At 41.6% G+C, this 288,358-nt stretch overlaps 3 protein-coding genes across 15 annotated transcripts; all 3 read right to left on the bottom strand.

Moving 5' to 3' along the window:
- Window positions 1-30,176: 30,176 nt before the first annotated feature.
- LOC132382361 (gonadotropin-releasing hormone II receptor-like) lies at window positions 30,177-42,281 on the bottom strand. The gene is made up of 5 exons (XM_059952481.1): window positions 42,196-42,281; window positions 42,004-42,100; window positions 41,131-41,834; window positions 34,643-34,847; window positions 30,177-31,383 (listed from the first exon to the last, which is right to left on the bottom strand). Exons 3-5 carry the CDS (start codon window positions 41,680-41,682, stop codon window positions 30,893-30,895), a joined length of 1,248 nt encoding a protein of 415 aa, XP_059808464.1. The 5' UTR covers window positions 41,683-41,834; window positions 42,004-42,100; window positions 42,196-42,281; the 3' UTR covers window positions 30,177-30,892.
- Window positions 42,282-79,547: 37,266 nt separating this feature from the next.
- Window positions 79,548-196,694, bottom strand: LOC132382572 (uncharacterized). Of its 13 annotated transcripts, none has more exons than XR_009508397.1 (8): window positions 196,552-196,694; window positions 158,271-158,337; window positions 157,193-157,239; window positions 151,132-151,809; window positions 93,629-95,703; window positions 93,184-93,262; window positions 86,527-86,810; window positions 79,548-85,884 (listed from the first exon to the last, which is right to left on the bottom strand). XR_009508397.1 is itself a non-coding variant. In XM_059952911.1 (5 exons), exons 1-5 carry the CDS (start codon window positions 196,660-196,662, stop codon window positions 85,828-85,830), a joined length of 705 nt encoding a protein of 234 aa, XP_059808894.1. In that variant the 5' UTR covers window positions 196,663-196,694; the 3' UTR covers window positions 79,548-85,827. The 13 variants fall into 13 exon arrangements, 1 of the variants encoding a protein (XP_059808894.1); XR_009508401.1 differs by having other exon boundaries at window positions 151,132-151,479; XR_009508398.1 differs by having other exon boundaries at window positions 196,588-196,694.
- A 20,533-nt stretch (window positions 196,695-217,227) lies between these two features.
- Window positions 217,228-225,767, bottom strand: LOC132382360 (mesoderm posterior protein 1-like). Its single transcript, XM_059952480.1, has 3 exons — window positions 225,706-225,767; window positions 217,606-218,868; window positions 217,228-217,501 (listed from the first exon to the last, which is right to left on the bottom strand). Exons 2-3 carry the CDS (start codon window positions 218,320-218,322, stop codon window positions 217,433-217,435), a joined length of 786 nt encoding a protein of 261 aa, XP_059808463.1. The 5' UTR covers window positions 218,323-218,868; window positions 225,706-225,767; the 3' UTR covers window positions 217,228-217,432.
- Between the last annotated feature and the right edge of the window lie 62,591 nt (window positions 225,768-288,358).

Genomic DNA, 288,358 nt, shown 5'->3' with positions numbered 1-288,358 from the left:
CAAACACATACTTGGTGCTGTTATAGGTAAGGTTCAGAGCTTTGACCACTTGGAAAAATCGTTGGAGGTTCGTGTCGTGATCCTGCCAGTCGTGACCACAGATGGTGATGTTATCCAGATATGGGAACATATGGATATGGTTATCCAGATAAGTGTTGGATAAGGGTAGGGGGTACACATCAAGCTACAGGAACCTGTTGATGGTCTGGCTATAGTCCACGACCATCCTATTTTTCTGCCCTGTCCAAACAACGACCACCTGGGCCCTCCAAGGACTTGTGCTTGGCTCAATGATCCCCTCCCTGAGCAGCCGCTGCACCTCTGACTGAATGAAGGCCCTGTCCCCCGCGCTGTACCTCCTGCTTTTAGTTGCCACAGGTTTACAGTCGGGGGTCAGGTTGGCGAACAGCGGTGGGGGAGCGATCTTGAGGGTGGAGAGGCTGCAAGTTGTGTCAGTAGCGCGGCTGTTGGCATGGTGTTGGGTGGGATGTGCGGGTCAGTGTATGTGTGTGGTCAGTAGCGGGGTATGTGACGAAGCCCCACAAAACTGAGGATTGGTGGGTGGGGCCCGTCATACTCCATTGCCACACTTTTCAGGTGGCTCTGGAAGTTCAGCCCCAATAGCACAGGGACACACAGTTAAGGCATGACCAGTAATACAAAGTCCCAATATTCTGAGCCCTGCACCACCAATGTCACTACACAACCCCCCCCGGATGTCTGTGGAATGCGATCCAGAAGCCATGGTGACCTTCTGGCTTACCAGCCGTGTCATGAGTCTGCAGCGTTGCACTGTGTCCAGATGAATAAAACTCTCAGTGCTGCCCATGTCAAACAGGCAGCTAGTCCTGTGCCCCTCCACCAGGATGTCCATTATTGACCTTGCAAGCTGGTGTGGAGCGCCTTGGTTGAGGGTTACGGAGGCCAGAGTTGAATCGCTGTCTTGGTGCCCAGTAAGCACCTGTGGGTCGGAGGCGGGGCGAGGTGGCGCTGACAAAGATGGCCGCCCCCATGCCTTGCATGAGGCGGGCAGGCAAGTTGGCGGCGACCCCCATGCCTTGCACGTGGCGCTGCTCGACCTTGCTCGTGGTTTAGACTTACAGGCCTTGGCGAAGTGGCCCTTCTTTCCGCAGCTGGAGCGGGTAGCTTCTCGGGCCGGGCAGTGTTTTCGGGGTGCTTTTCGAGTCTGCAGAAGTAACACTGCGTGGACTTGTGACTGGCAGGAGCTGTGGTCGATTGCGGGGAGTTCACAGACTAGCGAGTGGCAGCAGCTGTGGTCGATTCGCCAGCGGGTGGCAGAGACTGCAGCATCCATGGGACCGGCGGGAGATTGAATGGCTGGACAGCGTCAGCATTGTGCAGAGCAGCCTCTAGCGTGTTGGCCAGCTCGATCGCCGACTGTAAGGTAAGATCGGCGTTTTCCAGCAGCCACTGGCGCACGTACACTGACCTGATCCCCGTAACGAAGGCGTCTCGTACTAGCAGCTCCGCATGCTTTTCCACCGTCAGCCCCCTGCAGTCGCAGGCCTGCACTAGTGTCTGTAGGGCCCGGGCAAACCCAGCGCTCAACTCTCCGGCCCGCTGCTACCGTGTCGCTAAGTGATGTCTCGCGTAGACGGTGTTCACCGGCCGCAGGTACTGTCTTTTGAGGGCGTCCAGTGCCCCTTGGTAGGTCAGCAGGTCCCTGATTAGGAAGTATACCCACGGACTGACCCTGGAGAGGAGAACTCTGTGCATGATAGCAGGCTCAGTCACGCGAATCTCTTCCAGGTATGATTGGAAGCATACAAGCCAGAGTTCAAAGGCAATGAGTGCTTTGGAAGATTGAGGATCAATGTCCAATTTTTCTGGTCATAAAATGCTCTCCATTTTTTAAAATTGCAGATAATAAAATTGATGCACCATCAATAACTCTCAGAGACGGGAGGTAAATGATAGGCTTTATTAGCTGCAAGAGACCATGATTAGCAGCAAGGGACCACCACACAACATCCTGGAGACTAAGGGGGGAGCAGTGCCTCCAATCACCTTTATACAGGGGTCTGTGGGAGGAGCCACAGGAGCAGTCAGCAGAGGGGCGTGTCCAGACAGGTATATGTAGTTCACCACACTAAGAAAAACACTATTTCAAAAAGTTGGTATAAAATGATTCAGCTCTAAAAGCATAGACATGCTGCAGAAACTCCTACAGCGATGATCCAGATTTAAATAGAAACAGGTGTTCACTTCCTCATTTGGTAATTCTTGATGTGTTGAACCCAGTTAGTTAATATTCAGTAAACACCACATATCTTTGCATCAGTTTGAAGCCCACACGTATAAATATTCCTAACAAATACCAGCTGTGTGTTTTATGAACGGTTTTATAAATTCAGCAGAAAATTAGCATTTTTTTCTGTAGAGAGAAGAATTCTGTGAACCATACAACATCTTAAAACTTGACAACTGGGAAGGACAGAGATAAATCCATGAAAACAATGACACACATTAATTGCTATTAATAATAATCAAGATAAATTTATTATGAAATTACATATATGTTTACCATATACTACCTTGAAATTCATTCTCTTTCAGCCAAGAAAATGCAAGTTAGCCCACTGTAGAAGTATTGATTAGAGGCCAGAAGGTAGTTGGGCCAGGATGGGTATTTCAGGAGGCAGAGATAGAGTCCTTAGATATACAAGGGCTTCACATGAATGTAAGTTGAGGAGATGTTAAAGATACTGCGAGATCAGCATCATGATGGCACTGAGACTGCTGAAAGGAGCCAGTTAAGAATCACAGAAAGGGTGGCAGAGTATCGTAATGGTTAAGATAACACTATTACAGTGTCTTTGACCCGTGTTCTATTCCGCTGCTGTCTGTAAGGAGTTTGTACGTTGACCCTATGACCGCATAGGTTTCCTCTCTGTGCTCTGGCTTCCTCCCACATAATGTAAGGTCCTAGTAAGTTTTTAAACTGACCAGCAACCCACCTACTTGAACCTGGCCTAACCATGGAACAATATACAATTATCAATTAACCTACCAACCATTACATCTTCAGACTGTGGGTGTCATGGTTCCAGTTGGCTGTTCCCCTTTAATGCTTCTTCCTCCCTGATTATTCCCTAATTTCAGTCATTAGATCTCCATTGCAGCTAGTTTACTCAATTACAGTACACCTGGTTTTCATCAGAGACTGCAAAATAAATACAATGGCGTCATGATCACAGGTTGAAGTTTTTTGGTTTATTTCCATGTGATACTTTGTTTCTCAACTGCTTAGAACTGTTTGTCCTAAGTTCAGCTCCAGTTTCAAGATATTCCATGGGAACCCTGTCTCTGTGTCAGGACTCCATACCAGAGCTCTGTGTCAAGATTCCTCCGGTTTGCTATTCAACATTCACACCTGCGCCCACATCCCGAACTCAATCTCGGTGCCCGTGTCCTGCACTTGGGTTCAACTCAGTTGCTCCATGCAACAGAGGGAGGAAAATCATGCGGTCACGGGGAAGTACATACAAACTTCTTCCAGACAGGAATTGGTTTATTGGTCTCCTGGATATAGGCTCATTGGGCTGCATGAATATGGTATCATGCTGTATCTCTAAATAAGTAAACATATGCCACTAAAATTGGCCCATCATGTTTACACTTTCCAGTGAAGGAATTTAGTTTAATATTACCTTCTCAGCTCTTGGTTCTTATCCTTCACAGTTAGACTCCACAGTGGTTATCCAGCAACTTGCTAAATGTGAAGCAACACGCACAAAATGCAGGAGGAGCTCAGCAGGTCAGGTGGCATCTATAGAAATGAATAAACAGTCGATGTTTTAGGTCAAGAACCTTCTTCAGAACTGAAAAGGAAGGGGAAAAACACCAGGAGAAAAACCCCTTCCCATCCCCCACCTCCTTATTCTGGCATTTCCCCCATTCATTTTCAATCCTGAAGAAGGGTTTTGGTCTGAAACGTTGACTATTTATTAATTTCTGTAGATGCTGCCTGACCTGCTGATTTCCTCCCCCATTTTGTGTGTATTGCTCTGGATTTCCTGCATCTGCAAAGTCTCTCATATTTATTGTTAGATGTGAAGATTCTTCTGCCTCCACCAGTCTTTCAGTCAATTATTTCAAAAACCAACTACTCATTATGTAGGTTTTTTTTGACTCTCCTCTTATACTTCTAACAATTAAATTAATTGTGAAGGTTTCCTAACTTTCAGATTTGCATTTATCTTTCAACCTCATACTGGCAAATTGGCATTAACTTTCCATGCAGTTCCAGACTCAATCAGATGTAATGAAGCAAGGAGAAAGAAGGGATAATCAAGAGAAATTCAAACTACATTTATTGTCAAACTATGTATAAATTATACAACCTTGAGATTTGTCTGTTTTCAGCCAGCCACAAAGTAAGAAACCCAAAAAAACCCAATTAAAAGAAAAGGAAGGCCAACACCCAATACACTGAGAAAGAGAAAAAACCTACATAATCATGCAAGCAACAGCATCCTGAACCAAATTGAGTCCATAGACCCAAATCCTGGAGCAGTTGGAGAAGGCTCAAAGCCTCGATTTCAGTTCATCGTATTGTGGGGCAAATTGCCACGAAGCTCGCAGGCACAAAGCGCGTAGCATCCAGATCAGTCTCACAGCCTCAGTACCATGGAAGGAGGAGTGAGGATCATGGGAGAGTGATTGAAATTGGAGCAATCTCCCCTCCGGTCCCTTGCAGCACCATAAAAGGATGCTTCTGTTCCTGAACAGAACCCACAAGCAATGGACCAATAACCCAGGTTATAAGAGTTACAGTCCCACCATGGAGAAACAGCAAGTCTTGAGATCAAAGCTGACAGTCATAAACATCCCACCTGGGATAGTAATCTTCTTTCGAGGAAGTAAGCTCGCATTTTCACAAGGCTTGGTCTAAATCTGTTTCCAATATGTTTGAAGCTTAGCTGCCTCTGAACCAGCAACGCAAGCCACTCAGTTACATAAAACCACTGGTTAACACACTGACCCAGCACTGCCTCAAGTCAACCAGGGGAATAAATCTGATCACCTGGGAACCTCCACATCCCTTGAATAAAAACTCAGTTATTTTGGTCATTTCTTTTTATAGGATCTTGCTGTGCATCAATTGCCCTGGTTCTTCAAGGTTGAGCACTTCAATGATCTTGCAGGGACTGTTCACATTGCAAAACTGAATGGCATTCCAAACTTCCAGTCTGGCTGTGAAATTTCAGAGGCATTCTCTAAATGCATGCTCCTTCCTCAATCCTGAACCCAAACTGCATGTTTTTAGAACAAAAATTATATACCTGATGCCAATTATTAAAGAAAGGTGTAATCTTCCTTAAATCCTTATATGACTTGGATAATAACAAATCGCAAAATAAATGTTTTATATATTGTTCCTGATAAATTGTATTAATCTATGCACAATAATGCTTTGTGATGAGAATTAGCTTATATAATTTCAAAGATAGAAGAGAACTGGTGCTTTGAAGGTAATAAATTTATGACTGGTAGCTTCATAGAGTCAGAATCAGGTTCATTATCACCGGCATATGTCGTGAAGTTTATTAACTCAGTAGCAGCAGTTCAATGCAATGCATAATATAGAAGAAAAGGAAAAATAATTATAATAAATAAATAAATTATGTACGTTGAATAGATTTAAAAAATCATGAAAAAAATGTTTAAAAAGTGAGGTAGTGTGTATTTAGGAATTGGATTGCAGAAGGAAAGAAGTTGTTCCTGAATCACTGAGTGTGTGCCTTCAGGCTTCTGTATCTCCTACCTGATGGTAACAGTGGGAAAAGGGCGTGCTCTGGGTGCTGGAGGTCCTTAATAATGGATATTGCCTTTCTGAGACACCGCTCCCTGAAGATGTCCTGGGTACTTTGTAGAATGGTACACAAGATAGAGCCAACTGAATTTATAACCCTCTGCAGCTTCATTCAGTCCTGTGCAGTAGTCCCCCCTTACAGGACGGGGATGCAGCCTGACAGAATGCTCTCCGTGGTACATCTAGAAGTTTTTGAGTGTTTTTGTTGACATGTCAAATCTCCTAATGAAGTATAGATACTGTCTTGCCTTCTTTATAGCTGCATCGATATGTCATAGAGTACTGCAGCAAAGAAATAGGCTCTTGAGCTCATTCTGTGCATGCTGACCTGGTGCTCTGCCTCATGCAAATCTACCTGCACCTGGACCATAGCCCTCTATAATCACAGCCTGTATTTATCCAAACTTGTCTTAAATGTTACAATTGAAACTACACCTCCTTTTTAGACTTCTGTAAGTATCTTTTACCTAACCTAGGATTTTTATTCTGCCATATATATGAAGAAATTTTTGAATCAACATTATCAAAAAAGGATTTCAGAATAAAGATTGGTACCCCTTGAAATATATATAAAAATTTAAGTAAAATAATCATCTTAATAGCATTGATCCAACCTATCAGTGAGAGAGACAGTGGTGACCATTTAGTGAACAAATGTTTACTCTAATCCATTGAAGGTAAGAGATTAGCCTTAAATAAATCCTTATGGTTTTTTGTAATTTTAACCCCTAAGTATATTAATGATCAGTAACCAATCTAAATTAGAGGAATCTAAAAGGTAAGCTTCCATAAATTGGAACCTGCATATTTAGAGGAAACAGTTTGCTCTTATTAAAGTTCAGTTTGTAACCAGAAAAATTACTAAACTGAGCCAACAAGGATATAACTGCGGGAATGGATTTCTCAGGATTAGAAATATATAATAACCAGTCATCTGCATATAATGATGACTCTCTAACTCATATGTTTTGGTCATGTCCATCTTTGAAAAAATACTGGAAAGATATCTTCGATATTACTTCAACGGTATGGAGTATTGATTTACAACCTTACCCAATTACCGCAATTTTTGGTTTACCATTGAAAGAGCCAATTCATTTAACTCCTTCAGCTCGTTGGATGATTGCATTTCTTACATTAATGGCTAAAAGATCTATTTTGTTGAATTGGAAAGAGGTTAATCCCCCTACCACATTTCATTGGTTCTCTCAAACTATGTTATGTTTAAACTTGGAAAAAATTAGAAGTGTTATATATGTTCTATTAAATTTGGAAAGACTTGGAGGCCATTTATTCAATACTTTCATATGTTGTAATTTGACCTTTTTCCAAACCTATTTCTATCTTTTTCTTCTGATTTTATACATGTACAGAGGATCGGAGTTGATGACACATATGATTCTTTTTCTTTTTTTTTAGATATAAACACCCTATGTTACTTTTTCTTTTTCTTTTTTTTTGGTTAGTGGTTAGCTTTGGATAGATTAGTTTTTCGTTTGGGGTATATAATTTTTTTTCGGTTTTCTTTCATATTGTTATACTAATTTTTCTTATTTTGTATAGATTATGTTTGTATCATGTATGATTTTGGGAGACTTAATTCTCTTGTACCTTTCATTTATATATCCATGTATCTTAACTATTAACAATGTAATCCCAATAATTATGTATCAATATTTGTTATTTTTAATTGGTTGACACTAATAAAAAGATTTAAAAAGAAAAAGAAACTACACCTACTACTTCCACTAGCAACTCATTCCACAAGTGCAACACCCACCGAGCGAATAAGTTTCCCCTCAGATTCCTCTTACCAGGTTTAACAACTTCTTTCAAGATCCTCTGATTTATCCACTTATTTTCTCTGCAGGGGTTTTGCCCCATATTTCTCCATTTTCCCTTCACTGGTATCTGTCTTACTGGGGTCGAGCCAGCTTTCCCACAACTCACCAAAGTAGTGACTCCAGGTGGAAAGTGCTACTGGCTATTTGGCTGCAGGAAGCTGTCGTCTTTCTAAAAAACTGGTTACATATTGAACAGAAGTGAAATCTAAGTGACCGACCTCTTCCTTGGTAAACAGGGATCGATTACCCATCTTAACCATCACCTGGTTGATTATTATTTGACATATTGGACTGCACCTGAGAATCATTAGTGTGAAGCTGAGCTCAAAAGATTTAATTTAGGCAAATATGTTTTTATTTTCTTTGGAGACACTGCATGGTAAGAGGCCCGCTGCGTCCAGAGGAAACCCACATGGTCACAGGGAGAATGTACAAACTCCTTACAGACAACCATGGGAACTCAATGGAGATCATTGATGATACAACAGGATTATGCAAACGGCTACACTACTGTGCTGCATCAAGTTCCACAGGCTGAGCATAGTTTCATTTTAAAAGGGAATAATACAGTTGAAAAGCTTGAGATCTTTGAAGAAGTGTAGAGCTCCCCTGGTGGGAAATCCAGAATTGAAGAGCATAATATTAAATTTGGACCCAGATGCTGATATCAGAAAGCTTCTTTCACACAATATCCTCATCATTTTGGGCCGTGTCTCTCTCACGCCATAAGTAGTGAAAATCTGCACTTCTTTCTCTCTCTCCTGAAACTAAGCCTGGAAGGCATTTACAAATTTCAAGAACAAGAGAGATGGATCTTTAATTATTGAATTTCAAGAGTTACAAACTGATGGAGTTAAGATACAGATCAACCACGAGTTAATTGAATTCAGTCAGCACACTCCAATGTGGAACGTTACCAAGAGCTTCCCAACTTCTAAACACAAAGCATGCTGGACACATCCTCAAAGAACTCCAATAGATTCATCAAACATGATTCCCCTTTCACAAATCCATGTTCCACTTGTAAAGGGGATTTCTTCTTTTTCTTTGTTACTGTAGATGTTATCAAAATGGCTTCTTTGTTTTGTTAAAAGTAGGAATGCTTCTTTGTTGCGAGAGAGTGCTGGAAGCTTGTTTGGGTTAAAATTTACTGTTAACAAGAATTGTATTCCTTTGTAAATCAATTGGGATTAATGTTGTTCTTTCTTCTGAGTCTGTGAGCTATTGTTGGCGGGCTTTTGGGGAGACCGGCGCGAGGGGGTGAGAGAGAAAGGATGCGATGCTGTAAACTGGGTGAGGAATGGACCCCGAGGGGGGAGTCCGAGGTCAGGAGGTACCCCAAGGAGAGGAGACGAAGATAGATGTGTTTGGTAGACCACTTCGGATGGTCCTGAGCTGCGAGTCGAGGAGTTTGGAGGGGATCGAATGGTGGCCAGAAGACTTAAGTAATTGAGCTCCAATGATTGTGCACGAAGTGGTTTGGACTTTGATAAGTTTGGCGCCTTTTCTTTATTTTTTTTCTTCATATATACTGTATCGTTATTAATCACTTAGTTATAGTAACCTTTATAAATTGTACTCATTTAATCGCATATGGTGTACTGTCTGTTTTTGGGCAAGGCGGGGACATCACACAGCATCCACATCAGCTGATTACCCAGTTAGGCGGGGCCGAAGGCTGCTCCCCCTAGACGAGAACGAGCTGAGCGAGCCTGAGGCGACCCAGGGGGTTACACACTCTATCCAATTGTGGTATTGTATTACTTAATGAGCATGTCTTGTTATTACATACGAGAGCAGGATGAGCTCCCTTAACAACTATCGTTCAGTAGCACTCACATCTACAGTAATGAAGCGCTTTGAGAGGTTGGTTATTAGTAGAATTAACTCCTGTCTCAGGAAGAACCTGGACCCACTGCAATTTGCCTAACCCAAGGGTGTCAAACTCATTTTAGGTCACGGGCCGGATTGAGAAAAATGCGACTTCATGCGGGCTGGATCAGTTGTGCATGTGCGAATGCACGCGCACGTGCTCCCACAGCTTTCGTTGCCTTCATTTTTTCAACCTGCTCTCATGTGTCTCAGTCTGTGCTATATCTAAAATTGTTTCACTTTACGAATTTCGTTTTTTATGAAGCAGATTGCATAGCAAGCATTCTTTTTATGATTGGTATTAACTTACAGACGTAGATTACAAGAAAGTAGGCAACGAGAAAGAAACGATGCTATTTCGGCTAAGATTGTTTTGGGAGCCATACCTTTTCCATTAGTAAACCGTTTGAAATCAAGCATTAGCAAACACAAATGTAGACCTGCCCTAACCCCACAATACGTCTTCAGCAGATGCAATCTCATTGGCTCTTCACGTGGCCTTGGATCTCCTGGACGATACTAATACCTACATCAGGATGCTGTTTATTGACTACAGCTCAGCGTTTAACACCGTCATTCCTACAGCGTCTGATTGAAAAGCTCCAGAACCTGGGCTTCTGTACCTCACTCTGCAACTGGAGTTTTGACTTCCTAACAAGAATACCACAATCTGTGTGGTTCAGAAATAACTCCTACCTCACTAACAATCAACACTGTTGCTCCTCAGGGATGTATCCTTAGTCCACTGCTCTATTCTCATTACACCCATGACTGTGTGGCTAGGGACAGCTCAAATGCCATCTATAAATTTGCTGACGATACAACTATTGTGGCGGAATTTCAGGTGGTGCTGAAAGGGAGTACAGGAGCGAGGTTTATCAGCTAGTTGAGTGATATTGCAGTAACAACCTTGCACTCATTATCTGTAAGACCAAAAAACTGGATTGTGGACTTCAGAAAGGGTAAGATGAGGGAACACACACCAGTCCTCATAAGGGGATCAGAAGTGAAATGAGTGAGCAATTTTAAGTTGCTTGGTGTCAAAATCTCTGAGGATCTACCCTAAACTCAACATATCAATGCAGCTACAAAGACATGAGAGCAGCTATATTTTAATAGGAGTTTGAGGAGATTTTGTATGTCACCAAAGACTCTCACAAATTTCTACAGATGCAGCAGGGAGAGCATTCTAACTGGCTGCATCATCATCTGGTTTGGAGGATGGGGGCACTGCACAAGATCGAAGTAAGCTGCAGAGTTGTAAACTTAGCCAGCTCCATCATGGGCCTCCATAGTATCCAATACACCTTCGAGGAGCGATGTCTCAAAAAGGTGGCATCTATCGTTAAGGATCTCGATCCCCAAGTTTGTCTTGTTCTCATTGCTACTATCAGGAAGGAGGTACCAAAGCCTGAAGGCACACACTCAACAATTCAGGAACAGGTTCTTCCCCTCTGCCATCCAATTTCTGAATGAATGTTGAACCTATGAAGACCACTTTTTGATTTTTATTTTCGTACTACTTATTTAATTTAACTATTATATATACAAAGTCGTAAAATCACTTGTACTACAGTCACAAAGACAACAAATTTCATAACATGTGCCAATGATATTAAACCTGATCCTGATTCTAATTCCTGTATTTTCCCTCCTTTTAATGACAGGTTAACTGGTTATTTGTTCTTTTTTTACATTCGATATCTTTCAATATGAAGCAAACACAGAATCTATAGAAGCTGGAAAGAAAATAATCATGGTCATATTATTTCCATAATAACCTCTTTCAGAATACTGGGATGTTGTACATTATCCCCCCGGAATTTATCAATTGGCATGCTCTCTAATCCTTTTTAAATACTAATTTCTCTCAATTTCTCATAGCAGTTGTATCTTGGTTCTCCAAGATTTCATTGAGGATTTTGACACTTGCTTCTGTGAAAAAAAGAGTTGTAAAGCATTTGTTTAATTCCATGTGAGCATTTATAAATACTTTCCTTATTTTCTTGTAGGGACATTTGTCCTCACATGTCTTTTCCTTTTCACATACTCTTTTCAAAGCTCTTGCAGTCTTTCAGGATGGAGACAGAGGAGCAACATGGTAACATTGCAGTTAGTAACACTTTACAGAAGCAGCTGAAAGTTGTGTTGACAAGTTGTGGAGCTACTTCTAAGACTTTATATTATTTTTAACTTCTCCTGGAATTCACGACTCAGCTACTTTTGCTATTTTGCCTTAAGGTCCAATATTTCAGATTTCAGATTCATTTATTTATCATGTGTACATCAAAACATGCAGTGAACTGGACTGTTTGCATTGACAACCAACACAAAAAGGATGTACCGGGGGCAGCCCACAGGCGTTGCCATGCATCCTAGTGTCTACATGGTGTTACGAACCCCGTAACTGGGTGTCTTACCAGCAAAGATAGAAGTGTCCATTGGAGTCTGGTGATACTATTTTCAACAGTAATTATTAGTAAAAATACACAAAAATAATATCAATGCAAATATATAGATAATATATGTCATCAATACTGAACCTAAAAGTGCGGGTATAATAATAATCAATAAGAAATAAGCTCTATCGTTGTCTAGGGGATGTTTGTCAGATGGAAATATAAAGTTCAGTTCAGTTCATGCAGGCTGTGGTAGTTGTTGATCGCTGTGTTGCAATTGTTGGAGAGAGAGAGAGAGAGAACAGTAACAGCTATTATCTTGCCAACTTTCCTTTACGATTTTGATCCGTCGATGCGTTGTTGCTGTGGCCATTCACGTATGACCCCTCCGTCCTTTAGCTAGACTATTCGTCCATGGTGGACTCATCACCCAGGCAAGGGTGGACCCACACACAAACCCCCACCGGTCTCGTAGTGTCTCTCCTGGTGCGTCTGAGGGGTGTTCCCCAGACCTCACTTTTATCCCCACTCACGGGGTCTCAGGTATTAATCAGGTTGAGATGATGCAACCCATCAAACCAGCCTACTCTGGTTGCTCCCTGAGGGGTTTCAATGAATAGAACAGTACCAAGTACACAAACCTTCTCCAAAAGACAATAGCAGTAATCAATGGTTCCGTTCTCTTTTGTTAGCTGGAGACATTCCACCTTAGCTGTGCCTCTCTCTCATTAATTTGTATGAGCTGTTATCAATAACAACTGTCTTGGCAGCTTCCCTGTGTCTCTCTCATCTCCCTTTTTAACAGCATTGGAATAGTGGTGAGTTACGATTCTCTAAAAGGGGGGGCATTGCCGACTTTGTACCCTTCTGCCCATCAGAGTTGTTCATCATTTGTAACAATGGCATACCCACAATGTTCAGCAAAAAAAACAAGTAACAAGAACAACAACACAACAACAGCAATAATACAAAATGAAACAGGAAAACAAGCCCCCTTCCTCTTTCCCACCCATCTACTCACACACGTGGTCAGGCCTCGAGCTCCAGCACAGGTTCCAGCCTCGGGTCAACTTGTGGATTCACAGACTCTGTGGACACTTCGCCTCTGACTTCAGTCTTCAACCTCCAGGCTTTGATCTTCGGTTATCAACCCCAGGACTTGCTGATGACAGGACCCTGAAAACTCTAGGCCCATGTCCCATGGACTCTTCAAAATGGGGAATCACTGGCTCCCGAGCCTCCTGCCTGCCAACCTTGGTCATTGATGATAGGAATTGCTGGCCTTCATCCACAACACTTGCCAACCAATCATCTTTCCACGGTGATCACAGGCCTATGTTCTAAACTGAACTCCAGCCTGACCTCTGTTGCCCCCTCATGTCTGTCCCTAAACCTTAACCTGACCACTAATTCCCTACACTGACTCCAAAACCATCCCTACAAACGTTAGCTCCATCCTCAACATATGTCACAGCTCAGCATCATTTTAACTGGAAGATTATATACCCAAAAATATTATAGCGAAGTTGACCTCTCCTTCCAAACTTGCCATTCTATCACAACCAAAATGATGTAACTATGTTTCACTGAAGGGTAAAACCCAGCACTGAGGAAGGAGATGGCGGATTCCATTCATGATGACCGGTCTAAGTGAGAAATTAGAATGAAGTAGAAAGCCCTCGGGTTGGCAATCATATAACCATATAACCATATAACAATCACACCACAGAAACAGGCCATCTCGGCCCTCCTAGTCCGTGCCAAACTCTTAATCTCACCTAGTCCCACCTACCCGCACTCAGCCCATAACCCTCCACTCCTTTCCTGTCCATATACCTATCCAATTTTACCTTAAATGATACAACTGAACTGGCCTCTACTACTTCTACAGGAAGCTCATTCCACACAGCTATCACTCTCTGAGTAAAGAAATACCCCCTCATGTTTCCCTTAAACTTCTGCCCCCTATCTCTCAAATCATGTCCTCTCGTTTGAATCTCCCCTACTCTCAATGGAAACAGCCTATTCACGTCAACTCTATCAATCCCTCTCAAAATTTTAAATACCTCAATCAAATCCCCCCTCAAGCTTCTACACTCCAATGAATAGAGACCTAACTTGTTCAACCTTTCTCTGTAACTTAAGTGCTGAAACCCAGGTAACATCCTAGTAAATCGTCTCTGCACTCTCTCTAATTTGTTGATATCTTTCCTATAATTCGGTGACCAGAACTGCACACAATATTCTAAATTTGGCCTTACCAATGCCTTGTACAATTTTAACATTACATTCCAACTTCTGTACTCAATGCTGTGATTTATAAAGGCCAGCGTTCCAAAAGCCTTCTTCACCACCCTATCTACATGAGACTCCACCTTCAGGGAACTATGCACTGTTATTCCTAGATCTCTCTGTTCCTCTGCATTCCTCAATGCCCTACAATTTACCCTGTGTGTTCTATTTGGATTATCCCTGCCAAAATGTAGAACCTCACACTTCTCAGCATTAAATTCCATCTGCCAACATTCAGCCCATTCTTCTAACCGGCATAAATCTCCCTGCAAGCTTTGAAAACCCACCTCATCATCCACAACACCTCCTACCTTAGTATCATCGGCATACTTACTAATCCAGTTTACCACCCCATCTTCCAGATCATTTATGTATATTACAAACAACATTGGGCCCAAAACAGATCCCTGAGGCACCCCGCTAGTCACCGGCCTCCATCCCGATAAACAATTATCCACCACTACTCTCTGGCATCTCCCACCTAGCCACTGTTGAATCCATTTTATTACTCCAGCATTAATACCTAATGACTGAACCTTCTTAACTAACCTTCCATGTGGAACTTTGTCAAAGGCTTTGCTGAAGTCCATATAGACTACATCCGCTACCTTATCCTCGTCAACATTCCTTGTAATCATTATTGACTCTGCATTTACTGAGCACTTAAAACTCCTGCCATTTTAGAGAAACTTAAAAAGAATTTCACATATAACTGTTACTTCTATATCAACTCTTCAATTCCGACTGCTTTTAAAAGAAGCACTTTGTGTGCCAAAACCTCAAGGAAGCCTCGGGTCAGCTATCCTGCCCTTGCTCAGTGTCGATAATCCCTATGCAAAAGCCAACTGTGTGTCAGTTGATAGCCTTCCTATCCTGAACATGTGCCCAAACAAGAAGCTAATCCATGATTATAGACTGCTTTGGGATATATAGTGGTTGAAAAAAATCACATAAATTTAAATTTTTTAAAGGTAAAATGATGGTAAATTCAGGCATTATTGGCAGAGTGAAAGTTTCTGATGACAACCTTCCTTGTTTTCTATATTTATTAAGGATCTTCCATGCACCAAACTGTGAAATAACTTAATATTTTCTGAAATATGTCATACAGATAAAAGTTGGGTGATTGAAATTCAATTTTATTGCGTTTTTCAGATAGTACAGATAACCTTGCCTTTAAGTTAAGAATTCAAAATGACTTATCAAGGTTATCTGACGGGTGAATAGTTAAAATTACAATTAATGACTGAGCCTTAAGGGCCAGACAGACATCTGGATCGATTCGCACACTGCTGTGCCAGTTAGTCCACACAATGAGAAGCAAACAGGCTGGAAGGCTTCTGTGATAAACTTCAGTGTGGCCCCTGTGTGAAATCTTTACTTTTGCTCCAGATCCACTGATGTGCTGTAACATACAGCCAAATATCCTCCAGGTGATTGTTGTATAGCTCACACATGAAGACCAGTACCACCCATAGCTAATGAAGTGCCCACTGAGTGTATGCTTATGATCTTCTGATGCTGTAGCCCATCCACTTCGAGGTTCAATATGTCGAGTGGTCAGGGACGCCCCTCTGCTCACTGCTATTGTAACGCATGGTTATCTGAGTTACTGTCATCTTCCTGTCAGCTTGAACCAGTCTGGTCATTCTCTCCAGACCTCTCTCATGAACAATACATCTTCATCCACAGAACTGCCGCTCACTGGATGTGTTTGTTTGTTTTTGCTCCATTCGCTGTAAACTCTAGAGACTGTTGTGCATGAAAATCCCAGGAGATCAGCAGTTTCTGAGATACTCAAACCACCCCATCTGGCACCAACAATCACTCCACAGGATCACATCTCTTCCCCCATTCTGAGGTTTGGCCTGAACAGTGACTGAACCTCTTGAACATGTCTGCATGCTTTAATGCATTGAATTGCTGCCACATGATTGGCTAATCAGATAATTATATTAATGAGGAGATGTACTGGTGTACTTCATAAAGTGTATTTGCGACCTATGAACTTTATCCCACTAATGTCGAGATTTCAGAAGCAGAAGCTTGGGTACAAGAAAAATAAGCAGGGCACTCTATATAGCTCCCATAAACTGATTGGAAGTTATTCCTCTCTCCTTTCCTAGAGGCAGGTACGTTAGGGACATTAAAGAGACTCTTAGATAGACAAATGGATGAGCATAAAATGGAGGGTTATGTAGGAGGGAAGGGTCCACTATTCAGTATTTTATTAACAATTCAGTGCAGAGTAGGCCTTCCAGCCCTTCAATTCACACCCCAGCAACCCCCTGACAAACCTGATAAACCCTAACCAAATCATAAAGCAATTTACAATGTCCAGTTAATCACCTGATATGCCTTTGGATTGTGGGGGGTGGTGGGGAGGGAGGAGACCGGAGGACTTGCAGGAGTCTCATGCAATCCATGGAAAGGATGTACAGACTATCCTTACAGGCTCTGGCATTCAACTCCGGACTCCAGAAAGACCTAAGCTGCAAAAGTCGCGTTAATCACTATGCTACCATGGCAACCAATCTAACCAAGGGTTAGATTGATCTTAGAGTAGGTTAAAGGTTCAGCACAACGTCATGTGCCAACTGGCCTGTGCTCCGCTGTACCGTTCTATGTTCTATATGCTAAGGGTGTCTCAGTTCAGCAGTTCAGTTTTTGATTACACATATAGACCTCCAAGCTTATAAAGAAAGAGTTCTTACAAGCTGCAGTGCATTTAATATACCCAGAGCATCCTTAAGAGCTTTGTAGCCAGAGAATTATATGTCAAATGTTCTCACTGCTGTAATATAGGAAAAGTAACATCTTTTTTGTGCTTAGCAAATCCCCCATGAAATACAATGAAATAAAATCCTGGAAATCTTTAGTAATATTGAGTAAAAGGTTCAACATTAAAAGTTCAAAGTAAATTTATTAACAAAGTACGTACAGTATATATCACCATATACTACCTTGAGATTTATTTACTTGCAGGTGTTCACTGTAGAACCAATGAAAAGCTACACACAAGTAACGACTGACAACAACCGATGTGCAAAAGAAGGCAAACTGTGCAAAGACAGATTAATAGATAAAAACTACTGAGGAATGAGTTGCAGAATCGTTGAATGTGAGTCCATAGTTTGTGGGATCAATTCAGAACCGATGCGAGTGAAGTCATCCGTACTGGTTCAGGAATTTGACGTGGCAAACATTGGATAAAGGTTCTCTTTTGTCAGAATTTCTCATTGTTAATAAATGTACCAATGTTGTGTTCTTACATCTCCAAAAATAATTCAATCAATTTACTATTTAACAAAATAGCCATCTTCAAAAAGTCAGCTTCCAACTTTTTAATTTCCTCCATTCAAAGCACAGGATTTCCAATTCTCTGGAAAAGCTTGGTCCTCAGACAATATGAACCCTCTCTGTCCCTGCCTGTACTCCTGGAACCTAATCTCTATCTGAATTATTAAAGCAAGCGTCGTACTCTTAAGTGCAGTATTACTCAATTACTGGAATATTTTAACCATCATCATCAACTTTGATACTCAATGCTTTAAAATCCTCGGAGGAATATTGAAAATCTTGTCGACTGGTGCCACAGCAACAAACTCTTACCAATGTTCCCTTGAATTTGTAATGACCAGTATGTGCAAAAATGTTGTGCTGTGCAATTCTTTGCTCAGTGATAACAATATGGCACACTGAGTATTTTCTCCACTAAAAACAGTATTCTGTAAATAAGTCCGTTCTAAAATCTGCAGACATATCATCACAAACTCCACATTGTCAAAACCATCCACATCAGAAACACGAAAAGGAAATGTGATTCCATATGACTGTAAAATAAACTTAACATACCAATGAGGTAGAGGCTGACAACCTTTTGTGCGCTAGTAGCAAAAGATGCGTGCACGCACACATGCAGACACCAAACAGGAACCATTGTTTCTTTCTGAATACCAGGAAAACCACAGAGCTGATTATTGATTAGAAGAGAAGGAAGGATTAGAAAAGAAGAAAGAGAATGGTTGAAAAGAGATAAATATTTAATGTATATTCTGCTGGTGGCTGGTAAAAAGACTCTTACTAGGAAATGGTTATCACAGGAGAGCCCAACTTTAAATACGTGGATGGAAATTACAATGGACATTTACAAAATGGAGAAGATAACAGCATCTGTTAATCATAAGCGGGAACAATTTGATTCATACTGGGAAAAATGGTTTAACTACATAATACCTCATAGGCCTGATTTTATTCTCACAAATCAATGTATCTATTGTAAAAAAAATCATTTCCTGCTTGTACATAGTTCTTTCCTTTTGCTTGTTTTTTCTTTCCACTCTTTTCTATAAGTGTATACTTCGGATAAATACTTTGTGGAGATTTGTGATATATATGATTATATGATATATATGTGCAATGTCTGAAATACATCTTACGGAAATGTTTGTTTGATGATGAACTTCAATAAAAAAATAAATTACAAAAAAAAGAAGAGAAGGAAGCCTATGGCCAATGTACCGATCCTCATTAGAGGATCAGGGAGGAAAGGGTCAGTAACTTTAAGTTTCAGGGCTCTATCATGTCAGAGGATCTGTCCTGGCCCCTGCATCATAAGTGCCAACACAAAGAAGGCATGACTGTCTCTATTTCCTTAAAAGTTTGCATAGATTCAGCATGTCACTAGAAACTTTGACAAACTTTTATAAATGCACAATAGAGAGTGTCCTAACTGTTTGTATCATGGCCTGGTGTGGAAACACCATAGCTTCTGATCTAGCTTGTATAACTTCACTCACCACAACTTAGCAGAACACAACTTACAGCCTCGCTTTCAAAGACTTCTTGCAACTCATATTTCAATTTCAATTGTATTTCAATTTCAATTACGTTCAATTGTATTTCTTTATTTTCCTGTAAGTGCCTGAAAGAAAGTGAAACTCAAGCTAGTATATGTTAAAATATACATACTTAGATAATAAATTTGACTTTGGTTTTGACTTTGTCACAGAGATTGCAGGTGCTGGAATTGGGAGCACTCGAGGAACTCAACAAGTCAGACAAGATTTTGAAGCAAGACCCTTCAGCCGTGCAGATGAAGGGTTTAGATACGAAATGTGAGCAATCCATTTTTCTCCGTAGATTCTACATGACCTGCAGAGCTTTTCCAGGGTGTTGCAATATGGAACTAACATGTCACTGTTTTCTTTCCAGATGTGTTTTATAAACCTTATAAATGCAATATTTTGAGTCAACTGCTGTTGTGGCTTCATCTGATTTTCTGCTGAATTAAAACACTTTCGATCTCTTGTGGTGAATACAGGCATGATCTGTTGTTTATTTTTAAATTTTAATTAAACACATAATGATGCCGATGTAATTGCTATGCTGGGAAATCTGTCCCTTGTACTATCTTTGCCTGTCATACTTCCATGTGCTTGGCAGACCTTGCCATATCTTAAGTTGATATTAATAGAGAAAAGTGCTAGTTTAGGGTTACCAGAAGACAACCAACACTTGCATTTTTACTAAAATCGATTTCTAGTTGACTGCTTATTCCATTAGACCATAAGATATAGGAGCAGAAGTAGGCCATTCGCCCCTTCGAGTCTGCTCCGCCATTCAGTCATGGGCTGATCTAATTCTTCCAGCCATTTCACTCTCCTGCTATTGGAGTATAGAAGTTGTATTACTAGCTGTGTAACCAAAACTATGCAGTCAGTTTGCTATGCATGTATCCAAGATGAATTCTTAGGAATGTAGAAGACAATGGTGTGTTAATGTGAGGTAGCTAAGAGATGTAGTCAGCTTTGAAACTTGCTATTTGCTATGCATGTACCCAATTTAGCAGGAGAATGAAATATTAAGAATGTAGAAGACAATGTAGCTAAGAGATGTAGATTAGAACATGATTAAGTCAATGGGTAGAAACAATAGTGGCGGATGTACTTGTGATACGCAACTATAGACCAATTGCATATGCTAATGCAACTAAACCAGAAGATTGCTATAAAACATGCTATGTCCAAAGATCGGTGGGCAATCAGCAACTAGCTTAATGACCGTCTCAGCTTTGATTTGCAAATTAAGGTTTAACCCTTCTTGAAGAATCTTCTGCGTCTCCTGGTCATTTGTGAGGCACAAAAACCACGACAAAATTGGTGACCGCGGCAGGATCGGAAAGAGACCCGCGGACAGGAAATGGCAGATTGGGGACGCTTCCCAGTCCTCTAGGGTCCCCCACAAGGCTAACAGAATAAAGGGTGCACCCAAACAAAAGGTAAGCGCTTTTTGCGACAATTTGGACTAAGAATTCTGTTGGTTTTGGGGAGGTCTTGGAGTCCCAGAAGTGTGGAACCACTGCCAAAGGGTCTCTCCGGTCCAAAGAATCTGGCAGAATTGGGGGTTAACAGGAGGCTCAGGGGATTGATCAAGAACACTGCAGTGAGGGTAAGTACAAATAAGTTAATAAAAAGTTAAGTTAAGAATAAATTCCACGTGGTGTTGGTAAGTCCCTGTGGATACCGCTTCATATGAAATGAAGGTCTGAATGGGCAGGGAAAGAAAAATAGAGAAAATCCTTGTGGATACCGCCTTAAGAGATAAGGGTCTGAACAGATGAGGTGCAAAGAGAAAGTTCTGTGGGTACTGCTCTGAATAGAGGTCTGCACGGGCAGAACAGAATAGGAAACAAGGAAAGTCCAATATATAAAATAGAATAGAATTAGAGTAAATAATATTATCCAGTAAACGAACTGTGAATCTCTGAAATACCTTAAAAAGAGAGAATAACATGACAGGTAAAGGAATGGCAGTAGAGATTCTGAGCAAAAAATTCCCATTAATTAATAATGAGATCACAAAAACTTCAGAAAAATGGGAAAAAAGAACCAATAACCTGGTCACAAAGTGGCCAAGAGAAGGAACGTTTGATGTAAATTTGTGCGAAGAAATGGAGGGACTAATTAAAAATTACAAACCAAAAGATAAATCTAAGAGGGCAAAAAAGAGAATGAGAAATGGAAGTGCTAAAACTCTTCAGAACGGAGGGAGAAAGGCTGAGGAGGACAGGTAGAATATTGATTACAAAAGAGGAAGACACTAAGGTGCTGGAGAAACAGTCTGTTAGAGAGAGAGGAGGGTACGGTGAGAAGCTGGCTTCAGCTCCGTACCCGGATGTGAAAGAATAACCCCCTCCCTATAATGAGGAAGGAACCCCTAAGCAGTGCCCCCTGCTGACGGGGACAGTAAACATGCAGGGAGAAGTACAAGTTCGGGATAATGAGGAGGAAAAAAGACAATACGAGAAGGAGAAAGCGGCGATAGGGAAGGAGATACAGGCAGAAAGGATAAAGGTGGAACAGGTACAGAGAGAAATGAAAGAAGGGATTGAACGGATGAAATACTTGAGAGAGGAAAAGGAATATGACAAGTATCGGTTATACTATAGAAATAAACAGACTAGAAAAGAAGGTGACTCATTGGAGGAGCAAGAGTTAAGTGGAGAGAGAGAGGATGTGAGAATTTGTGGAGAAGAGGTAGGAGGCAGAAGCCCAGAAGAGCAGAAGGAGGCGGTAGGGGAGCGACTTGCAGAAGTAGAGAGAGAGCTAGATAAGTTACTGAGAGGGGATTGCCAGAAGAGATGCGAAAAATACTCCAGGGGCCAACCAAGTATTGAATCAAGACAGAAAGGAAGGACTCCACAAGGAGACTGAGGGAAGAAGAGAACCCCGGAGACATTTGTGTGGGAGGCAGTAAAGACATACCCTGAGACAGATGGGGAGTCAGGTGAGGAGGAGAGCCAGGGCAGGTGGGAAGAAGGAGGACGAATGTTGCCGTTGTTAGTAAAAGGATCAGGATAAGTGCAGTGTATCCCTTAGGGATCCCAGGACCTAGAAGAGCTGAAAAACACTCTGCCCAATCTACATGAAGGAGCAGGGAAATGGATTAGAGCCTTTGAAGAAGAAACGACGAGACGATTATTGGCTATGGGAGATTTGAAGGTACTGTTGATAAGGTTGATGGGAACCTCCAAATTTAACGAACTAATGGAAATGGCTGGCATAGTAAACTCGAACGACCCAAGAACTGATGGAGATGGGTTTGACAGAGTGAGGCAGAGGGTATGGCAGGCCCTCAGAAAGCTTTATCCACCCAAAGTGGACCCCAAAGCCTTAAAAGGGGATCCACTGGGAGACACTGAAAACCCAGCAGCCTACATAGAAAACCAGTTGAAAAGATGGAGACTGGAGACCGAGCAAGAGGTGGAGAATAGCTTATTTATCACCACACTGTTCCGACATAGCATTTTGGATGCAATGCCTCCACAAGTAAAATCCAAACTGGAGGAAGTGGTTGGGCTAACGTCAAAGACCCCACAGGAATTTAGAGACCACGTAGTCCATGCGGTTGAGAAATAACAGAGAGACAAACAAAGGTTGGCTGAGCAGCAGGAAGAGGTGCAAAGAAAGTTAATACAAATGCAGCTCGAAGAGCTCAATAAGAAGGAAAAAGAGAAAAACAAAAAGATGCTGCCAGCAACCACCGGTCCGAGTACAGCCATCGAACTGGACAAAGCACTGCTATATGGAGGAACCGATCATACTGTAAGACAAGGGCTGGAAAACCCGGTCTAAACATCTACCACTTATGCTCCTCCATCAACGCTGCCTGACTTGCTGAGACCTGCAAACTCCGGGTGACCTCCAGCATTTTGTGTGTGCTACATAGGGGTGATGGGTGAATGGAACTTGTGAAGTAAGACCTGGCAGCGGAATTGAAGTTCACCTCAGGTATGTAGAAATTACAGCAAGTGCCAACCAGGAGTGCTTGAAGCAGAAAATCTCCTATTAGGATCTTAATTTCAACTTTCAATGTATGACTCCTCAACCCATTTTAAGGTGAACTTTGGAAGAAGTGAGCCACCTTCTCAACCTCAGGCTATCTCCCTGAATGCTTCAGTTTATTTCATAACTGGAGACTCCATCATTGTAGCCTATGACAGAACATTGAATCGTTGACATAGGCATCCGTTAGTCTCGAGAGACCATGTATTTGCGCCTTGGAAAGTTTCCAGGGCGTAGCCCTGAGCAGGGTTGTATGGGAGACCAGCAGTTGCCCACGCTGCAAGCCTTCCCCTCTCCACACCACTGATGTTGTCCAAGGAAAGGGCAAGGGCCGATACAGCTTGGAACCAGTGTCGTCGCAGAGCAATGTGTGGTTAAGTGCCTTGCTCAAGGACACAACCATTGACAACAGCTTTGAGATTTCTGCATTAAGATGCACTTCTGCAGATAATTTAAAGTTGTTCTCAGTTTCCATGAACACTTCTAACTTCATAATTCTCATTAATACAACCTAACATACGGCTGCTCAGTATGTGTAAATATTGCCTTTGAGTTCTAATTTTGGCTGTGTGGCAAAATATCTTAAATATAAGAGTTACTGATAAACCTAATAGAAAGTTAGGAGGAATTCTTTGACTAAGAACATGAACATGTAGAATTAACTTTAATAGAGAACAGTTTTCGGCCAGAAAGAATGGAGGCAGACACTTTGTGAATCTGTCCTTGCAGCTGCTATTTTCTGAACTGTTTGATGAACTGATCCTTACTCTGCGATAATTTATCCAGAACAATGGAAACAAGCAGTTTCTGCAGACGGTCTGCTAAACCTGTGACTATTCTCAGATGAGAAGCTGCTTATTATGCAAAATGGAAGGTTTGCAGAAATAATCTGATTGCCTGGGCCCAGTGTCTGCATGACCTGATTTGATTGGGTTTGAACCAGTATGAGTTGAATAGAACAAAAGAAGTCATTGAAGGCATGATGTTGAAAGCAAAGGCCATAAACAATGTCCTGGGGTACATCAAGTGGGAATTTGACACAGCTCAGTCGGATGACCTCAAACCAAAGAAATTGAAATGTCAGGGATTATCCTGATAAGGGAAGGAATGAAAATGAAGGATCTTGGGAGCTCAGGTAGTGACAACTCTGGGGACTAACCATTGCAAATGTGGAGTACCCCACATCAGATGTGTTGAGATCACTGGTCAGCATAGATTCTTTTGCCTGGCTATTACCTCTTCTATCCTTTGACTGTTCCTGGTGGGTCAGGGAAACCTAGGAGGTGTGCACTAAGGGGTAATCCTTGTAACGAGTTGACAAACATAGTGTGGCTCATTTAAGAAACGTTAAGCATGAGCATGAAGCACTGATAATATAAATTTAAGAGAAGGCTTGCATGAGGTTGGGGAAGCAAGAACTGTAGTCAGCTAGTAAACAGCAAGTGGAATCTAAATTTTACCCTTTTCCAATCTAGATCAATAATTATATTTATTATTCAAAGGGGTCACAGTAGTGTCATAGTTAACATAACACTATTACAGTGTCAGTGATCCGAGTTAAATTCTGCAACTGTCTAAAATTTGTATGTTCTCCATGTGTTTGCATATGCTTCCAATGGATGGCCTGGTTTCCTCCTACATTCAAACAATGTATGGGTTAATGGATTAATTTATCACATGGGTGCAATTGGGAGGCTCATTGGACCACAAAGGCCTGTAACTGTATTGTATCTCTAAATAAATAAAAATAAAATTACACTTCAAAAGTTATTCATCTCTTGGCTTAGCATAGTTCAATCTGTGAGTTAAAACCACATGTGAATTCATGTAAGTGTATTTATTTACTGATGCAAAGAAGTAATTAATAAACCATCTCCGGTTGGATGAGGTAACTTTAAATAACACACAATGCAAGTAATATTTTATTCAATGAGAAATTTATTCATATATTGAGAAAGCAGTCACTACTCATTTACAGAGCCATGGTAAACCTAGCACAGTTGACAGCAGAAGACAGGATTCAAAGGCAAACTAAATTTCCACCAGTAAAAAATAGAATTTATATTAAATACATTCCATATTCTGATTGTAGACATCTGGGACTAGAAAGATTTTCCAAAGGGAAATGAATTTTCCACACCTGTCATACAGGGTGTGGATCAAAGCAGATAATTTTATGCATTTACAAATTTTTGGAAAACATTTATTATCTATATTGATATTACGTAAAGTGCTTTAAAAAGATGAAATGGCATGATGTGTATGAAATGAGCTGTGATATTTATGGACCAAGGGTTGCAAGGCTCAGATACTAGGTGGGCTGGCTGAATTTGAATCTTTCTGCTGTGCCAGTAAATCAGGCTAGTCACCTACTGGAAGATAGGATCAGCTTTCTGAAGCAGAGTATTGAGTTTCTGAATGCCTCCATACTCAGAGTTCAGGATTCAAGATTCAAGATTGTTTAATGTCAGTTCCAGTGCGCAAGTGTAACTCTACTATGGACGGTCTCAAGCCTGGCTGCAAAAGGAGGAGAGTTTTAGCATGGGGCTAGCAACCCCATCCCGTAAAAATCCAGAGCTACAGAAATGCCAGCAGAAGACCCCATCCTTCGTAGAGGAAGGATCTTTGAAGATGGGCTTCACCTGCAAACAACTTCAAAGACTGGTGAGCTGTTATTGACAGCCTATGCCCCAGTAGGGATGATGGGCTTAAGTAAGCAAGTCCAGTACACAAATATAAAGTAGAATAAAATAATTGTTCCTCATCACTCGTTTGTTGCCATTTTTGTTATTATTGGAGTTTCTTAGTTCTTATTTGTTCAGGGAGCAGATCGATTAAGTTTTAATCTAATTTCAATAATACATTGACAGATGGCTAAGGACAAGGTAAAATTAATTTCTTTTAATGTAAATGGGCTATTAAATCCAATCAAACGTAAGAGAATTTTATCCAAAATGAAAAAAGAACAAGCCCATGTAGTATATTTACAGGATACTCATTTAAGTGATAATGAGCATAAAAAACTAAAGAGAATGGGCTTCACTAATCTGTTTTTCTCCTCATATAAATCAGGACATAGGAGAGGAGTTGCTATTCTTATCTCAAGTAAGCTAAATTTTGAAAAAATATTCGAAATGGGAGATAAAGAAGACAGATATATTCTGGTAAGGGGGAATATAGACCAGCAATTCAGTTACTCTATTGAATATATACGCACTCCTGGGAAGTGATATTGGTTTCTTTCAGAATATTACTGATATTATGGTAACAGAAACAAAAGGTCTCCTGATATGTGGGGGAGAATTAAATTTACAATTACAACCAAACTTAGACTCTTCCAATAGAAAAACTTATGAAACAAAGTCTTTGCATAAGAAAGTTAATACACTTTTGAGGATGTTGGTTTAATTGATATATGGAAGGACCTTTTCCCTGACAGAAGGGATTACACTCATTATTCTGCTCCACATTCTGTATATACAAGAATAGACTATTTCATAACATTTAGAAAAGACAAAGACAAAATAAACACCTGTGGAATTGGGACAATAGATGTAAGTGACCATGCACATATATATTTATCTGTTGATTTTGACCTAAAACCAAAGAATACTATTTGGAAACTAAATTCAAGTCTACTCAATGATCCATACTTTAAGGAACAAATTAAAAAAGAAATTGGTCTTTACTTAGAATTTAATGATAATGGAGAGGTTCACCTCCCATTTTATGGGATACTCTGAATGCAGTCTTAAGAGGGAAAATTATAGTGATATCTTCATATAAGAAAAAGATAAGGAATAAAACATTAGATGAATTACAAAATAGACTGAAGGAACTAGAGAAAAAACACAAAATGAATTTGGCACAGGATACATTAGGGAAATTAAAAGAATTAAGAATGAAATAAATAATTTGGCTACGCAAGAAATCAGGAAAAACTTAATGTTTCTGAAACAGACAATATGAAAGTTGGTCGAAATCTGTGAAAATACTGGTGTGGAAACTGAAAAAGAAGATAGCAGAAAATACAGTTCATAGAATTAGGCACCCAATAATGAAAATGATAAAAAGTAAGCTAAGTGAAATTCAAGAAGCTTTTGAAGTGTTTTACAAAATGCTATATTCCAAAGTTCCAGGGGGAAGCATAACCCAAATTGACACCTTCTTGAATTCTTTAGAGTTACCCACTTTAAGCGAAGAACAAAATAGAAAGATGACTGCTGACATAACTGAAGTTGAATTCAAAGCTGCAATTAGTAGGCTTAAATTAAGCAAGTCACCAGGATCAGATGGGTATACGGCAGAGAAGTACAAAAAATTTAAAAATGAGTTAATTTCTGTTTTACTCCCCATACTGTACTGGGCTCTAAAAAAGGCATAAATGCCACCCAGTTGGAAGGAAGCAATAATCTCAGCTATACCGAAAGAATTCAAGGATAAAATGGAATGCGGGTCATTTAGACCAACATCCGTTCTTAATGTAGATTATAGGTTATTTACCTCCATCATGGCCAAACGATTAGAGGAGTTTCTACCTATACTGATACATAATGATCAGATAGGTTTTATATGACAACGCCAGACTCAAGACAATATACGAAGGACACTTCACATTATGGATCATATAAAAAAAATAAAATCGAAGCAATAGTGATAAGCGTAGATGCTGAAAAAGCATTTGATTCGGTTAATTGGAATTTTCTTTACAGAGTTTAACATAGATTTGGTTTTCAAGACACAATTATTAAAACTATACAGACACTATATAACATTCCTACCGCTAGGATTAAAATCAATGGATATTTATCAAATAGTCTTACCCTAGAAAGGGGCATGAGACAGGGTTGTGCATGGTCACCCCTACTCTTCGCGCTATATCTGGAACCATTAACTCAATACATCAGACAAAATGAAGATATCAGGGAAATTACTATTAAAGGGACAGAGCATAAATTGGCTTGTTATGCGGATGACATTTTGATCTATCTAGGGCAACCAACATACTCTTTACCTAATTTGATGCAATCCTTTGAACAATATGGTCAATTATCAGGATACAAGATCAACATAGATAAAACCCAATTACTTTCATATTACTATTGCCCACCAAGAGAAATTGAAAGTCGATATCCCTGGGCATGGCACACAGAGTCTTTCAAATATTTGGGCATCATTATGCCAAAAGGTTTGGCAAATTTATCAGAATGTAATTATCAGCCTTTATATAAAAATTTAAGGAAGATGTGGCAAGATGGAGCCTAATTCATTTTCTCAGTTTCAGTTTAAGGATTGAGTCTATTAAAATAAATATACTGCCCAGACTATTATATCTCTTTCAGACCCTACCAGTAGAGATTAATCAAAATCAATTCAATGAATGGAACAAGATGCTATCAAGGTATATTTGGCAGGGTAAAAGTCCTAGAATTCGTCTCAAAACTTTGCAATTAGCAAAGGAAAAGGGGGGGTGGGGCTTGCCTTCTCTTAGAGATTATTATTTTGCAGCACAGTTGAGAGCTGTGATATGTTGGTGCAACCCATCATATGACGCTCAATGGAAAAACATTGAGGAGCGGGTACTTCCATCCCCATACAAGCAATTTTGGCTGATAACAACCTGCAAAGGTACATAAATACTACTGATAACCCATGGGTGAAATTGACTCTTAAAATATGGAAAACCACTATAAAAGAGTATAATCTAGAGGGAGATATTGTAATTCTTAAATGGTGTGCATATGACTCTGATTTTACACCAAATAAATTGGATGCTAGATTTAAGGACTGGACAGCTAAAGGAATAACAGTTCTTTGCAACATAATGAAAGAAGGAACACTGTTCAGTTTTGAAATGCTTAAAGAGAAACACTTATTAGAAAAACAAGATTTTTATCGGTATTTACAGATGCGACAATATGTTAATAAGATGCTTAATAATGTAACCAAGGCAAATACATGCATGATAGAGCTCTTTAGAAAAGCATATAATTCAGATAATGGTAGTAGAATCATTTCAAGTGTGTATAAGGGGTTGACAAATCTTAAAACACATTCGACTTCATACATTAAAACAAAATGGGAGAAGGAAGGAGGGATAATTATATCTGAGGAAGAATGGTCAACAATATGGAGATATCAATGGAAGTGTACCAATTCACGGAAATGGAGGGAGTTTGGATGGAAAAACTTGATAAGATATTTTATTACACCCTCTCAGAAATCCCATTATGATAGTAACCTCCCTGTTTGCTGGAGAAATTGTGGAAAACAAAATGAAAATCATTATCATATTTTTTGGTACTGCCCTGTTATCAAAAACTATTGGAGGGGGATACACAATGCCCTACAAGTCATCTTTAAATGTGAAATACCCTTGGAGATTAAGACCATATATTTTGGATATATACCTCAAGAATGGTTGAAAAGAGATAAATATTTAATGAATATTCTGTTGGTGGCTGGTAAAAAGACTCTTACTAGGAAATGGTTATCACAGGAGAGTCCAACTTTAAATACATGGATGGAAATTACAATGGGCACTTACAAAATGGAGAAGATAACAGCATCTGTTAATCACAAGCCGGAACAATTTGATTCATACTAGGAAAAATGGTTTAACTTCATAATGCCTCATAGGCCTGATTTTATTCTCACAAATCAATGAACCTGTTGTAAAAAAAAGATCACTCCCTACTTGTACATAGTTCTTTCCTTTTGCTTGTTTTTTCTTTCCACACTTTTCTATAAGTGTATACCTCAGATAAATACTTTGTGGAGATTTGTGATATATATGATTATATGATGTATATGTACAATGTCTGAAATACATCTTATGGAAATGCTTGTTTGATGAACTTCAATAAAAAAAATTACAAAAAAAAATTGTTCCTCTAGATCCAATGCAGCACCGAAAAAAACACAATAATATGAAGAGTGCAATAATAAAAAACACCGAAATATAAATATATTAGATAGCTTATAGATTGACTGTATGTACATAAAGTGACACTATGTACAGCAGAGTCTGCACATAATGTACCTCTGACAGGAAATGACAAAGTGCAGGGTGTAGTGGGGTGTATTAGTGGGTGGAGGTGTTGATCAGCCTTACTGATTGGAGAAAGTAACTGCTTTTGAGTCTAGTGATCCTGGCGTAGCCTCCTACCTGATGTGATTTGGACAAACAGCCCATGAGCAGGGTGGGTTCGTGATACTTCCGGCTTTTTTCTGACACCTTTCTGTGTGTGTATACACACACGCTTAACAAAGGGGGACAGTGTTGGTGATAGGCTGGTGCTGGTGATGCATTGGGGAGATTTGACTAACCATTTTAAGATTGAAGTACTTGAAGATGATTCTGACAGTCCCAAGAACATTGCTTATAAACACCCCAATCCTGGTGTTTGAGCATTATTGGCATTACTTGTGATAGGAAGACACCTTTGGTTCATGTCCAATTTTTTTTTTGTTGTCTAAGAAACAACTTAATTTGATGGATGAGTATTGAAGGAGATGAACTTCCAGGAATATGGGGAGAAGGTCAGTGTACTAGGATGAACTAGATTGCTGTCAGATAGGGATTGTAAAAACTTAATGGACTGAATGGCACCCTGATAAAATTACTCCTTGACTCTGTACAGAATAAACTCACAAAAGCAAGGAATAGGAAAAATGGGGAAGAAAAGAAACTTCAACCACTGGACGAGCTGGTAAATTAAACCATGCACACACTGATTGAACTGTTACTTACAGCTGGACTGACCTGCTGTCTAGTTTGGTGATCTCACCAGTCTGGTGCCTTCACGGGTACCCTTCCTGTGCATCAAGGTAACCATTCTTGCAACAGCTGTCTTTGCTGTGAGGCTCAGTCTCTGTGATTGACCTTAGACCTTCTTGACCAGGTGCCGGCAACCTCTTGAGCCGAAAAGACGACCCAGAGCACCTGAATGAGCCTGTCCGTGTAGAATTGAGGTCTGAGTGGGAGGGCAATGTTGCTGCGTGGCAGCACCATTGTAGTCCTCTTCTGAAGTGGATGGTAAAAAGCCCGTAGGTGATGGGATCCAAGACTGTGTTGAAGAGACCAAAGATGAAGAGGATGTGACTCAATGCATGTGAGACCCTTCCTTCAGAAAGCATTTCTGGGGAGAACCAGTACCAGAGTCCCAGGAGGTAATAGGGTGTCCAGCAAACGATGAAGGAGGTTACAATAATGATGCTCATCTTCAAAGTTCTTAGGCGTGCCTTTGGTATATTGTTCTTTGACCGTCTTAAATGCACTTCCGTTGCAGATACTGGAAATGAAAAACAAAACAAACTAACATCTTCATCTCAAAAATATTACAGATTGAAATCAAAAACTTGCACCAAGAACTTTGTTCATTTTACTTTTTCTCCCTTCCTTTCAGGCATGTTGACTTAGAGCATAAGATATAGGATCAGAATTAGGCTATTCGGCCCATCGAGGCTGCTCCACTATTTCATCACAGCTGACCCATTTCCCTCTCAGGCCCAATCTCTTGCCTTTTCCCCATAACCATTCATGTCCTGAATGATCAAGAATCTATCAACCTCTGCCTTAAATATCCCTAATGATGTGGCCTTCACAGCTGCTTGTGGCAACGAATTCCACAGATTCACCATTTTCTGGCCGAAGAAATTCCTCCTCATCTAAATGGATGCCCCTCTATTCTGAGGCTGTGCCCCCTGGTCCTAGAGTGTCCAACCATAGGAAACATCCTCTCCACATCCACTCTATTGAGGCTTTTCAACATTTGATAGGATTCAATGAGATTTTCCCTCATTCTTCTGAGTTCCAGTCAGTGAAGGCACAGAGCCATCAAATGCTCCTCATATGATAAGCCTTTCAATCCCAGAATCATTTTCATGAACCTCTTTTGAACCCTCTCCAAGGCCAGCACATCCATTCTTAGATAAGGGACACTAAACTGCTCACAATGCTCCAAGTGGGGCCTCACCAGAGCTTTATAAAACCTCAAAATTACATCCTTGTTTTTATATTCTAATCCTCTCAAAATGAATGCTAACATTGCACTTGCCTTCCTCACCACCAACTCAATGTGCAAATTAACACTTAGGGAATCCTGCACAAGGATTCCCAAGTCCATTTACACCTTCGATTTTTGAATGTTCTCTCCATTTAGAAAATAAGCTATGCTTTTATTTATTCTACAAAAGTGCATGACCATACACTTCTTGACACTGTATTCCATCTGCCACTTCCTTGCTCATTCTCCTAGTCTATCTAAGTCCTTCTGCAATCTCCCTGCTTCCTTGAGCCTACCTGGCCCACCAGCTAGCTTCATACCATCTGCAAACCTGGCCACAAAGCCATCAATTCCGTAATCCAAATCATTGACATATAATGTAAGAAGAAGCAATCCCAACACCGACCCCTGAGGAACATCACTAGTCTCTGGCAGCCAACCAGAAAAGGTTTCCTTTATTCTCAGACTTTGCGTCCTGCCAATCAGATAATGCTCTATCCATGCCAGAATTGTTACTGTATTATCATGGGATGTTAACTTGTTAAGTGGTCTAATGTATGGTATCTTGTCAAAGGCCTTCTGGAAATCCAAGCACCCAACATCCACCAATGCTTCGTTGTCTATCCTGTTTATTATTTCTTCAAAGTATTCCAACAGATTTTTCAGGTAAGATTTTTCCATGAGGAAGTCATGCTGACTATGGCCTAGTCTATCATGTGCCTTCAAGTATCCTGAAATCACATCCTTAACAATCAACTCCAACATCATCCCATCACTGAGGTCAGACTAACTGGTCTATAACTTCCTTTCTTCTGCCTCCCTCCCTTCTTGAAGAGCGGAGTGACATTTTTAATTTTCCAGTCATCTGGAAGCATGCCAGAATCTAGAAAGATCATTACTAATGCCTCCACAATCATTCCAGACACCTCTTTCAGAGCCCTGGAGCGTAGTCCATCTGGTCCAGATGATTTATCTACTTTCAGAACTTCCAGTGCCCCAAGCACCCTCTTCCTGGTAATTGCAACTGCATTCCCTTCTGCTACCCCCCACCCCCGACACTCTTGAACTTCCGGCACACTGCTGGATACTTCCACATTGAAGACTGATGCAAAATACTTCTTCAATTCATCTAGCTCTCCAGCATTGTTTTCCACTGGTCTGATTTGATGAGGACACAGCAGCCGCTGAAATCTGAAACAACGTGTAAAATGCTGGAGGAACGTAGCAGGTCAGGCAGCATCTAAGGATGGAGATGGATAGTCAGCATTTCAGGTCAAGACACTTCACCTGAACCCAAACCCTAACTCGGATGTATGCTTTCTTTTTACGCGTTGGCTGTGTGCTGTGCTGATGAAGATTGTGGGCATACTATGTTGGTGGCTGGATGTGTGGTGACACTTGTGGGCTGCCTCCAGCACATCCTCAGACTGTGTTGGTTGTTAATGTAAATGACACACTTCACTGTATGTTTCGATACACATGTAACCACTAAGTCTAATCTTGAATCTTGAACTCAGTCCAGATGAAGGGTCCGAACTTGAAACGTCATTTGTCTCTATTTCCCTCCATAGGTGATGCCTGACCTATTGATTTCCTCCGGCACCTTGTTTATTGATGTAAAATTAATGGTAACTGTCCATGAAGTAAACACTCCTTATTTGTGCTTTTAGACAGTAAATATTAATCAGTCACTTGACTTACTAAAATTAATCCAAATTTGATCCTGTCCTGACCCGACGTCCACAAATAATGTTTCCCAATCAAGTAACTAGCTGCCAATTACTTTGATTTTTCTTTTCTTATTCCAGAGACATTGGCAATTATACTCACTTCATCCCCTGAAATGGACAAGCCACTGACTGAAACAAAAACCTCTCCGTCAGTTGGGTCGAAAATAACATCACAGTGCACCCCAGGGTATTTGAAAGTTCAATGTATAAGGAGAGGTAAACTATCAAGGCAGGACCCAAGACTGCGAATCTCTGCAAATCCGCTAGGGAAGACAATGCCCCACTGTTTGTGAATCCACAAGTCCTCTGGAGGCAAAAGATGGCTTTCCCTAATGTTGGAGGAATATGTGTGGGCATGGGTGGGTGGGATGTTTGGGAGAAACGGGGGTTGTCATGGTGCTGTTGTTTTGTAACTTGGTATGTTCTCCATTGTAGTGTCTCTGCTGTTCCCGCCATTTGTGGGCATGCTTCATTGGCGTCAGGACATGTGGTGACGCTTGTGGGCTGGCCCCCCAGTACATCCTTAATGTGCTGGTTGTTAGCACAAATGACACACTTCCATGTATGTATCAGAGTACATGTGATAAATAAAGCTGAACCTGGCTCAAACATAGAGCCGAGTGGGTTAATTAAGCTGAAAGGTGAGGATAAAATTGAAAAGTCTGGAAGGGAGATCTGAGTAAGTTAGGCATTTCTGCAGATTGGGAATTCTGAGAATAAGCCATTAAACAAAAGCTGTGAAATGCGTCTTCATCTAAATCCAGTGCCCATGCAAGGAAGAGGATGAAACTGGTGATAATGGGTGTGTAACTTACAGTTTTCCTTGGCCATCCTGTTTGATATCTCCATCAGAATCCGGGTGTAGCACAATATCATGATCATCAACGGCATGAGAAAGAGGAAAACAAAGGTAAACATGTTGTAGGAGGTTTCTTGCCAGTGATGCTTGAAACTCCCAACTGTGGTACACTGTGTGAAGTTCTGGGGTTCATTAATGGTTACAGTATGGAACAGGAGAATCTGCAAAAGAAATTATACATTCAGTATTCCGTAACAAGTTCATGTAGAGTACCTATATCTCTGTGCTGCTTTCTGCACTGCCTTGCTCGCGATGTTATTTGCATATTGGCGGCACAGCAGTGAAAACGGCATGCAGTTTCAAACTCCAGGGAGTGCGCATCCCGCTCAAACCACTCATGGCCCCAGAACTCATCTTGCACAGTGAGGAAAGCTCACCAATGCCTTTACTTTCTGAGGGGGGGGGGCGGTGAAGGGAGCTCGACTATGAAAACCTAAGCTCAGGCCCTTCTACAGATGCTCACTAGAGAGCAACCTAACATGCTTTTTACCTGCATGGTACTAACACTGCCCTGGGGCGGATAGGAAGGCTCTACGACAGGTAGGCAAAACTGCCCATTGGATCACCATTACCTGCCTAGGCACCATTAAGGACATATACACAGAAAGATGCCAGAAAAAGGCCAGCAACATGAAGGATCTCAGCCGCCCTCCACATGGACTCGTCATCCCGCTCCCAGCAAGGAGTCAACGTACCATCCATGCCAGGACCACCAGATTCCAAAACTTACTTTCCTCAGCAGTAAGGCCTCAACACCTCCCGCTCACCAACCCATCCCACCAAGCCCCCTACCGCCACTACTTTATCATTTCCTGTCAGAGTCACAACATTCAGTCAATCAATGTACAAAGTAAATAAGCTATCTTATGTGTTTATTGTGTTCTTTAAATTTATTCTTCATTTTATTGTGTTTATTTTGTGCTGCATTGGATCCAGATTAACAATTATTTTGTTCTTCTTTTCACTTGTGTACAGGAAATGACATTAAACAACCCTGAAATTTGAATCTTGAATATTGCTATGCATAGCATATCCTTTCTCAGGTAAAGGGCCAAAACTGCTCGGGAAACTCCAAGTGTGGTCTGACCAATGGCTTATAAGGACTCAGGATCATGTCCTTGCTTTTATATTCTGGTTCTCTTGAAATATATGCTAACATTACTTTTTCTCCTTCCTTACCACTGAATCACCCTGTAAGTTAACCCTTTATGGAATCCTGCACGAGTCCTCCCAAGTCCCTTTACACCTCTGATTACTGGGCTGAATGGTTTGATTCCGATCATATATCTTATGGTCTTATGAATAACCTCGTAAAATTATTACTAACACACTACTGAAAATGTCACCAAAACATATTTCTAGTACATAGAAACCTAATTAACCTCAACTAACAGCTGGTGAAATACTGTAAATTCTACTGCATCATCTGCAACAATATTATTTGATACCCATGAGAACTGCTGCAATATTTAAAGGTAATGCTCTTTAACACATGCATGTGATAAGAGCAAATTACATTTGTAAGCACCTTAAAATTCAGCTCACTGCTTCTTCTGGGATTTTTTTGTGTTGTGCGCATATTAGTTGCTGTGTTTTTCCACTTCATGACAGGGTCTAAACTCATTCAGCAGGATGCTGTGAAGTGGTCTTTACAATGGTGGGTTTGTTTACTCAGGATAACGAATGAGGTAATATGCAATAGTTATCTGGTTCTCCTTCAGTTCAATTCAAAGAGTAAATCATTTACGATTTTTGCAGAATTAAGGTGCAGTATAGTGGTCTGGATGGAAAGAAACATGTCAAGTGCAGATGGCAATTTGCAAGTCTTGCTATAATACTTGTGGTTCTGAAATATTACATGCCATCAAAAAAAACCCATTATTAGGTAAATACTCTGTAACTACCAGCAAATAAGCTTTCCCTTCCCAGTGCTGAAAAAGTCTTCAATTTTGTTTTCAACATGAGCTACTGACGTGCTGAGCAATTTTGTTCAGCTTCCATAGCATTGAAAGCAAAATCTGAATACCAGTTTTCAATGGACACAAATCTTCTATTGATTACGTTAACCTCTTTCACTGCTTAAATAAGGATCTCCAGGAACATGACCACTTACAACAATACACTCAGTGACAACTTTATGTGGTACCTCCTGTCCCTAATAAAGAGGTCACTGAGTGCATCACAAACATAAGAAAATCTGCAGATGCTGGAAATCTAGAGTGACACACACACACACAATGCTGGAGGAACTCAGCAGGCCAGGCAGCATCTATAAAAAAAGAGTAAACAGTCGACATTTTGGGCTGAGACTCTTCATTAGGACTGGTAAAAAAAATTGAGGGCCAGTCATGGTCTGCAGTAGCCCATCCATTTCAAGGTTTAATGTATCATGCATTCATAAATGCTGTCCTGCACACCCTGTTATAACATGTGGTTATTTGAGTTACTGTCGCCTTCCTATCAGTTTGAACCAGTCTGGCCATTCTTATAACCATATAACCATATAACAATTACAGCACGGAAACAGGTCATCTTAGCCCTTCTAGTCTGTGCTGTCCTATTCTCCATAGTCTCACCTAGTCCCACCGACCTGCACTCAGCCCATAACCCTCCATTCCTTTCCTGTCCATATACCTATCCAATTTTTCTTTAAAAGACAATACCGAACCTGCCTCTACCACTTCTACTGAAAGCTCATTCCACACAGCTACCACTCTCTCAGTAAAGAAGTTCCTCCTCATGTTCCCCCTAAACTCTTGCCCCTTAACTCTCAACTCATGTCCTCTTGTCCTCTTCTTCCCTGACCTCTCTCATTAATAAGGCATTTTCACCCACAGGACTGCCTCTCACTGAACGTTTATTGCTTTCCGCACCATTCTCTGTAAACCCTAGAGACTTGGGTGTGAAAATGCCTGGAGATGAGCAGTACCAATGACTCTTAAACCACCCTTAAACCATAGCAATTATTCCAGTCAAAATCACTTAGGTCACATTTCTTCCTCATCTCATTGTTTGGTCTGAACAACAACAGAACCTCTTGACCACATCTGCATGCCTTTTAAGCAATGAATTGCTGTCATGTGATACGCTAATTAGCTATTTCCATTAATAAACAGGTGTACAGGTGTGCCTAATATAGTCGCCACTGAAAATGTCACTCTCAACGAAAATAAGTATCTCCTTTACTTCATGAATCACTTTCACTGCTAAAAAAGGGTTGTCTAGGAACATGACCACTTATAATATTTCAGACAGCCAAGGTTGAGGTCACATTCTGTACCCATGTATACATTAGAAGACACTTGTCACCTGTCACATAGTCATTTACCTGAGCCTAGCCTTTTGGTTTTGCAGTCTGAATTCCCCCTTGAATTTTTCCTCGGTTATCAGTTTTATGTTAATTTATCGGGGAGAGAGAACTAAGTAAGGAGAAGAATGGAGAAATGATACCCTAGAACAGGGATTGTGTTTAAGGTACAGTTAAGACCGTAAGGCATAGGAGCAGAGTGACCATTTGGCCCATCGAGTCATTTTCATCATCCCATCATGGCTGATTTACTATCCCTCTCTACCCATTCTTCTGCCTTCTCCCTGGAATCTTTGACACTCTTACTAATCAAGAACCTATCAACCTCAGCTGCAGAGTTCCTCCAGCATTTTGTGTGTGTTACTCTGGATTTCCAGCATCTGCAGAACAGCTGATGTTTAAAATTCCTGGACCTGATCTCTCTCGACCACTTGTCCTTCCTAACTTGCTCTCTTTCAAAATTAAGTGTGAAAATCAGGGTGAATACCTAGCGTTTTGCCCAATGGCAAGGCACAAACACGGTTAAATGTCACAGGCTTAATCTATTTGTTGTACCATTTGTGTTACGATGTTCCCTGCGGTGAGTTTCACTCCTGATGCGTCTGAAGTGAATTCTGATCGCGGGAAGCCAAGCTGTTGACAGGAAATGCTTTTTGGTTTAGCTAGTTGCTAATGCAGTGAAACAGTGTTTTCAGAAACTTGTTAGTGCAGCAATTTCAACAAACTATCTTTAATGGTTCAAGATGATTTGCTTGGCCAAATTCTCCTGATAATCAACAGGAATGGACTGTAAGTTTGAACATGTAGCATAGAACATTACAGCACAGCCAAGACCTTTTCTGTTATCCTGACCTTTTAAGACCATAAGGCCATGGGACATATGAGCAGAATTTGTCCATTCAGCCCATCAAGTCTGCTCCGCCGTTGAATCATAGCTGACTTATTATCCCCCTCAACCCCATTTTCTGACTTCTCTCCATAGCCTTTGATACCCTTATTAGCCAAGAATTTATCAACCTCCACTTTAAATATACCCAATGACTTGGCCTCCACAGCCACCTGTGTCAATGAATTCCACAGGTTCATCAGCCTCTGGCTAAAGAAATTCGTCCTCATTTCTGTTCTAAAGGGGACTTCCTTGTATGCTGAGTTTTGTAACCTTCTGAAAGTTCAGTCCAACTCTTCCCTCCTACAGAGCCCTCCACCTTTCTTTCACAAATGTGCCTATCTAAGAGTCTCTTAAATGTCCCTAATGTACATATCTGCCTCCATCAACTCTCCCACAACAGCATTTTCCACACGTACAAACACGCTGGAGGAACTCAGGAGGTCGGGCAACGTCCATAGAAACGAGCAGTCAACGTTTCGGGCCAAGACCCTTCATCAGAACTGAAGAAGGAGGGGGCAGGGGCCCTATCAAGAAGGTGGGGGGAGGGTGGGAAGGAGAAGAAGCCAATCAGAGGAAAGATCAAGGGGTGGTAGAGGGGAAGCAGGGAGGGGATAGGCAGGAAAGGTGAAGAAGGAATGTAAGGGGAAAGCACTGTGGGTAGTAGAAGAAGACAGAATCACGGGAGGTGATAATCAGCTGGAAGAGGAGACAGAGTGAAGGTAGGATGGGGGAAGGGAGAGGGAGGGAATTACCGGAAGTTGGAGAATTCGATGTTCATGCCAAGGGGCTGGAGACTACCCAGACGGTAGATGAGGTGTTGCTCCTCCAGCCTGAGTTTGACCTCATCGTGGCAGTAGAGGAGGCCACGTATGGATATATCCGAATGGGAATGTGAAGCAGAGTTGAAGTGGGTGGCAACTGGGAGATCCTGTCTGTTGTGGCAGACAGAGCCACATTTTCCACACACCCACCACTCTATAAAAAATCATGTAGTATGTAGACTGTATTTTCACAGTGTCACCTCGTTGGTATGCATTTTCCTTGGATTGTTCACTTTTTCTAATTGTTTGTCTTTGGACTAGCTCTGGGTTTTTGCTTTGTTTTGCAGGTGTCTCATTTTGTATCATAGAAATTGTTAAACTCTCTTTGTATTTATGACTTCTATTCAACCTGGGATTACTTAATTAACACGGTCTGGTATTGTAGTTGTTCACTTTGGGAATTATCGCTTTGTCTGGACACTTGTTACCCCATAGCAATCACTTTCTGCTGCGAAAGCTGGTGGAGCATTGGAATCAAGTCCGTCCCCCCCCTCCCCCCCCCAGAGGTACTGGGCTGGGTGAAGAAAGATTTTGACGAGTAAAGAACTCGACGCTGGATAGCGTGGCTTGCAAAGTTCCTCACCGGCCAAGCAGAATTGCCACTACCGTATCAGTACTGTATTAGTTTTGTGTGGTTTTCTTTGTATTTTTATATTGCATACGCAACTGGTCGATACATAAGTGTGTGGATCAAAGATTAAATGGAGATTGTAATGGCAGGACCTGACTGTAAAGTCATTCATTTTGTTTTAAGACCCTCTTCTGGCACTTAAACAGATAAAGGAATTAAAACCCAAAAAAGTATTTGTTGTCCTGAGTGTATACTTTTCCCCAGGCTACAGCATTTACCTGATTGCTATGGAATTCCTCTGTGCTTCAGGATGTATTTTGGTGGGGTGGGGGGGGTGGTGGCATGCCAAACCCTCTTTGTTGGTCATTGTGGTTCCTTGTCAGGTGCAACTCTAACCGAGTTTGTCTTGTATCATTTAAGTTCATTAACATCCTGTGCAGTTTGCCTGAGTTCTCATTGGTGTTTTGTTTTCTAGTTAGTCTCTGTGATAAATCTTTAGTTTTGTTTAATTTGCTGAAGTCTCTGTGATTCCTGCACTTGAGTTTACTAGTGACCCTCATAATACCTCTGACATCCCCCCTATACTTTCCTCAAATCATTTTAAAATTATGCTCGCTTGTATTAGTCACCCTTGGAACAAGGCTCCGGTTGTCCACTCTACCTACACCTCTTATATACCTCTATCAATTTTCTGAAACAACACAATAGTTATATTATTTATCAATTAACCTTAAAACCATTTGGATATAGGTACTCATTTGGTACTCATATAGGTAACCATTTGGATATAGGACAAAACTTGGGCCAGAATTCACTTCCACAGGGATGAAGATCAAAAGCAGAACAGCTCTCTCACCTGGGGCGTGGCCAAGGTGCCACTTAGTAGCCAAGCCACAGTCAACATGACCTTATTCCTTTTCTTAGCCTCACTGATGCCCAGGGGGTTTAGAATGGCTGACTGGCGGTCGATGCTAATCACCACAGTGACAAACGCGCAGGAGTACATGGCCATCAGCTTGAGAAACATGAGCAGCTTGCAGGCGGCGTCTCCGCCCTGCCACTGCACGGTGATATTCCAGGCAGCGTCAACCGGCATCACGATAAATGTCACCAGGAGGTCCGCCACCACGAGGTTGACGATCAGAATTCTGACGTGGGATTTCCTCTTGCGGTTCCGACTGGTAACCCACAGCACGCCAAGGTTGCAGAAAGCAGAAATGGTGAAAATGAGGATGGTGATCCCCACTCTTACTTTAGCTGCGCTGGAGAAGACGGGAAGTTGAAAGTGAGGACCGATGCTTTTGTTACACCAGTGTCCCATGGCAGTAGCCATATCCGTACCATTATAGTCACAGAGAAGGGTCTGATAAAGGAAAGGACTGATGAAAGCATCGACACTAGCATTCATTATAGATACTGGGCTCTGAACAGTGCGGTGGATACCTGTTCGACGGGATCAAGTTCAAAGGCAATGCTCAGAGTGGCAGGATATCCTCTCGACCTTGAAGATGGCAGGGTGCATTATTCCATATGAAGGTTGAACCGAGATTGTATTCCAGCCTGCAAGTCAAACAAGACGCTTGTTACACACCGAGCAATGAAGGGGAGATAGGAGATTCTGCTTGTTCTGACACTGGGTGTCAACATTCCTACTCCATCTTGAATCAATAGTGCCAGCTGGGAAGGTTGGGAAGCTGGGAATATTGCCTCTAGATAAAAGTATCCTTACCTTTTGCAGTAAAAGCATGTGAGTGGGATTCCTACACAAATATTCAGTCCCTGGTATTTTTTTTTTGGTGACGTAACTCCTGAGCGGTGCCAATGCCCTGGAATCAGAACAATAGACTAATCCCTTAACCGGATTAAAACACAATAAGATTAAAATATACACCCTTCGAGGTTTCAGGATGACTCAACGTACTTGACAACCAGAAAAAATATGAAGTGCTGGAGGAATTCAACTTTTGAGACTGATGCAGGATCCAGAAACAACCACCTGTCTGTTTGCTTCCGTGGATGCTGCTCGGCCCGCTGAGTCAGCATTTTGCCTTTTTTTTGCTTCTGCAATCCCTTGAGTCTCCACAGGTGACAACCAGTTGAGGACTTCTGAAGTACAGTTACTAATATTGCAAAGAAGACAGCCAAACAATATGTGATGATAGGCCACAAAATCAATGCGTTAATCAAAAACTCAAATAATAACTTAATGTGACTGAATGGGGCACTATGGTAGAGCAGAAGTTCCTATTTACTAACTTACTGCCTGTTACAGTGCTGGTGTTTAGAGCGTCAATGAAGGCCCTCCATCTCTGTTTGTCCATAACATCCCACATCGATTATAGAAGAACTCTTCATTACTGTTTCCATAACTATTGTTTTTTACCGGGCAGGGTTTGTTAGCCATGAGCCAGAGGACCAGTGGACCACTCTTAGTCTGGCCTCTACCCTTTGACCAATTTGGCATGGGTGACCCTACCATGAGCCAAAACCCAAGGCCCTGACTCCAGCCAACATGGCTCTCTGTGTCATTGAGGTATGCATGCCTCCAAACCCTGTGACAAGGCTGTGGTCCTCTTGGAGGTGCGTAGCAGATAGCATGATGCTGCTACAGCTTGAAATGTCAAAGATCGGAGTTCAGTTCCGGAGTCCATTGTAGGATATTGTATATCCTCTCTGTGGAATGTGTATTTACTCTCCGGGTGCTCCAGTTTCCTCCCACAGTCCAAAGACATTAGGACTGCTAGTAGGTTAATTGGTACATTTGTACATTGTCCTGTGATTAGGTTAGGGGTTGCTGGCACTAAGGCTCGAAGGGCTGGAAAGACCTATTCAGCACTATCTCAAAATAAATCATCAGTCTAAACATTGGTAAGGAAACCAGAGAGAATTTTATGATTCCTTTGTTCTAAGTGTCATGTGATCTTTGTATAAAGAACACAAGGAGCCTTACACTTAATAACATAACCAATCTACTGAGAGTTCGAACACAATGAACCACAGCTATCTGAGGATAAGTGTCATATTAACACAGATAAAACGCTGGAGAAAACCAGCGGTTCAGGCAGCGTCAATGGAGAGGGAAAAATGCCGATGATTCAGACCAAAACTCTTTATCAGGACTGGAACTGAAGGGGGAAGAAGCCAGAATAAGAAGGTGGGGTCAGGGAAGGTGTGCAAGTTGACAGGTGAAAGGTGAAGTCAGGTGAGGAAGAAGGTGTGTGGGTAGGGGAGCTGGGATGAAGTGAGAAGCAGGGAGGTAAAAGGTAGAAAAGATAAAGGGCTGAAGAAGAAGGAATCTGAAAGGAGAAGAGAGTGGACCAGAAAAGGAAGAGGGCCACCACAGGGTGATGGACAGGTGAGGAGGAGAGAAGAGGTAAGATGGGAACCAGTATAAGGAATGGAAAAAGAGAGGTGGAGAAATTACTGAAATCTAGAGAAATCGATGGTCATGCTGTTAGGTTGGAGGCTGTACTTCTCTTCCCCCACCTTATTCTGGCTTCTGTCCCCTTCCTTTACAGTGCTGATGAAAGGTTTCAACCCAAATTATCAACTGTTTATTCCTTTCAATAGATGCTGCCTGGCCTGCTGAGTTCCTCTGACGTTGTGTGTGTGCGTTACTCTGGATTTCCAGCAATGGCAGAAACTCACATTATAACAGGGGTCAGCCCTGCCTTTCCTCTAAGATGCGTGGTGAGCAGCCGTACACTGACAGAAATGCTCCCGCGCACATAGCCTTTGGTGTCGCACAGCTGAAATTTTATTTTATATAATGTTAATATAATTCTGAAATTATGTTAATATGTTATGTTGGTAAGGATGTTATGCTTGGAAAGAATATTGGCGTGAAGGCAATTCATCAATGAGAAAGAAAGCATCTGTCTGAGCAATATTGCGTTGCACACAGAGAAGACCTGGGATAGGATGACGCATGAAAAAAGTATCAATTATGCAGGATTTGGAACCACTGCTGCAAATACTGTATACAATGTACAGCAGGTCATCGAGTATAAGAGGAAAGCTAGAAGAATTAGCTAACATCACAGACTGTGGTGTTACATCATTTAAACCACTAAAGGAAGTAAGATGGCAGTCAAGACATTTTGTCGTTACTGCTTTCATGAGGAATTATGAAGTTTTGATCCAGTATTGCAAAGAGCAATTTAGTGAATGTAACAGTCCAATCAGGAACCACAGCCTGAAGATTGTGATCGATCCACAATATCGAGTAGCACAACTTGCCCTTAGTGATGTTTCAGGAGATCTGGCATCTCCTTCGGAAAAGCTGTTTGGATACAATTGAAGCACTGCAGTATGCAAAATGAACAAGTTAGTCACAGTATCATAGTAAAATAGTTTATTGCAGTGACAAAGTGAAAGATCTGCTTGCATCTATAAATTCTGACATCGATGCTGTGCTTATTATTCCATTCATTCAATGTGTGTGTTATCACTTGGATTATAAATTTCCTGATGATGAGTTAAGAGAATGGCAAGCTGTTGACCAACATTCCTGGTACTTTTTTTACAGTTGCATTGCTCTGAACAGTAAATGTTTACATGGCCTGAAAGCTGCACTGCACTTTAAAAGTCTTTTTTTTTGTAATATGCATGCTCTGAATATTTAGAATGAAAATTTAAAAGTCACAACCACTTCAAAAAGGACTGATAGCTACAATTTATAAATGGTTATTGAATTTACGAATGACATCTAAGGATAAAATTAAAGGTGCTTGGGAATCGGAATTTCAAGAGTTACTTTCAGAAAATCAATGGAGTAAGATTTTTCATTTGGTAAATACTTCATCTATTTGTGCCCATCATTCCTTGATGCAGTTCAAGGTAGTGCATCTGGCACATATGTCAAAGGGTAAATTAGCCTGTATTTTTCCCCAATATCAATCCTATATGCGATAGATGTCATATTGAGGTGGCCACTTTAACTCACATGTTTTGGTCTTGCATAAAGGTGGACAATTTTTGGAAAGATGTCTTTAAAACTTTATCAAAAGTCTTGGATCTGGACCTAAAATCAAATTTACTTACAGCATTTTTTGGGATTATTCCATCGGAAGCAGGAGATATTCCCGTTCCTGCTTAGCGGATGATAGCTTTTTCAACTCTATTGGCTAGGAGAGCCGTTTTACTTAAATGGAAGGATCCTAATCCACCTACTCTTTTTTTATTGGCTTTCCTCCATCATGTCCTGTCTAAGTTTAGAGAAAATAAGAAGTCGGACATTTGATACATCCTTTAAATTTGAAGAAATCTGGCGACCATTTATTCAATATTTTCATATGATTCGATTTATTGATTTTTGTACTGACTCTCTTCCAGTTATATTTTTGAAGTTTTGGATTTGATCAGAAAAGCTTTCTTTTCTTGGTTTTACTCTCAGGATAGACAGCCCAGTCCTTTATTTCTTCCTTTTTGTTTTTGTTTGTAGAGAATAGTAGGAGCTTTTTCATATAAAAAATTCAGAAAGTCTTTTTTTATGAATTAATAAGAGGAGAATTAATTATCTTTTTTTATTATACATTCTATATCAGATTAATACTATGTATTATTTTGATAATGCTTATTTCACCTTCTGTATGTATTGTTATTGATATATATATTTGAGATAATTCTCCTCTTGCTTGTATATATGCTCTTTTTAAATCTATAAAAAGATTGATAAAGAAAGAAAGAAAATTTACAAATCACATACTCTACTTTTGGTTTTATTTAATAAATGAAGGGTCTAGCGAAATACAGATCAACGAAGAAAATCCTCATGTTTCATAATTTTTCTCATCTGTCTTTATTACAAATCCATTATCCAGATTAATTTTGCATCCAGATGAAAGAATTGTTTTAATTCTCATTAGATTATTCGAAAGTTCTGGTCTGTTTCTGGATTTACATTTGACTGAATTCATAAGATTGAATTCATGTTCACAGTCAGCACTAGAAGCTTGAACTGTTCCAATGAAGTCAATTCTTCAAATTCTTTCTTTCTGAGCACATAGTTCAACATATCAGTGAACATCTTGGTCGAACCAGTCTTAACTTGCTCCAAAGTGACAAATTTGAAATCACGCAGTATTGCTGCAATATTTTGGTGGAAATACTTTAGTTAATAGTAACAGAATATTTTTTGTCAATCACACAATATTCTCAGTGATTCAATGGTTCTAAGTTTCTCTTTTTGAAATTCAAAATTGGTTGTGTTTGCAATAATAGGGTCAATCTCAGCCTTTCAGCAAAAGAAAGGAAATTACAGGTCAAATAGGAAGTACAGACAGCTCTATCCTGTAGTTCTAAGTGTTTTGAATGAACTTCTTGAACATTAAAATGAATTCTTGATCTCACAATTCACCTCATCATGGGTCTTGCAACTTATTGTCTATCCACACCCCACTTTCTGTGTAACTGTACTAATGCACTCATTGCCACTTTATTAGGTACACCTGTACACCTGCTCATTAATGCAGATATCAATAATTAGCCAATCATGTCGCTCAATGCATAAAAGCATGTAAGCATGGTCAAAAGCTTCTGTTATTGTACAGACCAGACATCAGAATGGGGAAGAAATGTGGTCTAAGTGACTTTAACCATGGAATGATTGTTGGTGCAGACAGGATGGTTTGAGTATCTCTGGAAACCATGAACATACACCCAGTGGCCACTTCATTAGGTAAAGTAGGTGCCTAATAAAATTTTGAAATGATCTGTAGGAATGGCATGCAAAACTAAGTTTTTCACTGTATCTCAGTACATGTCTCTTTTCATTGGAGCGTAAAAGGTTGAGGGGGGATTTGATCGAGGTATTTAAAATTTTGAGAGGGATAGATAGAGTTGACGTGAATAGGCTGTTTCCATTGAGAGTAGGGGAGATTCAAACTAGAGGACATGATTTGAGAGTTAGGGGGCAGAAGTTTAAGGGAAACACGAGGGGGTATTTCTTTACTCAGAGAGTGATAGCTATGTGGAATGAGCTTCCTGTAGAAGTAGTAGAGGCCAGTTCAGTTGTGTCATTTAAGGTAAAATTGGATAGGTATATGGACAGGAAAGGAGTGGAGGGTTATGGGCTGAGTGCGGGTAGGTGGGACTAGGTGAGATTAAGAGTTTGGCACGGACTAGGAGGGCCGAGATGGCCTATTTCCATGCTGTGATTGTTATATGGTTATATGTAACAATGATAAACCAATTCCTATTCCAATATGGCTGTAATGACACTATAAATTATTCAAGAATCAATTTGGGGTGCTGAACCCCAGAAGGGCAATATGGTAATGGTAAGGAATTGTCTGGATGATATCCACTTTATTAAATAATCCCACTGAAATCTTTGTATTTTGGAGAAATATATGTGGTGTTACAAATGAACTGATACTAAATCTCTTAAATGGTATATTGTAAAGAATAGGACCTTGACAGATAATCTAAACAATAATATTATGAACCACATATCCATCAGGAATTTGATGCAAGGACTGTAAAAGATTAAGAGAAGAGCTTCTGGAAATTTACAAGGGGGCAAAGAATGGATTTTAAGGTAAAGAGTGAAGTAGTGAATGCACTGTATAGGATAGAAAATAGAACATTGAACAGCAACCCAACCCACCCTCCCCACTCCACCATTGAGAACACCTATACAAAACATTGTCGTATGGAAGCTGCACCCATCATCAGGGGCCCCACCACCCAGATCATGCTCTCTTCTCGGTGCTGCCACCAGGAAGAAGGTACAGGAGCCTCAGGACTCACCCCATCTGGTTCAGGAACTGTAATTGCTCTTAACCATCAGGCTCTTGAACCAAAGGAGATAACTTCACTCATCTTCACTTGCCCCATCATTGAAATGTCCCCACAACCTATACACTCACTTTCAAGGACTCTTCATCTCATGTTCTTGATATTTATTGCTTACTTATTATTATTGTTTCTTTCATTCTGGCATATGCACTGCTTGACGTCTTTTACACAATGGTTGAAAGCCCAACTTAGTGCAGTCTTTCATTGATTCTATTATGGTTACTGGATTTATTGAGAATGTCCACAAGAAAACGTATCTCAGGATTGTATAAGGTGACAGATACGTACATTGATAATAAATTTACTTTGAAATTTGAACTACAGCTCAGTGAGCCCTTTGGCTCACAATGTTGTGCCCACCTTTTAACCCTAAACTGAGATCAACTGCCCCCTTCCCTTCCACATGACAGAGTGAAGGAAAACAGGATGATGGTCAAGTCACACTGAGAAAAGGCAAGCTAGAACAGCAAAGAGTCAGCCAAAGATATATTTAAAAAAAAGGTCTGCTGTGGGTAAACAAGGTCCACATTGAAGCCAACCTGTTTTTCGTTCTTCGTAGCACACTTCTGCTGTGAGACCAATGTCATGCTCACACTAGCAACAATTTTCAATTCAGCACGACATTAGCTTCATCTATAAGACTCAAAAGGCTTTGCAATGTCGTTCAGACCCAAATATCTACCTGGAAGAAGATGAATTAAAAACAGTAAGACAGGCACCAGGTAGCTTGCTAATAGAAGTCGGGGTTAAGGAATGACATGAAGGACGTAAACGGCCGCATGGCAGCATTTGCAGAGGTTTGAGTTCAGTGACCAATTAATGTCACCTTCGGACGAGGTACAATTGACCCCACAATTTAAATTGGGGTTTTTCAGAAGTGTAAAGCGGAATTGGCCGAAAGCTGTGCATTGAATCTCGGTGAATACACCTTCATTGCTTTACCGCTTGTTAGATTCATTTGCCGAAGAACAAACTGTAGTTAGAAAATAAAGTTATTATATATACATGTGTGGAACCGCGCTAGTCAGTGTCATTCTCCAAATTATCAACGCGCGGTTTACCTAATCGTTGTAAATTCACTTACTGTAAGTAGCATTTTTTGCCATCGCCAAATGATCTCCTACCTTACGCCGCAGGGAAAGATCAGGGATCTTAAATAGACCGAGATGGGTGCAGAGGACTTGCCAAGAAACACAAGGCGATGACCGACGGGAGGATAAGTTCAGAGTCTGCAGCCGGGAGGGACCGGTACTGTGTCTGTGCAGCGTGAGACGAAGAGCGGCTAATCTCCTCAAACCCACACACTCAACTGTGCTGCAGACACGGGCTGTCTCCGCAGCCTCTCTTCCCATAGCCCGAGTTACATTACTCCTGCTCCAGCGGGCTTATAGGTGTGAAGCCCAACGCTAAGTCCTCCCGGCTTTAGCTGATTACATGGCGCACTGACGCAGAATCTCCGGCGGAAGAATTTATTCCAAATATCTAAACCTCCTGTAAACTTAAACTCAATCGGCCAAGAATCCGAATTCAGAGCAACTGCGCCCAGTCATCTGCCGGAGATACACTGGCATTCACATCCAAGACCGCATATGCTTAGTCAGGGATGCTGATCTGTTTGCGGACGACACGAAGAATTTGTGGTGTAATGGACAGCAGAGAAGGTAGTCTAAATCAGAATATGGATCGGGTGTAAAGTTGGGTGGAGTGTGACAGATGAAGTTTACTTGGGCAAGTGCTAGATCATGCAATTTGGGAAATCGAATTGGGTCCAGTCTCAAGAACGTTCATTTAGCTCTGTACTCTATTCTCTGCACACTTGTGACTGGGTAGCAATTTACAGCTCAAACTCCATCTATGAATTTTCAGGTGGCAACAAAATTGATAGAATCTCAGGTGGCTATGGAAGCTTACAGGAGTGAAGTAGATTGGCTGGATTAGTGGAGTTGCAACAGCAAACTCACACTCAACTAGAAAGACCAATGAATTGATTGTGGACCTCAGATAAGGGATGTCAGGAGAACACAGCAGTCCTTATTGAGGGGTCATTGGTGGAATGGGTTAGCATCATTAAGTCCCTGAGCATCCACATCTTAGAGGATCTATCCTGGGCCCAACATATTGATGCAATTACAAAGAAGGTATGTCAATGGATCTACTACATTAACCGTTGAGGAGATTTGGTACGTCACCAAAGAAAATGGCAAATTTCTATGGAGTATGATGGACAGACTCTGACTGGTTGCATCAATGCCCAGTATGGAGGGGCTCCAATGCACAGGATAGCAAGAGGCTGCAGAGGGTTGCAGACTCAGCCAGGTATATTACAGGCACAGCCCTCCCACCGTTGAAGACATAAATGAAGACGCCATTGATCATGAAGAGCCCTCACCGTGCAGTACATACCCTCTCCTTGTCACTACCATACAAAGCTAATACTTTGAGGTACAGAAGCCTGAAGAGCCTCACTCAATAATTCTTCCTCACCACCATGATATTTCAGATTGGTCCATGAACCCATTAGTTTTATCTCAGAATATTGGTGAATGGGTGTTCAGGTGATTCATTTCCTACAAGTGGAAATACAGGTAGAAAATGGGGTGAAAAAGGAAGATGATTGAGTTGACAAGTTTCGGCAGTGACTATAACAGTTAAGAGCTTACAAATGAACTTAGGAAAAGAGGATATGGATGCACTAGAGAAGATGCAGAGGAGATTCACCAGAATGTTTCAGCAGTCCTAAGATCATTGAAGGTGACGATATGGGTAATAACATGATTAGGAATCCATATGGGATGCTGGCCTTCATGAATCAGGCCACTGAATACAAGAGCAGTAAGATTGTGCTCCAATTCTATACAACATTGGTTAGACCTCAGTTGGAGTACTGCCCAATTCTGGTCACCACACTGCAAGGAGGACATGATAGAACTGCAGAGAGTACAGAAGAAATCTGTCTGATGGAGGTACTGGAATCTGAAACAACAAATAATCTGCTAGAGAAACTCAGCAGATCAAGCAACATTTGGTTGCATGGGATTCACAAGAAGGTGTAATCATTCATAAGAGGCTTGATGTTCGGAAGCAGAGTGTGATGGTTGAAGACTGATTCTCTGACTGGAGGCCTGTTATTGGTGGAGAGCCCTAGAGGTTGAGGTTGGGACATCATTATGAATGTAAATGCTTTGGATATGTATATACTTGGCATGATAAAAAAATTATAAGGATATTGCCAGGATTGGAGGACCTGAGTTATGAGGAAAGATTGAATAGATTAGGACTTTATTCCTTGGAACATAAAAGATTGAAGGGAGATTTGATAAGGGTGTATAAAATTATGAGGGTGTAGACAGGGTAAATGCAAGCTGGCCTTTTCCATTGAGGTTTGGTGGGACTACAACTAGGCTAAGGATGAAAGGCGAAATGTTTAAGAGGAACACGAAGGGAAACTGCTTCACTCAAAGTATTGTGAGAACGTAGAATGAGCTGCCAGTGCAGATGGTGCATGTGAGCTCGATTTCAATGTTTAAGAGAAGTTTGGATAGGTACATGGATATAAGTGGTATGGAGGGCTATGGTCCAGGTGCAGGTTGATGGGAGTAGGTAGTTTAAATGCTTTGGCATGGACTAGATGGGCCAAAGGGCCTGTTTCTGTGCTGTACTTTTCTATGACTCTATGATTAGCAAGTTTTAGCTAAATTAGAGGTGTTGTTGATTGTGAAGCAAGTTCTAGTGAATTGCAGAGAGATCTTGATCAATTAGGTAGATGGGTTGAGAAATGGCAAATAGATTTCAATTTTGATGACTGTGGGCTGATGCACTTTAGACATTCAAGCCAGTGTGGAACACATACAGTGAAAAACAGGGCACTGAAAAATGCTGTGGGGCAAAGGAATCTGTGAGTACAAGTGAATAGCTCACTGAAAGTGGTCATGTAAATACACAGGGTGGCGAAGAATGCATTTAGCACACTAGCCTTCATCAGCTGGGGCACTGAATTTAGAAGTAGGGACTTTATGTAGCAGATATTTAAATCATTGGTGAGGCGGCACTTCAAAGTTGAAAGTAAATTTATTGTCAAAGTGCCCGTATATTAACACATATTACATTGAGATTTATTTTCTTGAAGGCATTTATAAAGAAATACAAGAGAAGATATGAAATATCATTCACAAACAAGGACTTGGAGAATTGTCTAAAGCTTTAGTCACCCCATTACAGGAAAATCAGAAGAGATTTACAAAGATGCTGCCTGGACTTGAGGGCCTGAGTTGTAGGGAGATGTTGTCCACACCGGATCTTTATTCCTTGGAGCATAAGAGAATGCCGAGAGATCCCTTTGAGTTTATAAAATCAAGATGGGCTTGGATAAGATGGCAGTCTTGGTCCTTTCCCCAAGGTTGAAATGTCCAAAACTCGAGGGCACAGATACACAATAAGAGGGGAGAGGTTAAAAAGAGACTTGAGAAGCAACCTATTTACACAGGTGGTGATGAGTACCTGGAATGAGCTGCCAGAGGAAGTGGCTCAGGTGGGTACAATTGCAACATTTAAGAATAATATATGGAAGGGAGAGGCTTGGAGGGTAATGAGCCAAGTACCTGGCACTAGCAGGGAGGATGCTATGGTTGACATGGATTGTTGGACCAAAAGGACTGTTTCTGTGCTGTATTACTCTATGACTGTGGGTGGGGGGGTGGGGGGCAGTGGGGGAGGAACTGTCAACACTCTGGGCTGTAACCCTGATGTTACCTGGGATGATGTGTCTTGGTTATCAAGAAACATTAGATAGACCTGGCTTCTTATTTTTGGCTGAAGAAGGCCGAGGGGGTGACATGATGGAGATATATAAAATTATAAGTGGCGTGAATAGGGTAAATTGTCAGAATCTTCCCCCCCCCCCCCCAACCTCCAATATGGTGGATTCAAAAACAACGAGGCACAGCTTTAAGATGAGTGGATGAAATTTTAAAGAGGAGTTGAGGGGAAAACTACCTTACACAGAGAGTGGATGATATTGCTTGTAATTACTGCATTTAAAGGGTGTTTAGAGGCACATAAAGAGCCAGAGTATGGAAGAATATGGTGCTCTGGTTTCCTCCCACATTACAAAGACATGTGTGTTAGTAGGTTACATGGGTGTAATTGGGCTGCCTATGCTTATTGGGCCAGAAGGGTCTGTTACTGTGCTGTATTTCTAAATGAATTAAATAAAAATAAATAAATTATCTATTCACCAGTGGATATTTTGTGTTTTGCCAAGTCCACTCGGTTCCAGTCTAGATGCAGGCTTCCGATTCAAAGCATCAACAATATATGTTCCTGAGATGCTGCCTAACCAACTGAGTTCCCTCAACAGACTGTCTGAGAAACCTTACACAGCTTTACTCAAAAGTTGGATGATAGTGCAAACTTCAGATGTGATGTTAGAGTGACTGTCTTGATATCAAGATAGAATATTTAGCTCAGTGGCAGATAACCTTGCCCTGGTAAAACTGAAGTCAAAATGCAACTAGTGGAAAAAGCTCCAATGAAATGGTTAATACATGAGGATGTGGTAAGTGGTCTAGTGATCTGAAGGTTGCTAGTTTGAGCCTTGGCTGAGGCTACGTGTGTGTCCTTGAGCAAGGCACTTAACCACACATCACTCCGACGACACCAGTGCCAAGCTGTATGGGTCCTAATCCCCTTCCCTTGGACAACATCAGTGGCGTGGAGAGGGGAGACTTGCAGCTTGGGCAACTTCCATTAAAAAAAACCTTGCCCAGGGCGCAAATCCATGGTCTATCAAGACCAACGGAGACCTACTACTACTACTACATAAGGAGCATTTGATCGCCCTGGGCCAGTATGCGTTCGAGTTTTGAAGAATGAGGGGAAAGTCTCATTGAAAGCCCTAAATCGGGTGGATCTGGAGTTGATGTTTCTTACAGTGGGGGGCAAGTCTAGGACCATTGGGAACAGCCACATAATACAAGGACATCCCTTTAGAACAGAGTTGAGGAGGGATGTCTTTAGATAAAAGGTAGTGAATTTGTGGAATTCATTCCCTCAGAAGGCTGTGGAGGACAAATCATGGGATATACTTAAAGCTTAGGTTGCGTGGGAAAGGATGACAGAGAGAAGGCAGGAGAATGAGGGTTGAGATGGATAATAAATCAGCCATCATAGAATGGTAGAGCAGCCTTGATGAGCTGAACAGCAAAATTCTGCTCCTCTGTCTTAGAATCTTAAGGTCCTACTTTTTTCATTCTGGCACCATCATAGTTAGACTCCAAATTCAGTCTAACTTTTCCCTCCTTCATATTCTGCTGTCATTCCTGTGTCTATCTAAGAATTTATTAAATGCTGCTAATGTATCTGCTTCTACCACTATCCCTGGCAGGGTATTCCACATACCCACCATTCTTTGTAAAGAATGGTATCTTGGTATCCACCCCATACTTTCTTCTGGTCACCTTAAAATTATGCCCCCTGGTATGAGCCACTGGGAAAAAGTTTCTGGCTGTGCACTCTATCAATGTTCCTCACAATCTAGTACGCCTCCATCAGGTCAGCTCTCAAAGATCACTGAACCAGAGCCGACCATTTTTGTAGGGTCACAAAATCTTGTTCTGCCCTCCTATCTCCAGTCTTCTTTCCTAGTCTGTTACTGCCATTTATAAAGCCTTTTACTTCTCTTTTATCCAATAACTTATCTAATCTTGCATCCCGGATTTCCAAGGCTCTATAGTCGTGTTGCAAACTTTTCACATGAGAGACCCTGTCTGGAGTCTATTCAGACTTCCTCCCAAGAAACTGCATTGTGAATTTGTAACATCCTCAGTAAAATCAAAGAGGATTGTCAAGAACACAAGAATTCTGCAGATGCTGGAAATCCAGAGCAACAAACACAAAATGCTAGATGAACCCAGCAGGCCGGGCAGCATCTATTCAGAGGAATAAACAGTCATTATATTCGACCATGGCCCTTCAATTAATCCTCTTCTCCTGCTTCATTTTTTTTAAAATTTACCATCACAAGTTCCTATTGAGACCTTCTCATTTTAGCTTCTGCACACTTCCAATCCTGATGAAGTGTCTCATCCTGAAACATTGACTGTTTATTCCTCTCCACTTGTGCAAATAATATGTCTATCTCTGTAGCATATATCCAGATAGACAGATAGATAAATGATGAAAATCTGGCTAAATGTTTGAATGGGAATAAAATGAGGAAATAATGGGGAAATGGGATTAATTAGTTCACTCTATCAGAAAAAGGCAGAAGAATGGAGACAGAGAGGTACAGAGTGGAAACAGGTGCATTGTTGCCCTGCCAAGCATCAAACACCCATTTACACTGATTCCTAAGATTCTCATCAAATCCTAAACACAAAAGGGTCTGTGGACATTGGAAATCTTGAACAACACAAACAAAATGCTGGGGGAATTCAGTAAGTCAGGCAGCATCTATGGAGGGGAATAAATAGTCAACGTTTCAGACCATGACACATTACCTCCTCTCTAGGGGCACTTTGCAATGGTCAGTTAACTTGCTGATATCTACACCTTTGAGGTTTTGGAGGAAACCCATTCAGTCACAGGGAGAAAGCATGAACTCCACACGGACAGCACCTGAAGCCAGCACAGAGCCCTCATCTCCAGAACTGCCACCAATGATGGACATTTTTTTCTTGATAGCTATTCAAGCATGGTGGGTTAAGTGGCTTCCTACTGAGATGGATCAAGGTTGGATCTGACGGTGCGTTTTCCCAGCACTTATATATTCAAACATACAGTTGAACTTAGAATAGCACATCACAGTTCTGGGCCTTCGGCCAACAATGTTGTTTTGACCTTTTAACCTACTCTGAGATCAATCTAACAGTTCCCTCCCACATAACTCTTCATTTTTCTTTAGTGAATGTGCCTATCTGAATTTCTTCAATCTCCCTAATGCATCTGCCTCTACCACCAACCTTGGCAGTATGTTCCATGCACTCAACCTCTACCTGTGTAAAAAACCTACCTCTGACATCCCACCTAAAATTCCCTTCGATCACCCAAAATCATGACCTTTCAATTTAGCCATTTCTATCCAAGCAGCTCTTTCTATATATGATTCTTATCATCTTATACACCTCTCTCAGGTAATCTTTCATCCTCCTTTGCTCCAAGGAGAAAAGTGTTCAAACTTGCTTTATAATCTATGCAATATCCAGGCAAACCTCCTCTGCACCCTCTCTAAAACTCGACATCCTTCCTATAATGAGCTAACCAGAACTGAGCTCAATTTTCCAAGTGTGGTCTAACCATAGTTTTATAGATCTGCAACATCACCTCACAGCTTATGAACACACAATCGTTCGGCTAACAAACGCCAACTCATCATATACCTTCTTAACAACCCTTTCAACGTGCACAGCAACTTTGAGGAATCTATAGACTTACACCCCAAATCCCTCTGTTCCTCCACTCTGCTAAGAATCAATTTTGAGATTTTTGTATGGCCTTTTTCTTAATTTCAGTAAAATAGATCCCCTTCCTAACTAGATAGTGTAAGGTTTTGTTAAGAATAAATATATTTCTAGTGGAAGCCTTTTGGCATTTTTTTAAAAAATTCTAGTGAAGCCTTCTCATTTAAAATCACTGTTAATTCATGTTGTCAATAATTATTGATGTACTGAAGAGAGACTGCTAACTTTGCAGCATTTGATCTCTGGAATTGCGGATATTGTTTCTGGCACTATTTTGCACTTGTTCGAAGGATGTGTTTGACTCTATAGGGCATATTTTCATCCTCTGAGGCTCTTCTGCCAGGACTCAATTGAAGCCTGGGGATGCCATGGGAGGGTAAATGAAAGTCATTCTGCAGTGTTATAGTTTAGAGGAGATTTCTCAGGTCTGGTATTAGGAGAAAGATTAAGGCAAGATTGCTTCTATTTATTTTCTGGATTCCAAGTCAAAAGAACATGCTGTGTAAATTGTTTTTTATTACTAGTGCTTGTCTTGTTAATAGAGCTGCTTTCAGTTTATAATCTGAAGCAGTTTGTAAAATACTTCTTTTATAGTCTAGGAGTCCATAGTTAAGTAGATTGAGGAAGTATTTATGGATTGCACAGAAGACCGCAGATGCAATAAATAATTTGCTGTAGGAATTCAGCAGTGCAGGCAGCATTTATAAAGGGAATTGGACAGCTGAGGTCCTGGGTCTAAATATTTCATCTGGGTTGAGAGAGTGGATGGGAGATAGATGGTAGGAGGGGAGATGGTGGAGAAAAGGCTGGCAAGCAATAGGCAGGCCTCACAGTAGTGTAGCAGTTGTGACTCTAAGCAAAACCACCGGAGAGACCGAGTTGGTAGATATAAAAGTCTTAAGTATGGGATTACCTGCAAAAGCTGGAAATCCAAAGCAACACACACAAAATGCTGGAAGAAGTCAGCAGGCTAGGCAGCATCTATGGTAAGGATGTTTCGAGCCGACATAGAAGTCATTTGGGACATACACAAGATGACAGCCTGTGGAATCACTCAAGGGAGAGAGAGGCTTACCTACCCAACATTACAGCACATTTCTATGTGTTAAAGAACAAAAGTAACAGGACAATTTCTATAGTTGCATAATGCTTCTTTTGGGTTCCATTAATTTTTGGAACACCCGGATCTTTCCACCAACACACCTAGCACCAGTGGTTGTCTGTCAGGGTTTGATGAAGACTAAACTTTGTGCAGTCATCTGTGGATACACATGTGGCTTCGGAGGCCGAAGGCCGAAGCACATGTGCGGTTGGCGGTTGGACATGGAATGGCAGTTGTTGGAACGGGTGCATACACAGCTTTGTGGTGTCGGTCTCGCGCTGCTGCAAGGTGCTGATTTCAGTCATCCTCAAAGTCAGATGCAGCTTTTCTGGTTGGGGCACGCCACGCAGCCCTGTCGGCTGCGGACTCCTCAAGTTGTTGAGGCTGGAGGTCTGCCCACTTGATGTACGATTTCAAATTGTCTTTGAATCTTTTTTTGGGGCGGCCCTGATTGCGACTGCCACGCTCAAGCTCACCGTAGAGCAGCTGCCTGGGGATTCTTGTTTCACCCGTGTGGATCACATGGCCAGTCCAGCGTAGCTGGGCCTGGGGGATCCTTGCCTCAGTGCTTGTGCTGTTGGCTCTGTCAAGGACTTCCTGGTTGGTGATTCGGTCCTGCCATCGAGTCCTCATGATTGACTGCAGAGAGCGCATGTGAAACTGCTCCAGCTGTTTGATGTGCCTGTGGAACAGGCTCCAGCCATACAGGAGAGAGGTGAGGACCACAGCCTTGTACACCTTGAGCTTGGTTGAAAGCTGAATGTCCTTGTGCTCCAGAACTTTGACACGGAGTTTCCCAAGTGCCTGGCTGGCTTTCTGGATCCTTGCTATGATCCCTTTGTCAAGAGATCCGTCGCTGGAGATGGTGCTTCCTAGATACTTGAAGCTCTCCACATTCTTCAGGATAGTGCCGTCGATGGTGATGCATGGCTGAGGAAGGTGACTGTTTGGTGCAGGTTGTAGGAGAACTTCTGTCTTACCGAGGCTGATTGTCAGGCCAAACAGCTTTGAGACTGAGGAGAACTTGTCGACAACCGTCTGCAGGTGGTTCTCCTGGTGGGCCATGAGGGCACAGTCATCACCAAACAGGGTTTCAGTGATGAGCCTCCTCAACATTTTGGTCTTTGCAGCAAGGCATCTCAGATCAAACATCGATCCGTCTAAGCGATTACTAATGTAAATACCCAGGTCTAGGTCCTTAACAGCATGTTTCAACACTTGGGTGAAGAGCACTGGTGCTAGTACGCATCCTTGCTTCACGCCATTTGAGATGTTGAAAGTCTCAGATGGGGAACCATCTGAGAACACTTCTCCTGTCATGCCATTGTGGAGCAGGAATATCATGGTCTCTGAGTCATATTCATGCTTATGCAGGATCTCAGGCCAATGGGGTGTTGATTGCATTCATGCATACGCAGACATCTCAGTCAATTGGGTGTTTCCTACTCTGCAATTTACTCTAAAATGCAGCTTCTGGAAGACCGTTGCTCTGCATTTTTAATTCAATCTACAATCCATATTCAGACCTGAAGACTGGTTGCTTTTGAAATTAATATTTGCTGTATTGCAGTTCTCCAGAAGACACTATAACAGTGCTTAGAACAATGCTTTACAGTGCCAGCAACACAGGTTCAATTCCCACTGCTCTCTGTAAGGAGTTTGTACATTCTTCCTGTGACCATGCGAGTTTTCTCTGGGTGTTGCGGTTTCCTCTCACAGATCAAAGACATAACAGTTAGTAGGTTAATTGATCATTGTCAATGTCCCATGATTAGTCTATAGTTAAATCAGGCGTTGCTGGGCAGTGCAGTTCGAGGGGCCAGAAGGGTCTATTCCACACTGTATCTCAAAAATAAGATCCAAGTGAAAAGGGATGATTGGTGGATGGAGGATGGAAGAATAGTAATAAGAACGGAGGCTGGGTTTTGAGAGGTGAAAGCAGCAAAGGACACTAATCTGCTGGAATCTGATAGCAAAGGAAAGTTTCAAGGCACAACACATAACCAATTATCACACAAAATGCTGGAGGAACTCATCAGGTCAGGAAGCATCAATGGAAAGGAATAAACAGTTAATGTTTCAGGCCAAGACCCATCATCAGGACGGGAAAGGGAGGGGGAAGAAGCCAGAATGGAGTACACACTGGCAGGTGATAGGTGAAACCAGGTAAGGGGGAATGAATTAAGAAGCTGGGAGGTGATAGACAGAAGGGGTAAAGCACTGAAGAAGAAGGAATCTGACAGGAGGGGATATTGTCACCTTACTAAGCCTAACAGAACCACTGGAAAACAAGATGGATTGAGTAAATGTTGTAAGAAAGTCATCATGATCTATGTAGAGCTTGGGCCTTTGTGCATATGATAACTAGTTATATATGCAGACTCTGCAGATGCCTGAAATCCAGAACACCACACAGTGGTCCACTGTCCTCTCCTAATGGATTCCTTCTTCTTTTACCTCTTCCACATATTACCACCCAGCTTCTTAATACATTCCCTTCCACTACCCACCACCTTCCCCTTCACCCGGTCTCACCTATAGCCTGCCAGCTTGTATTCTTTCCCATCAAAGCATCTTCTTATTATTGGTTCCTTCCTCTTTCCTTTCTGGCTCAAAATGTCAACTGTTTATTCTTCTTCATAGATGCTACCTGATCCGCTGATCCCTCCATCATTTTATGTGTTTTGTTCTGGATCTCTAGCATTTGAAAAACCTCTTGTGTTTATGATCAATAATGATATGCACAAAAGTCCATGTTTGACATAGATGGTGATGACTTACAGCATAAACTCATTCTAGCTTGGTCTTTTGATTTCTGTTAGACTTAGGTGACAATCCAAAGAACTGTGAAGTAAGTAATACTGGGGGAAGTTAAATATTTAAAGGAAGTATTTCCGAAATCGTAAGCTTCAAAACCTGGGCAGAAATATAGATAGATACTGTTTTAATGGTAGATGCGTGTATGGAAAAAATGTGAAATTAAGACTTTCTCCATCCAAGTGCTACTTAAGTAGTAAGGAATTAGTGATAATTATGTATAAGAATGCAGGATGGGTCAAGTTTGGAATAGTTGATGCATTACTGGGCATGGACAAGGTAAAAGGTGACAAACTGGAAGAATGCGCCACACAAATTATGGTTATGTCCCTACCACTGAGAACATCTCCATGGACATTGTCACATGAAAGCAGCATCCATCATCAGGGACACCTACAATCCAAGTCATACTTTCTTCTCTCTGCTGCCATCAGGACGAAGGCACAGGAGCCTCAGGACCCACACTACCAGATTCAGGAACAGTTACTATCCCTCAGCCATCTGGCTCTGGAACCAAGGATAACTGCACTCAACTTCAATTGCCCCATCGTTGAAGTGTTCCCACAACCAATGGACTCAAGGGTTCGTCATTTCATGTTCTTGATGTTTATTGCATATTTATTTATCATTATTATACTTTTCTTTTTATATTTGTACTATTTATCATCTTCTGCACTCTGGTTGAATGCCCAAGTTAGTGCAGTCTTTTATTGGTTCTGTTATGGTTATTATTCTATAGATTTATTGAGTATGTCCACAAGAAAATTAACCTCAGGGTTGGATATGGTTACATACTGTATATGTGCTTTGATAATAAATCTACTTTGAACTTCAAAGAATGAGAACAGTTTCCATATTGGGTATTGGGTAAAACAAAACAAGCATAACAGAGAGGTCACAAGAGACTGCAGATTTTGGAACCTGGAGCAATACACAGATATTGGAGAAATTGGACAAGTTAGGCAACATCTGTAGAGGAAGATGGATAGCCAATGCTTCAGGTGAAGACTCTTGATCTAGGGTGACAAGGGGTCTGTCAGAACTTCACAAATTTTGATTCCAGAGTGATTGTTTTGTGTACTTGGGCTCAGAGAATAAGATTCCCTCTCAGACGAGGAGGGAATTGGTAGAATTATTTAAAATTTTTAAAACATGGAAAGCTTTATCACAAGTGGTACTTGAAGGAGGAAGTCTAACATAACTAGACAAGTAAGTTGTTAACTACTCGGGAAGAAAAAGGACGAAAGGTTGCAGTGACAAGCAGCAAAAAGGAACCAGCAGGTTTCACAGACACAGATGCAATGAGCTAAAAAACGACTCACAGTAATGTGATTGCAATGAAATCCAGTGTGCACGCAGTGTATAATGAAGTGGGTTTCATTACACTGCAGTGTCCAGGCACTGTCCTCTATTCACTCATCCTGTTGTACCCAAGAATCATTCTAAATCCTGACATGCTCCTCTTTATCCTGATGCCCTCCACTTTTAAGGCACCCTATTGTCTTCAGGCTGTTATCTGCCTCTTTTCTATATAGGCCTTGTTTCTCGGCCATTTATTAATGAACCCCTATCACCCAGGTCATGTCCTCTCTCATTGCTACCACCAGGAAGGAGGTAAGAAGCCTGAAGACATACACTCAATGATTCAGGAACAGCTCCTTCCCCTCTGCCATCCAATTTTTAAATGGACATTATACCCATGCACACTACCTCACTACCTTTCCAAATGTCTTTCTTGCACTACTTATTTTATATATATACACGTACATACTGTAATCCACAGTATTTTCTTCTATTATGTATTGCATTGCACTGCTGCTGCAAAATTAACAAACTTCATAGCATATGCCGGTGATATTAAACCTGATTCTGACTCTGATTCACGTTACTGTCACCATTTTGCTATAATTGGTGAATTATCACAAATCTCACTGACAAACTTGTATCTCACAATGTTGCAGATTACCTGATCGCAGCACCCTTTGGTACAGCACAGAAGCAAACCCTTTGGTCCACAACGTTGTGCTGAACTAAATTAGTAATCAGCTATATTAATCTCTTCTGCCTACTCAGTGTTCATATCCTTCCATTTCCTGTACACCATGTGTAAGAGCCTCTTGAACACTTCCACCTTATTTGCCTCCAACGCTATCCCTAGCAGTGCATTCCAGGCAGATTCCACTCTGTGTAAAAAGCTTGCCCCATACAACCCCTTTGAACTTCTCTCACCTCCCCCACTTCACCTTAAATGTGTGCCATTTCAAACCTGGATAAAAGATACTGGCTACCTACTCTATCTCTACCATTTGTAATCTTGTCAATTTCTATTGGGTTCCTCCTGGGCTATTGCCGCTTCGGAAAAAACAACCAAAGTTTGTTTAACCTTGTCTTAGGTTACATGCCCGCTAATCTAGGCAGCATCCTGGTAAACTTTTTGTTCTCCCTCTCCAAAGCCTAGGCATCTTTCCAATAATGGCGTGACCAGAAAGGAATGTAGCACTCCAGATGTGGCCTAACTAGAATTTCATCTTCTTTTTCAATATTTTAAATTAATTTTCATATAAAAGAATACATAGATGAGGATATATATTATAAATCAAAAGAAAGATAGAATAGTACCAAATACATTATATTAAAATCACACTTGCAATCATAGTACCCTATATTCATAATCAAACATGTACATTAATTGAATTGTAATTTGAATTGTAATAAGTTTATTGTTAAAAAAAAGAATCTAAACCCACTACCAAGATTGAAGCTGTTTGGTAAAGAAAGATGGAAAAAATATCCTTATCACTTAGTGATTTATGTTATTAGCCAACATCTGTACTTTAATACCAAATCAAAGGTTTTGAAAGTAGTTCAAAAATGGTCCCCACAATGTTTGAAAGTCTTGGTTAGAATCAGAAACTGAACAACGGATCTTCTCTAAATCTAAGCGTGACATAACATCACGTGACCATTGAGTGTGAGTAGGTGGAGCAACATCCTTCCATTAAAGCAACACTGCCCTCCTAGCTATAAGAGAAATAAAAGTCAATATATACAAATCAGATGTCTCCGAAGTTATGCCTTTTTCTCCAACAATACCAAACAAGGCAGTCAAATGGTTAGGCAAAAATTTACTTTAAAAAGTACAGAAAAAAAGTTTAAAATAATCCTTCCAGTATTTTTCAAGACTCAGGCATTTCCAAAACATATGGATTAATGAAGCCTCTCCATTGTTACATCTATCACATTAGGGTGATATATCTTGATAAAAACGAAATAGCTTGTCTTTGGACATGTGGGTCCTGTGGAGCACTTTAAATTGTAGGAGGGAGCGGCAAGCACATAGTGATGAAGCGTTAACCAATTTAAAAATTTCTTTCCAAGTCTCCTCAGAAGTTGAAATCTGTAAATCTTGTTCCCAGGCATTTTTAATTTTGTCTAAAGGAGCCTCTCTTATTCCCAACAACATACCATAACTATTGGATATTGAGTCATTATGAAAAGGTTTCAAATTAGAAATTATATCTAATAAGTTCTTATCATGACTCATAGGAAATGTATGTAATTAAGATTGCAGAAAGTCTCTTATTTGTAGATATTGAGAAAAGTGGGTTTTTGGTAAGCTGTATTTAGCTGACAGTTGCTCAAACAAAAAGAGACTTCCTCCAACAAACAGATCCTGGAAGTATTTAGTACCCAATCTATCCCATTCTTTAAAAACAGCATCAAAGAAGGTTTAAAAAAACAGAAAAAAATGGAACTAGAAAGAGAAAATCTCAATAAACCAAAATATTGTCTAAATTGTAATCAGATCCTCAAAGTATGTTTAACTACCAAATTGCCAGTTAGTTTATTTGAAGATAAAGGAAGTGAGGATCCTAGAAGAGAAATAATAGAATTTTTTTAACAGAGTTAGCTTGTAAAGAGACCCATACTGTACAGTCCTCACGTTTAATGTACATAATATGACCAAAATGTAAGATTTCATATATTGACTGCCCAGTAATAAAACCTAAAATTTAGTAAAGCTAAACCTCCATTCTTTTTAACTTTTTGAAAGTGAACTTTATTTAATTGAGAATGTTTGTTTTTCCATATATATGAAGATAGAATTGAATCAAGAGAATCAAGAAAAGGACTTAGGAATAAAAACGGGTAAGGTCTGAAAAAGGTATATAAATTTAGGCAGGATATTCATTTTAATAAAGTTAATTCGACCAACCAACAATAGAGAGGGGGCGACTAGTTTGATAGTGCCCTTTTCACATAATTTAATAGGGTATGAAAATTCTCTTTAAGTAGGTGTTTATAATTCTTAGTAATTGTTACACCCAAATGGGTAAATTGACTTCCTACAATTTTAAAAGGAAGGTTAGTATTAATTGATACCAGATTATTCAAGGGGAAAAGTTCATTCTTATGTAAATTTAATTTATATCCTGAAAACTGGCTGAAACAGGAGAGTAAAGAAAGCATTGGAGGTATCAAGGTCTCAACATTAGAAATAAAAAGCAATTGATCATCAGCATAGAGCGAAACATTCTGGGTAGTACCTGTCTTTAAAATACCTGTGATATCACTAGATTCTAGAAAAGCAATAGCTAAGGGTTCTAAAGCCAGATCAAAGAGCAAAGGGCTCAAAGGACATCCTTGTCTGGTTCCACATTGGAGTTTAAAAGATTTAGAATTCTGAAAACTAGTAAGAACCTGAGCAGAGTGAGATAAATAAAGTAATGAAATTGGGCCCAAAGTTAAATTTTTCTAAGGTTTTAGATAAATAATTCCATTCAACCCGATCAAAAGCCTCTCAGCATCTAGAAGGAGAATACATAACATTCAGTAAATGATGAATATTAAAAGGGGAATAGCGATTTTTAATTATTCCACTCTGATCTTCAGATATAATAGATGGTAAAATATTTTCAAGCCTACAAGCCAGGACTTTGGATAGAATTTTAGTATCAACATTAAGTAAAGAAATTGGTTTATATGAAGAGCATTCAGTTGGGTTCTTATTTTTTTTTAAGAATAAGCAAAATAGAAGCTTCATAAGAAGATTGTGGCAGCCTACCCAACTTAAAGGAACCCAGAAAGACAGAACATAAGACAGAGGTATAGCAATGTAAAATTCTCCAGAAAATCCATCAGGACCCGGAGCCTTCCGGGAGTGCAATGAACTTACAGCCTCGGCAATTTCCTCATAAGAATTAGTTTGATCCAACTGCTTTCGATTATCAACAGAAAGTACAGGGATGCTTAATTGGTCTAAAATTATTCATCACAGCATTATCTTTAAGAGAGTCAGAACTATAAAGTTTAGAATAAAATTCTCTAAAGGTATCATTTATTTCTAAGTGGTCAGTTGTCATATCATCATTAGCTTTACAAATTTCTTTAATTTGCCATTCAACTATAAAGGTTTTTAATTGGTTAGCCAATAATTTACCTGTTTTGTCTCCATGAGTATAGAATTGATTTTTATCTTTTACGAGTTGACTTTCAATTGGATATGTCAAAAGAAGATCATATTTAGTTTTAATTTCAACAGGTCTTTTATATAAAGCAGGATCTGGAGCCAAAGCATATTTTTGGTCTAATTGTTTCAACTGATTAGCTATATCAATTCTCTCTTTATTAGTTTTTTTCCTAACACTTGCAGTATAAGAAATAATGTGCCCTCTAATAGAGGTTTTGAAAGCATCCCATATAATAAGACTGGAATCTCTTCTAGCATATTCTCTTTAAAAAAAAAAGAATAATTTGCTTCTCCAGATACTTTAAAAAATCCTTATCAGATAACAAAGTTAGATTGAAACACCAAAATCTATTTGAGGGAGACCAGGAAGGTTTAAAGATTAAAAACACAGGAGCATGGTATGAAACAGCAATCTATTTATATTCACAGGATCAAACTAATGGAATCATTTGGCTATCAATAAAGAAAATCAATCCTGGAATACATATGATGAACATGAGAAAAAAACAAGTATTCCTTATCTTCTGGAAAAATGCCAAACATCAACAATACCACATTTCATTAGGAAAGATTGAATAAATAAAGCTGATTTGTTAAGGGTAGCCGGTTTGGAAGATGACCAGTCTTAAACTGAATCTAACCAGCAACTAAAGTCTCCTCACAACACGAATGAATAAAGACTCAAACCTGGCAAGAGTGAAAAAATGCTCAAAAGTCCTGGGTCATCTATATTCGGAGTATACAGATTAGTGAATACCATTAACTTATTATCTAATTTTCCTGACACTATGACAAAATGCCCATTAATATAAGACACTACTTTATGTTGGACAAAGGGAACAGTATAGATAATACTGTACCCTTTGTCCAACTAGAATTTCATAGAACTTCAACATCACTTCCAGACACTTGAACTCAGTTCCTCGACTAATAAAGGAAAGCATATTATGTGCATCCTTGCACTCCCTATCAACCTGTGTAGCCACTTCCAGGAAGACATGAACTTGGATCCCAAAATCCCTCTGCACAAGAACACAGTTTAGGGTCTTGCCATTAGGTGTACTGTCCTTATATTTGATTGACCAAGATTAAACACTTCACATTTGGCTGGGTTAGATTCCATCTGCTAGTCCTGTAATGATAAGATCAGAAACATCACCAATCTTTATATCATCTCAAAACTTACCAATACATCCACCTATGCTTTCATCCAGGTCTTTTATATATGTAGGTATATATGTATATATATCTCACACAAACAGCAGGGGTTTCAGTATGGATCAACTAGTCACAGACCTCCAGCCAGATTTAGTCCTCTTCATCACTATCCTCTGTGCTCTTTGAGCTAGCCATTTGCAAATCCACATGACCAAATCACTGTGGATAACATGCATTTTAATCGTCCTGATGAATCTACCATGAGGGACCTTGTCAATCACTTTACTATAGTCCACGTACACAATCTCCACAGTACTACCTTCATCAATCACCTTTGTCACCTGGTCAAAAAAACAAGTCCTGTTAGTAAGACATGTCTTCTCCTGCACAAAGCCATACTGACTATCACTAATTGGGCCAGGCTTTCAAATTGCTTATAAATCCTATCCATATCTTTGATTTGTTTTGTGTTTTTTTTCTTTCTCAGTGCACACTGGGGGCTGGTCTTTTTTTAAAATTGTGCTCTTTTGGGTTCCTTGCTATGTGGATGCCTGTAAGCAAACAAACCTCAAGGTTGTATAATTTATACATTCTTTGATAATAAATGCACTTTGAATGTTCTTGAATCTTTGAATCTATATTCAGTCACTACCCTACCACAGATGTGATATTCACCAGTCCAAGTTCCCAGGATTATCCCTATTTCCCTAGAATAATGGAGCAACATTAGTGACTTCCTCACCTGTGGCAGGCTTCTCACCTATGACAGGTTTGATAATGCTGGGTCATGGCTACCCAGTGAATGAATAACAACTTCATTTAGCTTGCATAACAAGCTTGTTACCAAGGACCAGTAGAGCTCCACTACTGTTGTCAACGATGTTACTGCAGTCAACTTTGTTCAACATTTGTCGTCAGGTCTCCTATTCCATGGATGACATACAAGTTATGCTTTCAAATGTTTCTGTCCATTATTCTCTTTCCAGGTAGTTCTTTCCCTTCCCATTGCTTGTTACCCTCTCTCCAGTTTATCACCATCAGTAGCTTTTCTTTTTTTAAAAAACTTTTTTTATTGAGTTACAGAAAGAAAAAGAAAATATGTAAAAAAAAATATATACCCTTCCCCCCTCCCCCTCCCCCAACATCCTTATAGAAAAAAAAAGAAAGAAAGAAAGAAAGAAAGAGTGCCTGGATATCGGGAGATCCCCACATGCTCCACGGAGTTCGTAATAACTTTAGTATATATATTTATTTCTTTCCCCAAATAACCAATTATTTTATCTTCGGAGCACCTATATATTTAATCCTGTCTTTTGTAAATAAGGGTGCCAAATTTTCAAAAATGTTTCATATTTATCTCTTAAATTATAAGTAATTTTTTCAAGTGGAATACAGCTGTAAATTTTTCCAACGATCTATACTTAAGTATGCATCCGATTTCCAAGTAACTGCAATAACCTTTTTGGCTACTGCCAGTGCAATTTTTATAAATTCTTTCTGATACTTATTCAATTTGGGTTTCAATTTTATCCCTTCAATGTCACCTTATAAAAATAATATTGGATCATGTGGAAGTTGTGTTCCAATAATTTGCTCCAATAAAACTCTTAAATTTGTCCAAAAAGGTTGAAGTTTAGAACAAGACCAAGTAGAACGTAAAAAAGTACCAATTTCTTGTTTACATCGGAAACACTGATCGGATAAATTTGGGTTTAATTTATTTATTTTTTGTGCTGTAATATATAATTGATGCAAAAAATTATATTGCACTAATCTTAACCGGACATTTATTGTATTTGTCATACTATCAAGACATAGTCTTGACCAATTTGTTTCTACAATTTTAATATTCAAGTCACTTTCAAATCAACTTAGATTTATTGCATCTTTTTTTGAGAGAGATAGACCGGCATGGATTAGAATAGAACTAGATAAAATAGGAGAAAATACACCGGAAGATTTTGTATATAAATGGGAATCTAAATGGATACGGGAAAAGAAAGAATCTCCTATATTAAAGCATTTGATTGACTTATGGAATAAGATAAATGTTGATGATGAGTCAAAGAAATCTTTATTAGCAAAGAGATCTTTAATTCAAAATAGACTTATTCCTTTTACAATGGATAATCAACTTTTATATAATTGGTTTCAAAAAGGGATTAGTTATAAAGGGAATTGTTTTGAAGAAGGTATATTAATGTCATTTGATCAATTAAAGAATAAATATAAAGTATCAAACAACACTCTTCCAATTAAGGGCTTATTTAAAAGAAAAATTAGGTCAAACAATGTTATTGCCAAAATCTAATGAAATAGAAACTTTAATTCAAAAAGGAAAGACTAAAAAATTTATCTCTTGTATGTATAGCTTGATTCAAAAACAGGCAATTAAACAAGTAGTCCATAAGTCAAGACAACAATGGGAAAGTAGCTTTTCTTATGAATGGTTTTGTTTCCTCTCATTCATCTTAGATTTATTTCTGTTTTATCCTTGCTTCATACCTTGCTAATTTTCCTAGTTGCTATTTTGTCTGGTTTTTATTACTTAACTCTTTCTCTCGTCCCTCTATCACTTTTCCCGCCCCCTCCCTTTCACCCTCTTCCCTTTCTTTCTCTCTCTGTCCTCTCTCACTTTCTCTCTCCTCCCTCTCCCTCTCTTTCTTTCTCCCTCTTTCTCTCTCTTTCCATCTATTTATTTCTCTCTATCTCTCTCTCATCTGCTCTCTCTGCCTCTCTCTCTCTCTCTTCCCCTCCTCCCTTTTCTCTCTCCCTCTCTCTCACAAGTTTGAGCACATTTCTCCATCAAATTGAAGGACTTACATACTGGAAAAAATTGGCTTTCAAAGATATCAATCCCCTCCAACAATTGTGGTACAGAACACTGAACAAGAAGTAAAAAAATAAATTTACTGGCAAAGGTGTTTTCAGAAAGATATTAAATAGAAGTCTTGCCCTGTCTGTTCAGGAGATTTTGAAACCTACCAAGACAGTACTGAACAAAACAAAATTTTAAGGCATCTAATCCAACACTTGCACTCAAACAAACAATTTAATTGTTTATTTATTTTGTCATTGCTTGTGTGCTCTGCTGCATCCTCTCAATATTTCTGATCGTCAGGACAGTGAATAATTTCTGAGGAAGATCAGCTATTATACATCAGTAGTTTGGCTTTACATAACAAAATCTGGGCAATGATGTGACCATTTTCTTTTGGCTGTGTGGCCAAGTCAGTGTGCATCAGTTCTCTCATGTGATTTCTCAGGATATGAATGCCAACAATATATAAGCAAGGAGCAGTTTGGAGTCATAACTGGAGTGTTGGTTAATTTAACATCATTTAACTATGGGATGCACAATGCACTGTAGAATATCTAATTAGCCTTGGTGAGACTGAACGGGAATGCAAATCTAAAAAAAATGGTAGAATAAGGTGATGAAATACTGATTCCACTTGGGAAAACATTACTGTCCATGTTGAAGATTACTGTCACCACTTGAAAGTATTGATTGGATTCAGTTTTCAGAAACTTCTCAATGTTGATGAAGGACCAATGCATGCGTGACAGTACGCAGAGTGAAGAGAGTAGAATATGTCAAGAGGTTGTAATGGGAAGCACATGTTTTAATAAAGATGAAAGAGATCATAAGAAGATTAACTTTATTTGGTACATATACATTGAAACATACAGTGAAATGTGTTGAGTGCATGAAATCAAATCAGCGAGGGTTGTGCTGGGCAGGTGAAGCATGCTTCAGTACTCCCATGAAACTTAACTATAATTTTTAGAATGTCGGAGGAAACTGGAGCACCCAGGGGAAAGCCACGTGGTCACAGGGAGAATGTAAAACCTTCTTTCAGAAGCAGTGGGGATTGAAACCTGGCGCTGTAATGCCATTACGCAAACCACTCCGTGACTGTGCAGTGCACAGATTGGAAGAAGATTCAGAGAAGAGAGGCATTACATGTTTGAAGCTTTGGCTAAATTTTCCTTTGGTTCATACCAGAATCAGAATTAGGTTTAACGTCACCGGCAAAGGTTGTGAAATTTATAGTTTTGCAACAGCAGTACATTGCAATGCCAAGTAATAGAAACTATGAACTACAATAAGAAGCATACGTATATGTAACCTTCAGGTTCGGCTAGCAGCTTAATCTCGGGGAAAACAGCCTCCGGCCTGGCCCAGCTTGAGAAATCTTGTTTGGGTGGATGCTGTGTGATGTGTTCCTGTCACAAAACAGTACCACGAAATAACAAACAGTGCACAATATGCAATCAAACGATTGAGCTTTATAATTCTAAATTCCACTATAGGGTTAGTAAAGAAACAAAAAAGGAAAAGGGCCCGTCCTCACGGAACAGTCTAATTCGCAATATTGGAGCTCGTGGTTTTCACTTCTGTTCGTTCTCCCTGATTGTAGTAATGAGAAGAGAGCAATCCCTGGATGATTAATGCTATCTTCTCAATAGATGAAGTCTTAGATGGTGAAGGGGCTTGCGCCCATGATGGGTGAGTCTACAACCCTCTGCAACCTCTTTCAATCCTGTCCATTGGAGCCTCCATACCAAGCTATGCAACCGGTCGGAACGTTCTCCACTATACATCTAGGGAAATTTGTAAGATTTCTGGCAACATACCAAATCTCTTCAAACTCCTAAGGAAATGGAGATACCAGCATGCCTTCCTCATGAATACTTCAATGATTTGGGCACAGGTTAGGTCTTCCAAGCATCACAGCTTGGTATCGCAACTGCTTTGCCCAGGACAGCAAGAAATTACAGAGCGTTGTGAACACAACCCATTCGATCACACAAACCAGCCTCTCCACCAGTGATTCCAGGACAGCTGCCAAGATAAATGTAGACCACTGCCACCATGGTCATTCCATGTTCTCTCCTCTCCCATTCAGCAGAAGTTAGGAAGTTTTAAAGTACCTACCGCCAATCTTAAGGGCAACTTCTGCCCCCCTGTTTTCAGATGTTTGAATGGAACTCTCATATGATAAATGCAGACACATCATATCTTTGCCATCCTCTGGTACGAATACTTGGTTTCGCTCTATATGAGGTTTGCTCTTTCTACTGCCTCCCGTCACCTTCACTGCAACTTAAAAATGATATGCTTTATCCCTTTCTTAGTTCTGGCAGAGACACTTTCTACCTCAGTTGATGCTGCCTGAACTGCCTAGTGTTTCTAGCAATTTCTGGTTTCATGCCAAGGTGCTACTGGGAGTTGAGGTTACTGATATCTACCGGATAAAATGTAACAGACCAAAGAACTGAACAGAAATAAAAGAAATAACAAGGATTGAAACTTTGTCACTTTAACCTGCAGTATCATCCTAACTTGAGAAGTCTAAGTTCTTTAAATTAAATTGTCATTCACACTGTTGTTTCTAACACATACTGTAAAACTGCCAGGATTATAAGATGATCCAAGAAAGCCAGTAATTAATACAGACAAAACCCATTCCCATTCAACATATTGGTCCATGCCCCCTCCATTGTCATGTTGAAGCCACTGTCTGGTTGGAGGAGCAACACCTCATATTCCTTCTGGATAGCCTCCAACCTAATGGCATGAGCATCGATTTCTCTAACTTCCAGTAATTTTCCACCTCCCATTTTCTGCTTTTCCATTCCTCATTCTGATTTGCCTCTTATCCCTGTTTGTCTTCTCATCAGCCCATTAACTCTCTCTGGTGTCCCTCCTCCTTTCCTTTCTCCCATGCTCCACTCCTCTCCTATGGGAGTCTTTCTTCTTTATCCTTTTACCTCTTCCACTTGTCACCTCACAGCTTTTCACTTCATTCCCCTCCCTTCCACTCACCTACCTTCTCCCTCCCCTGGACTCGCCTATCACCAGACAGATTATACTCTTGTTCCATTCCCCATCTCTTTATTCTGGCTTCTTTCCCCTTCCTTTCCAGCTTTGATGAAGGATCTTGGCCTGAACTGCTGACTGTTTATTTCTCTCCACACCTGCTGTCTGACCTGCTAAGTTCCTCCAGCATTTTGGGTTTATTCCTCAGAAATTAGTACAATATTTTATTCACTTCAGTACTTTCTTCCCGGGAGGAGGAAAGCTTAACCATTTTATCAGCCCACATGTTCTCCTGTGAAGATTTGTTGCTGATATGTCTATTAAGAATATCATAGAAATATGGCTGTATGCTTAAAGGCAATAGTGATCAATACAAATTCATTATGTAATTACAAGATTGCATCAGTGAGTTCTGCGGGCTATGGAGATTTATTGAATATGCTTGCAAATTAATTTCTGGGTTGTATATAGTGACTTATATGTACCGTGGTAATAAATTTACATTGGACTTTGAACTTTAATATCTGAGTGGAAGGGTGGAGATGCGTCTCTACCAAAGGAGGTACAAGGCGGTCTTTCCCTCCGCTAGCCTGTAGGTCACCCTTGGGCAAGGTGTAGCACCTGCTTAGCCCCCCTAAACAGGGTCACATGAAACCAGGGGAGCAGGTGGTGGATGGTCATATGACCAGCTGGCGCACATCACAAGTCCTGGTTATGCGACCATTTATGCCATACAGACAGTGTCTGAAGAGTATTGATCATGGCTGTTGTCACCCATTTTCTAAAGACGCTGCCCAGAAGAAGGCAATGACAAACCACTTCTGTAGAAAAACTTTCCAAGAACAATCATGGTCATAGATAGACCATAACTGCCCATGTCATACAATAAGGCACATAATGAACGATCGAATATCCCTTCATATGACAAATTGCCACACAAAGTAAGCCTGAAGTTTGGAAGCGTTTTAGTATTCAGAAAAGGATTTTCAAGAAACTATTAAGGAAAGAACAAAAAAGATTACAGTAAACTAGCCAGAAACAGAGACAAACCTTCATTGTTACACTTGCCAATTCTCCTGTCAACTAGATTTTACAGTCCTGCCAAAGGGTTTCGGCCCAAAACATTGACTGTACTCTTTTCCATAGATGCTGTGGGGCCTGCTGAGTTCCTTCTGCATTTTGTGAGTGTTGCTTAGATTTTATACTGTTACTGATCCTTATTTGGTAATAACCTTGTCCAGTACAAGTTGCTGCTATATCTTGAGTCATCATTAGTGGGGATCAGGTCAAGTAGATGGTATGTCTTGGTCTAATCAGGTCAATATGGACAGTATTGCTTTTCTTGATTGTGTCAAGTGGATAGTCAAAGGATATGGTTAGAAGTTTAAACTGATGAGTGAGCAGTAAACATCTCAAACCTTGGACAGTCTTTTTCTGTGCTAAAAAGGATTAACAATAAGCTTAGCAATTAGGTTTGTGATAAGCAACTAACAAAATGCTGGAGGAGCTCTACAGCTCAGGCAGCACCTCTGGAGGGAAATGGACAGTGATGTTTCAGATTGAGACCCTACATCCAGACTGAAAGAAAGAAGGGAGATAATGTATGTGCAATATAATATGCAAGTCTGATCTGCTTTGGTCCATGAGAATTGTCTTTTTATATCCATAAGGTTATTTCTGGAAATATTTAGCAGCTGAGGTAACATCTGTGGAGAGAGAAACATTCACAGCGGGCTTCTGTGTGCAACCAATGCATGGACTCAGCATCACCCTGCATGGTCCTCCACTTCTAATAGACACAGTGATAATGCATTTCTTCCCGATGGCTTTGAGCACGTCCTTGGCCTTTTCCTTTTGTCAGTCAGCAACCTTTTCACATGACAGAACTTTGATTAGTCTTGACTCTGAGTGTCTGGTGTAATCCATGAGTGGTGAGGTGGATGGACCATTATACAGGCAGTAGGGAGTTGGAAGGTGGGGGGGGCATTCATGAGCTGCGCTGGGCAACGTGACCTCATCAAGTCTACACCACCCCAGGAGGCAACATAATCGGCAGTGATGCTATTTAGATTGAAAATATAATTTATTACTAAACATATTATCTGTCAATGTAAGAATGAAAAGGCATTGTACAGTATATTCTGGTAAATATTTTTATCATAAATAAAGTGTATTTTGGTTAATAAATAAAAACAGCCCTCTCCCCCATCCAGGAAACATTCCAAGCAGCAGCAGCGGTGGGTGGAGCTAGTGCACAATCTTATTGCCTCTTTGATTCCAATAATTAGGTGGCTTAGTCAATATTTATCCCTCAGTCAACATGTCCAAGATGGGATCAAGCTGTTACTTCTGCTAAGGTAAAGGCTCAGTTTTAGTTGATTGTTTTGTGGCTTTTTGAGCTTGTGGGGATGGTTTTGCAGACAGAGATGGGAGTTAGGAGTCAAGCTGGCGCCTGCGTACAATTCTGCAATGGTCGACATCTTCTGAATAGATCATGAAACCGCATATTTCACTTCTTTTATGTCTTCTATGTTTGTTTTTTTATCTTGGGATCCTGTGATTTGCGGTATGGAGATCGTTTGGCGTTTCCACACTCTGCAATTTCCGGGAGGCAGAGGAAGTGTGCATGAATCCTAGTGAGAAGGCTGTGGGACCGAATGCCAGTTGATGTTTGACTCCATTTTACCGATTAAAGCTTCCATTGTTCGCCGACTAAAGCGAAAAGGGAGATTGTGGTGAATGTGGAAGGTGAGTGCCAGCTGCCTTCTGTTTGATCGCTGGAGAGATTGCTCTGCTGCTGAAGTGGGAAGCCGCCATTGTGCCCGAAGAATGTTGCCCGGATTTTCTGCATTTTAGATATGGACTTGGACTAAAGATGTTTTTTCAGTCTTATAATTTTCATATTCTGTGTTTTTCGCCTGATCTTTCTCATTTCTTATGTGCAAGGCAGGCGGATTTGGGGGTCAATGTGCCTGTTCCATTTTTGTTCATTTCTTGTGTGGGGAAGGCGACTCGGGGGTTGATGATTGTGCTGCCATGCTTCTCTTTCCTGGTGTTGTGGCTATCTGGAGAAGAATTTCAGAGTTGTATACTTTGATAATAAATGAAATAAAATGAGAAAGAAAGAAAGTTATGGGTTTTAGGGACAGGGATGTGGTAGAACTAAAGGAGGTAAAGGACCAGCTGGATTGTAAGTCTCTACTCCACATTTGAAAGACAGCAACACGGATATGGGGTAACTGTGGACTGGTCCAGGATGTATGTCTGACAGACCAGCATAGATGAAGCTTGGTGCTTCCCTCAGAGTTAGTGAGCTGTCAGCAGCTTCCAGAGTCAGCACGACATGCAGGCAGGAGGAACAAGGTCCAATGACCCCCTGAATTCATGAGTTGGGTGAAACTGGAGTGTGAGGCTCAGCAGGGTCGATGCCGAGGATCAAAGCCTGAAGGTTGAATTGGAAGTCCGGAAGTTGATGTCATTTGGCCAAATCCCTGGGTCAACAAACCTCTCCGTTCCTGCTGGGGTGGACGAGATTCATTGTCTGCACTCAAATTCAAGTCTGAATCAGGATCCACTGGAGGCTGAAGAATACAGACCGACTTGAGGTTAGAGGACTGTGTATTTGCACAGCTACCAGAAAGGAATGGGGCTTGTTTGGCTGTTGTTGTTTTGTTGCTCGTTGTGTTCTGTGTTGCTCTTTTGAGCATAGTGAGCATGCTATGTTGGCGCCAGAATGTGCGGGCTTCCCGCACCACGGCTTTGGGAGAGGCGGTTGCTCACACAAACAATGCATTTCACTGCATGTTTTGATATACATGTGATAAATAATCTTGCATCTTCAATCTTGAGCATCAATGAATCCAAGAATCTGGCCATAACCATGTCTTTCTTCTTGTGGTTGATTGCCATGTGCTTCTTGGCAACTGTGCTTTGTCCTTCAGGGTTCGAAAGGGACGCAAAGCCCCTTTGTAAACATTGAGGCTCTGTGGACTATGCTTTCATTTTCACTCTAGTACCAGTCACACCCTGCTGTGTGCTGGAGAGTGCAAGGCTTTTACATAGCGGAATCGAACCCCAAAGCATGGACATGTGCCAGGATGAATCTGATGCCTATCACTTACAAGGGCACAACAAGTGGAGCATGTTAATGCTCCCATAAGAAAGAAATCAGATATTTCTCTTGGATGTGCTGATTCCAGAGCAGGGAAGACTTCCAGCAACATTGGAACCATGTCAAGAATACCCAGCATCCACTAACAAGACTCATTTACACTTGTTTTGAGATTTTTTCCACAAAGTCAATAATTTTCATCGTTGACTGTGTAGTGTATCACACTGAAAAGCTGGTCTGAGCTTTCAGCACATCACTCTCTGGCTGTGGAAACATTGATAAGTAAAGCAATGTTCTTTGAGTGGTGTGGAGGACAATCGCTATTATAATTGATATCTATATGACCTTTAGACACAAGAGTGGAAGATTGAAAGAATCAAATATTTAAAGTACATTTACGTATACAGATTGCATCTCTGAGATTTGTCCTCCCACAGACAGCCACAAAACAAAAAAAAATCACCATGGGACCTGTTCAAGAGAACATCAAACACCCAATGCATGAAAAAATAACAAATTGCACAAAAGGCAAAAAGCCAGTTAACAGCATATAGAATATAAAATGCTGAACAGGAGTCTGTTATCATTCAGTTTAGTTTAGGTCAGCGCCACACCACTAGCCCACTGCAGGCCGCACGCAGAGCCATTCTTTGCTGAAGAGCCCCAGTCAATCAAACCTCTCAAAACCAGCAAAAAAAAGAATAACCAGAACCCAGAAATGGATACCACATGAACCTCGAAGTCCCCCAGAATGAGTCCACTGCCTCATCAATCAATCCAAGGCTTCTGCATTTCCCTCCAACAGCAGTTAGGGAGGGGAAGACTGGTCACCCGCAAGCAGATGGCACCAAATACCCGCCCATTCCCCACTCTCGTCCTCATCAACAACTTTGCTCAACGCCTCAAATGGAGAGAAGCATTTGGGTCGATCATGAGCTCACACCCTTGATGCCTCAATCGAAGAGAAACAATGGAGTCGATCATGTGCTTGCACCTGGTCTCCAGGCCTCCAGGAGGCCTTCGGGCAGCACACTCTGCTCCAAACCTCACCGATCACCCTTGGAGACTGCAAAATGCCAGTTCGCGCATTCAGCCCAAAAACACACAATCAAAATGTAACTCACAGATTCCAAACGTACGCAGCTTAGTAGCAGAAGCAATGCCACCCAAACCAATGTCAATTTCCTACACAACACTGCATGTTTAGAGTCTACTTTTAGGCTTATTGTGATTTCTAGACCAGTGTTTTTCTGGAACTAGAATATCCCAAAATATACATTGTAATATACAATTTTTTATATGTAGGTACAATTGCAATGTTGGACGTGTAACAAGTAACATACCTATACCATGCTCCATCAACAGCCAATGGGGGCAATAACCAGAAAATTTAATATGATTGAAAGATTAAAATTGTCCATGATATCTGTAATAACTCTCCTTCCCATTCTCAAAGTTCCCTGGGATCTTTAAAACAATCTGGGAGAAGTAGACAGGATTCAGCTTAATGTCTTGTCTGAAGGACTTTACCAGCAATATTGTAGGTAGCTGAAGAATCAGTCAAAGGATGCATAACCTAGTTCAAATTTAAATTTATTGTAATTCAACCATATGCATGTATACAGCTAAATGAAACACTGTTCCTCTGGGGCCAAGGTGCAAACCACCATACATACCACACAGCACATATAGGTATCATACACATATAGGTATGATAAACCAGACTTGCAGTATTTTGTATTATTAATCAGATATTTGCAATCATAATAATCGAATTAGGAAGGTTGGGTACAGGCCACACCGAGACAGTAGAGTCCAGACCCCAAAGTGTATCAAACCTTCTGAAACCAATGCTTGGACTAGTTAAGCACCGGGCTAGATTGAAAAGGTCAGAGTGTTGGGGAAAGAGGCGCGGGTCAGCCCGGTTCAGTTCGCTGCGCCGCTCTGCGCTGAACGAAGGGTCTATGGACAGGACTGTCGTTGAGGACTTCAGTTCAGAATGCTATTAGTTTGCAATTATTGTTTGCATAATTTCTTTCTTTTTCTCTGCGCATTGTTTTTCTTCAATAGTTTTTTTTTAACTTTGCTTTGTGCCTGCCTGTTAGGAAATGACTCCCAAGGTTGTGTCATGTCTGCATATCTTGAACCTTGAAATACATGAAAAACAAATATTTGCTCCATTTGTCTGACCTGGTGAGGCTTCTATTTACCAATGCTCTACGTCCATTCATGGCAACTGAGTAACTGAGTCCCTGTGAAATTATAATCCATTTTAGTTGAACACCTCCAGAAAGAGGGCAAATACTGTGAGAAGGGGGTCTGTGAAAGATAATTATAAACATTGCTTCCAGAGCACGGTGTTAATGGAGATATGTTCAGTATATCTCCTATCAGAGTTCCATAGTTATTAACATCGTATCACAACCCATTCGTAACGGAAGATTACTGGAATTGAATCCTGTCATGCGTAGCAATAATTAACACAATTCTGACAGTTTTACTTTATTATTCCTTTTATTGCAAAATGCCATTACTTAAGTACATTTTAAATATACTGGCAGAATTTTTAAAATCCTAGGCAATACAGACAAAAGAAAACAGAATCACAGAAGAGAAATCTAAAATGACTGTTCAATTTCAAAAACTATAATTACACTTTTAGACAGATGTTATGGAGAACTTTAAGCAAAATCACAAATAGCATTTTGCCAGTGCTGGCTTTGCACCTCAATGATATTTTGTTAAAATCAGTGAATGAGTTAAGATCAGGCAGGATGAAATGCCAAAAACTCCAGCCAATCAGTTTCCTGGTGGAAGGCTTGGAGGTTAAAATTGCCTCTTGTCAAAGTTACAGCCATAACCTAACCACGTATGTAGAAAATGCATGGGCCACTGGGTTTGGACCAGAGACTGTTCGGAGAGGCACAGTGCATTATGGACAGCATCATAGCGTGATAGCTAGTGCCTCACTGTGCAGCGCTAAGGATCACTGATTGGGGTTCCATTCCTGCCACTGCCTGTAAGGAGTTTGTACATTCTCCCCGTAACCATGCGTGTTTCCTTTGGGTGCTCTGGTTTCCTCCCACATTCCAGTTAGTGAGTTCTGGGAATACTATATTGGTGCCAGAAGCGTGACAACTCTTGCAAGCTGCCCAATGCAATTAATGTGGATTTGAATTGACACACTTCACTATAAGTTAGATCATAAGACCATAAGCTATGGGAGCAGAAGTAGGCCATTTGGCCCTTCAAGTCTGCCCCACCATTCAATCCTGGGCTGATCTAATTCTTCCAGTCATCCCCCACTCCCCTGCCTTCTCCCCATACCCTTTCATGCCTTGGCTAATCAAGAACCTATCTATTTCTGTCTTAAATACACCCAATGATTTGCTCTCCACAGCTGCTCATGGCAACCAATTCCACAGATTTATCACCCTCTGACTAAAGTAATTAGTCCACATCTCTGTTCTAAATGGATGTCATTCAATCCTGAAGTTTTGTCCTAGACTCCCCTACCATGGGAAATAACTTTGCCATATGAAATCTGTTCAGGCCTTTTAACATTTGTAATTTTTCTATGAGATTCCCCCTCATTCTCCTGAACTCCAGGGAATACAGTCCAAGAGCTGCCTCATACATTTCATACCCTTTCATTCCTGGAATCATTCTTGTGAATCTTCTCTGAACCCTCTCCAACGTCAGCATATCCTTTCTAAAATAAGGAGCCCAAAACTGCACACAATACTCCAAGTGTGGTCTCATGAGTGCCTTATAGAGCCTGAATATCACATCCCTGCTCTTTTATCCTATACCCCTAGAAATGAATGCCAACATTGCATTTGTCTTCTTCACAACTGACTCAACCTGGAGGTTAACCTTTAGGGTATCTTGCACAAGGACTTCCAAGTCTCTTTGCATCTCTGCAATTTGAATTCTCTCCCCATCTAAATGATAGTCTGCCCGTTTATTTCTTCCATCACAGTGCATGACCATACACTTTCCAACGTTCATTTGCCACTTCTTTGCCCATTCCCCTAAGCTATCTAAGACTCTCTGCAGGCTCTCTGTTTCCTCACCACTACTCACTCCTCCACCTTTCTTTGTATCATCGGCAAATTTAGCCACAAATCCATTAATCCCATAGTCCAAATCATTGACATATATCATAAAAAGCAGTGGTCCCAACACCGACCCCTGTGGTAACTGGCAGCCAGCCAGAATGGAATCCCTTTATTCCCACTCCATTTTCTGCCGACCAGCTAATGTTCCACCCATGCTAGTAACTTTCCTGTAATTCCATGGGCTGTTATCTTGCTAAGCAGCCTCACGTGCGGCACCTTGTCAAAGGTCTTCTGAAGATCCAAGTACACCACATCTACTACATATCCTTTGTCTATCCTGCTTTTAATTTTCGATGTACGTGACAAATAAAGCTAATCTTAACATTGGGCTATGTTGTGATGCTCCCACCCCTGGCGTCCATTTCTTTAGGTAGGAACATCCAGTGAAGTTACCATGACTTGTGCTTCATTCTGGTGCAGTTTCCCTGCTTGGGCAGATGGAATTAAGGCTCAAATTTCAGTGCAGTGGAAGTTATACATCAGTTTTGGCTCAGTGGCAGCATTATAAGCTCTGATGCAGTAGGTTTCAGAGTTCAAGTCCCACTTGCGGGTTGTTCCCAGCTCATCCATAGGCTGTTATGTTTTGATGTACACGAGATAAATAAATGAACTGAACATAGAGCGCAAGAGATTCTGTGGATGTTGAAAATCCAGAATAACACTTTTTGATAGAGGTTTACAAGATCATGAGGGGTATAGACAGAATAAATGTGAGTTGGCTCTTTCCACTTAAATTAGGAGAGATAAATACAAGAGGACATAGCTTTAGGGTGAAAGGGGAAAGTTTAGGGGGAACATTAGGGGGAAATTCGCTCAGAGAGCTGCCATCTGACATTGTAAATGCGGGCTCACTCTTAAGTTTTAAGAATAAATTGGATAGGTACGTGGATTGGAGAGGTCTGGAGGGTTATGGGCTGGGTGCAGGTCAATGGGACTAGTGGAACAAAATTTTGGCACAGAATAGAAAGGGTGAATGGCCTGTTTTCTGTGCTGTAGTGCTCTATGGTTCTAATACTGGACAATCTCAGCAGGTTAGGCAGCATCTAAGGAGAGGAATTAACAGTCGACATTTCTGTCCTGATGAAGGGTCTCAGCATGAAGTGGCACCTGTTAATTACCCTCCATAGATGCTGCTGTAACTAGTGTGTTCCTCCAGCACTTTGTGTGTATGACTCTTGAATGTTGAATGCCTTGAGCACTTGGGCATATACTCCAGTGTAGTGCTGAATGATGGTGCATTGGCAGCAGTGGCAATTTGGCATGAGACATTAAGTATCTGCTCTCAATGGTAGATGTCGAAGATCCCTTTGACACTAGTTTGAAGAGGAGTATGGTGTCTTAACCAATAATTTTAACTGAACCAACATTTCCTACAAAGATTAACTAGTCACTTACACATTGCTGTTCATGGAACCTTACTGTGTAAAATGGCCACCACTTCTCATTCTCATAAGTCTCTTGTCCGTGAGGATCCTGATATTTCAGGCCCCAAACTTCAATTTGAGACCCAGGTGTTGCCTACCTGTGGTTTCTTTTACCAAGAGGTAGCCATTACACCTACTTGCTAGAGCAAGGGCTTCGGAGACTGTGATCCATCCACAGCCAACTGTCTCAGGGATCAAGGATCAACCTCATTCATATACATGTACCTGTACTGACTGCAGTGCTTTAGTACGACACGCAATCAGAAAATGCAATGCTGACAAGGAGTCCAAGATGATTCGAGGCCAGGCTGAACTACGATGGGGACTATAAGCTCTTACAGTTTTTACAGGAGCACCATCGGGAGTGTCCTGACCACCTGCATGACTATCTGGTACAGAAACTGCAAGGCATCTGACAGCAAGTCCCCGCAAAGGATTGTGAGGAATGCTGAGAGGATCACTGGGGTCCGTTTTCCACCCACCAGAGATATTTATCGGGAATGCTGCACATGCAGGGCCCTTACCATTGTCGATGATCCCTCCCATTTGTCCAACTACTTCCTTGACCCCCAATATCAGGCAGCAGATACCATAGCATTAGGGCATCAACTGTTAGGATGGGGAACAGCTTCTTCTCCCAAGGCGTAAGCCTACTGAACTCTGCCAGCACTCCAGTCTCATCATGCATGAAGCCCCAGTCATGTTATACTGTTTACTCTTATGTGCTGTAAATGCACCTGATCAATTGTTGAATGACAATAAACTGAATGTGAAGTTGAGCTTGAACTTGATAATTCAATGAACAGTTAATTGGCTGTAAGGTACTGCAGGATGCACTGAGATTTTGACAGTTACTACTTAAATGATCGGGGCAACTCATGGGGTGGCACAATGGCAAGTGCATCGCTTTGCAACGCCAGCGATTGCCAATTAAGGGTTCAATTCTCGCTGCTGTCAGTAAAGAGTTTGCACATTCTCCCCGTGACTTGAGTGAGCTTCCCATTTTCCAAAAGATGTACACATCAGATTAGTGAGTTTTGGAAACGTTATGTTGGCAACAGAAGCACGAAGACACTTAAGGTCTGATCAGCACATTTCTCACTGATTTGAATTGACTCAAATGACGCATTCACTGTATGCTTTGATGTGACAAATAAAACTAATCTCTTTAAATAAAAGCCCTCTATAAATTGTTCAAGCAGCCTGCGGTCCTCACTAGTGTGAGCAGGTATTTGCAATCACCCGATAAGATGAATTCTGTATTTAGCAGATGTGGAACGGAGTGGGCATAATATTATTAAGAAAAAAGGATGGATGGTAAATGAAAGCAACAAATCCACAACGTGTTTTGAATGTCTGGTGCATGATATGGGAGGCAGATGCTTTCTTTTTGTTATGAACTGTTCCTCAGCAGAGCAGCCATTTCAGCAAATGCAGGGGCCCAAAGGAATTATCTTCATAAATTGCTTAGAGCAGATCTTTTAATTGAACCTTGTGTTGAAAGAGGTGAGAAGCAACGTTTGGCTGATGTTACTTAGCTTCGCTTTTTAACTTTTGTGTTCCTGATTCAAACCTGCATTTCCAATTTCATATTTGGCTGCATTTTTGTTTTTTCTCCGAGGCAGAGGATTTTCCTCTTTCACACATCAAGCAAGAACACGAGAACAGGAATGGCAGATGCCAAGGATTTAAGTCAAAGATTAGCATTGCCTTCGCTTCAAAGAATACTCAATTGTCCGGAATTTTTTTCAAAAAGCCTTGAGATCTAGAATAGAAGTATAAATTGAAGTCTTTCTTTCCAAGATGCATGTATGGTCTTTGGACAGGTAGCTCAATATGTAGGCACAGATTCAATATAGTTTATTGTTGTTCTCCAAGAATAAAATGTATTGTTTCTTTGGACCTGATGCAGCATAAAAATGCAGTAAACATAAAAAAACACAATAACTATAAATATAAAAGTAATTCTATAAAACACAACATACAAGTAACTGTTGAGTGCAGTCATACATACATAAGCTGAGCTCATACACATAAAGTCTGCACTAAAAATCCAGAGCAGCATACACAAAATGCTGGAGGAACTCAGCAAGTCAGGCAGCATCTATGGAGAGGAATAAAGAGTCAACATTTCAGGCCGGGACCCTTCATCAGGACTGACTGATTGTATGTATGTAAAGTGACACTGGATGCAGGAGTGTCTGAATCATAAGGTGACTCTGGAAATGATAAAGTGACTCTTGGTAAGAGGAAATCCAGGAAGGAGCAGGGCAAATGGGAACACAGTGACTGTGTCCATATAGGTATGAAGTGTATGAACAATTTTCCAACCAATCAAACCTATCAAAAGTAATTTTTTTAAAATTATTTTTGTTTTTATTTCTTCAGTACACTTAGATATGTATCCCATAATTATATCACTCTCCATTTATTCCATACACAGAGTTTCTACAGTTTTTGTTCAGGTAGAAAGTAAGCCTTATAAAACCATGACAAATTAATGGCACAGAAGGAGACAATTTGGCCCATCGTATACCTACTGGCCAAAATGAAGTTTTGACACCAAGCTTTGAACAAACTTTGACACTAATATGATCCATGGTCTTAAAAACTCAAGCTCCTCATTGTCACTTGAGCAAAACCTTCAAGATTCAGAGGAACTAAAAGGAGTAGATATTGTACAAATTAGAACCAGGACTTTCAGGAGTAATATTTCTATACACAAAGGGTATTTTCACAAGTATCTTTTGAAAGTTTAATGCAATCACTGGAATTGAGTATAATGTTCCCCCGAGGGGTTGTCTAATGCTGGGTCCTTAGGTAGTTGTACAGGCCAGTCCAGGATCCACAAATTTTGGTGCAGTGTAGATGGTGGCTATGGTTAGTGGTTGGGCCTTTCAGTTATTCAGAATCTCCTTTCAAAGTGGCTGCTTGTTCTCACTGGCACAGTGGAGCTTGTTCTCTCTTGAACAGATTTCATCCAGGTGCACCTATTGAGTGCAATGTCTTTCCAGTGTTTAGATGTGATGTTGAATTTCTTCAAGCTGTTTTCGATGTTATCTTTGAAGCATTTCCTTTGTCCCCCAGGGGCTCATTGACCTTCTTACAACTGGAAGTAAAGGATCTATTTGGGGAGACGTGAGTTAGGCATCCGAATGATATGATCTATCCAGTGGAGTTGGTATTGCTTCATCATGGTGGAGATACTGTATACGTTGGCCTCCTCCACTACATTGGTGTAAGTGCGCCTGTCCTTCCAACTGATCATCAACATCTTTCGTGAGGATCTTTGATCTTTGATGGTATTCCAAGGCTTTCAGGTGCCTAGTGTATGATTCATTTCAAAATAAAACAAAAAAAAACAAGTGGCAATTGATGATCAGTCAAGTGTTAACTTTAGTTCTGTTATTGATATTATTTCTAATGGTCAAGGCATTGAGCAATGTTCCCTCTAATTTGGAATAACCAGTGTGTGCAAAAAATCTTGTGCTGTGCAATTTTTTGCCCAGTGGCAACAAGTGAGCACTGAATTTTTAAGTTCAAAGGTTCTAAGGTACAATTTAATGTCAGGGAAATGTATACAATATACATCCTGAAATGATTTTTCTTCACAACCATCCATGAAAACAGAAGAATGCCCCGAAGAATGAACGACAGTTAAATGTTAGAACCCCAAAGTACACCCCCAGCCCCCCCTCCCTTCCGCATCTCAGCGGCAGCGAGCAACAATCTCCCTCCCCCACCGGCAGAGGTAAAGCGCACCCACTACCAGCACTCAAGCATGAGCAAAGCAATAGCCAAGACACAGACTTGCAGTTACCCCAAAGACTATGTTGTTCAGCCAATAATTTGACATGCTGCAGGCTCTCTCTCTCCTAATAAGGGAGAAGGAGGTGACTCCATTTTCCAACAAGAGGGGAGAGATAACAAACAATTCGCTTGTTTACAATGTTAAAAGCCCGTTACCTCACTTTTTTTGAGCTCTGTGCCTGAAGATCCCGGGTCCCCAGGCACACAGCAGATGTTCCAACTTCCCCGCAACGACACACAGGTCTCCTGTGGCGACAGCGACCCTTGATTCGCCCGTCTCCAGTTACTCGAGATCCCAGGCTTCTGAATCCATGCCGAAATCTTAGGCCAAGGCTTTGGCGTGCCGAATAGCAGCCGATTATGGAACGCCGAGAGCGGGTCCCATTCCCACAAAGAACCGTAGTCAGCGTGTAACTCCAGGTCATGGTCTTCAAAAGAACCTTGAAAGGGAAAAATCGAGATATTAAAGATGGAAATAGAACTGTTTTCGAAGATGCAAGCAAAGGAGTCGCCATAACTACTTAGCTCTGCCTCCTGTACGTAAGTGGAAGTAAACCTGAAGCTATTGTAAGGATAATAAGTTACCTAGTACAGTGTGTTGTTCATTGTTTAAAAGAAATAAAATAACTATCAATAAGAACTTAGACTTCCTCTGGGTTTGATTGTTTTTGCTCTCATTCACCTGCACTCTCACAAAACATACGTATTAAGCCTGTAGTGGATAATGAAGAGCTTTCTCACCAGAGCTTTTGCATAACATCCACAGGTAATTTGCTTGCTAAATGACATTTTAAAAGGTCAAGTTTCCAAGTATCCCTCCATTTCTTCCCACTTGCAAATTCTCCACCAACTTTTGCAAGGCATCAGTGCATGCAGTCAACACCAGTTTCTGTATTGTCAGTATTTCTTGTAGCTGCACGTTCCTGACCTCATGAGCTTACAGTGTATTTGTTTCCACTGTTTCATTGAGCCCTTTTGCTTTAAATGAACTAACTGTTCCTTTGCACTTCATGCCCTTTACTTCTTTGTCTATTATTAATCATTATGATTATGAATTATGAATCAATGATTTCTCCAATAAAAGCAGTATAAATAAACCAGTTCTAGAACCTGCAGACAAATTATTGCAAATTTTGCATTATCAGCACTGTCCTCATCAGAAACTGGAAAAGGAAATGTGATTGTTTACGATCATGACTATACTTAACATTCCAATGAGGTAGAAGGTGAAAAAATTTGTGTGTGACGTTTAAATTCCTTCATGTGCTAGTAGCAAAAGATGTGAGTGCATGCACACCTTAGAGGAAACATTGGTATTGAGTATGAGGAAAAGGTAAGTATAGCAACTTGGAATACATTAGTTTACAGTATTGACTTGTGACCTCCCTGTGTTCCCATTCAATGGCATACTCTATGCATAGCTAACGGATGACATCTTCATAAGGCTTGTGGAAAGAGCTAGAGGCATTAATATTTTAAAGGCACAAGGACTTTTATGACCACAAGCAGATCAGTTATAATCTTGAGCTCCAACAGATGGCAATGACTCTTTCCCTTTGAAGTTCAGTTACCTTGAAGCTTCTTGATGCAATGTCCGATCAAATACATTGCTGTGTACATTATGGCACTCACAGATTTCTAAGGATGTAACATGAGCAGCATTCTGACTAATTGCATCGCCATCCGGTATGGAGAAACCACTGCACAGCATCAGAAAAAAAGCTGCAGAAAGTTGTAAAGTCAGCCAGCCCCTTCATGGGCACTAGCCTCCCAAGCATCCAGGACACCTTCAAAAGGTGATGCCTCATAAAGCTGCATCTATGATTAAAGACCCTCATCAGCAGGATATGCCTTCTTATTGCTACCATCAAGGGAGAGATAAAGAATCCTGAAGATTCACAATCAACATTTTAGAGACAGCTTCTTCCCCTCCACCATCAGATATCTGAATAGTATATAAACCATTGAGCTCTACCTTAGTAGTTTTCCTTCCCTTTTTATATATAACCATATAACAATTAGAGCACGGAAACAGGCCATCTCAGCCCTTCTAGTCCCTGCCAAATGCTTACTCTCACCTAGTCCCACTGACCTGCACTCAGCCCATAACCCTCTATTCCTTTTCTGTCCATATAACTATCCAATTTTTTTTTTAAATGACAAAATCAAACCTGCCTCTACCACTTCTACTGGAAGCTCGTTACACACAGCTACCACTCTCTGAATGAAGAAGTTCCCCCTCATGTTACCGCTAAACTTTTGCCCCTTAACTCTCAACTCATGTCCTCTTGTTTGAATCTCCCATACTCTCAATGGAAGAAGCCGAACAACTTCAACTCTCTCTATCCCCCTCATAATTTTAAACACCTCTATCAAGTCCCCTCTCAACCTTCTGTGCTCCAAAGAATAAAGACCTAACTTGTTCAACCTTTCTCTAACTTAGGTGCTGAAACCCAGATGACATTCTAGTAAATCTCCTCTGTGCCCTCTATTTTGTTGACATCTTTCCTATAATTTGGTGACCAGAACTGTACACAATACTCCAAATTTGGCCTCACCAATACCTTGTACAATTTTAACATTACGTCCCAACTCCTATACTCAATGAAAAGACAAAATGCTGGCAGAACTCAGCAAGCCAGACAGCATCTATGGAAGGAGGTAGTGACAACATTTCGGGCCGAAACCCTTCATCAGGAGTGAAGTAACATGGGATGGTCGCGGGGAGATAAGAAGTGGGGGGAGGGATAAAGCAGAGAGCTAGGAAGTGATAGGCTGGAGGGAAATGGGCTAGGGGGAAGGTGGAGAATTATGGGAAATAAAAGAGAAAGAAAGGTAGGGCTGGGGGGAGATTATAGTGAGGGGGGAAAAGAGAGAGAGAAAAAGAACCAGACTAAAATAATAGATAGTGATAGGGGTAAGGGGGGGCAGGGATATCAACTGAGTTCTGTGAGTTGGATGTTCATGCATGCAGGTAGGAGGCTACCTAGGCGGGAGATAAGGTATTGCTCCATCGACCTGCATGTGGCCTCATCTTGACGGTAGAGGAGGCCATGGACAGACATGGAGTGGGAGTGGTCTGTGGAATTGAAATGCAAGGTCACAGGGAGATCCCGCCACTGCTGGAGGACTGAGCGCCAGTGTTCGGCGACACGGTCTCCCAGTCTGCGGCGGGTCTCCCCAATGTATAAATGGCTGCATCGGGAGCACTGGATACAGTATATCACCTCAGCTGACTCGCAGGTGAAGTGGTGCCTCACCTGAAAGGACTGTCTGGGACCTGGGATGGTGGTGAGGGAAGAAGTGTGGGGGCAGGTGTAGCACTTCTTCCATTTGCAGTGATGAGTGCCCGGAGGGAGGTCGGTGGGGAGAGATGGTGGGGATGAATGGACAAGGGAGTCGTGTGGGGAGCGATCCCTGCGAAAAGCCGAGAGTGGGGGGGGGGGGAAGATGTGGTTGGTGGTGGGATCACATAGGAGGTGGCGGAAGTTACGGAGGATTATACGTTGGATCTGTAGGCTGGTAGGGTGATAGGTGAGGACCAGGGGGACTCTATCCCTGGTGGGCTGGCGGGGGGATGGGGTGAGGGCAGAGGTGCGTGAAATACGGGAGACGCGATGGAGGGCAGAGTTGATAGTGGACAAAGGGAAGCCCCTTTCTTTAAAAAAGGAAGACATCTTTGTCCTAGAATGAAAGGCCTCATCCTGAGAGTAGATGCAGTGGAGGCAGAGGAATTGAGAGAAAGGGATAGCATTTTTGCAGGAGACAGGGTGGGAGGAGGAATAGTCTAGGTAGCTGTGGGAGTTAGTAGGTTTGTAGTAGACGTTGGTGGATAGGCTGTCTCCAGAGATAGAAACAGAAAGATCTAGAAAGGGGAGGGAGGTGTCGGAAGTAGACCAGGTGAATTTGAGGGCGGGGTGAAAGTTGGAGGCGAGGTTAATGAAGTTGACGAGCTCAGCGTGTGTGCAGGAAGCAGCACTGATGCAGTCGTCGATATAATGCAAGAAAAGAGGCGGACAGATACCGGTGTAGGCTTGGAAAACCCTCTATCATATATAGTATATTTTCCTATACTCAATGCTCTGATTTATAAAGGCCAACATACCAAAAGCTTTCTTCACCACCCTATCCACATGAGATTTCACCTTCAGGGAACTATGCACCATTGTTCGTAGATCACTCTGTTCTACTGCATTCCTCAATGCCTTACTACTTATTTACTTTGTACTACCTATTTAATGTATCTTTTTTAATGTGTGCTTCTAATTATATCTTCGGGTTTTATTATTATTATGTGAAACCCCTACTAATGGGGCATCTCTAGAGATGTAGCTCTTTAGCCCCTTGCCAGCAATCACTGGACACAGCGATGAGAAGACCACCTTCCTCAAACTCTGAATGTCTAGGATCAGTATGACTTGGGTCCCACCAAAACTGAGAAGATGGATGTCTTGACCACCGGAACCCCGATCTGTGCAAATACTGTGTAAATACTGCCTCCATGCAAGAAATAACAGATCGTACACTGCATGTAATTATAAAGAAAGTACATTTACAAATTTCAGCTTTATTGAACAGTTAGTATGGAAAAATAACAAGGGCTGATTACAGTTAACCCAGTCCAAATGTGCAGATAAGATGCAGCTTGTCTTGAAGTTGTCTTTAACTCACATGCTGGACTCAGGATCTGTGTGAAAGCACACGTCATCTTTGAATGATGCTCAAAATTCATTTCAAACAAAGGGGCTCCTCATCTAAGAAAAGATGCGCTGGCATTGGAGAGGGTTCAGAGGAGGTTCGCAAGGATGATTCAGGGAATGAAAGGATTATCATACGAGGAACGTTTGATGGCTCTGGGTCTGTACTTGCTGGAATTTAAAAGGACGAGGGGAGGGTTGGGATCTCATTGAAACCTCTCGAATGTTGAATGGCCAAGACAAAGAAGATGTGGAAAGGATGTTTCCCATGGTGGGAGAGTCTAGGACAAGAGGGCACAGCCTTAGGATAGAGGGTGTCCATTTAAAACAGATGTGGAGAAATTTCTTTAACCAGTGGGTGGTGAATTTGTGGAATTTTTTACCTCAGGCAGCTGTGGAGTTCCGGCCGTTGCGTGTACTCAAGTCAGAGCTTGGTAGGTTCTTGATATACACAGCATCAAAGATTATGGGGAGAAAGCCTAGGAGTGGGGTTGAGGAGGGATAAAAAGGATCAGCCATAATTAAATGGCAGAGTAGGCTCAATATGCCAAATGACCTAATTTTGCTTCTAAGTCTTATGGTCTTTATTGAAGAAATGGAGTCAAACATTGGCCTGCAGCCTTCTCACCATGAGTTTTCCGCATGCTACCTCTGCCTCCCCTCAGAGTCTGCATAGCACAGAAACACCCAAACGATCTCCCAACTGCAAATCACAGTCTCCATCAGTTCCAGAATCACATTCAAGATGAAAAACAAACAAAAGACATAAAAGAAGTGAAATATATGGTTTCATGATCTACCCAGAAGATGTTGACCGAAGGAGTGTTGTACACAGGCACCATCTTTATTTATTGTGGATTTTTATTATGGTATTTGTTATCAAATTGTGTTTTTTGTGCTGCATCAGATCCAGAGAAGCAACTATTGCATTTTCCTTTATACTTGTGCTCTAGAAATGACACTAAACAATATGGAATCTTGAATCTTGAATCCCATTGTTATCAGATTCGTGAGTGGACTTTACAGAAGGTGACCTCTTGACCTCACTGTCTATCCCTTGCACCACACTTTCACTGTAACTGCAATACTATAGTTTGATTTTGTTTATTTTTTTTTGCTACTTCAGTGTAACTATGCATGGCATGATCTTAAAGATGAGAATGTTTGCAGTTGCTGGAAATCAAAAGGAAAGCACAAACTGCTGGGGGATCTCAGCAGGTCAGGAAATCTATGGAAATGTAAAAACAGCTGACATCTTTGGCTGAGACCTTTCTTGATGGCATGCAAAACAAATTCTTTCCTCTGCCGCATATCTCAGTGCACTTCACAATAATAAACCAAGGCCAACACCAATAATTTAAATGAGGCACTTCAATACTAGAGTGAATTTCAGATCTAATTACAAAGAGTATATTCATAATGGATTCAACTCTGGCTCAATTCTGGGCCATCAAATTCACTGTTCTCCACAAAATCCAGGGAGCAGTATCTAAATCTGTAGTGGAGTCTGGGTCATTTAGAACAGAGCAGTATTTTCAACTAAATGCAATTCACACTTAAGTTCACACCTGTTATTTTAACTGCAATTATTTAATATTAGCAAGGCTGAAATAAGAACTTACGTTGACATGTATGGGAATGCAATGGTGTTATTAATGTTAAACTACCTAACAGACGCTAGTATAAATTACTGCTTTCTGAGATAATTAGTTTGTGGCTTGAAGTGTTGAATCTTGAGTTAGTTGGTAGAAGCATCCATGGATCTAAGGTCCTTTCTCCTTCAATGCCTGGGAATAGGATCTAAACAAATGAGTTCCTTCACTAACATTAAAGATAAAATATTAAATACATATCAAAAGCAAAGTTTGACTCATTTGTTAAGAGAGTTTTCTGGTTGTTCACAATTGAATTGCAGTCCATTATTTTATGTTTTTGTGGAGCTGTTTTGTCCAAACCAGCATGGCAGACCGTGCAAAATTCTTCTGGATACTCTGGAGTCCTTCCACATCCCAAACACTTGCGGATTCTGTTTAGTAAGTTGTGGGTCCCACACCACCGGGCTCAGGAACAGTTATAAGACTGTAACTCTATAAGATATAGGAGTAGAATTACACACACAAAATGCTGGAGGAATTCAGCAGGCCAGGCAGCATCAATGGAAAATGGTATCGTCGAAGTTTTGGGACGAGACCCATCTGCAGGATTGGAGAAAAAAAAAAGCAGAATTAGGCCATTTCGCCCATTGAGTCTGCTCTGCCATTTCATCATGGCTGATCCATTTTTCCTCTCAGCCCCAAACTCCTGTCTTCTCCCTGAATCTCTTCATGCCTTGATTAATCACGAATCTATCAATGTCTGCCTTAAGTCTACATAGTGACTTGTTCTCCACAGGCTCCTGATGGTTATTACCCTTCAACCAAAGAGGATAATTTCAGTCTCTGAACACTAAACTGATTCCACAACCTAAGGAATCACTTTCAAGGACCCTACAACTTATGTTCTCAATATTATTTATTTATTTATGTACATATTGTTACATACCCCGTAACTGGGTCACTTACCAGCAAAGATAGAGAGGTCTGTTGAAGTCTGATGGTACTATTTTTAACAGTATTTACTGATAAAAATACACAAAAATAATATCAATGCAAACATACAGATAATATACATCGTCAATACTAAATCTAAAAATGCGGGTATAATAATACTCAATAAGAAATAGCTCTATCGTTGTCTAGGGGATAATGTATTGTCCAATGGAAATATAAAAGTCACTTTAGTTCATTCAAGCTGCAGGCTGCAGCCTTTGGTTGGAGTCAAGAGAGAGCGTTTTAAAACTTGCCCATTCCTTTTATGATGTCAATCCTTCGAAAGTCATTGGGGCTGATTTCTCCTTTGTGTTAGCTAAAGCTGTGCTTCCGTGGTAAGACCCACCAATTCTGAGGCAAATGGAATAGGATGCACGTGGGCTTTCCACCGGCTTTCGCTATTATGCTGTTACAGGATTTCTAGCGTTTCTTCTGGTGCGTCTAAAGGGGTTGTTCCCCAGACCCTCTTTTATTCCCACCAACGGGGTCTCAGATGTCACTCAGGGTGGAATGATGCCATCCCCCAACCGGCCCACGTCACCTGAGGGCTTCCACGAAGCACAGTATTCAACACACAATTCCGTCTCCAAGAGACAATGACCTGTTCCGTGGCTTTGTATCGCTGGGGCCAGGACATTCCAAACGTCTCTCTCTCATTTCCTGGGTCTCCTGACCTGACTTAATAGCAATCTTGCGATTCTCAAAAAGGAGGGGGCCACGGGCGTAACAGTATCTTTGTACACTTTGCCTTCTTTTGCACATTGGCTGTTGTTTTTCTGTGTAGTTTTTCATAAATTCTATTGTGGTTCTTTATATCTTCTGTGAATGCCCACAATAAAATGAATCTCAGCTTACTTTATATGGTAATATATACCTACATAAGATAATAAATTCACTTTGAGCTTTGTTGTGCTGGCACCGGAAACATGGATATACAGTACATATAAAGTCTTCAGCGCATCCTCGGGCTGTACAACACATAGTAATCATTTCCCTGTACATTTTGATATGTTAATGCACATGACACAAATAAAGCCAATCAATTAATATATTGACATCACATTTTCCACTTAAAACTACTTCATATTCACAGTGCATCTGATTCATGAAGCATGACAAAATCTAATCCAAGACTATCAATTTTGAATGAGCCCAAATAACAGGGATCTGTTAGGAGAAGAGGCTGTAGTGATATGTGGAACTGAAAGTACCATAATCAGAAGATGTCATCACTCTTAAATGCCTGATTTCATTTCTTCTGGACTTTTATTGTCAATGGCTCTCTTTTTAAGCTACCCCTCGAGCACCTAGACTAGATGATTGCATCATTGGCTAGTATGGAAACACCAATGGCCAGGAGCAAAAAAGGCTACATAAAATGTTGGATACAGCCCATTCATCATAGGCAAAGAACTCCCCACCATTGAGTACATTTGCATGGAACACTGCCTCAAGAAAGTAGCATCAATCATCAAGGGCTCTCACCATCCAGGCCTTTCTCTCTTATCACCACTACCATCGGGCAGGAGGTACACAAGCCTTAGGCCCCACACCACCAGGTTCAGGAACAGTTATTACCTTACAACTATAAGGCTCTTGAACAGAAATGGTTAACTTTCCTCACCGCTTCTTGGAACTGTTTTTCTGACCTACAGGCTAATTTTCAAGGACTCTTTACATCCTTTGCTTTCAGTATTTTTTTTTGCAGGATTTGTCTTCTTTAACACTATAGTTGTTTGCCAGGTTTGATTTATGTATTTTTTATGTAAATTCTACTATATTTCTTTATGTTTCCTGTAGATACCTGCAAGAAATCTCAAGTTAGTATGTGATAACATATATGTTCATTGATGATAAACTTAATTTGAACTTTGACTTGCTTCCACTCTGACATCTGAGGTGACTGATGAGGACTGTGTGTGTTTTTCCTCAGATGGAAGATCAGGTTTCTGTTGGGCCACTTTGTGAGTAGTATCACCCACCGCTTATGCAAGGCTTCTTTGTGCTTCTGATCCATGGACTCATGATTTAGAAACAGTACCAGCATCCTGAAAAATTAATAAAAAACCAGCTTTGTAATCACGGGCCAATTGAAAACTGTTTGGTCCAGCTCATCCTAACGTTGAACACAATTAATCCTTTGAAAATTCTTGACATTACTGCTTCCTGCCAGCTATTCTGGAGGTGGAAAGGAGAAGGACTCAGTTGAGAACTCCTGGTTAGCATGGATCCTTTAGAAGTGGGACTCAGCTTCCAAGTGGGATTCTGACAGCTGTCGTCTCATTTCCAAAGAATCCGCATTGGCCTTTGCAGGTTGGATGAGACTTGCAAAGGCCAGCATTCTTGCCTCTGTGTATTGACTTGGAGGAACTAAGCCCTGCATCGTGGTCAGATTCCAGCTACCCATTGCCCTCAGTGACACCTTGTTTGTTATGTGAAGACCACGGTTGGGGTAAACTGAGCCAGTCAAGCCTCGAAGCTTCCGCTTGGAAGACACTGTTAATGCCTTTGTGAATGTGCTGAAGTACCCTTAGCTGATCTAGAAGGTTCATTCAGACATAATCAAGAAGTTTGATCTAAAGATAACTCTTAAAGAAGATTTAAAACAATGGAATCCAGTGACATCAGACCTTGAGGTACATAACAATTGTATCAGACTCTGGGTACAGTTGAACTTTGAATTCTGTTGAAGTATAAGCAGCGATATAATTACAATTCAGTGTGGTGAATCATCATGAACATGCCTTGTGGCTATATCTCAACTTTCAATACACTACACTGGAAAATATCTTAATTTTATAAGCACTTACTGACTTGCCTATTTAACCTCTTGGCATAACAAACAATTATACATCGCACTGGAAAAATCAGATGTAATATAATTGATGAGACAATGGATTCATTGTAATCCATTTTACAGGCTGCAGTGACGTGAGATTAATTTCATTATACTTAGCCCTTTCACATCTACTTCTCAGAAAGCACTCCAGAGCCATGTTTAGACTCTTTGGCATATTTGTTTTTGTGCCAACATCAATTTGTGATATCAATATATTTTATAGCATCAGCCATGCATTTTGCTTTAAGGAAGTGCCTTTCAAATTTGAATGTTGTGCAAAAAACTACTGATGAATCTCATTTATATTTGTGTGCTTGTATCATAGGGCAGGAATAATATGCATTTGGTAATGAACACATATAATATGATTCAACAGTCAGCAAACCAACCAAGTAATTTGGAAGAAAACAGTAAATTAAAAATACTCAGAAGGAAATAGATTTGGAATAGGCAATATACCCCTATCAAGTGACTTGCAATTTATTATAAAAATGAGAAGTTGATTCTTTATCTCAAATTTTTAAAAAACAAAAATATCAGTTTAAAATTATGCGTTTTCTTACTTTCCTAGTTCTAATGAAGGGTTCCAGACTTCAAACACTAAATGCTTCTCTTTCTACAGAGTTGTATACTGCATGCATACTTTGATAATAAATGATTTTTTTTAGTCTTTACAATCTTGAAGCAATAAAACTTAAGCGTACCCAAGTGTAAGCTAAGAGTAATTGAGTGGGTGGCAAAAGATACTCCACCTGTCAGCCCCCAGCTACTATAAACTGCAATGAGCAAAGCACGAATATGACTTTGCTTTGCTTTTGCCATGCCCCCTCCCAACTGACTATTTACCATAATAAACATATTTATCTCTCTACACGAGGAAATCTGCAGATGCTGGAAATTCAAGCAACACATACAAAATACTGGTGAAACGCAGCAGGCCAGGCAGCATCTATAGGGAGAACCCTTGGGTCTCGGCCCGAAACGTCGACAGCACTTCTCCCGAAAGATGCTGCCTGGCCTGCTGCGTTCCACCTGCATTTTGTGTGTGATATTTATCGCTCTGTAAAGTTTCACTGCTAATGTAATTGTTTCTTTGTAGCAGCCGTGTTTGGGTATGACTAGAGATAATTCACTTTGAGAATTGCGCCATCCAATGAGAGGCGAGTTGTTTCTTCTTGTGTGTCTGAAAGAAGGTATTCACAGGTTTTTGTCGGCAAGAGATGAAAAGACAAGAAGAGAGTAGAGAGAGTTGGTAGACTACAGGAAGGAGTGGTCTTGGAGTGAGGTTCCATGAGTCGATGAGGTTTGGAGGAGGTCAATGGGGAATGAGTGGACGGAACCGTGAGCTCCAACATGCACGTTAAATCGTTTCATTAAAATAGGCTCTTTTTCTTTTTATTTTCTTCACTAACTCTATCATCAGATTAAGAATTATAAAGCTCTATCGTTTAATTGCATGTGGGGTTCAGTCTGATATTTTGCGTTACGGATTTGTAACCGGGCAACACATCACGCAGCATCCACACAAACGAGATTTCTCAGTCTGGCTCAGCCAGGGGCTGGCTTCTCCGAGACAAACTCATGCTGGTTGAACCTGAGGGTTACACGCAATAAACACGCAACTCAGAATACAATGCAAAGAGAGAACAGATGCATGGCTCCTACACTAGGAAGCAGAACATCCCTCACAGACAGCCAAGGATAAAACTCAACTCGGTAAAGCAACAGCACTACCAGCTGTCTCACTGTGCCACTTGCCTGTGCTTACTCGCAGTCAAGCAACTCCTTGATGTTAAAATTCTTCCCATTGTTTTCAAATGCTGCCATTTTCCACCCTTTCTCAAGTCTCCAGCTTCCAACCTCCAAGTTATCCATAATTTACTGAATCCTGAAAAAGGGCCTACATCTGTATTTGGTGTCTAGGACTTTTGCACAGTACTGCACTCTACTGTGGTCACAAAAAAAGAAACAAATTTCATGACATATGCGAGTGATGATAAACCTGATTCTGACATGGGTCTCTATTGTCGACTGAGAGTGGGAAGAGGGCAGGGAGAGGGGAATCATAGTTCGGAAAAGGGGAAGAGAGAGGGGAGGGAGCAGGAGCACCAGAGACATTCTGTAATGATCAATAAATCTTTTGTTAGGAATCAAATAACCTTGTCTGGCATCTCAGGGCTGGGTAAGTCTGCACTTGCACCATGCCCACCCCCCCAACCCTTGACCTCCTTCTCTACCACCTGTCCAAAACCACTCCACCCTCACTGTTCTGAACATCTATTGCTCCTACTGGATTTACAAACTCACTCTCTGCTTCTCATTGACAAATGCAGCACTGGGCAGAAGTTTTAGGCACATATATCCAGCTATACCCATCTCCCTAAGATTGTTGCACAGTAAGGTATGTGTGCACATGTGGATTTGCACGGTTTGTCTTCTTTTGCACATTGGTTGTTTGTCCATCATAGTTTGTGTGGAGTTTTTCATTGATTCTGTTGTGTTTCTTTGTACTTACTGTGAATGTCCATAAGAAAGTGATTTTTAGACACATACACACTTTGATAATAAATTTACTTTGAACCTTGAAGTTTAATATTTGAATTTTAATTGTTGCACTAATGTGAGATTGCCCTTAGCTGCCTGAACCTAAACAGCCTGGAAACATAAAACATAGAATAGTACAGCACATTACCGGCCCTTCGGCCCACAATGTTGTGCTGACCCTCAAACCCTGCTTCATATATAACTCCCCACCTTAAATTCCTCCATGTACCTGTCTAGTAGTCTCTTAAACTTCACTAGTGTGTCCGCCTCCACCATTGACTCAGGCAGTGCATTCCACGCACCAGCCACTCTCTGAGTGAAAAACCTTCCTCTAATATCCCCCTTGAACTTCCCTCCCCTTACTTTAAAGCCATGTCCTCTTGTACTGAGCAGTGGTGCCCTGGGGAAGAGGCACTGGCTGTCCACTCTGTCTATTTCTCTTAATATCTTGTACACCTCTATCATGTCTCCTCTCATCCTCCTTCTCTCCAAAGAGTAAAGCCCTAGCTCCATTAATCTCTGAAACGCTCCCTAAACTTTTCTAATTTTCCTAAACCTTTCTAATTTTCCTGTTTTCCAGTGCTCAAATTATTCTAGTCTTAGTGAGTTGTCTAATACTTCACTCTATGAACACATGAAGGACTAAATCATGTCAGTAATGACACTTCAAGAACTTTGGGACATCCAAAGAAGGAAAGCTGCTAAATTATACTCAGTGATGAGTCTGCATTTCTTTTACTGACATTATGTAGGGTTTGCAGCAACAGAAAGTCAATCTGCTTGGGGAGTGCAAGGTTTAAAGCATTCAGATATACTAGCTGAGGTCATTTTAATCAGGAGCCCATTCTTGCTGCTGATTGGTCACCCAGGGTAGCCACGAGTAGGGATTGGCTGTCCAAAGGCATTGATGGATGATTTGAAGAGATCGGCTGGGGGAGGGGCTGGTGTGGACTTCCAGTCTGCGGACTGCTGCAATGCAGTCATGCACGGAAGGCAATGACAGGCATCTGAAAGGGAGTGGATCTGGATCAAACCCCTGATAATGCGAGGCTCAAACTTAAAACTCTGGATGAGATCACTTTGAGCTACGAACTTGGCAGTCCTGGGCCTGTATTCAAACAGTCAAAAAAGGTCAGAGAGGGAAAATGTCTGTGAAATATGTTGGCCTTACAGTCACAGCCTAACAGCAGAATAAATCTGAAGCACAGAACCTGTACCATGGGAGCTAGCTAATAACTTTCCCTTGACAATGCTCAGCACCTAACTGCTTTCATAGCTTTAAAGAATCATCCATACAGATTCCTTTAAATTAGTTTCAATGAATATATTATGTTCCTCCTCTCCGGAAACTGCATATAGTTTATGTACGTCCTGTAAAATTTGCATATACTGCATTTGATGCATAATTTATTATTCAGACAAAAGCTTTGCGCTTATGCCTGACTCCGCATCCCTGATGCTGCTGCAGACAAGTTCCTCAGAGTTTAAAAAAAAGATGAAGGTAATTTAAAAAGAAGAATTCTAAAAAAAGAATTTTTTAAAAAGTACGAACTGGAATTTGATTGTAAACAAGATGGGAGAGAGGAAACCTGATTGGATGAAGACTAACCAATCAGGAGGATTGACTACTACAATCAGGGATGGACTACTGGAGTATAAACACTACTGGACTAGACATACCCAGGTATCATCCCGGAAGAAGACAGCAGAGTTTGTCACCGAAACATCGAACATAACCGATATCTGTACCCCGATGGAAACCTGGAAAGTGTTAATTTGTCATATATGCCAGAAAAAAGCATTGGAACTATTTTCCAAGTTTTTCCAGTGTAACCAAACCCTACTGTGCATGACAATAAACTCAACTTGATTTTTGACTTATGTTCTGCAGGATTGCACTGTAGTTTAAATTGGACTCTTTCAGATTTATGTTTTTATATTCTGTGTTTTGGCCCTTCTTTATTGTTGCTGTTTACGCGATGTGTTAGTTTACACATGGCGGGGGGGGGTGGGTTATGTTGAAGTTTTTATTGCCAATTGCACAATTAGTTTTTTTGGGTGTGTGGGGTGGGGGTGAGGTTTTTCTTTGAAGATCTTCCATGGCTTTCTTTCTTTCATGGCTGTCTGCTGCAGATGAACCTCAGAGATGTTTACTGCGTACATACTTTGATAATAAATGTACCTTGAATCTTGAAGTATCAGGTGCGGAAGGACGTACTTGTGCTGACACTGAATCCAACCGGAGTTTTGATGATATCAACTTGCAGTTGTGCGGCATCTTCAATGTAGCAAATTATCCATAAGCTGTAGCAGGTTGCATACTCAGCAAGGTCCATTATAGGCACTAACCTTGCCACCATTGAGGACACCTTCAAAAGGTGATGCCTCAAGAAGGTAGCACCCATCAGAATCAGAATCAACTTTAGTATCACCACCATATATCATGAAATCTGTTAGCTTTGCAGTAGCTGTACAATGCATGGCAATAGAAAAAAAATGTGAATTACTGTGAATATATATAATAAATTAAATAAATAGTACAAAAATAGAAATAAAAAGTAGTGAGGGAGTGTCATGGATTCAATGTGCATTCAGAAATCCGATGGCAGAGGGAAAGAAGAAGTCTTTAAGTCACTGAGTATGTGCCTTCAGGCCTCTATTTCTCTTTCCTGATGGAAGCAATGAGAAGAGGGAAAATCCTGAGTGATGGTAAGATTATAACTGATAGATGCTGCCTTTTTGAGGCATTAAAGACCCTCACTGTCCAGGATATGCCATTTTCTCATTATTATCATTAGGGGTGACATAAAGGAGCCTGACGATGAACTCTCAATGTTTCAAGAACAGCTTCTTTCCTTCTTTAGCCAAAGGATGGTGAGTCTGTGGGATCCATTGCTGCAAGTGACTATGGAGGTCAATTCATGAGGTATATTTAAAGCAGAGGTTGATAGGTTCTTGATTAGTAAGGGCTTCAAAAGTTACAAGGAGAAGGCAGAAGAATGGGATTGAGAGGGAAAATAAATCAGCTGTGATCGAATAGTGGAGCAAACGTGGTGAGCTGAATGATGTACCCAATCTCAAGACCAGATCTTTGATTAAAATTTAACTGATGTTGCATGAAAAGATTGTGCTACACATTTTAAAGGACAAATCCTTTCCAGACAGAGGAGAGCACTCTCAAACCTACGGCATCATTCACGTTCTTTTACAAATGTCAACTTACATTGAGTGAAATTCAAATGATGCAAAACTTCGTCAAAGTGCAGAAAATGTGCCAGCCAATGTGTGACCACGAGCTAGCTCCCACCAGCAGATGTATGATAATCAAACCATCTGTTTTAGTGAGGGATACATGTTGGGGAGGGCGCGTAAAGCATTACATCAAAAGAGTTAGGAGCAGAATCGGGCCATTCAGTCTATCGAGTCTGCTCTGCTATTCCATCTTGGTTAATTTATTATTCCTCTCAACCCATTTCTCTTGTCTTTTCCTCCATAACCTTTACCACCTTCACTAATCAAAAGTCTGTCAACCTCTGCTTCAAGTACACCCAAAGATCAAAGTAGATTTATTATCAATTTATGTCACCATATACATTACTGAGATTCATTTACTTGTGGGAATTCACAGTAAATGCAAGACAGCACAATAGAGTCAATGAAAGACTGCCTCCAACCAATGAGCAAAAGACAACAAACTGTGAAATTACTTCTACTAATAATAAGCAATAAATATTAAGAACATGAGATGAAGAGACCTTAAAAGTGAGTCAATAGGTTTTGGGAACATTTCAATGAAGGGGCAAGTGAAGTTGAGTGAAGTTAATGGTGGGGGTCCTTTAGGATGGCTGCTTTTCCATTCAAGGGTGTCCATGTTTCTATACCATACTATGATGCAACCAGTCAGTGTACTTTCCACCACAGATCCATAGAAGTTTGTCAATTTTTTGATGTCATGGCAAATCTTCAAAAGCATAGTTATGCATTATTTAAAGGAAAATTACAGATTGCTGTGAGAGTAGCTCAGAACTATAATTAAAAATTTTGTGAGCTGCCCACAACACATCAATGTGGTTCAGTAGCATCATCTTGGTGCACCTTGCCACAGAAAAGAGGAAGCCAGGTAAAATGCAGCCAGGATTTAGTAGAAAGAGCCCACAGATATCAACTTAATAAGAGGTATCATCTTCTTAAGCAGAGTTCACCCACAGAACTGCATTTTAAGTGTCAGTCTGAGGAGGGATGTGAAAATAAGCACTTCCTCAAATTGAAATAAGCTGAGGCACCTTTTTGAGGTGCCTTTTGATCCTGTTTTATGGGATGGAGATGTTAATATCCATCTTGATCTCAAGAAAACCAGTGCAAAGCAATTGCCAACAGTGATGTTGATGTCTGGGAATAGGAGTGCTAAACTAAAAGAAGTTTCTAAGATTATGAGAATCAGACATATCAGAGAGCCAATGTCCCCTTTTCCTGAGCCGAAATATTTAACACTAGAGGGCATGTATATAAGGTGAAACCATAAAACCATAAGACATTGGAGCAGAATTAGGCTGATTTATCTTTCCTCTCAACCCCATTTTCCTGCCTTGTAACCTTTGACACCCTTCCTAATCGAGAACCTTTCAACCTCTGCTTTAAATGTACCAAATAACTTGGCCTCCACAGCTGTCGGTGGCAATGAATTCCACAAGGTGCTCACCATCTGGTTGAAGAAATTCCTTCTCATTTCTGTTCTAAATAGAGGAGAGAGGGTAAGTTCAAAAGAGATGTGTGTGACAAGAGAAGTGTGTGCCTGGAATGTGCTGCCAGATGTGGTGGTGGAGTCAAAGTCAAGATTCAAGACCCAAGTTTATTTCTGAAGTGCATATCGAAACAAGCGGTGAAATGCATTGTTTGTGTTAACAACCAATCTGAGGATGTGCTGGGGGCAAGCACGCAGGTGTTGGATAGGATAGGAGCATGGATAGGAGTGCAAGGAGCTTAAGATGGCGCTAGAGGTTTTTGCAGACCATGGCGATTTCTTCCAGTTCGTCCTTGAAACAGTTTAATTCTTCCCTTCTTCTGTCTCTTTTTTTCAAGGTAGCTGGGCCGCTGCCAGAGTCCATGGTCTACAACTGCAGCTCAAACTATGGTTCTTCACAGGTGGTGAGCTCCGGCTCTTGGAACCCACTGAGCAGCCTGACATTCAGATATCTCTTTCAGGATGCGGACCTGTATACGACCCGATTCCCCGTCGATGTTGCTGGCTGAAGACTTGCAGGAGATTGAAACATCGAGACACCAAGCAGGTAGTGTACACAGCTCTCAAAAAAGGCCCTGCCCTCGAGCAATCTCTCTCTCTCTCTCTCTCTCTCTCAATTCGGACAAGTGATGCAGCATACTGTTACATCAAAACGGTAAGCTGTGGGTCACCACTCCAGAGTGATACCTCTCTTTCCCTTGCTAGTGGGAGAGAGAGCCTGTCTGAGATGTCAAAATATTGGGATGGACAGTAGTTTTTGTTGGACTCTAGGTCAGCTATTCTCAACAGGAGCCATATAGCCCCCTTGAGGGCCCTGGCACATTTGAAGGGGGCCACCAACTGAAAACTTTGAGAAGAATAGCCCCAAGTGTTTATGGGCCCCTGGTGACTGAACTGATGAAATACCCAAGCAGCAACCTTCACGTCTGTTAAACCTCAGTATCCCAGATTGGATTTTGAATCTATTTGAAGTACAACCCACCAAAGTTGAGGCAGAAATTCAAGAGAGTTTGATTGATATAACTGCATGTCGTCGGTTTCAAAAAGAGTTTTGGATCAAGAAGGATCTGCCAAATAAATTTCCAACACTGTGGGAAAAAAGCCATTTTTTATTACCTTTCCCTCAACACATTTGGTTGAGTGCGGATTCTGCAAAGTAGATTCCTTGACAAAATCCAGGAACAGAATTGATATCACAACAAGAGGTGATCTCCGACTGTCATTGTCTAATTTGGAGCCCGAAATCATGAAATTTGCAGAAAAGCACCAAGCTCTAGGATTGCATTAGGCCTAATAGATGTTTAACTTCATACAGTCTTTTTCAAGATTTTTCCAGTATGTCAGAATGTTCAAGTTTTCTTGGTGTTCAATAATAAATGATTTTCTGTCTATCTGTTTGTGTTGCATCCCTGTTTGAAAGGGGTGCCCTGGAACCTGAGAAGTGCTCCTAAGGGGGCCATGGCAAAAAACAGTTGAGAATCACTGGTCTAGATGATGGTCTCTGGGGGTTTTGTTATTGCATGCATGGTGGCTGGTGGGAGTTGATGCTTTTGCTGGAGCAAGTGGGGGTAGGCGGAGGCGGGTGGGCTGATGCTTGTGCATGGGAGTGAAGGGGAAGGGGGCTTTGGGGTTCTAACATATCCTATGATTCATTCTTCGGGGTTTTCATTTGTTTTGTGGATGTCTGTGAAGGGTAAGGATTTCAGATTGTATACCGTATACATTCTCTGATATTAAATTGAAACATTGAACTCACAATGTTCAGAACAATATAGGATATAACAAACAACAATAGCAAATGCAAGCCTTGCTCCTATGGTAGAGATAACTAAAGGGCTGCTAGATAAGTACATGAATGTGTAGAGAATGGAAGAATGGATTGTATTGGCAGAGGGAATTACTTTAGTTAGGAATTTCATTACTAGTTTAATTAGATCTGCACATCACCCAGATCATGCTTTGTTCACATTGCTACCATCAGGAAGGAGATACACACTCTCTGATTCAGGAACAGCTTCTCTCTCTCCGCCATCCAATTTCTGAATGGATGTTGAACCCATGAACATAAGCTCAGTACTTACTTATTTCTTTTTTTTAAAACTACTTATTTAGATAGTGTATATACTATTTAGTTTAACTATTTTATTTATATATACTGTAGTTCATGTTTTCCCCTATTATTGTGTATTATATTTTACCAATATTGCAAAGACAACAAATTTCATAGCATATGCCGGTGATATTAAACCTGATTCTGATCCTGCACATCATTGGCAAAAATACTTGCTCCTGCGCTGTACTTATCTATGACGTTAAAGAACTTAAACAAACTTAGAGTCAGTTAGCTTCTCTGGAAAGCCAACGTTGTTTAGAGAAAGGGATTTCATTGTGAGGAAAGAAATGGGGTCAGAAGCACTATCTCAAATCTTGATTTCAATAGAGAGATAAACTATATTATTATTCCATATTGGTGCCATGTCAACTGGAACACAGCCCAATGTGAGTAATTATAATTTCAAAGCAGAGCAGAACACTGCAAGATAATCTTTCACAATCATTCTTGATTGGGCATCCACCCACAGTTCTGCCAAGAATTTGGTAACTCTTTAGTGATATCTTCTGAACTGTCAGAAAGAAATAATTCAGTTCAACAATAGTCCATCCATTTTTAGTAGAAATGTTTTAACTCATTCCCACCCCCCCCAACAGAGTTAACAATTCCAATTACATTTGACAAAAGCACATTTACACGTAAATGGATGATAAGTACTGATAGACCTCCTTTATTTTGAGAATAGATTTTATATTTCTTGATGCTTAACCATTAAGAAGACAGACATCTTAAAAGGGCCTTTATGTCATACATTATACACACAAAATGCTGGAGAAACTCAGCAGGTCAGGCAGCATCTATAGAGGGAAATGACCAGTTAATATTTTGGGCATAGACCCTTCATCTGGACGGGTCATCCTGAAATGGTGCTTGAGCTGTTGAGTTCCTACAGCATTTTGTTTGTTGCAAATTTCCGGTGTCGGCAGAATCTCATGCGTCTCAGAATACAGAATGGAAAAAAAACGGCAGCACAGTACAAGTGCTTTGACTCACGTTGTTCCAACCTTTTAAACTACTCTTCACTCCTACTGAACATAGACCAAAGGCAACCACAACAGGACTTGAACCTGCAATTTTCTCAACTGATGCCATGTGCCTTGTTCACTTGGCCACACAGCTAACAACAATTCTCCTTACATATCACAGAGTCACTGAGAAAAAGAGCAAAAAATGGGCTCTTCGGCCCATAGAGTCTACACCAGGCTTAAACACTTATTTACAATAATCCTACATTAATTGCATAATTATTCTCCCTACATTCCATTTAACTCTTTTTTCCCACCATCCCTCCACTCATCTACGAGGGATGATTGATAAGTTTGTGGCCTGAGGTAGAAGGAGATGAGTTATTAACTTCAAACTTTCTGCATAGTCACTCAAAGAGTTGACCTTCACGTGCATGTAACAAGAGCTGTATAACTCATTTTCTTCTACCTTAGGCCACAAACATATCAATCATCCCTGCTGTGGACACTTTCTGGAGGTCCAAGATCCATATGCTCCACGACCGCTGGACTAAGTGTGTAAATGTAGGAGGGGACTTTGTTGAAAAATAAATGTGCTAGGTTTTCTAAAACTGACTCCTTCTACTGTAGGCCACAAACTTATCAATCACCCCTCATATATACCATGGGTAATTTATAGTGGAAGGATAGTGGAGAATTCGGAGGATGTCCATACAGTCACAGGAGGAACGTGCAGACACTACAGTGGAGTTAGAATTGCATACAAGCTACTGGAGATGTGAGACAGCAGCTCCTCTTTCTCTGTCACTTGTTGCCCTCTGTTCTGGGGTTAATCACAGTATCTCACATCAATGAAATGCAGAGAACTGTGGATCTTATTGTATTTACTTGATGTCTGTTATGCCATTTGCATTTACTGCTGTAATCAATGTCCACCACCTCTAACAGCATTCAGGGCTTCCTTCATTCTGTCAGTAGCTTCCTCTCGGTTTTCACTACTGTCAGTCATGCAAGTTCTGGATGGAGGCTCAGGAATACTGTTGCATTCAGATGTAGAAGGACTCTCCATCGCTGTTTCCGTAACAATGTTTTTTCACTAGTAGGGGTTGTTAGCCCTGAGATGAACCATTGAACCTGGAGGACTGGTGGGCCACTTTCAGTCAGGCCTCTACCCTTCGACCTGTTTGGCATGGGTGACCTCACCAAGAGCCAAAACATAAAGCCCTGACTCCAGCCAACATAGCTCTCCGGGTCATTGAGGTATGCATGCCTCCAAGCCCTACAATGAGGTTGTGCTCCTCTTGAAGGAGATGTCATTGCATTTAGGCCTTAAAGATGGCCAACAGCAAGAGGCAAATTTGACAAGCAGCTAGTTAATCAATCATGTATAAAGTGTCCACATGAATGATAGACAGTTTCTTTAGACAAATTCAGTTTTGTTATTTAGAGAGACAGCACAATTTACAATGAACAATTAAGCTGCTAACTGGTACACAACGCTGGAAGAACTCAGCATCTGTGAGAAAAGAGTAGCCAACATTTTGGGCCGAGACCCTTCGTCCCATTCCTGATGAAGGGTCTCGGCCCGAAACATTGGCTACTCTTTTCTCACGGATGCTGAGTTCTTCCAGCGTTGTGTACGTATTCTTTGATCCACAGCATCTGCAGTTGTATTTTTGTGTTAAGCTGCTAACTGGTATGTCTCTGGACTATGGGAGGAAACCAGAGCACCTGAGAAAACCCATGTGGTCATGGGGAGAATGTACATATTCCTTTCTGACACTGGTGGAATTGAACTCTGAACTCCAGAATGCTCTCAGCTGTAACCGCTACACTACTGTGACACAAAAATTTCACCAGTCAGGAGAGAAAAGCCAATAACACCAAACAACCAAGACATTTCTTTGACAAACAAGAGAACATTTTCAGATGCTGAAAAACCAAGAAATACACAGAAAATACTGGAGGAACTCAGCAGGCCAGGCAACATCTGTGGAAAAGACTATTGTCAATGTTTCGGGCCAAGACCCTTCCTTTTCCTTGCATGGAATTTCCAAATTCTGTCTAGCAAGGAACTTGTACCATTTAGAAATGGAAAACTTAGTGATGAGTGAACTTTTTGCATTAGTTCCCGTTGGTGAGCACTTAAAATGAGATTTCCTTGTCTTCTTTAACTTCATGGTGCACTTCTGCAATGCTGATTATGAACCTGTCACTCAGTGGATAGGATTCCAGATGCCTGTCACTTTAATTTCCCTTTCCATTCCCACTCTTATCTTTCTGTTCAGAGCCTCCTAACACTTCCATTAAGGCTCATCATGAATTCAAGTCACAACATTTCAACTTCCAGACAGACATGAAATCTGAGTCAGGTTTATTATCACTAATATATGTCATGAAGATTGTTGTTTTGCAGCAGCAAAATATAAAATTACTATTTTATAATAAATAAGTAAATAAATAAAGATAGATAGATAGATAGATAGATAGATAGATAGATAGATAATGTATAAAAATAGCTAATATTCATGTGTTAATGGACCGTTCAGTAACCTGATAGCAGAGGGGAAGAAGCTGCTCCTAAAACTGATGGTAGTAATGAGAAGAGGTCATGGTTCAGATAGTGAGAGAGCCCTTGATGATGGATGCTCCCTTCATGAGCTATCACCTCTGGAAGCTGCCCTCGATGGTGAGAAGAGTTGTGCACGTGATGGAGCCGGCTGAATCTACAACCCTCGGCAGCCCCTTTCGATCTTATGCATTGGAGTGGTGATGCAACCAGTCAGAAGGCCCTCCACCATACTTCTATCAAAATTTGCCAGAATCCTCTAATCTCCTCAAACTCCTAAGGAAGTCTAGCCACTGGTCTGCCTTCTTTGTGATTCCATCGAAGTGTTGGTCCAGGATAGATCCTTTATTACTGTCTTTAAGACTCAATAAGGAACTGAACAATTTCAGACAATTTGCTTTTCCTGTTTGTTATCAGAGATAGTCAGACATTCTATAAGATTATCCATTTTAACACTAACTCAGTTTTTCTCTCTTCACAGACACTGTCCGATTTGCTGGGTATTTCTAGACTTCTCCATCTGATTTCAGGTTTCAGAACAACTCTGATTTGCAATTCAAAGTTTTAACATGTCCCTTTATTTTATCTCTGTGAACATTGCGATTACCCATGCTGTCAGAGGATGAGCCATCCCTTCCCAATATTCTCTGGAATTTAGAATCTAGTTTTTTCCTCATTTTCCGAGTTCTGGTGAAGTGTTCTTCGCCTGAAACATGAGCTCTGTTTCTCTCTCTTTGGATGCTCTCTAGCCTGCTGAGTGTCTCAAGATCACAGGTTTTTTTAAATTTCAGATTTCTGCTCAATACCAATTTCCTGCTTCTAAACTCAAGATCACAGTATAACAACCATCAATCTCTTAATTTTAATGAAACTACATTACAAAAAATATAATTTAGAAGATCTTGGATATTTTATAAATTTATGTTTAGTGCTAAAGTCATAAGTTATTATTTGAATATTTATTGAGAGTATCTGAAACCAATAAACCAGGTTATGCAAACACGAGGAAATCTGCAGATGCTGGAAATTCAAACAACACACACAAAATGCTGGTGGAACACAGCAGGCCAGGCAGCATCTATAAGGAGAAGCACTGTCAACGTTTCGGGCCGAGACCCTTCATCAGGACCAGGTTATGTATTGTTAGAATTGTTTAGAATTATGTAATGTGTAGAATTGTTAGTCTTGTTGTAGTTAACTTTCCTCTGATTACTTGTATTTTTATATAATCACCTACATACATGTAATTGTTCAGTGAATTTTCCAGTAATTGTGGTATGGTTACTTCCACAATTTTCTAGAAGTTTTTTTTAGTTTTTCTGTTGCAGGTGTCACATTATAGAATCTAGCTATTTTATAGGCTACTTATTTATTAGTTTATCTAGCGATACAGCACTAGGAACATGGAAACATAGAAAACCTACAGCACAATACAGACCCTTCAGCCCACAAAGTTGTGCTAAACATGTGTCTACCTTACAAATTAATAGGCGTACCCATAGCCCTCTATTTTTCTAAGCTTGTGTACCTATCTAAAAGTCTCTTAAAAGAAACTACCGTTTCCGCCTCCACCACTGTTGCTGGCAGTCCATTCCATGCACTCACCAGTCTCTGAGTAAAAAAACTTACTCCTGACATCTCCTCTGTACCGACTCCCCAACACCTTAAACCTCTTTCCTCTTGTGGCAACAATTTCAGCCCTGGGAAAAAGCCTCCGACTATCCACATGATCAATGCCTCTCATCATCTTATACACCTCTGTCAGTTCACCTCTCATCATTCATCATTCCAAGGAGAAAGAGCCGAGTTCACTCAACCTGTTTTCATAAGGCATGCCCCTCCAACCTAGGCAACATCCTTGTAAATCTCCTCTACACCCTTTCTATGGTTTCCATATCCTTCCTGTAGTGAGGCGACCAGAACTGAGCACAGCACTCCAAGTGGGGTCTATATATCCTATATAGCTGCAACATTACCTCTTGGCTCCTAAATTCAATTCCACAATTGATGAAGGCCAATACACCATATGCCTTCTTAACCACAGAGTCAACCTGCACAACTGCTTTGAGCATCCTGTGGACTCGGACCCCAAGATCCCTCTGAGCCTACACACTGCCAAGAGTCTTACCATTAATACCATATTCTGCCGTCTTACTTGACCTACAAAAATGAACCAATTCACACTTATCTGGGTTGAACGCCATCTGCCATTTCTCAGCCCGGTTTTACATCCTATCAATGTCCCACTGTAACCTCTGACAGCCCTCCACACGATCCATAACACCTCCAACCTTTGTTTCATCAGCAGACTTACTAACCCATTCCTCCACTTCCTCATCCCGGTCATTTATAAAAATCACAAAGAGTAAGGGTCCCAGAACAGATCCCTGAGGCACACCACTGGTCACCGACCTCCATGCAGAATATGACCCGTCTACAACCACTCTTTGCCTTCTGTGGGCAAGCCAGTTCTGGATCCACAAAGCAATATCCCCTTGGATCCCATACCTCCTTACTTTCTCAATAAGCCTGGCTTGGGATACCTGTCTGGCCCAGCAGCCCACCTATTTAGCAATTCCCTGATCCCTGGACAATATACAATGACCAATTAGCCTACTAACTGGTGCATCTTTGGACTGTGTGAGGAAACTAGAGCAGCTGGGAGAAATTCACATGATCACATGGAGAACTTACAAGCTCCTTACAGATATGCGGGAATTGAACTCGGAACTGAGCTGAAATAGATAACATTGCTCCTACCATATGCCACTGTGATGCCCAACTTCTTGTTACTGGAGTGAACTCGGAAGCCTAGGATCTCAGGGCTCTGGAGACAGGCGAATCGAGGGTTGGTGTCACAACAGGAGACCTGTGTGTCGTCGGGGGAGTCGGGATATCTGCTGTGTCCCTGGAGAACCAGGATCTTTGCAATCTTCAGGCACAGAGCTTGAAAAAAGCGACATAACGGGCTTTTAAAATCGTAACCAGCAAGTTGTTTGTTATGTCTCCCCGCTCACTGGGAAAATGGAGACATCTCTTTCTCCCTTATTAGGGAGAGAGAAAACCTGTGGCACATCGAATACCAAGTGAAATGCAATGTCTTTGGGGTAACTGCAAGTCTGTGTCTTTGTTATTGCTTTGTTCATGCTTGAGTGCTTGGTGGCAGTGCCGATACTTTTTTTTTGCCAGTGGGGGGGGGGAAGGGGATGGTTGCTTGCTACCGCTTACACGTGGGAGTGGGAGCTGGGGGGCACTTTGGAGTTCTAACATTTAACTGCTGTTCTTTCTTTGGGGCACTCTGTTTTCGTGGGCGTTTGCGAAGAAAAAGCATTTCCAGATGTATACGGTATACATTTCTCTGACATTAAATTGGACCTTAGAACCTTTGAAGCTTTGAGTTTGCTGTTGTTCCTCTCCGCGCCTTGTTCTGTATCAGGCAGGAACCTTCCCATTTCTTTAGCGTTGTGTTTTATGAAGCTGAGTTGCTAGCTCAACACTCAACCCAGCACGGACGGAAAACATGCTCGGAGCCAACCGGATTCAAACCCGGTACCACTCGCCTCGAAGTCTGGAGCTGATTCCACCACACCACAGGCCATTCTTCATTGGCACACCTTTTCTTGTTAGTTCCTGTAACACTCAGTAAAATGCGTCATTCTTGACTTCTGCAGAACCTCTGGATCATAAAAACACCAGGATCCAACAGTCTGTTTCATTGAAATGGCTTAAAATATGCACACATTTTCGATTCAGTTTTGCACACTCCATTTCAGAGGCACAGAGAACTTGCTGGAATTGAACTCAGAACTCTGAGCTGAAATAGATACTGTTGCTCCTACCACTATGCTACTGTGGTCAGGGGGGTGCAAATTTACTTACATAATTTAGCCCTGTAGCTCATTAGCGCATTGTCGCCTGGGACTGAGGATGAGTTGCTTCTACTCGGGATCCTGAGGTGACTGATGGGGTCAGTATTCATACAGCCCTGGGAAGGGCAGAAGGTGCTTGACAGGCCAGCCATGTGGGAGGTTAACAGATGCTGTGCCTCAGGAATAAAAAATTCCAAGGCAGATTACTGTTCTTTAAACACACTCTTTCTTTGCTGCCAAGCTCATCATTTAGAAGCATTAACCCCAATTATGTTCTGGCCCTGCTTCTCTGCAGAGAAAAATATCAGACAAACTTGCAGAGAATGGCGCTCTCTGATCGTCAGTCTGTACAGCTTCCTAAAGCCTGCTACACCTAATGTAAGAGGAGACTTCTAGCCACAAAGGGTTTGCATTGCCCCCAACCACCACACCTCCCACAAACCCTTTCTAATGCGGACAAACTCACTTAAAATTAGAAGATGTTTCCTGGCAACAATGTATTTGCAAATCAAACCACTCAAAATTGCTCACTGCTTTGCCTCTCTTCCTTGAAATGGAATTGGGATTAAAACTAGTTTATTTTCATCACACATACTGAGGTACAGAGAAAAGCGTGTCCGTACAGGTCAGATCATTACTCAGTGGATTGAGGTGTTACAGGGTAAAACAATTGCGGTAGAGTAGCAGTAAGCACGACACTGTAACAGCTCACGGCATTCTGGAGTTCAGAGTCAATATCGGCGCCGTTCCATAAGGAGTCTCTGTACGTCCTGCCCATGGAATGTGTGGAATCCCTCTGGGTCTTCCGGTTTCCTCCCACAGTATCGAGTAAGTTCATTGCAAGTTGTCCCATGATTAGGTTAAGGTTAATTGGGGTTTTTGGGGTAGCACAGCTCAAAGGGCTGGAAAAGCCTACTCCACGCTGGAATGCTCAGTGAATAAATAACAGAACGCAGAATGAGGTGTAACTGCTATAGAGAAAGTGTAGTGCAGGTAGACAATAAGGTGCAAATTTATAATAAAGTAGATAGTGAGATCAAGAATTCACCTTAACATACAAGGGAACCATTCAATAATCTTATTACAGTGGGTAGAAGCTGTCCTTGAGCTTGGTGGCAGACACTTTCAGGGTTTTGTATCTTCTGTCTTATGGGAATGGGGGAAAAGAGAGAATATCCCAAGCTGGGTGGGATCTTTGATTATGTTGGCTGTTTTACTGAGGCAGGGAAAAGTATACAGAGGGATGGCTGGTTTCCATGAGGTGATGGTTCATCTATATCATCAGTACCCAAGAATCATGAAATTCTAGAGCCTAAGAGCCAAGTTATAAACTCTTTAATCTCCCGTGTTAATGATGAAACACACACAGTGCTAATCAGAGGAAAGGAGGCATGCTTCCCATCAGGTTTCACTATCTAAATGCTAAGGGAATACACATTGTTCTTCAAGTGAGCACATCCACATAAGACAACAATAACATCTCTTTCCAATTACCTTAATCACCAAAAACTTATGCAGATTCAAAAGGAAAGGTGCATAACTTCTGGATAAGTATTTAACATAAGATGGAGTACCTTAGCATCCATTAGTCTTGTGAGACCATGGATTTGCGCCTTGGAAGGTTTCCAGGGCGCAGGCCTGGGCAGGGTTGAATGGGAGACTGACAGATGCCCAAGCTGCAAGCCTTTCCCTCTTCATGCCACCAATGTTGTCCAAGGGAAGGACACTAGAACCCAAGCAGCTTGGCATCGGTGTCATCACAGAGCAATGTGTTGTTAAGTGCCTTGCTCAAGGACACAAGCACGCTGCCTCAGCTGAGGATCATACCAGTGACCTTCAGATTACTAGTCCAATGCTTTATCCACTAGGCCATGCGCCAACGGAGTACCTGGTAAAGCTCTGAAAACCTCTGCCATCCAACTGGCGGGTGTATCCAAGGACATTTTCAACCTCTCACTGCTACAGGTGGAAACTCTCACTGGTTTCAAAAAAGGCAACAATTATACCAGTGCTTAAGAAGAATAATGTGAGCTGCCTTAACGTCTATTGCCCTGTAGCACTCACACCTACAGTGATGAGATGCTTTGAGAGGTTGGTCATGACTAGACTGAAGTCCTGCCTCAGCAAGGACCTAGACCCATTGCAATTTGTCTTTCGCCACAATAGGTCAATGGCAGATGCAATCTCAATTGGATCCCAATGCTTTTATGATCCAAAGATTCTTTTGAAGCCAAGAATTGCAAGTCATCTGACTGCAAAACTCTGCAATGGATTCTGAAGACTGCTGAGAAAATCTTTGGGGTGTCTGTCTCCACCACCATCTAGGACATATATCAGAAGCCCTGTATTCACAGAGCCCTCAGGATCTGTGCTCGGGACAGAAGCCCACAATCTCTTTAACATCCTACCGTCAGGAAGAAGGTACCAGGTACCATTGTTTAAGAACAAGGACTGTAAGGCTGGGTATCAGCTTCTTCCTCCCCAGGCTGTGACACTTATCATTTGTTAGAACACCCTGTTAGAACTTGAATTTGAAGAATGTAGCATAAAACTTTGCTTGCGACAATTCTATTAAGTGTTAGAAGAGCAGAGTGAGGACTAAGTGTTGAGAGCCACAAAATAAAGAGGAAGACTAAAAAGTAGTTGTTGTCTTCTCATACTAGAGTAACAGAAATTCCATTGATCACACTTAAACAGTAAACCAGCCATATTCAAATAATATGACATCTGCCATAGAAACCAAGGAGTTTTCAAAAAAATACAGAGACAACTTCACTGCAATTACTGGAAAATTCACTGAGCAATCACATGTATATAGGTGATTATATAAAAATACTAAGAGGCAAAAAGAAGTTATACTACATGAAAAACAGCAATTCTGCAGCCTCGTCTAACAAGTGGGAAGGTAAGCCTTCCGGATCAGCACACAGCCCTATCATCAAGCAACGTCTTCATAACAAGGTCAGTCAGAATCAAGTTTGTTATCACTGACACATATTAGAAAAGGAAATATGTTGTTTTGTGACTAATTCAAAAAGCTGAGGCATAAAGGGACTTGGAGTCCTCGTGCAGGATTCTCTAAAGGTTAGTTTTCAGGCTGAGTCAGTGGTGAGGAAAGTAAAAGAAATGTTAGCATTCATTTTGAGAGGATTAGAATTTAAAAGCAAGGATGTAATATTAGGGTTTTATCATGCACTGTCGAGGCCTCATGAGGACTATTGTGAGCAGTTATGGGCCCCTTATCTAAGAAAGGATGTGTTGGCATTGGAGAGGGTTCAAAATTGATTCAGGGATTGAAAAGCTTATCATGAGGAGCATCAGATGGCTCTGGGCCTGCCCTCACTGGAATTTGGAAGAAGTAGGGGGGCATCTCAGTGAAACCTGTCAAATATTGAAAGGATGTGGAGAGGAAGTGTCCTGTGGCGGGGTAGTCTAAAACCAAAGGACCCAACCTGAAAACCAGAGGGACAACCATTTAGAATGAAGATAAGGAGGAATTTCTTTAGCCAGAGAATGGTGAATCTCTGGAATTTGTTGCCACGGCGGCTGTGGAGTCCAGTTCATTGAGTGTATTTAGGGCAGAAGGTGAAGGATTGTTAATTCATCCAGACATGAAGGGATATGGGTAGAATGCAGGAAATTGGAGCTGAGAAGAAAATGGATCAGCCGTGATGAAATGGCAGAAAAGACCTAATGTGCTACCTGATGGCTTAATTCTACACCTATATCTTACGGTCTTAGGATCTTAATATAATGCAAGATATAAAAACTATCATTAAGTTACAAAAACAAGTTAATCATGCAAAAGACCCAGTAATTCCATATCCAGCAAAACACGTCCAGTCAGTCTTCAAACCAATCCCCCAATGCCCAGTTACCCACTGCTTTTATTCTCTAGCTCATTCCCATGCTGACTTCAATTCATGTTCACAGTATAATTTATCTACATTATTATTACTTTTATTTTCTCTGAGCTCAAGCTGGTAAAACCTGAGGTATGAGTGTAGCCACTCAGTTCTCAGTTGCTCAGAACTTTTACCCCAGTCTAGTATTGTTTAGTATTGTGGTTTTCTTGAGATTTACATAAATATTGCTGTGTAGGCCTAGTTGTTTAATGTTATTGTGCAGTGACTTTGGGATGATAGCAGTTGTGGTTATTACAAATGGGGCAATGTATACCTTGTTCATGTTCCCGTGTCTTTTCATTTCCTCTTTTAATTCAGCTTATTTCCGGTGTTTCTCACTTAGTGATTTCTGCATGTTATAAGTGTTTGGAATGACTATATCTATTAAGTAAGTTATTCTTGCTTGCTTATCCTGTAATATTACATCCAGACTGTTACTATGGATTGCCCTATTTGTAATAATGGATCAGTCATTATTTAATCTGTAGAATCTTAAACTGGATCAGCTTTGTATTTAGACCATAAGACCATAAGATTCACCACCCTCCAGCTAAAATAATTTTTTTGCATCTCTGTTCTGAATGGACGCCCTGCAATCCTCAAGTCATGTCCTCTTGTACTAGCCCCCAACCATGCGAAACAACTTTGCCACATCCACTCTGTCCATGCCTTTCAACATTCAAAATGTTTCTATGAGGTGCCCCCTCATTTTTCTAAACTCCAAGGAGTACAGTCCAAGAGCGGTCAAACATTCCTCATATGTTAACCCTCTCATTCCCAGGATCATTCTAGAGAATCTTCTCTGAACCCTCTCCAATGTCAACACATGCTTCTTAAATAAGGAGCCCAAGGTTAAGATATGATGTCTTTTAAGTGTTTGTATTTTGAAGCAAAATTTTGGTGAATAATGTCTGCCTCTTGATTGTGCCTTTGTAAGTAATCAGATTGGGCTAATCTTCTGCAGGATCCTGTAACATGCTGGATTGTTTCTGGTTTCTCTTGGCATTTTCTGCATTTATCGTCTTGAATTTATTGGCCTGTAATTGCAGAAAATGGCAAGAGAAACAATCCAACACATTATAGGACCATTATTATTATATTTTTGTATTTGCATAGTTTGATATCTTTTGAATATTGTTTGTCTGTCTACTTTTTTAAATTAACTATATTGTATTTCTTTGTTCTAAAGGAATATGACTCTCGGAATGGTATATGGTGACATGTAAATACTTTGATAATAAATTCACTTTGAACTTTTGAATGTTGAAATGTGGTGCACCAAATTAGTAGAGTTATAAGCGACACACAATTTCATCTGAAAGCAGTGTTTAGTGATGTGAAAGAAAGAGGTGAGATAGAAGATCCCACATCTGCTGCAATAGCATACAACGGTGCCATGAGATGGAAGTGCAAACCAGAGAGCTACAGAGGGAGTAGTCCCTTTGAAATGTTGTAAGAGAGAAGGGCAAGTTGCGTCAGGTGGAGGAATCTCACTGAGTTTGCTGGGCATAATGGGCGAAGATCTCCTGAACATTTATTTTTTATTTATTTAGAGATACAGCATGGTAACAGGCCCTTCCAGCCCCAGAAGCTCATGCAGCCCAATTACAGCCATATGATCAATTAACCTACCAACCGGTTTGTCTTTAGAGTGAGAGATAAAGCCAGAGCACCCAGTAGAAACCCACACAAGCACAGAGAGAATGTGCAAACTCCTCACAGACAGTGGCAGGGATTTAACCTGGGTTGCTGGTGCTGCAATAACCTTATGCTAATCGCATCGCCACTGTGGTGTCCTTGGAGATGGGGGTTGGGTGCGGAAGTGACCTTGTTTTTCTCTTAATAGACGCTACCTGGCTATTTCCAGTATTTTCTGTTCTTTTGAGAGGCTTAACAGCCCGCTGTGGAGAATGCTTCAACTTCAATTGAATATAAAAGCTGAAAATCAATCCTATTAATTGCCTGTAACTAAGTCAGATTACAAAATCCAATAACCCTTTGTTGGGACAAAGAGCTGCTTAGCTTGATTGATTCACAGAATATGAGGGTTATCCCGTAAGGTTGAGTAGGATAGGACACAGGAGGATGGAGGGATGTAAAACAATATAAATACAATGTTTCATCTTAAAGGACTGGGTGCTAGGACTGATCTAGGGGTATATTGCCCCTGATTAGAGAGTGATCTCAGGATCAATTGCCAGCCATTTTAGGACCAGATGCAGAAATCATTTTTATTCATGTGTGTAAATCATGTAATTCTCCACCCTATCCTTTGTTGGAAATTTGGAAATATTTTATAAGATAGAAAGCCTCTGAGTTTTAAATGTGTTTTAAGACTTGTATTTAAATTTTAAAATGTATCACTGAAAATAAATGAACTGGGTTTAAACTACGTTGTTAGCTGGAAGTATCTTCTCCTTGTTGGGAAGAGGTCCCACTGTTCAAATAGTGGGTATTGGCAGCTAAATTCACCCTGGTGGATAAACAGGGAAATGAACTAGTCTTTGAAGATTGGCTAGTTACAATATAACCTCCCTTTAGTGTTTGTACTGGTAGTTATCAATATCAGATTGGGCTCAATGTCTTCAGATGAGTTTAAAGCTTCAAGGTCAGCAAAACTATCATCAAAGTTTCAATTTGTAAGACCCCAAAATGGACCCTGATCCATGCAATATGCTGAAGTAGCCCTTTAATTGATCTCAGCATTCTTAAGCAAAAGAGTTGCTCATTTGTTATGTGCTGTGTCATATGGCAGCCAATCATGGACTTTCATAATCATGATTGTTCTTGGCAAATTTTTCTACAAAAGAGGTTTGCTATTGCCTTCCTATGGGCAATGTCTTTACAAGAAGGGCGACCCCAGCCTTTATAAATACTCTTCAGAGATTGTCTGCCTGGCATAACCAGCACTTATGATATGAAGCGGCTGCTTATATGACCATCCACCACCTGCTCCATGTGACCTTGATCGGGGTTGGGGGGGGGAGGGTAATCAGTTGCTACAGCTTGACTAAGGGTGACTTCCGGGCCAGCGGAGGGAACAAGTGCCTCACACCTCCTTTGGTAGGTACATATCTCCACCCTACCACCCATAAGCAAAAGACTAGAAAAGTAAAAATAAATGTTTTTTCCTTATGGTGGCTGCGGGAAGCAATACCCCTATGGTGAGTGGAGGAATAGGGATATGTCAGAAATGATTCATTGGTTGAATGATTACCTTCAGGAGAGAAAAAAACTGCAAAAAAAAAGATTCTGAGAGACATAGAGTTATACAACATGGAAACAGGCCCTAATTGAGCACGTTTACAAGGAGCACTACCACAAGAAATGAGCATCCATCATCAATGATCCTCACCATCCAGGCCATGTACTCTTCTTACTTTGGACTTTGAGGAGCACTCCACCAGGTTCAGGAACAGTTATTACCCTACAACCATCAGGCTCCTGAACCAGAGTGGATAACTTCACTCACCTCAGCTCTGAACTGAACAACACATCCAACACATTCATGTTCAAGACCTCTACAACTCACGTTGTCAGTATTATTTATCTATCTGAGTGCATATTTGTTTATTTGCTATATTTTCATTTGCACAATTTGTCTTCTTTTGCACTTTGCTTGTTTGTTGGCTTTGTTTATGCAAAGTCTTCATGAATTCCATTGCATTTCTTTATTTTCCTGTAAATGCCTGCAAGAAAGTGTATATCAAGGTGGTATATGGTGACATTGATAACAAATTTACTTTGGATTTTTGGCCCAATTTGTCCACTCCTTCCAAAGTGCCCACCTACTCCCATTTTCCTGTGCTTGGCCCATATCCCTCTCAGATTTTCTATCAATGTACCTAAATTCCTTCAAAACATTACAACTGTTACTATCTCTACAGAGTCCTCTGATTGTTTGGTTTCCCACTGTGCCATAGCTTGAAGCTGTGTATAAGTCAAAAAATAAAATTATTTTAAAATATTTTCACTCAATGTCACAGACAGTGAAAATTCCAATATTACCATATGCTACAAAAGTTGACCAATTCTTAATATGTTTTATTTTTAATTATATCAACTTAGAAATGGAATTCATAAAGAGATAGCAACCAAGGAGGAAGAGATAAACTGATTTCCTCAACTCTACAGTAAACAATAAAAGCAAATTTTTGAGAAAAAAAATTTCCTCAACAATAAAAGTAAAGCTCATCGACCTTGTGAAGCATTACTTGTTGTTCCACCATTTAAATTGGCTCAATATTAAAGTTCAAAGTACATTTATTATCGAAGTATGTATGCAGTATACAGCCTGAGGTGTGTCTTCCCACAGACAGCCACAGAACAAAGAAACTCCATGAAACCCATTCAAAGAAAGCAACAAACAACAAATACCCAACATACAAAAGAAAACAAATCACACAAATGCAAAAAATGAGCGAAAAACACAGAATATTAAACATCAAACCACAGAGTCATTGAAACAGTCTAGGAATGTTCAGTTTAGTTCAGTTCTATTTAGTGCTGCGTCATTCATTGACTGCAAACTGCAAAGCCAATCCACTTGAATAAAAATCACACAAAATAGCAATAAAAAAGAAGCAACCCAAAGACAGAAACACAAATAATGTGAATTCCATCCGTCACAACAGACAGGATCTCCCACTCACTTCAACTCTCCTTCACATTCCCATTTGGATATGTCCATACGTGGCCTCCTCTACTGCCATGATGAGGCCAAACTTCGGTTCGAGGAACAACACCTCATATACCGTCTGGGTAGTCTCCAGCCCCTTGGTATGAACATCGAGTTCTCCAACTTCCGGTAATTCCCTCCCTCTCCCTTCCCCCATCCCACTTTCACTCTGTCTCCTCTTCTAGCTGCCTATCACCTCTCTCATGATTCTGTCTTCTTCTACTATCCATAGTGCTTTCCCCTTAGATTCCTTCTTCACCTCTCTGGCCTATCCCCTCCCTGCTTCCCCTCCCCCCACCCCTTGATCTTTCCTCTGATTGGTATTTCACCCTCCCCCCACCTTCTTTATAGGGCCCCTGCCCCCTCCTTCTTTAGTCCTGACAAAGGGTCTCCACCCAAAACGTTGACTGCTCCTTTCAACGGATGCTACTCGACCTGCTGAGGTTCATCCAGTTTTTTTGTACATCTTGATGTGAGCTGCAGTGTCCAATAAACAATCTGCTTCAATTAAGCTTTGCCCAAGACCCAAGACTCCAGCAGTATCAAATAAGATGGAGAGGGAGACCATAAATGCAGGTACTTTCCTCTGGATGAGAGTGAGAGAGAGACTGGTCAGATGCAGACAACTTCCTCTGGCAGCAGCGAGCATGAGGGAGAGAGAGAGAGGGACTGGTCAAAACCAAAGTCAAGCAGATGGTGCATCAGTCATCTTCTGCTCTTCTGCTCCAGATTTCGATTTTGCTTGACACTTTAATCGGCAGGATTGGCGAGAAATGGGGCCAATCACGGGCTTGCGCTCCATCTCCAGCCTTTTTGGTCTCCAGGCAACACACTCCACTCCAGATCTCATCGAACTCCCTCAGAGGCAGCAAAGCACCAGGTTGCTCAGTCGGCCTGAAAGCACCATGAAAGTGTATATTACTGGTTCCAATAGTAGCAGAATCATATTTGAAAGAAGAAGAAAAGGGAGTAGTTTTGTGAGCTGTCTGAAAGACGTCGCCTTTGATAGTGTTGTTTGCTGTTGCAATATTCTTCAGAAGATTAGGGTAAAATGTTCCTAGTTTAAACTCATATATTAATAGGAACATTAGCTTCTCCCTGCTTTTTTTCAGGATGTTTGATGAATGGGCACCCTGAAAATCACAGGGCTGTCCTGGGCTTTTGTCAAGTTGATGAAAAAGTGCGTAATATTTCATCAGACCTTAGTATGGATTCCACGAGGGCCAATCCTAGACTCTAGAAGAGTAAGAAATAGTTTGAAATGGATGAAGTCTACTCCCACTATAATTCATGTTCTCAGAATTTATATATTTATATATATTTGTACAATTTGTCTTCTTTTGCACATTGGTTGTTTGTCAGTCTTTTTATAGTTTTTCATAAATTCTATTGATGACTCTCAGTCCACAAGGCTACATTCAACTATTTCAGCGCCCGTATCTGATTCTATTATGGTAATTATTCTATTACTGATTTATTTTGAATGCACACAAGAAAATGATTCTCAGGGTTGTATATAGTGACATATATATTCTCTGATCTTTGAACTTCCCTGCAAAGCTGAAGATTGCAAGTTTTTTGAGGGGAAAGTAATAGTGATTTCAAGCTAAAGAAATTACTAAACATTCATTATTTATATCCCCCACTGGATCCGAAAGTTATACTTTGTCTTCTTTGAACAGCAAATGATGCCTCTCACGCAACAAATGTCAAACATCTTATCTCTGATTATTTCTGCTTAAGCTAAAGATGCTGCAGTAGAATTGGATTCTCTTTGCAAACTAAATTGACTGTCAAGTCTAGCTATCAGGCACTTATTAGTAAACTTGCTGAGGGTAAGGGATGAAACAGCACATAGTACACAGCCTTCACTGTTAATCCATGAACCTCACTCAGATTGGCATCAACGGTTCAGAATGACTTCACATGAACAAGACAGGATAGCTGTTCACACACAACGACAAGGGGTGAGGGGAGAGTGAAGCGGAGTGTGAAAATTTACTTTAAATTTTGAACTTGAACTTGGAATATGGATAACCAACTCCTATCGTGCTGGATATGAGTTCAGAGTTCAAAGTAAATTTATTATCGAAGTATATTCAGTATATGTTACCATATATTATTACCTTGAGATTCATTTTCTATTAGCCATTTGCAGGAAAAAATACAATATTATTTAAAATATATATAAATAAACGAAGACTGACAAATAACCAATGTGCAAAGGAAGACAACCTGTGCAAATAAAAAAATACAAAGAACTTGAATTGTTAAGAAACCTTGAATCAGTTCAGATTAGTGGTGATTATTTCAGGAGGGTAATAACTGTCCCTGAACCTGGTGGTGTGAGAAAGGGCATGGCCTGGATTGCTGCTTTCTTCAGACAGAGTCCTATGTAAATGCATCCAATGGTGGGAAGGACTTTGCCTGTGATGCACTGGGCCGTATCCATCACTTTCTGTAGCCTTTTGCATTCCTGGTGTTTCTTTACCAAGCCGTGATGCAACCACTTAGTGTTCGCTCCGCTGGGCATCTATAGTAGTTCGTCAGAGTTTTTCACAGGGGTCATCTTACAGATACAAGTCAACCTCCAATGGCTTGTCATCTTAGTCTGAGCCTCAAGTAGAGGAACAGTAATGACTTACTCAGCAGGGCCAAATTGATGCAGATAGAGAGCAGAGCCAAGATCTTTATTTATTTATTTATTCAAGCCACACTGCCCAGCAACCCCTGATTTAGGCCTAGCCTAATCAAGGGACAATTTACAATGACAAATTAACCTCTCAACCAGTATATCTTTGGACTGTGAGAGAAATCAGAGCTCCCGGAGGAACCCAATGCAGTCACTGGGGGAATGTACAAACTCCTTACAGTCAGTGGTGGGCACTGAACCTGGGTCACTGGCAGTGTAAAGCTCTGAGCTGACCACGACACTAAATGCTGCCCAGTTGATGGGAATGTGGAGAGAATATAACAAAGGGGTTCATGCTGGATTTGTGTAAATGGGTAGTTGATGGAAGGCATTGATTTAGTGGGCCAAATGGCCTACTTCAATTCTGTATCACTCAATGACCTTTAATGGGAGGAGAAGAAAGATCCCAAAGAGGGTTAAAAGTGATTACAGACAGTGGTGAGAAGGGCATTGCAAGTCTTTCAGATGAGATGTTAAACTAAGCCCCAATTTTGCTACTGAAGTGAATGTAAAGGATGCTCTGGTGAAATGTCAAAAAGATCAAAGGAATTATTCCCAGTATCCTGACGAAGGGTTCAGGTGCTGGGTCTCAGCCTGAAGTGTTGACTCTTTATTCCTCTCCCAAATGCTGCCTGAGTTCCCCCAGCATTTTGTGTGTGTTACTCTGGAATTCCAGCATCTGCAGAATCACTTGTGGCCATGTCCATAGCTTCCTCCAGACATCTTTCCTCCATTGAAAACCCACCCTAAGCCACCCCGAATAAACTCACCCCATCACTAAACATCTTTCCTTAACTCTTTCATGCTTCTCACTACAATGGAATCTTGTCACCCTGCCAAATTTCAAGCAGGAAACACACTCACCCTAATACTTGCTGAGCATCAGCAAAGGATTAATCTGTTCTAGACATTGTAATTCTCCATATAACTTTTCACCAGCTATGAATTTAATGATGTATTCATCCATCTCCTTTAAAGATTTAATCACATGCCTCCCCTGAGACGAGTAGAGATTCCTTCTAATTTCAAGTCTGGCTTAGGCATTGTTAATTTTGCATTGATGATTCTGCAATGAATAATAAATGATTGGAATCTTTTTAGTAATGAAGCTGAAGTCCATGAGCAGAGGTATTGAGCCATTTCCATCAGTCTCCACTGTGGAAGACACTAGTAGAATGTCAGAAATTCAAGAGTATTGGGGGCAGAAGTGAGTGTAGTTGCTATTACTAAGGAGAAGGTGCTTGGGAATCTGTAAGTTCTGAAGTTACATAGAAATGTCACCTGGACAAGATGGGCCCCAGGGTTCTGAAAGAGGGAGCTGAAGAGGTTGTAGAGGCATTAGTAATGATCTTTCAAGAATCACTAGATCCTGGAGTGGTTCTTGAGGAGGGATAATTGCAAATACACTCCACACTTTAAAAAAGGGAGGGAGGTGGGAGAAAGGAAATTACAGACCAGTTAGCCTGACCTCAGTGGTTGGGAAGACATTGGAGTCCATTATGAAGGATGAGGATTTGAGGGCACTTGGAGACACAGGATGAAGTAGGCCAAAGTCAGCATAGTTTCCTTCATGGTAAATCTTGCTTGACAAATCTGCTGGAACTCTTTGAGGATCTAAAGGCAGGCTAGACAAAGGAGAGTCAGTGGATGTTGTTGCCTTGGATTTTCAGAAGGCCTTTGATAAAGTGCCACATATGAGGCTGCTTAACAAGATAAGACCCCATGGTATAACTGGAAACATATCAGCATGGATAGAAGGTTGTCTAACTGGCAGGAGGCAAAGTGTGCGGTTCTTTTCTGGTTGGCTGCAAGTGTAGTGTTCTTGCACAGGTGTAAAACCTCTGAACTCAACACCAAGTATAAACCGGAGTTATTGAAGCAAGATCCCAGTAAGATTAACCATTTACTGTTCACTCTTCCACATTAACGTATGGTGAAAACTGTTGATAAAACAATACAAAATATGTACAGTATTTGTTTCCTTCTTGGCATCACATTTATATCATAAATACTTGGAAAAATGAAACTACAACAAACTATATTACATTAAAATAAGACATACAGTCAGAATCTACCTACGCCATCAACTGCTTTAAATACTTCAACACAAACTATCTGTTTCTGTTTTCAAAAGGACAAGAAAATAACTTTATCAACCATCATTACTTTTAACAGAATCAGCATTAACACTTTTACTTCGACATATCGATTATCTTATGAACTTACGGCATTGCTTCTATGATGTTTCTTAGTGTGTAGAAAGAAACTTTTCTTGCGCTGATCCTGCACACACAAGCCCCCCCCCCCCTCCCGTTTCTCCAAACCGGTATTTTCCCACAAGACGCAGCGAAACTGGGTGTGATGTCATCGCATGCCGCGATACATCACAGACAACAAATTTACTTTCAACAGCCTTAACTTTAACTAAAAAATAATTACAAATGAATTACTAAAGCGAAAATGTAATAAAGCTAAATAAATGCCTTAAGGGCAACACAGTAAGTGACTGGTGGTGTTCCACAGGGGTTCATATTGGAACCACTCCTCTTCACGTTATATGTCAATGATTTGGATGATGAAATTGATGGCTTTGAGGCCAAGTTTGCAGATGATACAACAATAAGTGAAGGGCCAGATAGTGTTGAGGGAGAAGGGAGTCTGCAGAAGGATCTGGACAGATTAGGGGAATGGGGCAAGGGAGTGACAGTTGGAATATAGTGTAGGGTAATGTCTATCATGCACTTTGGAGGAAGGAATAACTGCGTAGACTATTTTCTAAAGGGGGAGAAATTCAAAAATCAGAGAAGCAAAGGAATTTGGGAATCCTTGTGTAGGATTCCCTAAGGGTTAAATTGCAGGTTGAGTCAGTGGTAAGGAAGGCAAATGCAGTTTGCCCATTTCAAGAGGACTGGAATAGAAGAGAAGGATGTAATGCTGAAGCTTTATAAGGCTTTAATCAGGTCGAACTTCATGTATTGTGAGCAGTTTTGAGCCCTTTGTCTAAAAGATGTGCTGTCACTGAAGAGGGTCCAATGATCCCAGGAATGAAAGAGCTAACGTAAGAGAAGTGTTTAATGGCTCTGGGCCTGTACTTTCTGGAGTTTAGAAGAATAAGGAGGATCTCATTGAAACCTATTGAATATTCAAAAGCTTCGATAGAGTGGTTGTGGAGAGGATGTTTTCAATAGTGGGTGAGTCTAGGACCTGAGTGTCAGAATAGTGATGTTCTTTTAGAACAAAGATGAGGAGGAATTTCTTTCACCAGAGGGTAATGAATCTGTAGAACTAATATCCAAGGATGGATATGGAGGCTAAGTCATTGAGAATATTTAAGGTAGAGGTTGATAGGTTCTTGATTAGTTCAGGTGTCAGAAGAAGGCAAGAGAATGAGGTTAGAAGAAATAATAAATCAGCCATGATGGAACAATGGAGCAGACTTAATGGGCGAAATGGCCTTATTTTGCTCCTATACCTTATTGTCTTGTGGTCTAATGGAAAGTAGTGATCCTTGTGGAATCAAGAAACCAGAGAGGATGAGAAATGAGATCCTGCCGAAGGAACATGAGCAGCTAGGGTTCAGATTCAACAGCAGAAATCAAACGTGCTCATTTATGGATTTGAATTTGAGTCACTGAAAAGTGGCACAGGGTTAAAAGAGAATCAGGGAGGCACATGATTGTTTCAAAGACTGGAGTGAGGGAAATGAGATACTGATTGCTTGCTCAGGATTGGCTTCACTTGAACTGGGCTAGGACCAGTACCTAAAGTCAATTGAATCATTTTTGAGGGTAGGGATGGAGTTCCAGTAAAGGGATATTTAGAAAGTTGATGTGACAAAATAAATAGAGCAAAATGGGCAAAAATAAAACCCCATAAACACAAGAGATTCTGCTGATGCTGAAAATCTTGAGCCGCACAAGAAAAGTACTGGAGGAACTCAGCAAGCCAGGCAGCATCTAGGGAGGAGAATCAACAGCTGGTGTTTTGGGCCAAGACCCTTCATCAGCTGAAGAAGAATGAATCTGATAGGAGAGGACAATAGACCATTTTGCAAGAAAGGAGCAGTGCCAGAACAGGAGATGGTATAAAAGACAAAGCAAGCAAGCATATTTATTTTTATAGTACTTTTCAAACACAAGGCAGTTCAATATACATCTTGCTCTATGTAAAAATCAAACATCAAATTTCAGACAGTATATAAGCGAATAAAATCACACAAAAATAGAAATGATAAATAGAAGTTACAGTGTGGGAGATTCTAATTAAAAGTTACAGCAAAAAGAAAAGTTTTAAGCCATGATTTAGAAGAGCTTAAAGTTGGGGCAGATTTCTGATCTTCTGGAAGGTTATTCTAGAGATGAGGAGCATAGTAACTAAAAGCTGCTTCGCCATGTTTAGTTTTGATCCTGGGGACAGTAGGCAGACCCGCCCCAGGCGAAACGAAAGCTCGGGAAGGTTCATAACACAACACGAGATCAGAGATGCATTTTGGTCCTAGACCATTCAGTGCTTTATAAACCAGGAGTAATATTTTAAATTAAATCCTCTGACGAACAGGAACCAGTGTAGCAATCTGAGAACTGGAGTGATATGTTCTTCTTTCTTGGTCTTAGTGAGGACTCTAGCAGTAGCATTCTGAATGAGCTGCAGCTATCTGAGGGTTTTTACAGAGACATGTGAAAACGCCATTACAATAGTCAAGCCTACTAAAAACAATACATGGACGAGTTTTTCTAGATCTTGCTGAAACATGAGCCCTTTAACTCTCATAAGACTTTTAATATGGTAGTAGGCTAACTTTGTAATTGTTTTTATGTGGCAGTTAAAATTTAAGTTGGAGTACGTCACTGAAATAATTTTTTCTGAACACACAGTATTCATAACAAGGGAAGTGAATTAAAAGCACCAGTGGACATAAAGTGGTACAATCTGATAGTCGTTAGAAAGACATAGTTGCAAAGTGACAAAGGCTGGGAATTAAAAGTATATACCATGATACTTAACTTACAGAAGAGGTGAACAAAATTTTAAAAAGGATTTTAAAGCACATCAATTCTGGAATTGGTGAAGATGTAACGATGTGCTATTGGCAACAAGGTATGAAAACGTTACTGTTAATGAGAACCCCGATGGACGATTTCAACCCAGAATGCTGACAATTCCTTTCCTTCCACAGATATTGCTTCACCCGTTGAGTCATCCAGATTAAGGGGTATGAAGGATATAGATAGGATAAATGAAAGCAGGCTTTTTCCACTAAGTTTGGGTGAGAACAAAACTAGAGGTCATAGGTTATGGGTGAAAGGTGAAATGTTTAAGGGGAACATGATGAAGGACTTCTTCACTCAGAGGATGGTGAGAGTGTGGAATGAGCTGTCAGTGGAAGTGGTTGATGCAAATTGGATTTCAACATTTAAGAACGAACATTTGAAAAGGTACACAAATGTGGTGATGGGTAGAGATATGTCTCAGTTGAAGAAGTTGTAAGGCACTCCTTTCCTCTGTTAGCCTGCAAGTCAGCCTTGGGCAAGGTGTAGCACCCCCTTCCCCCCTCCTCCCCTGATCAGGATCACATGAAGCCACGGGAGCAGGTATGGATGCTCATATGAGCAGTTGGTGCACATCACAATTCCTGGTCTTGCGAGTATTGAGGCTGAGCAGACAATCTCTGAAGAGTATTGATACTGGTTGGGGGTCACCTATCTTGTAAAGACATTCCCCAAAAGAAGGCAATGGCAAACCACTTCTGTAGAAAAAATTGTCAAGGACAATCATGGTCATGGAAAGACCATGCTTGCATGCATCATAGAACATGGCACATAATGAACAATCGTGGATGGCAGGGTTACGGAGGACAACAGTCCAGGTGCAGGTCAATGGACCTAGGCAGATTAATAGTTCAGCATTGACTAGATGGGACAAAGGGCCTGTTTCTATGCTGCAGTGCTCTAAGACTCTATTGTTTGCTGCTCCAGATTACAGCACCTGCAATCTCTTGTATCTCCAGAAATTAAAGGGAATTCCATCAATAATAAAGTACGTAATATCTGCAGTTTAGTTACTGCACACAGAGTATTTCTCTTTAATCAGAAATTGTAAGGAAGAGAACCAACCACGATGGGTTTGTATTTCCAATTTCATTAATGAGCCAGCTGCTCATGCATAAACAGTACCTTGGAGTACTGCAGGCCTGCTGTCTTTGGGTGCCAGATTAACAAATCTGTCCCAGAGAGCTGAGTGAATTCCATTCTCTTATCAGCAAACTGTCTCAGTGGAGTCGGCTCGAAGCTAATTCAATCCAGTTTACATACCCTGCTCAGGAAGCCTAAGAAAATGTTTAATCTGCTAGCTTCCTTTTACACATGCTGCCAGTGTGTACACTTGTACCTTTTTTTGCTTAAATTTTCAGCATTTGGAGTTCGCCTCTTTCATTTGTAATTTCCTCCTTTAGTGTTTTATTTACATGTTCAGGTGTCTAAAACTTTCCTTCCCATGGGCTGCAAAGATTCTGGCTGTCAAGAGTACTGATTATGAGGTAACAAGGGATATAATAAAAGCATTAGCTTTATAACGTATGAAATCTATTCCCATAATGTAAGGGTTCATTGGCATTGTATGTGTCACATGTAACAGCTGATTTAGGGAATGGGGTCGAAGAAATATTTAGATTTATGCACTTGCATCATCAAATGAAATGGTCTATCCTGTGACCAGCATGGAGATGCCATTTCAAAGAAGGCATGGTACTGCCTATATTTTCTTAGAAGTTTGCAGTGATTTGGCATGGTATCTTAAACTTTGACAAACTTTTATAGGTGGACAGTGGAGAGTATCCTGACTGGTTGTGTCACAAGCTGGTATGGAATCACCAATGTCTGAGAACTGAAAAGCCTACAAGAAGTGAAGGACACAGCCTAGTCCAGGGGTCAGCAACCTTTACCACTGAAAGAGCCACTTGGACCCGTTTCCCACAGAAAAGAAAACACTGGGAGCCGCAAAACCCGTTTGACATTTAAAATGAAATAACACTGCATACAACGTTTTTTTTTTGCCTTTATGCTATGTATAAACACTATAATGTGTTGCATTTATGAAATTGATGAACTCCTGCAGAGAAAACGAAATTACATTTCTGCATGCAACAAAAACATTTTGAACTCCGAAAAAAAGACGTTGGGTTGAAGGTTACTTTTAAGTAAAATACTCAATGTCTATTTGAGTTCTTCTTGTATTTATGAAAAACGCCGAACTTAAATTTTCCGCCAGCAGCAAACCAAAAATAACATCAGCCAGCTGTCAACCTGAAAAATAAAAGGACTATTTCACTAAACAATGAAAAAATATGAATATTCCTAAAATAATAGGCAATTAAAATATGTATCATACTTGGTTAATGGGATTTCTGCTCCTGGACCTCAGCGCACAGCATCTGCACATCAGGGCTGTATGACGTCACCTTCATCTTTACACAGGATCGCAAGCTGTCATCTGTGAGGTGTGCACGATGTTTGTTTTCAATAAAGTTCATGTTGGAGAACACCTGCTCACATACATATGTGGATCCAAAGATCGACAGGACTCCAAGCGCATACTTTTTAATGTTTACATAAATGTCGGGGATAGCATTCCATGTTTCGAACACAAGTTTGTCCGGTTTAGGGAGGTTTTCAATATCACACCATTTGTGATTCTGAGCAAGAACGGCCTTCTGACGGGCAACATCTTCAAGGTCTGCTGTCAAGCATCTAAACTTGGACACCCATATGTCTTTGTCGGCTATTTCGGCCAGTTCCATCTCAAGATCAGGTTTACTCACACCTGCCAATGCAGTCGTATTCAGTAGAGATGAATCGATGCTTGGGGGAGTGACCGGGAAGGATAATGTGTTTTTTTTACCTCTCTGAACTCACAGAAGCGTTTCCCAAACGATGTTTGCATTGCGATGATTGCAGAATGTAAATACTCCGAATTTATCATGTCGTGACCTTGTCTGAACTCTCTCAAATTGGGGAAGTGAGACAAAGTGCTTTTCTGTCAATCTCTGGCAAGCACTGTCAACTTGCGCTCGAATGCCAAAACATCCTCCAACATGTGTAGGGCTGTACGTCCTTTCCCCTGAAGAGCTGTGTTCAGCGTGTTCAGGTGCGCTGTCGTGTCTACCATGAAGTGTAGCTTTTCCAGCCCTTTGCTGCCCAGGAAAGTTTTCACTTCTTCCAGACACGCGACAAAGCGTTTCAGCACCTCCCCTCGGGACAGCCACCGGACTTTGTTGTGCAGCAGGAGATCAGAATATGCGCTTTCCAGCTCGTCCAGTAACAAACGGAATTGACGGTGATTTAAACTTTTTGCCATTATTTTATTGACAATCTGAATGACAACATCCATTACTTCTGTGCATTCCAGAGGAAATGTTTGAGCACACAGTGCCTCTTGGTGCAAGATGCAGTGAAAAATCAGCAGCTTTCTGTCCAGCGACTTCTGCAGAAAAGCCACAATTCCCTTGTGCGTTCCCGTCATATTCGGTGCCCCCATCAGTAGCTACTGACACCAGGTGGGTTTATTCCTTTGGCTCTTAAACAATTCAAGACAGCCTCACAGATGTCCGCCCCCCATGTTTGGTCTTTTAGAGCTATCAACTCAATCAGTTCTTCCCGTGGCCCGGCAGAGTTTACATACCGGCAGAACAACGCTATTTGTTCAATATCACCTTTGTCTTTAGACTCGTCACAGGCAATCGAGTAGGCCACAGCTGAATTGATGTCTTTAATTTGCTGTCTTGTGATGTCTTCTGCCATTTTTATGGTTCTGTCTTTGACAGTCTTTGCAGAGAGGGGCATATCCCTGATTTTCTGCACAATTTCACTCTTGTTTTTAAAGTCTGTGAATAGATGTTCTGAAATCTTAATGAAAGATTCTTTTATATATTCACCATCTGTAAACTGCTTCCCGTGCCTGACTATTTCCTAAGCGGCAATATAACTAGCGTATGTCATTGGTTTTCCGGACTTCATCCATTGCTTGAAATGATTTTTGCTCAGATCAACCTTCCGCATCAGTTCCGAAACGGCTTTTTTTCTCTCATCTCCATCCGGATATTTTTGAGCAAAGGCTGCGTGTTTATTCTAGAAATGCTTTGCAACATTTGACTTTTTGTTGTTTGCTAGTTTCTCATTGCATATTAAGCATACCGGTAAACCAGTCTCGTCAGCAGTGAAAGCAAATGAATCTGTCCACATATCATTAAACGTTCTGTTTTCTTCAGTCACTTTTCTTTTTTTCTCCATAGTTGGCCTACCTTGGATCGAAAAATTAAAGAAATCGCGCACTGACGGGTGTCAGGTATTGGCAGTGGTGATGTATATTAATAGCGATAAAAACACGTTGTAGCGGTGTGCTCACGCAATCAGTAAACTGCAGTCGAATAACTTTAATCGAACTAAACAGCCTTGCTTTTAAGCCTCCCTCAACCCGGCCCCCATGGGCGAGGATGCTGCAAAAGACCAATTACTTCCCAAAGCAACAGGGAGCCGCAGCACAGAGGTAAAAGAGCCACATGTGGCTCCGGAGCCGCGGGTTGCCGACCCCCGGCCTAGTCCATTATAGGCAAAGCTCTCCCCACATCTACAAGGAGCACTACCACAAGAAAAAAACATCCATCATCAAGAGCAAACACGAGGAAAACTGCAGATGCTGGAAATTCAAACAACAACACACACAAAATGCTGGTGGAACACAGCAGGCCAGGCAGCATCTATAGGGAGAAGCGCTGTCGATGTTTCGGGCCGAGACCCTTCATCAGGACTAACCAAAAGGGAAAGGAAAGATTACTATCTCTTACTATCTTTCCTTTCAGTTAGTCCTGATGAAGGGTCTCGGCCCGAAACGTCGACAGCGCTTCTCCCTATAGATGCTGCCTGGCCTGCTGTGTTCCACCAGCATTTTGTGTGTTGTTGTTCCATCATCAAGAACAAGTTTTTCTTTATTCTACTGTAAATGCCTGCAAGAAAATGACTTTCAGGGCAGGATATGGTGTCATATACGTAATTTGATAATAACTTTATTTTGTACTCATTTTCACCCCTCCGCTGCTGACAGTTCAACCACATATTTCCAGTTTTAGTTTCTTTCCCTGGTTCATGGATGTCTCCATGAACTACAAATTGAGAAGAGATGCCTAATGTCAGACACTGTACAGAGAGGTTTGAACAGTGTCAGAATCAGGTTTAATATAACTGGCATATGCTGTGAGAATTGTCTTTGAGGCAGCAGTACAATGCAATACATAGTAATAGAAAAATAATACTATGAACTACAGTAAGTATATATATATTTAGAGAGGAAATTAAGAACCTGGTGGCATGGTGTGAAGACAACAACCTATCCCTCAACGTCAGCAAGATGAAGGAATTGGTTGTTGACTTCAGAAGGAGTAGCGGACCGCATGACCCCATCTACATCGGTGGTGCGCAGGTGGAACAGGTCAAAAGCTTTAAGTTCCTCGGGGCGAATATCACAAATGAGCTGACTTGGTCTAACCAGGCAGAGTCCACTGCCAAGAAGGCCCACCAGCACCTTTACTTCCTGAGAAAGGTGAAGAAATTTGGCCTGTCCCCTAAAACCCTCACCAATTTTTAAAGGTGCACCCTAGAAAGCATTCTTCTAGGGTGCATCACAACCTGGTATGGAAGTTGTTCTGTCCAAAACTGGAAGAAGCTGCAGAAGATAGTGAACACAGCCCAGCTCATCACACAAACCAATCTTCCATCCTTGGACTCACTTTATACCGCATGCTGTCAGAGCAGTGCTGCCAGGATAATCAAGAACATGACCCACACAGCCAACACACTTTTTGTCCCTCTTCCCTCCAGGAGAAGGTTCAGGAGCATGAAGATTCGTACTGCCAGATTTGGGAACAGCTTCCTTCCAACTGTGATAAGACTGCTGAACAGATCCTGACCCGGATCTGGGCCGTACCTTCCAAATATCCGGACCTGACTTGCACTACCTTACTTTCCCTTTTATATTTTCTAATTATGATTTATAATTTAAATTTTTATTATATTTACTTTGATTTGTACTCAGGGAGCGCGAAGCGCAGTATCAAATATCACTGTGATGATTGTACGCTCTAGTATCAATTGTTTGGTGACAATAAAGTAAATATATAAATTAAATAGTTAAATAAGTAGTGCAAAAATAGAAATTAAAAAGTAGTGAGGTAGTGTTCATGGATTCATTGTCCTTTTGGAAATCGGATGGCAGAGGGGAAGAAACTGTTCCTGAATCATTGAGTGTGTCTCTTCAGGCTTCTGTACCTCCTTCTTGATGGTAGCAATGAGAACAATGCATATCCTGGGTGATGGGGATCCTCAACATGTCACTTTTTAAGGCTTTGCTCCTTTGTGGTGAAATACACGCCCCCCCCCCCCATGCTGACTGCTCCTGTGGCTCCTCCCACAGACCCCAGTATAAAGGCGATTGGAGGCACTGCTCCTTCCTCATTCTCCAGGGTGTTGTGTGGTGATCGCTTGCTGCTGACGGTGCTTTCTTCCAGCCAATAAAAGCCTGCCTTAGCTCACGTCTCCGAGAGTTATTGATGGTGCATCATCCCTGAAGATGTATTGGATACTATGAAGGTTAGTGCCCATGATGAGCTGACTAAGTTTACAACTCTCAGCAGCTTATTTCTGGCCTGTGCAGTAGGTCCAGTCAGTGATGCAGCCAGTTAGAATGCTCTCCATGGTACATCTGTCAAAGTTTGTTAGTGTTTTTGGTGACATTCCAAATCTCCTCAAACTCCTGATGAAATATAGCTATTGTCGTAACTTCTTTGCAGCTGTGTTGATATATTGGGTCCAGGTTAGATCCTCGGAGATATTGAAATCTGGAATTCTCCTCCAGAAACATTATGCACAGTCTTTGGGAGCATTTTGATGTAGCAGTATTCTTTAGATACTATTCATTGGTGAAAGATTCAACTAGATTCAATTAGATTAGATTTGACAGTCACATGTACATCAAAACATACAGTGAGGGATGCTATTTGCGTCAAATCAAATCAACAAGGATTGTGCTAGGCAGCTCGCCAGTGTCACCACTGTTCTGGTGCCAACATAATATGCCCATAACTCTGTAAACCTAAATTAACATATTTGGAATGTGGGAGGAACCAGGAGCACCCGGAGGAAACCCATACAGTCGCATGAAGAGCATGCAAACTCCTTACAGAGAGCGGCAGGAATCAAAACCCTGATCATTCTGCTGCCGCTATAAAGCACTGCACTAACCGCTACGCTACCCTGCTGCCCGCTCACGAAAACTGAATTTGGTCTTGCCATCGGTTTTGAAACATTGTTTAATAGCAACACGCACAAAATATTGGAGGAACATAGCGGGTCAGGCAGCATCTATGGAAGAGTTATGTTTCGGGCCAAGACCCTTCTTCAGGACTGGAGAGGAAAGGGGAAGATAAAATGGTGGAGGGAGGTGAAGGAGGATAGTTAGAAGGTGATAAGTGAAGCCAGTTGGGAGGGAAAGGTCAGGGGCTGGATAACGAGGAATCTGAGGGGAGAGGAGAAAGGGAAGGGGGTGGAGCCCAGGGGAAGTGATAGGCAGCTGAGAAGAGATAAGAGACAGAGTTGTGAATAGAGGAAAAGGAGTGGGGCAGGGCTTTTTTTTACCAGAAGGAGAAATCAATATTTATTCCATAAGGTTGAAGCCTACACCGACAGAATACAAGGTGTAGCTCTTCCGCCGAGGGTGGCCTCATCTTGCCACGGGGGTGGGGGGGCCATGGACCAACATTTTGAAAAGGGAATGGGAACTGGAATTAAAATGTTTGGCCACCAGGAAGTCCCATTTGTGCCGGATGGTGTGGAGGTGCTCGACAAAGCTGTCCCCTAGTTTACCCCGATGTAGAGGAGGCTGCATCGGAAGCACCGGATACAATAGACAAGTACAGCAGATTCACAGGGGAAGTGTTGCCTCACCTGAAAGGTGTCAGGGCCGGAGGTGAGGGACGATCCAGTTCGGCTCAGTGTCCTACGACGTCTTCTCATCTCTACACTGAACTGAGGCTGTGGCCTATAACTGACAGGCTTCTAAATTGGCTGTGGACTCACCTTCGTGATCTTCAGCTCTGAATGCTGTCTTCTTACTTCTATTATTTGCATGATTTCTTTTTTTTCCTTCTCTGCACATTGGGTGTTCGATGGTCTTCTTTTGTCTTAATGGGTTCTATTGGGTTTCTTTAATTTGTGCCTGCCTGTAAGAAGACGTATCTCAAGGGTGTATAAAGTATACATACTTCAATAATAAACACACTTTGGACTTTGTACTTTGAATTCATATGGTCACAGAGGGCACATACAAACACCTGACAGGCAATGCGCTATTTGAACCCTAATCTCTGGTCCTCTGGTAGCATTATTCTAACTACTTCACTACCTTTTTCTGGGATCTTTAGTGACCATGATGGCATATGGCTTTGAAGGTGTAGATTAACATGACATAACTTGACAGCCTGAAATTCTATGACTGTTTTTAATCACACATTCCGAATGCGAATGAAGTCAAAGTACATTTATTGTCAAAGTACGTATACTTTGTACAACCTTGAGATTCATCTTTTTAAAGGCAGCTGCAAAAAGAAATCCAGTAGATCACATTAAAGCAAATGAGGATGGTCAAACTCCCAAAGCGCACAGAAAGAAAAGAAACAGCCGGGCAAACAATAACAGTAAGCGAATAGCACTCAGGGCTGAGGGTCACAAGAGTGAGTTGCAGACCACAGCCATAGGTCAGTGCAGAGATGAGTAAACCTCGCGGTGTAATGAGTTGACATTGAGCGCAGAGACAAGTAAATCTTACTGAGCAGCGATTGAACCAGCCTGTGTCTCACTCCTCGGCCCAAATACACTGTCCTTTTCAATCTGACCCAGTGCTTAAACCAGCCAGACCTTGCTCTCGGGCCTGGACCCTGGCACTTCGATACGCTGTCAGGCTGGTGCACCGCCACCTCAATTCGGCCTGTACCCAACTTTTCCAATTCAGCTCGGTGCTTAAGCAATCAAACCTTGGGTCCTTTCTCACTCTCAGGCCCGATCCGAGCCCCACCTCCTCACCTCGCCTCAGGTCTGACGAATCAAATTGCAACCAAGTTCATTCCAGGGATGGCCAAACATTGGCTCATACCCCACCCCCACCTCGCTCTCCTCCGCAGATCCCACCACTTTGATTCAGCCCGTACACACCATCCTGCACCTTCAAGACTTCAGTTTTAACTGTAGAAATTCCAGGTCATACAGGTGCTTCAAAAGCTCAAAGCCGGCAGGAAAGTCACAGTCTATTAAACACAAAGTACACTGCAGAGGCTGTGGTCAAAGCAACACATACAAACAAGCTGGAGGAACTCAGCAGGTCGGACAGCATCCGTGGAGATGAACAGCCTTCTCCTTCCCACCTTTCCCCCTACCTTCTTTACAGGGCCTCTGCCCCCGCCCTCTTCAGTCCTGACGAAGGGTCTCGGCCTTTTCCACGGATGCTGTCCGACCTGCTGAGTTTCTCCAGCTTGTTTGTAAGTTACAGTCTATTGTTTGCAGTGATCGTTTAGCAGAAAAAGTGCAATTAACAAAGTATTTAGTTGTTTCCTTTATTTTATTTGCCACCAGCAAGCAGTCGCTGAGCATCACCAGCGTCATCTTAAACTGGAAAATCACACAAAAAGAGTAAAAATAATTGCTGCCTGGAGGAAGGACTTCACAGTGCAGCACATTTGCATGTAGCAAGGCCAAGAAGGACTCTCATTATTTGATGGCAGATTATATTGTGCTGAGTGAATGATTGGAGGGTCAGCACCCCTACACCCCTGCATTTCTCTCTCGCGTTTCCTTATTTCTGGCTTAAAACTAGATGAAAAATCTCTGCCAATGCTCTCAGTTATGTTGCTATAGTGACAAAGGACACCAAGCAATCCTCAGGAGGGAAATAAAAGGACCTTAAAAAGTTAATGGAATAGACAATAGAAAGTAGGTGTAGGAGTAGGCCATTTGGCCCTTCTAGCCAGCACCACCATTCACTGTGATCATGGCTGATCATACACAATCAGTACCCTGTTCCTGCCCTCTCCCTATATCCCTTGACCCCGCTATCTATAAGACCTCTATCTAACTCCCTCTTGAATGCATCCAGAGACTTGGCCTCCACTGCCTTCTGGGGCAGAGCATTCCACAGATCCACCACTCTCTGGGTGAAAAAGTTTTTCCGCATCTCTGTTCTAAATGGCCTACCCCTTATTCTTACACTGTGGAATCTTGAAAATTAGCTTTATGCAGCAATTTGTACTTAAATGCAACCTCATTTACATGAATTCTATTTGCAGCAACAAAAAGTAATTTAATTATTGCTAAATAGCTGACAAGAAGTAGCCTGGGTTGTAAGTAAAATTGATTGACCCATGGAACATCTTTCTTTCAATATCAGAATTCATAAACGTATTCCAAAAGGGTGGCTAAGATTTGAAACATGTTTGATATTTGCATTATTTTCTTACAGAAGGAATTTAGGAAATTGATTAGTGATTTGTGGTCTGTCATTACAACCTTTACAAAGCGTTGATGGATTCTGGCTGCCAGTAAAACACAGCAGGTGAATGGTGTTAGTTCTGATAAAGGTTGAATAAATTCTTATCACCTGACATGATTTTCATATAATATTCAGTTAACCTACAACACCCAACACAATCTTTACTAAAGGCCAAGGAGCTAGTGATGGTCTGCAGATAACAGGTAATTTCCACATTCATTTTATCAAATGGCTCAATTTAATCTTTTAAATACACAATTTTAACAGTTTTTCAAAAGAATTAAAACTATATTTCGGTTAAGTAAAACAAAGAACATTGAGGATACAGTTAACCAGGAGAGTTACTGCTCTCATGCAGAGTAGGAATATAAAGTATTTCCAGGACTGATAATCCATAGCTAAAATGCAGAAGATATATAGGATTTATATATAAAATATAAAGCACTATAAAATAATATTTAATTGTCACAGTCATACATGAGCCATACAGCTCAGAAACAGGCCCCTCTGCCCATTGAATCACACTAGCCATCAAGTTCCCTTTTACACTAATCCCATTTCATCTTCCCACATTTCCATGGCCCTCAACCCAAAGATTCTATTATTCACCTACACATGCGGAGGACTTTACAACCAATTAATGGCACAATTTGCATGCCTTTGGGACATTCTAATAATGTGCAGTCCAGCTTTGGATAACTGCTTTCTTCCTTGCTAGTGTTACATTTTTCCATCTTCTTTTGTGTGCCATACTCTGCCAGAGCCTCAACGACCACTTTTTTTTCAAGTGGTTGTCTTGGAGGAAAGATTCTGTGAGTGGTCCCCCACGTCCTTCTCATTGCGCAGTGTTTTTTTTTTACGAGGCCGAGTTGCGAGCTCGACACTCAATCCGGCACGGATGGAAAGCATGTCCAGGAGCAGCCCAACTGGATTTGAACTCGGGAACCTTCGCTCTGGTGTCCGGCGCTGATGTCACTGCGCCATCAGCCGGGACATTTTTCCATCAGTCTCAGCAAACATAAGCCCATAAGAGCATAAGGCCATTTGGCCCATCAAGCCTGCTCTACCATTTTCCCTCTCAGCTCCAATTTCCTGCCTTCTCCCTACATGCCCCGACTAATCAAGAATCCTAAACCTTTGCTTTAAATATACCGACTGGGCCTCCACAGCCGCCTATGGCTACAAATTCCATAGATTTACCACTCTCTGGCTAAAGAACCTCCTCCTCATTTCCACTCTAAAGGGACATGACTTTATTGTGAGGCTGTGTGTTCTAGCTTTAGATTCCCATACAATCGGAAATATCCTCCCAACATCATACCACACCCTCCATGAATGATATTGTCAGCTCTGGAGCTATGGTTGTTAAGAGTTGAACCTGAAACTACAAAAAGTCATTTCAATTCTCCGCCAATGGACAGAGAATGCCAAGTTGTGTTATATGTATTACCAGTGGGCATCCCATAGTATGGTCAGATAATACTTCACGTATCACAAAATGAGGAGTGTGATCTTGTCTCATGAGGACCTGCACATCTACATGGTGAAGCACACCAGTGTACCTATATTCTCAGAAGGCTGAAGAAATTTGGCATGTCCCCAACTGATCCTCACCAGTGTTTATAGATGCAGCACAGAGAGAAACCCATCCAAATGCTTCAGAGGAAGCTGCTTTGCCAAAGACAAGAAGAAATTGCAGAGAGCTGAGAACGAAACTCAGTCCATCAAACCTGCGTCCTCCCCATTGCCTGTCTAGACTTCCTGCTGCGTCAGACAGCAGGCGACAAAATTGAAACTGCTACCACTAAGTCATTCGCTGATCTTCACTTGGTGTATTGTGACCAGTTTTGGGTCTGCTACTTCAGAAAGTATGTGTTAACATTGGAGAGTCATGAGAATGATTCCAGGACTGAAAGGGTTATCATATGAGTTGCAGTTGAAGGTTCTGGGCCTGTAATCACTGGAATTTAGAAGAATGAGGTGGACTCATTGAAACCTATCGAATGTTGAAAGTCCTAGATAGAGTGTATGTGAAGAGGATGTTTCCTTTCATGGTGGAATCTAGGACCAGAGGGTACTGTCTCAAATTAGAGGGACACCTATTTAGTACAGAGTTGAGGAGGAACTTCTTTAACAAGAGAGTGGTGAATCTGGAATTTGTTGCAACGTAGCTATGGAGGTCAAGTCACTGGGTGCATTTAAGACAGAGGTTGGTAGGTGCTTGATTAGTCAGGACTTGAAAGATTTTGGGGTGAAGGCATGATGGAGCGGAATGAATTCTCAACCCTCAGCAGCTTATTTTTCAATCCTGCTTAGTGGCCTCTCCATACCAGACAATGAGGCAACCAGCTAGAATGCTCTCCATTGTACATCTGTAAACTTTTGCTAGAGTCTTTGGTGACACATCAAATCTCTGCAAACTCCTAATGCAGGGGTTCCCAACCTAATCCTTTGCTTAATGGTGTTGGTCCATGGCATAAGAAATGTTGGAGACCCCGTCCTGATGAAATATAGTCGCTGATGTGCCTTCTTTGTAATTGCATCAAAATGTTGGGCTCAGGGTAAATCTTCAGAGATGCTGACACTCAGGAAGTTGAAACTATGTACCCTTTCCCCTGCTAATCCCTCAATGTGCACTGGTGTGCTTTCCTCTGATTTTCTCTTCCTGAAGTCCATAATCAAATCCTTGGACTTAGTACAATGCTGTTGTTGCAACACCACTTAACCAGCTGATCTATCTCACTCCTGTGTGCCTCCTCTGAAATTCTGCCAACAGCAGTTGTGGCAATGCATTCAGCCATAGTGGGAGCCAGTGCTTTGAGTAAATTCAGAACCAGTTATCTTAGCTAATCTTAGCCATCTGCCTTATTAAGACCAGATTAGTTTATTTGTAGCATGTATAGTGAAACGTAGAAACATACAGTGAAATACGTTACTGGTGTCGAGGATGTGCTAGAGGCAGCCTGCAAGAGGTTGCATGGTGGCCTGAACACACCTCCTCATGGCTCAGGCCAGTGGATACCAGTCCCGTAACTACCAGTAAACCGCCATAAGCAGAGGGTGCAGCAAAATATCAACGTCAACATGTGAACACTGATCATCACATCAAAGACCTCCCACTGAAAAGAAAAAGGCTCAAGACATGGGAACTACAAGAAATTTTGATTCAGTACAATGCTTGAGTTTGTCTACGCATGCTGAATACCATGATCCTCCATCTTGATGTAACAGCTTAATAACACTGATATTTTGTTTATTAGGTGGTTAAGTTATTGCTCTGTTATCCAGTGACTGGAGAGTCCTCAAGATCAGAGACTTCAGATTTAATTGGTAATTAATGATTGGTTTATTTTGTCACATGCTCATAGATGTTCAAAGTTCAAAGTCAATTTATTATCAAAGTATGTATATGCCACCGTATACTAGCCTGAGATTCATTTTCTTGTGGACATTTATGGGAAAATAAAATACAAAAGAATTTATGAGAAAAGCAACATGAAGATGACAAGCAACCAATGTGCAAAAGAAGACAAAATGTGCAATTGAAAATATAAACAAGCAAATAAACAATACTGAGAATATGAGCTATAGAATCCTCAGAACCGAGTCCATAGGTTATGGTATCAGTTCAGAGTTGAGGTGAGTGAAGTTATGGGACATAGAACAATACAGCACATTACAGGCCCTTCAGCCCACGATATTGTGCCGACCCTTAAACCCTGCCTCTCATATATCCCCCCCACCTTAAATTCTTCCTCCTAACAGAAACCACCTTCTTCAGCCCTTGACCTTTCCCTCCCACCTGGCTTCACCTATCACCTTCCAGCTAGCCTCCTTCCCATTCAGTCCCAAAGAAGGGTCTCGGCCCGAAACGTCGGTTATCTATTAATTTCCATAGATGCTGAGTTCCTCCGTCATTTTGTGTGCATTGCTTAAGAAGGAAATTTGTTAGCATTATCTGGTCCGGCCTGTAGCTGACTCCACACCAGACAATGGGGTTGACTTTGAACTGGCTCTTTATTCAGTGGAAATCAGAGACTGACAGTATTTGATAATGTTGTTCAATATTGCCTCAAGAACTGTGCTGATTTGTAACCGAGCCCTCAGATTTCCTTCTTAAGAGGAACATCTTCTTCACATTGAAAATTAATCTATATTTCATTGTGTTCTAACAACAGCAAATGCTGGGAATCAGGTTGTCTTATGCTTGCTACTTTGGCATTAATGCACGGAGGCATAAGGTCACTGATTGCCTTGGTTACTAATTAATTGAAGCAATCTTTGCCCGATGCCAATAACTTCTGGCTATTAATCCGTCCACATGCCTTATTACTGGTCAACTTTGGGAACTGGGATTTATTTGCAATTATCCATAATTAATTCCTGAATGGCAGAATTCCTGAACACTAATGCAATGTGAAGGAAGATTGTAATTTAATTCCAGGAAGTCCTTCAGGTTTAGCGAATCCAGAGACTTATTGGTACAAATTCTTTCAAAGTTCAAAGTAAATTTATTATCAAAGTACATATGTCACCATATACAACCCTGAGGTTCATTTTCTTGTGGGCATAATCAATAAATCCATAAAAGAATAATAATCATAATAGAATCAATGGAAGACTGCACAAATGTCAAAGATGAACAAGTGTGCAAAAGACAAACTGCAAATACAAAAAGAAATAAAGAATAAATAAATTAGCAATAAATATCATGAACATGAGATGAAGAGTCCTTGAAAGTGAGTCCATAGGCTGTGGGAACATTTCAATGATGGCTCAAGTGAAGTTGAGTGAAGCTATCCATTCTGGTTCAAGAGCCTGATGGTTGAGGGATGGTAACTGCTCCTGAACCTGGTGGTGAGAGTCCTGAGGCGCCCATACGTTCTCCCTGATGGCAACAGCAAGAAGAGAGCACGACCTGTGTGGTGGGGGGGTAGGGGTCGCTGATGTTCAATGCTGCTTTCCTATGACAACACTTCATGTAGCTGTGCTTAATAGTGGAGAGGGCTTTACCTGTGATGGACTGTGCGGTGCCCACTACTTTTTGTAGGACCGTCAGACTTGAGTAATAGATTTGACCTTTAATAGGGGTGAATGTACATAACCACATCAGAGAAATAATGACCTTTCTAGTGTCTGATAAAAGATGTGTAAATATAATGATTGGTTTCTGAAATCATTGAGGACTCAGCTGGCTGGGAATATTGGGGGATTGACAATGTAGAGTCAGCTGCTTTAAACTCCTGGGTATTAACATATTAGATGGCCCGTTTTAGGCCTAGTGCATAGATGGAACAACAAGGAAGGCTTCCCAATGTCTTTATTTTCATAGGAGGTTAAGGAGGTTCAGCTTGACACTGAATACTCTGATAAACCTCTACAGATGCACTGCTGAAGGCATCCTGACTGACAGCATTGTGGCCTGGTACGGATGATGCACAGGGATACAAGAAGCTGCAGACATTAGTTGATTCAGAGTCAACTGCAAATCAAATGAAATCATATTCAAGTTTAATTACCATTCAACCATACATGAATACAGTCAAACAAAATAGCATCCCTCTGTGGCATTGGTGCAAAACATACACAGCACATTCAAAATAGTAAGATAGATATATATATATCTCTCAAGTCCTTGAGCGACATGTCCGCACAAATTGATGGTACAGTTCCCAGCAGCGCGCAGGGGCATGTAATCCAGCCTGTCATTCTACTGACTGGACACTGGGGGGCACTCTGAACAGAGTCCCTCCCCACCAACGGTAGGAGGTGCTGCCTCAAAAAGCAGCATCTAGATCAAAGGTCCACACCATCTGCAACATTTTGCAGCCACTGATGGGCAGGAGGTACAGAGACCTGAAGTCCAACACCACCAGGTTCAAGAGCAGCCACTTCCCTCAAACGGCACACACAAAATGCTGGAGGAAATCAGCAGGCTAGGCAGCACCTATGGAAAAGAATACAGTGTAGCGGTGTGCTACACGCAGCGCTAAAATTACGACACGGAGTCTGTAACTGCAGTCGAAGGAAAAAACTTTATTCAAAAACTTCAGCCTCACTTTTAAGCCTCCCTCAACCTGCCCCCCCATGGCGCAGAGGCTCCAAAGCTCTGTGCTCGCAAACCCCCGTAGGCTATCTAATAGTGAGTCGGTTCGGATGTGCCAGGAAATGGGTCGCCACAACAGTTGATGTTTTCAACCCGAGACCCTTCAACAGCATGTCCCTCAAACCTTCAGTTCTTAGACCAACCAGGAAAATCCTGATCACAACTTAACAATACTCTCACAGTACTGCTAAATACTGCGCTCAAATGATTTTGTTTTTTAAATTCGAATTGTGTTCTTTCTTAAAATAATTGTCTACTGAATAATTCATGCTTAATTATTCTGTGAATCTGACAAATAATGTTATGTGCTTGTGATGCTGCCACAAGTAAATGCCATAAGATACAGGAACAGAATCAGGCTATTTGGCCCATCGAGTCTGCTCCACCATTTCAGAATCAGAATCAGGTTTAATATCACCAGCATATGACAAGAGATTTGTTAACTTGGCTACAGCAGTACAATGCAATACATGATAATATAGGGAAAAATAACCAAATTACAGTAATTATGTGTATCAAATAGTTAAATTAAAAATAGTGCAAAAACAGAAATAATAAGTGTTCATGGGTTCAATGTCTGTTTAGAAATCAGATGGCAGAGGGGAAGAAGCTGTTCCTGAATTGCTGAGTGTGACTTTAGGCTTCTGTACCTCTTTCCTGATGGTAACAACGAGAAGGGGGCATGTCCTAGGTGGTGGGAGTCCTTAATGATGGATGCCGCCTTTCTGAGACACCGCTCCTTGAAGGGGTCTTGGATAGTACAGTACCCAAGATGGATCGGACTAATTTTATGACTTGCTGTAGCTTCTCTCGATCCTGTGCAGTAGTCACATCACTGAAGCTTCAGTGCACCACAAGGAGGTGACCATGAGGCATAATGCACCATCTCTGCTTTTCAGAGACTCGACAGTCCTATCTTAATGATGTACAGTGAACCCGTCAATCTGAACTGCTGCGTCCAGTTCAGAAGGGGTTAAGCAGGATTCCATGAAGCAAGGGATGCATACTGTCCTAATGTCTCTCTGATGCAGCACTCTGTCTCTGAGATCACTGATTTTCTTTGCCAGAGACTGTATGTTTGCCAGCAAGATAGTCGGTAACAGTAGTTGTTTTAACGTACTTGCAGTTCTGTTTCCAACGAGGTGTCCTCCTGGGGAGCATCTTATGGCACAGCCGATTTTAAGCAGCAGTAGATAATTCAATCTCCTTAAAACATTTTTATTAACTCTACAGACCTTGGATGCAGTTGTGATGCTCAGCTGCCGCAGGCTGAAATGGGAATATTTAATCACACCCATCAAGCTGCTCTGTCATGTGTTCGGCCTTTTGAAGGTGCCCCAGAAATCATATGTAACGTGCTGTAAGGCTTCACCGCTAATGTAATGGTTTCTCTGTAGCAGTGATGTTTGGGTTATGACTAGAGATAATGGGGCTTTGGAATGTGGGGCTATTCAATGAGAAGGAAGTTGTTCTTTCTTGCAGGTCTGGGAGCAAGGACTTCACGGTCCTTTCCCGGGGAAAAGTGAGAGAAGACGCGAATGGAGAGAGTTGGTAGACTGCCGGATGGAGTGGACCTGGAGCAAGGGTCCGAGGGTTGGTTACGCTCAGAGGAAGTCGACGGGAAGCCAGTGCACTGAACCGTGAGCTCCAACGTTGTGCATTCGACTGTTTCATGAGAATGGGTCCTTTCTTCTTTTTTGTTTCTTTATTAACCATATAGTCAAATTAAGAATTATAAAGCTCGATCGTTTAATCGCATATTGTGTCCTGTTTGTTATTTTGTGGTACTGATTTGTAGCAAGGGGCACATCGCACAGCATCCACCCAATCATGATTTCTTAAGTTTAGCTGGGCCGAGGGCTGCCTTACCCTAGATTAAGCCGCTAGCCGAATCAAGAGTTACACATACATCATGGCTGATACAATTCTCCTTTCAGCACCAGTCTCCTTCCTTCTTCCCAAATCCCTTCATACCCTGAACAATCAAACTATCAATCTTTGCTTTAAATATACAAAAGACTTGGCCTCCACAGCTGCTTGTGGCAAAGAATTCCACAGATTCACCACTCTGGCTAAAGAAATTCCTCCTCAACTCTGTTCTAAAAGAACACCCCTCTATTTGGAGGCTGTGTCATCTGGTCTCAGACTCTCCTATCATAGGAAACATTCTCTCCACATCCACTCTGTTAAGGCCTTTCACCATTCAATAGGTTTCAATGAGGTCACCTCGCATCCTTCTGAATTCTAGTAAGTACAGGCCCAGAGCTAAATGCTCTTCATATGACAAGTCATTCAATTCCATATTTTTATTTAATATTTTTATATATACTTGTGCATAGGACAATAAATGCAATTTTGACATTGACCTTGAAACAAGACATCCCTGGAAATGTAAGATCTATATGATAATCTCTTCTCACACAATTCAATTAACAGTGGCAATTGAATTAATTGAACAACAATCCTTCCAGAACTCTGTTCAAAGGCTTCACATTAAAGTAGCATAAAGCACTGTGTTAGTGGAATTCAGCAATGAAATTATCATTGAATGAATTGCAATAAATGTCAAACTGTATTGGGTTATCAAGTTCACACTTTTGATTCAAAGATTTGCCAAATGCTGACAGAAAAAGTGGTGTTACATTTGGAATTATTTTGATGTAATAAGGCAGGCTATGTTTTACTTTATTCACTAGACCATAAGACCATAAGAAATAGGAGCAGAATTAGGCTATTCAGCCCATCAAGCCTGCTCTGACATTCAATCATGGCTGATTTATTATTCCTCTCAACATGCTTCTGTAATCTTTCATGTCCTCACTAGTCATGAACCTATCAGGGTAGGGTAGGTTTTGGCCATTACACTGCAGGCATTTAGGGCGGCAATGAAGGTCCTCCACCTCTCTCTGTCCATACCATTGCACACAGATAGGTTTCCTCATTGCTGTTTCCATAACAATTTTTTGGCCAGTATGGATTTTTAGCCCTGAGCTGAACCCCCAAACCTGGAGGGCCAGTGGAAGACTCTTAGTCTGACTTCTATCCTTTGACCTGTTTGGCATGGGTGACCCTACTGAGAGCCAAAGACTCTAGCCAACACAACTCTCCAGGTCACTGAGGCACACAACCCTCCAAACCATATGAGAAGTTTGTGGTCCTCTTAGACAAAGAACCTATCAACCTCTGCTTTAAATAGACCCAATGACTTGACCACCACAGTTATCCATGGCAATGAATTCCACAGATTCACCACCCTTGGGCTAAAGAAATTCCTCCTCTTCTTTGTGCTGAAGGGACGTGTTGTTCCCTCTGTTCCTTGACTCTTCCACTATAGGAAACATATCCACTCTATCTAAGCCTTTGCACAAGAACATGAATAAGGGCAATAACTATACATTCTCTGGCACAGGATGGATTGTGTTTAAGCTCTAACCTTATGCACGGGCAACCTTTTCAACATTGTTATCTGTTCTTAATATGGGTAATTTCCTAACTCCTTACAAGAGCACCTCCAAGAGGACCACCACCTTGTCATAGTTTGGAGGCTTGCATGCCCCAATAACCTGGAGAGCTATGTTGGCTGGAGTCAGGGCTTTATGCTTTGGCTCTTGGTAAGGTTATCCATGCCAAACAGGTCAAAGGGTAGAGTCCAGACTAAGTGTGGTCCACCAGTCCTCCGGGCTCAGAGGTTCAGCTCAGGACTAACAACCCTGACTGGTAAAACAAAATTGTTATAGAAACAGCACTGAAGAATCCTTCTCCATCTGAGTGTGTCAATGACCTGGAGAGTGCAGTGGTGTAACCGGAAGTGAGTAAGTTACAAGAACAGTATCAGATATCATTTTATGTTGACTTGGAAAGTCATAATAGGAACACAAGAAGTCCTGCAGATGCTGGAAATCCAGAGCAACACACGCACAAAATCCTGGAGGAACTCAGCAGGTCAGAGCGCATCTAGGGATATGGAAAAGCAATCAACATTTTGGGCTGAGACCCTTCCTCAAGCAGAAGAGGATCTCAGTTTTCTGCCTCATCCACATTTCAGCACTTCCCATGATGCCATATTGCAATAATTATTCCCATAGGTGAGGCCTGATTTGCTGAGTGTTTCTGACTCTTTCAGTATATGCTTAGACCTCCAGCATTTGCAGTTTTTGTTTCCATTCAATGCACAGCTGTCAGATTCAGGAAGAAGAGTGTTTGACAATTGCCTAGTGACAGAATTCTCCCTCATTAAGATTTCTTACATTCAGCAATCATGCATGTGGTGTGCACATCAAAACATTTCTCTGCACATAATCTCTCAACAAGTTCTATCAGTTATGTTCTAATTTCTAATCAGTCTCCTACAGGGTCTTCTCTCCCACAATACATGAGGCATGAGGATAGTAATAACCCCTTCACAACAGAGGTCACTCACTCAGAGCACCAGCACGTGCTAGCATCTTTCAGTGAAGAGTGTAGGGACTCCCTTAACAATGGGCTCATAAATTGGGGGACTGGTGTCTGCTATCCCTCAAGTCACCATTGAATAAAGATCACTTGACAGAGTTGGAGAAACTGGTGAAAGCCAAGTCAACAAAGCTGTGTTGGATTAGAATTTTAAAAATATTACTTCACACCCTATCTTCATCATATGCGGGGGATACGTTCCTTGTAGTAAACGCATAATGTGAATAATTATTTAAATGGAGAAAATAGGGATGCGTTCCGGAGGGCTTCCTGAATATGCTTTATCTGTAACTTATTCACATTTTCATTCCAATATAACAAAGCAGCAAAGGCAACATTCATATTATATTTCATCAATTTAAGGTAATATTCAATGTAATAAATCATAGAAAGTTAACATACTAGGGTGTACAGTACTCACCAACAGTGGCAGGTGTGTTTGCTCCAGGAGACAAGTGGTGGTTGTGGTCATCAGGATCATATCAAGCACAACAAGGGGTGAAGGAAGACTCACAGAACTCAGTTGAACTGCCAGCAGCAGGAGATAACACCAGTTTGAATAAAGTGATGAGAGTTGTTTGCTTGGCAGCATTTTGTTTTTCAGCATAAATTTGCTTGTAGGGAAGAAGGGTCGACGGCAGAGAACGACTGAAATGCTGACTCCATTCTAAACTTGGGTCCATGTCCATTGCCATTTGTGCCAAGTGTTCCGACTTCCACCATTCCCTCACCGTTGGTAACCTCCCGGGATTTTCAAAATCCTCTGTTGCTTGCAGCATCAGAGAGAGAGTTCGCCGTAAAAAAAAAAATACGTCTTGAATGTGGATCACACCTTGGTCAAGTGGTTGAATCAGCGATGTTATGTCAGGTGGCAGGAAACGTACTGTTATGTTAGGATGAATGCTGTCCAAATGTTTAGGATGGGCTGGCGCATTGTCAAGCAACAATAGAACTTTAAAGGCAAAATTCTGTTCCCGGCAGTAGCATCCCAGGGCTGTGTTACCTTTACCTGATGCTGCGCTGTTTATAACTTACAACTTTTGAGTGTTAAAGCGGTTCTCTGCCGCTCGGCTGATGACCCAGGACATGACATCGGATGCTTAGGAGGCATAGTTAAATATTTAGAGCACAAAATAACTGCACCATAGGTAAAACCAACAAAATTTTAAGAGCGTAAGATCGCATATCCACACCTTGCCAAAACCAATGCAAGACTGGCGGGAGTGAGATTGTGAGGCTCGCACACCTGACTTGTATTGGTGGGAAAGCAGTACTCCTCGCATAACTGATTTTTGGACATGTATAAAGAGACATTGGTAGAATTAGGTTCCTCGCATAACTGTGAATCTGCATAGTCTGAAGATACATAACGGGGATAGGGTGTACTCATAATTTGAAGTGGTAGAACTGAGACCAGGCCAGATCAAGCCGGCAGGGTCCAGGCCTGAGAGCATATCAAAACAGCACTGCCTGGGTCTGAGATGAGGAATGACCTACTGATTGGCTGATTTAAGTGCCGGGCCAGATTGGAAAGGTCAGGTACAGGCTAAATTGCGGTGGTGGGACGCGGGCCCAAGAGAATATTAGTGCAACAGGATATGGGCCCAAGAGCGAGTTTGTTCGATTTAAATGCTGGGAATATTGGCAATGTTGGGGTGTCAGGGCCAGACAAGGGCAGGCTGGTGTTCATCTCTGTTCTGTTGAACTGAGAGTGTGGCCTGCAACTAATGAGCTCCTGGATTGGCTTTGACTGGCTTTGTGGCTGTACACTTACTTTTGTGAACTTCTGAACGTTAGCTGTTTACTTATATTGTTAGATTTTTTTTACTGCATATTCAGTGTTTGCTGGTCCTTTTTTTTTAAATGGAATCTTTTGGGTTTCTGTTTTCTGGCTGCCTGTAAGGAGATGATTTCCAAGGTTGTATATAGCATACATACTTCAATAATAAATATATTTTGAACTTTGATAGTTTAATTTTTCCTTTACTTGCATGAATTTTTATATAATTATCCCTATATGTGTAATCATCCAGTGACTTTTCCAGTAACTGTAGTAAGCTACTTCTGTGTTTTTCTAGAAGCTTCTTAGATTTTCTTCAGCAGGTGTCATGCCTTGCTGAGGTATAAAAGTAAGGTCAGTAGGTTCTTTTTTCATTTATTCTGACTAATCTGGGATCAGGTAATGGGGGAGACAGTTAGAGCAGTGTTGTGCTCCGTATGCAGTATGTGGGAGGTCAGGGTCAACACAGTTGTCCCTGATGACCACACCTGCAATAGGTGAATCCAGCTGCAGCTCCTACCAGACCGAGTTAGGTCTGGATGAACTGCGGATCATTCAGGAGGCAGAGATAGATAAGAGTTATCAGCAGGTAGTCACACCAAAAAGACAGGAGGTAGGCAAATGGGTCACAGTCAAGAGAGGCAAGGGGAGCAGACAGAGAGAGCAGAGCACTCCTGTGGCCATTCCCATCAAAAATAAGTATACCGTTTTGGATACTGTTGGTGGGAATGACCTACCAGGAACAAGTTGCAGTGGTCCTGTCTCTGGCACTGAGGTTGGACCCTCGACTAGGAAGGGGAGGAGGGAAGAGAAAGAGTGGTAGTGATAGGGGATTCTATAGTCAGGGGGGCGGATAGGAGATTTTGTGGGGAAGATCGGGTCTCAGATGGTATGTTGTTTCCCTGGTGCTGGGGTCTGAGACATCTCATATGGGGTGCAGGTTATTCTCGAGAGGGTGGGTAGGATGTGTGAGGGGGTCCCTGCATAGGGAGTTCAGGGAGTTAGGTGTGAAGCTGAAGAGCAGGACCTCCAGGGTAACAACCTCTGGATTGCTACCTGTGCCACGTGCGAGTGAGGCAAGGAACAAAGATTATACAGATTAATATGTGGCTGAGAGGATGGTGCAGGAGGGAGTGCTTCAGGTTTTTAGATAATTGGGCTTTGTTCCAGGGAAGGTGGGATCTGTTCCGAAGGGGCGGTTGACACCTGAACTGGAGCAGTACTAACATTCTTGCAGGGAAGTTTGCTAGTGCTTCTTTGGGGGGGGGGGGGGTTTAAACTAGATTTGCAGGGGACGGGGATACAGAATGCGAGAGAGGATAGCGAGATGAAGAATAAAGGACAGGTGGGGACTACATGGTCCGGAATATTAAGTGCGTAGTAGAGAAAGGTGAGGCGGAACAAGTGATGAGGAGGACACATGTACAGAGGGATGGTCTGACGGAACATGGAGTTAAATGAGCAGAAAGAATAAGTAAATTTAGGGAGGACAACAAAATTCTAGGGGCATATAGCCCGATGGGAGTTCGGGGAGCTGGGTTAAGCACAATAGGCAGCGATTCAAACAGAGAGAGGAGAAATGGGCTAAAAATTCTATATCTGAAAGCACGAAGTGTCAGAAATAAGGCGGATGAGTTTGAAGCTCAGGTGCGAATGGGTAACTATGATGTTGTTGGGGTAACGGAGACATGGCTGCAGGGAGATCAGACCTGGAAAATGAATGTCAAAGGTATATGTGCTATTGTAGGGACAGAAATGTGGGCAGAGTGGGTGGGGTGGCCCTGTTGGTGAGGAATGAGATTCAGTCCTTTGCAAGGGGGGGGACATAGAATCAGGAGAGGTAGAGTCTGTGTAGATAGAACTGAGGAACAGTAAGGGCAAAAAGACCCTAATGGGTGTTGTCTACAGGCCACCAAACAGTAGCATGGATATTGGATGCAAGTTGAATAGGGAGTTAACATTGGCATGTGGCAAAGGTAATGTTGCAGTAGTTATGGGGGATTTCAACATGCAGGTGAACTGGCAGAATCAAGTTGGTGCTGGGCCCCAGGATAGGGAGTTTGTAAAGTGCCTACGGGATGCATTCTTGGAGCAGCTTGTACGAGAGCCGACCAGGGACAGGGCTATTCTGGATTTAGTGTTATGTAATGAATAGGATTTGATAAGCGATCTTGAAGTAAAGGAGCCATTAGTGAACATAATATGATAAGTTTTTATCTGCAATTTGAGAAGGATAAGGGCAGCTTGGGGGTGTCAGTGTTGCAGTTGAACAAAGGAGACTATGGAGCCATGAGGGAGGAGCTGGCCAAAGTTAACTGGACGGATATCCCAGCAGAAAAGACAGTAGAACAGCAATGGCAGGTACTCTTGGGAATAATGCACAAGGTGCAAATTCAGTTCATTCCCCGGAGAAGGAAGGATTCAAAGGGGGGAAAGGGACCACAGTGGTTGACAAAGGAAGTCAGAGATTGCATAGCATTAAAAAAAGGAAGTATGACAGAGCTAAGATGAGTGGGAGGACAGATGATTGGGAAGTTTTAAAGGAACAACAGAACTTAACTAAAAAGGCAATATGGGGAGAAAAAATGAGGTACAAATGCAAGCTAGCCAGGAATATAAAGGATAGCAAAAGCCATCCTTTTTAGGTATGTGAAGAGAAAGAAGATAGTTAAGAACAATGTTGGGCCCTTGAAGAATGAATTGGGTGAAATTGTTATGGGAAACAGAAATGGCAGAAGAATTTAATAAGTACTTTAGATCTGTCTTCACTAAGGAAGACACAAGCAATCTCCCAGGTGTATGGATGGGCCAAGGACACAGGGTAACAGAGGAAATGAAACAGATTGACATTAGGAAGGAAACGGTGATGAGTAGACTGATGGGACTGAAGGCTGACAAATCCCCAGGTCCAGATGGTCTGCATCCGAGGGTACTAAAGGAGGTGGCCCTGGAAATTGCAGATGCATTGGTAATCATTTTCCAATGTTCCTTAGATTCCGGATCAGTTCCTGAGGATTGGAGAATGGCTAATGTTATCCCACTTTTTAAGAAAGGAGGGAGGGAGAAACCAGAGAACTATCGACCTGTCAGCCTGACATCGGTAGTGGGGAAGATACTAGAGTCCACTATTAAAGATGAAATAGTGGCATATCTAGATAGCAGTGATAGGATTGGGCTAAGCCTGCATGGATTTACCAAGGGTAAATCATGCTTGACTAATCTGTTGAAGTTTTTCAAGGATGTAACCAGGAAGTTAGACAGGGGAGATCCAGTAGATGTAGTGTACCTCGATTTTCAGAAGGCATTTGATAAGGTCCCACATAGGAGATTGGTGGGTAAAATCAAAGCTCATGGCATTGGGGGGGGGGGGGAAACATTGACATGGATAGAAAACTGATTAGCAGATAGAAAGCAAAGGGTAGTGGTGAGTGGGTGTTTCTCGGAATGGCAGGTGGTGACTAGTGGGGTGCCACAGGGCTCGGTATTGGGACCACAGCTGTTTATGATTTACATCAATGATTTAGATGAAGGCATTGAGAATAACATCAGCAAATTTGCTGATGATACTAAGCTGGGTGGCAGTGTGACATGTGATGAGGATGTTAGGAGAATTCAGGGTGACTTGGATAGGCTGGGTGAGTGGGCAGATACTTGGCAGATGACGTTTAATGTGAATAAGTGTGAGGTTATCCATTTTGGGAGTAAGAACAGGAAGGCAGATTATTATCTGAATGGTGTGGAGTTAGGGAAGGGAGAAATACAAAGAGATCTAGGAGTCCTTGGTCATCAGTCACTGAAGGTGAATGAGCAAGTGCAGCAGGCAGTGAAGAAGGCTAATGGAATGTTGGCATTTATTACAAAGGGAATTGAGTACAAGAGCAAGGAAATCCTCTTGCATTGTACAGAGCCCTGGTGAGACCACACCTGAAGTATTGTGTACAGTTTTGGTCTCCAGGGTTAAGGAAGGACATCCTGGCTATAGAGGAAGTGCAGCGTAGATTCACAATGTTAATTCCTGGGATGTCTGGACTGTCTTATGCAGAGAGGTTAGAGAGACTGGGCTTATACATGCTGGAATTAAGGAGATTGAGAGGGGATCTGATTGAAACATAAGATTATTAAGGGATTGGACAAGATAATATGTTCCAGATGCTGGGAGAGTCCAGTACCAGAGGGCATGGTTTGAGAATAAGGGGTAGGTCATTTAGGACAGAGTTAAGGGAAAACTTCTTCTCCCAGAGAGTTGTGGGGGTCTGGAATGCACTACCTCAGAAGATAGTGGAGGCCAATTCTCTGGATGTTTTCAAGAAGGAGCTAGATAGATATCTTATGGATAGGGGAATCAAGGGATATGGGGACAAGGCAGGAACCGGGTATTGATAGTAGATGATCAGCCATGATCTCAAAACGGCAGTGCAGGCTTGAAGGGTCGAATGGTCTACTTCTGCACCTATTGTCTATTGTCTTGAATCAGTCTATTTGATAGGCTATTTGCTATCTTGGACAGTCTTGACATCAGTTTACTCTGAGATAATACAATACGGTTATACAGAAAACAACAATTTTCAGAGCATCTGTATGTCAGTGAGATTAAACCTGATTCTGATCATGAATGCAGTGATATCAAGTGGTGAGAAACATGAGTGAAAATAAAGTCAAACATTTGTACAGGGTAAATCCATGTAAAAATATAAGTACTTACCTGCTTCTTGCATTCATGACCGTGGGAATAATCAAATTAATATCCATCTTTAAACAGAATTACATATGCAACTTTAAATCAGTTTTGTTTAATAGAGAAGTTGGAGGTACAAAATTTCAAAATCTGATCAATGATACAACCAAAATCCATGTGGCACGCTCAAATGTAATTTGTGTTTTACTTATTGATTGATACAGTATAACATTGGCCATGAAGGAATTAAAATATGGAAGGAAACATCAAACTTAAATGAGTTAAGGACAGGGGGAGTAGACAAACCAATTGTCTTTGTTGTTGCCATGTGCTTGAAGGAATGGGGTCTGCCATTTTGTGAAGCTGCTCTGTAGCCTCCATTTTGTGAGCTGGCTTGTGAACTGTTTTTGCCCAGGTATAGTTCTGTCAAAGAGCCTTAAAGTGGACACATCAATGCTGAAATCATTTGTGAGTTGTTTCTTGGTATGATAGAACATGCATGTTTATGAATAGGGGAGTCTGTTTTTGACTTAAGTAACTCAAGCCGAGTAGCTGGTTGATTCAGAACAAAGAGACATTAATTACAAGTTGCCACTTGCAGAAGGGCAATAAATTGATGTTGGCTTGGACTAAAGCCAATGGAAGTTGACATACATCAGTCAGAAAGGCCAGAATCAATGAGATTGAAGCATAATGTTTAAACTGGTAAGGAAAGAGTACAAAAATGAAGTTCAAATGCAAAGTGATAATAACTCCAGAGACTAACTATCATAAAGAAGACACCCATGCCAGGGGCTGGGAGAAGGATCAATCATTTTGTGAATGGGAGATCCCCTATTTCAGAGTTATAAATTGTAGAAGTGGTCCGAGTGAGTATTGGTACAGAGGGAACAGTAAAATTCATGTTTTAAGTTGTTGACCTGGAGTCACCATAGTTAGGTTGGTGTTTGAAACAATAAAGTGCAGATTTTGATTAATTATGAGTTGTGTAGTGAATTGCCTAACCTAGGACAGTTGATTACTCAATACTAAATGTAGAGTATCTATTAGAAAAATGAAGTAAAATGCTATATTAAAGAACAATGTCTTTTTAACAAATGTTTACCTGTGTACTTCCATTTGCTCCAACCCAGACACTGTCCAATAGGCAGCCTGAAACGTCCCATCTGAAACTAGATTGTGCAGGAAGGCAAGTCAAGTATTGTCATTTATATACATGCACATAATGTATATAACATAATGTATATTGAAACATGATAATGTTTCTTCGGACTAGGGTGTAAAGCACTGTAGTACACAACACACAACACATGATATCTTATGAAAGTGAGGATTAAATTTATAGAAGAATCATGCATAAATAACAAGCTAAAGTCCATTTATAATAAATATTGTAAGGTACAGAACAGATTAACCAGTGACACTTCGAATACAATGTGGCAAGGAGTTCAGAAATCTAATAGCATGGGTGACGAAACGATTTCTCTTCCTGACTGCTCATGTTTTTATGCATCGTAGTCTCCTGCCTCTTGGTAGTGAGTTAAACTATGTATACCTGTCTGGACACTCCCCTCTGCTGACTGCTCCTGTGGCTCCTCCCACAGACCCCTGTATAAAGGCGATTGGAGGCACTGCTCCCCCCTCAGTCTCCGAGATGCCATACTCCGTTTTGCTGCTAATAAAAGCCTATCGTTCACCTCCCGTCTCCGAGAGTTATTGATGGTGCATCAGGTAGTGAGTCAAAGCGGGTGCTGGAGGGATGGGTGAGATCCTTAATACTAATGGCCCTATGTATTCAGTGCTCCTCAAATGTCTCTGATGAATGGCAGGAGATCACTATGATCCTCTCAACTGTTCTCAGTCCTTTGTAGGGACCTCTGGTCCGATGTCTGACTGCTCCCATACTAGATGCAGATGCAACTTGTCAGGATGCTCCTGTAAAGTGCAGTTAAGTTGGCAGGTGGGTGGGGGCAAAGCAGAGCCTCCTTTGGAAATTGAGGCGCTGCTCTGCTTTCTTGTTCAGGGGGGTGATATTAAGGGACAAATCAGGTCATCCATGATGTGAACCCCCAGGAAACTGGTGCACTTAGCTCTCTATGTACTCGCAAAAAATCAAGGCAGAAACCAAGGCAGAAAACCTGCAACAGATGTGTTAGGGGAGGAAGTTAGTTAATTCTGGGAATTAAAGGGTTAACTTATGAGGAGGCCTTGATGGGGCTGAGGCTGTACTTCAGGGAGTTAAGAGTGAGGGTATATCTTATTGAAACCCATCAAATATTGAAAGGCATTGATAGGTGGATGTGGAGATATTCCTCTAATGGGGGGGGGGGGGGGGGAGGGAGGAGTCTAGGACCAGAATACAAGGACGTTCCTTTAGAACAGTGATAAGTAGGAACTTCTTTAGCCAGAGAATGGTGAATCTATGGAATTCATTACCACAGATGGTCATGTGGGGCAAGACTATGGGTCTGTTTAAAATGGAGGTTGTTAGGTTCTTGATGTCAAAGGTTATTGGGATAAGGTAGGTAAAATGGGGTTGAAAGGGATAATCCCTTTGGGGCACTTTTGTTTTTGTGGATGTTTGTGAAGAAAAAGCACTTCAGGATGTATATTGTATACATTTCCCTGACATTAAATTTGACTTTTGCACCTTTGAAAATCAGCCATGATGGGATGGTGGGGCGGACCTGATGGTCTAATTCTGCTCCTACAGAAAAACCTGCCAGAATAATTGTGATTCCTACATCCCGGTGAACAGTCCCAACACCAGCACATCGGCAAGTTAAATTGCTGTCTGTATGATGAGACTTCATTTCAATACAGCGAGAACGCTGGATGAAACTCGGGGTAAAGGCAATGTATGAGAATACCACAAAACCAAGAGAAAGAACATGGGGGGAAAACAGAAAATTACAACAGAAGAATTGCCTGCAGCACATTGACTGTCACACAAGAGCTCCAGAGTGTTGGCAAACTTATTTTTACTACAACTATTTTTATTCCATTTTGACAAATTATTAAATGTCTCTTATCTCATTCTTCCTGAACTACAGAGCTTGAATTATTTTGACACTGACTTTCAATATTACAAACCTAACCTAATTATTTTACCCAGCATGCAGCAATTACTTTTCTTTTGCGGCATGTTATAAAAGTGAGGAACTGAGGCGAGCATCAATGTAAACAACAGGATGAAGTCTGATGAATTGTAGAGGGAATTTAAAGAACTGCTCTGAGTGACGAGAAGCATATTGAAGGAGAATGTGATTCATGCCAAAAGGCCTATTGTGTCAGTTCCAGCTCCTGCAAGGAGGTTTCCAATTATTTCCGTTCTCCTGGTCTTTTTCTGCGGTCCTACAAACCTGTCAACAAATGAAAGTTGGTATCAAACCAGTTTCGGTTCATTTGTTGCGTCAGCTCACCTACATCCCTCTTCATAGCACCCGACTCTCCCCCCCCCCCCCCCCACCACCGCTTCAGTATAAAAGTGGGAATCAATGCTTTATTACCTTAGCACATGGCTGTACAAGTGTAACTCCAAGCTGGGCTAACATCCTCCACAAAGTTCAGCTCACTCAAAGCATTACAGCACATGTCCTAACTCACACCAAATTAACCATTCACTCTTCCCCTTCCTTTGCAGTCTCAATTAAGGATTTCAGCACAAAATGTCAATTGTTTATTCTCCTTCAGAGATGCAGCCTAACTGGCTGAGTTCCTCCAATAATTTATGTGTTGTTTTTGATTTTAGCAGCTGTATAATCTCTTGTGCTTACCACTCATATTTGTTGCCTTCTTGTTAAGCAGTGCCTCAGTTGCAAAATTCTTATGCTGGATATTGAATTCTTCATGTATAAACTCCCCCCTGTCATATCCAATGTCTCAAACCCTTCCTGCATATTGTTCTGGGCTTTTGCATATCCTCTCATTTAGTGTGTGCTCAGTAGAAGACAAGCCATATTGTGTTCAGCTGCAGACTGTTGGAACATTCATGGACTCAGGGACTTGGACAATATTTTTTGTGACTGTATTTTACATGTGCTTGCTCTTTTAAGTGTCTTGTGCTGTCTGTGACTGTTGGCTCTGTGCTTTGCACCTTGGCTCCAGAGGAATGCTGTTTCTTTTGGCTGTATACATGGGTGTTCCTATATGGTTGAATTACAATTAAACTTGAACTCGAAAGGCTTCCACATAGTTGCTGTGCCATCCACTACGCATTTTCTCTCTGTACCTCACTGCCTTCACCTCCAATTCTTCATTTGAGGCACTCTTTACCATAAACACAAGATGAAGGGTCTCAGACCAAAACATCAACTGTTTATCCCTCTCCATTGATGCTGCCTGATCTGCTGAGTTCCTCCAACATCTTGTATATGTTACCCTTCACCATGTATCTCCTTAGCAAAGCTTTGGTCCATCTGTCCACACACTTCACTGCACGATTTAGTCACATTTTATTTTGATAACTATTCTGTGAAGGTCTTATAGATGTTCTCCTGCACTTTAGTCCAAGTTGTAAATTCAAGATCTTAACAATTTACTGTATTTTTTGCCTCTCTCTCTCACTGGATCTTTTTTCCAGCTAGTTTAACTCAGTGCCTTTTAGGTGTCAATTCTTCTGCCCAAAGAAACTGCCTGCCTTCGTCTTGGAAGAGACGACTACAGATGCAGCAGTCTAAAGCAGCAAAGAACCTGTTGGAGGAACACAACAGGTCAAACAATGTCAGTAGGAAGAAAGGAATGGTCAATATTTTAGTTTGAAAATTTTCATCAGGACGGCAACAAGGTTACATGCCCAGCTTGACTTGCTTCAGCAGATACAAGATGTTGGAGGAACTCAGCAGTTCAGGCAGAATCAATGGAAATGAATAAACAGTTGAAGTTTCAGGCCAAGACCATTCTTCAGGACTGAGAAGGAAGGGGGATGATGCCAATATACCTCCACCCCTTTCTCCTATGGTCCACTCTCATCTCCTATCAGACTCCTCCTTCAGCCCTTGGGGTTTTGCACCCACCTGGCTTCACCAGTCACCTTCCAGCTAGCCTCCTTCCCCACCCCCACCCCCCCATCACCATCTTTTTATTCTGCCATCTACCCTCGAGTAATTCTGGGAATGAAAGAGCTAACGTATGTGGAATGCTGATGGCCTGTAGTCACTGGGGTTTAGAAGAATGAGGGAGGATCTCATTGATACCTATTGAATTTTGAGAGGTTTAAACATAGTTGATGTGGAGAGGATGTTTTCTGTAGTGATATGTCTAGGACTAGATCGCACAGACTCAGAATAGAGGAACATCCATTTAGAACAGAAGCCAACTGGTGGCATAGTGGCATCAGCGCCATAAGGTTCCCAAGTTCGAATCCAGCCAGCTCCCTTGCACGTTTTCCATCTGAGTAAGGTTGAGCGTCGAGCTAGCAATTTGGCCTCAAAAATAAGATAGCCGGCTAAAAAAACTTGTCATGATGGCATCTGGATGACTCCACTCAGAGTTAAGGGCTTTCTTCTTCTCTCTTCATTTAGAAGAGAGATGAGAGAGTAGTGAGAGGAGGCAGCCAAATTATGCTTTATATTTAAAGCAGAGTTTGATTAGTCAGGTTAGTCAAAGGTTACAGAGAGAAAGCAGGAGAATGGAGTTGAGAAGGATAATAGATCAGCCAAGATAGAGTGATAGAGTAGACCCAATGGGCTAAGTGGCCTAATTCTGCTCTTATGTCTTACAGTCTAATGTATCATGGCCTGGTATGGAAACACCGGTACCCAAGAACAGAAAAGTCTGCAAAATGTAGTGGATGCATCCCAGTTCATCACAAGTAAAGCCCTTCCACCACTGACCACATCTGCAAGAAAGCAGCATCCATCATCAAGGATCTCCACCATCCAAACCATGCTCTCTTCTCACTGCCCCCATTGGAAAGGAGGTACAAGTGCCTCAGGTCCATACCACCAGGTTCAAGAACAGGTTCAAGGACCCTTCAGGTATCAGGATCCTGAATTAGTGTGGATAACTTCATTCACCACAATATTGAACTGAACTCTGAACACTCAGTTCAAGGAAATGTAAAACTCATGCTCTTGTATTATGTTATAATTATTATTATTATTTTGCATTTGCACATTTTGTCCTTTTTATTTCCTTACTTTTCCAATGAATGGGTTTGTTGGTTGCCTTCTTGTTTGGAGCATCCATGTTGATATGCCAAGACAAATGGTCATCCAGAAAGTCAGGAGACATGGGATCCTGGGAAAATTGGCAAAATTTCTGAACCCATGCCCACAGAAGACAGTGGTAGTAGATGGAGTGTGTCCTGCCTGGAGATCAGCATCTATTTGGGTCCCCTGCTCTTAGTGATTTTTATAAATGACTTGGATGAGGAAGCAGTGAAGTGGGTTAGTAGTTTTGCAGATGGCACAAAGGTTGTTGGTGAGAAGATAACATGGAAGTTTGTCACAGGTTACAACAGGATATAGATAGGATGCAGAGCTGGCTGGAAAAATGACAGATGGAGTTTAACCCAGAAAAGTAGGAAGTAATACACTTAGAAGGATCAAAATTGAAAGTAGAATCCAAGGTTAACAGTAATTTTTAACAGTGTGGAGGAACAAAGGGATCTTTGGTTACAAGTCCATCTCGATCCCTGAAAACTGACACACAAGTTGATAGGTGTGTTGGCCTTCACTAGTCAGGGGAAGGAGTTCAAGAGCTATGAGGTTATATTCCAGCCCTATAAAATTCAGGTCAGACCACACTTGGAGTACTGCGTTCAGTTCTGGTTACCTCTGGTTATTGTGTACAGTTCCGGTCACCGAATTATAGGAAAGAAGTCAACAAAACAAAGTACAGAGAAGATTTACTAGAGTGTTACCTGGGTTTCAGCACCTAAGTTACAGGGAAAGATTGAACAAGTTAGGTCTTTATTCTTCAGAGTGTAGAAGGTTGAGGGAGGACTTTATAGAGGTAGTTAAAATTATGAGGGGGATAGATAGAGTTGACGTGGATAGGCTTTTTTCCATTGGGAGTAAGGGAGATTCAAACAAGAGGACATGAGTTGAGAGTTAGGGGACAAATGTTTAAGGGTAACACGAGGGAGAATTTCTTTACTCAGAGAGTGGTAGCTGTGTGAAATGAGCTTCCAGTAGAAGTGGTAGAGGCAGGTTCGATATTGTCATTTAAAGTAAAATTGGATAGGTACATGGACAGGAAAGGAATGGAGGGTTATGGGCTGAGTGTGTGTCAGTGGGACTAGGTGAGAGTAAGCATTCGGCACGGACTAGAAGGGCCGAGATGGCCTGTTTCCATGCTGTAATTGTTATATGGTCATACCTCATTACAGGAAGCATGTGGAAACTTTAGAGGTGGTGTAAAAGAGATTTACCAGGATGCTGTCTGGATTAGAAAGCGTGCTTTATGATGAGAGGTTGAGTGAGAAATGTTTTCTCTCTAGAGAAAAGGAAGATGAGAGGCGACTTTATAGAGGTGTATAAGATTATGAGAGGCATAGAAAGAAGGGACAGCTGACAACTTTTTTAAAAAAAAAAACAGGCAGCATTAGCTAATATCAGAGGACATTTATTTATGGTGAGTGGGGGAAGGATTAGTGGAGACATCAGAGGTAGGTCTTTTACACAAAGTAGAATGTGCCTGGAAGGCTCTGCCAGATGTGGAGGAGACTGGTGCAATGGAGAGATTTCAGAGATCTTACATACGCACATGGATGTAAGAAAATTGGAAAGTTATGGTACATGAAGGACGGAAGAGTTGGATTGATCATAGACTAGGTTTATGTAGTTCTGCACAACATCATGGGCCAAAGGGCTTGTGCTGTGTGGACTGTTCTGTGTTCCGTGTTCTGTATTTGACCTGTTCTTCTGCAGCTATCACCTCTTGGCTCATCAATTCTCCCCAATTATACTTAACTGTAGCAAATCTATCCTGGGTATGTAGACTTATAGCCATCACCCTGAACATTAAGGATAATTTAACATTTTAAAGTGTGTAAGATATTTCTCAGATTGGACCAAGAAACCTGGAGCTGCTGGAAATCCAAAGCAAAATAGAAAATAGTAGAGCAGGTCAGGCAAAGTCCATGGGGAGAGAAGAACAGTATCAGACCAAAGATCCTTGAGTACACACACTGGAGACTGGAGACGCTGGAGTCTGCATGATGCACCAAGAATAACTCTCAGAGACAGGAGGCGAACGATAGGCTTTTATTAGCAGCAAACGAGACCACTACATCCTGTAGACTGAGGGAGGAGCAGTGCCTCCAATCGCCTTTATACAGGGGTCTGTGGGAGGAGCCACAGGAGCAGTCAGCGGGGGGGGGCATGTCCAGACAGGTATACATAGTTTACCACACTGCAACACCAAAAATGGAAACCTATCATCAAATGCCTGATGCAGGATTCTGACTTGAAATGTCAGCAATTCCTTACCTCTCTCAGATGCTGCTCGACCAATTGAGTTCCAGCAGATAGACAGTGGACTGTTCATTTGAAAATGGAGAATTGAGAACACTGAAATCTTAAGCCACAGAGGGGTGAAGAGAACAGAGAGAACGTCTCTAATAGAATGAAGAAAAAGGTCACCAGGGTAATAATTACTGCAAAACTGACAGTTGGAAATGGAGTACTTTTTGAGACCTTTCCAGGCTGCTCAGAAGGAAAGAACTCTGTTAGAGGGAGCTTGGTTGGAATGAGTCAGGGAGTGAAGTAGTGTGCTAAAAATTGCTTCCAGTAAATGTTCCGATATCTGTGCTGCAGAAGAAATTTTGAAAGGACTTGACTAACTTTGTGAATAAATAGATGAAAAGCTATTTTACCACATGCTGCCCTAAAGAGAATTTTGCTTTATTTTGAGTTTCTGAGAAACGGCATGTCTGAGATTTTTTAAATCAGTGTTCTGTTTTTTTTATATAAAGCTGTTGTTCAGCCAGAGATAATGTCCATATTGTTATAAAGCGTTCTCTCTGCCTAGATTAAAATGGAAATGATTTGGTAGACAAATGTCTCAGCTATCTTAAACTACCTCCCTTCATACTGCCAGGTGACTAGGGTTAATATTGTGTTGATATTAATTCTACTAAAAATCTCCTATGTATTTTTCTTCACAAACCTGTATTCTTGAGAACAATTAGAATCCCTCCTCCTGTAAGTTGAGGTGATATCAGCAAACTATATACTTAACTGAAATTATATAAAATATAAATGCCTTTGGTGAGTAGTATGGCCTTGCTCTGGGATTGCATATGACATGAAAACTAGTTCTGATTCTGCTTCTAATTCACTACATTTAAATCCAACCTAAGTTCATGAACACAAATATTCCTCAGAAAACCTTGATTTAATCGACTGAGACCTAATCAACAGGAATAAATTTTAAATAGTTGTGATCTCTGACGATGATGAAATAGTAAAAAAAATCAAAGTTTTCTTTTTCCTTACGGCTAACCAAAGACACTCGCAAATTTCGACAGGTGTACCGTGGAGAGCATTCTAACTGGCTGCATCACTGACTGGTATGGGAGGGGGGACTACTGCACAAGATAGAAATAAGCTGCAAAGAGTGGTAAACTTTGTCAGCTACGTCATGGGCACCAGCCCCCATAGTATCCAGAACATCTTCAAGGAGCGATGCCTCAGAAAGGTGGCATCCATCTTTAAGGACACCTATTACCCACGTCATGCTTTGTTCTCATTGCTACCATCAGGAAGGAGGTACTGAAACCTGAAGGCACACACTCAATGATTCAGGAACAGCTTCTTCCCCCTCTACCATCTGATTTCTGAATGGAAATTAAACCCATGAACACCACCTTACTACTTTTAAATTGCTATTTTTGCACTATTTATTTCATTGAACTATTTTTACATATAATATACTGTAATTCACATTTACTGTATTATGATGTGTTGCAAAACAAATTTCACAACATCCGTCAGTGATATTCAAACTAATTCTGATTCTGAACCTTCTAAAGCCAGAAAGCTATCCAGTTTCTCATCCTGAAATATTCTTGCATTATTAGGTAAGGAAGTTGGTTACTCTGAAGTGCCTCAGTCTGTAGGTGAGAGTTAGAATTTGGGAATGAAGTGATGAGTATAGGGGGGGAAGTTTAAAGTAATTAATGCAATATTTATGAAGCGGAGGTTTGGTCGTCAGTAACACAAGAGATACTGCAGATGTCAGAAATCTAGAGCAACACGCACAAAAATGCTAAAGGAACGCGGTGGGTGAGGCAGGATCTATGGAGGGAATAAACAGTCGATGTTTCAGGCAGAGGTCATTTATCAGGATACGAAGAGCGTTGGCCCAAAGTTGGGCTGACTTGCTGAATTTCTCCAGCATTTTGATTGTGTTGTTCAAAGGTCAGTACAGACTTGGTGTGCCAAATGGCCTGTTTCCATGCTATATGATTCTATGGCAGGTCAAAGCCACACAAAGAATGATACGTGTTATATTTTCCACTCTGACCTTTCACCTCTCCTCACCTGCCTGTTACTTCCCCCTGGATACCCTCCTCCTTCCCTTCCACCTATGGTCCGCTCTCCATCAGATTCCTTCCTCTCCAGCCCTTGACCTTCCCGCACACCTAGCTTCACATATCACCTTTCAGCTTGCCTCCTTCCCTTCGCCCCTCCTTTTTATTCAGACGTCTTCCCCCTTCCTCCTCAATCCTGCAGAAGGGCCTGAAACATCAGCTGTCTATTCATTTCCATAGACACTGCCTGATCTTTTCAGTTCCTCCAGCATTTTGTGTGTTGCTTATGTGTTTTCTGTTAGATATAGCCGATCAATTAATTCATAAGTGGCATTGATAAACTATGAATCTATAAAGCTGTTGGAGAAACTGCTCCTCTACTTAGTGAGAATGTTAATTAATTCAACCTGCACATGCGTGAGAAGAGACCTGAATTAATCACATGAGAGAAGGTTGCCTAACACACTGAGCAACAGAGAAACTCAGCAAGTCAAGCTACATCTGTGACAGGGAATAAACAATTGATGTCTTGGGCCAAGATCAACTGGAAAGAAAGGGGGCAGAAGCCAAGAAACCAGAATAAGCTGGGGGAGGGGCAGGAGTACAAACTGTCAGGTGATTGGTGACACCAGGAGAGGGGTAAGGTGGGTGGATGGGGGAGGCATGGGAATGAAGTAAAAATCTGGGAGATGGGTGGAAATGATCAAGGGCTGAAGACGAAGTAACATAATAGGAGAGGACAGTGGACATGAGGACTTGGGCTATATTATATTTTTTCTGTGACTATATGTTGACTGCTATCTTATGTAAGACCACAAGGTATAAGAACACTAGGCCATTTCACCCATCATGTCTGCTCTGCCATTTCATCATGGCTGATCCAATTTTCCTCTCAGCACCAATCTCCTGCCTTCTCCCCATGTCCCTTCATGCCCTGACCGATCAAGAATCTATCAACCTCTGCCTTAAATATACATAAAGAATTGGCCTCCACAGCTGTCTGTAGTAACGAGTTCCACAGATTTACCACTCTCTGGCTAAAGAAATTCCACCTCATCTCCATTCTAAAAGGACGCCCCTCTATTCTGAGGCTTTGTCCTCTGTTCTTAAACTCTCCCACCATAGGAAACATCCTCTCCACATCCACTCTATCGAGGCCTTTCACTATTTGATAGGCTTCAATAAAGTCACACCTCATTCTTCTGAATTCTAGGCCCAGAGTCATCAAACACTTTTCATATGACAAGCAGTTCAAACCTGAAATCATTTTTGTGAACCTCCTTTGAATCTTCTCCAGTTTCAGCACATCCTTTCAAGATGTGGGGCCCAAACCTACTCACAATACTCCAAGTGAGGCCTCACCAGTGTTTTATGAAGTCTCAGTACTACATCTTTGCTTTTGAATTCTAGTCCTCATAAAATAACTGCTAACATTGCATTTGTCTTCCTCACTATAGACTCAGCCTACAAATGAACCTTTAGGGAATCCTACACAAGGACTCCCAAGTCCCTTTGCACCTAACTTTTTTGTATTTTCTCTCTATTTAGAAAATAGCCAACCCTTTCATTTTGTCTACCAAAGTGCATGACTTTTTACTTCCCAACACTGCATTTCATCTGATGTTTCTTTGCCCATTCTCCTTATCTGTCTAAGTCAGGGGTTGGCAACCTGCAGCTCTTTCATCTCTGTGCTGTGGCTCCCCGTGGTTTGTTAGTTTTTGACATGTAATTCGAAATTTGAAGATTATGGTGATCTTGTACAATCTAAAAACCTTGTGGAGACTCCATTTCCTGGCACATCCGAACCGGCTCACAATTAGCCACCGTTCCGGCTAAGGGAGATAGCCTACGGGGGTTTGTGAGTACGTGTCTTTTGGAGCATCCGCGCCCACGGGGACGGGTTGAGGGAGGCTTTAAAGCAAGGCCGTTTAGTTCGAATAAAGTTACCTTTGACTGCAGTGTCTTTATTTTAGCGCTGCGTGTAGCACACCGCTACAACGTGTTTTTTATCGCTATTAATATACATCACCACTGCCAATGCCTGACACCCGCCAGTGCGCGCTTTCTTTTAATTCTTCGATCCAAGATAGGCTAACTATGGAGTAACCTTCAACCCAACGTATTTTTTTCGGAGTTCAAAATGTTTTTGTTGCATGTAGAAATGTAATTTCATTTTCTCTGCAGGAGTTCATCAATTTCATAAATGAAACACATTATAGTTTGTTTATACATAGCATAAAGGCAAAAAAAAACCGTTGTGTGCAATGTTATTTCATTTTTAATGTCAAACTGGTTTTGTGGCTCCCAGTGTTTTCTTTTCTGTGGGAAATGGGTCCATATTGGCTCTTTCAGTGGTAAACGTTGCCGACCCCTGGTCTAAGTCCTTCTGTAGCCTCTCTACTTCCTCAAAACTACCCACCCCTCCACCTATTTGCATATCATCTGCAAACATTGCAACATGCCATCAATTCTGTCATCCAAATCATATAACGTTATAAGGATTGGCCCAACACAGAACTCCATTGAACACTATTAGTCACCGGCGGCCAGTCAGAAAAGGCTCCTTTTTTCCCACTATCTCCTACCAACCAGCCACAGCTTTAATCCATGCTAGTATCTTTCCTGTAATTACATGGATCCATATCTGGTTAAACATCCTCATGTATGGCACCATGTCAAAGGCCTTCTGAAAATCCACGCGTGTCTCGTGCTCCGCGTGTCTCGTGCTCCGCGTGTCTCGTGCTCCGCGTGTCTTGCACCTTGTTTTGTTTGGCTCCATTCATGAGTATTCATGTATGGTTGAATGACAATTAAACTTGAATTGGAACCTGGAAGAAAGGGAAGGTGGCAGGGAACAGAGGAAGGTGATGGGGAAATGAGAAGGAGAAGTGTCAGAGGGTAACCAGAATAGGTAATTAATAAAGAGAGGAGGCGGTCGGGAAATCAGGGAAATCGATTTTCATGCATTGGGTTGGAGACTACCCAAACAGAATATGAGGTGATTCTCTTCCAAACTGAGTTCACTTTAACATGGCGGTAAAGGTGGCCATGGACAGTGTTATGCTTTGTAACTCTAGAAACTAATTGAAATAAAAACACAGGATACTTGCCTACTTAATTTTCCTTCATTCCTTTTTTGTGAGGCACTCACATACAGCATGACCTGGTGATGTAATGACATAAGCCATTCACCTAGTTCTCACATATAACCCATAATGAATTACGTGAACAAAGAATGATTAATCAAACAATATATTTACAATATTACTCAAATATTACTGAAATGTTAAATACGCTACTCTTTTCCCTGCTCAACCATATACCAACTCAAATATCTAATGCATTGCTTATATATATATAATATCATACATACACTCTATAGAGATCCACAGTATAGTAAATTTTAATTTGTCCCATTCAGGCCTAAAGGCTGTGGAGTATTTCTTGCTCTTGTGTGACAGCATCTTTCCTGACAAGGGGTGGGGTGGGTCACTACTTGGCAGGTGAGAATCGTAGATGTGAACCTATCTCGGATTCTGGGAAACACTCTGTGGTGACTTGGGGCTGACAGCATTGAACACTTTTATTCTTTAACAGTAGACTCTGGTCTCCTTAAATGATTGAGTGCCGTCTTCAGATGACATCTACCCATTTCTGTTCTGTATTTTTACATGATTCTAAAAGCTATGTTTTTAACTTCAACCTGATTACTGTTTGCCATTTACATTTTAAGAATGGAAATCTGGCTCCTGTTTACAGACAGAAGTTAATAGATGCTTACATCTGTTTGATTTTGCAAGTGGCAAACATTGCTTTTGGAAAGCAAGCTTAACCAAATATGACAAAATGATCCACTGCCCAAGGAAGTGAATATATCCATCACAAGTGAAAGGCAATTGGCTAGATTGGATGTAATTGATCATATTGTAATATTAACAAATTTATTAGAATATTACAAAAGTAACGAGCCCCATCTCCGGGCAGATGGGGCTTGTTGACCACGGATGGTAACTCATCTGGGAGAGGGAAAACTCCGATTTCAAACCTCTGCTGCCTTGCAGCTATACCCACTCACAGGAAAGGCTTTGGGAGTAAACCCCGAGGAAAAATCCAGAGTCGGAGTCCCAAAGCTGGCTGACTGCTGTACCCAACACCAGCACGGCAACTCCTGCGATGCTGCTGGCACCAAACTGTACCGACTTTCGTCGTTCCTTTGGACCTGTCGTCAGCACGGAGAGGGGCGTCCCACTGCATGGGCAACAGACGGATCTCCATATCAACTCTGCCCGGGCTTGTGCCATGGAGAAGCCACTCCCAGTGACTACCAGAGGCGCTGTACCCATGGTTAACCATGACCAACGGAGGCCACAAATGATTACAGAAGTACTCAAAGGACTCACAAGAGAGGTAATGACAGAGCAGGAGAAAGTATCATTTGCAATTCCCTTAATGTTCAGTTTGGGAAGGTCACAGTTCATACCAGAGCGTTTTATAATCTGGGATGGACAGACAGCGGGGCATCCAAAGGTGAAATCAGGTCAACCAATTGAAGCAGCTGTTGGTGAATTTAAAAGGAATTTAGGGAAATCTAAACCAGTAAAATGTAATGAATAATTGATGATACTAAAATTAAAAATCACCAGTTCAGGATCCAAAGCAACACACATCAGAAGCCTGATAGTTGAAGGGTAATAACTATTCCTGAACCTCATGGCGTGGAACTTAAGGCTCCTGTATCTCCTTCCCAATTGCAGCAGTGAGAAGAGAGCATAGGCTGGGTGGTGAAGGGTCCTTGATGATGGATGCTGCTTTCTTGTGGCAGTGCTCCATGTCGATGTGATCAATGGTGGGGAGGGCTATTCCTGTGATAAACTAGGCTGTAGCCATTACTTTTTGTTAGCTTTTCCATTCTTGGCCGTTGGCGTATCTATATCAGGCAACCAGTCAGGATATTCTCTACTGTGTATCTATAAAAGTTTGTCAAGACGTTAGATAACATTCCAAATCTGTGCAAACTTCTGAGAAAGCAGAAGTACTGCCTTGCCTTCTTTGTGCTGGTCCCAGGCCAGCTCCTCTAAAACAGGGGTTCTCAACTTTTTTTATGCTGTAGACCCCTACCATTAACTGAGGGGTCCATGGTCCATGTACCCCTGCTCTAAAATGATAGCGCTAAGGAAGTTAAAGTTAAGTGAGCCCCTTGGGGCTGGCCTCCCTGCCTCACCAGGTAAGTGAAAAAAAAAACGATCAGAGTAGTGGTATTTCACTGGCAGCCCTGGAGGTCCTCCCACTTATTCTACACTTCTCATGTCTCTTCAGTGCCAGACTAGAGTCAAGCTCAACAGGGTCTTCTTTCCCCACTGATTCTGCCAAGCCTGTTCCCTTGGCTGTGGTTTCGCTAGACACAGTGACAGAGACAGTGGGAATCTTGTTCATCCATTCATGCGCGTCACTAATTAGATGACGCGGCATTTGGCTACTTGGAAACATTCGCTGGTTAAAAAACAACTGCATGCACTTTTCATGGTTTTACATGTCATGTCCACATAATGAATGGATAGTCTCTACCCCCTTAGCGGGGAACGGGTATTGCCGATGGAATGGGCTAAGAGTCGATTTCGGGTATCATCCAATTGGTGACATAAGGACATGTGGCTCAGTTGTACAATTCCACTTAAGGTAGGGTGGCAAAGAGGGATGTGAAGTGTTGGATGTTACTTGTAACTGAGAACGTGAGCTATGTCAGACCATTGACATTCACCGTGACTAAAAACACAGGAATGTGCCATAGTCGTGAATTTTACTCTATGTACCCATCTTCTCTGAACAAACCCAGATGTGCCAGGAAGTTATGGCACTCTCCTTAGGGCAAGCTCCTTAGGGTAAAGATGGCATGCTGTCCAAGTTGCATGCCATCTTGAACAATGTCTCTCATCCACTCCATAATGTACTGGTTAGGCACAGGAGAATGTTCAGCCAGAGACTCATTCCACCGAGATGCAACACTGAGCGTCATAGGAAGTCACTCCTACCTGTAGCCATCAAATGTTACAACTCCTCCCTCAGTGTCAGACACCCTGAGCCAATAGGCTGGTCCTGGACTTATTTCCACTTGGAATAATTTACTTATTATTATTTAATTATTTATGGTTTTATATGGCTATATTTCTTTACTGTTCTTGGTTGGTGCGGCTGTAACAAAACCCAATTTTCCTCGGGATCAATAAAGTATGTCTGTCTGTCTTGCTATGATTCAGGCAAGAACAGACGACTTAACCTGGTACCCCACAAACAGACCTCAACACTCATTCTGTTCACGGGCAGTGCACATAACCATAGTGATTACCATCCAGGAAATGTATTGTAATTACTTGTGTTGGTCCATCCAACTTCATCTCATACCTATGGCCTATTCCACCAAGAAGGATAAGAATAGCACTGCATAGAAATATTACCTCCTGCAGGTTTTGCTGAGTCAAAACACCTGGCTCAAAGACAAATACTTCCCCAAACTATCAGGCTGATCAGCAACTCCATCTATTAACCCACTCCACCGCACCCCCACTACTTTATTCTTCCCTGTCAGAGTCATCTTACTGATAGATACACCTGCACTTAACATCACTTTATGTACGTACATTTAAGGTACATAATGTCTGTATATAAGCTATTCTTATGGATTTGTATTGTGTGTTTATTGTGTTCTTTATGCTTATTGTGTTTTTTTTTGTGCTGAATTGGATGCAGAGTACCAAAGAATGACAATAAACTATCTTGAATCCTGACCTGGAAATCTATTACAGATTCCCCATTGTCTCCGAGTCTAAATTCTGCATTCTGTACTGCCACAATTTAAGAGGGCAGCTCATTACCATTTTCTCAAGGGCCATTGCAGATGGACAATAAACTCTGGCATGACCAGCAAAGCCCATTTCTTGAAAATGAGTAACTAATCATTGAACATAGAGCAAACATGAGGAAATCTACAGATGCTGGAAATTCCAACAACACCACAAAATGCTGGTAGAACACAGCAGGCCAGGCAGCATCTATAGGGAGAAGTGCTGTTGATGTTTCGGGCCGAGACCCTTCATCAGGACTAACCGAAAGGAAAGATACTAAGAGATTTGAAAGTAGTGGGGGGAAGGGGAAATTCGAAATGATAGGAGAAGACTGGAGGGGGTGGGATGAAGCCAAGAGCTGGAAATGTGATTGGCGAAAGTGATACAGAGCTGGAGAAGGGAAAGGATCATGAGGCCTCAGGAGAAAGAAAGGGGGGGAGCACCAGAGGGAGATAGAGAACATGCAAACAACTAAATATGTCAGGAATGGGGTAAGAAGGGGAGGAGGGTCATTAATGGAAGTTAGAGAAGTCACTACTTTCAAATCTCTTACTATCTTTCGGTTAGTCCTGATGAAGGGTCTCGGCCTGAAATGTCGACAGCGATTCTCCCTATAGATGCTGCCTGGCCTGCTGTGTTCTACCAGCATTTTGTGTGTGTTGTTCATTGAACATAGTGTAGGTTCTCACAAATAAAACAGCAAAGACATTACATGTTTCAGAAAAGCTGTAACAACTCCTTTATCGAATACCATAAAACTGAACTCAAAACATACTAAGAACACTTTATGTAATTCTGTCATCACGTCAGACCAACCTTTTAAAGTGAAACCCCAGCTCAATTTTGGTGGTTGTCAATTATGTACACTTCCACTAATCATGTTACCCTATAGTAGAACATAGAACAGTACAGCACAATACAAATCCTCAGGCTTACCATGTTGTGCCAATCTTTTAACCTACTCTAAAATCGATCTAACCTTTCCCTCTCACTTAGCCCTCCATTTTTCTATCATCCATTTGTCTGAGTCTCTTAAATGCCCCTGATGTATCAGCCTCTACCACCACTCCCAGCAGGGTGTTCCACGACTAAAAAGAACTTGCCTTTGACATTCCCCCTATACTTTCCTCCAGTCACCTTAACATTATAATCCCCTCGAATTAATCTCAGGTAAAAGTTTCAATTTCATGTCTATGAAGTATCCGTTCAGCTGTTCCTTTTCTGCTCCTCATTGACCCATCCTCCTCAAATCACCCTTCCTTTCCCTGAACTGTCTTCATTCCCTGGAATTTAACTTCATGCACCCTAACCAGAAAAATACAGCAGATTGTAACACATGCTTCCATAAATGGTCACCTAAGGGTTTGAATTGAAGGAAAGCCGTTACATAAAATATTTCTTCTTCTGAAGCCAGTCACCCCTACTGGGGCACAGACTGCAGCTTGTTAGAGTCCTCCATCCTGGGTGAATCATTCAAGTCCAGGTGTAGCCCATCTGTCTTCTAGGAGAAGACCCTTCCTCTCCCAGGGGTGGCATCTTTGGAGCTTCTGTTAGCATTTCTGTAGCACTAGAGGTTTGTGGGATGGGATTGCTAGCCCCATGCCCAACCCTCCTCCTCCTCTTGCAGTTGGCTGTTGGACTGTCCATGGCGGAGTTCTATAGAATATTTGCCATATGTCTTTATATGGCAAATGTGTCTAACACACTGGGTTTCAGCTTTAGCAAAAGTATTTGCTCCAAGGTGTGCTTGAAGTTTCCCCAGATGTGTCAACAAATTCATTAAACGTTTGAAGCATTACATTTATATCTTGGCAACTCCAGGTTGCCTTGGTAACACCATTCAACAATTACAGTATAGAATAAGAATTGTGCAAACCCGAACAAGACAATCTGTCAGTGGCACAGAGCCTGGCTAAGTCAACTAGTGCATATTTCTAAAGCATACTCCTATTCTGGAGCTTGGATAATACATTTCATCACCCTGAGCCAAAAGTTGTTTCTTTTGCACTATTGCAACCTGCAAACTATTTTCTTATGTTTATATTTTCTGACAGCATAGGAGAGGCTATTGGCCCATTAAGTCTATGCCTGCACTGAGGGCAATACCATTCAGAACCGGATTCACCTTTAATCTCATTGGCATATGTTGTGCAATTCATTGTCAGTGTAGCAACAGTATAATGCAATAATAGGGAAAAACATGAATTACAGTAAATATATTCTCACTGGGTCTTGTATACAGACTTGGCTCACTAGTTAATTCTGCTTACAGCCTCATGACTCAGTGGCAAGAAGGCCAACTTTCATAAGCAACATATGGGTTTGGTATGATTTGGAGTTCAAACGAACAGGAATGTCGTGATGTTCCAAAGAGACCTCAATTTGAGTGAATGCTGTGTAAATACTGTCCAATCACAATTATCGGTAGCCCAAAGATGACAGATCATACACCATCATAAAATTATAAAGGAGGTATATTTACCAACTTTAGCAAACAGTTATAGAAAAAGAAATTAAAAGGTCCATTTCAGCTAAATCAGTCTAATGCGCGCATAATGTTGGAACTCAGACTGGGATTGTCAGGGGTGTATCTCTTACTCACGCACTGGTCTGCGTGAAAACACCCGCCACTTCCTGAACTCCCCTCGAAGTCCATCTCGAATGAACTGGCTCTCTCAGGAGTGTTGGACCTTTCTCCTTGGAGCCATCCATCTGCATAAAGTACTTCTTGTAATGGGGATTCCCCTTCCAACAGCATTCTGCGCGTCTTCCCATGTTCTCCACTCTGCAGATCCTGTCAAAAGGCCCAACTAGACCACTGTCCAGCAGAAAGCTCTTTCTTCCAGTTCTCCATAGTCTTCTCTTACATGCCACAATCCTGACTGGCTGACTCACATTCCTAAGTAGGACAACATGGGTCCTTATCTTAGTTGAAGCCAAAACACACTTTACAGTGTGGCACATTGCTTTTACAGAAAACTGCTAATATAAACTACCTCACAGCATAGAGTAGAAATTTAAACCAGGGCATATTATATAATATTAAATAATTAAATTAAATAAGTAGTGCAAAAATAGATAAATAAAGTAGTAAGGTAGTGCTCATGGGTTCAACGTCCATTCAGAAATCAGATAAATTGGATGGCAGAGGGAAAGAAGCTGTCGGGAGTTGTTGTGTGTGCCTTCATGCTTCTGTGCCTTCTTCCTGAAGGCATGACCTGGGTGATGGGGATCCTTGATGATGGGTGCTGCCTTTTTGAGGGACTGTTCCTTGAAGATGGAAAGCTAAGGAGACTAATGCCCATGATGCAGCTGACTAAATTTACAATATTCCGCAGCTTATTTCAATTCAGTGCAGAAGCTTCCCCCACCCCCACCCCAGATGGTGATGCAACCAGTTAGATTGCTTTCCATGGTATATCTGTAGAAAGTTATGTGTTTAAAGGTGATGTACCAAATCTCCTCAAACTCTGAAAAAAGTTTAGTTGCTGTTGTGTCTTCATAGCTGTAATGATGTGTTGGGTCTAGGACAGATCCTCAGCGATATTGACACCCAAGAATTACTTATTTCCCTGTAAACTATTCTCTCACTTGATGATCACTTGCCTAATTTACAGCCTCCAACTAAACTAGTCGAGGGGATTGAATGCGTCAAGTAGCATCAAAAGGAGAAAAGGGACTGTTGGCGTTTTGGTTCAAAGCCCTGCCTCAGGAGAGGAGAGATGGTCAGTATGAGGTGGGGAGCTGGGTGGGTGGTGAGGCAGGAGCCTGAGATAATTATTGGATCATCCTCTGATCTCCCTACAGCTGAAATTTCTTTCCCTTCTAATTTACTTTTTAACCTTTCATCTAATGTTGGACTAGAGATTGCTTATTGCCCATAAGCAGGATTTTAAGGGAAAAGAAAACAATAAATGCTAGGCCAAACAGGGCTGTTAACTAAAACAGTCAGATGGAAAACTAGACGGCTGAAAAAATATCTAAATATAAAATGAATAAAATACCGCTAGCCTTCAGCGCCAGTCAACTCAATAGTCCACTTTCTCAAGCAAGGCCAAATGCAAGCAGGCAGCATAATGTTGCAATGGTTTGCTCAAGTCTCAAGTGCTACAACGATAGTAAGGGAGTTAAATACCGCCATTACGAAACAGTTATCAGCTGGGACGTGCATACACACGAGTGCATTTGCCAAATCTGCTGCGCAGTCCATCTGCAGGGCGCATAGACCCAGCAGCAGAGTCCGTGCTGCTGGCTGAAATGTCTTGTTTGCATCAAGTCAAAGCAGCAAGCATGCCACATGTGTTGTTACGCTTCCAACACAGCATGCCCACAACTCCATAACTGTAACCATGTAACCTTAGAATGGCCAGGAAATCGGAGCACCCGGAGGAAACCCACATGGGCATGGGAGAACATACAAACTCCTTACAGACAGCAATGGGAATTGAGCCCTAATCTTACAGCTGGCATTGCAATAGCATTAAGCTACTAGTAATGCATACTGCTGGTACAACACTAATCATGACTGTTTAGCAACACTGATCACATCACACTAAAATGGACTTCCCAGTTTTGTTCTAATTGTGTTCTTTCCTGTAAAATTGTATAATATGTTTAATGTGCATTTTTCTTGTGAATACTGCTTATATGATGCTATGTCACTGTGATGCTAAGTAAGATTTTCATTGCATCTGTGCATACATTCACTTGTGATTATATGATAGTAAATTCAACTTTGACTTTGGCATAAGAATCCTTGAAAGTATTGAAGAAGCACTTGGATGACATACAGAACAATAGTAGTGTCATTTCAATGGATAAATTAAAATGAGCTGCAAAATCCTCTTTTGCTCAGATTAGTCGGTGATATTGGAGAGGATTGAAGGGGTCACCTTCGTCAGTATATGGCTGACAATGTCAATGCCTTTGACTAATGGGAAAAAGATGCTGTACAGTGCTCCTACTCTGAATAAGCTGTAATTTGATATAATCCTTGTCACAAAGCTATAAATTTGACTACCCATCTTCCATAAACCACTAGATTCTACAATGGTTCTGGAACACTAGAAAATTATAAATGTCACTCTACTTTTCAAGGGGGAGAAGCAGAAGAAAGAAAAATATAGGCCTGCTTAGCTGTGGAGGCCAGGTAGTTGAGTGTATTTAAGGCAGAGACTGATCGGTTTTTGACTGGACATGGCATCAAAGGTTACAGGGAGAAGGCTGGGAAATGGGGTTGAGGAGGAGAAAAAGGATCAGCCATGATTGAATGTCAGAGCAGACTGGATGGGCCAAGATGACCTAATTCTGCTCCCAAGTCTTATGCTCTTAGCGTGTTGCATCATGGAACAGACAGATGGGGCTGGAGGAGAATTCCAACCATTGTCCTGGAGACTGTATTTTCACAGACCCCAGTAATTTTACAATGATTCACTCTAATGTCATAATTTAGATGGATTCCAAGTCTCTCAGTTTGATTGTTGTATTTAGCAATTCTACTGTAGCAGAATTTAAGGTGGACTATCTCCTTAAGAAATCTATCCATGGAGTGGCCAAATCCTGAGTTAATTTACAAGATGAATGAGTGGTGACAGTGGTGGAGGGTGGTGTATTGTTGGAGGCTGTCAGATGTTGGTTTCTTGAGGTAGACACTCAAAATCAGAATAGCAGGACAAATTGGAGAAGCAACACTTCATATTATGTCCAGGTAGTTTCCAACTTGATGGAATGAACATTGATTTCTCCTAATTCTGGTAGTTTCTCCCTTCCTCCTCTTTTCCCATTCCAGCTCTGCTCTCAGCCCTTACTTTACCTTTTCTCCTCTCTCCTCCCCTTCCAACTTTCTCCTTCTGTCATAAGAGGGGAGCATTGGGAGTGGACCCAAGTACAAGACACAGACACTGAACTACCAGGAACAGGACTAAGTATGAGAAGGAAGCAGGGGAAGAAAGAAAAGACACTGACATGACCCCAGCCCCAGACAAGGACTCCAGACCTGGGCTTGGACCTGACTAGGATAGGAAACCAGGACATGGAACTGGGGACTAGGAGCCTGGGCTTGGACTCCAAGCCAGAGAATGGACAAGGACCTAGAACCTGGGTCTTGACTCAAGCTCAAACTCCAGAACCCAGCAAGGACATGATATGGCTACAGGACAAGGAGAGTCACAGGGCTAGACATGAGACTCCTGGATAGGACAAGGGAACCTCAGCACAAGACAAGGGAATCCCAGCACCAGGCTGGGCAAGGTTCTCCTGTGTTGGGCAAGGCACATGGACAAGACAAAAACAGAGCCTGGGTCAAGGGAGAAACAGGAACATGGAATACAGAGCCCAGACCCCTCCTTGGGTACAAGACATAGGGCCAGGACTCATTATACACAGCACAACAAGACAGTTCCCAACACTAGGTAGCAGCAAAAAAGCCAGACCTACCTTGCAAAGGCAGTTCCAAACAGGGCGAGGCTCCAGGAAGCAGGTGAAGGGAAGGAATACACACAGGAGATTTGGGCAGTAACAATCCAGCAGCCAGAGGCTGAATCCTGAAGCTATTTATGAGGCCAGCCCAAACAAGAATCAGCTGCCTCAACTGAAACTGGGGAAACCCAGAAAATCTGGAATAAGAAACATGGAATGGACCGTGAACCGGAATACAGATTTCACGGACCGGACCATGACATCTTCAGCCCTTTACCTTTTCCACCAATCACCTCCCAGCTTGTCACTTCATCCCGCCTCTCTCCCAACCTACCCTCCCCCTCACCTGTCACCTTCTAGTTTCTTGTTCTCCTTCCCTTTCCCCAACTTCTTATTCTGGCTTCTTCCCCCTTCCTTTTCAGTCCTGATGAAGGGCCTTGGCCTGAAATATCAATTGTTCATTCCTCCTCATAGACACTTGCAGCATTTTGTATGTGTAACCAGGGAGTAAATAAAGTGTTTTTTACATGCACATCATACGATGACCAGAAGATATAGAAGCAGAATTAGGCCCTTTGGCCCATCAAGCATGCTCCACCATTTCATCATGGCTGATCCCAATCTCCTGCCATCTCCCCACATCCCATCATGCCCTGACTAATCATGAATCTATCAATCTCTGCTTTAAATATACACAATGACACCTATGGCAACAAATTCCACAGATTCACCATTCTCTGGCTAAAGAAATTCCTCCTCATCTCTGTTCTAAAAGGACACCCCACAATTCTGAGGCTGTGTCCTCTTGTTTTGGACTCCCCCACCATACAAAACATCCTCTCCACATCTACTCTATCGAGGCCTTTCAACATTTGACAGGTTTCAATAAGGTCACCTCCCATTCTTCTGAATTCCAGAGCCATCAAACATTCCTCATATCACAACCTTTCAATCCCAGAATCATTTTGTAAACCTCCTTTGAACCCTCTCCAACGTCAGCACGTCCTTTCTTCGATAAGTGTGAAGATTTCAAGACTTGTAGAGATAGTTGGATAAATATGGATTATATATAAATAGACAGTGAGAGTCAGTAGATGACATGTATTCAACAAGTATTTAACTCATGGGATTGTTCCAAGGCAATGTATCAATTTCATTCCTCAGATTATCATTGAGCAAAGAGCAGAGATAAATCTTCAGGTGATTTGTTTGACAAAACAACTATCTTCCACTATCAAGATGACAATTGCAATCCATAAACATAAAGAGGTGCTGTTTGAGTGAATTTTATTGTGTGTCTTTGGAAACCCAAAACTGTAAATCACTGCTCTTCCTGAAGCGGTGGAAAAATAAGTTCATTGCTGAATGGTGTGTTTGCTTTGCTCTACTGCCCCACCAGTCCCTTCAACTAAATTTGAAATCATTACAGATTAAGTTCTCAACATTGAGCAGTATGAAGGTTCTTTGAATGAGCACTTTCTGGGAAGTATTACAGGAGCAAACTTTAATCAAAATTTGGATTGGGTTGCCAAGTTCATCCCTTGACAATTTTAAGAAAATTGGAAAATAGATGTAAATTTGGCATTTGATGTAAATAAATTCTAGCTGTATGAATTGTTCTGAATGAATTGATCATGTCAGCTTTTATTGCCTTCTTCCTCCAGTAGGATCAAGATCAGAATCAGAATCAGGTTTATAATGACTAACATTAGTTATGAAATTGTTGTTTATTACATTGCAATACATAAAATTACCATAAGTTACAATAAATAGATGGATACATAGATAGAAAATGCAAAAGAGGAATGGCAAGATAATGTTCATGAGTTCATGGACCATGAAAGAGAAAAAAGCTCTTCCTAAGATGCTGAGTGTGGGTCATTAGGCTTCCTACCTCCTCCCTGATGGTAGCAATGAGAAGAGGGTTAGTGGTTAGAGAGTATTCTTAACGATGAATGCCATCTTCTTAAGGAATTCTTGATGTCCTTGAAGGTGGGGAGACCCGTACCAGCGATGGCGCTGGCCGAGTTTGCGACCCTCTTCAGCCTCCTGCGGTCCTGTGATAAGGGTATTCCATGCACAGGATTGAAAGAGGCTGCAGGAGAGGGCAGAGGTTATGGCCCCCCAGTGGACCGACTTAAGCGAAAAGCAAACTAGAAAAGGTCCAAGGTAGCAGGAAGATGGAATTTAATACGATCCATAGCCAGCTGCTCAAAGCACTTCATTATTGTTGAGGACAGTGTCACTGGATGGTAATCATAAAAACAGGTTATTGACATCTTCTTGGGTGCCAGAATGATGTTAGCTGCTTCGAAACTTGCAGGGACAGTGGACTGTTCCCAAGAGATGTCTGTTAGAATGTATATGTATTCCCTTCCTCGTATCCTTCCCCCTAGTTTTCCAAATTATTTTCCATCAAGAGCATCAGACCATGATTGATCCTGGCAAATATTTCTGCAGAAGTGGTTTGCCATTGTCTTCTCTGGACAGTGTCTTTACGAGACACATGATCAATACTCTTCAGAGATTGTCTGCCTGCTGTCAGCGGTCACATAACCCGGACCTGTGATATGCACCAGCTGCTCATGCAACCTGCTCCCATGGTTTCATGTGACCCTGATCAGAGAGCTAAGCAGGCGCTACGCCTTGCCGAAGGGTGACCTACAGGCTAGCGGAGGGAAGGAGCACCTTACGCCTTCTTTGTTAGAGATGTATCTCCATCCCACCACCCAAATAATAATAATAATAATTAAACAAACATACAATAAGTGCTGAGAATATGAGTTGAAGAACCCTTGAAAGTTAGTCCATATGTTGTGCGAATAGTTCAGTGATGGAGCAAGTGAAACTATCCACTCTGGTTCAAGAGCCTGATGATGGTTGAAGGGGTAAGAACTGGTTACGTGGAACCTGAGGCTCCTGTACCCCCTAGTAGCCACTGAGTGTATTTACCAACCCTCTTTTTATCCTGCTGTGAGATAATGTTTACCTCGTGCTATTTCTTCCATGGGATCAGATTTGTTAATCAGCTTTTATGTGGAACATCCTCTGAAGTACTTAGAAAAATCTACAAAGAGAATATTTACTATAATCTTTGAATCAACAACATCAAAAAGGAAATTAAATCAGATCAGTTAAACACAATTTAACACAAAAGCAAAACACTAAAAATCCAGTAACTAAGAAATACAAGCATAAAATGATTTGTTTGGATTAGTGTATTGTCATATACACCAACGTACAATGGAATTTATTGCTCGTGTGAAGCCTATACAGTAAACAGTATACAAGACAATAATAAATATAATGACTGCAACAACAAGCATAAAGGAGCAGAATGGGGTCAGGAACGTAGTGCTATCTGAAACAGAGCAAAACAAAATTACCAAAGTGACAATAGTAGAATACCATGGAGAGGTGGAGTAAGAGTGTGAGAATGTGACAGCAGCAGTGGGAAGGGATGTGAAAAGGGCAATTTGTTCAGGAGTCTGAGGAAGAAGACATCCTTCAGGTGACCCTGGCCTTTACAAGAAATTGAGACACAACCTCTCGAAAGCTCTCAGGGGATCTAAGAGACAACACCAGTCCAGAATCAAAGCCCAGACCAAGTTGTCAGTTGTAGAAGGCCTACCAAAGTCAGGCATCCCTGTCAAGAGCACATCTCTGCCAAATGAACTTAATCCATTCTATGCACAGGTTGGAAAAAAGGGTGCACAGGGCGATACAATGGAGACATTTGAGAGATTCTTAGATAGGCATGGTTGAGTGAAAAATGGAGGGTTAAGGTTTGTGTAGGAAGAAAGAGTTCAATTGATGGTAGAGTAAGTTTATATTGGTTGTCTGAAAGGCCTGTCCTATATGGTACTGTTCTAGTTTGTATTTTCTCTGCATTCAGCTCCTATAAACTAATGTTCCCTTCAAGCATATAGTTACACATTTTTCAGTCTACATCTCTTCTTTGTTATTTCTGCAGTTCTGGTATCTCCTGCCCCATTTGTTAAGGCCCTGGATCTAGCATAGAACTTCTAAGTGCCTTAACAAAGACACATTCACACCTAACTATCTGAAGTGAATATTGCCTGTTGGCAAAATTTTAATGCTTAAAATCATCAGCTCATGTCACTCTGGGATACTAATTATGATGACTATCTTGCAAGTGTTAATTACATCTTGGAGTGCATCTAAGCTCCTGATGCCATTAAGTTTTTGATCAGATAGGTTGTAAGAATGTTTAAAAATCTGAAGCCCAATTCTAAGCCCTCAGTCCACCTCTCCCAGTTTTAACAGAGTTTCAATTCAGATTGTCTCATTTATTTATCACATGTACATCAGTACATATAGTGAAACATGCTGGGGACAACCTGTAAGTGTGGTCACACATTCTGGCACCAACATAGCATGTCTGCTATGTTTGTAGAACAACACAAGCACCAACAACAACAACAACAACAACAACAGCAGAACAATAGCAACAAAAACAACAACAGCAAAACAAGTCCCTTTACTCCCTCACACTCAGCCAACAGTCCTCTAACACCAACATAGGCTGTCTTCAGGCCTCCAGCCTCCAGTGGTCTCATAGACATCGGCCTTTGACTTCCTGAGTGAAATCACAGACTCACACATTAAGGAAATCGGCCATCGAAGCTTCAGCTTCCAGACTTCTGATTGACCTTTGGGCTTTGATCATCAGTATCGACCCCAGGACTCACTGATAATGACAAATAAGGACGCTAAATGATGATCCCCAAACTCCAGACTGAACCACAAGCACTAGGCCTTCGACTCCGGTCTGACTGACTTGCATACCAAGGTGGTCACCAGCCTCACACTTTCTGCTCGCTATCAGAAATTTACAGGGCATACATAAGTCGATCCTTTAAGTAAGCTTAATGCCTGAGGCTTAACAACATTTTGGACATAACTGTCAGCTCAAAGGGATCAAGGAGTGCTGGATCCAGGAGTTAAATGCATTTCCCTCCATTTGTGGACTTAATTTACCTGCTTCTCTCACTTCCCACAATTGGCCATGGCCAAATTCTTCTCTGAAACTTCCAGATACTTCCAAAGGATCAATCTCAATCCATGACCTTGGGGGGACGTCTCGTGATGACATAGGATCGAGACGCTGGAACTCAGCCCTCCCGTAAAAAAGTTAATAAATTAATGTTTAAGTGAAGAAAAGTCAATCAATACTTTTTTAAGGTTACTCATTAACTACTCTGGATTGTTTTAAGCTATGCCTCATAAACAGAGGATGAAGAAAACTACTTCCGCGAAGACCGCTCAAGTTGGAACAGAATCAAGGCCTACTTCTACCGAAGAACCGCGGACTCAGGTACAACACACCACCGGTGAAACAGAACAGGAGACCGCGGCAGCATCGGCCATTTCTAAAGGAAAGGATCAACGAGAACTGCGCATGCGCAAAGGAACGAGCATGCACAAACGAGTGCAACCAGAACTACAAAACCCAGCAACGACTGAAACTGACAGTGAAAGTGAGTCTGAGAGAGAGTCGGACTCTCTGGAAAAATCAGACGAAGATGGAGATTAAAGTTCCTCTGAAAATACAAAAAAGACATTGAGGCAAATAATGCATAAATTAAATGCATTAAAAGTAATTAAAAGTAACCAAAAAGTAATTAAAGAAAAAATAATAAATATGGAGGCTATGTTTGATAAAATGACAAAGAAACAGGAAAAAATGGAAAAGAAAATTACAGATTTGGAAGTCAAAGTGGAAGAAATGGATGGAAGAATGAAGAAGATGGAAGATGATAATGATGCCTGGACATCAGAAAGAAAACAACTCATGGGAAAAATTGATAAGCTCGAAAATTTTAGTAGACGCAACAATATTAAAATTGTTGGACTTAAAGAAAGTACTGAAGGAGAAGACCCAATAAATTTTTTTCAAAAATGGATTCCTGAAAAATTGGAAATCGGAGAAGAAACTTCAATTGAGATTGAAAGGGTGCACAGAGCCTTAAGACCAAGATCTCAAGATGATCAAAATCCGCGATCAATTTTGATAAGATGTTTAAGGTACCAGGATAAAGAAAAGATTTTGAAGGCGGCTGCCCAAGGTGCTAAAAGAAGAAACGGTCCATTGATGATAGCAGAGAAACCAGTTCTTTTTTATCCTGATATAAGTTATAACCTTTTGAAGAGAAAGAAAGAATTCAATCCAGCTAAAAATGTTTTATGGAAAAAGGTTATAAGTTTTTAATGCATCACCCAGCAACACTGATAATTTTTTTGGAGGAGGGAAAAAGATTTTTTCCTGATTATCGAGAAGCGGAGGTGTTCGCACAAAAACTCCCATCACTTCGCTAATTAAACGTAGAGACTTCTAAATGTAATGGTTAAAGATGAAGACAGAGATAGCGAATGGAACTGATGGACATTTAAGGATGATATAAGGGAGAAAAGTAAAATTTTAGAAATAATAACTGAGAATAGTATGTTTTTTTATATATATACTTTTTATGTTGCGGGGGGGCTGGGGAGCTTTGAATCGGTTACTACGGGATTCATGTGTGTAATCATGGCGACTGCCATGACCCGTACAACAGAGGGGGGTAATGTTGTGTTTTTTTTCTTTCACAACATTAGTAGGGGGGTATTTTGTTTTTTTCTTTATTTTCTATTTTTCTTCTATTCTTTTGTCTGGATGTTTGGTGGGGACACACATAGCAACATGGAGACTTCTAAAAAGATTTCCCAGGATACAATGAAAGTTGAAAGATTAGGTACTATTATAGATTAGAGTAACATAATTAAAAATAATGACTAATCTATTGAATTTTTTAAGTTTTAATGTTAATGGGCTTAATGGACCAATAAAAAGAAAAAGAATTTTAACATATATTAAAAAAATGAAAATAGATATAGCTTTCTTACAAGAAACTCATTTAACAGATATAGAACATCAGAAATTAAAAAGAGACTGGGTTGAAAATGTTATTGCAGCTTCATTTAACTCAGAGGAGTTGCAATTTTGGTTAATAAAAATTTACCAATTAAAATACAAAATGTATTAACTGATTCAGCAGGAAGATATTTAATTATACATTGTCAAATTTTTTCAGAACTATGGACTCTTATGAATATTTATGCATCAAATGAAAATGATGTAAAATTTATACAGGAGGTCTTTTTGAATTTGGCTAACGCACATGATAAAATATTAATAGGTGGAGATTTTAATTTTTGTTTAGATCTAGTTTTAGATAGATCAACAAAGGCTATTACAAAATCAAAAGTAGCAAAATTAACTCTATCATTGATGAAAGATTTAAATTTGATTGATATATGGAGAAGAATCAATCCAAAAGAAAGGGATTATTCATTCTATTCAAATAGACATAAAACATACTCAAGGATAGATTTTTTCCTATTATCAACAAATAAGATAGAGTGAAAAATGTGGAATATAAAGCAAGAATATTGTCTGATCACTCTCCTTTAATAATGACAATGATAATGATAGATAAAGAGGAATCAATTTATAGATGGAGATTTAATTCAATTCTACTAAAACATCAAGATTTTTGTGATTTTATGAAAAAGCAGATTCAGTTCTTTTTAGATACAAATTTACATTCAGTTGATGATAAATTTATATTGTGGGAAGCAATGAAAGCATATTTGAGAGGCCAGATAATAAGTTATACTTCTAAAATTAAGGAGGAATATATGATAGAAATAGATCAATTGGAAAAAGAGATTATAAAATTAGAAAAAGAATCTCAAAGAAATATGACAGAAGAAAAATGAAGACAACATATTAATAAGTTAAAATATAATACACTCCAGACATATCGAACAGAAAAAGCAATTATGAGAACTAAATAGAGATATTATGAACTAGGTGAAAGATCACATAAAGTTCTTGCATGGCAGTTAAAAACAGATCAGATTTCCAAAACAATAAGTGCAATTCGAACAAAAGTGAATGAAATTACTTATAAGCCTCTAGAAATTAAAGAGGCTTTTAAGAATTTTTATTCTGAGTTGTATAAATCAGAATCAAAGAATGATGATGTTAAGATAGAAGAATTTTTATCACAAATAACTCTTCCAAAATTAAATACAGAAGAACAAAAGGGATTAGATACGCCTTTTACATTGAAGGAAGTTGAGGAAGCTTTGGGATCACTTCAAAGTAATAAATCTCCAGGAGAAGATGGTTTTCCACCTGAATTTTATAAAAAGTTTAAAGATTTATTAATTCCTCCTTTTATGGAGTTAATATATCAAGCGGAAAGAACGCATAAACTTCCAGAATCTTTTTCAACAGCTATTTTAATAGTATTGCCAAAAAAAGATAGAGACCTTTTAAAACCAGCATCATATCGACCTATTTCTTTATTAAACACTGATTATAAAATAATAGCAAAAATCTTATCTAATAGATTATCTAAATGCTTACCAAAATTAGTGCATATGGATCAAACAGGATTTATCAAAAATAGACAATCGGCAGATAATGTAACCCGGTTATTTAGTATAATCCATTTAGCGCAAAAGAGGGAGGAAATGAGTGTGGCAGTTGCTTTAGATGCAGAAAAAAAAGCATTTGATAGATTGGAATGGGATTTTTTATTTAAGGTATTGGAAAAATATGGATTAGGAACATCATTTATAAAATGGATTAAAACCTTAAATATTAATCCCAAAGCTAATGTAGTGACAAATGGTCAAATTTCAACATCATTTCAGTTAACAAGATCAACTAGGCAAGGTTGCCCATTATCACCTGCTTTGTTTGTGTTGGCAATAGAACCACTAGCTGAATTAATTAGAATGGACCCAGATATTAAGGGTTTCAGAGTTAATCAGGAAGAATACAAGATTAACTTATTTGCTGATGATGTTCTACTTTATTTAACAGATCCATTACATTCACTATGCAAATTATCTTATAGATTAGAAGAATATGGGAAAATATCAGGTTATAAAATAAATTGGGATAAAAGTGAAATTTTACCTCTTACTAAAGGAGATTATAATCAATGTCGATTAATAACTCAATTTAGATGGCCAGCAAATGGTATAAAATATTTAGGTATAAGAGTTGATAATGACATAAAAAACTTATACAAATTAAATTATTTACCACTTTTGAAAAAAATTCAGGAAGATCTTGATAAATGGATGGCATTACCAATAACATTAGTAGGTAGAGTAAATACTATAAAAATGAATATATTCCCTAGACTACAATATTTATTTCAATCATTACCAATACAATTACCCCAGAAGTTTTTTCAAGAGTTAAACAAATATGTGAGGAAATTTCTCTGGAAAGGTAAGATGTCAAGAATATCGTTGGAAAAATTGACATGGAAATTTGATCTAGGAGGATTACAACTTCCAAATTTTAAGAATTATTATAAAGCAAATCAACTTAGATTTATTGCATCTTTTTTTGAGAAAGATAAACCGGCATGGGTTAGAATAGAACTAGATAAAATAGGAGAAAACGTACCAGAAGATTTTATATATAAATGGGAATCTAAATGGATACGGGAAAAGAAAGAATCTCCTATATTAAAGCATTTGATTGACTTATGGAATAAGATAAATGTTGATGATGAGTCAAAGAAATCTTTATTAGCAAAGAGATCTTTAATTCAAAATAGACTTATTCCTTTCACAATGGACAATCAACTTTTATATAATTGGATTCAAAAAGGGACTAGATATATAGGGAATTGTTTTGAAGGAGGTATATTAATGTCATTTGATCAATTAAAGAATAAATATAAAGTATCAAATAACACTTTATTTTGTTACTTTCAATTAAGGGCTTATTTAAGAGAAAAATTAGGTCAAACAATGTTATTGCCGAAACCTAATGAAATAGAAATTTTAATTCAAAAAGGAAATATTTAAAAAATTATATCTTGTATGTATAATTTGATTCAAAAACAGGCAATTAAACAAGGAATCCATAAGTCAAGACAAAAATGGGAAAGTGATTTGAATATTAAAATTGAAGAAACAAATTGGTCAAGACTATGTCTTGATAGTATGACAAATACAATAAATGTTCGGTTAAGATTAGTGCAGTATAATTTTCTACATCAATTATATATTACACCACAAAAAATAAATTAATTAAATCCAAACTTATCGGATCAGTGTTTCCGATGTAACCAGGAAACTGGTACTTTTTTACATTCTACATGGTCTTGTTCTAAAATTCAACCTTTTTGGACAAATTTAAGACTCTTACTGGAACAAATTACAGGAACACAATTTCCTCATAATCCAATATTACTCTTATTAGGCGATATTGAAGGGATAAAACCAAAACTCAAACTAAATAAATACCAGACAGAATTTATAAAAATTGCACTGGCAGTAGCCAAAAAAGCTATTGCAGTTACTTGGAAATCGGATACATATTTACGTATAGACTCTTGGAAGAAAGAAATCTATGGTTGTATTCCATTAGAAAAAATTACTTATAATTTAAGAGATAAATATGAAACATTTCTGAAAATTTGGAACCCTTATTTACAAAAGACAGGATTAAATCTATAGATGCTCTGAAGATGAAACAATTGGTCATTTGGGGAAAGAAATAAATATACATATTAAAGTTTTTACGAATTCCATGGAGCATGTGGAGATCTTCCAACAACCAGACAATCTTTCTTTCTTTCTTTCTTTTTTTTCTCTTTCTCTTTTTTTTTCTATAGGGCAGTTAGGGGGGAGGGGTTAAGGGGAGGGGGGAAGGGTTATATACATTTTTTTTCATACTTCATTTTGTAATTACTTAAAAATGCAATAAAAAAAGTTTTCAAAAAAAAAAATCCATGACCTTCAATTTTTCCAAAACCTCCTCCTCCAGTCTCTCCTCAGGCCTCCCATCTACCACCTCGCTGATCCATCCATTTTTTTTCTTTCTACCTAGTGTTAAAGGCCTGCCACTTGCTAGTCAGAAACCCTGTCTATCAGACTGGCAGTGGCCAGAGAGGAAGAGTACAAGAATTGATGAATGAGCCCTGCTACTAAATTGAGGAAGATCCAAAGGAATGAAAAATTGCAACCACTTTGACACCGTAACCCAATATCTTCTGACTTGTCATGTTTATTACAAAATCCCCTAATTAACTTGCAACCCTATTTACACTGTGGAGTATATAGAGACCAGAAATGCATTACGAGCAGTGTCAGTGTTCAGAATCAATGCAGCCACATGAATGAAATAATGCAGTCTCAATGAAGGCACACTAGCAGCAATAGTTGCATTATCAGTCACAAGCACAGGATCAGAAAAAGCTGCAGATGGCTGTAAACCCAGCCAGCTCCAACACAGGCACAAGTCAAGAAAAGTCTTTCTTTTTAAATCTTTTTATTAGTTTTAAACAAACATAAATGAAACATGAATACAAAATGTTTGAGAGTACATAATTAATAGTTTAAATAGACATTCAGATAATAATAAAAATATATAACCTCTCAAACTCAGAGTATTAATGAACAAAGAAGTAAAAAAAGAAAAAAAAAGAAAAACCCCCCCAAAAAAAGAGAAAAAAAAGCAAAAAAAAACACTAACCAACATGGGCCACTGAATAATATTAAGTACATATACAGTAGTGCCAATAACTCCAAACCTCCATCCAATTAATTAAGGATAATATAAGTAAGGTTTAGGAAAAGACAATTCAACTCATGTGAAAATGTTGAATAAAAGGTCTCCAAGTTTCTTCAAATTTAATTGAAGGATCAAAAACCACACTTCTATTTTTTTCTAAACTCAAACAAGAGATAATTTGAGAAAACCACTGAAATATAGTTGGAGGATTAATTTCTTTCCAATTCAATAAAATAGATCTTCTAGCCATTAATGTAACAAATGCAATCATTCGTTGAGATGAAGCGGATAAACGATTAGTTATCTGTTTATTCAATTGAATAAAGAAAAAGGAAGTGAAGATCCCAAGATTGAAATCAGTGAAAAATCTTGCACAGATTTACATTCCAAATTTACCCATTGTGGGCAAGTAGCTACAGTCAATTCTTGTGTCCAAAATATTAAATACCGTATATTGACTGCCCAATAGTAAAATCTTAAGTTTGGTAAAGCCAAGCCGCCCTCATTCTTAGGCTTCTGCAAATATTTTTTACCCAATCTAGGATTTTTGTTCTGCCACAGGTAAGAAGATATTTTAGAGTCAATAGTATCAAAAAAAGCTTTAGGAATAAAAATTGGTAATGCTTGAAATAAATATAAGAATTTAGGTAGTATCATCATCTTAATAGCATTAACTCTACCAACCAATGACAAAAATAGTGGAGACCACCTAATGCTTAATTTGATCAATTAAAGGTAAAAAGTTAACCTTAAATAAATCTTCTTAAATAAATCTTTATGTTTTTTAGTAATTTTAATACCTAGGTAAGTAAAATAATCTGTAACAATTTTATATGGTAAATGATTATAAATTGGAACTTGCATATTTAATGGAAATAGTTCACTCTTGTTAAAATTCAATTTATAACCAGAAAAATTACTAAATTGAGCAAGCAAAGACGAAATAGCAGGGATAGATCTTTCAGGGTCAGATATATATATAATAACAAAGAAGTCAGGTCACTTTTATTGTCATTTCAACCATAACGGCTGGTATAGTACATAGTAAAAATGAGACGTTTCTCAGGACCATAGTGTTACGTGACTCATTACAATAACTGGGCTGAACTACGTAAAGAAAAAACAACACAGAGAAAAAAAAACTCACAACTGCACTGGACTACAGACCCACCCAGGACTGCATAAAGTGCACAAAACAGTGCAGGCATTACAGTAAATAATAAACAGGACAATAGGGCAGTAAGTTGGTGTCAGGCCAGGTGCTGGGTGTTGAGGGGTCTGATAGTTTGGGGGAAGAAACTGTTACATAGTCTGGTCGTGAGAGCCCAAATGCTTCGGAGCCTTTTCCCAGATGGCAGGAGGGAGAAGAGATTGTATGAGGGGTGCGTGGGGTCCTTCATAATGCTGTTTCCTTTGCAGATGCAGCATGTAGTGTAAATGTTGTGATGGCGGGAAGAGAGAACCCGATGATCTTCTCAGCCGACCTCATTATCCGCTGCAGGGTCTTGCGATCAGAGATGGTGCAATTTCTGAACCAGGCAGTGATGCAGCTGCTCAGGATGCTCTCAGTACATCCTGTAGAATGTGATGAGATGGACTTTCCTCAGCCTTTGCAGAAAGTAGAGACTCTGCTGGGCTTTCTTTGCTATGGAACTGGTGTTGAGGGACCAGGTGAGATTCTCTGCCAGGTGAACACCAAGAAATTTGGTGCTCTTAACAATCTCTACCGAGGAGCCATCGATGTTCAGCGGGGAGTGGTCGCTCCATGCCCTCCTGAAGTCAACAACCATCTCTTTTGTTTTGTTCACATTCAGAGACAGGTTGTTGGCTCTGCACCAGTCCGTTAGCCGCTGCACCTCCTCACTGTAAGCTGACTCATCGTTCTTGCTGATGAGACCCACCATGGTCGTGTCATCAGTGAACTTGATGATGTGGTTCGAGCTGTGCGTTGCAGCATAGTCGTGGGTCAGCAGAGTGAACAGCAGTGGACTGAGCACACAGCCCTGGGGGGCCCCCATGCTCAGTGTGATGGTGTTGGAGATGCTGCCTCTGATCCAGACTGACTGAGGTCTCCCAGTCAGAAAGTCTAGGATCCAGTTGCAGAGGGAGGTGTTCAGGCCCAGTAGCCTCCCCACCACTGGGGACATCTTCTTAAGGCAATGCCTCTAAAAGGCTGCACCCTCACTATCCGAGATATGCCTCCTTCTCATTACTGCCATCAAGGAGGAAGTACAGGAACCTAAAAATCCACAATTAACCTTTTAGGAACAGTTTCATCACCTGCATCATCTGATGTCTGAATGGTCTATTAGCCCATGAGCAGGACCTCACTTTGACGCCCCGAAGGAGGGTCTCGGCCCGAAATATCGACTCATTTCATTTCCATAGATACTGTCTGACCTGCTGAGTTCCTCCAGCATTTTGTGTGTGTTGCTTTGGATTTCCAGCACGTGCAGAATTTTTCATGTTTCGGACCTCATTATCCTCTTCTGCACTACGTATCTATCCATCATCTATTTACTTATTGATTCATTGTCTACATATATATTATGTATTTATTTTAACTTATTTGTACTGCCACCACAAAAAAACAAATTTCATGACGAATGGTAGGGTCAATAAAACTTGATTTAGATTCTAATTCTGACTAAAGATATCAGGGAAACAAAGAAATTATTGATGAAGTTACAGCCTAGGCTCAGGAATTACAAATGATTTTACAAAGAGGCTAGGAAAAATGTGAAATAAAAATAAGGAATGCAAAGAGCAAAGCAGAGTAACATTGTTAAATTAGCAAGACCTGGAAATATTTTTATTCATATTTTATTTTATAATTTTATTTCAGCGATACAGCACAGCTTAGGTCCCTCCAGCTCTATCGAACCTTTGAGCTGTGCTGCCTAGCAACCCTCAACCTAATCACGGGACAATTTGCAATAATTAATTCACCTGCTAACTGGTCTGCCTTTGGACTGTGGGAAGAAACTGGTAACATATTGCACAGGAACATAAAAAAACTAGATGAAAATGTGGTCTGTGGTGAAGACACAACAGATACTCAGAACAAATTCTAAGAATAAGGAGGGTGTAATGAGGGAGTACAGATTGTGTTGCCTTCGCATTTACAATGAAGAGAATGGGACATTAAAGAAAAATAAATCTAAGAAAGATATTAAAACAATTAAAATAGAGAAGAGGTTGGGTTTATTGTTAGAGCAAACACGAGGAAATCTGCAGATGCTGGAAATTCAAACAACACGCTCAAAATGCTGGTGGAACACAGCAGGCCAGGCAGCATCTATAAGGAGAAGCACTGTCGACGTTTCGGGCCGAGACCCTTCATCAGGACGAATGCTTTGCAATAGACGAAGGGTCTCGACCCGAAACCAGCATTTTGTGTGTGTTGTTTGGTTTTATTGTTAACCAGGAGAGATTGAAACCTAAGGGTTATTTGCATTGTCCTTATTAACACAAGAAATGAAAGAGAGAAAAAGGAACATTTTGGAGTATTTGTAGAAATTTTCTATAGGACAGGGATACAACTGATCACTTCAATTTTTATAAAGAAATATAGAATCTATATGAGAAGAATAGACTTGTGAGCTGATTGTCACTGCTGGAATAGATAACAAAATCTTCACCCACAGATGTATCAGAAAATGTTTAGAAATTAAAACTATAATAAAGAATCGTCACCTTAGGTTTCAACATTGAAGGATTGTGTTGGACAGCTTTCATGCATTCTTTGAAAATCAAACAGTTAATGTAGACTTTAGTTTATGAAGGCTCTTTCATAAATTACCATAAAGGCTTGTGACGGATCGAAATAGCTTTTAGCAACACTCTGAAACTGGTCTCGTAATCCTTTGTGTGAATCGCAGATAAACAAATAGACCAGAAAAGACCCTCTGCATCAGATTTTTGCCAGCAATTGTGTATCACAATATCAAACTGCCTCCACCCCCAGACCAAAACCACATTGGTACAGTTACTTGCTGCTTTAATCATCTATTTTGAAGGAAAAGCCTTGACTCACGAGTTCGATTTGTCGCTGACAATTTGTTTGTAATACCTCTAAAGCTTCTTTGACATTTATTTCATAATCAACACATGAAGCAAGACTAGAAAGTTCAGCATGTTCCAGCATTCGATAAGATCGCAGCTGACTTTTTACTGCAGTTCCACTCTTCCACACAAGCCCCACATCCCTTGTTTTGCTAATGATTAACAATCTGTCAATTGCTGCCTCACTGTGACCCCTGTGTAAGAGCTATGTATCTGCTTTATACTTGCATTGTATTTTTGTGTTGTGTGTTTATTATGTATAGTATGGTAGTTAATCACATAGATGGAGGTGAGGTAATAGTGAAGAGTTTAGTTATGTATTCATGCTTTCTCCTTCACCAGTCTAGGGCCAGGCAGATTTAGAGACAGTTGGGTCTACTTAATTAGAGACAGTTAACTACTTAATTACACTGGACAACAAAGATTTTGCCTCCTGAATACTTCTGGGTTTATCTTTTGGACTTTGGGCTGCTGATCATGAAAATCGCCGTGAAATTTCCATATCGCGCACTTTTTTTAAAAAATCGCCTGTACTTGTTACTTTAATTCATAATTCAGGTCAGGATGATTGATGCCAATATTAAGAAAGATATTTTTGTTGGTCCACAAATCAAACAGATCATCAGTGACAAGCAATTCATAAAGCCTCTAGTGGGACCGGAGAAAATCACATGGAAGGCATTCAAGGATGTTGTTGAAAATTCTCTCGGCTACGACAGGGCCACAAGTTACATGCAGCTGGTTGGTAGCATACTTCAAGCCTACAAAACCATGACGTGCCACATGCGGCTGAAGATTCATTTTCTGCATTCCTATTTAGACTTCTTCCCTGCAAAACTTGACACTAATAGTGATGAGCGTGGCGAAAGGTTTCACCAGGACATTGCGGTCACGGAGAAACGGTATCAGGTCAACTGTACACTTAAGCGAAAAGTCTCTGTCACTGAGTGCAACTGAAAATCATCAACTAAATATTTTTAGATAAATAGTTCATTTTTAGTTGAACGATTGCAAAACATTGGCACTGTTATCCAATTAAATGCATTATATTCAATAAAAGTTAATTTATTGTTTCTCCAAATTCCTATGTGATACATGTCAGTTGAAAGTATATTCGAGTTCAGCTTCAAGAGATCTATCAAAAACAAAAAATATTTCCAAGGAAGCAACACTTTTGAAAAAATTTGCTGTTGAGTGTTATATTTCCAATTGCTTAATTTAGCTTAATTACATTTAATATCCTGATGAAGGGTCTTGGCCTAAAACGTCAACAGCGCTTCTCCCTAGAGATGCTGCCTGGCCTGCTGTGTTCCACCAGCATTTTGTGTGTGTTGTTGTTTGAATTTCCAGCATCTGCAGATTTCCTCGTGTTTACATTTAATATTAGACAATAGACAATAGGTGCAGAAGTGGACCGTTCGGCCCTTCGAGCCTGCAAAGCCATTTTGAGATCATGGCTGATCATCTACTATCAATACCCGGTTCCTGCCTTGACCCCATATCCCTTGATTCCCTTGATTCCTTGCTCTTGTACTCAATTCCCTTTGTAATAAAGGCCAACATTCCATTAGCCTTCTTCACTACCTGCTGCACTTGCTCATTCACCTTCAGTGACTGATGAACAAGGACTCCTAGATCTCTTTGTATTTCTCCCTTACCTAACTCTACACCAGGGGTCGGCAACCCGCTGCTCCGAGCCACATGCGGCTCCCTGTGGCTTTGGAAAATAAATGATGAGTATTTAATTAAAATGTATTTTATGTTAGTTTGTTAGTTATTGAAATGTAATTCTAACTTTGAAGATTATGGTGATCTTGTACAATCTAAATAAAACGTGTTTTTTGTTGCTATTAGTATACGTCACCACTGCCAATGCCTGACACCCGCCAGTGCGCGATTTCTTTAATTTTTCGATCCAAGGTAGGCTAACTATGGAGAATTCGAAAAAAAGAAAAGTGACTGAAGAAAACAGAAAGTTTAATGATATGTGGGCAGATTCATTTGCTTTCACTGCTGACGAGACTGGTTTACCGATATGCTTAATATGCAATGAGAAACTAGCAAACAACAAAAAGTCAAATGTCGCAAGACATTTCCAGAATAAACACGCAGCCTTTGCTCAAAAATATCCGGATGGAGATGAAAGAAAAAAAAAGCCGTTTTGGAACTGATGCGGAAGGTTGATCTGAGCAAAAATCATTTCAAGAAGTGAATGAAGTCTGGAAAATCAACTACATATGCTAGTTTTATTGCTGCTCAGGAAATAGTCAGGCACGGGAAGCAGTTTACAGATTGTGAATATATAAAAGAATCTTTCATTAAGATTTCAGAACATCTATTAACAGACTTTAAAAACAAGAGTGAAATTGTGCAGAAAATCAGGGATATGCCCCTCTCTGCAAAGACTGTCAAAGACAGAACCATAAAAATGGCAGAAGACATTACAAGACAGCAAATTAAAGACATCAATTCAGCTGTGGCCTACTCGATTGCCTGTGACGAATCTAAAGACAAAGGTGATATTGAACAAATAGCACTGTTCTGCCGGTATGTAAACTCTGCCGGGCCACAGGAAGAAATGATTGAGTTGATACCTCTAAAAGGCCAAACACGAGGGGAGAGGACATCTGTGAGGCTGTCTAGAATTGTTTAAGAGCCAAAGGAATAAAGACCACCCACCTGGTGTCAGTAGCTACTGATGGGGCACCAAGTATGACAGGAGCGCACAAGGGATTTGTGGCTTTACTGCAGAAGTCACTGGACAGAAAGCTGCTGACTTTTCACTGCATCTTGCACCAAGAGGAACTGTGCGCTCAAACATTTCCTCCGGAATGCACAGAAGTAATGGATGTTGTCATTCAGATTGTCAATAAAATAATGGCAAAAAGTTTAAATCATTATCAATTCCGTTTGTTACTGGATGAGCTGGAAAGCGCATATTCTGATCTCCTGCTGCACAACAAAGTCTGGTGGCTGTGCAGAGGGGAGATGCTGAAACGCTTTGTCGTGTGTCTGGAAGAAATGAAAACTTTCCTGGGCAGCAAAGGGCTCACCTTTCCTGAGCTGGAACAGCCAGAGTGGCTGGAAAAGCTACACCTCATGGTAGACATGACAGCGCACCTGAACATGCTGAACACAGCTCTTCAGGAGAAAGGACGCACAGCCCTGCTCATGTGGAGGATGCTTTGGCATTCGAGCGCAAGTTGACAGTGCTTGCCAGAGATTTACAGAAAGGCATATTGTCTCACTTCCCCAATTTGAGAGAGCTCAAACAAGCTCACGACATGATAAATTCGGAGTATTTACATTCTGCAATCATCGCAATGCAAACATCGTTTGGGAAACGCTTCTGTGAGTTCAGAGAGGAAAAAAACATATTATCCTTCCCGGTCACTCCCCTAAGCATCGATCCATCCCTACTGAATACGACTGCATTGGCAGGTGTGAGTCAACCTGATCTTGAGATGGAACTGGCCAACATAGCGGACAAAGCCATATGGGTGTTCAAGTTTAGACGCTTGACAGCAGACCTTGAAGATGTTGCCCATCAGAAGGCCGTTCTTGCTCAGAATCACAAATAGAGTGATATTGAAAACCTCCTCAAACTGGACAAACTTGTGTTCGAAACATGGAATTCTATCCCCGACATTAAAAACATTATGTAAACATTAAAAAGTATGCGCTTGGAGTCCTGTCGATTTTTGGATCCACATATGTATGTGAGCAGGTGTTCTCCAACATGAACTTTATTAAAAACAAACATCGCACACACCTCACAGATGACAGCTTGCGAACCTGTGTAAAGATGAAGGTGACATCATACAGCCCTGATGTGCAGACGCTGTGCGCTGAGGTCCAGGAGCAGAAATCCCATTAACCAAGTATGATAAATATTTTAATTGCCTATTATTTTACGTATATTCATATTTTTTCATTGTTCAGTGAAATAGTCCTTTCATTTTTCAGGATGACAGCTGGCTGACGTTATTTTTGGTTTGCTGCTGGCGGAAAATTTAAGTTCGGCGTTTTTCATAAATACAAGAAGGACTCAAATAGACATTGAGTATTTTACTTAAAAGTAACCTTCAACCCAATGTCTTTTTTTCAGAGTTCAAAATGTTTTTGTTGCATGCAGAAATGTAATTTCTTTTTCTCTGCAGGAGTTCATCGATTTCATAAATGCAACACATTATAGTTTGTTTATACATAGCATAAAGGCAAAAAAAAACATTATATGCAGTGTTATTTCATTTTAAATGTCAAACTGGGTTTTGTGGCTCCCATTGTTTTCTTTTCTGTGGGAAACGGGTCCAAATGGCTCTTTCAGTGGTAAAGGTTGCCGACCCCTGTGCTAGGGGCATTCTAGGCAGTTTCTAGAATAGGTTACATGGTCAGCACAACATTGTGGGCTGAAGGGCCTGTAATGTGTTCTATGTTCTATGTTCTAAGTAATACCTCAAAACAGCGGCAGCCATCATTAAGGATTCCCATCAACCAAGACATTCCCTTTTCTCATTGGGAGGAGGTACAGGAACCTAAAAGCACACATTCAATGATTTAAGAACAGCTTCTTCCCCTCTGCCATCAGATTGCTGAATGGACATTAATCTCATGAACACTACCTCACTATGCTATTTTTTCTCTTTTTACACTACTTACTTAACTTTTAATATACATATTGCTGTAATTTACAGTTTTATTATTATGTACTGCAATGAACTGTTGCCACATAACAACAAATTTCATGACTTATGCTCATGATATTAAATCTGATTCTGATTGTCTCCCTTTCCTTGTGCACTGAAGCATCATGCCAAGAATTGTGGAATAGGAAGATCCTATGGTGAACTACCTACAGGAAATATATGAAAAAGATAGAAAGAGTAAAGAAAAATTCACAAGGATGTTTCTGGGACTTGTGGACCTGAGTTAAAGGTAAAAGTTGAACAGGTTGCAACTTTATTCCCTGGAGCATGGGAGAAGGAAGAGAGATTTGATAGAGGTAAACAGAATTATATGGTGTACAGATAGGGATTTTCCACTAAGATTGTGTGAGACACAATAGTTAAGGGTGAAAAGTAAAATGTTTAAGGGAAACTTCTTTACTCAGAAGGTGGTGTGAATGTAGAATGAGCTGCCAACAGAAGTGGTGGGTGCAGGTTTTTAGAGAAATTTGGATAGGTACATAGATGGGAGGGGTATGGGAGACTATGGTCCACGTGAGGACTAAGCAGCATACTAAATGGGCCAAAGGGCCTGTTTCTGTGCTGTAGGTTTCTGTGACTCTACCCCACTTATACTTCTACATAATCTAAGGAAGATTCTGCAGAGTGTCTCTGAATGTAATTTAGGCCGCTTAATTTTCATGCATTTTTGAAATTGATCCAGTCTCATAGCTTCTGCTAGAAGTGATTTTCTGTGAAATATCCATGTACTACACAACATTTCTCTCTGACAACTCACAATTCCATTCCCAGCCAGGTTCTTACCAGGTCCTATTTTAGAAGAAGTTAACTAACACATGCTTTGAATTGCAAAAATCTTTCAATGCATATGACTGTTAGCTCCAGTAGCTTTTCTATTATTCTTCTGGGACAGTTTCCTTGTCTCCCACCTCCCACAAATCTCATTAAATCTTTCTGATGTCAAGAATCGCGATTCAAGTTTATTTATCACATATACATTGAAGCATGCAGTGAAATACATAATCTGTGCTTACAACCAGCACAGCAGAAGGTGTGCTGAGGGCAGCCCGCAAGTGTCACCACATGTTCCAGCACCAACACAACATGCCCACAATACTCGGCGGAACAGCACAGAACATAACAAATAACAAAATAACAGCCGCAATAAAGCACCTCTCCTCCCTCCCGCCCGCACAAATACGCAGTCATCTAACCCCAAGACAGCCCTCTTCTTCATCCTCCAGCGTGCAGTGAACTTGAATTCACACTCAGACTTGCCAGCGCCGGGTAAGTGAGTGCCTGAGCTGCTGTGCATTTAATATTTAAGTAATGTTTCAGTAATCTTACACATATATATAATCTGATTAGACATTCTTGTTCATTTAAATAATTCATTACGGGTTATATGTATAAATACACAAATTCCATATGTCATCACACTTTCACATACTTAAAGTAAACCCAAAGTTAGACCCACGTTTCGGATACCCAAGTCTTCCTTAGAATTAGTTTAATGTTTTGAACTTACAAAGCACAGCACCAGCAGACTCTTAGAGATTCACAGACACGGGGCTCCAGCCAACATTTGTATTGTCCAGTCAGATATTTGTATTGAATTATACAGGAGGATGCATCAATTTAAAGCCAGTCAGCCCATCCGGGACCATGCTAGTGGCTATATCTCACATAAACCTCATCCCTTATTACTTGATTTCATCTTATCAAAGCAATGCTTGCAAATATATCAGCCATCTGTAGCCTTATTGCTAACACCCTTACTTTAATTTAGACAATGATGGTTTAAAAAGCAGCTTTGGAGGTTTGCGGCACCAAGATCTTGTCCAAAACCTCAACATATTGTTGGAAGAGCTCTCTGTTCTCTTGGGTAATAGCTGCTAATATAATTTTTAGAAGAGCTTTGGAGTTTGTCCAATTTTCTAGCCCAGTTGATCTAAGTAGTCTTTTCCAGCATCTGTTTCATATACTGTACTGTGATTTTCATCCCCACTGCGTTTCCTCTCTCTTCCACAACCTGTTGATGAGATTTACAAGTCCTGTGTGGTAGAGAAGTTGAGAAAGTGTGGTACATATGTGTGATCTTTTTGACATGTGCAGTAAATTGGACAAGTATGAACATTTGCCCTGTCAATCTTCACAACAAGGCTCGGGGCCTTGTTTGCGATCATTGAATTTGCTAATAGGAAATTTCAAGTTTTATCATCAGTTCTGAACAGGATTTTTGTGTGCTCTTCATTTGCGTTTAATAAAATTGTAGACTTAAGTTACAAACACTACACTCGTTTTATTCAATCGCATAAAGTGTCTCTGAACGGAAATCACTAATGGCAAGTTGCACTGACACATAGACTTCCTTTGACAAAGCTTTCATTTTCTTCCAGGTGATTAACACCTTTGCTTTCCACTCACTCCATTGACAGTATAATCTGCAAAACAATGGGATTACTCAGTGAAGGAGCATGCAACATCCTTAAAGCAAAATGTGGCCACTTTATTAGGTACAAGTGGTATCTAATGAAGTGGTTACTAAGTGTATATTTCACTGCTTGGACTGTTATCTCTCTAACTATCTTCACCATTCCAGAATCCAGACGGCTTATCACAATGTCAACCCTAGTCCATGCCCTACACACTCCTTTTTTTCCCTTCTGCACTTTAAAACAAAGTTGTTCTCTCTTTCTTCAGTTCTGAAATAGACCCTTCCGCCTGAAGCATTAACTCTCATTCTCTCTTCACATTTGCTGACTGACCTGATGAGTGTTTTAGGCATTTCTCTTTTCATTGAAGAGGCAAATTTTTCAGAGATGTTATTTATTGCTGGCTTGAAGTTTTATCATTGAAATTAAAACAAATGTTTTCCTTATTGAATGGGTGTTCTATCAATTAAAGCCAAAAATAAATTCAAACCACTTCAAATTCAGTCCTTGAATATTTGGGAATTGGTTTATTATTGGTCACATGTACCAAGACACAATGAAAAATTTTCTTTGCTTGCCATCCATACAGATCATTTCATTACAACAGTGCATTGCGGTAGTGCTAGGGAGAGCAACAGCAGAATGCAGAATAAAGTGTTACAGTTATAAAGTGCAATGCAGGTAGACAATAAGGTGCAAGGCCCTGACAGGTAGATTATGAGGTCAAAGGTATGTCTTATTGTACTAGAGGACTGTTCAGTAGTCTCATAAAACAGAGTCGAACCCATCTGTAGGCCTTGTGGGATGTGCTTTTGTATCTTCTCTCTGATGGGAGGGGGGAGAAGAGAGAAAACCCGGGGTGGGTGGTGTCTTTGATTATGTTGGCTGTTTTACTGAGGCAGTGAGAAATATAGACAGAGTCCATGGAGAGGAGTTTAGTTTTCATCGTTATGCCGAACCGTGTCCACAGCTCTCTGCACTTCCCTGTGGTCTCAGGTAGAGTAGTTGCCATACCAGGTACAGATGCATCTGGGTTGGCGAAGAGGAATCAATTGTCATACGCATAAATGCATGTATGCCCAGGACAGTCTAAATCTTAGCTACAGCAGCTTCACAGACACGGAGCATCAGATAAGTAACATTCACAAGAAACCCATAAATTATACAACTTTCTACCAGAGAAAAAACACAATTAGAACAAAAATAAGCAAAGGGGGATGCATTCCATTTGCATGTATAAGTATTGGTGAGGGTTAACAATAACATGCCAAGTCTGCTTAGCAGCCTGAGGAAATCAAGGCACTGCATGAGAATGAGAATAAAAGAATGGGTGCAATAATCACAAAGTTATTTAAGGACAACGTAAAGGAAAGCTAATAGCACAAAATTCCAAACCAGTCGAACAAGTAAAGTGAAAATCTATTGTGGAGCAATAAGACATGTAAGGTTACTTCTATATTTCTTCGCTAAATCCCTGTATTTCTAAGGGCATTTCTTTGATAGGGGGAGGTGACACATAGTTATACAAATCGGATAGCATTCATCTGCGACTGGCTCTGTGTGAGTGGAGGAACTGCTATGCACTTATTCTTATAGAAAAAGCTCCAGGACAACATCACATGCACCTTCAATCTTCAAGCCATGCCACGCAGGGAGTTGTACTAATATTATTTTATCACTGTATGGTGCTGTATCGTAACTATATGTGCTGTGTGTGACTACATGTATTGTGTTTTGCAACTTGGCCCCAGAGGAACAGTGTTTTGTTTAGCTGTATACTTGTATATGGTTGTATTGCAATAAACCTGAACTTGAACTTAAAGGACCACATACTTTACAGCGTGTTTAACACCTTTAGTATCAAACACAATTTACTGCTCGAACCCTGACTGCAGCAGAGAAACTCACAACGAGATCACTTGAGCAGAGTGTTCAGGGCTCTTGCCCCTATTGGGAAAAAACATGAATTTTTTTTTTTGGTCTCAGGATCCCTTCAGAAAGATGGAACTTTGGCAGTGAAGGAGTTCGTTCAGCTCATTGTAACTGGCACTGAGCTGGCTTCATTTTGGAGCCAGCAACCTCTATTATCCTGATCTCTCCCTCAGCTTTTGGGCAATTTTTTCCTTTAATTCTTTCCAAGATCATTGTGATTTGTTTGGTGTGAAAAAAATATTGACATTCTGGGAGTTGCCTGCTTGATTACATCTTAACTTGTTATTGCCTAGTAGTCACATCAAGCTTTTCCTTGTTGCTTGTTCTAAATCACTGTCCTTCTTTCAATAAGAATATGTTCTCTAATATTCTTCTAATGCTTCTGCTTTGGTTTCTTCTGTATGCCATTTTAATTTTCCTAATAACAATATTCTCTAGTGCATTTATAACACAGAAGTTATTTGGAAGTAATCCCATTGCCCATCTCCTTTTCTCCCCATTTCCCTTCAACATATTTTTCTCACAGATATCTCAAGGACTATAACCATATAAACCATATAACAATCACAGCACGGAAACAGGCCATCTCGGCCCTCCTAGTCCATGCCGAACTCTTAATCTCACCTAGTCCCACCTACCCGCACTCAGCCCATAACCCTCCACTCCTTTCCTGTCCATATACCTATCCAATTTTACCTTAAATGACACAACTGAACTGGCCTCTACTACTTCTACAGGAAGCTCATTCCACACAGCTATCACTCTCTGAGTAAAGAAATACCCCCTCGTGTTTCCCTTAAACTTCTTCCCCCTAACTCTCAAATCATGTCCTCTCGTTTGAATCTCCCCTAACTCTCAAATCATGTCCTCTTGTTTGAATCTCTATGTGTTGCTAGATGGAGATACAGTTCTACCACAGGAGGTGGAAGGTGCTCCTTCCCTCTGCTAGCATGCAGGTCACCCTCAGGCAAGGTGTATCACCTACTTAGCGTGCATGTTCGTATGAGCAGCTGGTGCGTAACACAAGTCCTAGTCAGGTGACTGCTGACTGCAGCGAGCAACTTCAAAGCCCTCAAAAATTTCCCTGTCTGTTTTTAATGAATCATAGAGTGATAGAGCATTACAGCACAGAAGCAGACTCTTCAGCCCTTCTAGTCTATTCCAAACTTCTATTCTGCAAAGTTCCTTCTACCCACACCTCCTATGACTCAACAGCCCTCTCTGTAACTGGTTCTTGGACTTCTTGAGGGAAGGATCCAGCAAACATCTCAAGCTGCAACACACAGAGTACTGGTATCGCCAAAGGTTATGGCCGCTGCTGACTCATAGCTGCACTGCCAGGTCCAACTCAGGTAGCATCATTACGCTTGCTGATGATGCTCCAGAGATTAGCCTCATCCACAACAATGATGAGTCAGCATGTAGAGAGGAAGTGCAGAGGCTTCCCTCAAATAGTGCAAGAACAGCAACCTGAGTCTCAAGGTGGACAAGTCAAAAGAGATGATTGTGGACCTCAGGAAGGTGCAGACCAACAACGCTCCATTGCACATCAATGGTTCTGCCACAGAGAGATCGAAGAGCACAAAGTACCTTGGTGTGCTCAGAATGGACGATCAAGCCTGGAACCACAACATCTTCTCGCTACTCAAGAAGCCTGGAACCACAACATCTTCTCGCTACTCAAGAAGCCTGGACCCACAACATTGTCTCGCTACTCAAGAAGGCACAGTAGTGACTACACTTTCTGAGGAGATTGAGGTGTGCAAGGCTCCTCATCCCCATTCTAACAACTTTCTACAGGAGCACCATCAACAGTGTCCTGTCTGGTTGCACAGTCGTATGGTGAGGAAGCTGCAAGGCATCGGAATGCAAGATGCTACAGAGGATAGTAAAAACTGCCAAGAGGATCACTGGCGTCTCCCTCCCCACTACTTGTGAATTTTCTGGGAGCATTGCTGATGAAGAACCCAAATCACTGTTGCGGATCCCTAACACTTTTTGAGCCTCTACCATCAGGAAGGAAGGACAGAAGAACCAGGATTCGGACTGCTAGACTGGGTTACAGCTCCTTCCTTCAGACTGTGAGACTAATGAATACCCTGCCACCACTGAGGTCTTATCACTAGGACAGCAAGCTGTTCACTGTACCGGCCTGCACTTTAGTACAATGCATTTTGAATTATAATTTATTAGCCTATAGTATAATATTTAGGTTTATGTTCTGTGTGTGATAGATGTTGTGTAAGTGCACTATGGTCTGGAGGAGCATTGTTTCATTTGATTGTATGTCTGTAAAGTCAGATGATAAAAAAATAACTTGAATACCCCTCCTTTCATGTACTTATCCCAACTTCTTTTAAATATAGCAATCAAAACTTCACAAAAAAATGTTTGTGGAAGAATGGTGAAGAGTACTGCACTAATTGTCCATTTTCTCTTATTCTTTCTAACGGTATCTTTTATTATATTTATTACTAATGTGGTCTAGAAATGTGAAACTGCAGATGCCAAAATCTGGAGTAACAAATTGTTTTCAGTTTTCCTAGGTTGTGCTGCCCTCAAGTGGTTTGCCAGATAAGTTCAACTCCAAAACACAAGAGTTTCTGCAGATGCTGGGAATATTGAGCAACACACACTAACTGCTGGAGCAACTCAGCTATAGTAAAAAATAAACAGTCAGATGTTTTGTGATGAGACCCTTCATCAGGAGTGGAAAGAAAGGGGGGTGGGCAAAGTCAGGATATGAAGACAGTTTCTTCAGATACTTAAAGTGTAAATAAAAGAGATGAGAGTGGATATCGGACTACTGGAAAATGATGCTGGAGAGGTTTTAATGGGATACAATGAAATGGTAGATGAGATGAATAAGTATTTTGCATTTTGCATTAGTCTTCATGGTGGAAGACACTAACAGTATGGAAGAAGTTCCAGGTGTCAGAGGTCATGAAGTGTGTGGTTACCATAATTAGAGAGAAGGGTCTTGGAAACTAAAAAGTCTGAAGGTAGATAAGTTACATGGACCAGATGGTGTACACCCCAGAGTCCTGAAAGGGGAGGCTGAAGAGATCGTGGAACATTAGTAATGATCTCTCAAGAATAATTGGATTCTGGAATGGTTCTGGATGACTAGACTGAGGTCACTTTATATTTGAGAAGAAAGGGAGGCAGAAGAAAGGAAACTACAGGCCAATTAGTCTGACCTCAGTGATTGGGAAGATGTTGGAGTCAATTATTAAGAATGAGTTCTCAGAAGCATACGATAAAATAGGCTGTAGTCCGCATGGTTTCATCAAGGAAAAATCTTCCCTTACAAATCTGTTGGAATTATTTGAAGAAATAAAAAGCAGGATCGACAAAGGAGAATCAGCTGAGGTTGCGTATTTGGATTTTCAGATGGCCTTGACAAGGTGCTGCACATGAGGCTGCTTAGCGAGCTATGAGGCCATGCTATTACAGGAAAGATTCTAGCATGAATAAAGCAGTGTCTGATTAGGAGGAGGCGAAGAGTGGGAATAAAGGGAGCTTTTTCTGGCTGGCTGACGGCAACTAGTGGTGTTCCACAAGTGACTGTTGCGACCATTTCTTTTCATGTTAAATGTCAATGATTTGGATGATGAAATTGATGACTTTATTGCAAACTTTGCAGACAATATGAAGGTTCATGGAGGGGCATATAGGTTTGAGGAAGCAGAGAAGCTTCAGAAGAAAGACAGATTAGAAGAATAAGCAAAGAAATGGCAGATGGAGTACAATGTCTAGAAGTGTATGGTCATGCACTTTGGTAGAAGAAATTAAAGAGTTGACTATTTTCTAAATGGAGAGAAAATATAAAAATACTGAGGTGCAAAGAGAGTGGGAGTCCTTGAGTAGGATTCCTTAAAGGTTAATTTGCAGGTTGAGTCTGTGGTGAGGAAAGCAAATGTGATGTTAGCATTCATTTTAAAAGGACAAGAATATACTAGGATTTATTAGGATGTTACCTGGGTTTCAGCACTTAAGTTACAGAGAAAGGTTGAACAAGTTAGGTCTCTATTCATTGGAGCGTAGAAGGTTGAGGGGGGATTTGATCGAGGTATTTAAAATTTTGAGAGGGATAGATAGAGTTGACGTGAACAGGCTGTTTCCATTGAGAGTAGGGGAGATTCAAACGCGAGGACATGATTTGAGAGTTAGGGGGCAGAAGTTTAAGGGAAACACGAGGGGGTATTTCTTTACTCAGAGAGTGATAGCTGTGTGGAATGAGCTTCCTGTAGAAGTAGTAGAGGCCAGTTCAGTTGTGTCATTTAAGTTAAAATTGGATAGGTATATGGACAGGAAAGGAGTGGAGGGTTATGGGCTGAGTGCGGGTAGGTGGGACTAGGTGAGATTAAGAGTTCGGCACGGACTAGGAGGGCCGAGATGGCCTGTTTCTGTGCTGTGATTGTTATATGGTTATATGGTCATAAAAGCGAGGAAGTAATGCTGAAATTTTAATATTCATATTTAATATCTTTATTTTTCCCTTTCAGTGTTCTTTTGAAGACCCTGACCTGGAATTACACACTGACTTGGATTCTTTGACGGAATGGGACCCGTTCTCAGGGTTTCAGGACTGGCTGTTGTCGCCACACCAAGGGTTTGGCCTGAGAATCTGGCTTGTATTTGGAAGCCTAAGATCTTGGGGCTCTGGAGATGGGTGGACCGAGGATCGGTGTCACAGCAGGAGACTCATGTGTCGTTGGAGGAGTCGGAAAATCTTCTGCAAAACACATACAAAATACTGGAGGAACTCAGCAGGTCAAGCTGCATCCATGGAGAAGAATAAACAGATGAAATATCAGGCCAAGACCTTTCCCAGACTGAAAAGGAAGAGGGCTAAAGGTGAGGAGGGGAAGTACATGCTGCAAGATTATAGCAAGGCTATTGAGAGGGAAGGTGGGTAGGTGGGGGAGTTAAGAATGCAGTGAGAAGCTGGGAGGTGACAGATGGAAGAGTTAAACAGCTGATGATGAAGAAGAAGAAAAAAAGAATGAGGAGAGGACAGTGGATAGTGAATATTAAGACCAGATGGAGAGGTAATAGGCATGTCATGAGGACAGAGAAGAGAAGATGAGGGCCAACAGGGTAACCAGAATGGGGAATGGGAAAAGGGAAGCACAGGAGGGAGGGGGAAACAGATGGGAGTTAGAGAAATCAATGTTCATACCATAACCGGCTACTTGGATAAATTTGGAGAGTTGCTCCTTCGGCCTGGGACTTAAAGTCAGTGGCAAGTTGACTTTGCTGAAGCATGCACTAATTTCTTGGCAAAAGCCTGCACAACATGATTTCAGAGTGACACATGACACAGGTCAAATTGAGTGCCTGACATTAAGTCAAACAGAATCCCATTCACATGAATGCGATACCTCTCGCGCAGATTAACAGCGTAACTTTACTCATTTACTCCTTATTCCATTTGTTTTAGTATTTTAAAATACTTTAGTGATTTAATTATATTTTAAAACATAATTATGTTTAGTTTTTATCATTTTTTAAATTTTATTTATTTTTTATTTTGAGATACAGTAACAGCCCCTTCCAGCTCAATGAGCCTGCCCCGCCCAGTCATACCCTTGTGTCCAGTTAACCCAGTAACCCAAATACCTTTGGAATGTGGGAGGAAACCAGAGCACCTGGAAGACTCTATGCGGCCACAGGGAGAACATGCAAACTCCTTACAGACAGCAGCAGAATTATTTGCCACACTCTTAACAGTTTGTTTAAAACATCGTTCTAAGATCTTTTTGAAAAGCTTCACACCCTTGAAGTGAGCTGAAGGACTCTCGTCACTTTATCCTTCTGCTCTGGGGTGGGTAAGGCCTCAGCTATCTGAAGCCTCCTCATCACAGAAGCCGTGCTGTACCTCAGTGCCTTGAGCTGATGGAGAGCTAGGTAGAGCTTGCTGGACCATGATTCTCTAGTACTAATGTGACTTACAAGTACATGATTCCCTGTAAGTAGCACCGCAGGTAGATAATGTGCTGGAAAAGGGTTTTGGCATGCTAGCCTTCATTGGTCAGGACAATGAATGTAGAAGTTAGATGTTATGTTGTAGTTGCATGAGATCTCGGTGAGGCTGAATTTAGAATGCTGTGAAGCAACACGCTCAAGATGCTGGAGGAACTCTGCAAGTCAGGCAGCATCTATGGAAATTAATAAATAGTCGATGTTTTGGGCCAAGACCCTTCTTCCTTTCAATAGATGCCGCCTGACCTCTTGAGTTCCTCTGGCATTTTGTGTGCAGTTGTTTTGGATTTCCAGCATCTGCAGAATTTCTTGTGTTTAGAATGTTGTGTTCAGTTTTGATTACCCTGGTATAGGAAAGATGCCATTCAGTGGGAGAGAGCTAAGAGGTTTTAGAAAAATGTTGCTGGGACACAAGGGACTGAGTTATGGAGAGAGGATGGGCACACTGGGACTGCTGTCATTAGAGCATAGGAGAACGTTGGGTGATTGTGTAGAGGTATGTAAAATTATGAATGGCATAGATAGGGTAAACGTGCACAATCTTTTACCCAGTTATGGCATATCAAGAACCAGAAAGCTCAAGTTTAAGATGAGAAAGGAGAGATTTAACAGGAACCTGAGGAACAGCATTTTCACCCTGTGTGGTCAGTATGTATGGAATGAGGAAGCACATTTACAAGGTATACCGTCACAGGAAGACAGCAGCCATCATCAAGGACACCCTGCATCCAGGCCATGCTCACTTCTCGCTGCTACCATTGAGAAGGAGGTACAGCAGCCTTAGGGCCCACACCACCAGGTTCAGGAACAGTTATTACCCTACAACCATCAGGCTCCTGAACCTCACTCACCCCAACACTGAACTGATTCCAGAACCTATGGATTCACATTCAAGAACTCTACAACTCATGTTCTCAAAGTTATTTATTGATTTATTTGTTTTTTTTCTAAGTTTTGTATTTGTAGTTTGTACTTGTATTGTTTTTTTAGTTTTGTAGTTTTGTATTGGGCCAGCTTCTTTCTTAGACATAAATTCACATGTCTGTACATTGCGACTGAGTCATAACGCAAAGATTTTTACTCCCGCATCTTGTGGGATGGAAGTATGATTTAAATAAATTCAAATTCAAAGTTCAAAGTACATTTATTTTCAGTGTATATATATGACACTATATTAATTTCCCTGCAAGCGTACACAGTAAATGGAAGTAACACAATAGAATTAATGAAAGCACCCAACAGGAGAGACAAATAACTAATGTGCAAAGGACAACTAAGTGTCCAAACACAAAAGAAAATGACAATAATACAAGAAATAAATAAGCATTAAATATTGAGAATGTGAGATGAAGAGTCCTTGAAAATGAATCCACAGGTTGAGGAAACCGTTCAATGAGGGGGCAAGTGAAGTTCAGTAAAGCTTTCCCCTCTGGTTCAAGAGCCTTATGGTTAAGAGGTAATAACTGTTCCTGAACCTGGTGGTGTGGGTCTTGAGGCTCTTGTACCTTCTTCCTTTTGGCATCAGCAAGAAGAGAGCATGCCCTGGATGATGGATGATGCTTTCCTTCAACAGCATTCCATGTTAAGGGCTTTATCTGTGATTGACTGGACCATATCCATTGGTCAATAGTGCTGGGTGCTTGCATATCAGACTGTGATGCAAATAGTCAATATACTCTCCACCGCACAGCTCTAAAGGTTTGTCAAAATTTAAGATGTCATGTTGAATCTTTGCAAACTTCTAAAGAATTAGAGGCATTGTTGTGTTTTCTATATAATGGCACTTAAGTGCTGCGCCCAGAACAGATCCTCGGAAATGTTAACACAAAGGAATTTAAAGTTGTCCACCTCTCAACTTTTGATCCACCAATGAGGACTGGCTCATGGGGCTCTAGTTTGCTTCTCCTGAAATCACTGATCAGTTCCTTGGTCTTGCTGACATTGAGTGAAATGTTGTTGTGTGGCACCACTCAGCCTTGTGGTGCACCTGTGCAGATGGAGATTGTGGAGATGTTTTCACCAATCAGAACTGACTTGGGTACTCAAGTGAGGAAATTAAGGATCCAGTTGCACAAAGATGTACTAAGGCCAAGGTCTTGAAGCTTATTGATTAGTTACGAGAGGACAGTAGTATTGAATTCCAAGCTGTGGTCAATAAAGAGCATCCTGATGTCCAAATGTTCCAGGGTTGAGTGAAGAGTCAATAAAATGGTATCTGCTTTAGAACTGTTGTGATGCTAGGCAAATTGGAGCTTCTCAGGCAGGAGTTGATATATTTCATCACCAACCTCTCAGAACAATTCATCACAGTCAATTTAAGTACTACTGGACGATTGTCCTGAAAACTCCAGCCAGTCAGCACAGGTCATTAGTACTTTGACAGGTACCCTGTCTGGGCAGGATGTTCCCCTCCAGAAGGATGCTCTCACATCAGCCTCTAGGGACTGAAATCACAGGGTCATTGGGGGCTGTGGGAGTTCAAGAAGGTTTCTTCATGTTTCGATGGTTAAAGTGAGCATACAAGGCATAGAGCTCTTCCGGGAGCAAAGCCTTTTTGTCACCTATGTTGCTATGCTTCAGTGTGTAAAAGGTGATACCTGTCATAGCTGTCGAGCACCCTTCAGTGATTCAAATTTGGTCTAGGATTGTCACTTTGCGCATGAGATGGCTTTCCAGAGCTCAAACCTGGACCTTTTGTATCTTACTTGGTCGCCAGACTCGAATGCCTTTGATCTGGTCCTCTACAGACTGTGAATGTCATTTCATCCAGGGCTTCTGGTGTGGGAAGACTCTGAAAGATTTTGTGGGGACACGCTTGTTTGCAACTACTTGTACAAAGTCTGTAACCGAGTTGTGTTCATTCAGAAAATCTGATAAGTCCTTGAGCATGGCCTAGTCCACTGATTCAAAGCAATTCCTCAGCCACTCCTTGTTGTCCTTACACACCTCTTTGACTTCCTTATCTCTGGAGCCTTGCTGTTTAGTCTCTACCTATATGCAAGCCAAGTGATCAGATTTACCGAAATTCAACATTCCTACTCATAGTATAGTAGCGGTCAAGTATGTTGTGACCCCTGGTATGGCAGCTGATATGTTGATGATAATAGGGCGGCAATTTCTTCAAATAAGCCTGGTCGAAGCCCACAACTGATTTGAATGTTGTCAAAGTAGGCTGATCCTGAATAGTTCGAGTGCCTGATTAATGTCGGCTTTTAGCAGTATGTAAACTTCAGTCGGGATCAAGGAGAACTCTCTCAATAAGTAGAATAGTCAGCACTTGACTGTAAGATGTTCCAGACTGATGGAACAAGAGCACGAGAAGACAATTACATCTGAGCAGAGTAATTTGCAAGCGGTCTACTTAGAAGTTTTGTAAGCAGCCCACAACATTTTGCTGTGGATCACCGGTGCCATCTTGGATCTTGAATTATTTACATAACTTGTTGTCTTTTTCACATTGGTTGCCTGTCCATCTTTGCTTGGGCAGTCTTCCATTGATTCTATTGTGCTTCTTTTTGTACTTACTGAGAATGCCCACAAGAAAAAGAATCTCAGAGCAATATATGGTGTACACCCAGTGGCCACTTTATTACGTACCTCCTGTTCAATGTGTTGTGCATTCAGAGATGCACTCCTGCTCATCACTATGACCATAGGTGGTTATTTGAATTACTGTCACCCTTCTGTCAGCTTGAACCAGTCTGGCAATTCTCCTCTAACCTCTCCCATTAACAAGGCATTTTTATCCACAGAGCTGCTGCTCAGTGGATGTCTTTTGTTTTTCACACAATTCTCTGTAAACTTCAGAGCAGTGGTTCTCAACTTTTTACTGCTCGTTGCTGACATGTGACTTTCATTTACCTCTGTGGCCCTCACCCTCCATGGTCTCCATTAGTTGCTAAAGTATTTTTTGGTCAACTATAGAACTATTCTAATATGCATTCAATATTTATGTTTGAACAGGTTATAGGTATTATTATATGTTAAAAATGTTAGAGGTATATATGGAAAATGAAACTATTTCAAAGCTCTGAATGGTTTGCTTTATTTATAATATATATATTCTCCCAACCGGCCAAGAAAAATTGTTCAATATTATTACTTTGGGTATTTAGTGAAATCCTTGTGACAGATGCAAACTAGCATGTTTTTGAATACCAGATTGCAACTTGGTTAAAGATAATTGAAGATCACCTCTTTTCACATCAAAATAGTTACGAACTTTTGACTAAAACTTTATTCTACTAGATAAGAGGTAGAAAACACAATTAAAAACAACATTGCTTTCTTCCAGAGCTATGGAAATTTATTTCCACAAAAATCCTAGAACTGAGGACCTCTGTATGCATTAGTAGTGGGTCAAAATCGTCTTCATTTTCTTCACAAAGTTGTCAAAATAGATTATCTTGAAGTGCATTCAATTTGAGGAAGTTGACAGCCACTATTATAAGTATAATCTTACGTGAAAAAGTATCAGTATTGAATATACATGTAAAAATAAAACAAATGTTATACCCAGTATTTTTAAAAACTTAAATTTTTAGGTAAATCTTTTTAAATTATGTTATTATATGTGCAAACCCGATGTGGCGATAAAGATTGTGTACTCACTAAGAAAAGTAAGTTGAACTTCCTTTCAAAATATAATTAGCATCAGGGATTTAAATATCAATTGAAGTGGTAGATAGTAATGTAGTGGTAGACTCCTCGCCTCGCTACCGTTTAGTCGTTTCCGGCAGATGACCCCACTGCAGTACCTGCAGCCTTCATGTCACATTTTATAACTGTTATGACATGCAGGGTCAGTGAAAGGCAAGCAGAACCAGCATCCTGTTGCATGCTTGCTGATTGGCCATGCTGCCGACAGTCCAGCTCAATCTGCAGTTTGCGATTTGAGGAGGGCTCACTAGGCCACCCTACAGGGTGTAAGTGGTGATTTGAGCTTGGTCGGGCAGGAGCAGAGATAACAATTGACACTTACCACCCTCCCCCCCCACACGCACACAGAGACATGGACTAATGCCTCATTTCCACTCATCAATTTCATTCAGAGTTCCAATTAAATTACATATACTCATTTTTGTTTTATTTATATATTTTAGTAATATTTCATTAAAACAGTAAACTTACTATTGATGGCCCATTCAGAAACTCCTGTGGCCCCCAGTTTTTTTTTAAGCCCCTATAAAATCCTGCATGGCCCTCTGGGGGAGGGGGGGGACATATGGCCTACGCTGAGAACCACTGATCTAGACACTGTTGTGTATAAAATTCCCAGGAGGTCAACAGTTTCTGAGATACTCAAACCACCCAATCTGGCACCAACAATCATTCCACGGTCACAGTCTCTTCGATCACACTGCTTCCCCATTCTGATGTTTGGTCTGAAGAACAACTGAACCTCTTGACCATGTCTGCGTGCTTTTATGCATTGAGTTGCTGCCACATGATTGGCTGATTAAATACTTGCACTAACCTGCAAGAAACAAAGTGGCTACTGAGTGTAAATATACTTGGATAATAAACTTACTTTGGACTTTAAACATGGAAAATGTTTTATTGCATTCTAAAAAATACATTCTTTTAATTAAGTGTGGAAGTCAGCAGGATTTCAACTGTACAGAATTCTATACAAAATAATACATTTCATGTATTTGCAAATTAAAGATATAAATATAGTTAGTGAATAACCAAACAACTCTGCTAAAATACATAATAAATTAGAAAAATAAATTTGCTAATATTTGCAATTATTCTAATACAGAGGAAGTTTACGAACTTCCAGCAGAGATGGAGAGTGTTCCCAGGAGTTTCAGAATCCAGGGATGTAGCTCCGAGGAAAACGGCCAGCTTGTGCGGATCCCGTTGTGCATTGCAAGTCCTGTTTAAAATAAAACACCGTGTTACTAAAAATCGTCCCGGACGTGCATTTGTTCACTAAAGTGAAAAGTCGCAGGAAGAGTTCGGGGGAGGTGGACGATTTACCTGGAGGAATGTGTTCTGGTCTTGTGACTCTGGGTGGTGGGAGGTAGGCAGGGAAGGGGAGGGGACAGGAGGCTGTTGATGAACGTGGTGCACCCAGGACAGACCCTGGGGCCACCTCCCCCGGCTCACGCCCGCCGTGTCTCGGCCCTCCTCGTTCAGCAGTTCCGTCAGGTGGGCGATGTAGCGGATGGTCAGCCGCAGGGTCTCCAGCTTGGTCAGGCTCTGAGCGGCGGGCGCCACGGACGGGGGCAGGTAGGTCCGCAGGTTGCGGAGGGCCCTGGCCAGTCCCCTCATCCTCAGCTTCTCCCTCTCGCTGGCGTTCTGCCGCTGCCTGTCCGGGCAGCGCGACCGGACCTTCCTCGGCCGGCGAGCCACTGCTGGAGAAGGGAGGCTCGCGTCCGCGCCGACCGCGGGCGAGGATGTCCTAGGGAGGTAGGGAGGGGAAAGCCGGTAGGAGTCGACGGAGATCGGCGACAAGCTGTAGGACGTGGAGTCGGTGAGGCAGTCCGATTCCGAGGTGAGGCGGTTCCTGTCGGCTGTCCCGGAGCCGTCAGACTCTGGAGTCACCCACTGTGTTGTGTCCCAGCCAGAAGGGTCAGGGTCAGGGTCCCAGCTCAGCACACAATCCGACTCAGAGCTGGTGAAATTGGCGTCTGACAATCTGTTCCAGCAAGGGGTAATCGAGGAGTTGTGGTGTTGGGGGACAGTGATGTCCATCGCCCTCACTCCACAAACACAAGCACATACACTCTGACACAGTCACGCTTAGACATACACACCCTGACACATGCATACACTGAAACACACTAACACTGATACACACAGACACATACACACTAAAAATGGCAGTGACACAGACACACACACACACACACACACACACATGCACTGACACACAGGTACAGAGACACACACACTCACACAATGACACAACCACTCTTGCTGTGACAGAGATCTCTGAGCCCAGGGTGCTGGCTGGGTACTGGTGCCTACACGAACCCTGCAAAGACTGAAGGGAGTGAAGCATTTGCTGCTTTTACCCTGATGCTGAAGGTGTGAAGTGACACTTTGAGGATGGGAATCTAACACCTTGAGTAATGGGATTTCATTCCCAGGCTTCAGGGTGCAACAGAATTAAAATAGGGAACGTTCCCCTACAGCTGAAACACTCACCAAACGTCGGGTACACCGGCCGGTTCTCATCCTGTAGCTGTTGATCCTTGTTTTGTTTTAATCCGTCATCTAGAGAACTTTATCCTCCTCCTAAATTCATGTGTGATTAAAATAATCTGGTTATTCTTCACTGGCCAAGTTTCAATGGCCGTTTCCCATCGTAGAGCATCCCAGGTGAGCTGGTCAAAGTTGTCAGTGTGACCGTTTGGCCAACTGAACTACCTCAATCGTGCAACCCACTCCACCACCCACGCACCTTCACTCTCTCTGCCCATGTATGATCACTGAAGAAGCTGGACAGCTCAGGAAACAGACTCTGGACGTGACATTGGAGGGTAGTACGTACATAGAACCTAGTTGAAAATAGTTGAGAAATGTATGGGACAATAATAACACTTGAAAGTCATTTGGATAAAGGCATTGATAGGAACATTTGGAGGGATATGGGGCAAAAATGGGCAAATAGGACTAGTTTAGATGGGGATGGATTTGGACTGCAGGAGTTTGTGGAAATTCGGTATGTCACCAAAGACTCTAGCAAATTTCTACTGAAGTTTGCACCCATACACATTTCTACGGATCTGCAATGTTCTGACTGGTTGCATCACTGTCTGGTCTGGAGGGGCCAATGCACAGGATCGAAAAAAAACCTGCAGACGGTTGTAGACTCAGCCGGCTACATCATGGGAACTGGCCTTCCCGGCAACAAGAACATCTTCAACAGGCAAAGCTTCAAAAGTGTGGCGTCTATCATTAAGGGCCACCACCACCCAGGACATGACCTCTACCATCAGGGAGAAGGTACAGGAGCCTGAAGACACACACAGGGGATTCTGGTTAATTGGGACATAGTGGGTCCTAACCATTTTGGCCCAATTAAGCAGCTGTCCCAATTAGCTGGTTTCATGGAACTAGTTAAAACAGTATAAAAGAGACCGACTACCATATAACTAAGTTATGTATTTAAGTGAAATACTGAACAACTTAGAACACGACCAAAACTACTTCAATACCCGTCACGGCCCGAAACGTCGACAGCGCTTCTCCCTGTAGATGCTGCCTGGCCTGCTGTGTTCTACCAGCATTCTGTGTGTGTTGTTGTTTGAATTTCCAGCATCTGCAGATTTCCTTGTATTTGTTCAATACCTTAAGTTCCTTTTAGTTCGTCTATAGTTCCTTATAGTTATTGACAGAGGTATTCACCCAGTGTTTGTTGGTGCATTCATTTGATTGAATGTAAATGAACAAGATCAGCACAGACACCTAGTGTAGATAATGGATTGCTTTCAATGATTGCATCCTCTGAATTTTCATTTTCATTGTAACATTCAAAATGATTGATAATACGTTTAAAATTTTTCATAGCACCTAACTTGTTGAAGTAGGCAGTTTCTGGCATCTCCAGGTCTGAACGCTTGAAACTGCAGTGCGCAAAACTATTCTGAATTGTCTTACTGCTGGTTTCTCAACAATCACTGCTTTTTGAACACAAACACACAAACCTAGCAATATATAAAAACTGTTCACTCTAAGCACAGAGTATTGTCTAACAGCTACACAAGTACAGGTCACTGATGCTGGTTAGAAGCTGTTTGGCAACAGACTCCTGTCCCAATTAAGTGGCATCTCAAATAAATGAAGAGATTCCCATCTATTTTCTTGATTCATTTTTGTTTTTTAAGATTTCTCCCAAATAAGTGGCTACAACAATTAACTGATGGCCCAATTAAATCAAATCCTCTATATATATATAGTTATCATCTATGATAGAATGGCAGAGCAAACACAATGGGCATAAATATATATAAATAACTGTGTGTGTGTGTGTCGGTTATACAGCACCTAGTAGCCTCTTCCAGCCCTTCAAACCACACTGTGCCAGCAACTCCCCCCCCCCACAACTCTGATTAAACCTAACCTAACCATTGGTCAATTTACAATGACCTTTGGACTGTGGGAGGAAACCAGAGCATTTGGGGAAGCCCCACACATTCCATGGAGAGGAAGTACAGATTCCTTTCAGACGGCACCAGCATTGAACTCCAAACTCTGATTGTAATTGTGTTGTGCTAACTGCTATACTACCACGGTGCCATTGATATGTATCTTATTGAAACATAGTTTATTTTATGTATTGAACTGTACTTCTGCTGCAAAACAACAAATGACACAACATATCTCAATAAAGCTGATTTTAATTCTGATTCTGGAGTTTCATTGCTATCTGACTCTATAAGCTGGATTTGAAGATCTGAATTGCTGGCACCATTCTAGCCTTTAAGTCTATGAATTGTAGATCCCTTGGGCAGAAGTTCTAGGCTGATGTGGCTGATAGGGGTGTACTGCCTTATCAAGAGAGGTTGCATTACGGTCCTAACTACTGGTTCAGTTAAAGGCCCAACAAAGAATAAGCAATCACAAGAGAAAATCTGCAGATGCCGGAAATCCGAGCAACACGCACTAAATGATGGAGGAACTCAGCAGGCCAGGCAGAATCAATGGAAAAAGTACAGTCGACGTTTTGGACCAAAACCCTTCAACAGGACATACAGTTGACATTTTGGGCAGACACCCTTCAATTCTTTGTCAAACATTTATCATCCAGTGGCTGAATAAGAGTCCTTTGTTAAGAATGATGTTTTGGGGTATTTGGAAGCACATGGTAAAACAGGCTGACGTCAGTATAGTGTACTTGAGAGGAAATCTTGCCTGGCAATCTGATAGAATTCTTTGAGGAAATAACAGGCAAGATGGACAAAGGAAAGTCGGTGGATGTTGTTTATCTAGATATTGAGTAGGCCTTTGACCATGTGCTGCACATGAAGCTACCTAACAAAGTAAGAGCTTATGATATTACAGAAAAGATGCTAGCATGGACTGGCAGAAGGCAAAGGGTGTGAATAAAGGGGCCCTATTCTGGGTGGCTGCCAGTGACTAGTGGTGTTCCACAAGAGTCAGTGTTGGGTCTGCTACTTTTCATGTTGCATGTTAACTGTCTGGATGATGGACCTTAGGGCTTTGTGGCCAAATTTGTAGATGGTACAATGATAGGTAGAGGGGGTGGTAGGTTTGCGGGAGCAGGGAGTCTACATAAGGACTTGGACAGATTAAGTGAAGTGTCGGAAGAATGAAGAGGGATTTCATAGGAACTGAATGAATATTGAAAGACCTAGATGGAGTGGACATGGAGAGGATGCTTCCAAATAGTGGGGAGGTCTAGTTCCAGATGGCAGAACCTCAGAATGCAAGGATGTTCCTTTTGAACAGAGATGAGAAGGAATTTACTTAGCCAGGTGGTGATGAATCTGTGGAATTCATTACCACAGATGGCTTAGTATATTTAAAGCAGATATTAATAGCTCTTTGATTAGCAAGGGTGTCAAAGGTTACGGGGAGAAAACAGGAGAGTGAGGTTGAGATGGTACACAAATCAACTGTGTTCAAATGTCAGGGCAGACTTGATGGGCCAAATGGCCTGATTCTGCTCTTTTTGTCTTATGGTCTTATTGTCTTTACACCTGCTCTGCCATTCAATGAAACACTGGTTCATATTTTCTCACAGTACCAATTTCTTGAACTTATCTTCCATCTTTGATTGCCTTAATCAATCTTTGTTCTTAAACAGATACATGGACTGATTCTCCATGGAAGAGGCTTCAGGGTGCTGAAAACTCAACCAGCTCCAAGATGGGCACAAGCCTACTCAACAGAGAATGCTGGCATTTGATGACATGAATATTGATTACTCCTTCCAGTGAACAAATTTCCCTCATTCCTCTTCCTCTATTCCCCAATCTGACATTTCACTTGTTCTCACCTGCCTCTTACTTCCCCTTGTGTCCCCTCCTCCTTCCCTGTCCCCTGTTGTCAACTCTCCTCTCCTGTCAGATTCTTTCTTCTCCTGCCCTTGACCTTTCCCACCCACCTGGCTTCACCTATCATCTTCCAGCCAGTCTCTTTACCCTCTCCCCACCATTTTATTCAGGTATCTCCCCCAGCCCTTTCCAGTTCTGTAACAGGGTCTCAGCCTGAAACGTCGACTGTTCACTCTTTTCCATAGATGTTGCCTGGCCTGCTGAGCTCCTCCAGCATTTTGTGCTGCTGATCTTCTAGTGTTTATGAATCCCTAGAGAAGAGATCTTCAAAAGACAATGCCTTAAGAAGGTGGTATCCAGTTTAAATACCCTTACCATCCATGAGATACCCTCATCTCAGTACTATCATCAGGGAAGAGGAGCTAGAGCCAAAATACCCATAGTCAATTTTTCAGGAACAGTTTCTTGCTCTCCACCATTAGATTTCTGAATGGCCTGTGAACATTACCTCTCTATTCCGCCTTTGCATTCTTTATTTTATCAATTACTGTAACTTACTAAAAAATGTCTTGTACTGAAGTGCTGCCACAAAACAACAAATTTCATGACATATATCAGTGATAATAAACGTACACATGATTTCTGAAGAATCCCAGAGGCTGCCTAACCGCTGGGTGAAGAAACACTGTTCTGAGTGGCCGACACCTCATTTTGAATTGGGGTTTAAGGTCCTGAGGCTGCTGCAGCTGGCACCTAACATTGAAACGTTTTGTAGATGGCCCTGAGTCAGTGACATTTTACTGCTGATTGACTTCCAGGGAGGGCTTGAAAATCCACAGTGTCGTCATTGATTTCGCACCTCTCTTGTTTGGAAAGATCGCTTCACTCCGCTCCCCACTGCAAACCACCCCTCTACTGTTCCCAACCTTACACCATCTCTCATCGTGTTTATACAAGTGCAGAAAGCCCCCCCCCCCCAAGTGCTGGAGTGTGAAAGTGGGAACAGATCTCATCCCATCAATTGAGATGTTCCCACAACCAATGATCTCATGTTAAGGCTCTTTATCTCATTATGTTCTTGTATTTATTGACATTTATTTATATATATATTTACACAGCTTGTTGTCTTCTACACTCTGGTTGATCTTTCATTGATGCTGTTATAGATACTGTTCTATAGATTAGTTGATTATGCCCACAGGAAAAAGAATCTCCTGATACAGTGACATATTTGTACTTTGTTTAATAAAATTTACATTGAACTTTGTACCAGTAAACCTGACTGTCCAATCTTATGCTTAATCCCTGCTGCTGTATCATAGGAAATGAGGCCGTTCTCATCCTGAGGACTCCCTCAGAAGATATGTGGGATGAACAGAGGTTGATTGTACGATTTGAAAACCTCACACATGCATTCAAACCGTCTCTGGCAGAAATCGAGGTATAAATATTAGCAGTTCACAGGGATACCGTCTGGACACCAGACTGCCATCATTGAGAGTATCTTTACATCAGGAGCTACTGACTGATTTGGTGCAGCACTTTCACAATATACAGTCCTGTTCAAAAGTGTTAGGTACATGTACAAGAAATGCTGGAGGAGCTCAGCAGACCAGGCAACATCTATGGAAAAGAGTGAACAGTCGACGTTTCAGGCTGAGACCGTTACAGAACTGGAAAGGGCGGGGGGAGATACCTGAATAAAATGGTGGGGAGAGGGTAAAGAGACTGGCTGGAAGATGATAGGTGAAGCCAGGTGGGTGGGAAAGGTCAAGGGCAGGAGAAGAAAGAGTCCGACAGGAGAGGAGAGTTGACAACGGGACAGGGAAGGAGGAGGGGACACAAGGGAAGTAAGAGGCAGGTGAGAACAAGTGAAAGCTAGGGTGCCTTAGACTTTAGCATAGTATTACACTGTACTGCCACAACAAAAATAAACAAACTTAATGACATAAGTGAGTGATGATAAACTTGATTCAGATATGGGACTTGATTGTGGACTGGGAGTGGGATGGGGGTGCAGGGAAAGGGGAATCTTGGCTGGGAAACGTGGGGGAGAAGGAAGGGAGTGAGAAACACCAAAGAAACATTTTGAAATGATCAATAAAGCAATTGCTTGGACTCAAATGATCTTGCCTGATGTCTCAGGGTTGTGTGTGTCTGCACCCACGCTACCCTACCCCCCCACCCTTTACCCCGGCACCCCTTTTCTGCCACCTGTCTCACTCCCCTCCCATGGCGCTTGACCCTTGCCATTCCCAACATCCTTTGCATTCGCCAGATTTACAAACTTGCTTCCCACTCCACATTGACAAATATACTGTGCAAAAGTCTTATGCACCCTAGTTATAAAATAGTCCTAAGGCTTTTGCACAGTACTATGTGAAAATTACAGTGAACTGTCAGGTCAGCAGAAAAGGTCACTGGTGACCGACTACCATCACAGCACCGCTGCAAAAAAGCAGCCAGAAAAAGATTACTGTGGGCGCTACCCTCCCTGCAAGCCACCTTTTCCCAAAGCTCCCTTCTGGAAAATACAACAGAACTATTAAAATCAAAAAAAACTTTCACACCACCCTAAAAGTTTCTTTCTCCAGTCAGTTAATCAATCAACCATTCGAGTTACCTTCCCCTCCCCCACACCCCTCTATTACTTTGGTCACTGCGATGCACTCTCAACACTTTAACCACTTTTTATAATGATGTTTACATTGTTAATGGTATGTATTTATGTATATTTCATTCCATATCTGTATTTAACCTCTATTTTTAATATAATTCTCTATTATTTATAATTGTTGGATTTTTTGTTGCATGTTCCTAATACATGTCAATGTACGTGGTGGATAAAGTTGATCCCTGAGCTTCACAAATAATCCAGGATATTATGATTAATTTGTGTCCCATCTTCTCATTTAACCCTTCAGATTCTTGTATTACTACTTGCATTCCCACCTCTGTTCTGAGAGTCTGGTGCCTCATTTTGAATTGGTGACCTTTGGTTTTAGTCACCAGATGTCCTGAGGCTGCTATGCGTCTCAGTGCAGCCCTCTTTCTGAACTTGTGACAAGGTTTGATGTCTGAACAGCGCAAAGTGCTCCGGATGTGTTCTTACCAGGGGTTTGTACCATCATGACGTCCTGCTCTCTTTTCTCAGTACAAAGATCAGCATCAAGTTGACCTTTCTGGTAATGCTTAGAGTTACACAACCATACAACACAGAAAGAGATCCGTCAATCACTAAGCTGGTGCTGATAATTTGCACTAAACTCCACTAGTTCCAGTTGTTTCAGTTTCTCAACATCCCCGTCAAGTTTCTACCACTCAACTGAACACTTGAAACTATTTACAGAGGCCAGCTAACCTACCAACCGACTCACCTGGGATGTGAGAGGAAACCAGACCCCTCCACATAGTCATGGAGAGAATGGTTAAACTCCAGACTGACTGCACTGCAAGTTGGAACTGAACCAAGTTGCTCAACCGTGAGACATGTTGTACCAGTGTATGCCGTTTTAATACTCTAGGGTAATGTCAGACAAGTCTCCTTCTTACCATTCCTGGGGTGTTCTATTCCATCCTTTCGGTGTCCGAAGTGGAAGATATTGCATTATCTGAAATACACCTATTACAGTTTCACTTGTTTCCTTGAACATTGCCATATCTCTGCAATGCAATCTCTGTTTCTGAGTCAAGAAAACTATTGGATACATTCGAAGTTCAATGTTTTGTTGTGACTACAAATAGGCTGCTTTATGGTGGGGAGAGGACTGGGGAGAGATGATAGTGGAGGCTTGGTCACTGTTTGTGTACCAGAATGGCAAGGTCTGATGTATCGCCGAAGTTTGACAATGGAGTCAGAATGACAGAGCTCAGAGGAAATAAAAGCTGAAATTTCTCGATACACTCAGCTGGTTAGGTGGCATCTGTGAAGAGAGTGTTGGAGGTCAACAAACCTTCACCAGAACAGACAGATATGTTTTGGAGATCCTCCGGTGTTTGAACAAGGGGACAAAATGGTGGTGTAGCTTTGACAGAGGGGGAAGTGATTGTAAAATCAATTGTGGGGATCAAAATCAAAGTGAGAAGACCACACTAATTTTTAGTCTTTTCCTTTTGCTTCTCTTGCTACATTTCTGTTTTTCCTTCTTTGCTCTTGTAACAATTACCAAAAGAATCATAAGCAAGAAGTTTTATGAATTGCTCTTGACTTCCAAATAACCTTTGGCTTGCAAAGAAAAGAGACATCATGACCATCGCAGGGGCTGCTGAGCGAGCCTCCAGAGGGCTATGGATTAAGAAGCGTGACCTGTGGACAGGGCCTGATTGACCCTGGCTGGGTCGCCTGGACGAGGGCGTCTGATGTTGAAACACCTGACATACCTGATGATCCCAGGTTACATCAATGGTGATGTGTCCCAGCACATCCTCGAATGTATCTCAGCTTCTATTAAATCTTTTCCCACTCACTTTAAATCTCTACCCTCAAGTCTGTGACTCTATAAGGTTACATTCTCTAGCTTGTGACCACCCCCTCCCCCCAACCCTGCATTTATCCTATCTCTATACTTTATCAGGTAGATGCTGTTTGAAGGTTTGAACCTCAAAATAGTAGGGAAGATTTCAAGATTTTATTTGCTTTCTCAGAGATTCAAGCAGACTTGCAGTGACGCTGTTGGGGCTGGGAGGCTGTTGTTTGTGCATCTGGACTCTGGTGATACATGCCCCCTCCCCTTGCGCTCGATGGAGGAGCTACCTTGAAACAACAAGCTCACTCTGAGTGTCAGAGCTACTTGCAGCTTTTCGCTTTAAAGTGTAAAGAAAACAAAACAGTGTTGGAAGCTTCCTGCTGGGCCTCAGCAGTCGAAGTGTGCCTGCTGCAGTGCATCATGGGGAAAAAAACAGCAGGGAAATGACCCTCTTTAAATCTAGCTGTCACCGGTGGTGTCAAATTGAACTCACAAGGGAGATGCATGTGCCTGTGAGTGGAATAAATGGCCTCCAAGCATTATACAGAGATTACACAGGAGATTTATTTAACATCATTCTGTGAAGTGATTCGGGGGTGGGGGGGCAGCTCCCTTATTTAAATACTGATGTTTCATTTGCAAAGCTTTCATCATTGGCCGTATTGTCACATTCAATATTTGTAACTTTCTGACAGAGAGGCATTTATTTATGGGTATCTTGATCTTCTGCCTTTCCTCCATTCTGTGAAACAAGTCACCCCACTTGCCCCTGTGACCACAATAAAATTACACTATGAAAATATCAAAATGTGGAAAGTCTCAGATTTCTGGCAGACCGGGTAAAAAAGAAGAGATTGTTAATGAGGACGCCATGGTTTATTTTGGAAGTGTATGTCTATGTTACTATATTACCGTGGTGGTATTGTGTATCTGTCCTAAACTTCTAAACTTAAGTCAAGACCCTTACCTGTTATAAGTGTACCCACACTTTCAGGAGATTATACTGTATCAACCTGTGAAGATAATGAGTGTAACTGTCAAAGATCTTAAACAATAAGTCATGAATGAAAGGCTTACCTGTTATAAGTGTGCACTAATACTGTCATTTTAGGCGGAAGTTACTCTGCACCAACCTTAACTTCAAAGACGAGTTTACTTAACTACCAATAATCAGCTGCCAATAATCATTACACCAACCAAGGAAGAAATCCTTAAATGAAGCATGCTTTTAGAAAAACTTCTGAAAATGTGTAGCTCTGGTGGTTAATGGTTGGCTTAGGTTCAGTTGTCTGATCTTGGAAATTTACTTGCAATGTTTTGTCACCATATGAGGAGACATCTTCAGTGCGTTGTTGATTGTGGTGTGTCCTCCAAATGCTTGGCCTTTATATACTTATCAATCAGCTGATTGGTTGCCATTTTGGAAACTTAGTTGTGAGGTGGGGAGGAAATGGCATCAGTAATTGGTTTTGTGGAGAACTTTGTGCGTTGTGGTCTGGAATTTTACGTGCAAATTCCTGGCTAAAGTCCATGTAGACAATCTCCACAGCCTTGCTTTCATTAACATTCCTGGTAACCTCCTTGAAAAACTCTATAAGATTGGTTAGTCATGACATACCACACACAAAGCCATGCTGACTCCTTAATCAGTCCATGTCTATTCAAATACTCATGTATCCAGTCCCTTAGAATACCTTTGTTGTAATGTGAGTATTATTAAAAGTAAGTTAATACTAATCGGGAAGCTGTTGGTAACAAGAGGCGGGATCCGGGGTTGGCGGGGTTTTTTACTTCCGCTCTTTTTACCCCCAGTATGCATTGTATATAGCTCTTCCACCCATGCCACATGAGGTACCTGGAAGCCTCTGTACTGTAAATATCATTTGCCGTCCCCGATAAAGATGCTCTTTTGGCCATCAAATTGTTGAGTGGTCTTTTTGAAAAATAGAAGTTACCACAACCTTCAATAACGTTCCCACTACTAATGCCTTATTCACTGGCTGATAATTTGCTGGTTAATATTTAGAGACTTTCTTAAACAGCAAACAACGTTAGCAATCCTCCAATCCTCTGGATTCTCACCAGTTGCAAAGGATGATATAAGTATCTCTGCTAAGGCCCCTGCAATTTCTGCACATGCCTCCCATGGGGTACAAGGGAACACCTTGTTAGGACATGGGGATTTATCCACCCTATTTGGCCTCAAGACAGTTAACACCTCCTCCTCTGTAATCCGTAATGGATCCATGAAGTTGATGTCACTTTGCCTCACTGCTATAGACTCTTTGTCTATCTCCTGAGTAAATACAGATGCAAAAGTTCATTTGGGATCTCCCCATCTTTTCTGGCTCCACACATGGATGACCATTCTGATCTTCCAGAAGACCAGCTGTGTCCCTTACAATCCTTTTGCTCTTAACATATCTGTAGAATCCCTCAGGGTTCTCTTTCACCTTGTTTGCTAGGGCAACCTCATGCCTTCACTTTGCCCTCCAGGTTTCTTTTTCAAATGTTTCCTTGCTTTTCTTATCCTTCATAAGTACTTCCATCTGTTCCTTCCTGCCCATACCTGTTATTCACCCCCCCTTTTTTTTCTTAAACAGGTCCTCAATATCTGTTGAAAAGAGATTTTGAGTCCTGTTATCTTTATCTTCTATTCTGAAAGGCACATACAAGCTTTGTACTTTCAAAGTTTTACTTTTGAAGGCCTTCCACTTACCAAGTACACCTTTGCCAGAAAACAGACTGTCCCAAATCCACTATTGCCAGGTCCTTTCTGATATCATCAGAAGTGGCCTTTCTCCAATTTGGAATCTCAACCCGCAGGCCAGACCCATGTTTATGCATATCTGCTTTGAAACTAATGGCGTTGTGATCACTAGATGCAAAGTATTCCCTTACACTCACTTCTGTCACCTGCCCTGTGTCATTCCTTCATAGCAGATCAAAATTCACATATACTCTCATTGGGACTTCTACATACTGATTCATGAGACTTTCCTGAACACATCTAGCAAATCCTATCCCATCTAGTCTTTTTACAGTAAGGGAAACCCAGTCAATATGTGGAAAGTTAAAGTCACCTATTATAACAACATTATGCTTCTTGTAACAGTCTACAATCTCTCTACAGATTTGTTCCTCTAAATCTCTAGTACTGTTGAGTAGTCTGTAATATCGCCCCATTAATGTGATCATACCTTTCTTATTTCTCAGTTCCACCCATAATGCCTCTCTAGCTGAGTTCTTCAGTCTGTTCCGACTGAGCACTGCCTTGACATTTTCCCTGTCTAGTAATGCCACCCCTTCTCGTTTAATCCCTCCCGCTCTGTCACATCTAAATCAGTGGAACTCCAGAATACTGAGTTGCTTGCCCGCCCCCTCCTACAGTCAAGTCTCACTAATGGCTACAACACGATCATTCCAGGTGTCGATCCATTCCCTGAGCTCATCTCGAACCTAAGGCTGGAGGCTACCTAGATCGAAAGTCAGACATTGCTCCTCCAATGTGAGAGAGGCCTCATCGTGACAGTAGAGGAGGCCATGGCATTCTACCTTTCGTTGCATGATTCAAGCTCCAACCTCAGTTGATCGCAGCTGATCCAAGCCGCTAAGAGGCAGAAACCCTGGTGAAACAATGTGTAGAGACTCTTGTGCCCCATTTCTTCTGAGGTTCCATCAACTGTACCCTGGGGAATCCACAGGAAGGCTTCAAGGAACTGGCTCATTGTAGAAGCATCACAGCCACATGCAGCTCACATCTCAGATGCTGCTGTAGCAAACAGTAGAGCACTGACTGTGCCCAGTGCCGTTTCGCATCCCAGCTCTAGTTTGCAGACAGTTGCATTATCAGTGTATTTTGGAAGTGATACAGTGGACTTTAGAGACCTCAATGATAATTGAAATCTTCTCTCACTTCAGACTTTTGTATATGACTTAAGAATCCTCTGCATTCAGGGTGCCATTGCAACCAGCAGTATTGCTCATTGATCCCAAAGATATGAGAGCTAGTGTTCAGAGTCCCATTATTGGTGTGCCTGGATTTCTTACATTTTCAATTTTGGATAAGGAATACTTAACCTGTACAACAATAAATACAGTGACAAGTGTCAATATTTCAGAGGATCCGTCCTAGGCCCAGCACATAAGTGCAATTACAAAGCAAGCATGGCAGAATCTCTACTTCACCAGGAGTTTGCAAAGATCCAGCATGATATCTAAAACTTTTACAAATCTCTATAGATGTGTAGAGGAGAGTATATTAACTGGCTGCATCATAGCCTGGTAAGGAAACACCAATGGCCTTGATCAGAAAATCCTATAAAAAGTAGTGGAGCTGGCAAAGTTCTCCATGGGTAAAGCCCTCTCCACTATTGAGCACATCGACATGACATGCTGTCACAGGAAAACAGTATCCATCATCAGGGACCACCACCACCCAGGACATTCTCATTGCTGCCATCAGGAAGAAGCTAAAGGACTCACACCACCAGGTTCAGGAATAGTTATCCATCAGGCTCTTGAACCAAAAGGGATAACTTCACTCAACTTCACTTGCCCCATCATTGAAATGTTCCCACAACCTATGGACTCACTTTTGAGGACTCTTCATCTCTTGCTCTCAATATTTTTTATTTATTTATTGATAATTATTATTTACTTCTTTTTGTATTTGCAGTTTGTTGTGTTCTGCACACTGGTTGAATGTCCACATTGGTGTGGTCTTTTATTGATTATGTTATGATTATAATTCTATAGATTTATTGATTCTAGGGTTGTATATGGTGACATATATGTACTATGATAATAAATTTACTTTGACCTTTGAACTTTAAGAAGAAACACTGAAGTGACAGTAATGGAAGAGGTAGAATTAAGGGTTGAAAAGGATGGCAGCACCACCACGAAGATGTGAAAGAGGTGATTGGTCTGGAAAGAGGAGGTAAAGCCTGCTCTTCTCATCCATTCTGCCTCATGAATTTAAGCGGCTCCACCATCAAAGATGTTTTTCACTCCATGTGTGAGCAAGCTCCACATTCTAATACTTCCAGCAATAAAATTTTCTCTGCATTCCATCCATGGGCATTAGGCTCCGTGCTTTCAGGACACCTTCAAAAGGTGATGCATCAAAAAAGCGGCATCTATCAACAAGGACCGTCGTCACCCAGGGCATGCCCTCTTCTCCTTACTACCATCAGAGGAGAGGTACAGGAGACTGATGACATACACTAAATGTTTTAGAAACTTCTTCTTCCCCTCAATGGACAATGAACCAACCCATGAACACTACCTGACCATTTTTGTCCTCTTTTTGTGGTACTTATGTAATATATATATAAAATTTGTAATTAATAGTTTGTTTTTATGTATTGCGCTATAATGGTGGTTGTCCATCATATCTGATGATGACAGGAAACTTGTGCAGGAGAGTTCTTTAGATGGAAAAGCCATCACACTGGGCCATTTCCACTCTCTCAACCTCAGAAGTCTGGGTGCAGTGGTACGAACAAACACTGAGGTCTTCCTTGGTTCCAGTGGATGATCATGACACTTTCTGTGCCTTGTCAAGCCCTTTGCTCCCCACGGAGCGTTGCAGTACCAGTTTCCCAGCCATTGAATCTCACTGTAGATCTCATCCACCCAGTCTGCTGGAGCTGACTTTGCATGCTTGGACAGGCATGTCCCTATCTCAGCGGGGTATGAGATCGCCTGCTACACTCAGCTGGTTTAGCCCGCCTGTCGAAGCAGTGCACCTGGTTATGGCCACTGTCACATGCGAACAGCTACTTGGAGCCACTGGTGTGAGCTAAGTTTCTGGAGGGGACCAAAGGTGAGTGAGCTGCCCTCGAATGGACACAAGAAGTCCCTTCACCAGAGGTGCTAACCCTCCCTGGACACCCATTATACACCTTGCACTGCAATACATAATAATGCCCTGCTTTGATGCAATACAACAAATTTCACAACATATGTCAGTAATATGAAACCAGATTCTGATTCTGATCAAATTTGTTTATTTACAGCCACCTGATTTGTCTTTGCCTGCATGCAAAAGCATCCTCTTCCTGTCTCTTTGGAGCTCAGGGACCAGAGGAGAGGGTCGGTGCTCTACAACATTTTACTCTGCTCTCCTCGGCTGAGGCTGTGAAACTGCTCCGGCTGCTACTCGCTTCCTCTATGCAAGCTTCATGGTAATTTGCCCCGCTATATAACAAACTGAGGCCGAGGTTTTGGGCCTACTTTGGCTGCTCCAGGGATTTGGGTCCATGGACTTAATTTAGTTTGGCATGCTGTTGCTTCCTTCTATTATTTACATGATTTGTGTTTTTTTTTCCCCTCTTTCTCTGTGCATTGGATGTTGGACTTTTTAAAAATGGGGTTCTTTTGGGGTTTGTGCTTTATGGCCGCCTGTAAGCAGACAATTATCCATCCTTTGATAATAAATGTACTTTGAATCCTTGAATCTGTGTTTTAAATTAACTTTCTGAGATTGTTAGGAAGTCCTCTGGGCCAGTGAAATAAGCTTTGTGTTTGAAAATTCACTCGCAAAGTCCAGACCCCAAAACTTAGCTTAAAAGCTAAAGCAAAAAGGCCTTAATATGCCGGCAGAAGCCACTGAATTTCTGACCCCCCATCTTGGGATTGTGCCTTAAAATTTAATAGACATTGGAAGCCAGTTGATGGTGCAAGTCTTTCACACTTCGAGCTGGACTGCAATGATATAAGAGTAGCTACAAATATCTGTAAAACCTGAAAAAAACACTGGCTTTGAGTCACCTCACACCTCCCCAGTAATGAGTTCACACCATGTGCTTGGGACCATTTCACACACCCATAAACCTCTGAAATCCTGTTTGAACAAGTGACCGGGGGTGACGTGTATGTGAGAAAGTGTAAGCTTGGGAACTAAAGTGTTGTCATACATGCAGACTGTCTCTTATATTTAGAAAATTTCTGTGTCTGGAAGTAACCATCTTTTGCTCATTGTAACTTCAAAGCTGATTGGCAGAGGTTTTTACAGGTCAAGTATGGCAGGAATCAAACACTGAATTCATCTTAAATAAAACCACTATAATTGATCTTATCTCTTTATGTGCTTCTACAAGTAAGGTCCAGCACAGATACAGCAGAGCCTGTGTTATAGCTCCTTCTTTACAACAGAAATATTCCCAATGAGGCAAACTACAGGTTAGGCACAAAGCAATACTCTTTCTGCACAGGTCTATCAAGCACTCCTGTGAAATATCAGGTTAAATTTGGTGTAAGATTGTTCTACACAATCTAGCTGAAGATTCCCTTCACTTCACAGCATAGGTTTGTTGTGACCATAAGAAGTGGGAACAGGGTTAGTCCATTCAGCCCATCAATGCTCTGCCATTTCATCTTGGCTAACTTATTACCCTTCTCAAACACATTCTCCCGCCTTCTCCCCATAGCCTTGGAAGTCCTTACTAATTAAGAACATATCCACTTCCACCTTAAATATACCCAATGACTTGGCCTCCACAGCCATCTGTGGCAATGAATTCCACAGATTCACCACCTTCTGGCTAAAGAAACTCTTCCTCATCTCTGTTCTAAAGGGTGTTCTTCTGTTCTAAGGCTGCACCCTCTGGTCTTATACTCCTTCACTATAGGAAATATCTTCTCCCTGTCCACTCTATCTTGGCTTTTCAAGAGGTTTTAATGAAATCTGCCTTCATTGTACTAAAGTGCTGAAAGTACAGGCCCAAATCTCCTCATACATTAACCCTTCCATTCCCAAGATCATGATCTTGAACCTCCTGTGGACCCTGTTCAATGCTAGATCAGAGGCCAAAAACCATTCACTATACTCCCAAGTGTGGTTTGACCAATGCCTTATAAAGACGTGGAGTAAATTCATTCTGTATGATGTAATCAAACATGCTCAATTCAGGTTAGATATCAAATAAAATTCTACCAGCTGAGGAATGTGTAGTGCCATTAACTGTGATGTTAACTGTTCAGGCTAACAAAATGGCTTCTCTGTATTGTTATAATGAAATGGCTTCTCTGTAATGTTACTTAATGCTGTAATGGGTTTCTGTAGCTGGAATGTTTGGGTTATAATTGCAGATAAGGGGGTTACTAACCAATGGAGAATTGTTATGCCATCTTGTATATGTGAGCTGAGCGGGAGTTCGCGGTCTTTATTGGGAGGCGAGCGAGGAGGACGGATGTGTGAGGAGCGGGCAGCGGTTCCAGGGTAGGGGATACTGGACGTTGGCGGTTCGGATGGTGGCATTTTGGCATTAGCAACATTGCAGGAATAGCCAGTCTGCACTGAACTCAATGTAGGACTGCCTTAGGAACTCCGATCCCAGATTCTTCCTCTGGGATTTACCCCCGAAGCCTTCCTCATGAGTGGATATAGCCACAAAGCAGTGGAGGTTTGAGATCAGAATTTTCATTCTCCTAGATGAGCTGCCTACCACAGCTGACAAGCCCCATCTGCCCAAAATGACTGGTTTTAAGGCACTAGCAACCTGCCTTTGCCCCTTCTCTTGTCAATAGAAAAAGCGCCACTAGGCTTAGTAGCTAAGCTTAACGTGAACGCCAGGAGCTGGACTTGGTTGTCAGAGGCTATTTGAGATGCACACTATTGGGAGCATTTAATAGGTAGTAAGAGGTTGTCCCTATTATCACTCCCTGGCTATACCAACATTAAGGAACTAGCAATAAGCCGGATAATTATCAGATTCCTATGATACATACTGAGACCTCCTTTAGGTCTGGCATCTGGTTAAATACACCAACAAACTAAACTTAAGTGAGATGTGTTTTCAACTTCATAAGGGCGATACCTGACTCTCTTGCTCTTCCTTACGTCCATCAGCCTCACTATCATCTTCGTAACAATAATTGGGATTGGACAATAGAGTCATTGAGCACTACAGCACAGAAACAGGCCCTTCAGTCCATCCAGCCCATGATCTTCTGCCTAGTCCCATCTACCTGCGCCCAGACCATAACCCCAAAACCCCATCTTTCCAAACTTTTCTTAAACATTAAAATTTCTCTTCAATCTGAAGTTGAGCCCGCAAAATGGAAAGCATTAGACAAAGGATTACAGATCTTGTAGATGGAGCTGCCAATGGTGGACAGATTAAAATTAGCGATGCGCTAGCGTCCATAATTGAGCAGGTTGGTGGTGTCCTTGGAGAGCCAGGGATACGGGTTCAATCCTGACCTTGGGTGCTACCTGCCTGTGATTCCTTATCTCAGAAACATACAGATTGGTTGGTTAATTGCCCCTGGTGTATAAGTGAGTGGTAGAATCTGGCAAGAGGTATATATTTATTTATTTATCAAGCTAAGCCGCCCAGCAACCTTTGATTTAACCCTAGCCTAAACACGGGGGACAATTTCCAATGTCCAATTAACCTACCAATGGATGCATCTTTGGACTGTGGGAGGAAACTGGAGCACCTGGAGTTATAAGGAGAACGTACAAACTCCTTACAAACAGTGGTGGTTACTGAACCCGGGTCGCTGGCAGTGTAAAGCTCTGAGCTGACCACGACACTACCGTGGATGGAAATGTGGAGAGAAGATAACAAAGGGCTTCATGTTGGATTAGTGTTAATTGGTGGTTGATGGAGGGCATTGATTTAGTGGGCCAAATGGCCTGTTTCAGTACTGTATCACCCAGTGACCCTATAACTGAAGGGGAAGAAAGATCCCAAAGAGGGTTGGAGGAGTTTACAGAGAGGAGAGGAGGAAAACTGCAAAGATTTGGGCTGAGGTCACAGTCACCCACGCATGGCAAAGCAATCAGTACAGGTCCACCGATGGAGTCACATCTCTCTCAGGAGTTCACCCAGGAACACTTAACAGCCTTTTTAAAATGTCAAAAATAAACTTTAAACACACTAAAAAATGCAAAGAATAACTATAGTGCAGATCTTCTTACATCCATAATCAACACATTCAGTATTGTTCACATTTTTTAAAAAACCCTAGCACTGTTGCCACTCATGTGCCTTCTGGGGTAAAATAGAATTTCAATGTTTGAGAGTCTTCCCCACCCAACTCAGCTCCTCCAAGTCCTGTAGCAGAAGGAGCCTAGACTGTGGTCCTTCCCTTTGGCTACACTGAGCTTCAGTGCATCCCTCAGCCTGTCTGTACTACAGTCCTGCAGCCTGGAATGTGCCAGTCACCTGCATTCCCTCATAGATATCTCACCGAGCTGGAAGACCATCACGTCTCATGCAGAGCAAAGAGCACCTTTCTCTGATATTATGACCTCCCAGCAGCACTTGATGTCTGCCTCAGCATGTGTCCCTAGCAACAGCTTATAGATCAGAGAGATGAACCAATACAAGGACCCTAGCATCCATCTTAAAGTTCAAAGTTCAAATTAAATTGTTTATCAAAGTCACCATATTCAACCATGAGATTCATTTTATTCTGGGCATACTCAATAAATCTTCAGAATAATAACCATAACAGATTCAATGAAAGAATAAATAAAATTGCCTCCACCCATTTAGCAAATCCATAGTTTACAAAGAGGTGGGTGACCATCTCTTCCCCACCGACTTGTCCCAACAACAGCATGCATGGGGGTGATATTTTATCTGTACAGGAAGGATCTAACTGGGAGGGCCCCACTTTCAATGCCAGCCAGGCAACTTCTTGCTGGCGAGCTCTGGTGATGAGGTGTTCTGATAGAAGACTCGCTCGGTGTACTGACCCACAGTATCCATGAAAAAGAGTAAATAGTCGACATTTCAGGCCAAGACTCTTCATCAGTCCTAATGAAGGGTCTGGGTCCGAAATGTTGACTGTTTACTCTTTTCCACAGATGCTGCCTGGTCTGCTGAGCTCCTCCAGCATTTTGTGTGTGTTGCTTTGGATTTCCAGCATCTGCAGATTTTCTCATGTTTGTGATACCACAGAATCCATGACCAACATTAAGCACCATTTCAGCGTCTGCTTTCCTCTGTGCAGCAGGCAGGTGAGACACTGAGTAGGAGAAACCACACACTTAACTTCAGATGGACAGTTTCATGGAATTAACACAGCAGAAAGGGCTAGACTGATGAGAGAGGCTAGGCCTCACACTCACACGCTAATGAAATTATTTTGCTTCATTTACATATCCAAGGAACTCTTTAATTTACTGGACTAGAAAATCAACAAATATTGGAGGCTGATTCACACTTCAAACCTCCTCTCAGCTCAGCTCCATGTAACCCCTTCTGTAAACATCACCTCACTGTGAATTACCACACGAAGACTGTTGTGGGAAGAGGATTTAAATTGGAAATTATCCAATTACCCTGCCCTCATTTCTTCTCAACACCTTGCTGGGCCTTAGTGTGTTGGATTCTGACATTCTCCTCCTTCATGTGAAGAGGCTGGGTAAGCAATTTGACCACAGTACTCCCAAAATCTGCTCTAAAATCAACCGCGAATACAAAAGGTTCAATTTAGTTTCGAGAATGTGTGCAGTATACAACTGCATACTTCACAGACATCCACGAAACAAAAACTCCAAAGAAAGAATAACATCAGATCCTCAAGGCCCCCCTGCCCCTCCCACACACAAGCAGCAGCAGCATTGGCCCTCGCCCCACATGCGCCAACTAAAGCACCGACCTCCCATCCCCTCACCAATAGTAAAAGTCCCCAATGAGACCTTGATCTAGGGTCCATCAAAAATTACAGTCCATAACCCAGCACTTCAATATCTCAGATGGTTCTTTCTCACCTGAGAGAGAGAGAGAGAAAGAGAATTCACTCCTGCAACAATGAGAGCTTGCTGTTCTGATGTTACAGCCTTCTGCTTCACTTCTCCAAGACCCCCCCCCCAACCTGGGGACTGACAGGTTCTCATTCACCATCAAGACAGAGAGTTCTACTTGGAGCACAAAAGATATATGGGAGCTGTACGTGGTCTTAGTGACACAAGAGTCCGCAGATGTTGAATCCCAAAGCCAAATGCAAATCGCTGAAGGAACTCAATGGGTCAGGCCACATCTGTGAGGAAAAAGACACAGGTAATATTTCAGATCGAGACTACTTCTTGTCAAGAATGCAGAGATGTGTTACACAGAAAGCACCTTGCAAATATTGTAAACAAATAGTATGCAAGGAGATTGAAGTAAACCATGAGAGGAAGAATTCACTTGCAAGTGGTGGTGTTCTCACACGCGTCGACATTGTTCTTCTGATTATAATCAAAGCAGAATTGTGAGCTTCTGTTTGGAGTAATCTAGGTGGGGAGCTACAGTACATTGGTGGCACAGTAGTGTAGTGGTTAGCACAATGCCTTACAGTACCAGTGACCCGAGTTCAATTCCCAACACGGTCTATATAATGTTTGTATGTTCTCCCTGTGACTGCGTGAGGTTTCCTTTTTTGTGCTCTGGTTTCTTCCCAAAAGATTGATAGGTTAATTGGTCATTGTAAATGGTCCCAAGATCAGATGAGGGTTAAATCAGGGATTGCTGAGCTGGAAAACCCTACTCTGTAATGTATCTTAATAAATAAATAAATAAATAAATAAACAAACAAATATTCTTGATGGAACATACTGCAAGCATTACCTGGCAATGGTAGAGCAATTAAATGTTTGGATGCTAGATGGATTACCAAAAGAGCAGGTTGCGTCATCCTAGATAGTGCTGAGTTTCTTTGGTTGTTGGAGCAAGAGGATAGCACCTTCACTGTAGTTGCAACGAAAGACCAGGTTCCCCAGTTTTAATTCTACTTCCCACTCCCATTCCAACATATCAAACTATGGACTCCTGTACTGCCACATTGAGGTTATTCTCAGGTTGGAAGAGCAGCAATGCATGTTCCATCCAGGTAGCCTCCAACCTGCTGGTACGAACACAGATTTCTCTAACTTCCAGTAATTTTTTTCCCTCCCCTTCATACTTTTCCATGCTCCATTTTAGCTCCCCTCTTTGCCTTTCTCTTCACCTGTCTATCACCTCCATTTGGTTCCCCTCCCCCTTCCCTTTCTCCCATGGGCCAATCTCTTCTCTTCGCAGATTTCTTCCTTTCAGCCTTTACCTTTTCCACCTATCACCTCCCAGCTTCTTACTCCAGCTCCCTTTCCTCACACACCCACCCTCCCCCTCTCCTGGTCTCACCTATTGCCTGTTAGCTTGTACTCCTTTCCTCTCGCACCCCCACCCCCACCACCTTTCTTTCTATTCTTGCTTTTGCTGTCTTCCCTCCTTTCAAGTTTTGATGAAGGGTGTCAGCCCAAAACATCACACACAAAATGCTGGTGTAACACAGCAGGCCAGGCAGCATCTATAAGGAGAAGCACTGCCAACGTTTCGGGCCGAGACCCTTGGTCAGGACTAGACTGTGTCCTGACAAAGGGTCTCGGCCCGAAACTTTGACAGTGCTTCTCCTTATAGATGCTGCCTGGCCTGCTGTGTTCCACCAGCATTTGGTGTGTGTTGTTTGAAATTCCAGCATCTGGAGATTTCCTCGTGTTAGCCCAAAACATCACTAGTTTTATTCCCCTCTATAGATGCTGCCCAGTTTATTCCTTTATATATGTATGTTATCATGAATAAAGACTATTTTTGAAATTTTAAAAAGAAGTTTCCACCAGTTGAGGTCTTTTCAGGAAGGTTGACTTTCAGTGGTATTAAAGCAAAGCTCAGAAGAATGAGAAAGCTGGATTAGAGAACTGTGATGATAAAAAATTATGGAATTGTTTTTTAATGTGTGTGACCAGTTGTCTGAGCTCCTCTGTACATTAGTATATCAGAAAAAAAAGCAACCCATCTGGATTCCCAATTTTCCACTTCAATTGATTTTTCATTGAAAATTGTGACTGCTCAATAAACGTAATGCCAAAAAAATTCTTCTGTTAAAATCCATGAAATTTAATATAATTAAGAATATTAGACATGTAGCAAAATGACATTTTTTATTTTGCTTCACACAAAAATTACCTTAAAATTCATACAGTTCAATACATAAAATATCAAAATTATTTTCAGCATCCAAGTTATTTACAAAGGGGGGCAAATACATAAATTAATATAACTTTTTACAATATAGTCTGAAGAATAGGTTGGTGTTGAGGGCCTGTTGTTGTCACAGAAACCACGAGTCCAGCTGTAGGTTCTCTAAGAAGCTCTGTAAAATAAAAGTAAAACCATGAGTCATAAAACTTCTAACCAGCCTCCTCCTCCTCCTGAAGGATAACCCTAAATAGACCAGATTCCCCTAGCACTCTAATGGTCTTGGACATGGAGTACATTTCCCCTGTCACCACTGTGTTTCTTTACCTTCTACAAAAACTACAATATCATTACCAACCCTTTTGTGATCTCTGTCCCTGGACTGCCCACCAGGCTCAGCCCTGTCTGTGATTCACCAAGCATGAACAACCCCAGTTTCAAGGTTTCACCAACAATAATCTTCTTTCAGCTGCAAATGCTGTCTATAGACCCCTCAGCAAAACCCCCCAACTGTTTCCTTTGTAAGACATCCTTTAAATATTTTAGCCACCTTTTGTGCCAAATTTTGTTTCGAAAACACTCTTATAAAGCACCTTAGGTCAATTTACTATGTTAGCAATTTAATAACTTCATTTATTTTTTATTGCTTCATGCCCTCTCTTCAAAGTGAGTGATATATTCAACCCTAGAAGGCAGCACATCGGCCTCTTTTGACCAAGGTAAAGAACAGTCGATGGTAAACAGGAGCAGGGACTCTGCTTTTCTGCTTTTCTTTCCCCTCAGAGAGCTATTGATAACCGAGTCTCCTCGACACGCCTCTCACAGCAGTTATTCCGCTCAAACTATTGAACAGACTGGCCTGCTCTGCGCAATTGAGCACCAAAGCTCAAGTACTTGTCAACCAGACTCTCTTCCATCTGTCATGGGAATTGCAGAGCAAAATCTTTGACCTCTTGACACAAAGGACACAAATTCCATCCATCATGTCTATAGTATTTGAAAAATAGCTTCACTACTTTATTGCTATATGCCCTCTCTTCAGAGCTGGCCAACCTAATTACAGTTCCTAATGTTCTGTCATTCTTCCTGCATATCATCAGGTACACATCATATCTTCTAAGGGTGATGAAGATATTTTGCCTTCAGCACCCCCTAGGGCTGCATATTCTAGAATCACTTATGCTTGTCTCTGGGTGAACATATTTTACCTCAGCTTCTTTTTAACCATCTCTCCGACTTCTATTCTCATGATTTATTTATTCAGCAAAGATTGAATTTTATTTGGTTATCCGTGATCATCTCCAGTACTGAGACACAAGAGACTTTAGGAATATGGACACAAAATGTCTGCTGGAGTAAGTCTGCAGGATGACCAGCATCAGTGGAAGACATTCCTCCTCTCGATGCTACCTGACCTGCTGAGTTCCTCCAGCGGACTGTTAATGCCTCGGGTACTGAAGCCAGGAGGTGAAATGGTTGACATACCTGACTGTGTGTGATATCATGAAAGGCAGTCACCAGCCCACTCTCCTCACTCTTCACTGAGCTCCATTGCTGTTCTGGTGGGGAACTCTGACCTCCCAGACACCAGCCTTGTGGACATCCCACCCAGCTCACGCCCTCTGTGTCTCTGCCCGCCGACGGACCATCCTCGCTCAGCGCCAGCAGTTCCGTCAGGTGGGCGATGTAGCGGATGGTCAGCCGCAGGGTCTCCAGCTTGGTCAGGCTCTGAGCGGCGGGCACCACAGACGCCGGCAGGTAGGTCCGCAGATTGTGGAGAGCCTTGGCCAGCCCCCTCATCCTCAGCTTCTCCCTCTCGCTGGCGCTTTGCCGCTGCTTCCCCGGGTAGTGCGATCTGGCCTTCCTCGTCCTCCGGCTTGCAGCCCGTCGACCCTCGCTTGGAGCAGGGAGACTCCGGCTCGTGCAGGGGTTGCCATGCACCTCTAGACCAGCGGGACAAGGTAAATGTGGAGGAGAATACCTGAAGGAGTCGACAGAAGACACTGGAGAGAGGCTGTGCGATGTGGAGTCAGTGAGACTGTCAGACTCAGAGCAGAAAGAATTCCAGTCCGACTGGCCACTGGAATCTGATTCGGAAGAAAGACAGTTCCAGTGTGATAAGGTCTCACAGCTGAGTTCTGAAGTCACAGGCTTCCAGTCAGAGAACCCAGTAAAGTCACTTGGGAACATCAGGTAGTCTTGACACTGCACGTTAGGAATATCTATTCCATCCATTCCTTGTTTTTGGGATATCGTTCTCCTCGGCTCCTGATGGAAACCGTTTGCCACAGAGTCCCTGACACTGGCCTGTAGGTAAGTCGAAGATCCTTCTGGACTTAAAGCAGAATCTGTCCCTTTTTATTCTCCAGTCACACTGGTAAAGTAACACTTTTACACATACCAACTCCACATCAAAGGCAGCCTTCTGACACCATCAGCTTGGAGAGTGGGGAACAGAGGCCGTGGTGTGAAAGTGTAAACTTTTACACAAGGGGAGAAGAAAGTTTGTTCTAAGTCAAATTGCAAATCATTTTTGATTGCTCTTTCAACTTTGTTTTATTATTAGCACCATTTACATGGATTTGGTGTAAATGGACAGAAATCTGGCTCAATTTATTAGAGTTAGAAAGGGCTATAAGTTTCCAAGACATGAGTGGATAACTTTCTGATCGCAGGCTTTGCTGCAGGTTTAGATTATTCAGGAGTTTTACTAAAATGATTGAGAATTTACCAGGAAATCTTCTTAGCAGAGCAGAAGCTTCACCATTTAAATTTCTCAGCCAAAGTAAAGCCAACTCCTACAACGATCGTGTTCCTGAATCAGCGTGAATAACTTCACTCACCTCAATGCTGAACTGGGTCCACAACCTGTAGACCCACTTTCAACAACTCTACAACTTGAGTTTTCAATGTTATTTATTATTATTTGCATGATTTGTTGCCTTTTGCTCATCGGTTGTTTGTCAGTCTTTGTTATTTATAGTTTTTCCATAAATTCTATTGTATTTCTTTATTTTCCTCTAAATGCCTGCAAGGAAATGAAGCTCAAGATAGTATATGGTGACATATATGGTCTTGAATAATACATTTACTTTGAAATCCTAGTTCACGCTCCCTCCTTATTTCAAGGTTTCAACCCCACTCTTTTTTTCCACTTCTCTCTGTACCTCCTTACTGCAGCTTCTACAGAGACCTACTGCTGCTGAGAAGAGCACAACAGGCCCTTCAGCCCGCAATGCTTATGCTGAGTACAATGACAAATTAAACTAATCTTGTTTAATTCAGTAAACTCCATACTTTGTGAAAGTCATTGACACAGATGGCTGTGGAAGCCAAGTCACTGGGTATACTTAAAGCAGAGGTTGATAGGTCCTTGATTAGTAAGGGTGTCAAAGGCTGTAGGAAGAAGGCAGGAGAATGGGATTGAGAGGGATAATGCATCACCCTTGCTGGAATGGTGGAGCAGATGCAATGGGCTGAATGGCCTAATTTTGCTTCCATGTTTTATGGTCTTATTGTTTTACACTTGTTTCCAACACTACACCTAGCAGACTGTTCCAGGTGCCTACCACACTCTGTGTACAAAACCTGTCCAGCACACCTCCTTTAACATGTCCCCCTCTCACCTGAAATACATACCCTCTAGTGTTTGTCATTCCTTCCCTAGTGTGGACGGTAGTGTAGAAGTTAGCACAATGCTTTACAGTACCACGACCCAGGTTCAATTCCCACCCCTGCCTGAAAGGAGTTCTCCCCGTGAGCACATGGGTTTCTCCAAGTGCTCCAGTTTCCTCCCACAGTCCAAAAAAGTACCAGTTGATAGCTCAGTTGGCCATGATTTGGGCCAGAAGGGCTTATTCTGCACTGTGTCTCAATAAGTAAGTAGACAGATGGACGGATTGATAGATAGATAACAATCAAACAAGCATTCTGACTGTTTATTCTATCTGTACCTCTTCTGTCATTATACTTTTCTATCAGGTGTCCCTTTGCTCCAGAGAAAATAACCCAGGTTTATTCAACCTCTCCCTGAAGCTCATTCCTTCTACTCCAAGCGGTATCCTGGTAAAATTCTTCGATGTCCTCTTCAAAAACACAACATGTTTCCTGTAATGGGAAAACCACAATTGCACACCATACTAAAAGAGACCCACACTGTTGGCTGAAGCAGGAGCAACTAAGACTTCAGAGATGATGAGAAGAGGAAGCAAAATCAGAGCAGATAGAAACATGGGGAGAGAGTGAGCAGGGGCTCACAGGATAGGGCTCAGTGCCCCAGAGAACACGGGGGCCACAGTTGATTAAGTGCCAAGGGACTAGGTGAAGGTATGAATATGGCAGCAGACCTTGAGATGAGAGGGTTGAAAGCTGCTCAGATGGAGGTGGCTTTGGAGGGAGGCCTGTTGTACCATGGAATGCTTCACCAGAACACACACCAAATTTAACCATATGGGATGAGCAATTGGAAAAGAGAAATAGCAAGGGATCTCAGGAATTTACAAGACATAATGAATTAGGAGCAGGAGTCAGTCACTCTGTCCCTAAAGTCAGCATTACCATTCAACATGATCATGTCAGATCTCATCTCCATTCTCAGTCAGTATCCCATATCCTTTTATTTCCTGATCTTTCAAAACATTATCATACCGTATTTCCTATTTAAATACCCCAGTGATTTGTTGCATGTCACACCAACACACCACAATAAAGACAAGCTTGTAAATCTGCAATCGGTGAGGGTCAGATGGCAGAGAATGATAACCAGGGGTAGGGTTTGGTGCAGGTGAAGGTCTGTAGTCTAGTGTAGCTTTCTCTGTGTTATTTTTTACATAGTTCAGTCTGGTTTTTGTACTGCGTCATGTACCACCATGGTCCTGAAAAACGTTGTCTCATTTTTACTATGCACTGTACCAGCAGTTATGGTCGAAATGACTTTAAAAGCGACTTGACTTGACAACCAGCTCTGAGACACCAGGCAAGATCATTTGATTCCAAACAATTCATTTATTGATCATTACAGAATGTCTCTCTGGTGCTTTCCGCTCCCACTCCTTTCCATTCCCCTTTTCCCAATCATGATTCCCCTCTTCCTGCCCCCTTCCCACTCTCAGTCCACAATAGAGACCCATATCAGAATCAGATTTATCATCCCCCTATACCCATAGTCCACGGTGTTTCTCTGAAATCTTCCAGAAGAAGGGAAAGAAAACCCTGTAACTACAAGCAAACCACAGAAGCCATCAAACTCCAGGTTACTGCCAGTTGGCCTCAGTCCCTGTATTTGGACTCGGTGGTAAAGTCTCAGTCTGTATACCTGACCCAAACCATGGCTAGGCAAAAGCCCAGGGAGCTGTGGCATGGCTGCACTTGACAGCTTCTACTGCAGTCTGTTAGCACCATTGCTACTAAACTGCTCACTGGGGTTGAGCTGAATAAGTGTTCAGAGATTTATACAGGAGGAGGACATCCAGCCACCTGTCCACATGGTGGTTCTACTGTTCACTCCATTCTCTTTGCAGAAATAAAAGACATTATAGCAAGTGGTCAGGAAGGTATATTGTCCCCAAAGACAGCAAGCCCCTTGGCTCATGATCTCTGAATGGACCGTCATGCTAACTTAAACAAGACCTATCTGCCTGCACATGATCTGTGTCCCGCCATCCCTGAATATTCTTGCACCTATCTAAATGCTTCTTAAACACCACTATCATACTTTCTTCCACTACTAACCTGGAAGCAGGTTCTAGGTCCTTTCCACTCTCTTGGCAAAAAATTCTTACTCTGTGCATCTCCTTTAAACTTCAATACGTCTACCATTTCTATTCCATGGGCAAAAAAAAAACTCAGATTGATTTATTTATTTAAAGATACAACATGGATAGGCCTTTCTGGCTCTTCAAGCCATGCCGCTCAGCAATCCACTGAACTAACCCTAGCCTAACCACGGGACAATTTACAACAATCAACCAGCATGTCTTTGGATTGTGGGAGGAAACCAGAACACCCAGGGGAAACCCACATGTTCATAGGGAGAACATGCAAACTCCTTACAGGCAGCAACGGGAATTGAACCCCGGTCACTGGAACCATACACTGTTGTGCTCACCACTACACTACCATGTCACCAAATTATCTACCTAATATATACCTCTCATAATTTTAATAGAACATAGCAATGCTGGAACAATGTGGAAAGCATTGACCATGTATGTAAAGAATAGAAAGACATGGAGCAGTTTAATAATAATAATAATAATAAGTGCTTTATTGATTTCATTACAGCAACAACATTTAAAAAAGCACACTTAGCAGTGTGCAGACTTAGCTAATAATAAAGTACAGAATAATAATATACACAATAATAATTTACCAATGTGCAATAATGATGTATGAAATAATAAAACAGTCTCTGTACTATGATGTGTGTTCCCCATCACACAGAGATGAACTGTTGTATATGCTTATTGCATTTGTGGTAGGAAGGATTTTCTGGAACAATCGTTGTGACAGCGGAGCTGAATGAGTCTGTTTTGAAAGGGAGCTCCAGTTCTTACTCAGTAGGTCATGGAGAGGATGTGCCCGATTGTCCATAACTGACAACAGTTTTGTTTGTGACCTCTTCTCTACCACTAACTCAAGAGAGTTGGGGTTTTAGCCAGGGACGATCCAGCCTTTTTGACAAGTTTATTTAGTCTTTTTTGCATCACCAGTACATATGCTGCTCTTGTCTATTCTCGTAAATATTTTTTAAATCGTGAATAAAGGTTGATTTCTTAAAATTTTTTACCAGAATATAGACATTTTATCAGAACAAAGGGTTATTAGCCACCACCTTTTCTCTGCGTGTGCGCATTTTTCCATTTGCACTCAATGTAATTAATACAGAGTGCAGGTATATTTATTGCAAAGCTTTATATGAAATATCTATTGCCTTTTTCTTGGTTTTCAAATTAGTGGCAACTTGTAGCTCAAGGTGTTAATAGTACATAAACTGTAGAAAAAGCACAGGGCCTCCTGCTCTCATTAGAATGATAGCAGCTCTGCAGAGTCACTTGACAGCTCCCAGTTAATGGGAAGCAGCACCTTGAAGTGTGACAGTGTTATTCACAGGACAGTGCTTCTTGTATTTATACAGCTGCCAGAGGTCTGCAATGTCACCAGCTGTTTCTATCTGGGCACTTTAATCTGGGTTCTTGAAGAACGATATGCATAAACCTCCATTCTATCATATAATCAGATGGCAGAAAAGACCATTCGGCCCCAAATGTCTCTGTTGGAAAGGCTATTCAAATTATTCCCATTGCTTTGCCCTGTCACTTAGACCTGAAGATATTTTTTTACTGTTAAATATTTTGCCATTGCCTTATTTTTCAACATTCTCCCACCATCCAATTCACACCAAATCATATTTTGTAAAGAAAAGTCCAGCCTCTTGACTTTGCTGACTATTATTTGAAATCAAGGGCTTTGATAATTGACCTTTGAGCTGGGGGAAAAAAATTCTCTTTATCACCCACCATAACACTTCACAGTTTTCAATACCAGCTCAACACTTCCTTTAATCATTTCACTTTGAAGAAGGTAATCCCAGTTTCTCTAGATCCTCCTTAATATCTTTTAGTTGACTCTCCTCTGTAACCTCTCAAAGTTCAAAGTTCAAAATACATTTATTATCAAAGAATGTATACATTATGCAACCTTGAGATTTGTCTCCTTACTGGTGGCCACAAGACAATGAAACCCAAAAGAACTCATTAACAAAAAGACCGTCAAACATCCAATGTGCAGAAAGAAAAAAAAAGATCTTGCAAACAGCACTTAGAACTGAAGACCATGAAAGAAAATCCGTCCACAAGCACAAAGCCATAGATCCTCAATTCAGCGCAGAGCCAAGTAAATGTCACGAAACAGCAAGCTGAGCCATCCCATTCTTCACCTCAAGGTCTCTCAGACCTTGAGATCCTTTCTGTGGGAAATTGGAGCTGAAGTTGTCTTTTTGGAACTTTAAGCATGTTTTGTCATTCAAAATAATCATGGTTTATCTTCTAATTCAGTGTTATTGTCCTGCCCTATCGACATATGCTGACTGGTATGAGGTGGGGGAGGGGGCTACTGCACAGGATCAAAGTACGTTGCAGAAATTTGTAAAATTAGTCAGTTCCATCATGGGTATCAGCCTCCATAGTATCCAGGATATCTTCAAGGAGCAGTGCCTCATAAAGGCAGCGTACATCATTAAGAACCCCTGCCGTCTAGGACATGTCCTCTTCTCATTGGTACAGTCAGGAAGGAGGTACAGAAGCCTGAAGACACACTCAGCGATTCAGGAACAGCTTCTTCCCCTTGGCCATCTGATTTCTAAATGGACATTGAACCTATGAACACTACCTCAGCATCTTATTTTATTTACTTCTGCTTTTGCATTACTTACTTTAATTTATTTTATATATATGTATTTATTGTAATTCCATTTTTTCCTATATTTATCTTGTATTGCATTGTACTGTTGTCGCAAAGGTAACAAATTTCACAACATGTCAGTGATATTAAACCTGATTCTGATTCTGAATACACAGAGATCCTTGAAGTCTGTTTCCAATGAATGAATGATTGGATCTCTTCAGTGTTCTAGAGTAGGGATTTCCATGCTGTAAATGGGGGAATTACCCTTCACTTACCTTCAACTTCTTGAGATAGTGATATTTAGATGCAAACTCCTCAACAAGGGAGTTCAAGACACTTTCTGTTATCCTTATCGTATTTTGTATGCCTCAGTAGGTAACCGCTCATTCTTCAAGAAAAACAGACATCCAGTCTATTCAATCATTCTTCATCGGATGATGCTGCTATCCCACCTGCTAAATCTTCGCCACACCCCCTCTGTGCTATATGTTTCCTCTTTAGGTAAGAGCACACTAGATGTGCACAAGGCTGCAGGTATGGTTTCACCAAGGTCTTAACCAGAACTAATGATAAAGATGAACTTTATTTGTCACTTGTACTTCGAAACAGCAAAACGCTGAGTGAAGTGCATTGTTTGTGACAATGACCAACACAGCCGGAGTATGTGCTGGGAGGCAGCCCGCGAGAGACGCCATGCTTCCAGTGGCAATGCAGCATGTCCAGAACTAACCAGTATGTATTTGGGATGTGGGAGGAAGCTGAAACACTCAGGGGAAACCTACATAGAATATACAAACTCCTAATGGACAGTGGCGAGAATTGAACACCAATCTCCGGCATGGTGAAATGTCGCTATGCCTCTGGCTGTCCGTCTGCACACCCTTCTCTATCAGCGGAGTAACCAGAGGTGATAATGGCTTTATCTAGTCACCTAGCAACCCTCCAGTAGGATTCAGCTGAAGGTGGGAAGGTTAATACCAGCAGCTGGATTTTAGGTTGTTTCAGGTTGATCAGCAGCCAGCGATTCCACTGGGAGGAGATGAGGGCCATCCATTAGTGGATCAGCTTAACTTTAAATTTCAATTTTTTTCCCTTTTTCCTTTACCAGATTTTCTTTCCCTTTAGGGGAAAACATTAACAGGATATATGTTTTCAACAACCCTACAATCATAATCAATGATACCTGTTTTTTATTCTGGATATCCATTATGAATTAAGTCCATGTTCTCGAGCTGCCAAGTTCAAGTTCTCATTAGCTGAGTATTATTAGCTGGTTTTCATGTTTTGTGTTCTGGGCCACGTTCACCTGGTAAGAGATGCCCATGCAAGTACGTAGGGTGTAAAGACTCCTGACCCTCCCTCTCTGTGTCCAAAAGCAGTTACCACAGGAATATACATTACCCTCTTTTAACCAGTCTTTGTTGGTCTGAACTGATCTAGCCGCTTTCTCATCCCAGTTCATTCACTAGCAAAACTTCCCTCTCAACTCGTTTAAGAGAACACGAACTGGCAGTACAAGAGACATGATCCACTGTCGCTGATCTCGGTACTTTAACTGGGCCACTGCAGAAGTTCTAGTGCAGGCAAACACAAAGCAGGCATGAGAACTTTTAAAAGCGTGGTTCTCTTCTAATAACTCCATAAAGAAACATATCGAAATAGACATCGTCTACAAATCCCTACGAGCCGAAGAAATGTGAGCCAGTAGAATTCAAAAGTCTACTGAAAGCGTAGCTGACCAGGACTGAGGCAAGCAAACGGGGGCCTATATGAACATGAGCACCCACAGAGAGAAGCACCAACAACTGCGCATTGAGGATGTCACCTCACTGGTGATGAAACGTCTGCAATCTAATTGCCAAGCTCGGTGAACACCGCAACATTAGAAACCTTCCTCTATATCTTGATTTCCACTGGAGCAGCGGTTCCCAACCTGGGGTCCATGAACCCCTTTGTTCATGATATGGGCTCATAGCATAAAAAAAGCTTGGGAATTCCTCGTCTAGAGTCAAAGGTTCCAATACTTCTGCGACCCTCTTCACTTTTTCAACCCTTAGAAGTTTTAACAGTCAAACCTTGCTGCAGACCTGTGTTTGCAAATGTTTATTGCCTCCTTACAAAGCAACAGCTCAAATTTAAAATTCTTGCTTTCAAAATTTTCCTTAATCTCACTGCTCCCTACCTCTGTACTCCCCTCTAGCCCTACAATCCTCTGTTCACGTCCTTTCTGCTGGGTTCTGTAACATCAATCACAGCATTATTACCTTTAGCTACCTAAGCCCTAAAGCTCTGCAGTAGCCACCCCCCCCCCCCCAGCTCTACTATTTTCTACTTTCCTCTCTTCCTTACAGGTGCTCCTAAAATCCACCTTGTTGGCCAACTTCCAACTTGATCGCATGAACATTGATTTCTCTCACTTCTGATAGTCCCCCTTCACTGATTTTTTCATTCCCATTTTGGCTCAGCTCTTACTCTTTCTCTTCTCCTGACCTTTCCATCACCTTGTTCTGGTCTTCCTCCTTCCCCTTCTCCCACAGTCCACTCTCATCTCCTATTAGACTCCTTCTTCTTCATCCTTTTCCACCTATCACCATCCAGCTTCTTACTTTATTCCCTCTCCCCCACCCACCCACCTTACCTCCCACTTGAACTCACTTACCACCTGCCAGTTTTTACTCCTGCCTCCCAATCTTCTTTTCCTATCTTCCCCCAATTTTTTCCAGTCCTGATGAAGGGTCATAGCCCAAAACACCTGTTTATTCCTGCTTATTCTCCTCCATAGATGCTGCCTGACCTGCTGAGATTTTTCAGCATTTTTGTAGGTGTTGCTTTGGATTTCTAGCATCAGCAGACTCTCTTGTGTTCTTGATGAATCAACTGTTAATCATTAACATGAGTATCACATTTTTAGCATGTTTTCCACTTTTATTGATAATGTTCTCCTGAATTAACTCTTCTCGGGCTTCTAGCCGGGTACAGGTATCGATTTTAACCAACATTTCAATGACAAACTCCGTCACTTCCATCAGCGATGATGCCTAGGCACGTCTGGTCCGATGGTATATATACCCCCATCATCCACCCTTCTTGTTTGGTTAGTCCCCAACTAATCAGGTATCCGTTGTCCCACCTTGTTTACAATCTAATTCCACTTCTTACTTACAGCAAGTCCTTCATCTTTGATAAGATTCTTATTCTGATTTCAATTGCTTCCGACACCATGCGGTCCCAAAAGCTATTGGCATGGCACAGTGGTTTAGTGCTGTCAAAGTCAATCCTATGGCCACTGCGAATGCAATGTTCTGCTACCACTATGTTAAGTTGAAGAACCTATGTTATTTATAGTAAAGTGAAGTAAAATTTATTTCAGAGCACATACATGTCACCACATACAACCCTGAGATACTTCTTCTGCGGGCATACTTGGAAAATCTACAGAACAGTAACTGTAAACAGGATCAATGGACAATAAACTGTGCAAATGGAGATATAAATAAATAGCAATAAATAATTAGCATGAAGTAACGAGACAAATAAGTCTTTAAGTGAATGTAGCTATCTCTTTTTGTTCAAGAGTCTGATGGTTGAGGGGTGGTAACTGTTCTCGAACCAGGTGCTGTAAGTCCTGAGGCATGTGTACCTTCTACCCAATGGCAGCAGCAAATAAGTGCATGGCCTGGGTGGTGAGGATTTTTGAATATGGATGCTGCTTTTCTCAGCAACACACACAAAATTCTGGAGGAACTCAACAGGCCAGGCAGCATCCATGGAAAAGAGTACAGATGACATTTCAGGCTAAGAGCCTTCAGCAGGACTGGGAAAAAAGGAGATAACAAGTCTTCCTCTTTTTTACTCTAGTCCTGCTGAAGAGAATCGGCCTGAAATGTCAGCTGTATTCTTTTCCATCGATGCTGGCTGACCTGCTGAGTTCCTCCAGCATTTTTTGTGTGTTGCTTGGATTTCCAGCATCTGCAGATTTTCTCTTGTTTGTGCTGTTTTTCTAATGTAGATTATTAGTAGATGTTTTATGTTGTAGAACCGACTCAACAGCTGGAACTAATTTGCTGATCACCATTATTTAGAGGAGATCACCAGTCTTCAAGCAATGGTTACATCAGGAGTAGTTGGGCCCTCACAGTGTCATAGCCAGTGGAACTGCTACCTCACTGCTCCAGTGACATGGGTTCAGCTCTGACCTCCAAAGCTGTCTACGTGGAGGTTCACACTGTCTCTGTGACTGCATGGTTCCACCCAGGCACGGTAGCATAGTGGCTAACGCATCACCTTACACTGCCAGCAGTTAGTGATCGAGCTTCTATTCCCACCACTGCCTGTCAGGAGTTTATACTCTCTCCCCGTGACTGCATGGGTTTTGTCCTGGTGTTCCAATCTCCCCCCACGATCCAGAGACATACAGGCTGGTTGTTTAATTGGTCATTGTAAATTGTCCGTGAGTAGGCTCAGATTAAATTGGGGGGGATTGCTAGGTGGCATGGCACAGAGGGATAGAAGACCCTGTTCTGCGCTGTCTCTCAATAAATTAATAAATATGAGCAGCTTGGTAGGTTAATGCTATAGGAAGTTGTAAATTCAGTCAGCCCCATCACGGGAACTCACCTCCGCAGCATCAAGAACATCCTCAAGGAGCAATGCCCCAAAAAAAGTGCCATCCATTGTTAAGGTCCCCAGTCACCCAAGATATGCCTTCTTCTCATTGCAACCATCAGGAAGAAGGTACAGGAGCCTAAAGGCACACACTCACAGATTCAGGAACAGCTTCTTCCCCTCTGCCATCAGATTTCTGAATAGTTGATGAACCCATGAATACTACCTCATTTCTTTTTTACTGCCCTACTTATTTAACTATATAATATATATACTTCCTGTAATTCACAGTTATTTATTATTATATATTGCATTATGCTGCTGCTGTGAAAATAACAAATTTCATGACACATATTAAACCTGATTCTGACTCTGATAATTTCTGGGCTGTAAATTGTCCTTTCTATGTAGGTGAGTGTATAGGATCATGTAAAGGGTGGAAACATACGCATAATTCACAACCAGCAACACTGAGTTGGGGTTCTCTTTCAGTGGCTGGTCTGACGTGATGACGTTTTGATGTGAAGTTTTTTTTACCATGCTTTATCTTCTAGTTTGTTGGACAATAAAGGAATTGTTACAGTTTCCCTTAAACAAAAAACAACTCTGCCATTTTATTTATGAAAACCTACAAGTTCTATAATCTGGAGAAATTTGAGGGTAACGTGGGGAGAATAAAATGGGAGTAATGTGAGTTTAGTCTTAATGGTCAGCATGGAGTTTATGGGCTGAAGGGCTGTTTCCATGCTGTATGATTCTACATCATTGTGCTTAGTTTCTTTTCTTCTCTCATCAGGCAACAAAACTATCATCCATCTTCCTTAGGCACCCTGAAGGCTCAGAGCCTCTTGGTAATATCCCGGGCGCATAAAGGAGGCCTGGAACTTCATCCCGGAACAGAGGTTGAAAGGTGTCAAGATTCATGCTGAGCTGGGGTTTTAGTCTAACACCTCCATGGTGTTCCCGGCACTTGTACAAGCAGGACCCTGGAGTCTTGCTGTGTCACCGGGTTGCTTTGATCCAGTGGAGTGAAGAATATGGTGGGAACCTGAGCTAAATACCTCTCAAGTGTTTGCATCCTTACTTGTGCTGATTCCAATAATATTTAGCTTGGCAGAGAGAGTTTTTATCTGCATGGTTTTCATGCCAACTTTTGAGATCTATGAAGAAAAAGAAATTAGTAACTGAATGCTACCTAGAACTTAACAATAATTTGCAAACTTTGTATTTCCAGCACCTTCAATGCCGTAAAATGTCTCAAAACATTTTGCAGGAGTGCGATCAATTAATAACTTGGTATCAAGTTACCAGATAAGAATTTTATACTGACCTACTTCAATGAATGTTAGCACCAAGAGCAAAAGATTTAGTGAGAGGTCTGTCTTAAGAGGGAAGAGACTGAGAGATGTAGGAAGAAAATGCCAATGCTGCTGTCTGTAAGGAGTTTGTACGTTCTCCCCGTGACCGCATGGGTTTCCTCTGGGTGTTCTAGCTTCCTCCCACAGCCCAAGCACAGACGGTTTGTAGGTTAGTTGGTCATTGTAAATTGTCCCATGATTAAGCTAGTGTTAAATTAGTGGGTAGTATGGCTCAAACGTATGGAAGGACTTATTTCGTGCTGTAGCTCAATAACTAAACAAATAAAGATTAAAGTCAGGAGGGAAACCACACCCTAGTAAAAGTGGGGGCAACTAAATTCAAGAGGTCCAAATTAGAAGGGCTTAGAGTGCTCGGTGCACTGAGGGGGCAGGAAGAGTTTTCAGTGATAACAAGGCTCATGGTCTGATAATTATTTTAAAATGAGCATTTGGGTCACGTCACAATGGAGCTTAGAATGAAGGGTAACCTTATTGAATTATGTGACATTTAGAGTTTGTTTGCCTTACGGGGTAAGTAGAACAATGGGGAAAAGTTTCATAATGGACAACACTCATAAAATGAAGAGGAAGAATTTATTTTTCTTGACGTTTAGAAATCTTTGGAATTCTCTTACGCCACATGGATGAATAACAAAAAACATTCCAAGACCGATGTGAACTTATTTCTGTATTATAGGAAATTGAGGATTGTTTGACTCAAAAGAATGGTGCCCAGTTTAAGATCAGCAGCTACAACCTTAGGTGGTGGAGAATGCTCATGGAGCCGAATGATCTTCTGTTTCCAATGTTTATGACCTTATAAAGTGCTAGTTAATTTGATTAGAATAGCTTCATTGGTCACACGGACATCAAAACATTGAAACATACAATGAAATGAGTCCTGAAGAAGGGTCTTGGCCCAAAACGCCGACTTTTATTCATTTACACAGATGTTGCTTTAGCTGCTGAGTCCCTCCAGTATTTTGGGTGTGTTGATTTGGATTTCCAGCAACTACAGACTTTTTCATGTCAGTGAAATGCGTTGTTTGCATCTGTGATCGACATAGTCCGAGTTTGTGCTAGAGGTTGTCCACAGGGGGTCGTCATGGTTCTGGCACCAATGTAGCATGCCCACAATTTACTAACCCTAACCCACACGTCTTTGCAATGTCGGTGGAAACTGCAAAACCAGAGAAAACCTACACGGTCATGGGGGATTGCCGGGCAGTGCAGGTCGAAAGGCCGGAAGGGCCAGTTCTGGACTGTCTCTCAATTGACCAACAAATATACAGATAGGTAGACAGACAGATAGATATTTATATCTATCTCAATGAACAGAGCACAAAATAAAATTAGTTAGGGTAGGACAAACATGACTGTATTGATGGCAACACACACTCAATGGGCTGAAGGGCCAGTTTCCCAGCTGTTTCTCCATGAGTCAGTGGCAAGTACTTTGGCGCTGATGTGCCTGAAGTGTGGAGGAGATGGGAAATAGAGGTCAATGTCAGCTGTGGGTGAACTTTAGGTGAATAGGAATCTGAGGAGATCTCAGAGCGAAGAATTTAATCTTAAGGAACACTGAAGAAGAATCGTACTGATCAGTGATTTATATCAGAGTATTTATACCCTTGCTTTGGCAATGAATGTGGACCGGGGGCTTTGAAACCCCCTCTTTTAGAAACTGAAGATGGATTCTAGACCTCTATCTGTGGTTCTGAGTTTTCGAAACCTCACCCCACCACAGACTCACGTATCTACAAGCATTCACAAATCTGTCCTTCTTCAGCCCCATCCATTGACTAGTGTTGTGGAACAGAGGGACTCAGAGAACACAAGAACAGTTCACTGCAGTTAGAAAAAGTGGCAAAGGCAGTTCAGTCAGCTCACCAGGTTTAGGAGCAGAGACATTATGTTGCAATTATTTAAGTTGTTGGTGAGGCTGCACTTGGAGTATTGTGTAGTTCTTGGTCACCCTTTTATAGCAAAGTCTTTGTCAAGGTGGAGAGTTCTTGATATCGTGTTCGTCCATCGCTTTCGATGAAGACCTCGACACCAAGCGATGGTGTCAAGACTAGCGCATGATTGGGATTTAAGTGAGGGAGAGTTGCGCAGTGTCAGCCTCAGTTTCCCTTCCCAATTCCCATCTGGATCCAGTGGCAAGACAAGAGTTCTAGATACATGGTGGAGCTGGAGAATGTGCTCAAAGCGCTGTCAGAGCCTACTCTGCAGAATATCTCAATTATAGTGAAAATGAGTCGAGGTTGGGAAGGGCTTTAAAATGAACATGTTTGGAAAGGCACATTAGAGTTTAGAGGAAAGAGAAGTGGTAGTGTACCATCTAAGATTCTGTGAGGGCTAGAGAGAGCCAGTGCCAAGGAGTCCTTCATGGAGTTTGTCCACAATCAGAAGATAAAATAGAAGTGAACAGTACTCAATTGTACTCATCACCTCGCCCTCTCTTCTGCTTGTGATAATGTCGCACTGACCTATAGTATCTGGTGACGCCTGTTGCTAAGTTCATTCACATGACTGGTCTGACAAAGGTCAAAGTAAATTTACTTTGTGATTCATTTTCTTGCAAGCATTTACAAGAGGAAGGAAATACAAGAGAATTTTAAGAAGCAACCGCAGTGGCATGGTTGTATAATAGTTAGCGTGATGCTTTACAACTCCCACTGTAAGATCAGGGTTCAATTCCCACTGCCGTGCGTAAGGAGTTTGTACATTCTCCCTGTGACCACGTGGGTTTCCAAAGGGTGCTCTGATACCCTCCCACATTCCAAAGGCATGTGGTCAGGGTTAGTGAGCTATGGGCATACTACTTTAGTGCCAGAAGCGTGACAACACTTGCGGGTTGTCCAAATGACGCAGAAATCCAAATGACGCAGTTCACCGTATGCTTCACTGTTTCGACATAGACATGTCAAATAAAGCTAATCTTTCATCTTTAAATGAAGGCTGTCAAACAACCATTGTGCAAAAGAACGGAAACTGTGTAAATAAAAATATTACTGAGAAGATGAGTTGTAAAGAGTCTTTGGAAGTGAGACTGTCGGCCGTAGAATTAACTCAGAGTAGGAATGATTGTGTTTATCCACGGTGGTTGTCGAGTAATAACTGATCCTCAACCTGAAGTGCGGGACAAGAATAAATCAAACTGTGTCATCACAATCATCTAATTCCCAATAAGTAATCTACCAAAACTTGCCACCTAGATTTACCCATGATGGGTTGCCGCTGAAGTAAGGTGGAAGTTGAATAGGGACTCTTCAAATATTCATCATCCCCTGACTGGACAGTGCAGATATTAAAATGTCAGGTAGCTACTGAGCAGCCTGTGACACACAGTGCTGAGATTTTCTTTCTAATTCCTTTAGTAGAAATGAAATTCTCAGAAGGAGAGGTCTTTAAAATGATTTTCCAGTTCATTGTCACCTATTACTGTATCAACAAGGACCAGTTTTGCCTGCTCGGGGTGAGGTGAGTAGGCTTTCACTTGATGGGGCCATTATACGTCAAGTTTCCATGGGAAACTGTCCTGGCTTCATTAGATTAGAACAGTCCATTTGTTGCTTTTCGCAAGGAGGTGTGAGCGTGCGAGGGGACTCTCTTGGCTCAGGGTCTGTTTATTATGCAGTCTCATGACTCTCCTGTGGGTCAGTTCCACAGCTGCCAGTTTAATCTTCTCTTTGCCTGCTGCGTGTAGTCGGCTGCCTAAGCCAGGCACACTCCTCAAGGCAACACACTCTGATCAGCAAACAGCTGGGGACGAGCCTCAAGGCCAGGTGCTAACGCAAAGATTAACCTGCCCAAAGAATTCTTGGCTTTATCATTACACGGGATGTCATGGGAGCAAATGGATTGAAATCTTTATTCTGTAGATTTTGACGAGTCAGACAGGCAATTAGGCTGTAAAAGGCATCATATTGCAAAGCTCTGCTCGGGTCCATTCTGCCTTGATACCCACAGCAGATTATTTTTAACCTGCGATGATCAGGATCACCACAATGGGTGAGAGGTAGAACTTGTGGAGAAAGATCACATGCTGTGTTTGCACATTTCTTACTTTCTGTAGTCTTCCCAAAGTCCTTCTTTTCAACTCTTTGCACGTAGATAGAGTCAAAGAGAAATACAGTACAGAAACAGGCCCTTCAGCCCTTCTAATCCATTCCAAAACCATTTAACTGCCTACTCCCATGGACCTGCACTCGGAACATAGCCCTCCGTACCCTTACCAACCATGTACCTATACAAACTTCAGTTAAACATTGAAATCAAGCTCGCATGCACCGCTTGTGCTGGCAGCTCGTTCCCCACTCTCACAACCCTCTGAGTGAAGAATTTTCCCCTCATGTTCCCCTTACTTTTCACCTTTCACCCTTAACCCTTGAGCTCTGGGAATTCTGGCACATGGATGCTCAGAATCATAAATGGAATTGGAATCTGGTTTACTCGTATTATTATTGACATGTGTTATGAAATTTGTTTGTTTGTGGCAGCAGTACAGAAGAAGCCATAAAACATTATTACAGTCAATTAATCAATAAATCAAAAAAATAAATAAGTGGTGCAAAAGAGGACTAGTGACGTAGTGTTCATGGGCCATTTTGCAATCTTTTGGTAGATGGGAAGAAGCTGTTCCTAAGATGCTAAGTGTGGGTCTTCAGTCTCATGTACCTCCTCCCTGGCATAATAATGTCAAGAGGACATGGCCCTAGAGAGTCTTTAATGTTTCTGTGTTGTACTTTTCTATGATTCTGTGACTCTAATGACAGATGCCATTTTCCTGAGGCACCATCTTTTGAAGATGTCTTCGATGGCACCAGTTAATGATTCCTCATTCCTCAGGCAATACCTTCCAGACAGTCAATCATTTCAGCTTTTCTACATCTTCTACTTATTCTCTTTATCTTAGTTTTGTTTTTGAAACTGCTGGAACCTGGGACTTTTAGTCTGTAGTTCAATCGAGTGAGCCAGCAGAAAGAAACGCAAGCAAGAGCTACCACATGGAGAAGTTCCGAGACAAGATGAGGGGCCATGATCTACTACATTTCTCGCTGATTAAAGGATCGAGGTAGACTGAAGCATTGAGGTAAGTGGAAAGGAGATCGAGTGGTTCTCAGAGAGGCCACTGTTTCATGTCGCTTTCCTTGCAGGGACTGCTGATTCGAGTCGCTTTCCTCCAAGAGGCCACTGGTTCGTCTCGTTACCCGCAGAGGAGCCGTTGGGTCCCGATGCTCTTGAAGATGTTATCGAAATTCTGAGATTTAGGGATTGGACTGTAGTTCAAACGAGCTGTAATTCATGTTGGCCACTTTCAGTTCTATGATTTCTTTTCATGATCTTGCCCATTCTTTCTTGTTGCAGATTGGCGGGCTGGGGGTTTGGGAGATCTGTTTTTTCTTGTGTGAGGAAGGGGTTGGGGGTGTTTGGGGTTTGTGAGTTTTTGTTTCTTTTTCTTTTCATGTGGGGGATTGATGTCTTTCTTTCAACTACTTATGGTTTTAGGTACTCTATGGCTATCTGGATAAGATAGTGTTGCATTCTGCATACATACTTTGATAACAAAGTAAACCTTTGAACCTTTGATGTGGAGGGTTGTGCCTGTGATGGAGCTGGCTGACTCTGTAACCCCTGAAGCATCTTTCAATCCTGTGTGTTAGAGCTTCCATACCAGTCAGCGATGCAATCAGACAGAAGCTTCTTCACTGGTCAAACACGAGGAAATCTGCAGATGCTGGAAATTCAAACAACAACACACACAAAATGCTGGTAGAACACAGCAGGCCAGGCAGCATCTACAGGGAGAAGCGCTGTCGACATTTCGGGCCGAGACCCTTCATCAGGACTTCACCCTTCTTCACCGGTCATCTGTAGAGATTTGCCAGAGTGGAGTGGAATGGAGAAGGAGCATTTGGGATGCTACTGTAGGTAGAGAGCACCTCAGGATCTCCTACTGAACAGCTTCATCTTTACACAGAGCGTGTGGGTGTGTGGAATGTGCTGCCAGGGGTGGTAATGAAGGATGAAGGAGAGAGGCATTTAAGAGGCTCTTTGATGGACACAATAATATCCAGAGAATGGAGGGATATGGACCATGTCCTAAGTTCAACAGCCTAAGACTGAATGTGGAGAAGACCAAGGAAATCATTGTGGACTTCAGGAACCTTCCCCCTCTGTGAATACATGGCTCCTTGGTAGAGAGAGTGAAGTGCACCAAGTTCCTGGGAGTTCACATCATGGATGACTTCACCTGGTCCCTTAATATCACCTCCCTGAACAAGAAGGCACAGCAGCATCTCCACTTCCTAAGAAGACTGAGGAGAGCAAGGCTCCTCCTGCATTTTACAGGAGAACCATTGAAAGCACCCTGACAAGTTACAACTCGATCTGGTACGTGAGCAGCCAAACAGTAGACACGAAGTCCCTACAAAGAACTATGAGAACAACAGACGGAATCATACGTGTCTCCCTCTTATCCATCGGGGGCATTTATCAGCAGCGCTGCATATGCAGGGCCTTTAGTATTATTTATACATCCATCCAGCATCCTCTTTGACTTTCTACAAACAGGCAATGCATTATGCCAAGAACATAGAACATGGAAATCTACAGCACATTACTGGCCCTTCAGCCCACAATGTTGTGCTGACCATGTAACCTAGTCTAAAAACTATCTAGAATTTCCCTAGCGCATAGTCCTCTATTTTTCTAAGCTCCATGTACCTATCTAAGAGGCTTTTAAAAATCCTGTTGTATCTGCTTCCATCACTGCTGCCAGCAGTGTATTCCATGCACCCACCCCTCTCTGCGTGACAAGCTTACCCCTGACATCCCCTCAGTAACTATTTCCAAGCACCTTAAATCTATGCCCCCTCATTTTAGCCATTTCAGCCCTGGGAAGAAGCCTCTGCCTATGCACACGATCAATGCCCCTCATTATCTTACCTACCTCTATCAGGTCACCTCTCATCCTCCGTCACTCCAAGGAGAAAAGGCCAAGTTCACTCAACCAATTCTCATAAGGTATGCCTTCCAATCCAGGCAACATCCTTGTAAATCTCCTCTGCACTCACCCCATAGTATCCACATCCTTCCTGTAGTGAGATGACCGGAACTGAACACAGTACTCCAAGTGGGGTGTGACCAAGGTCTCGTATAACTGTAACATTACCTCACAGCTCTTAAACTCAATCCCACGGTTGAAGGCCAACACACCATACACCTTCTTAACAATGCTATCAACCTGCTCAGCAGCTTTGAGTATCCAAAGGATACAGACCCAAGATCTCTCCAATCCTCCACACTGCCAGAAGTCTTACCACTAATATTATATTCTGTATTCAAATTTGATGTACCAAAAACAATCAGGGTGGGAAACAGTTTCTTCCCTCAGGTCATGAGGCTTCTGAATTCCCTGCCACAAAACATTCAAAGTGTCATTGGTTAATCTGCTCTGTACCTTACCAGATTTAATTTAAGCAGTTTAGTTTGTTTATTTATGTGTAATCCATCTGTAGATTTTATCCCTACTTTCGTAAGTTTTTGTTTGTTATGTGTACTACAGTGCTTTACACCCGGGTTCGGAGAAACGTTGTCTTGTTTGACGGTGTACATGTATAAGGTTAAATGACAATAAACATGACTTGATATATAGGCAGAAGAGATTAATTTAGTTAGACATTTAATTACTAGTTTAATTAGTCTCATTGGCTGAAAGAAGATCATTTAATGTTTATGCTAAACAGAACACTGAGCAAAGTCTCTTCTATCCATACATGGCCTATATCCACCTATTCTCCAGACATTCATGTCTCTCTGACAGTTTCTTAAATGCCACTAACATATATGCTTCCACCATTGCCCTAGGGAGCCCAATGCACGTGCTTATCACACTCTGTGTAAAAAAAAATCCCCTATACAGTACCTTTAAACTTCTTTGAATCTCCTTGAAACTTTCCCCATCTCTGATATGGAGGGGTCATTACACAGGAACGGAAAAAACTGCGGAGGGTTGTAAATTTAGCCACCTCCATCATGGGCATTAGCCTGCACAGAATCGGGGGCATCGTCAGATGGCAATACCTTGAAAATGTGGCATCCAACATTTAGGACTCTGATCAACCTTTGTATTACTACCATCAGAGAGGAGGTACAGGAGGGTGAAGACACACAGTCAACATTCTAGGAACAGCTTCTCCCCCTCCACCTTCAGATTTCTGAATGGACAATGAACCTTTCCAGGAACATTACCTCACCATTTTTGCTCTTATTGTAATTTATACTTTGTTTCTATAGATTGGCCCCCTCTGGTTCCACAGGTGATATGTTGTGATATCTTGGTGGTAGTTGTTCAGGGACTTCTTCAAGCTGGCCCGGTTAAATTCCCCCACTATGACCAGAAAGACATGAGGTGTTGTTTCCTGACTGCTGATCATGGTGCTCAGTTCCTCAAGAACCCGCCTGACGTTGTCCTGAGGTGGAATGTACCCTGCTACCAGGGAGATGGTGAATAACTCCCTCGGCAGATAAAATGGACGACATTTGAGTACCAGACGTTCCATGTCGGATGAGCAGGACGGGGACAGAATTGTCACATCTGGGTGCCACAATCAGTTAATCATGAAGCATGCTACGCCTCCTTACCTTTAAAGGATTCAACTGACCTGTCTTTATGGTGAATGGTGAAGCCACCAGGCTGCAGCGCGGCATCCAAATTGGCAGGGGTTAGTCATGTTTCCATGAAGCAAAGTATACTACAGTCCCTGATGTCTCCCTGGTTTTGCAATCCTGCTCTGAGGTCTGCAGTTTTATTTTCTAGACGCTGCGCATTTGCCAGCAAGATAGTTGGGAGTGAGTTCTAAGGTCTCTGCATTTCAATTGTACCTATAGCTCAGTGTGCCTTCTCCACTTCCATTACCTTAAAGGGGAACTACGCTCACATCCTGTGTCTGCTGCCTGGGGTCTGTTGGTTCTGAGGATTGATAAGATTTATTAAAATCATTTAAAAATAATGCTGCTTACTGAAGCCCACGGCTGTGGCTGTGGATTTCAGCTGTAATAGACCTAAACAGGAATATTAGATGATTCCTATTGGAGCTGCACACAAAAAGTCACCACTTATCCTTGCCACCTTGAGATAAGCTGGGTTGCTGCTGACCAATGCAAGACAAAGAACTGCTGTGTGCTTTTTCTTGCAGAGAAATGGCTCCAGGACAACATCCCTGGTAGCAAAAATCTTCAGGCCATGCTTCTCAGAGCCTTGAGCTAATGTTATTTTGCGACTGTGCTATCAGAACTATATGTGCTGTGAGATGTGAGTAACTATATGTACTGAGTCTTGCACTTTGGCCCTGGAGGAACGATATTTCATTTAGCTGTACACAAGGGTACGGTTGAATGAAAATTAAACGTGAACTTGTACGAGATAGATTCATTTTGACAGATCAGGGAACTGAGGGCTGTGAGGAACTTGCACAGAGGAGGACATAAGGCCTGGGGCAGATCAACCGTGATCACACTGAATGATGGTACAGGATAGAGTGACCGTGGCCTTTTCCTGCTCCTAGATCATTATCCGACCAGCGGGATGGATTTTCCGGCTGTTCTGGGACTGCAGGCATCTTCTGGTGCATGGGAACTTGGTTCACAGCCACTGTTCAGACTGTTCAGTCCTGTCATAATGTGGTGAGAAAATGTATTCTGAACCTACTCTATTCTGTGCCCAGTGTGTATTTTGCGACATGAACACTACTGATACCTAACCAGTGCTGTTACTACCCTGGGAGAGCTTGATTGAACAACATAGAGTAAGTTTTATTCTATAGTTATATCTGCCTTTGGTTCATTAACGTCCATAGGTGATTCAAAGGCAGAGAGAGGAATTAATTTATCTCTAGACTATTTACCCATTCAAAGTTCAAGGTTTAAAGTAAATTTATTATCAGAGTACCTATATGGTGTATTACTATCAGATTTGTTTTGTTGCTGTGATTTACAGGAAAACTAAAGAAATTCAATAGAATCTATGAAAAACCATACATGAACAAGGACTGATAAACAGCCAGTGTGTAAAAGAAGACAAATTGTGCAAATAAAGACATTGAGATATTAATGAATTTTAAAGAATCTTTAAAAGTGAGTAACAGAACCAGAGGGGAAAATTGGGTGGACTGGCTATTGTCACAAGCCTGTTTCTGTGAAACTGTGGTGGACTTTGATGGCTTGAGGGTACAGTTTCTTCCCTCAAGCCATCAGACTCCTCAATACCTAGAGTCTTGGCTGACATCTACATCATTTATTATTGTCTTGAAATTTGTCCTCTACTGTGCCTATTGTCTTGTTTATTAATTATTAATTAATTAATTAATTAATTAATGTATTGCCCTGTAGTGTTTTGTGCTCTTTATGTCGTCCTGTGTAGGTCTGTAGTCTAGTGTAGTTTTTGTGTTGTTTTACATAGTCTAGTGTAGCCTTGAGTTGTCTCACATAGTCTAGGGTTGTTTCATGTAGTACCATGGTCCTGGAGGAATGTTGTTTTGTTTTTACTGTGTACTGTACCAGCAGTTTATGGTTGAAATGAGAATAAAAAGTGACTTGACTTGACTTGGCATTCAAAGTTCTTGCTACAGATAAAGGAGGTAACGAGATGAACTAATGAGGGAGAGAGATGACATTCCGGGGAAAATGTGGATGTCTCCCTTGATATTATTTTAAGGACGGAGAATATCATGGAATTTGTGTAGTGAAAGTAATATAGAAGAATGGCAAGCTCAATCTGGCCACTATATGTTCAATTCATAAACACCCATTATTATGTTCTCATTAGGGGACTGGAGGTGGAGAGGGTCAGTAATTTGAAATTCCTGGGCATTATCATTTCAAAGGTTCTGTCCTGGGACCAGTGTGTAAGTAACACTTTAAAGGAGGTTCAGCAGCTCCTCTATTTTCTTAAAAGTTTGCACAGATTTGGCATGTCATCTAAAAAAATTCTGAAGAGGGATGGGCTCTGCCAGGTTTCAGAATGCCAAGTCACACTGTATGATGAGCAATCACCAAAAAGATCAGTGCAAAAAGCTCATCATGACGGCGCCCTGACGACCCCCCCACTCCCACACACACACACACACACACACACACACACACACACACACACACACACACACACACACACACACACACACACACACACACACACACACACACAAACTCCTATAGATGCACCAGCGGAGTGTATCCTGATTAGATGCATCAGAGAAACATCAATGTCCAAGAACAGAAAAGCCTACAAAGAACAGCCCAGGCTGCCGTATCACAGGAAAAGCTCTCCCCAACATTGGGCACATCTACAGGGACCATTGCCTCAAGAAGGCAGCATCCATCATCAAGGACCACCCCCCCTAACATAATCTCTTTTTGTAGCTGCCATCAGGACGGAGGTACAGGAGCTGTAGGTCCTACACCCCCAAGTTCAGGAACAGTTATTAGCCTTCAACCATCGAGCTCCTGAAGCAGCGTGGATATCTACGCTCACCTCAGCGCAACTGATTTCACAACCTATGGACTCACTTTCAAGGAACATTCTCACTCCTGTTCTCAGTTTTATTTATTTTCTTCTTTTTTTACTATTACTATGATTATTATTATTATTATTATTGTCCTTTTTGTTCACTGGTTGTTTATCAGTCTTAGTCTGTGTGTAGTTTTTCATTGATGCTATTGTATTTCTTGGTTCTTCTGCAAATGCCTACAAGAAATCAAATCTCAGGGTAGTATATGGTGACTTATACAGTGTGTACTTTGCTAATAAATTACTTTGAACTTTGATACAGCATTGTATAGGTCATCAATGCCACACCATAGACTGAGATTCTGAATGGTGCTATATAAAGGCAATATCTTCTCCTTAAGCATCTACTTTGACTCTACCATGGGGAGCTCGAGATGTCCATATCAAATCCAAATACTGCAGAAATTAAAGTTGGGCTATCAATTGTCTTCCCAACATGTGATTCCTAGGGTCTTCCGTCCTCCTGAAACTCTCAAGGCCTGCATTCCCAAGTTCACACCTCACTGTGTCCTGTTCGCCTGCACAAACACGCACTGAAGGTGTAAAACTGTGGCACATGCAGAGTGACAGTTGGCATTTCAGCTGCTGCCTGAAGTGTTTCCAGTTCCCATGGACACACTGGGAATCAAACCTTACCCACATCAAGCAGAGTCCGTCTCCCGCAACCCCACGCTGCCAAGGGACGTTGTGATGGACAGCCCGCACCATAGGGTTACTTGCAACAGTCAATACTGCCATATTTTCCTGGCGCAATACAACTACCCATCAAGCTTCACGCTCAGCACCACACTTCGTCACATTTGTACAACAGGAATAAGTATTCTATAGTCATTTCATAAGTAATATTTCAGAGAATGATGCCAGAATTCCAGGATCTGATCTATTCCTGATCTGGAATTAAGCAAAATCAAATCACTTGTAATCATTACAATAGAATTACTAGATTTCCAGTATTCCATCAGAGGTGGAGCTTTGTTGTTCCTGACTGGTTTGTACAACCACTGCCTGTAAAGAATTTGTACATTCTCCCCGTGACCCATGACCACGTCGGTTTCTTCCGAGTGCTCCAGTTTCCTCCCACCTTCCGAAGACATATTTGTTAGTAAGTTAATTGGCCTGTTTCTATGCTGTATCTTTAAATAAATAAAAAGTGACTCCCCTTCCAACAATGTGGTTAATATTTAAATTGCCTCTAAGTCGGACAAGCAAACCTCTTGTTCCACAGGTTTAAGTTGAGTATTGTTCAGGTGCTCCTTCCCTCCGCTAGCCCTTGGGCAAGGTGGAACACCTGCTTAGCCCCCCGATCAGGGACACGTGAACCCATGGGAGCAGGAGGTGGATGGCCGTATGAACAGCTGGTGCAGATCACAAGTCCTGGTTTTGCAACCACTGACACCAGGCAGACCATCTCTGAAGAGTATTGATAATGGCCGGGGTCACCCGTCTTGTAAAGCTACTGCCCAGAAAGCGGCAATGGCAAACTACAGTAGAAAAATTTGCCATGCCAAGACCATGATCATCCACGTGATACAACATGGCACATAATGAACGAACAGGTCACTCTGTTGAGGGAAGGACATCACTAAGTTAGAAAGAGTGCAATAAAGGTTTCCGTGAATGCTACTAAGACTCAAGAGCCTCAGTTATAGGGAAAGGTTGAGCAGACTAGAATTCTAATCCTTGCAACATAAGGAAACTTAAGGGGTGAGCTTTCTGAGGAGTCTAAAATCATGAAGGACACAGAGAGAATGAACGCACAGTCTTTTTCCGAGGGAAGGAGAACTGAAACCTAAAGAGCATAGGTTTACTGTGACAGAGTCAGATTCTATTATGGCTCTTGGATTTACTGAGAATGCCCGCAAGAAAATGAATCTCGGGGTTGTATAGGGTGACATATATGTACTTTAATAATAAATTTACTTCATAATTTGTACTTTGTACCTGAGAGGCAACGTCTTCCCAAGGTTGTGGGAATATGGAATGAGCTCCCAGAGAAAGTAGTTGAGGTAGGTAGAGTGGATTCCAGTTAACTAGGGCACATTGGGACCAATACATCTTGGCCCAGTTAAACAGCTGCACAGTTAGCTGAAGTTCCATGGAAATAGTTAAAAATCTATAAAAAAGATAAACTACTATTTAACTGAGTCAAAGATTATGCATTTAAATGAAATTCAGAACAAATAAGAACATCACCAATACTACTGTTGGTTGTCTCTTATATCCAATAATGACAGAAAACCTACGTGGGAGAGTTTTTAAAATGGAGAAGCCATTGCACTCTCAATCTGGGAAGTCTGGGCCCAACGGTACAAGTAGACATCACAACTTTGGTCTTCCCTGGTGACCATGACTTCTGTGGCTTGTTATGCCCTTACTTCTCCACGAGGGTTGCAGAACGGCCTTCTGGCTGCTGGATCTCATTGTAGATCTCATCAACCCAGTTCTCCAAAGCTGACTTCACATGCTAGAACAGGCGTGTCCCTATCTCACCAGGTATGAGATCTGCTGGCTATGGTTTAGCCCACCTGCCTAAGTGATGTATCAAGTATGGCCACTATCATATGCAAACAGCTACTTTGAGCCACAGGTGAGAGCTGGGTGTCTGGTGGAGACAAAAGGCAACAATCAAGATGATTGTTGATAACTTCAAATTCTTTGTAGTTCCTAACTTGTTGAAATATTAATATCATTCCATTTTCACTCCCAGCCATTTCTGGCATCTATAAGCCTCAATACTTGAAACTGCAGTGAGAAAAACAGTGCTTATTTCTCACCAACTATCAGTGATGAAGATCACTGCTCTTTGAACACAAACATGTGCTACTGACAATATATAAAAACTATTCACTTTAAGTACAGTATAGTGCCTAATGGCTACACAAGTGTGGATAACTGATGCTAGTTAGGACCTGTTCGGCAATAGTCTCGTGCCCCAATTAAGCAGCATGATGTCCCAAATAAAGGAAAGGAATCCCGGCAATTTTCTTGATTAGATTTTATTCTTTATGAGTTGCCCCAAATAAGTGGATGGCTCAATTAACTGGACTTCCCTGTATAATAATAATATTTAAAATAGATTTGGACAGGTGCATGGATAGGAAAGGTTTAAAGAAATATGGATCAAACATGGGCAAATGGGGCTGGCTTAGGTGGAAGCTTGTTCAGCATGGTTGAATTGGGCTGAAGGGCCTGGTTCCATGTTGTATTACACTATGGCATCAAGATGACATGACCTATCCACAAGAGTTTCCATTGCTTTATCTTGGTGGAGGTGCTATTCAACATTTGCCTCTTCCAGTATGCTGGTGTTAGTGCGCCTGTCCTACCAGATGATCCTCAAAAGTTTTCATAAGAAGCTGTAGTGGTATTGTTCCAGGCAGGTGGTCACATCCCCCAAAAGCAGATCTTTTACTCTCAGTTGAATGAAGGTCAGTGAGACCCTGAAAGACAAAGGAATCACTTCTAAATCAGCCTGAAGTAAATCCAACATTACTTCTAAAAACTGGGAAGACATTGCACTCAATAGCTACACCTGGAGGAAATGATCAAGAGGGAGCTGCACGACATGAGAACGACCTCTGCTGTTCCACAGAGAACAAGTGTCAGCAGTGAAAGGAGAGTCTGAACAACCTGAAGACCCAACCACTAACCACAGCCACCACTTACCCTTGTCCACAGTGAACCAGAATATGTCGATCCCTGACTGGCCTCTACAGCAACTTAAGGACCCACCAATGGACAACTCCTTAGGAGAACTTCATACTCCATCTGAGTTATTACTAATATTACTCTATGATTCTAAATCAAATGGCAGAATTTTATTTCTACTGGGCCTCTGGAAATTTCAGGGTGCTCAAATCACTTTACATCCAACAGTTACTTTTGAAGAGCAGTCAGAATTGAAAGATAGAGAAAAATAGTCAATTTGTGCCGAGCAAGCTCCCACAAACAGTGCACAATAGACAAATTTCACCTGCATGGTTCCATGACACTCTCATAAAGTTACTGAGTTGGAAGGGGGATAAACATTGGAGATATTTCCCCTACTCTTTGTGACAAGGACAGAGAAGGAGAAACAGCTTCGTTTAATTGGAAAAATGCTATCACACTCTGATGGTCTGCATTGGAAATCTTTGTGCCCGAGTTCTGTCTGAAATAAACTGAAGGAAGAACTAGTGAGGCCTTAAAGAGATTGTGAAGGTTGGGAGAGTGTGTTGAGATGGGAGAATGTGCAGTGTCCAGTAGCAACTGAAAGAGGAGGCACAACTGGTCGATAGGTGCAACAGAGTGTGCGAGAAGTAATGCAAGGCCAGAGGAAGGGGAAGAGAATGAGAGGGGGAGGAACCGGAAAGGCTTTGAAGAAAAGTATGAGAGGCGTAAATATAATGCACTGGGAACGGCAGAGGGCCACAGGTTTGGAGTTGTATCAGTGATTGAAATATATGCAGAGAAGAATAAGGGTTTTGCCATTGTGGATAAGGGAGGTGTGATAAAAGATGAAAAAGATTAGCTTTATTTGTCACTGAACAGTGTCAGATCGATTGCAAGAATGTGGCATGTGGACCTACAGCCGATTGATCATGCAGTGAATCGATTGGGCCTCCTGCCCTCTCTTTCTGTGTAAAGCTTTCGAGTGTGCATGTTTCATTTCGGTGGGCCCCATTCAATACTCCCATGCTATAAGCTGCCCAGTGCGTACCATTACTAACATGACACGGTAAAAATGTTTAATCGTACTAATACATTGTCGTTCCTACCCGCCGCGAACCTAAATCACATGTGCAATGAAACATTGACACATACAGTGAAGTACATTATTTTGCGTCAACGGCAACACAGTCCAAGATGTGCTGGGGGCAGCCGGTAAACATCAACACACCTCCACCACCAACATAGCATGCTCACAACTTAGTAACACGAACCTGTGCTGTGCCGTAAAAATAAACATTGTCACTGAAATGAAATGATAATATTTATTTTTACCTGAACTCTACAGTGTAGGAAATGAAATGGTTGTGCAGGTTCGCACACACACGATGCACACACATATGTGCGCGCGCGCACACACACACACACACGTGTGCAAAGGCATGTACACACAGGACAAGCACTCACAGAGGCATATAGGCATATAGGCATATGCACACACTCACTCACACACACGCACACACTCACAATTACACAGGCACACACATAAACATATACGCACAGCCACACACACAAAACGCACAGAATCCAGATACCGAGCCTGGATAACGACGGGGGCTGAGTTAAACACTCGAAGTTCGTGACCCACGGGAGGATTGGCGTTCAGTGCCAATGATCATTTAGTGGCTGACCTACTTTAGAGGTAACGTCAAGGGTAAACCGAACAGAGCATTTTCTCCAGTGGAGACTAGTAAACAGTTAACCCCCTGTGACAGACAGCCTCAGGCACGTGGCCCAAGATGCACAAAGCCCAGGTACAGAAATAGGAGAAGAGAAATGGGTCTGCAGCTGTTCCAAGTGGCAGCACACAACACGTCATCTGATTTGCTCAGAATCCAGCCCTCACTGTATCATCACATGCTGGCTGAAATCTCACAGCAATGAATGACTACTCTCCCTCTTCCAGCAATGCCAGTGAAAGATGTGAAACATTCGCATCAATGCTGTTTATGGCGCACACTCGCAGCTGCTAGCTGAAAATAATATTTCTATATTCTGAGCCAAATCCTCTCAGTTTGAAAAATCTCTGCACCCGCCTCCCCTTTGTTTTGCTTCCCCTCCTCTCTCTCTAACATCGATTCTTCCACACTTCCCATGTGTGACAGATGGCACTTCATCTGAACTGCGCCGCACACTCTACCAGAGCATATTAAGTAACCAGCCTCGAACGCTGATCCTCCACGGGTCTGGTTGTTGAGGTAAAACAGCCTCTCGAAGCCGTGGAGTCAAGTCGTCCGCTTTGGAATTCTGTTTGTAATATATTCCGTTCCTAGGAAGGTTTTTTTCCGTCGCTTCATGTGTGCTGGGGAAATTATCGGCTCAAAGTCTTTGGAAAGGAGCAGCAGCTCGTGCTTCGTTCAGCACATTTCTGGCATCTCCAAGCCCCGTGGGCATCTTTCGGAGCCGGTGAAGCCTCACAGGCTGAGGAGAGGAGGGGAGAGAGAAGTTCCCTGCAGAAAGGCATCATGGACGCGACTCCACAAGAGGTTCCGCACCAGGGATGCATAACAATCTCGGGATACGGGGCAGTGCGAGAATGTGGCTCACTCAGTTCAGGGAGTAATGAAACAACTGATTGGAACAGTGTCAGCTCAGAGACAAACCGTTCCAGTGACTCATCTGTGGACTCCTGCCAGTTCTCCCCTCAGCCTCCCTACCGCGTGACGACTCAAGGGGCCCCAGCCGAACCTTGTAAGGTTCAGGTCCACTCGGAAGGCAGGAGCAACGCGGGCCGTCAGGTTGGGAAGTTGCGGATGCGCCACCCAGGCCGTGAGAGGCAGAACGCCAGCGAGAGGGAGAAGCTGAGGATGAGGGGCCTGTCCAGGGCCCTCCACAACCTGCGGACCTACCTGCCCCCGTCCGTGGCGCCCGCCGCTCAGAGCCTGACCAAGCTGGAGACCCTGCGGCTGACCATCCGTTACATCGCCCACCTGACGGAACTGCTGGCGCTGAGCGAGGAGGGTCCATCGGCGGGCAGAGACACAGAGGGCATGCGTTGGGTGGGATGCCCGCAAGGGTGGTGTCCAGGCAGTCAGAATTCCCCGCTGGAACATACGCCCTATCCAGGAGTCTCGGTATTGAACGGCAGGAGTGGGCTGGAGGCTGCTTTTCAGGACATCCCCCACGGCCAGGTACGTCAGCTATTTCACCTCCCGGCTTCCGTGCTGGAGATAACAGCCCCATTCATTAACATTGTACAAATCAACACAAAATCCATCGCCTATAGTAAATTAAGCCATCATTTCTATTTATTTATTTACAGATAGATCACAGTCACAGGCCCTTCTGGCCCAACAAGTGTATGTCACCCATTTACACTCAAGTGGCCAATTAATCTGTCATCAAGCCAAGAAATTCTGCAGAAGTCAGTGTTTATTCCTCTCCAAAGATGCCTCCTGACCTGCTGAGTTCCTCCAGCATTGTGTGTGTGTGTGTGTGTGTGTGTGTGTGTGTGTTAACCTACTAACCCATACATCATTGGAGTGTGGGAGGAAACCAGTGCAATGAGAAGAAACCCACACTGTGCTGGAGAGAATGTACAAACTCCTTGTATACAGTGGCAGAATTGAACCCAGCTCTTTGGTGCTATAATAGTGCTACGCTAACCGCTATGACTGTTCCTCTGGCACGGCAAGTATGGGTATGGTAATAAAGTATCCGTAACCCGGATACTCAGGTTCAAGTCCCACCAGGCCAAGTGGAAACTTACTATTTCAGAATCAGGTTTAATATCACCGGTAGATGTCGTGAAATTTGTCATTATGCAGCAACAGTACATTGCCATACATAGTAATAAAAGCATTATAGAAAGGATATATTTATTTAAAAAGTTAAATTGAATAAATAGTGCAAGAAGAGAGAAAGAAAAGTAGTGAGGTAGTGTTCATGGGTTCAATTTCCATTCAGAAATCTGAAGGCAGAGAGGAAGAAGCTGTTCCTGGATCACTGAGCGTTGAGTGTGTGATGCACAATTTGGAATTAAATGAAACCAGCACTGGTATTGATTACCATACCAGAAAACTACTGGAGTGTCATAAAACCCATGTCCATCAAGTGAAGAACTTTTACTGTCTTGCCTGGTTGAGCTGCTGATTGACTTCCAGCTACCATTGTTGTTTATGTTTAAATGTCCTAATATGGACAATTAAACCATTTGTTTTGCAGGTATAAATTGGGTAAAGTTTTGTTCACTCTGTTAAAATCAGTAAACTGGAAAGAATGCAACAATGATTTAGGAAAATGTTAAACACGAGAAATTCTGCAGATTTAGGAAAATGTTGGCAGGCCAAAGTGATTGGGCAAGCTAGGACTCACAATGTAGGGGACTGTGGGTTGACGCATTCATCAGGGGCAGCGGGTGAATGCACAGTCCTTTTCAAAGAGAAAGGGAACCAAGTATTAGAGGTGAAAAGGAAAACGCTTCAAGAAGGGCATGAGGAGCGACATCCTCACACAGAGGGTAGTGCATATTTGGAACGAGATGCCAGAGGAAGTGATTGATGCAGGTCTGATTGCAACATTGGACAAGGCACTTAGACAAGTAAGTGAATAGGAAAGATTTGGAGGAGGGGTTTCCAACCTGGGGTACATAGACTCCATGGGTAATGATAGGGGTCCATGATATAAAAAAAGGTCGGGACCCCTGGTTTAGAGAGATGTGGGCAAACACAGGCAAATTGGACTAACTCAGATGGACACCATGGCCAGCATGGACAAGTTGGGATGAAGGGCTTGTTTCCATGGTGAATTACTCTATGACTCTGTGATGGGTGATTAGGGGGGGGCAGAATGCTTTGCCTTCCTGGTGACATTCAGATCCTGTAAAGTGAACTAACAGAGGAGTGGGTCTGGGCCAATCAGATTACAAGGGCCCAATCCACTCCTTTGGTCTTGCTGGCTAACTGGAAGGTCATGGAATCGTACCCTTAGAAGGAGATTCTATGTAGCCTCGGTTTCTTGGATCAGGAAGAGGGGAACCAGTCCCATATTGCAGCTCCTGATCACAATCCTACTGCGCAAAGTGTCCTTTAGTCAACAGTAAGCTATGTCTGATACTCTAGAAATAAGCCACAATATCAAAATTAGAGTAAAATGCCGGAGCGTAAGCTTCATTCTTGGAATCTCAGGTGGGTGGGAGTTAGAATCCGTAAAAGAGGCAGTGCCCAGTGTGAAAATAACTCATTGGATCATATCTGATAAAGTCACTACAGAACTTGTGAGCATCAGACAGGAATACACAAAATCATCAAATTTGAAGATAACATAGTTGAAAGTGAGGATGTTTAAGAGCAGAGCTGGATGATGTTACAACTGAGAAATGTGAGGAACTGGCACATAGAAGGAGTTGAGGTCAGCGTAGATTATGATCATACTGAATGGGGAGTAGACTTGAAGAAGTGGAGTGGTCTACTTTCTTGAGTTCTTACGTATGGTGGAGGAAATATGTAGTCAATGACACAGAATTAATAAAAAGGGCACAGAGTACAGGAGTTGGGAAGTTATCTTGAAGCTGTACAAGGTGAGGCCAAATTTGGAGTATTGTGTGCAGCCTGGTCATCCATGAAAGAAGAGACAAAAGAACTAAAATGACATCCAACATACAGCAGCTATTTTATACACATAGATAATGAAAATTCCATTCAAATTTGTAGATTAGTCAACCAATGATATAGCTATTATTCAAATAATGCAGTACCAAGAGAAGCTACCAGAATCATACTTCGTATAACCTAGAGGAACACTCTGAACTTGCATTTGTATATTATCATTAGGAAGTATAATAAACTTTTACATGCTTATAAGAACTACTTAAAATACAAGCAGATAATTATTTGTTTATACTACAAAGAAAATAACAATTAAGTAGTCTAATCTAAGAATTAAACAGTCAGTCCAATATAGTAGATGCTAAATGGCTTGTAATGTTTAAGAGAAGTTAGGATAGGCGCATGCATGTGAGCACTACAATGGATTATGGTCTGGGTGCAGGTAGATGGGACTAGGTAGCAGATCAGGTTGGCACAGACAAGATGGGCCAAAGGGCCTGTTTCTGTACTGTAATACTCTATCTCTGTATTAAATAACCTGTTTCTATCTTTACAGAATTTCACCACGAACAATGTGAATCTGCAGCTGGTCCCCTGGTTTCCATGGCAACATTAAGATTTCCCCCAGGGCCTAACATATTTCGAGAAATTAGTCATTTGAAAACTATATTAATTTAAGTATTTTTTCATGTAGATGTTTATTTTGTTAAGCCTGTGAAAATTATTTGATATATTTTTGTTAATCTAGTTTTCCTGTCTGTATATTTGATCATGAAAGGCAATAAAGCATTTTAAGTTTGATAAATTTTTTGCTGTTCTGATCTGGGAACAGATGTCTGGGTAGTTTTTTATTGAATGCACTTTGAGTTCAGATATACGTCCAAGTTCTAGACGATGTGTCATCCTGGACAATAACCTTCCATAGCCAATAAGCATTAACAATTCAGAACTGGAAGAGGCTGTTCAGCCCCTCAAGTCTGGCTATCATTAAATTCGATCATGTTTAATCCATTTCATTTGATTTCACATTATTTCTGAAAATGATTTATTAACCTTAAGCAAAAAAAAAGAAAATGCTGGATACACTGTAGAGGGTGGTGAATCTCTAGTATTCTTTGCTTCAGAGCATTGCGGAGGCTAGATTGTTGGGAATATTTAAAGATGAAGTGGATAAAGATTTGCAACATCTGGGAACTGAGGGTCGTGGGGAACTAATCTAGAAGAAGAGTTGAGGCCTGGGGTAGATCAGCCAGGATCATATTGAATAGCGGCGCATGTTTAAGCAACTGAGAGGCCTACTCCTGCTCCTTACTCTCTTTTCCACCCTCCTTTACCCGCTGTCCATAGGTATTTCTGTTTACATGACTCACTTGTCCTCTCATCCCTCCCCACTGATCTCCCTCCTGGCATGATAAGTGCTTCACCCACCCACTACATGTCCTCCCTCACCTCCGTTCAGCTCCTCAAACGTTTTTCATCTAGCGAATCCAGTGCTCCTAATATGGCCTCCCCTACACTGGTGTGATACGACGTAGACTGGGAGACCGCTTTGTTGAGTACCTTTACTCTGTCTGCTGTAAAAATCAGAATCTATTGGTAGCTACCCATTTCAGTTGGACTTTCCATTCCTATTCTGACATGCTGTTCTGTGACCTCTTCTACTGCAATAATGCTGCTGGAGGAGCAACACCTCATATTCTGTCTTCCACTTGTAGTTTCTTGTGTTCTTGTGTGAGATATCAGTTCTCATCCCAGCTGATCTCTTAACCATCTCATTTAGAGATTTCATTATTGGCCCTCATCTATCAAATCCCTCCATTCAGAATTGCTTCCCGAAATCAGTCCACCTCCACTTCTCCTTTCTTAATAAACTCTAATGATGCCCCGAGGTAGGCCAGTGTTCAGTGTTCTTTGAAGATGTGAAGCACCTATATAAGTGTAAACTGTTAATGTAGTTATTACATATGTAATATATAACATGAACTCATCAGTCCACGTGTATCACCAGCAAGAAGAGATAGGGTTCCACCTCTGGAGAGGAGGGAGCCTTACTCTGCTTGGCAAAGACTAGCATCTCAGACAGCAGATGGCGAAAACCATTGATGGGAGAAGATCAGGTCAGCGTGTTTAGGGATACACAAAAGAGCGACTTTAATCCTAAAAGCGATAGATATTCAAAATGTCAGTTAATTGGTCACTCTACATTGGAAACCTTGTGCTTTGAACGTTGGAAGCTAAGAGGTGACCCTTTGAAGATGGTTGTATTGTGAAATGGTGAATTATTTCAATTATTATTGGAATTTAAAGAACACAAGTTTGGTATATTTTACACCCAGCAAAAAGCAGATTTACAAACAATGCCAAAAGAGAACCAGAAATTGGATTTTCAGAGTTGAGGATCTCAAAACCTAATGAACAATTAAGCAATCATTACAGCAAACTTTCTTTTAATTTAGAGTGCCACAGTAGTGCAGTGGGTAGTGCAATTGGCCTCATAGTGCCAGCAACCACCGATCAGGGCTTGATTTCTGCTGCTGTCTGTAAGGAGCTTTCTACAATAGATAGGTACATGGATGGGAGGGGTATGGAGAGCTGTGATCTGGATGCAGTAATAGTGCAGCACAGACTAGATGGGCCAATAGGCCTGTTTCAGTGTTGGAGAGGTCTGTGACTCTGAGAATATTGGAGTCTTCCTGAGTAAATAAACAAAGGTGGATCACATTAAATTCCCCATTCGCTGGAGTCACTTGATCCAGTATCAAGTGAATGGACACTTGAGGGAACATTGCAGGCTTTTGGGACAACAAGAGAGAGCCACTGATTAACTTACTCAACAAGGAGGCATAGACTCAATGATGTACCACCTTCTGCAGACCCAGTCTTCAGTAACATCTTAAAACTATAGTTTATTTGCAGTCTCCAGTGTATGTCTCTGCTCCCTGGTGACATAGAGTCATTGAGCACAATTACACTGAAAGAGGCCCTTTGGCCCATCTAGTTCATACTAAACTGTTATTCTGCCTAGTCCCATTGACCTGTACTTTGACCATACCCTTTGACCATAAATTAAAAAAAAACAAACACTTCCATTTGTCATCTTTTTACACAATGAAAATGCTGTCTGGTCATATGCAAAAATCACAACCAATCAGGAAGCCTTTCCTTTCTGTGAGTTGCTTCTAACAACATTCTTCCTTTCACTGAAGCTCATTGGATGTTCTTCATCCCAATTACTTTGCAGCTGTGATTTGGCCTGGGTACATGTCCTTCAAGCACACACCTCTGGTGATAGGTAGGTTTGTTCCTTAGATATCATCCAGGAGTATAATACAGCTTTAGTGAGACCTCTGCTGCGAGAATAAGTGGGGCCAACGCTGCTGGCGTCTACCAGTGTCCCATATCAAGGAAGCCTGATAGCAGTATCCCATGGGGACTGAATTTAAACATGTGAAGTCATTTCATTTCAGGCAGAGTAGAGACTGAATGGAGACCAGAGTGTTCTGGCTATCACTGCTTATATCTCATGCAACTCAATTATACTAATGCCCATCTGTCTATATACAGTATGCTTCCATTCTTTGTATGTATATGTGCCCATCTAAAAGCTTCTTAAACACCACAATCATATTTCAGAATCAGAATCAGATTTATTATCGCCGTGAAATTGGTTAATTTAACAGCAGCAGTTCAATGCAATACATAATCTAGCAGAGAGAGAAAATAATAATAATAAATAAATAATTTTAAAAAATAATAAATAAGTCAATCAATTACAGTATATGTATATTGAATAGATTTTTTTAAAGGTGAAAAAACAGAAATACTATATATTAAAAAGAAGTGAGGTAGTCCAAAGATTCAATGTCCATTCAGGAATTGGATGGCAGAGGAGAAGAAGCTGTTCCTGAATCGCTGAGTGTGTGCCTTCAGGATTCTGTACCTCCCACCTGATGATAACAGTAAGAAAAGGGCCCAGTCTGGGTGCTGGAGGTCCTTAATAATGGAAACTGCCTTTCTGAGACATGCTCCCCAAAAATGTCCTGGGTATTTTGTAAGCTAGTACCCAAGATGGAGCTGACTAGATTTATAACCTTCTGCAGCTTCTTTTGGTCCTGTGCAGTAGACCCTCCATACTAGATAGTGATGCAGCCTGTCAGAATGCAACCCTAGAAGTTTTGAGTGTATTTGTTGACATGCCAAATCTCTTCAAACTCCTAATAAAGTATAGCCGCTGTCTTGCCTTCTTTATAATTACATCGAAATGTTGGGACCAGGTTAGATCCTCAGAGATCTTGACACCCAGGAACTTGAAGCTGTTCACTCTCTCCACTTCTGATCCCTCTATGAGAATTGGTATCTGTTCCTTCGTCTTACCCTTCCTGAAGTCCACAATCAGCTCTTTTGTCTTACTGACGTTGAGTGCCAGGTTGTTGCTGTGATCCCATTCCACTAGTTGGCATATCTCACTCCTGTACGCCCTACCGTCACCACCTGAGATTCTACCAACAATGGTTGTATCGTCAGCAAATTTATAGCTATGCCTAGCCACACAGTCATGTGTGTATAGAGAGTAGAGCAGTGGGCTAAGCACTCCACTACCATCTATGGCAGAGCCTACCAACTACCCACCAGTCTGTGTAAAAAAAATCTTGCCCTGCACATCTCCTTTTAACCCATCTCTTCCCACCCTCCGTTAGATGTTACATTTCTGAGAAACAGATGTCTACTGTCTTTGAAACCGTGACCAAGGACAGAGGACTATAATTAGGCCACATTGCCCTTTGACACTGCTCCACCATTCCATCGTAGCTGACTGATAGTCCCTCTCAACCCCATTCTCCCACCTCCTCCCCATAACTCCCAATGCAGCAAATAAACAAAAACCTATTCAACTCAATTCAACTTTAATTGTCATTTAACCATATATGAATATTCATGAATACAGCCAAACAATTCAGGGTCAAGGTGCAAAGACACACACGAGATCACAATCATGTAACACGAGTCCCAGCAACCACCAACCCACCCTCGACCCAATGCCCGGCTCCCACTAGGCGAGTCCATGACCTTGAGACCCAGTCCTCCCATACACAAGCACATATAAAATATTAGTAAAAACACAACCAAACAAATATACAGTATATATATATAGTCTAGACCCCTCAGTCCATTTTAAACCTTCAGTCACCACAACTGCGCTATGCCACCCCCAGGAGGGGCTCGAATCCATTGAGTGCTGCTAAAAAAATCTGCAGGTGGCCACAACAGAGCTTGTCTCTGATGCACCATCAATAACTCTCGGAGACAGGAGGCAAACGATAGGCTTTTATTAGCAGCAAAACGGAGCACAGCACCTCAGAGACTGAGGGAGGAGCAGTGCCTCCAATTGCCTTTATACAGGGGTCCGTGGGAGGAATCACAGGAGCAGTCAGTGGGGGGGGGGGCATGTCCAGACAGGTATACATAGTTTACCACAGTCTCCCACCGAGCAAAACTCTGGGGGAGGGGACAGATCCGACTCCATTCTGGACACCGCGCCACACTGCCCCCGGTGAAGCGCAAAGGCTTCGTTCCCTCGCTCTAGGTGCTGCAAACCGGTGACTCGGTGGCCTCAGGCCTAGTCCTTGCTACTACCGAGGATCAGGCCCCCTTCATCTGCCCCTGCTCTCATCCAATAAATCAGCGAATTAAACTTGCAGCGTACTGGATTACCAATATCCAAAGGGGTCTTGCAATCGCAAGAAGAGTAACCTCGGCGGCCATTCGCTGTTTGACTGTGAGTCCCCGTTGACTCAGGCAGCAGCACGTTGCTCAGCTCCTTCATTACCTGCGCCAGTGAGCAACTCACGGATGGTGTAGACCTGAAGTACTTTGAATTCTCAATGTATAGCAGGATCTTGCAGTCATTGTACTCTTTTCCATTGAAGCTGCCTGAACTCCCCCAGCATTTTGTGTGTGCTACTTGAATCTTGTAACTGCAGCCGATATATTTCAAACCATTTAAATAAATAAAAATAACATGAACTTCTTCCTGGTTTCTCTGAGGGAGGAAATCTACTGATAATAGCTGGTCCAGCCCTTGTGTAGCAACAGACCAAGTTGCAACTTCCATGTCTTCCTAATGGTCGAGCAGTCAGATCCAGAATCAGAATCAGGTTTATTACACTGACATATGTTGTCAGTTTAGTTCACTTGAGGCAGCGGTACAGTTCAAAACATAAAAATTAACTATAACTTACAGTAAGGAATCAATATTTAAAAAATTAAATAGCTAGTGCAAAAAGAGAGCAAAAATAATGAGGTAGTGTTCATGGGTTCATTGTCTGTTCAGAAATCTGAAGGCAGAGGGAAAGAAATTAAACGTTGAGTATGTGTCTTCAGGCTCCTGCACCTCCTTCATATTGACGATAAGAAGAGGGCATGAACTTGGCAATGGGGGTCTTTAATGATGGATGCCACCTTTTTTGAAGCACAAACTTTTGTATAATTCCATGCATCTATCTGATCTCATGTGTTGGTGTGTGGCCAGATGGTTAAGGCATTGGTCTAGTGACCTGAAGGTTGCTAGTTTGAGCTTCAGCTAAGGCAGCGTGTTGTGTCTTTGAGCAAGACACTTAACCACACATTGCTCTGCGATAATTATTCCAAGGTCTCTTGAGACTAACAGATGCCTATTATCTGATCTCATATGACTCATCCATATTGTTAAGTAAATCCCTACCCCAAGTCCAGGGTTTTTTTTTAGTTGGAACAAACTATGCAAGGCTGATCCTGACATTTTTGGACGACGAAGAACAACTTCCCACATTATCTGAAGGCATTAACAGAAGCTTAAAATCTATCCACATTCATGTTGGTGTATTTTTTTAGGATGGTTCAGTTAACAGAAACATTTACTTGCGCTGAAGCAAGAATTCAGAGCACAATTGACAAGAAAATAGGTATGGCTTCCTCCAGGCATATGGTACATAACCACCTCAGACATACAGGTGTTTGGTGGACATCATTGACCAGAAATCCACTTAAACAAAAGCAGGCCAGTTGGTTAAATATCTAGACTGAATGACTCCCCTCCTGACATCGCAGAAACTTCCCAACATCTATAAGGCACTAGTCAGGGGCATGAAGGCATATTGTCAACATAAGATATAGGAGCAGAGTAAGACCATTTGGCCCATTGGGTCTGCCATTCCATCATGTCTGATCTATTATTGCTCCCAATCCTATTCTCCTGCCTTCTCCCCATAATTTTTGTCACCTTTACTGATGGCTGCAAGAGTGCAGCACCGACATCAAAAGTAGCTTTGTACAATCCAGAGTATGCCAACCTGTGAGAACGACACTCCATCCATCATCCTAAACGTTAACTCCTTCTGCAACTGGTATACCACAGCTACAAGTTGTACCATCTATGACTTGTATAGTACAAATCCACATTTGCTACTCTCACAACAACTTCCAAAAGGTGGTGATCATCATTAAGGACTCCCAATGCTCAGGACATGTCCTCTTCTCATTACTACCATCAAGAGGGAGGTACAGGAGCATGAAGGCACATACTCTATGTTTCAAGAACAGTTTCTTCCCTCCTACCATCAGATTTCTGAAATGGCGGTAAACCCAGGAACACTACCTCACTATTTTTTCTTCTCTCTTTATTTATCATTAAATTTATTACTTAATAAATTATTAAATTTCTACTTATTTAATTATATATATACACATACAACACTTCTTATTGCAATTAATAGTTTTATTATTATGTATGGCAATGTTCTGCTACCACAAACCAATAAATTTCACAACATATGCCGATGATATTAAACTTGATTCTGATTCTGATTCAAAACTGTATCATCCATCACCAAGATGGACAGGGGCAGCAGATACAAGGGAACACCAGGACAGCAAGTTGAACATCATCAGCACTCACAGACATACTTGTTTCAAATCAATGAACTGCCTTCACCAGAAGGGTTGCACTGATGATTGAAGAGTCAAAGTTCCAAGTCAACTTATTCTCAAAGTACAAATATGTGATGATGCTGCAAGTACGTTTATCATTGCCTCTGTGCGTTTACTTTTGCATATGACAATAAATTCAACTTCGACTTTGGGTTCAAGTTTAATTGTCATTCAACTACACATGAATAACCATGAATACAGCCAAACAAAACAGCGTTACTCTGGGGCTAAAGTGCAAAACACAGTATCAACAGTCATACACAGCACAAGCCATAAGATATCAGTAATACACAGTCACACAAAAAAATATAGTCCAAGACTCTGAATGGGTTAAGGGAGAAATCTGCAGTCAAGCACAATACAGCATGTCTTCTGCCGAGCAAGCACTAGGGGGCAGCACCGACTCCGCCTGGACACAGTGCCACGTGATCTCTGGTGAAGCGCGCTGACTGCGAGACCTCTCTCCTTGGCGGCTGTAAACAGGCGGCACTGCGGTTGAAGCCTAGTTCTCCCTACAACCGAGGCCACCGCAGCTCCCATGCCGTCTGCCCCTGTCTTCCACCAACTGGACTTGCAGCATTTTACCTGAACAATGTCCAAAAGAGTCTGACCATCACAAGAAAAGCGACGAGGACAATCGTTCAGTGTTAGGCTGCACACCTCCTTCATGCACTGACTCCTCCAATGCCTCTCTGACTCAATCTGCACCAAGTCCAGTTCTCTCACTTCCTCCACCAACGAGGAACTCGCTGATGGGGCAGGCCTGCAGTACTTTAGGTTTTATTGTCCATCAGGGCCTTGCGATCATAAAAAGTACATTTAAAAAGGACAATAAAACCTTTGGTTGAGGCCATAGAAGCTGCTGCAATTGAATGCCCCCCCCCCCATATTACCAGAATTTACTCGACTAGTGCCTGCATGTGTTCATCTAGGTGTTCACAGGTAACTCACCAAAAGACATGTGGGCTGACAAGCTGATTGGCCACTGTGAGTTAACCCCAGTGTGCAGGAAAGTGATAGAATTCAAAGTTCAAAGTAAATTTATTTTCAAGGTACGTATATCTCACCATGTTACCATTGAGATTCATTTTCTTGCAGGTGTTTATAGGAAAGTAAGAAATACAATGGAATTTATGAAAGGCTGTACATAAACAAAGACTGAATAACAACAGACAGACAGACATACTTTATTGATCCCAAGGGAAATTAGGTTTCGTTACAGCCACACAAACCAAGAATAGTGAAGAAATATAGCAATATAAAACCATAAATAATTCAATAATAATGTTAGTCATGCCAAGTGGAAATAAGTCCAGGATCAGCCTATTGGCTCAGGGTGTCTGATACTCCGAGGGAGGAGTTGTAAAGTTTGATGGCCACAGGTAGGAATGACTTCCTATGACGCTCAGTGTTACATCTCAGTGGAATGAGTCTCTGGCTGAACGTACTCCTGTGCCTCACCAGTACATTATGGAGTGGATGGGAGTCATTGTCCAAGATGACATGCAACTTCGACAGCATCCTCTTTTCAGACACCACTGTCAGAGAGTCCAGTTCCACCCCCACAACATCACTGGCCTTAGGAATGAGTTTGTTGATTCTGTTGGTGTCTGCTACCCTCAGCCTGCTGCCCCAGCACACAACAGCAAACATGATAGCACTGGCCACCACAGCCTCGTAGAACATCCTCAGCATTATCTGGCAGATGTTAAAGGACCTCAGTCTCCTCAGGAAGTAGAGACAGCTCTGACCCTTCTTGTAGACAGCCTCAGTGTTCTTTGACCAGTCCAGTTTATTGTCCATTCGTATCCCCAGGTATTTCTAATCCTCCACCATGTCCACACTGACCCCTATGCAAAAGAACAGTGCGCAAAAGAAGACAATTAAAAAGACATGGATAGGTAATCAAGAAATGAACTTGAATCCTGTCATTAAACTAAGTAAAGTCAAGAGTTATACAACATTGCAGCTCAGAAACAGGCCTTTCAGCCCATCTAGTCGATGTCAAACTATTAATCTGCCTAGTCCCATCGACATGCACCTGGACTATAGTTCTCCATACCTCTCTCATCTATGCACTTATCCAACGTTCTCTTAAATGCTGAAATCGAACCCTAATCCGGAACTTGCACTGACAGTTTATTCTCTACTCTTGCCATCCTCTGATTGAAGGCTTTCTTCATTAAACATTTCACCTTTCACCCTTAACCCATGACTTCGAATTCTGGTTTCATCTAATCTTAGTGGAAAAAGCCTGCTTGCATTTACCCTATCTATACCCCTCATAATTTTATATACCTCTATCAAATCTCCCCTCACTCCCCTATGTTTTATGGAATAAAGTCTGTAACTCATGTCCTCAAGTCCTAGAAACATCCTTATAAATTTTCTCTGCACACTTTTAACCTTATTGATATTTTCCCTCTAGGTAGGTGACCAGAACTGTACACAATACTCCAAATAAAATAATGTATATTTCCTGAATCTCCTCCTCCTTTCCTTTCTCCTATGTTCCACTCTCGTTTCATATCAGATTCCTTCCTCTCCAGCCTTTTATCTTTTCTACCACCTGGCTTCACCTATCATCTTCAAGCTATCCTCCTTCCTCTCCCCCCCCCCAACTCTTAATTCTGGCATCTTCCCCCTTCCTTTCCAGTCCTGAAGATGAGCTTCAGCCCAAAATGTCGATTCTTTATTCATTTCCATAGATGCTGCCTGATCTGCTGAGTTCCTCCAGCATTTTGTATGTGGTGCTTTGGATCTCCAGCATCTTCAGACTTCCCAGTGTTATAAAGTTCTACCTACTTCACATGTGGGAGAAAATCTACTGATAATAGCTGGCAAACACGAGGATATCTGCAGATGCTGGAAATTCAAACAACAACACACACAAAATGCTGGTGGAACACAGCAGGCCAGGCAGCATCTATAGGGAGAAGCACTGTCGACGTTTCGGGCCGAGACCCTTCGTCAAGACTAACCAAAAGGAAAGGTAGTAAGAGATTTGAAAGTAGTGGGGGGAGGGGGAAAAGGGAAATGATAGGAGAAGACTGGAGGGAGTGGGATGAAGCTAAGAGCTGGAAAGGTGATTGGTGAAAGTGATACAGAGCTGGAGAAGGGAAAGGATCATGGGACGGGAGGCCTCAGGAGAAAGAAAGGGGGGGGGGAAGCACCAGAGGGAAATGGAGAACAGGCAAACAACTAAATATGTCAGGGATGGGGTAAGAAGGGGAGGAGGGGCATTAACAGAAGTTAGAGAAGTCAATGTTCATGCCATCAGGTTGGAGGCTACCCAGCTGGTATATAAAGTGTTGTTCCTCCAACCTGAGTTTGGATTCATTTTGACAATAGAGGAGGCCATGGATAGACATATCAGAATGGGAATGGGACATGGAATTAAAATGTGTGGCCACTGGGAGATCCTGCTTTTTCTGGCGGACCGAGCGTAGGTGTTCAGCGAAACAGTCTCACAGTCTGCGTCGAGTCTCACCAATATATAAAAGACCACACTGGGAGCACCAGATGCAGTATACCACACCAGCCGACTCACAGGTGAAGTGTCGCCTCACCTGGAAGGACTGTCTGGGGCCTTGAATGGTGGTGAAGGAGGAAGTGTAAGGGTAGGTGTAGCACTTGTTCCATTTACAAGGATAAGTGCCAGGAGGGAGATCGATGGGAAGGGATTGGGGGGACAAGTGGACAAGGGAATCGCGTAGGGAGCGATCCCTGTGAAAAGCAGAAAGAGGGAGGGAGGGAAAAATGTGTTTGGTAGTGGGATCCCATTGGAGATGACGGAAGTTATGGAGAATTATATGTTGGACCTGGAGGCTGGTGGAGTGGCAGGTAAGGTCAAGGGGAACCCTATCCCAAGTGGGGTGGCGGGTGGATGGGGTGAGGGCAGATGTGCGGGAAATGGGAGAGATGCATTTGAGAGCAGAGTTGATGGTGGACGAAGAGAAGCCCCTTTGTTTAAAAAAGGAAGACATCTACTTCGTCCTGGAAAGAAAAGCCTCATCCTGAGAGCAGATGCAGCAGAAATGGAGGAATTGTGAGAAAGGGATAGCCTTTTTGCAAGAGACAGGGTGGGACGAGGAATAGTCCAGGTAGCTGTGAGAGTCTGTAGGCTTATAGTAAATAGCAGGCTGGGAGACCATTTCGCTGAACACCTATGCTCGGTCCGC

This window comes from Hypanus sabinus, chromosome 28, assembly GCF_030144855.1.
Source record: "Hypanus sabinus isolate sHypSab1 chromosome 28, sHypSab1.hap1, whole genome shotgun sequence".
Lineage (NCBI taxonomy): Eukaryota > Metazoa > Chordata > Chondrichthyes > Myliobatiformes > Dasyatidae > Hypanus > Hypanus sabinus.
The sequence above is the reverse complement of the archived record's forward strand: the minus strand, read 5'-3'. Positions and strand labels throughout refer to the sequence as shown.

Bases quoted from the DNA above. Each gene is read 5' to 3' on its own strand.
- LOC132382572 (XM_059952911.1), bottom strand. From the start codon at position 196,662: ATGCTGGAACATGCTGAACTTTCTAGTCTTGCTTCATGTGTTGATTAT. The intron at 158,338-196,551 runs GTGAGTCAAGGC...TGCACAATCTAG, and splicing joins GTCAGCGACAAATCGAACTC to TTTCAGATGGGACGTTTCAG. The intron at 112,373-158,270 runs GTAAACATTTGT...GCTTTTTTCAAG, and splicing joins GAGCAAATGGAAGTACACAG to CTCTGTGCCTGAAGATTGCA.
- LOC132382361 (XM_059952481.1), bottom strand. From the start codon at position 41,682: ATGAATGCTAGTGTCGATGCTTTCATCAGTCCTTTCCTTTATCAGACC. The intron at 34,848-41,130 runs GTGAGAGAGCTG...TTTCTTTTGCAG, and splicing joins GCACCTTGGCCACGCCCCAG to ATTCTCCTGTTCCATACTGT. The intron at 31,384-34,642 runs GTAAGTTACACA...TTTCATTTCCAG, and splicing joins CAGGATGGCCAAGGAAAACT to TATCTGCAACGGAAGTGCAT.
- LOC132382360 (XM_059952480.1), bottom strand. From the start codon at position 218,322: ATGGACATCACTGTCCCCCAACACCACAACTCCTCGATTACCCCTTGC. The intron at 217,502-217,605 runs GTAAATCGTCCA...TATTTTAAACAG, and splicing joins ACCAGAACACATTCCTCCAG to GACTTGCAATGCACAACGGG.